Source organism: Ptychodera flava, chromosome 12 (genome assembly GCF_041260155.1).
Source record: "Ptychodera flava strain L36383 chromosome 12, AS_Pfla_20210202, whole genome shotgun sequence".
NCBI lineage: Eukaryota > Metazoa > Hemichordata > Enteropneusta > Ptychoderidae > Ptychodera > Ptychodera flava.
Genome location: NC_091939.1, coordinates 20,331,768 through 20,620,125, shown reverse-complemented (window position 1 = coordinate 20,620,125; position 288,358 = coordinate 20,331,768). Strand labels below are relative to the sequence as shown.

Genomic DNA, 288,358 nt, shown 5'->3' with positions numbered 1-288,358 from the left:
AATACATTTTTCCTTTTTGGAAATAACGGCGACTCCATACGACATCACATCGTCTGTTTAATCGTCTTATTTCTAATATGTTTCTGCAATGGTCATGAACTCAACACCCATTGTCATCTACATCATCATCGAGACGTATATAGGGGTCAGCCTGCCGTTCATGCAGACAAATGATGAACTCTCGCGGTACAAGCCTGGAGATTACGCTACTAATGGGGTCATTGTCCGACAGTTAATAAACCTTAATGTAACGAACGAATCAGTGCATGAATGGCAGAGATAATGCATGAGAGAGAGAGAGAGAGAGAGAGAGAGAGAGAGAGAGAGAGAGAGAGAGAGAGAGAGAGAGAGAGAGAGAGAGAGAGAGAGAGAGGAAATAGTTTCTGAGCTCTCTCCTGACACAACAATTAAGTTCGTAGGAATTGATCAAAAGAGGGGTTGTGTGTTAAGTCGCGATGATCGCCCAGTGTCAAGAAACCTATGGGCGTCTTCAATGTGTAGGAATGAATGATTTTAAATCGTCTCCTTCGAGAGACAGAGTGAAACCCAAATGTGTGACAATGGGATGACATCCTTCATGCATACTAAATAATACATTCCCTTTCGTCAACTTTGGCAAGACGAATACCAAATTATGAAGAACGTGACACTTTGCCCACGAGGACAGTTAGTGCCCATTCTCCGTGCCAGCCAAGTCTTTTCAAGGCTTTAGGCGATTCAACATACGTGCGAATTATCTCCATGGGAAAAACTCTGTAAATTTGGTGCAAAATTCTACTTCCCTGCAGCTGTGTCTTTCCTATAGTTTTTCTTCTCGATTACGACACACACTTTTTGTGATACACTTCTGAAAAATACTCGGTATCTTAACTTTAAATCTTTGCCGTTTGATAAACGAGAATATGTTCATGTTGCAGCAGACCAAATTGCATGATGCTGTCCGTAGCAACTGTTGGAAATACACCGCAAAGGAAAGATACTTTATCAAAGGTGCAAGATAAGAAAAGAAGAAGGAGGACAATTCGTGATACAGATAATTTTGATTTTACATTAATAACGTGCACAATGCGCTTGTATTTCTTCTATGAGGCGATATTGAAGTGTGTTTGTTTTGCAGGACAAGCTCGACGCTTTTAAGGTAGTATGCGCCTCGAAAGTGAAAGACTTAAACTTTTGCTCTAACTTTCCTTAATGAATCGTTAAACCCATCACTTTCAAAATCACACACGTGACACATGCGGACGAAGAAAAAGATATCCTTACAAAACCAGGTCTCACATAAGAAAAAGACAACAAAAAATTGGCAGTATAAATCTTTGTTGGCAGTACATATCATAGTTAAACGTATTAAAATAAAATGAACCATAGCAAGAAGAAACCTACGCTGAGCCAAAGACACCCCTAGCCCCGCCCCTATACCCCTGGGGACGAACATTCGTACGATCCCTATGAAATAACTCAAGATTTACCGATATTGAAAAGTCAAAATGGCCGCCAACCCTGTGTTAGTTCTATGGAGAAAAATAAAATTTTGGAATTTCGAAAAACTAAGCTGGTTAAAAGTTTTCTTTCTCCAAGAGCTTCAAAATGAGCCCATGCAAGTGGTAGATCAGAAAAGAATTGTGAAAGTTTGAGAGTCCGAATATCTGTCCCCGAGGCGCGTTCTACCTTAAAGGCCGACTCGCTGGTATGTATTATATATACATGCAGCGGCATCTTCAAACGAAGGAAGCAGGAAGCGATATGGGACAAAATCTGAAGGACAAAATTTACTTTTGTAGTCTTGCTGATTTTAAAAAGAAATCGTTCACTAGACTAGATGTGTAGTTCTGGAGAAGTTAGAGAAAGTGCATCGTCGACAAAACTATAATAAGTGCTATTACGTCGGGACGCGAAAAAGTATACCCGCTTATGATTCTGACCAACAGCCCCAGCCTGCGAAGATCTGGTAGTCCTTACCCTTGATGATTCAGATGAACCGTTGGTCTCGATATCACCTTTCGGCGCGCAGGGACACAACACCTATAGCGACGCGTTATACGATAGGCCTAAATACATTTAGGTGCGTGTGCCCTTTTTACGCCGAACAAAGTTCACCGTAAGGGCGAAACTGACAAACATGTGCAGGTACTGCAGGGCCTTTAAGTTGGTCCTGTGACCTACATTCTGGTACAAATCAATTTTGACTGCGTACCGAAGGGACCGATTGCGAGATATATTGAGCCACCAAGACAACTGTTTTCTATGGCCTTACCCGGTTTCTAGTGCTGAGGGAATAATTGCCATCTTTTGTTCGATACGAACATTGAAGGCGATGAAATTCTACATATTAACCATATTTCAATATGGTCAAGGCTGGGATTGCTATTTTTAAAACTTTGTTCAGAGGTCTCTGCTATTCTGGCTTCTCTAACATCTGTTGTGGCAGTCTGTACGAAAAGGTAATAAATTTTCTAACTTACTCGACAAAACCCCTAGTGGAGATAAAGGGTGTTCAAGTGCTAATCAGTCGGTTGGACGAACGCCGAACTGCATTCCGCCACAGGCGTCTGTCGATATGTGTACGCTTGCAAGACTATATCATCATGTAGGGCCTACTTCCACCTGAGCAATCATGCATTAGAGACTTCGAAACCACAGACGCCCGTAGTTCTTGTGGTCGACTTGTCTACACTCTGGCTGGTTCCACACTTCCAGTGTCCACGACGCCCGCATAATTTACGCCACTTCCGAATAAAAGTTTGCATTCATTTTACGACACGTGTGCTTTACATGACGTTTTCATTGATGGTGAAACATTCTGAGAAAAGATATGTTAGCTTTAACACATTGCTTTGCGTCGAGATGGTACCTTGCCAAGTTTCGATCCCCGTCACGTAGGCGCCCGACCTCCTCTGTTTAAAACCCAGCAACCAAGAATAATGTTTCCCATGCAGTGAAATACGGCAAAATTGTGAAAATTTTGCTCGTTCCTTAGACTGAAGACTGCAAAACGGACAAACAAGCAAAAAGACCTACGACGATTTTACCGATTACTTTCAAGTATCGGTAAAATCTCGAAGTCTTGTTTCGAGCACACCTGTTATCCGAAACTTCATGTTAGCCTTACAACTTGAAGAGGATGGTTTCGCAAAAAAATGACAGTCTTGGATCATTGTACGAAAGACGAATTGACATGTATGATATTAGAACAAAACATACATGCAAACATATTGAAAATGAGGAAAACATAAAATCATGTCTTATCTGAAGTAAGGAGAAATTTGGTCATATTTGAATGGATGCAGATACGACGGTATAGGGATCGCACAGACGGCGGTGTATAACTATAAGACATTTGTGCACACAAGGAAATTGACCTAAAATTTTGACATCATCAAAATGAGAGTGCCAGTGTGTGCAGAAAGTGATTACGTATGGTGTCAGGAGTCTGCTTACTAAAGTCTAGCACTTTTTGTCGACGGACAACGTATGAGACAGGACAACGACCCCGGCGTACGCTATACGCTCTCGCTGACATCGGACACGTTGGAGCTGAAGAGCTCTTCCTGTGACGACTTCTTGAAGACATATTTTACACAAAGATGTAAAATGTTGTTCCTTACCGTCTTCTGCCTCATAAAGTCTACTTTTCTAGCCTACTACACAATATTGATGGACAAGCCGTTGCAAGAAAATTGCCTAGCCAATGTTTAATAGTCTCTTTTGCGTCAGAGTAATTTCACCAACGACAAATGGCTTATTGATGTGACGTTTGTGTTTCATAACAGTCCTTCAGCCATGGATTAGTGGGCCTCAGCAAACTGCACAAAGGAGGACCAATTGCGATGCGGCTGTTATGTCTGATTGGTTTAGATTGTAATTATTTACAGCAATCTGAAACTAAGGCTATTTTGTACCTGTTTGGGAAATGATTGAATAAAATGACAATGATATTTTGCCAACCCAGGAGCTACAACCTCCCAAGACGCTATACAGTGCCAGCAAAATCACTAAATAGCTTCTATGTCCTTATTTCGTTTCAATTTTCGCTTTTTGGATTACAATGTACTTCAAAACGTCATTTTAACGGCCCTCTCTTGAAATCAGTATTTTGACTGAGGGAGCTATAATCAGTATCAACTTGGAAGTATTTTGACCAATGTGAAATGCAAAGCTAGCGACGAAAATTTTGTATTTTGACAGCCGCGTCAAGAGCAATGCAAGCCAAAGTAATGGACACCGGAATTTGTGCATTGGGACATACCAAGGTTTTACCAATTACAAATATTACGGAAGCGACAAGTATTTCATATTGTTATATCACACCAAGCAGCTTGCTATACACACAAGCGTCACCATTAAACCCATAGATTGCTCATAAATTGTGTCATGTGAAAATGGTGTTAACCTTTTTTGTAACTGTAAATATGTTAATGTGGTATGCACCTCGAAAGTGAAAGACTTAGAAGACTTAGACTTTTGCTAAAAAAATTCCTCAAGGAAACTTCCAACTATACTCTTACCAAATCAAGAATAAAAATCGGGGGTCAATGCAAAGTTTGGTACCAGAGAAACACATTACCTGACATTTACCGATATTGAAATTCAAAATGGGCACATTCCCTGTGTCAACTCGATTTTTTTAAAACTAAGACCGTGAAATTTTTCCTTACTCTAAGAGCCTTAAAATGAGCCCAAACAAGTGTTAGTCCAGAGTTGTAAAAATGTGAGAGTCTGCATATCTATCCCCGAAGCAATTGGTTGACCACAACTGGCTGCAATAATCATATAGTCTGATGGGTCCGGCTGGTTGTGGAGGGACCCGTAGGTTATGGTCCCCAACTACAACCAACTGGGTGCGCACGGAAACAGCTCGGCGGCAACATTTTTACTCTGTGATAACTCCATGCCACATTACCCTATTTCCAGCCATGTATCCATAAATGGCAGAGAAATGGCGTTTAGTTGATGCACTACAGGGGAAATACCCGTATCTCTTGATAGTATTTTCATTACTTTTCTTCCACAAAACAAGTATAGTTTCTTATTCTCCTCCTCAAAGTTGTAAGCACCTCGAAATTGAAAGACGTGAACCTTTGCGGCTCAAACTCTGCGTATAAACTTTGAACTCCTCCATTTCAAAATCAAGAATGGGGCGGCTATCATGCAAAATTTGAAGTAGAGAAACAAATTACCCAATATTTCCCGACACTAATAAATCAAAATAATCCCTGATTTGAAAACTTAGGATGACAGATGAGTGACAACTCTACTTACTCCACGAGCTTAAAAAATTACCCCAGTCAAGTGGTACACCAAAAAAGTATTGTAAAGGACTAAGAGTCCAAATATCTGTCCCCGAGGTAAATTCTGCCTTAAAGCTTATTGGAATACACATTAATAACGAACCCCACATACATAATGCATCATGTACAATATGTTATTGTTGACAAATGATTCTACTTCACCTTCCAACAATAACGTTAGACATTATATATTGAGGCCGCATCTAAAAGTCGAACACTGGGCATTTCGACATGATTTCGGAACTAGAACAAGAAATCACGTTTTACAATCAGTCATATCCGTAAGATCGTATTGTATTTCCTCACGGACACCACGCCTGGGATATCCTTGATAGTCCTCAAATCAGCGTTCGACCCACCGAACAAAGTGAAACAGTGACAGTTTCACTGTTAAGGTAGTATGCTCCTCGAAAGTGAAAGACCTAATCTTTCGCTCAAATTATCCTTAAGGAATCTTTCAACCATTTACTTTCAAAATCAAGAATAAAAATCGGAGTCACCGTGCAAATTTTGATACTAGAGAAACAAATTTCTCAAGATTTATCGATATTTGAAATTCAAAATGGCCGTCATCCCTGTGTTTACTCTATGAAGAAAAATAAAATCGTATATTTTTAAAAAACTAAGACGGTGAAGGTTTTTCTTACACAAAGCGCTTCAAAATGAATCCCCACAAGTGGTAAGCTTAGATCAGAAAAGTATTGAAAAACTTTGAGAGTTCAAATATCTGCCCCGAGGTATTTGCAGTCATGAAGCTGTCACTGTTTCACTTTGTTCGATGGGTGAAACGCTAATGTGAAGAATAGAGTCGACTACTTGCATTTCACACAAATAGCTACCGAGATGTTTATCAATGTCGGACCTCAGAACCTGTAATTTTTCCCGCGAGATTGAGCGTGCCTATCATCGGAATCAGAAATATTCTCACGAGTGCGACACATTCTAAACGGGTAGTTAGAAGTTTGCACGTGCAAACGTAAGCATGGTAACGCCAGATGGACCTACTCGATGGCTCAAGAATATCGATGTTCTTCGATTTTAGACAGACGCCAAAAGAATCTACAAATTATAAAGGTCGATAACGCTAACTTTTTATGCAGATGATTTGTGCTCGCGGTTTCAGCAGCGTGACCTTACAGTTGCAATAGCTGTACAAAATTTATTATAACATTTTCATGATATTTATTCTGTAAAGTGAGTACATTTTCTTCTTGTTCCAAAAGTACGTTAAAATACAAAGTATTAAGCTAGCTGACAAAATGCATTGAAAGACAATATACAATGTTATGATCGGCAAATTAATTATGTCCTGATTGAACGCAGCTGTCGACAGGGAAATTGGAAATTTCAAACACTCACTGAGGCTGTGTAGACTGTCGGCAGTCCCGTGTGCCTTTTCTTTTCTACTATTGGTGTAGTCTCTCGCTTGCACATACAGGATGGGGAATCCGCAGGCATAACCCCGAGTGCCGAAGACTCTTGCCTGGCGGAACTCGCGGTCATGCCTGCGGCATTCCCTTCCGAGTCGGCGCTATGCTTGCAAGCGCCCTCCTCCCCCGTATGTGAGAGAGAGAGAGGGACTATATCAATAAGGGCCTGGAGAGAATTAACAAGAGGGAGGGCTGGTGCGATTTGGGTAGGGTGACTATTTTTCGTGCAGCTGTTTAAGGGAGGGCCACTAAATTTTGTACAATTATTTCGGGTTTACTATTTTTTGTGCGAGGAAATTTTCATAAAATATGACAAATCTTTCAAATGTTATGATCAAACATAACCAGAAGTCGATAAAATTGCACGTTTATGGTATTGGAACCACGGGATAACTGTTGAAACTCTCTTGTGTAAGAAAAAAAATAATAAATTAATCATAAAAGAGCCACCAAATACGATCAAATCACAACAGTTAATTTAAGCAACCAAAAATAAATTGAAATCACAAAAGTGCTACTAAATGACACCATTTGTTACTTGATTTTCAAAATCTGCAGCATCAGGAGGGGACACCCCTCCTGACCCGCCCCAGGTACTTATTGTATCACATCATATACATGTACATCAATTTCACCAAAGCATTGTGTTAACTGTTAAATGATTGCAATATCTTACACTTTATGGTTACATGAAAACCTGCCAAATGAAGAAAGTTATTTATCAAATATTCAAAACCCTTCGGCATCAAATGAAACAATATTTTATCAAATTTTAATAAAACTTAATTATCAGGAGGTGATCCTGACCCTTCCAGCCGTTATATCAACTTAACTATGAACATGATGAAAAAATAATTAGCAGAACTAGCTGTTTGTATAGCATGTGTAGGTAATACAGCAAAATGTTGAGGTACATTAATCAGGAAATAGGCAACTTATCTACTAATTTGTAAATTATGATAATTGTTGCTTTGTGATTGTAAGTATAAGTGACGGAGACTCAGGGGAGGGTCACTATTTTTCATGCACGAAGTTTGGGGAGAGTCACTATTTTTCGTGCGAGAACTTAGGGGAAGGCCAGTACGGACCAAGAGTTTGAAAAACTATAACACCAGCCCTCCCCTGTTAATTCTGTCCAGGCCCTAGTAGAAAAGAAAATGCTCAAGGGACTGTCGACAGTCTGAGACTGTGTTGAAAAGTCTGTAGGCATTGCTACTTGCTTTTTCCTTTTGTCTTTTTTTACAGTAGAATAAGAAACTGTAATTTTACTGACCGATAAATAATGTTAGAAAATTTACCCGCATAAAATGTTTCAGCCAATGCGGCTTTAAAAACCAGATATAAACGTCAGTTCGTTTTTCGTAATTTTTATGAGATCCATCTATCACCATTTGGCAAGCGTTCGTTTGCAAACGCAGACAAAAATGAACTTTTCGGAAATATAAATTCTGAGGGTTGAATTGAAAAATTACTCTTCAGTTAAAGCCGAATTGATGGTTGCCATATTTAGATCGGCAAAGGTAATTAAAGCACTATAAAAATAGCGTAAAGGCCGACAATTAATTACACACAACAGATGATGATCATATTAACAGTCCGTAAATGGATATAGATCAACAAGGTCAAGGTTTCAGGGGCAGTACAAAAAACAGGCGTGCCTAAGCTGTTTCATGGTGGGCGTAGCAGTAGTTTAAAAAACGTTTATGGCAACGAAATGAGTAAATATTAAGCTTACATGTTGAAACATTAAAGAAATATGGCCATCGACATTAATCCACCACTTTTTGTCCTTTCTCCACATGGGGGTGGTAAAGCTGCGTCCTTCAGGGATTTAGCCAGTTAAGTGTGAGTTATGCAAGCCGAAGGGTAGTAAAACACGTTTTACGCGGCTACAAATCATAACTACATTTTTCAAAAGCTAATTTACCGATGACATCTGTGTCGTGCAATTGCATTGCATCTGCTTGAGTTACTGTAAAGTAACTAAATTAATATATATTCGAGACATTTTACCGGGGATTTAAAGTCACTGACTTTGCAGGTAAAACAATAGAATGTTTTACTGTCTAGCACTGTCACGGCAATTTAATTAAGTTGATTTCACCTATCAGTCAAACTAGCGAAAATAAACCCCAGCGGAAAATTAATGCTCATACAGTAGTTTCATCAAAATGTCAGTTTGTACAACCAAAGCATCCAGGCTAGAATCAGACGTGTTGCTGTAGGAACAGAATATGATTACAGCACTGCATAAGTGTGCCAAGATGTGGAACAATTCCCATCCAAAGTTCGCATTCACTTGTGAACATTCTCTCAACAATACAGTATACCTTGTCCTGAAATTCTTTAGAGTTTAAAGTTTTAACATGGAGAAAAAACAAATAACAGTTTTGTTCAAAATACGTTAGATACTCTCATGTAAAAGACTTGCGGTAGGCCTATATAGGCCTAATCGAAACCGGCCGGTCGGTTGCCCCTCTATCAGGATACAAAAACTGCGACAATCAAAATAAACCGGACGAGAACGTTTGTAACTGTGTATATTGTTAGAATCTAATAACTGTGTAATGTTTGAATTTTTTTATCCTGTAATAATAGAAGCAGACAACAGGCACTGGCCATGGGTAATTATAATGTTCACAAAACTGACTGGTTTATACATGTTGGGACATTCTTTGTATGTTTTAAAACAGGAAAACACGAATTATATACCCAAATCCCAAATTTGTCGGCAATCCCATGCATTTCAATATGTACGTTATCAGTTTCAGGGGTGTCCCCGATGATCTAGACTTGCAGCTGGCAAGTAAAATTATAACAGCCGGCGCCTATGTTGCCGACACCAAAACTTGAAGCTTTGATGATTTTTGATTGCTACATACTGTTCTGGTATTTTTAATAATCGTACTATTTTCCTATTCCCGTTTCGTTGAAGTCATTGTAATGTTAGTAAAAGCTCTAGCAGAAAATACTAAAAATCGTGACTTAATGTGAAAAGTCAGGGGATGAAGCCTAGAGTAAGTGTGAAGTTACACGCGCGTACTTTTTAAACATGGCGGATCTCAGTGTAAAAACAAAATGGCCGCCACTCGCCTCCGCGCCATGGAGACCCAAATCGGAAGGCTTTCGAAGTAAAGTTCGGTTGAATATATATCGCATCATGTTATTTGACTGTATTCAGTTCTTCATATGCGATTCACTCGAATGCCCTTATCGTTATTTGCTATGTTCAGGAAGATGTTGAGGTGTTGGTATGTTGTGTAAGCTTATGTTTAGTAGGGCCAAATATAGGCTGACTGCAGTAGCGATGTCGCATAGTTTTACAAATGAAGCCCGATCGATACATAAACATTTCCATGTTGACGTGCTAAGCAAGCGGAGTAAACGAACCGTTCCCTAAATTTAGGATTTTCCTGCTGTTTCTAAAATTGCTATCATAGACATTTGATAAATTCGTGCAGTGTCTCTCTCAGCAAAAATGATGGCACTCATATGACACACGAACAGGTGCTATTGGGCACGATACCTTACCAGTAAGCCTATATTGATTGCATAATTCAGCGACCTGATTGGTTAGGACGTGAAATTATCGGTGCTATATTCGCCATAAAGCACAGCTGGAACATGCGCGAGCTCACAATTTAAAAAACTATTATTAACAATTTGTGCCTGCATTTCAACGTACTGTTATGATGTTATAACAATAACCAATAACACCAGCAACTCTTATAGGCCTACAACTGAATTTTGACCAGTTCACGGCATATATATGTACTTGCCGTCGCTCAAGCATATAAGTCATTACCATGGTCAAAAGGTCCAGGTATACCCGTCGCTATTGCTTGATCAATATATATTATGCTAGTCTATTGATGGCGAAAATACATGACCTGATATCCAGACGTGAAAATAACTGTGCTATAATCGCGACAGAGCACAGCTGGAGCACGCTTTCAGAGCTATTAGGGAGGGAAAAAATCTATTTGTTAACGTTTCACGCTGGTATTTCCATATACTGTAATGTTGTAACAGCAATAAACCACCTCTGTAAAGGGTATACCACTTGGATTTGACTAGTTCACTCCATATGCGATCGCGATCGCTCGTATATGTTAAATATCTCTCGTCATATACTTGTCGCTGGCGGTGGTTTGTGGTTAATAAAATGTATTAGGAACCTAAAGCCCTAAATATTGGCATTCTTATTGTTCTGCAAAAAACAAAAGCATTTTCTTATTCATTTCCTTAAAATAGGCTGGATATGCGAAGTAATATCCTTGCCAACACGACGAATTGCGTGTGATTTGCTATGCAATTGTCGATCAATGAATTCTAGTCAAATTCATTGGCAGGTAATAACTGGTGAACATCACATATAGGCCTATATGCTCAAAGGCAGAGTTGACAAGTTAAGCACTATGCATTTAGTCACAATTTTAAAGTAGGACAGAATAATGTACTTTATACACTGAACAAAAAAATCTATCAAAGTTACAACGACATGTAATTTGGATTTAACAGAGAATATTTGGCATTTCCCAGGTCATACTAAAAAACGCAATCATTTCAAATAATATTTCTTAATAATTCAGGGTACGTATGGCCTGCAATTGTTCGTTAATTCCATTTTGTACAGAGGAAGGGAAGAGGGCAAAAGAAGACTTTAGCGGTCTTTTCAATCAGCTGGTATGAATTAAGACTGTACTTGGTCAGCAGGTTTTAATTAGGGTTGACTAGGGCTTATCAGAAATTCATGCCGTGTTTTTTTTTATTTGAGATGACTGAAATAACTTGTAGTGGCACACGTTTTTCTTTGAGTAGGTGATATACATCATAAAAGGCTTAGATTCCCTTCATTTGTTGACCACAGTCATCTAACAAAATTCTTCAAGAACATTTTAACCGAAGGTCTATATTTTTTTCGAGTAATTAACAATAAAGCCTTAAAAGAGAGTGAATCATATAAGTATAATACCTGAAAACATTGCCAAGTTATATAGTATAGACTGAAGTTTTTCCACGATTTTTATGGGTCCGTATGATTTGCAGATATATAAGCTTTGGGTATTTCTTACGAGGGTGTTTTACTGGGGGCCGACGTTAGTACATTCTGTATAAATGAAGTAAACTTAGCAAGTAATTGAATGTGTTCGTTACCTCTCCCAAGTTGAAACAAAATATTTTCCCGATCGGTTCTTAAAAATGCGTTGGTTGTTGCAAAACCCATCACATAATTATAAAACTACAGCTTCTGCTGCACTACGTGTATGTTCCTTCACCTTCATGCACTTTATTACTTTTACATTTGTACTTCCAGACACCACGTTAAATTAATTGATCATCTGCGATAGTCCACGTACTTTCAAATTAGGGAGGATCTTTTAATACCATTCTCTGTTTGTTTTCGTGACTTGTAACAAACTCATATTTTCGTTCCGCCCGCCGAAGCATGACCGAGCTGAATTGTTGTGCGTACCGCATAAGCTCAAGACAATTATCAATAAAACACAGTAATGAGTTACCATCCGAAATTTCAATCCACCTGTCGGCCGTGAAAGTGTGTTTTACGCAGGTCCAGGCTATGTTCAGCGACTTTTAAGAAGACATTCAGAGAGAAAAAAAACAGAGAACGCATGCAGCTATGTCTTTATCGCGTTTGAACTAAAAGATTAACAGGATAATTAAAGACGTTTCTTGTGTCACGTAGGTCTACTGACATGAATTGTTCGGTGAACAAAGAAACAGACAGACAGACACACAAACAAACAAACAAAAAAAGAACCCTATGCGACGAGACACGCTTTATAATTAGATGTTAAGAGCAATTCGTCAATCAAATTAGATGGCGTTTCGATAGACTGATATCATTTCTGAAAAGAATGTTTACCAAGGTTTAAAATTTTCATTCCACCTATGTAACATTATCTAGCCTTATGAATTGATATTAACACGTCTATTGTGGTCATTCATATATCGCAACAGTCAATGATCTGCGTTTTGAACAACATCACGGAATTTGAATTCAATGAATGACATATCAGCGTACATAAACATTCCTTATCAACTATTTTGTTAGCCATCAATAGGTTTAACCTGGAATTCGAATGGACCACGGTACAAACAAACCCAGTCGCACAATTGCAAACGTGCTCAGAAATACGTGTATTTCCACACGTGCTTGTACACATTGATTTGTTCATACCGACATCATAAGATCTTTTTGGCGTACTGGGACACATCGGGTAGACTAACCACCATTATATGCTTAACTCACACACACACACACACACACACACACACACACACACACACACACACACACACACACACACACACACACACATACACACATATATATATATATATATATATATATATATATATATATATATATATATATATATATATATATACATACATACATATATCACTCAAAGTATACAAATGTCCTCGTGGGAAATTATAGTGCAAAAGAAGGGCATTAAATAATAACACACTTCAAGTACAAAAGAATAATATTTGTTACTAAGTTTCATGCATCCTGCAATCCTAAGGTTCTGTCTATCTGAGGATTGCAGAATGTATGAAACTAAAGCAACACATATTATCGCTTTGTGCTTAAAGTAATGTGTCATATATATGTATATACATATATATATATATATATATATATATATATATATATATATATATATATATATATATGTATGTATGTATATACATACATATAAATGTGTGTCTGTCTGTGTGTCTGTCTGTGTCTGTGTGTTTGTGTTTGTGTGCTTGTGTATATGCCTGTGCTTGTAGGTGTGTCTGCTTGTGTGTGTATAGTCCTGATCGGCTACCACGCTGTTGCCTGTATAAGACCCTGAGATTGCTTCTCTGGAAGTTGAGTCACGCCTATGAAATTTTGCTTATGTGCAGCGTCTCGGAAGCCGTTATCAATTGGATGGCTTAATTTTTCCGTTATGAAGCTTCCGAGCACGCTGCACATCAGCCCAAGAAATTTGGAGAGCAGCCAATCTCTAACGACTGATGACGTAATCGTAATGGTACATGCTGACAAACAACAATTTTTTTCTTTCTTTAAACTTCCACGCGTTGTTGATTTTTATTGTCGAAGAAAGTCTTTGATAAGACGCGCATGATTACCGTTGACATATCTTTCAGGATAGTTTAAATGTGTCGTAGTTACAATTGGCTATATGTGAGCAGCGCGAATTCTCGCTTTTGTTAAATGATAATAAATTCCAAAACAGATAGCCCGGAGAATAAAATGTTTTCAACAGACATGAATGGAAATGTAATTGAGAGTAAAATTAAAAAGAATATGTATTTTGTTTCCTGAAGGGGAGGTTGGCAATTGCCTTGGCGAACGATTTGCAGCAAAAAAAAAATCGATATTCCGTTCTTGTGAAAAGGAATTAAAAATAAGTGACTACAATGGAAAGGCGACGGGGCGTAACATGTATCGTTTAGGTATTCACGGTCTCGGGAGGGTGAATGCAATCCTCGGGCGATAGGTACAGCCCTGCAAAAACTTGTGTTCAACTGTATAAAAAAGGTACGATCATATTTCCACGTTTGTAGAGAGCCACAAATCTCGTGTATTTACCTGATCTGTGCTGTAACAGTGACGTTGGCCCTGTCGTTACGCGTAGTCGATTCAAAAACATGATTTCCGAGGGTTGCGTGCGATCCACCGCTCAACCTGGTGACGCTCGTGTACCAGTCTGGTCTCTCTCTGTTCGTGAATGCCGCTGTCTCTGCCGTGACAGCGTTCCACTTTCATTGTTTATATACCCCAGCTGAACAATAGACTGACGTTCAAACCGGTCAACCCAATTGGTCGCCACTCAACCGCTGCGCATTTAATCACACAAAGGCCTCGCGGACGAGAGATAGCTCAAATATTGCATTGTGTATTGTGCAACTACCATAGCTATATGAACTGATGACAGACAACTTCGATCTCAACTGTTGGCCATTATCAAGCGCGGACAAATAAACCGACCCAACAAAATGTTAGGAAAGTCTAGAGTGAGCTTGTTTGCTGATAATACCCTCAGGCAAAGTACCCATATCACTCGATTTTGTTACTAATCTGATTGTCATCGATTGGCTCAAAGCCAAACGTATATAAGAAGCTTGCTTTCATATATCTTTATAGGCATTCTGCAATGAACTGTCTTTAAGAGTACGGGCCATTTTGTTCACAACTGCAAGCAATGGCATGATGCCTGCGCTCACAAATAAAACAAAGTATAGGGAAAAGAGGTCATAAATTTCCTCGTCGATTGACACCTTATAATAAATATTGCTCTCGAGTAGCGATGCTCTCTGTCTGTGATAGTCCCTGTAGTACACATGCATCAACAATTAACTCCAGAAGCTATTACAGGTGCAGCTGGGAGTAGAGCGAAAAAGGTGAATTGCGTGATCAAATGATACACGTATCGGACAGCAAAGAATAGCAAGCCACTAACACATTTGCCACATTGAGCCCATAATTCCAGAGCCAGACCGACACCGTCGCAGCACGCTGTACCTTAAATCCACTTTAGAGTAAACGGTGACGATATATGCGAAACGTTTGATCTCACAAGTGGTCATGGATATACGGTATTCACAAACACCGCTGAAGGTAAAGAAAGAATCGAAGGGATGGGGAGGCGGCTTGGAGAATTCAACCATCTAAAAATATCTTACAAATATATCGTGGTCTAAGAGGGACCAAGGGTTCCAAACGTGCACCAAACTGTCAAATAAGTTCTCTGTGACGGAATTCACAAACGTACCTTGATGAAATGATATTTCGGGATATCCCATACAAACATGTAAAATATTACAACTATTATACTTAAGATAAAAGCACTGATTCAGGTAACAGCACAGGGAAAGACATAAGGCCGTAGTAAAACATTCCAACTTCCTCTCCACAGCAGATGTTTGTGAATGTAGCAAAATGCGATGGCAAGTACTATATTTTGTTTAAGGGTAGAATGTGCCAGATGGATTATTTCTATCGACAAATGGGAATGGACGACAGGATAAATTTACCTTATTTAATTTTTCAAGTTAAAGTCCTTGAACATGCGACTTTGGAGGTAAGGGGGGGGGGGGCTATCCTTTTGAACATTTTAAAGATACAGTAGCTGCAACGTTTGACGATTCTTTTACTTTTTTGTTGTAAATATCAACTACAGTCTCTTGTTCTACCCTCCAGAGAATGTTGAGACACACAGTATTGTATACAGTCAGTCAACTCAGACTGTACACGTGTAAACTGCATTGTTATTGTTGACAAGTGAATTCTGGTCCGGACTAGAATTCAAATGTAAACATTAACAGTGCATTTCACGTGTAACCAGAGGCTGTGTTGACAAGCTAAATAGTAGGCATTTGAACATGCTTTTGGGATTAGAAAAAGAACTTGTACTTGACATACAGGTAAGGTCGCACGAAGTCGATCACGTGCAATTTTCAGGCCGATAAGACAGTTTGAAAAAGTGTTCGTACGGAGAAAAAGAGAAATATATTAATGCAGCAGTCAATCGCATATAGCGTTTGATTACGTGTTGCCCAGACACACAAAAACACATGTCACAGTAAATCCTGTTTATAAATTTGATTCCACAGCACTCTCGCAACATTTCATTTTTGTAAGAATAATCCCTGCGCCTGCTCGTCCTAATCCCCAGAGCGGGGACACGTCAGCATCAATATATGGCATGCCTGGTTTCACCGTCAGAGTAAGTCGGTTGCGGTAGAAAACCCCATAACTTTCTGTCATGGACGACGACAAAGATGTGACCGAAGAAATGGAAAACACTGAACGGGGAGAACATTGAACTAAATTATAAATAAAAACCCGGTATCTAAAAATCATGTGCACCTGGTATCAGGATATAGTTTCCCACTCTCGACTGAATTTGTAGAATTTCTTGATAGCAACTACTGTGAAACAATATGATACTGTCTCAGACACCACAAAGTATCTTCTGGAAAATGTATACTCGAAGGGTATTCTAAAATAATTGTGTTTTCTTTGTTCAAATCGACATTACGTATGGGAAATTTATAGTGACAGTGTATTATGACTTTTCTATCAACTTTTTATATCAAAACGTGACTAATATCGATTCAAACGATCAGATGGATTTTTTCATGAGTTTATCACGCCTGCAGTAAAATTTATGGAGGATAACTTGGTTGGATACCCCAGTCACATCTCCACAGGTTGCACCGTTTACGCTAACTGCATGTTGCGTGGCGGCATGTTACCGCCCCGTACAAACACCATGTGATCAAGACTAACCCGGTTTATTTTGTCATGAGACACACAGACAAAAGATGGATTTATCTTTGTTTATGTTAAATGTTTTTGTTAAGTGATTCCTATTTCTTTTCAACATATGGTGTCCATGTTGTTGTTTAGAGCATTTATCGCTGCGTTAGTGCGACGAGGGTATGAGTCCCGGTGCTTGCCACACTGGAACTTGCAAAGAAAGTCACGTGATACGCTGAATGCGGTATCCCTGCAAGTGCAACTTACTCGTCCGATTACTGTATACCGGTATATACCCGTTATTGTGAGTATGTATTTATGTATGGATATATATATATATATATATATATATATATATATATATATATCACAACGAAATACTTCAAAAATGGCATCTCTCATCTATCTATCAAGCCATTGATAGAAAATTAACATAGTTAATAATCATAGATAGATTGATAGAGAGATAGACCCACACACACAGATACAGACACACAGAAACAGACAGACACAGACAGTCAGACAGACAGACAGACAGACAGACAGACAGACAGACATACTTTGGCTACGCTGCTCAGAATGCATGTTATGGTATTGAATAATAAAATGGTCCATGCTCTCTGTTACGACGTCACAGCAGTTTGGCACCCTCTTTATCAACCTGTTGATTTGGCCGAGTCTAGCATATAGCATCATCTCGGAGCCTCCCACTAAGGCGGCAAACCGAAAATGACAGAGCATGCCATCGTGTGGTGCCATCGGTAGGATGTTTCGCTGTCACCCGGTATGTGACACGGTCAGACCCTGACTCACAAGATCATGCCGTTTCTGATGCCATTTAGCTGGTCATGTCTCAAATCACACAATCAAGATGGTCGAGCAACTTATCATTTAATTTCTCCGCTTGAAAGTAGGGAAGCTATGAAATACTGGTAAAGAGGCTTTCATTGAACTCGCGCGGAATTTCTTGAACAAAGGTGTTGGAAGAATGTCTTGACTATGTATAACGCGAGCACGTGACCACGGGAACTGTGACATGTCATTGAAAGTGAGTGTCTCCAGGCTCCCTTCCTTTCTATTCGTCGTGGTTTAAAAAGACTACGGTGGCCTATAGCCACAGGCGCCGTTGTAGAAGTCAACTGATCGAAGGAATTTGGGTTACCGCTCTAGAAAGTCAACGCAACGGAAACGATCCGTCTTCCCCATTTTCATTTTTTTCAGACGAATCCTTCACCAAACTTTATTGATCGTTCTCCATTTTTTTTAATATGAAAGAGTCGTGGGGTTTAATTTTTTTAATCTTCCGTACAATTAGCGGATATCGGCGTTTAATCTTTGTAGACCTCGCAGTGCCAGCGATGTCAAAGCATCCGGACCAGGTGACGCCACCTAGAAATGCACGATGTGACTCCAAGGTCCTTCCGAGTGAAGATGTTTCCATGGATACATGAAGTGCTACCAAGAAGGAGTGCTTCCGTTATTTATTTATCTTACAGGCGGCCGCGCGTCTTTTTTTTCTCATTTTCTGAGGAGACCCAAAAGAGAGTCACAGATATCGGTCAACCGCGATTTCCCTTCAAATTACACTGCAGATGTGAATGAATGCGCGGGAGAATCTAGGTGTTTATTGAGCGGTGAAATTTTAAAGCGCGAGAGTATATCCTATCAGGACAAAATTTTGTACGGAATCGTTGCAATAGAACATAAATGTTTCGGGTTAAAGAAGGATGAGACTGAATGGTCCTCGCGACAGAACAATTTAAATGCCATCCTTTAATTTAACTCGACGCTGCGGGCACAAATTAATTATTGATAAAACTATGCCTCGCATTTCAACAATAAATGGAACAGCTTTTCAAGAAACGAGATATCACAAATGTAATAAAATTCAGTTTAACTTTTACGCAATTTTCCCCCGCGAAAGCTTAGATTTGATGAAATTTCTCTACGATATTATCAACTCGGAAAAGCGGTTTAAAATCAAATCTGCATGGGGCAACATGTGCGGGGCGATTTGAGTAGTCAACACGCAAAACCTGCCAGTGCGAGATGAGGTAATTGCGTCATCACACTCGTGTGAGAGGGCATCAACTCAACTCTTTTCATCTCTCCAGATTTCAATAATGCCGGATCGGCGACTGACAGCAAGCTGTGTCATCCGATTTTCGGCATGACTGCCCCGGGGTTGGCTGACAGCGCAGCTCGTTGTTTTCTCTATCCTATATCACACCATTGTCTGCATCTATCCGCCGCATCCGCTTTCCCTGCTCAAAATCCAGCTTAAAAATTTGTGTTTTGAATGGCAGCAGAACAAGACTTATAGCCAGGTTATGGACAACGAATGATGGTGGTCGTTGTGGTGTTTTGAGGATGGTTTCTGTCGGTGTACAAGTGGTATCTTGTAAGCAGGTGTCTTTATTGTTGATCAAACGGGAGCCCCTTGAAACTTTGCTTCTTCCTCCAAGGTTACTGTGAACTTTCAAAAATTTCCTTAGATTTTCGTTTGTCTCATTTGAACTTGATCTCATGGAATTGGACCTCTTATAAAAAAACAACAATTTTGATCTTTTTAAAATTTTAACGTTTAATTCCAACTTGCAAGACAGGAAACAAAAAAAAACTCGCATGCCATCAGAAAAAATGATCAAACTGTTTGTCCGATTTCGTTCGTTATTGCCTGTGTGTTAAAATTTGATGAACGTTCCCTAGCAATAGCGTCGCGGCAAGGTCATAAAGTTTTGATGACTATATTTGTTTTAATTGCATTCTTTATTTTTTCAAGCTTATTATTTCAACTGAGCATTATCGATGATCGTGTCTGTATTTTGGTGAAAATCGTATCGGTGCTTAGATAAATACATTTTGTGGAGAAATGTTGTATCTTTCTAAAACTTGCTCATTAGAGTGTAACGCGATTTGATTAAAAAACACGTCCGCGATAAAAGGTCACCGTCTTGAAATATTCGTCAGCCATGTGTATAGCTGCTACATATGCATTGACATCCAAAGTCCCATATGATCCACATATTCCGCGTTATCCTGCTTTTGTTTTTAAGTTTTCAGTGGATTGTTGTGTGAGACAAACTAAATTGTTTTAGTTTGTCAGTTTATTAACTCATACTAAACGATGATATCTTACTTTTGACATTGGACTGAAATTGTTGGTCGAGGCGCCATACGAGTGGTGTTCGTGAAAACTGGTTGTGTGAAATACTTCGTGGCGATACGCCGGTTGATCAGATTTTGTTAAACTATATTTTAAACTATAATGTCTTCCTTATTTTTACATAATGACAGTCTTTGCACTTAAAAAGTTGAACTTTTCATAACAGAGACTGTTCCAACATATCTTTTGTGATCTAAACGTGCATTTGTATGCAATTTTGACACATTTGCTGCGCGTTTAACCTACTACTACTAAAAATATGACAATTACCGAGCTGGATTTATAAAGTATATGAGTTTGGTAAAAATAACAGTGGAATTTGTCTTGATTTGGTCATCTTTATTTTTCAATATTTCAAAACCACGAACGCACCTCATTATCAGTGTGTTGGGGGTGAAAACAGTACCAAGCAACGATCAAATCGTAAGCCTTGCACTTTCTGGTTTTTGATCAGCGAATTTGGCTTTTTTAGGTTTTAACAGGTCTCTCCACTCAGCTTTCACGGAGTGATATCACTCAGAAAAGAGACCCCATCAGACCTTCCGAAGTGCAAGAGCATTGGACAGAGTTCGGAAGTTTTCCAATCGTCTGTCAATCTTACCATTGACAATCGAAGAAACGACCGTTACGTAGATTTTATCGAAAATTATAGAATTATCGCAAAACATATTATGTCAGAGTATCTACATGTTCTATCTTCATTTGTTTGAAATAATTCATATGGCCTATTTTATGACCCATTTTTTGACCTTAAATTATATCCCATTGTTTTATTGTGTACATATCACTCAAAATTGAATATTGAATGCACAGTTTTGGTCGAATATATGTGTACAGTAGCGATAGCTATAACAGCCTTCAATCGGATTTGTAGATTCACACCAAGTAAAATACAGTAAGGTAACGTTAGGGTCATTGACATGGCCAATTATTTACTTCGTTTGGCAGTTTAGCGGTATTGGAGGCAAGCGGCAAATTTGCTTGTCGACGCTGCCGAGGGAAATGACTCCGACTTTTTATCAAAATATAATCTCTTTGACGTCAAAGAAAGATTCGCAATCGCATTTGCCTTGAAAGGTAGAATACGCAAATGTTAACAACACTTTACTGCATGGGGCTCAATTTAAAGCTCTTGTAGTATTAGATTTCATCCTTTCATTTGGTGAAAATCGAAAATTGAATTTTTCCCCATAGAAACATCACAGGGATGGCGGCCATTTTGAATTTCAAATATCGGTAAGGTCAAGGTGGTTGGTTTCCATAGTACCAACTTTTGCGCGATGACCCCCGCGATTTTTATTCTTGATTTTGAAGGAGAAAAGTTGAATTTTCCCTTTAGGCAAATTTTGGCAAAAGTCGAAGCTTCACTGTCGAGGCGCATGCCACCTTAATAAAATGAGTCATCAAGCTTGCCCTCAGTGTTTATAGAGAAGGGTGAGATGGTAACGTTGTTTGCTCTGTAACTTACAATACTGTGACAAATCAATTACGCTGTCACTCACAGTGATCTCTGTAACTTACAATACTGTGACAAATCAATTACGCTGTCACTCACAGTGATCTCTGTAACTTACAATACTGTGACAAATCAATTACGCTGTCACTCACAGTGATCTCTGTAACTTACAATACTGTGACAAATCAATTACGCTGTCACTCACAGTGATCTCTGTAACTTACAATACTGTGACAAATCAATTACGCTGTCACTCACAGTGATCTCTGTAACTTACAATACTGTGACAAATCAATTACGCTGTCACTCACAGTGATCTCTGTAACTTACAATACTGTGACAAATCAATTACGCTGTTACTCACAGTGATAAACTAATATCTCTACGCTATCACTTGTTCATTGGAATACTTACTTACGAGGTTTTCAGACTCAATCATTTTCTGGTATACGGCTTGAAGGAGTGGGTTTATCTTTAAAAGTGCGGTGCAAATGAATTGGAATTTTTTTCTGTCATGTTTTAGGTGAAAATCGAACTTGAATTTTCCTCCATCAACACTTGCTATGGCAATCGCTTTTAATTACAAATGTCGATAACATTTTGGGTAAGTTGGGTATTCATAAAATTTCCTCGGTAACAACTTACTGTTACACTGGCTTAAGAAACAGAGTTGTTTGAAAGATCAAACAAATATTTAGAACTTTGAAGTGTATGTTATTTAATGGTGTATTTGTTTTCTTATTCTAGTAGCATTCACCCACGCAATGTCATGCGAGGACATCATCATCATCATCTTTCAAGCGAAATTTAAAACAACATAGTTTTATTATAGTTCCTTCTGAAATCCACGTACTCTATTATAAACGCACCGGTGGAGTTGCTAATGTGAAAGAATACGGTGTCGATGGTGGTGGAGATTAAGATGATGTTGATGTTGATGTTGATGATGATGATGATGATGATGATGATGATAATGATGATGATGACGATGAGACAGCGAAGAGTGTTTGCATAGCATAGTTACAAAGATGTGACAATGACATTTGATGTTAACCCCTTCGGTTCCATACATTTTGATACTGAACTTGCGCAACTGTGGATTACGTGCTGTTGACGACGAACGCAAATCGTGGAACCTAGTAGCTCGTGTGCAGTTCAGCAACTCTAGCCCATTTGCTGTAACGCACGACCTTTCGCAGACTTTAAAGACTGGTGAAAGACAATAGAAAGAAGGCTACTGTCTATGGACAGGAAATGCGAAAATGTGACCTGCCCCGCCAGGAAAACAGGTCATTCGCCGAGTCTGTGTCAGACTGAGTGAATGCTTTGACGATGAGCGACAGTTTCCAAGGTTGTGAGGAAGCATAGACCATGAAAAAAGACAGACCGCCTTTTTAGGGTCTGTGGAAGAAGAAGAATGTCTTCTGTGACTACAGTGCACAGTGAGATGTAATAGAGTGAAGATAACATAAATTAATATATACATGTTTCATTTTACATGATGAAAGTTAACATCCGCAAAACAGTAAACCGGTATGGATTTCAATACCTTCGAATATCTTCAAAAAGAATTACTAATCAGAATTACATTTGTAGAAATCACTCTTTCAGTCTTCGATTCTAAAATTCTTTCGAAGATATAACTATCAAGATCTTCACCAAAAGCTGGATCCTTGGTAGTGACATTTCACACACGATAATACTTGGGAGAAGAATTTGATTCTGGCCGGGTAAGATTGATGACGGCAAATAACCAATATCTATATAGAACCTATGTATTAAATCTGAAATGTGTGGAATACATGGCTATGTATTCAACCAAAATAAAAAGACTTGGCCCTTTGTTGAAGTATCATCATCTTTTGAACCAATCTGAATGATGACAAGTCAAAGAATCTACAAAGCGTTGCGATCATAGGATTTTGAAAAGAATGAAAAAGGTTGAAGAACGAGGACAGATGAGGACAGATGATAGGTTCCCTGTTGTTTCTTGAGTCGAAGGCAGATAATGCTAATTCAAATAAGTAAATTATCACTTCATAGTTAAAATATTCCATATGTCTGACCCCTGCTATCAACCGGGTTTCGTTGAATCTCTGGAGTTAGAAGACGTGAAGAGGACCTACTTCCTGCCCAGAAATGTTCACCCTTTAGCCGATGTTACTTTTCACCTCGCCATGGGACTCAAAGGCCGACTGAATAAATCTTCGCGTACCAGTGAACCACGACTGCCCGTTCGAACAGAGCTTTCTTTTCATTATGCACGGTCCATGATGTAAGTGTCCTTTGGCTATCCTTGTCCATTTCATATCATTTCCGCACCGATAGGTTTATGTACTCGGTAATAACATATGTCATTTTGCTGACCTGAAAAGTGCGTTAACACTGCGGCATACACTGCAGATCTTAGGGTCATAGCATCAGTGTACTACACTTCGCAAACTGGTAGACTGAACGACGACGGGTTGTTTATATGATTACCGAACAGGGTTTCGACCTTCAAGTGACATTGGAGAATCATCCTTCAACCAATCCACGCTGCACAGGCGACAATGTAGACTGACCCTAGTCGCTTGGCTTTTGTGGGGCGCACACAGCAGTTGCTTGGGAAAATCAAAAAACGAAGGGAAAACCTATATATATATATATATATATATATATATATATATATATACGCTCTTTCTGAAACTTATATGTACGGTAATATCGGTGCTCACATCGTGTTTACTGCTTAAAGATGACATTTGATCATTTAATGTTATTTGATATCTATCGAGATAAAATATTAATCTTTTGCACATAGAAAATGTTCAACTCTCTTCATAATACAGGCGTCTTTGACGACATTTCCGTGAAACTGGCCTGACGGTGGGAAATCATTTTCGATGTTCTCCAGCCTTTGTCACTACGCAGGTCATAGGTTTTCCCTTCGTTGAAAACCGCTTTCCACACCACGACCTGGTTACCGGACGGCTGCCGGGAAAACTTTTATACCGCTCTTTGTCATGTCGTCGCCGCGGACATTATTATAGTCGTTCGCCTTATTGACTGTCAATGATAGGGACCCTTTATCTACTGTCTATTCATGGACAAGCTCCTCTTAGGAACATATTATAGAGCGGGACAGTTTGTCAACGACTCAATTTTCCATGATTTTTAACAGGCTGACACTAATTGCATTAAATTTGACAAAAAAGGCCATGGGGATAGTCAAAAATTACATGAACACGAAGCAGTAGCGCTCATTTCAAGACTGATAAATCGAGCGGTGGCAAAAGGTTCGATTGTGATACCACAGGGAAAAGTACGAAATTCAGGTCCCCCTTTTTTATATAAGTGATACTAGTATTTGCAATAAAGGCATGTATTAAGTCATTAGCATATTGCGAGATGTTGACCGGCTGGTTTAAAGGGATATAGTCGTCGGAACTGCGCTCAAAGGTCGTATGGGAGCCATACGACCACTGTAGACACTATATCCAAGGTACGATGGTGATTGATGAAAGTTAAAACATGTCTGTCATAATATACATCGTATAATTTAAATGTTGCAGCTATGATGACAGAGTGCATCTAGATATCGTGCACGAAATACATCGTTTGTAAACAAGAAACTCGCACAGGCGCAGTTCTGACGACGGTTTCCCTTTAATCCCCTGATAAGGTCAGCACGGTAGCTCAGTTAGCAGTGTTTGCGGACAAACAGCAGTGTATGTTCAAGTGATCAGGAGTTGCAGTGAAAGTATTGAGACTGCTGATAGAAAATACGTATTTCTCTGAAATACAGAAAACTGAATTTCGTACGTTTTCCTGTGGTGACAACCACGCGAGGTTGGCAGACACTAATAACAGGCTGTGAAGGCGTCGCTCGAAACGTGTAACAATGCAATTATGTTCACTGCTAGTCAGAGTGAACATACTACATGCATTTCTGATAACATAACATGTGAAGAGAGGTTAGGTGAGTCGGCAACTTTTGCGGAGGGGCGGAGGCTTTACGACAAAAGATAAGAGCCAAATATGGCAAACAATCTCTCACATTGCAGACAGTTTGTCTTGCAGTCTGTTGGTGAAAAACAAACGTCTGGGTAAGGGGTCGCAACGTTAGTCGCGTTGTGCTTATGGCGTGCTCAGTCATATGATGTTGGCGAAATGCCAAAATTGCGCAACCTGTGATTCAATACCGGTCAACTAGTTCCGATAAAGTGATCGTAATTTATCACAACCAGGTCGCCACATGGCACACAGTGTCCGCTGTGCATGCATAATACCTTCACGGCATGTATCCCAAGTTCCAACACTCGGTTCTATGCCGCCCGATCATTTTTTGCACGATTTCGCTGTCGAAGGTCCCTCAGAAGCGTGCTTTTTTTCCCTTTATTAATCACATTTTATTTTTAACCTTCGTACCCTTGTTCGATGCATCTTGAAAGACGAAAAGGCGCAAAGTGTTGTGGACATAAGTTTACGTGATACGTTGTGAACGTGATGTCAAATATGAAATATACCCACTTGAAATGCGTTATCATCTGTTGCGTGGACCGGTGATACGTCGCGGAGCAATAAAACGATTTTACACATCGTCGCTTTAGCATTTAATACTGCACGGATGCAGTGTAACCTTTAAGAAGAGCGTGGCATTTAAGAGGCAATTAGCCTAATTCTAATAGTCATTAAATGATTATTTGCACTGTCACGACGGATGCGTCCTCATACATGCGGCACGAACGTACCCTTATCTGGTTTTGCCAAACTAATAGCTACAATAAATTGCGCTTCGCTAGTCAAGGAATATAATAATATACGCCAAGCATACTCATGAATTTTACGGAAAATGCCCTTGAAAAGAGCTAAGTGCATGAAGGCAAACAATTAAGGCTTAAATTGCCCTGTCTCAATTATCTGTGTAGACGCAACAAATTGATTAGCCTATGATGACACTACTTTTCAAACCATTTTTCGCGTGTTCAGACAATAAAGTGAAATTTGAAACGCGTGATGACATGATCCAATCGATGCCTGGACATGATAAACGTTCACTGGGAGCGCCACAGACAAAGGGGAATAATTACAAGTGTGAAAAACAAATTCATAATATGACGTGTTTGAAGTTGCACTAGATTGTCGCTTCCTCCGTTGAGTTCAAGTATTATTAGCTGCAACTTTGGATGTTTTTTGCCATAATTTTTTGTCCCGTCGTTAAACTCTAGTTTTTGTCCTTTTTTGTCCAGAAGAACCACGGATTAAGGACTGCCCCTTTAAAGTCGGGACAAGAACTTCTTGTCAGCAATGAAATTATATGTTATACATACTAAGCACTGTTTTAGCCAAATGATGGTGATGGCATTGTAATGGTGATATTACGTTTTGTTGCAGCGTGCTTTTTCCCCCTAGAATGAAAATAATGAAAGATGCTGGAAAAACGCACAGAACATCTTCAAATGCAATTTTTTTCCGAAAATTATATAGACGTGAGAACGCATTTTCAACAACGTTTTGACTTTTCTTTGAAAATTAAAGTTGTTTTACGAACTTTAGAGGTTAGTGTTTTAATCCTTGCCTGGCAATATCACGCTTTGCTTGGCAATGAACATGAACGCAATTTAATGAGCAGGAATCTGCGATACTAGTAACACGTTATGGGGAGACTTTGTATTTCCTCGGTCGAAACCGGTGAGCTATAAATAAACAACCTTTTGTCCACGTAGCCTAATTCATATAGGGTGTGTCGAGGTAAGTTTCTTTTTCAGTGTGAAACAAGCACTGCAGGAAGCGAAAGCTGAACAGTTCCGATGATCTCATCGTCTTTTTCCAGTGACGTGTGTCCAGGAAACGCCGCATTTTACAAAAATATGAGGTGTGCACGGGATCATGTGTAGTGTGTACTGTAAGCTCTTGAATTGATACTGTACGTTTCAGGTTTGACATCATTGTGACAACGACAAAACCAGCCCATGCGCACGGATAGTCGGAGTCTGTATTTATAGTATTAACTACCTTGTACCGAGTACTGCTAGCGCCTGATATGTCATATCGGTACTTTGACTAGCTTGGCGTGCGATTAAAGGATCTCATGTCACCAGAATTCAACACTACAAATTAGATCAGTCTCCTCGCGGCTCAGCCTGCAATTGGAACACAGTGGCACACCCTTAGGTTTATAAACAAGCTTACTGTCCGCGACCTCGAATGGGTGTAGACGACAATGGATGAGATTTCGACATTGTTGCGAGAAAATGTCAGAGTTGAGACTGTCACTTGTCAGCCACACGTGATGTGGGATCTGAGTCATGCGACATTTTGTTCCAGCAGTGGAAAACAGTAAGGTGACCTAGGTTTCCTGTTTAAGGGAATAGAACACTTTTCATCCCCTCGTTTATTTCTCCTGATTTTCCCTGTCTGAGTCGCAGCCGCGACAAGAGCCCGTTTTTGTCGCACTCTGCGATAAATGGTTTGCAAAAATGTGCCACGACTCGACACAAATAGTTCGCTATTTCCAAATTCATATTCATATTTAGTTTAGAAGCGATAAATAGAATGGTATAGTCCACTGATATTGCGGCACGGTTTATAAGTTTGGTTACCATCGCTCCATAAGTAGATCCACGGCGGTCTTAAAGGAAAACAATATAAAGGTCAAAATTGCATCATTTGTTTTAATGTCATCATTATGGTTTATTAATACTCAAATTGTGACCCAAAATGGTCAAATAAAATGAGTTTACAACACAGTCAATAAAAATTTACAGTACATCACTAAAAAAAAACTACAAGAAAAAGACCTCCCAAGGAAGCAAGACATCAACTGGTAATTTCAAAAACGAAAAAACAAAAACCCCCTAAAAGAATTTGAAAAATTAAAAAACAACAACGACGACAAGACATCAAAATAGACACAACAGAAATTGACAAAACCAACATTCACAACAGCTCAACACAGGACAGAGAATCATGAACTCTGGAGTAGTTTAATGCAGTAGACTACTGGGCTTGATTCTTTACGTTTTGTGCGGATTTTAAAGTTAACCAAGCTTTTATTCCTTGTCGAATATCCGTGACCTGATTTAGGGGGAATATGATAATTTAGTTTATGGTCTGGTTTTATGATTTCCTCAGCAAACTTTTTACAAATTTTCTGACGTCTAGTTTCGAGTGTGTCTAGCTGTAATAGAGAAAGTGATTCACTGTAAGACAAAAATGGATAAATAATTCGTAGTGCTCTCTTCTGGATTATTTCAATCGTTGATCTATTCTTTTCAGTGAGACCACCTTGCCAAACAGTACAGGCATATTCTAAGGTTGATCTAACCAATGAGATATAAATTTGTTTAAGCTCATGAGCTGTAGCCCCAAATCTGCACAAAACACGGAGAATGTGCAACCTTTGTGAGGATTTTTTGACCATATCATCAACATGGTTATCCCATTTTAGTTTGTTATTTATGATTAACCCGAGAGATTTAAAATTCTCTTTGATTTCTAAGACACTGTTGCCTAGTAACAATGGCGGAAAAGGAGGAGGTACCTTACCAAAAAATAGCCTCATTCAATGTCATTCAATGTCAATGCCTCAATGTCATCATTAAAGCAATTTCTCCTGATTAAGCCAGTCATTAATTTATTAAAAAATATCGCTGTTACAAGTTTCTGATGAGTGATTCGTTCATGGCTAATTAAAGTGACGAGGAAGAGAGTGTGGGCATAGGCAAAGTAAGGAATTTAATTAGTGGCTCGATCAATTAATTGCACACTCGAAGAGTGTATGCTATTAGAACAGCACTTTCCATTTTTCGTTATGACTGATCGCCGTTACAAGTACATATAGATATCAGCTATAGCGACAGTGGCAGTAACCTGATGCCTTTCAGTATTTAGTAACGCAGAGCAACATGAGTTTTAATTTTTTCCCCGTCCAATTGAATGTGGAAATTTGCAGGAATTTTCTCCACATTGCAGTACATTATTGTATAGTACGGTGTTATACAGTACGACAGAGCACAACACGAAATAGCATGCATGCATGCATGCATGCATACCATCTTACTCGAAGATGAGTCCATGAGCCTGGTACCGAAAACCTCCCCAGGGATTTTGCAGACACATTTCGGAAAGACTATTCAGCTACCGGAATCAGGTTGTATGCAACTATATCAATGCTGGGTGTGTCTGTGAGGAGCTATTGTCATGGCTACCATGTCGTTATTTGAGGGGTGTTCATTCAATGAAAAAAATGGAATTTCTCGGCCTTCAAAAAAGGGTAAAAATCAAAATACCTAGAGTTACTGATTAGGGTACAGATTATACCATGACTGACAGAGTCAAAGTCAAAGTCACGTGCAAAACGAGGAGTGAATGTGAAATTTTTGTGATTTCGTACATAGACATCACCTCCAGTTTTATGAAATGTGAATCGCCTTGGCATTCTGTTAATTGGTCCACATATAGTGCCTTGTATTACCTTGGATGAACTTAAATTTCTTAAGGGTCTACTCTTGAGATACTATTTAATATCAAAATTATGTTACCATAACAATTGGTATGGAATTTTGTGCAAATCCCAAAAATATGAAAGTACCATTGGCCCAAGTTTAGCGTAAGACACAATTCAAGTATTATTGGGTATACTTTCAAGTTCAGGCCATAAAATGATTTTTTAGGATTGAAGGTCAAGGTCGCCGTGAAACCTGAGGCAAAAATTAATAAAACATGAGATTTTGCATTTTATGGTCCACCTTTATTTGTGTGTTTTCTCACAACACATATGGCCAAGGATGTACTTTGGTTACCAGACAGTGCAAGGTAGTACGTGACACTTTCCTCACTTAGTTTGGGCAGGTTCGGTAACATTCTAAATTCTGTTACCATACCACTGATATATGAATCATCTTTCAAAAAAATAAAAAAATAAAAAAACTGTAACATCTTTGCATCTTGGTAAGCTGTGAATACGATTTAAGAACCTAGTAGTGACTTAGTATAGAATTACGCATTGGTTACCAAGCATGCTTAAAGCGGCGCATCAAAACAGCTCGTTTCTTGGCAAAAAGCGACCGACGAAGCCACTTAAATCGAGCTCAAATAAGGCTGCATAGCGTTTTTTCTTGGCCAAAATAAACTGCAAAGGAGCTTTGTATCAGCAGTGAAGTATGTTCAAACATATCGCTCTCATGAGAATTCAAATGATATGCCAGAGACAACACTCAAAGGGTAAAAGGATCAACCCAACTAAATTACTTTAATTTGATTGTGTTTTTTCACTTGGGTGTTAATGTGATCCATTGGTGTTTGTCTTTCAGCCAATAAAAATATTGACTTGTAAGGGGAAATATTTATTCAATTACTACGAGTAGCTTGGTCCGATGACTTTGTGTCATGCTTGCACTGCTGTCATGTCCTACCATGACCTTCACCATGACCTTTGTTTCCGTGTTCGAAAGTCCAATTTACCTCCTTCACGATCAACGAGGACTTTGTTGAATAAACTTTTGTCCTGTTTGACTGACGCGAGAGGGTCTTTATTGTTGCAAAAGTTTAGGATCTTTGCAAATGACATGGGCGGGGTAAACGTGATATGAGGAACATTTCTGTTGACCTATCGTTTCGTTGCTTTGCTTTTGTACCAGTGTTCTCAAGGTGCTGAAGGTGTGCCATACCCTTCAAAGATGTAGTCGTATTCCAAGTTGACATATTTATTGAAAACCGGAGACGCAATTTTATTTAGGGAGCCGTCATTATTCACGGCCTGGGGGTCGGAGGAATATCATCGGAAACTCTGAAATAACCCCCCTTGCCAACCCTGACGAATTTGAGTAAACCCCTTTCTAACAAAGAAATTTTGACACACCCCCCCAACTTAGAAAAGTTAAATATCAGGATATGTATTTGTAAAGTTATTTACAAAAATACAGCAATAGTAAAGACCTTTCATATCCTGGTATACCCTGCTAGATTATCATTGGTTATCTCATGACGGTAGAAAAAGATGAAACCAACAAAATCAAATTCAAAGTCACAACAAAATGTAGATATAAAAGCTCACGATATAACCAGTGTCCAACCATATAGTATTGTTTAATTTTGATTGGTATCATGACAAGGTTTTCACTAATATATCTGACAAGGCTGAATTTGAAAGTACAGCGGGAGAACACGTGGGAGGCTGAAGGGGAAAGTGTCAGAGGAGGTTGTACACCCTCTTGCATGTGACACTGAGAGACACTGATGTGTACAATGGCGCAGTCTAACGAAATATGAGAGGTTTTTCAATTTGTAATTTTACTAAGTAAAACTGTGAGAACACGTATCCCAAGCGGGAGAGTACAAGAGGGGTTTTCCCCTTTTCGCATCGAAAACTTTAAGAAATTGATGTGTGAAATGGTGCAATCTGCGAGGGGTTTCAATTCATTTTGAACCAAAAATTGATTACCCCCTTCTTTCTCTCTACGTTTTGACTACCCCCTTTGTTGATTTTTCAATTTTTTGAGGACCCCCCTCACATTCCTCCGACCCCCACGCGGTAAATAATGGCGGCTCCCTTACTACCCGTCAGTTTGGTAATCAAAACGTGACAGACTATTCATGCTCGCGATTCAAGCAAAGGCCATACAGTCATCGTAAGTAAAAAGTGACGCTTTATAGGAAACTGCAACATGATCAAACGTGAAGATATTTGGAAATTGTTCTGACATGCGCAATTCGACTAACAGAAAAGCATCCGGGTCATCATGGAGGGCGCCAAGCACAAAGAGGGCCTTAATGCGACAGCGAATCATCTTGAAATGGTCAATGCGAACGGACTGTAGTGAAATCTTCATGTGCACGATACGATAAAATGCGCCAAAACTTTGCAAGAGCTCATGAATGGACGACTGATGTGCAAGCGTGCACTTTCAGTGGCAAGAAAATTAAAGAGACAGCATTCTGCACGTATTAACGAGCACTTGCAATCGATTGGCCTTATATATATATATATATATATATATATATATACCGTTAAATCCCAAGATCGGGTCGAATCGCCAAGTGTTAAATCTGTCGGCGATCATCATCATGCTTGTATATCTCGACCACTGAATTCACGGAATTCTATTCCGGGCTGGAATGCACTTGTACAATTCACAGGCGTGCTGTTTTCTGGGTAGTTTCTATAAGTGTAGTTTATTCTACGTTTCGACGTTCTCTTCCGTAGCCTAATCACCAAGGTAAGAAACAGAATTATCCGGCCTGCCAAGAAAACTGCACGTTCTAGTCGAAATGTAAACACAAATCCTTCATTGAGTTACCTAGTTAGATGCGGAAGGATCTCGGCTGTCCAAAAAACACACTCATGTCACGATAAAATGAAAACTTTCGAAGAAATCTGCCGCGTTTTGACAACATCGGCGTTTCTCACTGATTCTCAGTTAACAGGGACAAATTGGTGTGAACGGTGTCGTATGGCTATAAAAATGAACAGTGCATAGGAAAGTCTTATCGGATGTTAAAACTTTAAACAAAATAGCTATTTTACACTAGAAACATCTACATGTACCATTTAAATGCATTATTTAAATAATTTTACCCTTTTTGAATTTGTTTTTCTCATCAAATTCACAGTAAAAACGACTGTCGCATTCAGTATACTCTTTACGTTCACTCTGTTCTCCGACAAATTGCAGGGGTAACGAAATATTTCGTTCCTCCTTTCTTGTAGTAATATGTCACGCATTTAGTAAAGTAAATTTTATGCTGAAGTATTACTGCCTTCATCGTTTCCTTCATGATTTTTGTTGTCGTATAATCAAGGTAATTTACGTTATCATTTATTAAACAATTTTTGTCCATTGTTGATGTACGCAATTAATTCGGATATATTTCCTTATTCTGTTATAAAAAGAAGTGGTACGCGGATATGACGTTGTTCTAGCTCTGTTTCAGTAGTAAGGAAACAATTTTTCCTTGCAACATGAAGTTGCTCATTTGCCATATTCGCCCATTGTACCCGTATAGATAATCATGTAATAAACGTTACCGTACATTTTCTGATTCCTCAAGTAGATAAGTTTTAGCAACTCACATAATTCATTTTTGAACAAGATTATCTTTCATATGAAAAAGATATTTGTTTTCGGTAGGCTGAATTTTGCAGAAATTGTGTGGAAAGGTTTTAAAATGTAATGAACGTTACGTAAACTACGTTACTGGTAAAAAACGTTACCAGCGTATTACCCTAAAGGAGGCCACCGCACACTGACTTGGTGTTAACCCCAATACTATTCACAACGAGGCTGACACGCTGTCCGGTAGCTGACAACACAAGACGACTCAAATTGCCATTCAGACAGACCAAAATGTGAGGAAATGATTCTAAAAGACAGACCTGTGAATATTTTACTCATGTACGGTGTAGCCTCATCTTGACGCGTCCAGGATACAGTAACGATACGTGTCATTATATGATTTGTTATCTTGCTGTCTTGCTGTTCGGGTACATTACAACTTGAGAATCAACTTCATTTGGCAACACTGTATATAAATCTGGATCATATGACTGACCATGTTTGCTGGTGGTATTGTAACGTAAATTACTTAAGTTTTAAAAAGCAAACTGAATAGGGCTAAATCTGATTTTCAGTAAAACGTTTGGTATTTTGACACAAAATCCAAATTAACGAAGCAAACTTATAATCAGCAAAGGCAAAAAATATATATAATCATATACTATTGAAAATATTAACAAATTTCAAAGTACCGGTATAGCGGTAACGTAGGTTACATTTGGAAAGAAGCACCACTTGTTATAAAATCACATTTGATATTTTAAAGCTTGTAAAAGTACAAAATAGTAAACAACAAAGTTGTGACTTCCTCAAAACGCCACATTCAAACATACTGTAATTTTCTTATAGATAATAGATAGTTGCAATAACTGTAACGTAGATTACAATTAAATATGACAACAATATGTTCTTGTTTTTTTCAACATCTTCATGGGCAATATGCAGTCTACTATTTGCAGAATGGGGAAAGCTACAGTAGAAATTCATACAGCCTAAAGAGAATGAAAAGTGACTTAAAGAGGGGAGTTTTTTAGGAAGGATAGGGAGCGTGTCAAGAAGTACGTATACTACAACCAGTAAAATGGTTAAGTCAGAGGGCAGCACAGAAAGACAAAAGAAATTCCAAAGTCAATGCAGTTGTTGTCGGAGAAGACAGAAAGTAAAAAAGCACTCAGTAATTTGTCAGTCACAGAATACGACACGGGGAAAATGTCCAGGTCAAGGCTCTCATTGAAAGATGTATTGTGCTCATTGAGCAAATGTAAAAATATAAAAGTGGAAGAGTTCTCTATGTAAGCTCATTAGTAGATGAACTAGCACGAGAAGAAGTTTTGCGATGGAAAGAATGAGACAGTTTGTTAAAATACCATCTAAGTTTCCTTAAGTCCAACTGATCAATATTTTAAACAAGGGTGACTTCTTAATGTAATGAAGCTGCTACAATACTGACATTGTTAAGAGAATGATATTTCTGAATTCTCGGACAATTTACTTACCGCATGTCGCGTTTCGAAATGCGTTTGGTAGCATTTCCCTTTCTTGTTAGTATGATGATTATAGTCCTTTACTCTATATCTATATAAAAATTACGATTAAACTTTGTATTTCTACATTTTTCCCCAAGCTAAGTCGGTGATTTTTCAACTTTACATTTCTATGAGGCAGTCGGAATTAATATGTAATTTACGTTATTATCATTCAAAATCGACTTTATCTTAAATATCAATGTGGCAGATAGCTGAAAACTGCTGCACAGGACTACAAAGATGTTAGTTCATCCAATTTTTATGATGTCAATTAAAAACCAAAGTGTTTTACAGAAATGTTGGAATTTGGATGGATGAAACATTCCATTTGATGGATAAAACATTCCATAATCCCTCTAAGAGAGATTAGATAACATACAGTTTTGAATCAAAGTGACTTAGTTGTTAACAGAAAGATTGTTATTGATAAAGTCAATTTGTTCCTTTGATATTAATTATGACAAACCAAATGTTTAAAAGATGACAAGAGCCATGTAACTTATTATAGTTTCTGTAATTTATGTTACCACAGACCATATTGACGTAATCTACGTTACAACTTTTCAGGACCATACAATGTTTTATTAACAACGAGGTGCAAACGTTAATCTCAGTGTTCCCATTTTGCACTCAACACACAGTAAATAAAGAACTAATTTAGCGAAACTATAGTCACTTTTATATATCATAAAAGATGATATCAGAGTTCATGAAAATTTTGTTAAGATTGATGGTATCACGAACTTGGCAGTATTTTTTGTCTATCAACATTGTGTTGTAAGCGTTAATTACCTATTTCATGAAGGCTATGGGTAACTTGCTCTTAAATGAAAACATTACTTTCCGAAATATCTGTGGCTACTTTAATGGGTATAACTATTTCAAAAACATTCCTTGGTAACGTAAATTACTCGTTAAATTTGCATACTTATAATTAAATAGCACGAAAAATAAAAACTTAGTTGATTTATGTGTTGAAAATTTGCACATTAGCGCAAAGTCATGTCCCTAATACTCAGGATATAAAACTATACTGATTAGCCGACATCAAATACAAAACCACTTTAGCCTTCAATTTGTCCACTTTAACTGAGAATCAGTGTTCTGATGGCCACCGTTGTAATAACGCAACTCAGTAACATAATGGACGGTGTCTGCACATAGAAAGTGGTGCATCTCAGTCTGATGCCGTTGATGGCGTTGCTCATGGACCAATCAGCGATGCGGACGGCGTACAATTATGATAATGAGTTGCGTTATTACAACGTTGGACGCCAGGAATGCATAGTTTGTCAAAACACGGCAGATTTATCCTGAAGTTGTCATTTTATCGTGACATGAGAGTGTTTTTTTGGACAGCCGAGATCCTTCCGCATCTAACTAGGTAACTCAATGAAGGATTTGTGTTTATTTTTCGACTAGAAGGTGCAGTTTTCTTGGCAGGCCGGATTATTCTGTTTCTTACCTTTGTGATTAGGCTACGGAAGAGAACGTCGAAACGTAGAATAAACTACACTTATAGAAACTACCCGAAAACAGCACGCCTGTGTACAATTCAACATTGCTTGTTGCACAGAGTTCGTTGTGTTGTGTTCTTTGCATTCTAGCATTCTTCAGGGAGGCGAATGAAGAAATGTGTCTAATTACATGGAACAAAAACTAATGAAAATTTGATCAAAAGTTACAGCTATCGCTCTCAAAATCTCGATCTTGCCGCCACACACGTCCAAACCTGATAACGTATTGCCTATCGTCTTACAAACTCGTACTCATATTCTCCAGTGTCGTAACGGTTGTAACAGCATTTGATCAGTTTATCTTGCAATTTGATTAGTTAAATATATCTTGCAGTTTCAGGACGTTCACCCAGCCTATACATTGGAATTCCATACCTCACAGTTCGCGGTTCAGCCAACATCCGAATTTTCGAATCATCAGCGCCAGCGAAATTTTCACAGATCCGCCTCTACACAATTCCTACGGGCAGTACAGCCGGGAAATACTGGCAGGCAACTGTGTTCACTCGACTCGATATTTAAATATAGCCAACATTGCCCATGTTTTTTTCTCGTTGAGATTAAGAACCCGCATATTCATGACCGATGCGTGTGTTAAACATGGGATCTAAGGCACCATCTTTTTTTAGTTATTGTTACCTTTGAACTTGGATCACTTCTTACTACAACCAACCGTGACGCCCAAAAATTACGCATGAACGACCACACCCTCTTCGTTTCTGTCGCCTGTTCAAACGAACGATGTTATATTTCTGTCCGTTCGACCAGCAGCTCAAAACTATTCGTTTTTGCGCTTTGGTACCATCACTTTTCCTGACCTTTGGAACGACGGCTCCAAATATAACTGGTAATGTTCTGCGCCTGTGAAAACTACATGTAAAAGGTGCCGCAGTGACAGAAAATTAAAACCGTTGCTGACTTGTCCCTAGTGATACTGGTTTGAAGTGAGGTGCCTGCCAACGAATGAAGTCAAAGAATTCCTCCATTGGAATATAGCAATGACAGGGTCGCGATCACCAGTATAGTGTTCCCACGGTGACCAGTATAGTGCTCCCGCGGTGGTTGTCAAACGTTTGCTACCAATTACCCGCAACTGAGCTTGCTGTGGAGCATGGACAAATTACAGTATTAAACTGTCTGTGTGTGGACCAACGTAATTGTACTAGTTGCGGGAGATACAATCATATGAGAGAGAGAGAGAGAGAGAGAGAGAGAGAGAGAGAGAGAGAGAGAGAGAGAGAGAGAGGGGGGAGGAGGTAGGTGAGGGAGAGAGGGTGGGCTAGCGTGGGAGAGAATACATTGTTAACCTTTGACGCAGCATTAAATTTCTCAGTTACAGCATTTCTTTATTCAGAAGTGTGATGATGAAATCCCGAGTGCCTTATAAAAGGTAATTAAGTGGATAATGCTCATTTGACCAAACGCGCTATTCGTGTGAAAAGTAGTGATGAATAATACCAAGTAATTGCTGATTTTCTATGTTAATGTATATTCAATCACTTTTACAATTGATACGTGATAAAAAGAGTGTGCCATGTGTTCCAGGGAGACGCATTTCTCTGCAAGCTGTGTCATGTATAGCATCTATCGCAAAAAGGTCGGTACCAACGTACGTGTCCAAACACAACATCTTACCCATGATCCTCCCGGCCAACCGGTGTGACGAAGTGGCGAATCACGCTCCGCCGATTTTAGGAAAACGACAATGCCATATTCAAAAGCAGAATTACTACTAGTTCATGATAGTATAACTTAAAATTTTCCTCAAACCATTCTAAGATTAGTCTAGATATTCGAAATTCCTGTCCAACCACATCAAAACATTAGGAAATTCTCCTTGGCTAAAAACTTATCACTAACGTAGGACAAAATTCAGCGATATACTCTTTGGTAAATTGTGAAACCAAATCCCTAAAATTATTAAGTCGGGAAAAATCGACGTTACAATAAATAAATCACGAATCGAAATATCATTCCTTATCTATCTAGCTTGTGATAGATTCCAATTGTTAACAGAAATAAACTATGCACTATTTTTGTCTAGATATTACATCTATAACAAATATAATGTCCAATTGCATCGCATGCTAATCAAAGATAAGAAACTGTATTATTTCTTGGGGGCTGGACACTTTAATTGTTTTCTAGTAACATTTTAAAATGTATTTCTGAGCCCTTCTTGTATTTCTTTCTTTCCTTCAGGTTTTTTGGGTACCTGGGGTGAAAGAAAATTACATCACCCTGTTGTTTGTTGATTCGTGGTATCAATTCAGATTTCTTGTGATGTGAACTCAATAACTTGTGACACAGCACACACAGGTTTGTATCCAACCCGAAGACACACTTTTATCATGCAAGAAAATGGCTGCTACAAATTCATGAGGAAACAGTCATTTCTGGTACTGTATGAGTCTGTACTGATCAATGCAAAACGACGTCTGCAGAAATAATCATGCATCTGTTGGGTAGTATATTTGTAAAAGAAACACATGCACATGTATGTATGTATGTATGTATGTATGTATGTATGTATGTATGTATGTATGTATGTATGTATGTATGTATGTATGTATGTATGTATGTATGTATGTATGTATGCGTGTATTCGTGTATTCGTGTTTGCGTGTATGTGTGCATTTATGTGTGTAGGTATGTTTGTATATGTGTGTATGTATGTAAACAGTATTTCTTTAAATATGACACTGTTAAAATAATATACTGAAAATCACCACGCTCTCCTTTTTCGTCCAAATCTTGGAAGGATACTTTTTATTTAGAGACTGGGCTTTAACCCAGTAAATTTGTACCATTTATGTAAGTGACATTTACAATTGTTATCTGAGGTGCATCTATCATCAGACAACAGTTTGGTTAATATGACGTAGGGATAAATCATATCATGTGACAATATTGAGCGACCGTAATTTTGTCCACCAATAGGAATTTCTACGAATTTCATACCATAGATACGGTAAATTCGTCAGGTTTTTAGATAATGAGATGGACAATTTCTCGGAATAAAAGTTACTTTTCCAAATCGAGGCAACCTTCTTAACTATAGATGATTGCCGAACCTTGCCAAAGGTGTGCGTCTAAGAAGTAATTTGTTTTCCAAATCGAGGCAACCCTTTTAAAGTAGGGGCTCACTAAAAACAATGGGGGCAGCAAATTACACTGGGCACTGGAAATGCAAATAAAAAGTTACAGAAGTGCATTAAATTGCAAAGTGGACGATCAACGATCAGAGAGTGAGTCACGAAGGTACATCTTAGCGAAAAATTTTAGGCTATTTTCGAGTGGTATGTCATTTTGGTTTCAGACTGTTACTTCGAGTATGGAGTCGCGCAATTTTTCAAGAAATACAATAAAATTGCCCCTTAATAAACGGAAACCAATGTTACATTAAAAATGTCCGATGAAAGATATTGTAATTCCTAAGTTAAAGCGCCGTCATTGTGTGATCTAATATTAAATAAGAGACGACGGTAAAGTTAAAGTGGTTATACTGCGTGTAATTAGCCATAGAATTCTCATAGTTCTGCTTTGTAATTACTTTCAGCCGCTGATGGCTATTTAAATAAACGGGCGTGCGATGGGAAATATTGATGTGGCTCTGGGTTGGGAGGAAGTCGGGGAGTTCAATGATATTACAGAATTTTTGACATATTCATTTCCGAATAATGAACCTAAAGCTCTGTTCGTGCAGTATCGTTAACATTTTCTCGTTTTCTTCTGAAGGTCGTTTGCGAATCGTGGTCATAAAATGTTACTGCAGCCAAATCTGATTAATTAAACATAAATAAACATCCCTTTAGACCCACTCATGTTAATTTGATGGAATTAATAACGCTTGCTTTCCCCCTTATAGTGATGACGGTAATGAAACGATAATGGGTATTTTTACATCGAACAAAAACCGATAAGATCGACTTTGATAACTCATACATATGAGTCACGGATATTCAAATAAAATGTTATCAGCAGACGTGTTTCGTCTGAATGGATTAGCTTGTTTCCGTCGGCAACCCGACAGAATTTTGCGCGCCATCGAACATCCCAAAAGAAAAAGGGCAAAAAACTGCGCACTGATGCAGTCGACGTAAAAAGAATGCCGTAACAGAGGTTATTCACTTCTTTGAAATTAACTTTGCGAATATTATGTAATAAGTCAAGAGTACGTACTCTTGTTACCTTTCGCGCACGGCAGTGACCAGTAAATCAAGAACTTACAAACAAAATCATACAATGATGATATAGATTTTGCAGAGTGAGTGGGTCTGATCACGCATGGTACTCACAGGGGATAACAACATGAGTTTGCATTTAAATTATATGCAAATGACTATTACATATCTGAGGTCTGTTTACGAATACGGGCAAAGAAAGTACAACGCCTGTCGCCTGACCATATGTCACACCACCCTCATAAGAAATAAACGGTGGTATATATTTGAACAATTTGAGCCAATACTCGTTTCTCTATCCCTACGACCACTTGCTAGCTGTCCCCAACGGAAGATTGAACGTTAATCATGTCATGAAAAAATTCACAAACAGCTATATAGGGTATGTGATAAAATATATTTATAGTGCCTTAATTACAGGATTGCTAAAAATGCCCACACATTCATTTCTATTTTGGTTTAGATATCATTTACTGAAGGAAATGCTGTAATCGGTCGGTAAAAGATACAGTCACGATTACTGGTTAAGTTTTCTGGGAATATGAATTAGTTATTGCATATTTGCTAATCTTTTGAAATGCTTTACCGTTGGGTTTCTTTGGGGTGTTGTCATGGTTGCTAGGCATATTTCGTCTTTGGTTGGTATTGTATTTCCTATTTAGTGTTATTACAAACTGAATCGGGTTGAGTTTTATTACATATTGGTTAGTATTACATATTGGGTTAATAGTTATTACACATTGGGTTGGTATTACATATTGGGTTGGTATTACATATTGGGTTAATTGTAATTACACATTGAGTTGGTATTACATATTGGGTTAAGTTTTATTACATGTGGGATGGTGTTACATATTCGGTTGCGTATCATTATATATTGAGTTGATATCATATATTGGGTCAGTATTACACATTTCCTCAATAAATTTACATGTATCAGAAACAAACGGCGCAGTAAGTTTTGGTAAATTTGTTATACTTAACACAATCTTTTCATCAAAATGTGTCTGTTACTTACTAATATACATTTCTACGAGTTCAAGGTGTATGATAGAACATTTTAATAGTGTCTTTCCGTCGAAGTTACGATTGCAGGCTAAATGTTCTTTTAATTTCCATACAGTACACTAAACGATCAACAGCAGTATTCTTCAGGTGTGAGAATGATGTTATTTGCAAAGAGCTGGGTTGTAGAGTTTGCGATAGTTATATTTTTGCATATTTCGTGTATTTTGTTAACCAAACAATCGAGACAATCATGTTTCCTTTTACAAAAATATAACGGATTGTTTGGTGGTTGCTAAGGACATGGCTATGCGTATTACATTTTTGTGTGCATTTAATGACCAAGATCATTTGAAACTTATTTGATTGCGAGGACGGGCTTATGGTTGCTGTACATTCTCAGTGTTTTATCAAATTTGCTGACTTTAATAATAATAATCACCATCTTCAGTCTCGTCAAACCTTTTTAACGGTTATGGTTGCTGAAGTATTTGCGACTTATATGTCTTAGCATTATATCACAAATTTCGAGTTATTACATATAGGCGTAGGCCTAAGTGTTATTACATATTTGGTTAGTATTACATATTGGGTTTAAGTATTATTACATATTTGGTTAGTATTACATATTGGGTTTAAGTATTATTACATATTTGGTTAGTATTACATATTTGGTTAAGTGCTATTACATATTTTGTCAGTATGACATATTGGATAAAGTTTTGCATACTGGATTAATTATTATTAGGCCTATATATTGGGTTAGTTTTTAATCTTGGGTTGGCATTACATATTGGGGTGATAAAACTATCCGTCGCGCACTGACGACAAGGAATTATTTTTTTTTACAAGGGAGTAATTCCACGAAACGACACTGTGTTCACTATCTTTGAGAGGCATGATTGCCATGCGTCAGTCTTGCCAGGATGCAGTAAATGGGTATAGTTTTTACGACACCGACAGGAGCAATGAGCTGAGTGTTTTCGCGACACTCTGTAAACTTCTTTATTCGTCATAGTCGACCACTAGACTAGCATGTAATATCAGCTGTTATTCTACATTGTAAAACTAACAAAAATGACATTTTTAATCGCACGTCAAATAACTGGAGGATGTTTATGTTGACGCAATGTAAGCAATTGGCGAACGTTTGGGTTGCAAAAAATACATGAGATCATCAAAATAGACCAAGAAAGATATCCTGTAAGGAAAAAGATGCAATTATGTCTTACAGAAGCACAGACAGTGCCGTGCATGTGTAGTACCTGATCGACGTGCTATTCGTATTTTGGTAGCAAACGATTAAACTATAAGAAAACGACACGTATCAGAGTAGCGCTTGACCGCTCCTGAACCCTGGAGGGAATATGGTTGAAGACGACAGCATATACGCAACGAGGTACGTCGTTTATATGGAAAAGGCCTTCACTTTGATGCTGCTGTGCCACTCGACTGGTGGCAAAAACTGTACAGACATATGAAGTCCTGTGAACCAAACCGGTACTCTGCAAATGCACATGGGCCTGTACCATACACTGTTCAATGATAACGTCCTAGTAAAACTCGGTACGTTAATATTCCATATGCGTCACTTGTAGGATCTAAGGGTCCATCCATAATGTCAAATGAAACAGAACTGAGGACAGAATTAATGAAACTGTTTACTATACTCACATCTCACGATGAACGTTGGCCTTTAGGTATTTGTAACCCTCGGATTGTATTTTCTGGCGGAACACTATTCTGTCGTGTCTGTACACAATGTGGGCGAGTATTTGACGACCGACTGTCTATCAGACGGCTGTTCAAAGAACAAACTAATTATAGTCTTTTATAATTTATGCACCCGATGCAAAGAATAACAAGTTTTGTTTTTACGAGTGGCATCGTTGTACTAATTCATGCGCTGGCCTTGCTGAATATAAGATATCAAAGAGTTGTACATCGGAAAAAATGCTTTTGTTGAATTTTGTTGCATTGCCATATTTTACATACAGATTGAATAAGGTGTATAATCGTCTGTTTGTACTGTTGCCGCAGAGGGTGTGATTAAAAGGGAACTCAAATGCCCCGTCTTCTTCCACTTCACTGTCTATGCCCCTTCTCATGCAATCTTTACGATTGGAAGTCCATGAAATTATCGATCAATTGAAATGTACTTTTATTTCACAGTTCAGTTTCGCTGTCTCGAGGTAGAGCCATTGACAGGGTATGTACCTGATATACTGAAACCAAGCAAACAATCTAGGCAGCAGATAATTTGACAGTCCTCGCTGACGTAGCATGGAGAATTGACATCACGCATATGGAAATTTTCAAGTAAAATTTCCTCTCGGACACGTACGTCAGCACGAGAGTTTATGACTCGTGCTGGACGCGGTCGACTTAACGGGAGTGGTCGTCGGAACTACTCTCAAAGGTCGTATGGGGCCCATACGATGACCAATGTAAACACTGTATCCCAGGTACGTTGGCGATTGAGGAAAGTTAAATATAATGAACATCGTAAAATTCAAATGCTGCAGCTATATTGACGCGATGCATCTAGATATCGTGCATGAAATACATTTGTTTGCAATTCCAAACAAGAAAGTCGCACAGGCGCAGTTTCGACGACCCCTTCCTTTAACAAGTGATTTCTCCTCGAGATGGTTTTTTGCTCACGTGTTCACACAAGTGAGCATATGTCGCAGCGATGTCTGTCTGTCTGTCTGTCTGTCTGTCTGTCTGTTGGTCCGATATCTCAAAAACGGCTGATCAGATCAGAATCAAATCTGGTATATAGATTCAGTTAGCAAATGGCAAGAACTGATTAGCCTTTGAAGGGCGTTGCTTGCATACTTTTTGCTCATTTTCATAATGAATGATTTTAGAAAAGAACGGATATACATTGAGACCGACTGCACACAATCTGATGAGATTTGCTACAAATCTTGATCACATAAAGGTAATATTTAATGCATATTAAATATAATTCTTAATGCATATTTAATGAACTTTCCTAATTAGGGATATTTATCTGAATTGACTTGACCAAAGTTGACAAAACTTGCTATATGTACATTGATGATACTATGATATAACATTATTGACAGTTAATGAGCATTTTTCCTTCAGTCAATTCCTAATTTGCATATTTAATGAACTTTCCTAATTAAGGATATATATCTTGATTGACTCGACCAAGGGTGATGAAACTTGCTATGTACATGGAAGACACTATAATTACGTCATTAAAAGTCATTTAGCATTTTTTCAGCCAATTCCTAATTTGCATATGTAATGAACTTTCCTAATTAGGGATATATACCGGGATTTCTTTGATCAAAGTTGATGAAACATGCTATGTACATTGGTGATACCAGGTAAAATAATATTGAAAGTCATTTTGCATTTCCATGTCAGGTAATTCATAATTTGCGTATATGATGATGACGTGGTGAACATTGTTCATGATGTTGGTCATGAACACTTTCAATGAAGTTGTAAACATGTTGCAAAAGTTTAAATGTACACAAAACTGCAATATATAATGAAACACGTGAGCATTTTCAATTCATTTCTGGTTAAAGTGGCAGCTATGAAGAACTCATAGCTAGTTATAGCTAGCATGATTACATCAGGAGCTGTTTTGGCGTTCACGATGGGATGAATTCTTATATCTTACGTATAAGTGTAGTTTTGAAAACGCCTAACAAGGACAATTTACAAGCCCTAGCTGTGACGATACCAGTACATACTGCCGAGACCATGATCAGGGCATGTGCACAGAGACAAGGGAGAAGCTGTGTATTGCGATAAACATGTCTCTTTAATAGTGATACAGTCTTTGTAAACACGAAATGGACATGTGTCTACTTGTATCCTTGTCAATATGACATGAATGACAGATTTTAATTTTCACTATCTGATCTGCTGGTAATAGACCAGTAAGCAGCTTTGCTTCGCAATGACACCTTTCTGATAAAAAACACAGTTTTGTGTCTATGAAAGTGACAATACGGCAGTTACTGAAATCTCATCGGCTAACACTACATGCTGAAAACAGAAAGACAAATTTCCAAAGGCATATTTTAAACTATGGGCTGCTGACGATTTGGTGTGGGCGATAAGTATCCGCGTTGATGATGGGTAGAAAAAACAGAGAAGGGTTTTAGAGAGAGTAACAGTAAGTGGGGCTACCCACAATCCTCCTTGATTTGCGCACTCAGACATCGCTTTCTAAAAGCCAATTTAATTTCATTAATTTCGGTATGTGTAACTAAGAATTTAATTTCAAGTTTATTTGTTAAAAATATGTTCCAAAATTATTGATTATGCTCAAAATTAAAGAGCGAATTGAATAAGAAGCCGATGTTTGCAAGTGCTAAAATTGTTCACTTTTAAGGTAAAGTTATCAGTAACCGAGATGGTCTCATCATACAACGTGTCAGACATGCAAATTTCGTAAATGATTTTGTTAATAACTTTTAAAAAAAATCAATACCCTTTCTTTTGCCAATGCAGATGCAACTTATTCCCTTGGTTTCCTTGAAAATATTGTGTATGGCTGTCAAAAATATCTTTTGACAAAATTACAAAATTGCTAGCTCCTTCGTAGAGGGGATTTGATCTTCTCAATATGCAAAATCTTAGATTATATGAACAAAATGATCATCAAGTCGATTGTCTCAGATTTTAAAATATGGACCGAGCAGTACAGAAGAAATGTGCTTCAGTTCAATGAGTGATCTGAGTGTGTACAGCTAAATCGAGAATTGTGGGTGACACTGGGGTAGGTAATACATATGGACTGTTTTCGATGAAATACTATACATCGATAGCGAGGGTAAAGTTACAAGCACACATGACAGAGGTAAGGTTTGTATTATAAAGCATGCTTAATACGTGACGTCTTTAACATAACTTCTGGATCAATGTATTGCAATACCCTGTGGTCAAGTTGGAAAGTCGAACCCGTCACAAATCCTGTCAATGACGTCAGTGTAATGCGTCTCTTACACTACGCTCCATACTAGGCGTGTTATGACAGAAGACCAAAAAGTATTCGAGTTTTTACGATTATGTATCACTGTGTGAACAAGGCCATTACCGTGGTAACAGGGTACACTGACGTGCGTTCACACGAAGTCACTGAAATTTGCACCGTCGATTGACAACAAATGCGTTTGTGCTTTCTTTTATCTGTTCAGGTTTTTACAGATTGATCCCCGGCCAGAAAATTTTCGCGGCATAGAAAATGATATTGCAGACACGTTTTGCGAGACTGATACAACAGCTTTTAATCACGTAAGTTTCGACCAAAGGAACTGCGGCGTTTTCACTGTGAAAGGAAAATGCCGATTTTTGGAGGTTATTTAATTTCACTGTCACGTGATCTTTGTTCAAACCCTGATCATAAAATGCAAGTGACTGCCTTTGCCGACACACATTTGAAAGCCACGTAACTCATGCTTTTGGAGAAAGTATTGTTGTAACCATGTCAGCCAAAAACTTGAAGTGATTATGCAAACGTCGTTATAATTAAAACAAATCTGAATGACGTAATTGCTAGAAAGGTATAAATAAAATTGTCTCCTAATAGCCGTGATTCATAGGATATTTGCAAAGTTTTCTAATCGTTTCGAACAGAAACTCACGAAAGGATATGGGATCGATAATTACGACATATTTCGGATAAAAAAACATCTGTTGCAGACCAATGTAATGCATTGTTCAGAAAGCAATATTCCCATCACGTTTTAAAGTGTGTCCAAATTATCTCCAACGCTACTGAAATGGCACCCAATTAGTTAAATGTACTGGTAACATACAACTGAGCCAATTTCTCAATTAATAGCTTTTTCAAAATATCTCCTACGTGTTACAAATTTACTTTGCGTTTTCATATTAGTGAAACTACTCGTCAATTTTGCATTTCTACAAATGTAGGTCAGTTGGGTTTATTCTTAGCAATCTGACATCACATCCACTTAGCTTTGAAAACAAATTTGAGACACTACCACTTAAACGATATACCAGATCAATTTACAGAATCATAATACATGTCACGAGACGACATGTGTGTCTGACGACATGAGTCAAATGTTTGCCCAATGCCCACAAAATCAACAACATAAAATGCTCCTGAACAGTATTTTTTCAATGGAACGTGTCTCTCATTTCTGTTCTGTCGCATTACGATGTCAGTGATGTGATTAATAGGTCTCCAGGGGGTTACACGTTGAGACAGGACTTCACGCAGGAGGGATGATTATACGTGATTTGGCGGGTTTATACGTGAATTGGCGGGATTGTACGTGATATGGTAGCGAAAAACTATTACACAAAGAATCATGAAAAACAATTTGTTGATTTATCGCTTGAGGGTTATGCTTTGACGTATTTGAAAGGGTACCCGCTACCTGATATTTAGTTCATTTGGCAAAATACCGAATATACTTGCAAAATTGCCAGTATTTACATATAGATAGATTTGAAATATTTCCCTTCAATGCTCCATACCAACATGCAATCTATCTTACCTGCTCTTCAATCCCTTTCTAACATTTCATGTAAAATTTTAAAAAAACGTAGGAATGTTCTCCTCTAATATGACGTCATTAAGGATACATACAATTCTAAAAATGGTGAAAAATTTAACCCCTACATGAGGTCGAATACATGTATCACTAAATGATCAGTATGATGTGTGGAGTAGCTTACCAGCTACAGGACCAACATCTCTGCATTCTTTTTATGACAGCCTTTATTTTAGGAGAAGGGAGATGATTTTTTCATTGTACAAATTGAAATATTAATCGATGGTCGTCAGAGCTACTCTGTCAACAGGAAGATGCCACACATGAATACGTATATGACGTAATTTCCGGTGCATGCCCGAACCGAACATTATCGAAGTACATGTATGTTCTTGTAGTGCATAATAAGCAGACATATTGAAACTGACCTGTCAATTTCCAATATGGCGGATTTATACCTCAATTGGCGGGAAACCACTAAAGCCAGACAAATTGTAGCCACTGTACTTGTAATGGATGGCGCTGAGACCTCGAAAGAGGAGCTCGCGGTTTTACTAATGGAGAGACAAATGGTTTCTGTCTGTCACAAACAAACAAACATAACAGACAGAGAGTTGAACTGGTGAAGGATAACAGTCACTTCCTCTTCAGGGAGCGGGACATTCACTCCACGATGGATTGAACCTATGAAGCAACCTTCTTTCTTGTACTTACTTGTTACGTCACTCCTCCCTCAATGTCATCAGATTGGACCAGTGATCACGAAGATTTCTTTTTTTCTGGAAAGTAACGATAAAAAATTCAAAATTTTTAGGCTGATGGAGAACAATGGCATCAATCGATAAGCTTTTCGACATCTAACCTTCTTATACAATACTATGATGTATGTGCCGATATTCTCGTTTCTTCGGCAACTTACTGTTGTAATAATTTCAGAGAAGAATCTCACATGAGACCAACATTTTGACTCTTACTAAAAGTCCCCGATTTTATGTCTCGCGAAACAGTTTGCGCACGTGTCTCTTGGAAATGATTACTAAGTAAGCTTAACGAGCTATGGTGATAAGTTTGTATTAAGGTAGACAGAAATTCGGGCTTTCAAATTTTATCAATTCTTTTCTAACCTACCACTTGTGGGGACTCATTGTAAAGCTCTTGATGAAAGAAAAGTTTTGAGCGTCTTAGTTTTTCGAATATCGAAAATTTTATTTTTCCCCATCATAGACTAACGCAGGGGTGGCGGCCATTTTGAATTTCAAATGTCGGGAAATCGTAGGTAATATGTCTCTCTAGTAGTGACAGAGTTTGCACGGTGACCCTGATTTTTATTCTTGCTTTTTTCGCGAAAAGTACGGGCAAAAATGAATGGGAATGATTACTAAGTAACGAGCTTTGAGAATGGTCGGAAGTTTCGTTGAGGAAAGTTTGAGCAAAGGTCGGAATTCACTGAAAAGTTGTACCCGGTAAATCTCGTCAGTGCAAGCAGAGTTGAGGTTGTGCACAGATGACAAGTATTTTAGCATGTTTCAAGAAGTCACAGAACACAAACTACTGTTCATATCAAACAACTTTCGCGAAAAAAGCGCAAAAAGGAGCGACTTTATCCCCATCATAGACTAACGCAGGGGTGGCGGCCATTTTGAATTTCAAATGTCGGGAAATCGTAGGTAATATGTCTCTCTAGTAGTGACAGAGTTTGCACGGTGACCCCTGATTTTTATTCTTGCTTTTTTCGCGAAAAGTACGGGCAAAAATGAATGGGAATGATTACTAAGTAACGAGCTTTGAGAATGGTCGGAAGTTTCGTTGAGGAAAGTTTGAGCAAAGGTCGGAATTCACTGAAAAGTTGTACCCGGTAAATCTCGTCAGTGCAAGCAGAGTTGAGGTTGTGCACAGATGACATGTATTTTAGCATGTTTCAAGAAGTCACAGAACACAAACTACTGTTCATATCAAACAACTTTCGCGAAAAAAGCGCAAAAAGGAGCGACTTTGTCCCTTTGATACACGTTATCACCCTTTGCAGTGTATATGGTGTTTGTCGGTAACCACTAAAACTATACTTAGAATTTTGAAGAGATCTTCTCCGATTACCATCGACAATCCGTTACCTCAGCTCCACCATTTATCTGAACATTTTAAATGCTGACAAAAAAATAAACATGTATTGAGATTCGTATTTCTTGGTACATGATATAAAAGCACTCCACTGTGGCGGACACCAAACCACACGCACTGTGAACGCATTCTATGAATCAAAGATTCTTTTCTTTTCCTAAGGAAACGATAGACTTTTGTGCATGACAAAAGGAACCTATAAAGCAGTCTCTTTTTAGGGATACTAGCTGTTTCGGAGAATCACAAGATAGGGGGCGTGGGTTGAAATTTCGAGAATTCGTCTGGTCATAATTGATGGCAACGTCTTCTTGTGTTGTCTGTGACTTGGATCATGCGTCTGGTTGAATGTGAATTCGATCAGATCGATCAAATGTGGGACATAATGTGCTCAGTATTTTAGAAAACACCTGACGTTACTTCTGGATTGTCTTTACCGTAGGTCCATACATTTTTTCCTACGATTTTGACTTTGTGTGTGTACCGGTACTTGTTTGTTGTCTATCTGTGCTGTGCTGTTTGTGTTTGTTACATCGAGTTTGTCGCTATGGAACTTATGACTATGATGTAGATTATAGCTTGGTACTATTTGTCTGATTCAAGGTCAGTGTAGAGATAGCCTGCACACAATACACTTGACAACATTCGAACATTAAGACAGTTTACATAGTTCAAATCCGGACGTTCAGGACAAAATAAGTGGCATAGAGTCATGAACTCATATATTTTCGGAGTAGGTATGGTTTTAAATATCAAACTTTATTACAAGTGCTCTGTAGAACAAACTTTTTAAGAAAATCTGTCAGTATGTGATGCGTGTAGATCTTTGAACTCCCGCCATCAATACTTTGTGATAATTTTTAACCTGGGTTAGCTACCCACAAAGTCTTCCTCTGCATGGTGTTTCGCCCTCAAAATGCCGTGTCCTCACTAGAATGGGCAGATCGATCGAAAAAGACCAGATTTGAAGGTTTTCACCAAACTACAACAGTAAGATTGTGGAGGTCTAAAAAAGCTTACGACATAATACAAACAAAGATATCTAAAACCACAGAGTTCCGATGAAATCATTATTAAGGCTTAAACGCACATAAGATAATGGGATCAAATGTAATAATTTTGTAGATATTGCCAAGCAAACAGCAAATTTCGACATACAACATGTCCTAAATCGCCTCAATTTTTTATAATTAAACGGTTTTCACAACATGAAGATTCTTGGCACGAAATAAAATTTTGAAAGGCCAATTTTATTAAGTTCAGATGATGCGTCGATGATAGGTTCTGATCAATTAGAAAAATACGCGAATGAAGAAACAAAAGGAGTAAGTGAGATTTATTACATGCCTCGTCGATAAACCGCATAATAGTGATCTAATACCAGTAACACGATTGGAACTAATTTGGGATAATTTAATGGTGAAGTTATGTCGATTTAATCTACAAATGTTATCTCATCTGCTTTCCTTTTTATAGTACACACTTGTTTTTATGAGTAATTTGTAATATCGCCACATTCAGCCATAGGGCACGTTACATTTTTGAGAAATGTGTAAAATATGAGATCCAATTATCCTAAATTAGTTCCAATCGTGTTCAGTATATCCAATGGTCACCCATCCTCGGGCACATGGTCCCATGTTTAGGCTATAATATGTATTATACGAACTTAATTTATTCCCATAATAATACGAACTGAATTTATTTGATTTCGTCTTTCTCGTCTTTTTGCATGAGAGATAGTTAAGTACTTTACTCTCGCACCTTGTTAAAAAAGTAGCTCCATCGGCTCGAAAAACAGTGTGTAAGGGCCGTAAAAGGCTGACTAGACTGACAAAGTGCCCGGCTATCCCTAGTCCATTCTATGCATTGACTAGGCACAGTCCTGTGGACTGCGCGTCCAGATCGAGGCATGCAATAAGCAGCTTTATTACATGATATACATGACGTGACGTGTGATTCGAACCTCGTCCGGTATTTTAAAGTGTAGAGAAACGCGATAGTAAGGTAAGAAAGGTTAGTATTCAGGTGAATGTTGTCGGGATTTTTGGTCATGGTAAATCCCATATAACCAGGCTATAAGTGATGGCAAGATTGTCTATTGGATGCGAATCGGTCGAAAAATCGTGTGTACCAGCATCTTGCACAGGGATTCGGTTGCTTACATATGGGATGTTCCATGGCTGTGGGGTGTTCAAGACGAAAACCCGTCTGAAAATCACCCATCACCACAGCAATGGATTAACAGCTACTATTGAGGATAATTTGGGCACAATAGTCGAGTTGGTGGAGTTGCAACGTCCTCTGTTCAACAGAGTGATCATGAGAGGACAAAATGAGAATTCTGATATGATGTTTTACGCAGAAAACAATCCGTCTTTGTCATAATAACAATGGGAGAAAATGAAAAATGTTGTTCAATTAGCAGCCACACTCTGGCTTTGCAATTAATTAATTGGTCATGTCGGCTAATAAACTGGTCAATTAGTCTGATTACGTTGCCTTTTCCCTTTCATTAGCTATGAATAAATCATTGACCCGGAAATCGAAGTCAGGCATGTCCCATTAGAGAATTGATGTTTATTTTACAAATTAATGAAATGCTGATTGGTCTGATCAAGGTAAAATGACTTTCGGGATGATCTCGAAGGTGATTCAAGATAGTAATTGCACATGTAATATGCTTCAGCATCGTTGCACAATTATTTTATGGCTGTACAGACTTTCAAAGTCCTTAGTGGTCTAACTATTCAAACCTTTTCCATTATGTATCCGATATGAATGATTTGAATACTCGTGGTTCCAGTAACCGTAATTTATATGCTCCTTCATTCAAGACAAGTACTGGATTTATTTATCATATTATTTATCATATTTATTTATTATTGTCATTTATTTATCGTGCAACTATCATTTGGAATGATATTCCTTTTTCTATTAGAAACACTGAGAGTTTGCCACAGTTTTAAACTAGGTTATCTCCACGACAAATATATGAATGAAGGCTCTTCTCTGGATTAATTAGTTTTTCCTTTGTCATATGCTTTATTTCAAAATATGTCTCTGGATTGTATCAGTGAGTGTACTACTCACTGTCTTGCAAGTGATTATATTTATTCTCTTGCATTATAATAATGTCCTGTGTGAGTGCTCTGATGTAAATTACAGTATTTTTTGTAACTCAGACTAGCCTCTTTAATAAAGTATAATAATTATAATAATCGGTTATTGGCATGTCTATTTTAAGGTAGAATGTGCCTCGGGGACAGATATTGGGGCTGTCAGTTTGCTACCGCTTGTGAGGGCTAATTCTAAAGCTGTTGGGGTAAGAAAAAATATCACCCTCTTAGTTTTTTGAAAATCGAAAATTTTATCCCCCCCCCTAGACTTAACATAGGGATGGCGGCCATTTTGAATTTCAATATCGGTAAATGCTGGGGAATTTGTTTCTCTAGTACCAAACTTTGCATGCTGACCCCTGATTTTTGTTCTTGTTCGGTAATAAAACGGTTGAACGTTTGATTTAGGAAAGTTTGAGCAAAAAATTGTCTCTCACGGACATCTTATTCGAAAGAATAGACCCAAAAGTTTATGCCAATCAACGGGATGTGACGTTCACGATTCAGTACACTGGACACAATTCTTTACCGGAAAGTACTTCAGCATCTAGGGCAGCAAAATATATTTAAAAAGTTACTGCCAGGACAGAGGACAACTCAGATACAAGAATCAGTACGTTCAGCTAAAAGAATTCTAATCAGCATACAAGGAGAGCAGCATCTGTTGCTCTTGACGGTAGCATCAATCGAAACAGGGCTAAAGATATGATATTATCTATTTACAGCAATTGATCGGAGATGTTTTCCATACAACTAGTGAAGTCATTGTCGTGTCGAGAGACTACTGAACTTGTGTTAAGGCATGGGGAGCAGCACGAAAGTCACATGTCTTTTTTATATCTATGGCATTTCCAACAAAGGACTGTATATAAAGTCTCCTCTCCCGTTACTAAATACTTTAATTGCGACCCCTGATCATCTGACAACACAATGCTATTAGTCGATAAACAGTGCCTAATCGCCTACTGTGTTGACCTGATCAGGGAATTAAATTAGTCGGTCAGCATCTAGCGATATACTTATGACCTGAAAGACTCCATATGGGTATATCATGATATATTGACAGACTGATTTAATCCCCTGAAAAGGTCAACACAGTAACTCTTTGGGTTGTGTTTATGGACTAACAGCAGATTGTGATCAAGTGATCAGAAGTCGAAATTGAAGTGATAGGGGAAACGGAGAGGAGGCCGTTTATAGAAAATAAGATTTTAATACAGTTTTTTTATTGGAAATATTACATATTCTTTAAAAGGATATGTGAATTTCGTGTTTCTGCGTATGGTTGGGGCTGCTAATGTACGGATACCAGTGCTTTTAGGGATAGCTGTTCACCTGTCGTCAGTCGCCATCGCATGTCGGTCTGCTGTCTATTAAACATACGGACAGAAACGAGAAGCTGCAGAAACTGATAATTACAAAAAAGTCATAGGGTAACTGAAATCACCTAGTAGGCATATTTGTATGGGGTATTACAACCCTTTTCAGAATTAGAGCGCGAAGCCACTGCAGTGAACTGCAATAAAACTGCTTACACTAATTAGTTTTCAGCTGTAGCCGTGGCCACTTTGGTGTTGAACAAGGCTACTTGATAAGACCAAAAAGTCTGCTTGTACAAAGGCAAAACTAGCTCTGTCTGAGGCTCGAGTTGTAAATGAGAGTTTACGATTGGCACCCTGTGTTCAAGATTAAGATACAATGTAACATTACCATGCACTGGTCCATGTACAAATCTTTTTTATTTCAACTTCCCCAGACAAACTGTCTGCATGGGACATACAATGTTGTCGACTTTGCCAGCTGGCTACAGCTGAAACTAATTAGTGTGAGCAGTTTTATTGCAGTTCACTGCAGTGGCTTCGCGCTCTAATTCTGAAAAGGGTTGTATTTGTATGATATTCAATGCAGATCTGGGAAAGTGCCCTCGAGTGCGTGGGCCCTTTCGCCGCACGGCCGAGGTCCACAAAATCCGTATCAGGGCCGTAAAGGTTTTATCGTATACTTTATGTATAGGATAAAGCCCAAGTACGAGGGCTCTTCTGGTATATAAAGTCCAACCCAACGATAAAATGTCGAGGCCGCAGGCCGAGACATTTTATCGTAGGGTTGGACTTTATATACCAGAAGAGCCCGAGTACTAGGGTTTTATCCGACTTAAAAACTATCGCCCCTAACTGATATATTTTCGTTTTCAATGTGTTTACGTCAACCGTCCCCTTTGTCAATGTAACATGTTTAGGATATGAATTAAAACTTTTATTTGTGAAATAGCCTTCCAATGTAATGGAACATCCTATAAATGCCCTAGGGCACATTATATAAATGCCCTTGGGCACAGCAGATTTTGTGTTGCAGCTGGTTTCCGCTGTGTTACCAAATTTGAATATTAAAACGTACCAGATGTCTACAGAATATGACATGTTCACTTTTGATTGGACAGTACTTTACTATGGCGCTGTCATTCGTTTCCGGAATCTGGTGACCCAGGCTTTATGAGTAAATAAAACACCCTGAATTGAGCACTCTGATTGGTCAATCAACAGTAGATAGTTTTTATGGAATGATAAATGATATGTAGTTAAAATAATATTCAGCAATACATTTGATATCAAAACTTTATCGTCATTTGTGTCAATTTTCCCGAGATGCGATGGCCGCATCCCACCGAGGATCAGTATACGCATGTATGTTGCCATTTGTTTACCCACGTTTTCTCTGGGGCTTATGGTTTGCGTAATTATCATCGCATGATCGCACTCGAGCTTATTATAGTTCACTTTCTCATCTTTCCAAAAAAGCAGATATTATCATCAGCATCATCAGCAAAGCGCTCAGTTTGCACTAGATTTCAATAAGAATGTCAACTGATGTCGCCAGTTTTACCGTCACCCCTACGATCAGAAACGAGGGGACTTCTTTTCCCAACCTCGCGTAGGTTTGTGCGGATAGCAACTCGCGTAGTAACCAGAATGAAAGTAGTTCGGCACGCAATTGCCCATATTTGGACAATAAGTGCCAGGGGTGTGATACGGCATTTCACAAATCGCGAGGGCGCCCCACATAGTGTTACACAGGAACGTGGCTTGAAGTAAATGATTCGGTCTACTTCATTCTAAGCAACACGGATGTAATAGTACACTCAGACACTTGCATGAGTCAGTGGGACTTTGGCAGAAAACAAACTTTTTTTAAAGGCAGCATCAGGGTACTTTTACACGTAGTACATCATGATCAAATCCCTTCAAAGTACACTTTTGTTGCTACTAGTATTTACACTGTTCTGTGTATTACAAAACAATTTGTCGTTTGGGTTCATGATATACAATGCTTTTAACCTCTAAAAATCAACTTGCCCGTAAATAAAATGCATTTAGCATTGAAATAGAACGCATTTACACTTTCCGCTTTCCACGCATACCCTTGCTTTCGTAAAGTGTTAAATATAGCGGATGTCATGATGCATTGTCAAACAGCCATTTTAATTCATTTAACTGATGTTCAGTTTAGAAATAAAAAAAAAACCAAATAGAAGTAAACTGTTTGCTTGTCTATTGACAGTGTGTTTAATTATCGAACTTGCTGCAGGGTCTAAGGTCTAACACAAGTACGCCCGATACAAATTTTATTTAACGTAGGTTCAATTATGGATCTTTCGATCGAATGCGACGCCAAATATAAGATTTCAAGAACCGAATGAGTGGTGATAACCAAGCAGTTGGGAAGACATGTTATACGAAAAGTCGGCATATAAAATACGTTCACACGTCGTTTACATACATTATACAACTATCACACTTGTCAGCTGATGAATACCGGACTCGCCGGTCGTTCGCTGTCACGTCTGCAGTAGAGAGCTATTCCACTTCCTAATTTTCGGAGAGCGCACGCATCTACCTCTATGGACCATTTTCAAAATGTCATCGAGAAGGGAATGCAGTGCAGGTTGCCACGAATCAAAAAAAAATGATTCAGCTGGATTAAAAGGTATACAGTCACCTGTAATCTAAATATGCCCATATATGGTCTAAGGGGCATTCCATGGCATTCAAAATGCCCATGTGAGGGCGCTCTTTTTTAAAAGCGGCCACCCGCTTAAAATGTGTGATTGGTTAGATTTTCTCTCTTTCCATGGTAAGCTTAACTGTGGCAAAATTGGAACAGGTGACAGTATACCTTTAAACGGGTGGCTGGGAGCACACTGTTAAAGTTGTAACGAACGACGTTCAAACGTTAAAACAAATTTTTAGGTGATTCATACATTATATCACCTTTTTATCAGAAACGAATGGTTATAATTATACAACAATAATTTAGTTCAAATCCAGTTGATATTAATTTGTACATCGGCATCCAAGCTTTATTCTTCATGTGTGCAGCATGATAATTACACTGACAAAGTAACTTATATTGAAACACTGTCAAACATATTAGCTGTGAAAATCACTATGATCTTTTCCCAACACCTCACCATGGGACATTTACATGTATACCCATACAATCGCACTGCCTATGCTTTGTAAGTCCTATTTTGCCTTAAAGCAACGTTAACTCTCTCGAAGACTTGGTCCAAGTCTGTGACTTAAACCTTATTTAGTGGCCGCAACGGAGAGACATGGTATAGATATAGTACAGTAGAGATATCGTGAGTTTTACATGCTCGCTGATGGGGTACTCTCCACGCATGCGCAAATCACCTACTCAGAGTGTTCACCTCACACAAGCGTGAAGACAGCGTAGGATTGTACTGCGGAATCTACGTAAAATAATTTCAAATACAGGGTAACATCAATACGTCTAAACCTCGCTGAAATGACTGTATTTTGCACAATCGAAGATTTAAACCAAGCCTGTCTACATAAAACAATCCGAATTATAGTCATATACGGCTACAACACTCCAGGTTCTATACCTTGCCCGTCGCAACCTCCATTCTTGATTCGAGCCAAGTGTTCTCAATGCGATACATCAATGCAAGCGCAGTCCGGAAAGAATAGCCTGTATTTTGCTGCTATCCGACTGTCAGTCACATGAACAGGTAGCAAGATAACGTGCACTGTGCACACAGGAGTTACAAATAAAAAACAAGGAAAAAATGCCAAGATAAATTTGTCGCAGATTGAAATTGGGTACTTTTTGTCAACCATTCATTAAAAAAAACATGATTCCATTGAAGTGATATAGGTAAAAGTTAGGATATAGCATAACACTAAAAAGGGGGAATAGCTTAAGTCCGAAATTATAGCCATACCTGTTCAATATCTGACAGACCGTCTTTGTCGTCGCTGGATCTACGTACCGCTGGTGGTGTAGAATCCTTCAAAACAGCAAAATAACTCACATTATTGCCGTCAAACTGCTTCTACTTTTTTGCCATGCACTTAGTCAACGGGCAGGGTGTGGTGCGCAATGACGTCTTTGCCGCTGGTTGGTTACTTCTTGGTCCATGGGCTACTGGCAGATGGTTGCTTTATCAGAGCTACCCATGACCCTTCTTTCGTCCTCGTTTTTAATCAAGCTGTATAACTGAGTAGAGTTAAAGCCTGCAATTGGTGCATATATGCATTACTGTATCGAGCATAGCATATCCAAGCAGATGTCGCTTTTTCCTTATTAAAATGAGTAAAATGAAAATAAATATTATTGAGCTATATTCGTTCCGTTTGTGATGAAATAAAGGTCTTTTTCATAAAGCATAATGGTAACCTAGGATCACTGCAGTACAATGTATTTTTCACGGCGTGCCAATGTAAGCTTATGTCTGACAGTTAGTAATATGATGTACATACTCTCAGTCCGCGGCTTTAACATTTGCGCAAACATGCCCGAATTTGAGTCTGAAATCATTGTGCTGTATGTGGGACAACAACGGAAAACAAAGGGGCAACATTTTTAATTTTTCATTTACTGCGAGGACTTGAATCGATGTGCAGGCAAGAATGGTTTTATCGCCGTTAAAGATTGGCAGAACACGACAGAAGCCAATATCACGAATTCAATTTTCTTTTGATTTCAAGGCAAGCCACAGGCGATGAAGACTTTATTCTTGGTGAATTCTATGGCCGAGGCAAAAAAGACATGACGATTATGAACTGCGTTGTTGAGCGTTGAGAAAATTTCGAGATACACACTGTACACAAGTGTTTTTACCACCGGGTGAACAGACATTTCAGTAGACACACCGTGTGACATTTCCGATTGGTTTGAAGAGATAAAAAAGCAAACGTGCCGATTGAGCTATCTTGTTTTTTAAGAAAGATAGATTAAAGTCGGTGAACGAATCCCTCGAATAGTCTAATGAACCATAAGCCTTTGAGAACGCCAAATGTCGGTAACAGTTGTCGAGGTACGATGAAACGACGAGGCCACGCCCATGTAGTGTTTTCTGTGGTAGGAGTTGATAAACAAACGACATATCAAACGTATATGTATGTCCACTGTACCTTGTAAATAGGAGAAGGTAGATAACACATTGCAAAATCCTTGACAGATGTCCCGATGTATAATCACTATGCACACGTAAGTATGTGTACCCGGCACTACATTTGAAATAAATATTTGTCCGTCTGATGACCTGAAACAAACACTAGACTGACTAACATGCGTGAGACGCTGACGGTCTTAGAGGGCAAGCATATTGCTACCAAAAATGATTTTTTAAGAAAACATTTGTAGTCGTCAGGAAATATACAATTTCTTACGTAATACGAGAGTTGAAACCCGCAAAACTAGCACGCTGATATTAGACCATGCAGCTTAACCTCAATTACTTTTTTCGAATAAGACGTCTTTCTGACACGAAGTTGTCGTATCCCGACTGTGGAGGTAATTTTGCTCCCCTTCGTTTTAGCAGGATCTTGAAAAGATAAGTACTGAGTAGACTGAAGGATATACAGGGAACTCGGAAACCCATCGAAAAATGTAAAACAACAGCTGTAATATATGACATCTATAAAGATGTGTACCTAATGTAGATGGAAAAATTATATCCAAGAGAAAAATATTAAATATAGACAGACAAAGACACGTTTACTAGACAGGTGGGAAAAGATGGGAGTAACTAAAACCAGCCAGACAGATTCAGAGCGTGGACACAGATATGGAGAGATTTATGAACTGGCATTGTTTTTAGAGTGACGCCCTTGTCTATATGTTGAAACTAGTCGACTTAAAAATCTAAGCGAAAGCCTCAGTGAAGCCTGCAGGGCGTGCTAAAATGTTGAAAACGTAGTCATTAGGTTCTAACCAACTACAGTAAATATGCATGCGTGCAAAATGTATTGAATTGCCAAAGCTTACTTTGTAAGTGTGAAAGCATTTGGTTTTGGGTGAGTCTAGGTCACAGTTGTAGATCAGTCCCAGAGAATTCAAGATACTTAAACCGTCGAGGTATTCACAGAGCAAATAAGTGGCATGTATCAATGCACGACGTTCTCTCGTCTGACATATGGTTCTAGATGCAGTTACGTTATAAAATGGTAAGTGGCCATCTGGCATCATTGTTTTGCGATATCGTTAACGTATATAACTGCTTTTATATTAGTGCCACCGCGCAGTACCGCCTTTTGTGCATGGTTTGAACGAAGTTTATTGTCAGTTCGGATGAGAGCGACCGATGATGAGGTTTAGGACACAGGGATAAGCGCATGCACAGACCAAACCTTCTCCCTTACGACCTTCTTTTGTTTTTAATCCCCGCAGGGATTTCTGGGATTTTTACCCGAGAGTTTTGCTCAACAGATGTGATCTGAACCAAAACGTATGGGACCCATACGACCGATCTAAACATAGTATCCAATGTACGATGGTGATTGATGAAAGTTAAAACATGTCTGTCGGAATCTACATCGTATAATTTAAATGTTGCAGCTATGATGATGAGGTGCATCTAGATATCGTATACGAAATACATTGTTTGTATTAAGAAACTCGCACAGGCGCAGTTCCGACGACCGTTTCCCTTTAACATGTGGTATGTAAATTTGTCTTTTGCCGATTCTTGAGTATTGTAACAGTTTAAGTAGAGTTCATCCAAGAAGTTCATTCACGACAAACACGGACATCGTTGGATTTAACCCCCCCCCCCCAATTGGTTCAGAAGAATGTGTGCACCGAAGGGCGAATTGCTCATTTTCACAAAATATATTGATTCGAGGTAACATATCATCATATACTGATTGCAAAGACACGAAAAAGGCACCGTGCTTCTATGTGTTTTTTATAGGTCGACACATCACGTGGTCGGGGAATGTGGCTTAAATAGTATTTCTGAATCAACAGTTATGTTATTGACATTGGGTATTTTTGATCTTAATGTAAAAAAAACATCCAGCATTCTCTGACAATTCGATGAAAATTTATTCAGTTTTATCTTATGCTTTTTAGGGTTGAAGTAATGGCGCCCTCAGTGGTAATTGGAGGCCTTACTTTGTGTCACACATCTCATGGCTATTGGAGTTTTTTCACTATCATGCGTTTAATTTATGGAGTTTTAAGATACTGACGCGAGCTCCTTCTTCAGTAAAGTTACCGATCGGCATAGTTCTTGACCACAAATAATCGTCTGATGCTAAAAGCTGAAATCGTGCTATCGATTGAGACGCTATCTCTATCATCGGACGGGTTCCGATTCTAGAGTATTGCGTTGATAAAATGAGAGGTGTGTTAATATTCGTGGACGTTATCAGATTTTTTGACAAGATAGGTAATCGCATCTAGAAAAGCGGCGCCATTTGTCAGAATTAGCGCCGCGTCAGCGCTTTGTGTCGCACTTCACTCGATCGTGATGCTAAAGCCATGCCCGGATTCACGCATGCAAGCCATTTTGACTCTTTGCCCCAAAATCTCCACTCACTGCAATTCAAAGTTCCGCACGCAATGGAGAATTGGCATGGCAGCTGTGACCGATTTTAAACATTTCCTACATAACAGAATTGCAAATCAGAGTTTTATGAGTGCTTGATCGTTGTATAAATTTTAATAATCATGGATAATTTATGAGTTTGGTCTTATAGAAGAGATTAACGTAGTACATTGAACAGAAAGTAACGAAGTGTTCGCTTATGATGTATTTTGCACATTGCGCACTGAGCTCTACCTGTCCGAGTGTTGCTAAAATAGCTGCGGAGTATTTTAAGCTTTTCCTCGTTTGAAAATTACTTCATACTCTGTTAAATAATATTGTCGCAAAAATCTTCAATCCAGAATTTTCAGCTTATATCTGTGATTTTGAAGAACAGACGGCAAAACGACCGATTGGGCGAAACAGAAAAACGTTACTGAAATAGAGATGTTCAAAAAACATGGTCGCGATTACAACTTCTGAATATAACTATACAACTCAACATTCAACATTGAAACTCCACATTTTCAACTATCGAACTCCACATTTTCAACTTTCGAAGTCCGGCATTCGTATTCTCCCTTGGCATCCCTAACTTGCTTCATTGTAGTCACCCACGTTTTTCCTTCTGGGCTATACTACGTCAGAACACGTCATAGATACGTCACATGACGTTTCGGAGTTTTACAGTTATTCCTATGTGATGTTCTAGAGGGTCCAAATAACAACTCGCTTGTTAATTTCCACACTGTTACAGCCAAAACACAACTCAGACACTGAACACACCAAAGCACATACAAGACGAGATGGCTGATGTGTGAAGCAACTTTCCCTTCATTACACCGTGACCACTATGTTCAACATCATGTATTTCACGTTGAGCGGCTCACAGGCGCTTGGCACATTGCTGGGATAATAATCGTATTTAATATGTAGAATGTCTATATACGACTTGATTATTCAGTAAAAGAATCACCGTACATGAGATATAAGTGTAGGCCTATAGGCCTACATATTGACTGCCATTATACCGAGTGGCTATGGCTGCCTGGCTCAGGCCAGGCGAACGCACTGCATAATCATCAATGTGTAGAATGTCTACATGACTTGATTATTTAATAAAGAATAACGGTACGTGATATTACTGTACATGTCGGGAGTGGCTGTAGCTGCGGGGCTTTGGCCCGGCTTGGGCCCGTTGTCCACTGCTGCACAGACATAGAGTTTATAATTATGTCTGTGCAGCAATGGACAACGGGCCCAAGCCGGGCCATGGCCAAAGCCCTGCAGCTACAGCCGCTCGGTTAAGCTAGCCGACATGTACAGTAATATCACGTACCGTTATTCTTTATTAAATAATCAAGTCATGTAGACATTCTACGCATTGATGATTATGCAGTGCGTTCGCCTGGCCCGAGCCAGGCAGCCATAGCCACTCGGTATAATGCCAGTCAACATGTAGGCCTATAGGCCTACACTAATATCTCACGTATGGTGATTCTTTTACTAAATAATCAACTCTACATATTAAATACGATTATTATCCCAGCAATGTACCAAGCGCCTGTGGTTGAAAATGTGGAGTTTGAATGTTGAATGTTGAGTTGTATAGTTGAAAATTGGGAATTCGAATATTGGCCTTGATTACGCGCCATAGTAGGTCGGGTTATCGGAACAGCACAATTTTTTGTTCGGCCTTAGCTTAGAATGACAACAACCGAGAAATTCTACAGGCTTTTCTGAAAAAAAAACCGTTGAGGGCTCTGAATCCTTGTCGGTCGAATCAAGTCATTAAATCGCAGTATTTAGTGCCTTCAGTCTGTCCTGGCGCTTTCACTCCTGAACACATATACATTTCATAAACTTTGTATTTGAAATGTCTATTTTGAATTTGTACAAGAATTCCCCTCATAATTTAAGGGATTATTTCTATAGGTGACTGAACATAGCAAAGACACAAGGTTTAAACTTCGGTCATTCCAAAAATACGCACGTATTCTTGACGGTCGGTTTCCTGTAAGATTTTCAAGTGAAACACTGTGGAACAGTTTAACAGTAGAAATGAAATGTCTAACATCACAGCATCTGTTCGGGAAAGCTTTTAAAGAGTAGCAACTCGATTACATTTTTAAAAAATTGAATAAAATTGACATTCTTGTATTGTTAGTGCGTTTAGTTGTTTCCTCCACTATGCCTATGCCGCGCCCTCATTGTTGTTAATCTGTAGGGTACTCTAAGATGAAGCCGAACTCGATTAGCGAAAAGCTATATCTTTTAATCCAAAATTGCCAATCGTGTGCTCTGTTTTATATACAAGACTCTATCATAGATACTTTCATATCATGTACATTTATTTTCTTTCCTTATTTGCTGTCCATTATGTAATCATCACTTACTTTGAATTGGTAAACGAATAACACAACCAGATCAGCACTAACCACGCTTGCAAAAGATGTGTTCTTAACAGTTAGCGGGGATGTGTGTGGATGTGTGGTGTTGTTTTGACTACGTCCCACCTCTTTCCAGACAACATTTCAACTTCCCCGGAGTTGATTTCTGTTGATTTTTCCGTTATTGACTGATATTGCCATCTGGACGGTAATTACGCCTGACAGTGTTGGCAACTCCTCAATTTAGAGGATGTTTCTAGTTCTCATACTGCTAACAGTTCAACCAAACCACTGTAATAATTCCCTGAGATGTCAGTAGACGTGTGCAATTTTATTCATCCGCTATTACCAAACCACGCTACGAACAACACTGGGAGCTATCTGTACATCTCAAGTATACGTATATATATATATATATATATATATATATATATATATATATATATAAATATATATATATATAAAAAAGGTAAGAGTGCCGGCGGCCTAGCTTGCAGGTTCATCTGACTCAGGTGGAAAGTCGCCGGTGATTTAAACGAATGCTATGCCACAGGTTGATAATATCTGACACAACTTTGACTTAATGTGCACTCGTATGTATGTATGTCTTGTTTTATATGTGTATATATATATATATATATGTGTTATATATATATATATATATATATATATATATATATATATATATATATATGTATATATATATATATAAGTAGTGTATAGCGTCGTTATTACGCCCAAGGTAATAGAACAATGATCGACTAGAGTAAGATTAAACGATATGATGTTCGAATACTGTTTGTCTTCATAAAAAAACATATTTCAAATCTTTCACCACCAGATGTTGTATAAATACTTTTAATGACATAATCACTAAATGATAATCGTTAGATGGTATTTACATGTACAGCAGACGTCGAGTTGAACCTAAAACGGAGCTTTTATCGGATTCTGCATGAGAACCGGCGCACCTGTGAGATAAAGGTTTTTATGGAAGCGATATCTTATCATCAACGGTCGTGAAAGCGTATCATTTCAGTCATTAAACAACAGTATCTGTAGATTCCTTTGGGATATAAAATGGTGAATCTAGCTCATAGTCATCATCAGTTGTACTGTCTTCTATCATGGCGACTTTAAACTATGTTCATACCAAAAGAGCCGCCGAGAAAATATTCTATTTTCATTTAAAAATACGAAGAAAACAGAATGACATGATTTTGAAATATAAGTGCCGATAAAATACTTCCTTATTTTGCTCGACATCTCCATATCACATGTAATTACATGTACGTGAATAATCTTATAAAGGGCAACCGACTGTTAACGATGTAATTCGCTGTCTTATTGTGTATCTTTCTATATTTCTACATCTCTGTCTGTCTGTCTGTCTGTCTGTCTATCTGTATGTATGTATGTATGTATGTATGTATGTATGTATGTATGTATGTATGTATGTATGTATGTATGTATGTATGTATGTATGTATGTATGTATGTATGTATGTATGTATGTATGTATGTATGTATGTATGTATGTATGTATGTATGTATGTATGTATCTATGTATCTATGTATCTATGTATCTATGTGTCCGTTCTTATACAAACATACAAAATAACAGTCATATTGAAAAAAGGAATCAGGTAAGGGAATATTCTGTCGTTAAAATGTTTACAATAAAACGTGGAAACCGAAGTAGTACAACTAAACTGCCCTACATATTCATTGATACGTTTGCTCGAGATCGGAAAACACATTTCGTGCCTTTTCATATGGCTGCCAACCCCTGCGATATAATGGAGTAACCTAACCCGCGATAAGCTATCGTCTCCATCGACACCTCACGTTCTTATCTTATCTTTGACACGTTTATCTGCTCTACAGAACGTACATAACTTGTCAATCGCAGGATATCCTTTATCAGTGGTATGTCGCAATAGACGCGTAAAATTCACAACCTGATAGAGCTCCGTAGTCCTTCAAGCCAATTATGGTACCATAAAGAAATATGAATGCACAGTTGCAAAATTGAACCGCTCATAATGACGTCTTTGTTAAAGGGTTCACGTAGAATATCTGTAGATCTCTGCAAGATTGGAAATTTGTGTCCGGTGCTTGCTATTCGAAAGGGTTGGAATGTCAGAAAAATTTCAAAGCCTGCTCGACTTGACTGGTGCTGATGTATTGCGGTAGTCCAAGAGTGTCCCTGGATTTTTTCCTTCTTGGAAGGAAGAATCTTTGCGGCATGCTGACGTTTACCAGCGACGACGGCACCCGTCGCTAGAGCTGGTGGGTGTAGTATGGGTGACAATGTCTTTGCGAGGGCAACCTGCCTTTGTGAGTGAGGACAACGTATCGTTGCTATGTGTCTACAGCCATACAGGCGAAACGTTGCCTTGTTGAGCTGAAACTGTAAAAAATCGTGTTTTATGCTACAGATGGGGCCTGGGTACTCCGATATCTGAGATAAAATGATAGGGTTGTGGATGGTGGTACGGGATAGGGACTTCGTTTTGGAATTCAACATTTCTGCACGATGTTTTTATCAATGTACAATATTTCTACAAAAGCAATAAGACAGGGCCTTGCCAACTTTTGGCCGTGTTCACTCAACTCGAACGCAAAATACCACAGACAGTACTGGGAAGAAGGAGTCTCTTAACCTACACCTGATACATCATTTTTCTACTCTCAGAGACAAGTGCGCGCTCTATCGCGTGAGAAACAACTGCGTGCCATTGTATCCCGGTAAAAATTAAAGGGAAACCTAAGTCCAGCAACATTGACAGTTTATCCCTTCCAAAATCACCCTTGAGTAAAATGCAGCTCAAATTTGCAACATAATTGCACGCGCTGACGACTACGGCGCGACGAAAAGAGACTTTGAAGTAGACGACATTTATGGAAATGAGCTCGGAATTCCATGGCGCGAAAGGGCTCATGGGAGAAGCGTGCGTGACGTCATCGGCGATACAGACGATTGTAGCTTGCAGCTGGATGAGTACTGTGAACAGTTCAGCGCGTTCGTTAGACGACTATGGAGAGTTTGGACAGCGATATTTCTGACATCGAGTATTACTTTTCCCTGACTGAAATCAAACCATACTAATTTGAACCAAGATATGTAATAATTAGAAAGCATCTCAAAACATCGTTCATATCTTGTTTGCTTGCGTTTTGTGTATGATTCAGCGGAGGGAGTCACTGTGCTTGTACAGACCCCGAACTTGGATTGGAGAGACTGAGTGACCCTGCGATCCTTCAACGCTACGTTTCTAAAACAGAGTTTTCTGTATCAGTCGCTTAAAATTAATTTTTGGTTCGTGAATGATACGGAATGATTGACTGATTGTATGTGTTGCCGTGTAAGTCGAGCTTGGCCAGTAGATCTTTAACGTTGCGAAATCTCCGATATGTATCGGAAAATATTTATGCATACGCGATTTGACAAATCTATTATAGTGCCGTCTATTTTTCGAACCTGGTGTCGAACTTAGAAGTCGGGCTTACTCAGATCTACAAAGTGATAAAATCGCCAATATAATGAATATTTGCCCGCTATTTAAAAAAATAGGATCGTCTTAAAGCTTGTTGTAAGGAATGTGTTTCATACAAGACCAGCCCAAAGTCCCGATGATTTCCGATATGTCCTCTGTTCAAGTCCCGATCGCCAAGTAAAAATGTGTACATGTAAAGAATGTAATTTGTGCAATGGCCTCCCGAATCCCGATGATATCCGATCGGCCCTCTCGACGAAGTCCGTGTGGACATTTAATGCTTTACATGTAAAAAATGTATTTCCTGCATTAATAAATCTAATAATGTAAAACATACAGTATTCTTGACTACCGGCCATGGATGCTATTTTTGAACTAAGAGTCGGACAGAGGTATTCGGGTAGTCAGATCTGTTAGGTGGTGAAATCTCTGATATACATCGGATATTTACCCACGATTTGACAAAGTATAATCGTCTAGTATCAGAGTTGAAGTCCTAAGTCGCCGATATTTATCGGATAAATATCCGTGATTTCGTAGACCCGGCGTGCCAACACCACACAGTGCAAGTAAATCTAGGATCGTCTGGTATCGATATTAGCCTAGGAGTTCCGGCGCAATTGATATTTATCGGGTAAATATAATATCGGCGATTTCTCAGACCCGGCGTGCCGAGACACAGTAGGCAAGAAGTCATTCCAGTATCTTGTAATATCAATATTACCAGGTATAGTCCCGAAATTGCCTATATTTATTGGTTATATATCGGAGATTTGGCAGACCCGGGATGTCAAGATAAGAGACGCTTTGTGTAGTTTCGTTTTCGGATTTTAGAGTCCCGAAATCGCCAATATTAATATTTATCTGGTTAAAACCGGCTATAGTTGGCTGACTTAGCATGTCAAGATACGAACCGCATTGTGTGGTATCGTCTTGTATCGGTATCAGAGTCCAAAATCCCTTATAAAACAATCATCCTGAAAGAATTAGAACATAACGTGTATCTTTTACAGATTTTTAAACTCGCCCGTTTCACTTCTTGCACTTTCTTCGAAAAAGCTGTTCTGTGGGAAGACGGTAAAAGCTGACTCCGTTTGTTCTTCCTTGAGTGATTTTTGCACTTAACTGAACAACAGTTAATAATTTTTTATGCTACCGATGAGAATTAAAGAGTCGTAACGTGCAGAACTGCACTCCTGCAGTCATAGACTCCAATGCTTGGTAGGCTGTCACACACGTTCGTGTATCGCCGATGACGTCACGCACGCTCCTCCCATGAGCCCTTTCGCGCCCATGGGATTCCGAGCTCATTTCCATAAATGTCGTCTAATTCAAAGTCTCTTTTCGTCGCTCCGTAGTCGTCGGCGCGTGCAATTATGTTGCAAATTTGAGCGGCATTTTATTCAAGGGTGATTTTGGAAGGGATAAACGGTCAATGTCGCTGGACTTAGGTTTCCCTTTAAGGCTGCATTCACAAATACTGTTGGGGAGGGCTGGCGGAATTCAATTCTGGGAGTACTTAGATGGGGATTTGAAAGGTTTGCACTTGGTATTGGGGTGGGATCTGAAAACGTTTTGGTTCCCTATTTCTTAAAAATTTTCAGATCTCACAGTTAGGTTGATAATTTAATTAAAAAAATACCGCAATGAATAGGTGTCGCTCATATTTGATCAGAATTGGTACATACCAGTATGGGTACCAAAGATCAACAATAAATGTTGTTTCTATCTGTTCAGTGCAGGAAAATTCTACGTTGATGTCATGACAATGATTTCTGCACAGTACAACCAGAAAAACAACAAGAAATATTTAAACCAGAAAAACAAGAATGACAAAAGTAAATAAGGTCTGAAACTTTAGGTACTGGAGGTCAACTTTAGCAACATGCATAGCAGAAACAGCTAGTCTCCCTGAGTTTGAGCAGGTCTGTTAATATGTAACAGTTCATAAACAATGACAGGAAATGACTCAAGGTCAGTGGAGTAGCCTGTTTTAGTCACTGGCATGCCACCACTCCTGCACATTTGCAGGATTTCCCTTTTTCTTACTTCATTTGCGCATTTTTGACACTGACATGTTCATTTGAACAACGTCACATCTCAATCCCTGCATCTACCTGTACACCAAATACTGAGATGGTAGCTTTGGCGGTATGGGAGCTTTTGCCTGTGACGGACATACATCCGCACATACATACCCACATACATACATACATACATACATACAGACATACATACATACATACATACATACATACGCACATACATACCCACATACATACATACATACATACATACAGACATACAGACGACACCGACTCACCATATAAGCTCTCTTTGATATTTATATACATACCAAATATGAGCTAAAAACGAAAAGAATAACATGGTTATGTCATCCATTGGCCTTAATAATATTAAAACAAAATCTGAAATGACTTGAAAAATCTAAAATAGAATAATATCCTTTGAATTTACGTAAGAAAAGCAGCAAGTAGACCTTGTAACGGTGGACAGAACCTGCAACTGTGAAGTTGTTCAATATTCCTATTCAATGCCAACTATACACTTTCTTCTCCTCCGTACAGGATGTCGAAACACACAATATTCAACTTTTCTATAAAGTATATATATATATATATATATATATATATATATATATATATATATATTATATATATATATATAATATGGAGTATAATAATGGGGCCATTTAACATTTTGATCATATAGAGGGGTTGGATTTGGAGTGTTTTGAGGGTATGATTAAGGGGATCAAAAATGAATTAAAATTTCAATCACGATTCCTCCAGCGCCCCCTCCAAGTATTTCTGAATACAGCCTAATGCAGATTTCGTGTTTATGGAAGAAATATCGTCTGAGTGCCAAATATGTCTACAACACTTCGGAACGTGTTAACATTTTGAATCGGATTTCGGTTGAAGTGTGCACGTGTCACCTAGGGATAGACCATTACACCAGGGGTGGTCACATAAGGGGGCGTCACAAATGGAACAGAAATCTGCAGAGCGAAGATTGCAAAATAAATGGTGCCACTGCTGCTTCATAGAAATAATATTCATACGAAGGTCGACCAATCAAAAACGTGCAAACGTTTTGAGGGGTATGCATGCGATACAAAATCCAAATTAAACAAGGTTTAATATGCGTGTCGGCATCGTAACCTCCCTTCTCCAAGGATCGAATCGTCTGTCCCTTATCGACTACTATTCTACTACTACTCAGATAGGAAAAATATTGCCAGGTCGACTGTTAATAGTCTTAACTCGATTACCGTTAGGTTCTCTTAAAGATTAATCAACGTCCTGCATCATCTATCTTGACAAATGTAATCCAAACTACCTTCTACGTTCGATCTTGTAGATCCCATGCACAGTGGACAGGTAATATTATAGTCTGCGCCTGGGGCACGCGAAAGAAGATCACGAGACGCGATATGTAAATTTTATGCATAGACCAAGATTTCCAAATAAACAAGCGTTTTGTTGAAAAAATTGAGGTAACGGTAAGTTGCAGTGGTTGAAAAAACCCCTGAGTAGTTTCAAATCGGTATGTACCCCTGTCGTGAGGGACGCTACTATGTCCACTGTGTGTCCATTTCATGTCAGCGTTATTGACAAAGTTCTCGGCACAACGACAAAGAGGTTTTATATTTTAGAACTACAAAAAGTTTCCATACATCCGGTAACAGGTGAGATATTGGTTATTTATAGACGCGACGACGGCTGACGTCTCAACATTCGCGCCATTCCGCGTTTTCAACGAGATTATAATGTCTTGTCCTTTTCAAATTCATCAAGTTTTCATCAGTTCGACATTGATAAGGATTTTATAGAGTGTGAAGGAATAAACCGACGTGTTAATACTGCTCTAATCTGTCGCCGATAGTTTGCGCTGTTTGGCCGACAACAAGCGGATTTATCAGCAAAGCATGAATCCAACGCAAATAGCATTCATATTTCATGGCTGTTCAAAATTTTATAACATAACCCAATATTTCCAAACGCTTCTTGACAATACCATTCACCATTTTTGAAAACACGGAAAGACTGCATAAATGAAATGTGATTTATTTTTCATTTCCCAAGGGATAAAGTCGCTGTCTCTGGACAGAAATTTTGAAAAAATTTGAATTATTTTAGGGATAAATTATATAGTTTCGTATCTTTAGACATGCCAAAGTCGATAAATCATGACTGCGGATCCCCCTCACAAGCCCTACACACAGGAGGGAGAGGGATGACGTATTCTTTTGGGTTCCTTTGAGCGCCAACGTCAATTTTTGTCACCTTTGTAAAATGAAACTCAATTTCTTTCACATTTTCTCAGAGATTTTGATGAAAAACTGAAGTCAATAGGATATGATGTCAATTCAGTCCAAATCTATTACAAAAATTACAGAAAAATATACAAAAATTTACAAAATGTTGCACTAAAATTTTGGAGGGAAAAAATATGGCACTTAAAGGGTTAATAACATCGAGAATCACCGTAAGTTCATGGTTAATTTTACAAGGAAGACGATATTTCATACTTTTTCTTGACACAAACACAGGACTTTGCAATGTTGATTATCTTGAAATTTGCTGATAGAATGCCTTTCACAAACTGTTCACATACGGCAGTGGTTCAACGAAAGTCAGGTAGGCGTGTATAGATGACGTCACAATGTAGAAATGGCAGCTTTGGAAAACGCAGCATTTGATTGGCTCTCCAAACGGGGGTTACAAAATTTATAAAGGGTGGAGTACAGTACAGCCGACATATACACACACACACGGTCCATGATAGAGGGACCGTGACACATATCATGAGCAGTGATCGCAGCAACGCCACAAAAAGATCATCTACGAAATTTGGCGAAATATGTCGATAACTGTAGATATATTCCAGATGGGTCAAACCAAAACAACATGGACAAGATTCCGAGCAAAAGAACGAGGTACGATAGTACTAGTAGGGTTAACAACCAACGATTTACAGTTTTCTGTACGCCAATGACGGAATATAGTTTGGTTCCAATATTCAACATAACAAATGAACCATCAAATTTACAATGGGAATATATATATGGGGTACGTGTCAACGACGTTTCCGGTTTTGAATATTTACCTGTGAAACCGATCAGTCGTCACTGTTACAGTTGGGTGTCATCAAATGAACTGGAAACTCCAACGTTGCCAATAAAAACAGAAAAGCTGCCAAGGACACCTTACTAGCATAAATTACAAAGCTGCCCGCTTAGAAATCCCTCGAGTCTTCTACACAGCGACGTGGACGAGCCCGATTCCCACCACTTGACGTGTTATATCGATGAAATTAAGCCTTTGGACAATAAGAGCGAGCGAGCACATCCGGCAGTTCATCGCACAGAGGAGCGATGTCGAACTGGATGCTTTCACGTCTCCCCTGCTCTCTCCATTCAAGCACGCCCAGAACTGGAAAGTTGTGTGATTCGCAAAAAACCAACAAAGAAAAGGCGCGATTGTGACGTTGCTTCTGAAGCGGGAAACCCATCCTTCGCCCCCGAGACAAATAGCGGACTGCCCCTCACAAGAAACGAGACTCGCAAAGCACGATAGTTCTCTCTTTTTTATACCCACTGTTGCCGGCGGCCACGACGTGATCCGTGGAGATTTTGTGCAAAGTTGGTATATGCCGCTCAACGTGCCCGTGCACTACTCTCACACAAACACAAAACATCTTAGCTCCAGGGTACAGTAGCTGCTATTAAGTAAACACGTCCTCTTCTTGATATCTGTGTTCCCTCGATAAAATCACCATGGAAACAAGATTAAAATGACTCCGGCTTTTTAATGCAGCCGGGCCTATTCATTTTAAATTGTTCACAATTACGCTCTGTGCATAACACTCATGTATAAGGCAAGTTCAGGCGGTTATGAAGCGGGTTGATTATGTGCTATTTACGATATAAGACTTCTTTAAAATTACACCAATGCACTGGCAGACTGTTTTGTCATATTAAAAGTGAAATACACAAAAAAAACAGAAGCTATTCCAGGGAAAAACAGATTCACATTGAAAGGGGTTAGAGCTGAAGCCAAGGCCTGGGATGGACAACCTAGAAATTAAACGCAGTAAAAACCATCTAACATGCAAAACCTTCTTCTAGAGGACAAAAAATTCAAGTTGGATTGTGCAAAATACATGGGAGGTGCGAAATTTTGTCCGTTGTGCTCAGTATTATTTTCAGGGAAACAGACTCGGATCGATGCCTTGGTTTGAAATTGGCCTGGTTTTCCAGCAATCAGACTTGGCTACGTTCGAAAGATTCCTTGAGAATGCACTATCTTTTTTTTTTCTTGTGGGCAGAAAATACTTGTCCGAGCTTCTAATTTTGGATCCAACACAGAACTGCGAACAGTTTACAACAAAATATTGAAAGCAGGCAAAAAACATGCACCAAAACTGAACATTACTGAAACCTCTAAACTTTTTTCAGACAATGTTGTTGAACTACCAGAATATACAACTTTAGATAACTATTAAAGGCTACATTTTTTAATCCGCTCCGTCTTAACTCATACGTATAAAATCATATGTATGTATGTATGTATGTATGTATGTATGTATGTATGTATGTATGTATGTATGTATGTATGTATGTGTTACAGACTAAAATTTCTTTGGCTTACTGATATTGTTTTTGTAATTTCGGAATCTGTACAAAGGTCAGTGAACGAGAGGGCTGAAGTTTTCAAGTCTGTGTAAAGATTAATGATCGTTATGAATTTTCACACGTCTTGGTTCAAACTCCGTTGTTAGGGACATTTAATTTATTTACGTCATTGACACCTAATTATCAAGGAAAAAGATAGACACTTTTATTAGTGACATCTAGTGTCAAGGCAGTAAAGTGAATTCTTATAGTCAATATTTAAATTCCAGGCAGGACCCTGGGACGATTACATAAGGGAAATGTTGTATAACGATGATGTCACCTATGCAGATCACGTAAGATTTTATATGATCAATATCCTATCAGAGAAAGTTTAGTAATGTATTTCTTGAAGGGAAGAATATATTAATTATTGTAGCCAATCAGGAAATATTAGTTGATTAGTGATTGGAGGATTAACTAATTTGATCTAATTAGGATGTTAGGATTTCTTTTTAAAAAGGGATGATCACCCACTATTTTCAGTCGGAGATAGCTGGGCATCAGATGTGTAAACTTTACACTTCAGTAATAAACCACCATCATTGATATCCAACAACTCTGTGAGTCTCTACTCTGTCAAAGATCTCGAAGTACCTCTCAGCAGTGAGTACGCTCCCCAGACCGGCGAGATACGACTATAACATATGTATGTATGTATGTATGTATGTATGTATGTATGTATGTATGTATGTATGTATGTATGTATGTATGTATGTATGTATGTATGTATGTATGTATGTATGTATGTAACATGTATCTATCTATCTATCTATCTATCTATCTATCTATCTATCTATCTATCTATCTATACGGTATGTATGTATGTATCTTTCTGAAGTTAAAACGACACCGTCGGTTGATGTTGGTCATTACAAAACAAACTTGAGTGTCGCTGAGTTTATTCCTAAATCTCTCGGCCGTATTGTATCTCGTCGACTACATTTGTCTTCATCGTGAAACAACCCTAACCATCGCATTAACGCCACCTCCTCGACTCTGTGTCATATAATTATGTTTCTGAGTCGCTGACAACCCCGGGGGGGAGGGGTAACTCCATGGCTAATAGTACGGGGGGTCCGCACGAACATGGAAACCCAAACTGTCGTGATACCAGTTTTGAGCAAAAAAACCTACCCTTTCCGATACCTAGTTGTGGAAACGCAGCTATCTCTTGGCGGGGTGGCGTGGGTTGCTATGTGAGTGGCGGGGTTGACTTTTGACCCGCATAGCAACCCACGCTACCCCGCCAACAGATAGCTGCGTTTCCACAGCTATCTGATACCATACAATACCATACGTATACAGATACGACTCACTCGCCTTGCGTACCAGGGGTACCAACAGTCAAACCGACAGATCGGAAATATTGATGGTAGATCTGGGATGTAGATACATGGGTTTCCAGTGTTGACAGCATGATTTTTTAACAATGTCAGTTTGTGTTTAAAACCGGACCCTTTCTCATACCAACACCTCGTGAAAAGTATACCCTTTCTGATACCAAACAGTGCAAAAAAACGACCCCTTTCGCGCGGACCCTCCCCGTATAGCCATCTATGGGAGTTACCCCCCCCCCGGGCTGACAACGAACACACTTCCTCTGGAGAACGTGATATTTGACTGTTTCAGATAAGCGGTTATGGAAATGCCGCTTCTCCAGTTCTCGGATATGGTAGCCTCTGCAAGCTTATTCCCCGTTTGTCAAGGACTGTTTCTGATACGTTCGACGTCATCTTGTATTCTTTAGCGACTGGCGGTATGTGAATATTACAAAAAATTCCAGGAACAGAATGATTTCCCAGAAGTTTTTTATCTGACAGTGTCTATACATTTCGTGACTTATGAAACGAGGTTCTTGCGATATTTCACATCAATAGTTGACATGAATAGTCGAGATTTCACAAATCGTATCCATTTTTTTTTGTGTGTGGCTGTTAGTCATACTTTCTATGATGTTTAGCCCGGAGAAGAACTATAAAGTTCAAACAAAGCAAGAAATTTATTGGTGAAATTCAACTTCACCTCTAACTCTGACTTATCTAGTTATTTTACGCATCAATTTAAAGTGTACTTACGCGCTTTCGAACCCTGCTACATAAAATAGGAATAGAAGAATTCCAGTGAAATTTACTTCTGGGGATGATTTCCGCAAAATTACATGTATACCTGTGTCTATTTAGAATCGATGCATGCTGAAGTGGTTCGAGTACATGCTAACCATCCCTTTGTGCGAATACCGAGGGATTGATTGCTAAGCAACGATTACAATGAGGGGAAAAAAGTGAAAATGTCAATTAAAAATGTCAATTAAAACAAAGGGAAAAAATCGTATGGTTCAGGTGATTCGACCTACCCTAACTTTCATCCGCCTACTCCAAACGATTTGAGACAGTGCGTAAACGCGGAAGTGAGAAAACACCAAAAGTTATTGTGAAATCAGAAGAGAAATATAATTCCGTGATGTGTACGTCGCTGTTCACTGCTGAACCCTACAATTTTACAATATGGCCGCAAGCGAGTCCGCATAACTTTCACTCGACTTCATTCAGCAAATACGATCATTTCCATGGAGACGGAAAATCTTTGCTGGCTGCTGTTAATCACAAATTTTAGGGGAAAGTCACGTCATCAAGGGTTTTTTCTTGTTGCACGACCTACTACTCATCTTGTGTTTAATGTGCTCGCGATAATGCTAGGCCGTGATTTGAAGTGCGACAGTCTGACCAATAACAGTACTGAATGACGAGTATGTTGGCGAGGCTCTGAAGAATTTCAACATGACATATGGGCCTACTCGCTTTTTTATAGTTGTAAGTGATTGTGAGAAGATTAGGCATCGTTCAAGTTCGTAGACGTGAAAAAACTACAGAGAACAACTCACACACACATTCCCCAGTTTCGGAATGATATGTATCTTGCAATAGTAGGCTGACATTTTGGCTGAGAAACCACAAATACCATTCATCGTATTAAATTGAGATATTTGAAGTTCTTTCAGTACAAAACTTTAACAATATGAATAGGTGTTGGTTTCTGTGTTTCAGCACAATACTATCTAAACATTTTAGAAAAGCAAATCAGAAAATCAATGAATTTTCAACGTTCCTGTAACAGTGCGGGGTACATGCTAATGACTACACAGTACCTGTCGAAAATAAAGTATTCAAAGAATAAGCATCAACTTCAATGTTGTATTATTTTAACACCTAATGGTTTCTTTCGTCTGAACAGTAATTATACAGACATATGATCTTCTTTACCCTTGCGCCCTCACATGACGAATATTCTCGCTATCGATAGTTTTCCGTCCTTTCTCACATACGAGTAAAACTACCATCGGTGCAATGTTCTGCCTCGAAATACGGTCCAACAACTTAATACGTCCGGTCGATCAAGCTACGCTCGTCGGTCTTTGAATTCCAAATTTGAGCGTAAAGGACACAAATGGACTGCATTCTTACAAATCTTCTAAAAGAGGGAGGTTGGGGTTTATATTCGGACGAACACGGTGCACGGCAAATGCCATGTGCTTACACTTTTTCACATGTACGTGATCAAGCTAGCATCTGAATGATAATCTTGCCTAGTTAAACCTGGACAACTGTTATTGATAAACGATTCGATTCGCTGTAAACTAATAGTGACGAGTCAGTTCAGTTTTGATGGCATTCAAATACAAGCACATACGCTATTGTACAATTGTACTTTAATAGAACCACACTATTCGATCTCACAATGTCTAATTGTATGAAGGAACAATTAATTGTTGCATAATTTTGAACAACTGCAAGGAGCCCCAAATGTTAAGAAATAAAAAAAAAATCGTTTGGTAAACAGAAAAAATCCCAACCGACTTACCATACTTTTAAAAGCATGTAATCGGAACAATACTTTTTTCTATTTGGCCCAATTGTGATTCATTAGCGATACACAATAACGCAAGACGGTAGGTAATGGGAATAAATTATTGAGGCCTTATAGAAAAACAGATGACTTTCACTAACTTCTGTTGCCTTGAAATTTCGTCGATAAAAGCTGAAACCCTAGAGAGCATTCAGTTATTATGGCCAGGGGGGTTGTGGTGGGAGGGGGAGCTGCAAGTTCTTCTCATGCCTCTGTCTAATATATATATATATATATATATATATATATATATATATATATATATATATATATATATATATATATATATATATATATATATATATATCTTGAATCCAATTTTTAAACGGCATCACTGGACGGTACTGCTGCATAGATACTCTCTACTGACAAAAAAAATCAGACGAAAAGAGATTGTTTCCAATATTCTCTTTAGGCTGCTAGTCATCTTATTGGCTTGGTTGCCAATCCTCATTATTCACCTTTGCAGCATCAAATACATCTCTGAAATGAAAGTGCCTATTTGGTTCTGGTATTTTGTCTATTATAGGTCCAGTTCAGGGGCGGCAGTCGCAAAACTCACATTTATCTCCTTTTTAAAGGCAGGGTATTTCATATACACTCCGTCAACATGGAAATGATCACCTATGAAGTGGAATATTTTCCGGATATAAGCTTAGACTGGGACAGAAGCTATTGGTTGTACACTGGATAGCCTGGCACTCTGTCAGAAACACGTGACTTTAGAGAATGAAAGCATGCAGAGAATCACCTTCATATCTACGTGTACATGGTAAAACTGTGACCCGGATTTTGCCGGCTGATACCCCAGCAATAATTACTGAGCGCTCCCATAATTCCTTGTTTACAGGGTCCCGTTATTGTCCTGGAGTAAGGAGTTCGATGGCCATGAACCATCGGTTTGAATGTAAAATGTGTATTTGTAGTTTTCTTCAAATTTGAAAAAATCCATTAAAACGGTGCATACAATAACACTGCCGGGGGACAGAAATAAGAAAGTACATTGAAACAACTTTACGCCGAAACCTTACTTTTCTTGTAAGGAGCTTTGAGATTTCACGATACCGTTATTGAGCCCTACAGTCGGGTAAAATTGTTGTTTTTTATATCTTCGCTAAAGATGTCATGATGTTTTTATCGCAATGTTTCCTCTCAATCTGTGTACAACAGTTTAAACGAAAGGAAATAGATGGTCAATTGATGTTCTTAAAGGACAGATTAAATTTTACGATGCACCAATTTGGAAAAAATCTCTTGAGAGATAGCAAGACACAAAATAGCCTGACTCTGACAGTACAACTCGCAGTTTTAAAGGAAACACTCAAACTACATCAATAGCGTCACGTACTGACTTAGGAGTAATTCCAGGCAACTATCATTTAAATATCAGTCATTGGACATATATTATTAGAAAAGCACTGTCAAATATGTAGAACACCTATAAAGCAAGAAACGAGTGACGCAAAGCCTTTGCATTCTTAGGCCGTCGTGTACTGAACACTTTAAAATGTCACACTAATTACCCAATGTTGTCCCCTATATTTAACTTATTATTATACATTAATTCAGTGCTCATACAGGTGTCTAAAGCATATATTGATACTTGGTTTAAGTCAAAATAAATGAACATAGATCTTCATAGACCATTATTGAAATGACGAGACAAGCCTATTTTTATGAGTTTAACATTTTTGTAATTTAATGATTGTAATAAAATGCACATCAGCCCGTTAACCATTTTGCTATGTATAAGTAATCCGCTTATACGCAAACTGTGTGAATCTTATTGCAATAATCGTCGTAAAGTAAAAATCAAAATTCCTCTTGGAAATATTTCTCAAGTAATCAAATCGCCGATATTTCAAGTTATCCCAAATAACACAGCCAGTACTGTACTACTCCCAAGGTGAAGGTTAATGTTGAATGAAAGCAACTCACACCTTGACAAACTATGGATAAGCCATATCTATAGTGCAGAAAAGCGAATTATTAATTCTGTGTCGAAATTCAACCACTATACATGTCCGACAAAGCTTTTAAAATACTGAAAGAAGTGGAGGCATATTTTAATTAGGGGAAGAGCTGCCTGCTGAGTTATCGGTGTTCAGACAATAAAACAGACTTGTTTAGGTATACGCCGTGGTATAAGCTTATAGCAAACTGCTCAGTTTGGTGTGTCAAATATACCTGCGTCAGCTGTAATTACATGTTTAGTAACCACTGTATATAAGGGATATGTTTACGCATACCGGGGAAGAAGGGACAAATACTGGCCATTATTATACACCTACTGCCGTAACCTATTGGAGTTTGACCGTCCAATAACTTTCCGTATTTTGTATAGTACACGGAGTCCCGAATACGGGAGACGCGCGACGCGCCTGTTTGGGGTTTGTAGCAATTTTATTTCAACAATCGCGCGCGTACCACTCATATCGCGCGTGCCGCATCCCTCAAAATTTAGGGAGCGTTCAGTTATTACGGCCAGGGGTGGGCCGGCAAATTCTTCCTGCGCATCAGTCAAAATAAGTAAACCCCCCGCTACCCATTGTACCAAAAAATTATTGACCCCCCTTTCAAGATGACAAAAATTTCATGACCCCCCCCCCCCCCATTGCTTGAGTAAATTAGCTGCACACACAAACACCTCAGGGGTATGGAGCGATAGAATCCCCCCAAAAAAGGGCTTAGATTTTTTCAAATGACCTTCCTTACAAACTCAAAAGGTGTTAATGCTCAGATTTCCCATTCTGACTTGCTATAATTTTGAAATTACCCCTCAAGGGGTTGGACAGAAATTACTGGTGGATCGCAATATTTTTGCGCAAGCGTGTGTGTACATATTTTGATATTTGGATTTAATTAAAAATCAGCTGTTGATAATGTTGATTCACTATACATGGTATACATATATTTTCTCATACATGTATGAGGAACCTATGTAATACTTTCTCAATGCAAAACTATATCTATGCATTTATAGATATTTGATACTTTTCATAAATGTACTTAAGGTGAAGGGCGACGAATTCGGACGCGCACACGCTTTAGAACGTTTCTGCGCAGATTTAACTCAAGCCTGCCACAAATGGGTTATTTTGTAGCGCATGTATTTAACATCACCTGTCATTGTTGAAATTGCGCTTTTACCTAATTTTTTGACCTAGTGTCTTAGAAATACATGTGACCTATTACCTTGTCATATTTTGACCCCCTAAGAAGCTGGTTTTTATTCAATATGAGCGAAAAATTAACATTTCTCTCCCATTTATATGGCGCAAATTACCCATTCACCTGGAGATATTGTAAAAAGTAGCGTGGTGACACCCTTTTATTAAAAGTGTAAACTAAATGGTATTATGTCAGGAGTTTATTCGCCAAGTTTGGTCAAAATGACACCATTCAAAGCGTCAGGAAGAAAGTTCGAAAATTATGTAGTTACAAAATTTCGATATCGTCATTTTGTAATCGATACTTATGTTAAAATTTCTTCACAAACATCATGAAAACTATACATTCGATAGATATGGATCTTAAGTCTTGGTATTTATTAAAATTAACTCATTTGCTAAGCGTTTTATAATTGCTTTCTTTAGTTTAAGTAAATTATATCATTTTTATTTATTTCTAAAGACGCCATTTTAACGTCCGTTTCCATGGAAACAAGCACGGTGACCCCCATTTTTTATTTCATTTTTGCACTTGCACAACTTCCAAGAATATTTGTGCAAAGTTTCAAGAAAATGACACCACAACTTAATTTTGACGTAATTCGTAGTACTTCACCTTAAGGTAGAACGCACCTCGGGGACAGATAATCGGACTCTCAAATTTCTACAATTCTTTTCTGATCTACCACTTGTGGGGGCTCATTTTAAAGCTCTTGAAGAAAGAAAAACTTTTACCGTCTTAGTTTTTCGAAAATCCAAAATTTAATTTCCCCATAGAGTTAACACAGGGATGGCGGCCATTTTGAATTTCAAAAATTGCAAAATGTTGGTCAATTTGTTTCGCTAGTTCCGAACTTTGCACGGTGACCCCCGATTTTTATTGTTGATTTGGTAAGAGAATGGTTGAAAGTTTCGTTTGAGAAAGTTTGAGCAAAAGTTTAAGTCTTTCACTTTCGAGGTGCATACTACCTTAAATGAAATAGGGATGTTACAACTGGCATGTGGACAAAAAATTTGACCTTAGAAATTCACCAAAAATGTTCATCCACTATACATGGGAGTCAATGATAAAATTGTGAATAATTTTTTCCAATGAAAAATTTGGTATACTTGTGCATATACAGACGTTCAATAATTAACATAATTGTACTTGATTAGAATATGATGGTTAAAGGTGCATATTAATGTGTACAAGAAATCTGATTATGGAATTTCACTGAAAATGTTCATCCACTATACATGGGAGTCTATGAGGAAAGTATGAATAATTTTTTCCAATACAAAAATAGGTAAACCCATGTATTTATGTACTCTCGATTATTGATATCAATGTACTTGATTAGATAAGGGTGGTAACAAATGGATGTGTTCGCCAGAAATTGGATTTTGGAATTATACCAAAATGTAGATTCACTGTACAATGGGAGTCCATGAGGAAAATATGAATATTTTTTTTTCCAATACAAAAGAATCAAAATCTGTGTATTTATAGACATTTGATAATTCATTTTGAAGTACTCAGTTAGCCTAGGATGGTTAAAGGTTGATATGTGTGCAAGAAATTAGATTTTGGAATTTCACCGAAATGCTGATTCACTATACACTGGAGTCTATGAGAAAACTAAGAATAATTTTTTTACAATGCTAAACTAAATTAATTTGTGCTTTTATAGGGGTTTGATAATTGATACAAATGTACTTGATTCAAATAGGGTATTTAAAAGTTCAGATGTGGACAACAATTATGATATTGGAATTTCACCTAAAAGTATCATTTAACTTTTCATGGTACTAGTAGTCTCAGTACAGGTAACTGTTAAATAATTTCCCTGACAAAACTTGCTATATCTCTAATATGTAAGTAATAGGAATTGTTCATTGCCCTCAGTGCAGTGAGCTTGATTTACAATAAGACAAGCCTCAGAGTTGCCAAGTCAAGATGTTCATGTGACAGATAATTATACGTTTGTTCAGATTTACAGGTGAATAACTTCAGAGAATGAAATCATGCAACAAATCATTTTTATCTCCCAGAATATTTCTGAACACTGAAACTGCTTTTTGACGGGACAGATACTTATGAAAATTAAGTGACCCCCCCCTCTGAGCTGTTTGAAAAATACATGGCCCCTTTGCAGTTTTCAAATTTGAGGTGACCCCCCCCCTGGATTTGCCGGCCCACCCCCGGCCCTAATAACTGAACGCTCCCTTACCATAGAATTAGTTTATACGGACGATTAATGGAGGGAGGTGTATAATAATAGGGTTATACACAAAATACGGCCCTGTATTGACGAGGGCTCAGTGAGTGACACATTGGACTCGCCGGCGAGTCCAATACGTCACTCACTGAGCCCTCGTCCATACAGGGCCGTATTTTGTGAATAACCCTATAATATGTAACATCCATGTATAAGAAATAAACGGTGTTATCTTTGAAGACTTTGAGCAAATACTCTGCTTCTGAATCTCGACGTCCTCTCGCGAGTTATTTACCGTAGGCAGACGATGAGCTTTAATACATGATAAGATTTATTTTGGATTGTCTAAATCATGGTATAGATAGGATTTACGTCGAAGTCATTCAAGCGGGTCACGAGCTACTCGGCGAGCACGCAAGTGGATATTGCGTCAGCTGCGACGAGCGCTCGTGGATTATATAATGACTGCGATTCGTGATTTCGCAAAATTGATTCGACATGGTTCGTGAAATGAGAATGAAAGAAACCAGTACATGTGGCCTTCAGCTAAGTATATTATCAAAAGTTTCAGCTATATCCTCTCTTTAACCAAGTCTTTCCGAATTTGCCGTTTCTGCACAATTTGAATACCCTTCAGACTAGAGCTCTGATAGGTGAACGAAGCAGGGAGTTCTGAAAATGCAAAACATCCAATAATCAAAGGAGAATAAGCCTAATCCACTCCAGGGACTGTGGCGATACATTGTCGTTGCAAGCCCCGGGTGAGAGAACGAGATGTCACGTTTGGCCCGAAACAGTGTAATTATGAGTCCAACAAAGCCTCGTACAGACTGGATCGCGTAATTTCTGATGAACCATTGGTAGAGTTTGGTGAGGTTTTGACACAGCGATTTTGTCGAGAATTCTGCCCCTACCACTCGGTCACATGATCCAGCCGACGTGCTTTACATGTAAAGTGTGGTTTGTTTGTGTAGTCTTCATGCGAGCCGAGCCCGCCGACATGAATTTCCAAGAAATGCCTCAAGTTAACAAGGAATATTTGATAATAACATGTAAGTCTTTCTAAGGGATATTTCAGTCAATAACACGTATTAGGGGAGAAATCCGGAAAAATTATTGAGACGATTATGTTTTACAAAAATGTCCTTGTGATGGTGAATAATGACATATAAATAAAGACACACAAACATATATATATATATATATTCGGCACGAAGTTGTACGGCTCCGCGAAAAACACTGTATTCGATGACGTCAAACAGAGAAAAATTCCATGGGATTATATATCTATTACATGAACAGTCTTCTTATTTTTCTTTGATGTGGATGGATCAAAATTACTGTAACAAATTGCATGACTTTTATCGCGATTTTGTGTTTTATTTACGCGGATTACTTTCATTTAATGAGTAAAGCGGCCCGTCACCCAGGAGATGTGCAAATATTTACAGGTATACTTTCATTTATAAATCCGATTAAGCTGAAATTTTGAAACATCGAATGGTATCTCCACCAATCAGACATTAAATCATGCAATTTGTTACAATAATTTTGATCCATCCACATCAAAGAAAAATAAGAGGACTGTTCATATGATAAATATATAATCCCATGGAATTTTTCTCTGTTTGACGTCATCGTATACAGTGTTTTTCGCGGAGCCGTACAACTTCGAGCGGAATATATATATATATATATATATATATATATATATATATATATATATATATATATATATATATATATATATATATATAATTTTTTTTTTTTTTTTTTTAATTTTTCTCTGTTTCTCTGTTATCGCGATGCCGCACAACTTCTCGCCTTCGGCTCAAAGTTGTAAGGCTCCGCGGAAAAAAAAATATATATAATTATATATATATTATATATATATATATATATATATATATATATATATATATATATATATATATATATATATATATATATATATAGTGTGTGTGTGTGTGTGTGTGTGTGTGTGTGTGTGTGTGTGTGTGTGTGTGTGTTTGTGTGTGTGTGTGTGTCCGTCCTTCCTTGAGTCATATGCTGCGTACATGCCGGCATGCACACTGTCACGTGTCATACTCGTACCCAGACTCTGACATCAATTTTGTATGGGATGTGGTGCAATATTGCCGTCAGGCGACCATATTTTGATACAATTTTTCAAACCAACAATCGCAGATCAGACATCATGAACTGATTCCATGAAACTTTAGCATAAATGCATTGATATGTATTGATACGATACCATACATATGGTTACATTTCTTTTTCGATGATGTGAAATATGGCTTCCTGGTGGATAGTCCAGGGCTGATGTCATGATCTCTCTCTCTCTCTCTCTCTCTCTCTCTCTCTCTCTCTCTCTCTCTCTCTGTATGATTAAACTAACGTTCGCTGAACTGATGAATAACCCAGAGTGAAGATTTGGCAAGCGTTTGGTTGGTGAAGCTTGCAGAACAAGTGTAAGTTTGCATATCACCGGGACGGAAGGGTAAGAGTTCGGTTGGTAAGACTCGCGTAAATTTGCATATCACTGAGAGTGAAGATATGGTAAGAGTTTGGTTAGTGAGACAAGCATAATTAGTGTAAATTTTGCATATCACTCGGAGTGAAGATATGATAAGACTTTGGTTTGTGAGGCTTGCATAATTAGCGTGAATTTGCATATCACTGTCAGTGAAGGTAATGTGAGAGTGTGATTATTGAGGTATGCATAATTAGTGTACATTTGCATATCATCGAGAGTAAATATATGTTAAGAGTTTGGTTGGTGAGGTTTGAATAATTAATATAAATTTGCATATTACTGGGTTTTTTAACGAAATGTGAATATCTTAACATTCCTTAATTTTATTGAAACTAGTAAAATAGTTACTACACAACTCAGGGCACCCCTGCAATATATTTCGCAGTTCACAGTTTACTAATTAAAATTTTCATCGTTGACTAACTAAAACCCTAGTATTTGATAAACTGATAGTATTGGTTTAATAAATATGCAAATAGCCTAATGCAGATTACCAGAACATTTGCATCAGTTAAATTTCCTCTGCCATTTTGCTTATCTTAGCTTATCTTAGCTCAAAATAGGACTTTGAGTCAATGAGAGTGTCATGCACATGGGAGCATGCTAGCTCAGTTCCAGCCTGGTTTGCGGCTGAAGCCACAACGCTGCAGTTTCTCAACAAACTTGGCATTTCAATTTTACACAGAATTCATATGCTGCCATTCAATTTATATTCACTTGTTTCATTTCGTCTTATCGTTGACAAAATGGAAAATTTGGTTCTCCCACCCCCCCCCCCCCCCCCCCCCGTAGAATTAACCTACAATTGGCTGCCATCTTGAATTTCAAATATCATTAAATTTAAGGCAGTTTGTTTCCATAATACCAAAATTTCCACGTGACCCCCTATTTTTGTTCTTGAGTTTGAAAGATTATTGTTATAAGTTTCTCCGACGAAAGTTTGGAAAATAGTTTAAGGTTTTGAATTCCGAGGCACGTACTCGATTTTTGCACCGCTCAGTGACTTTTTATACTGTTCACAAATTATGAAATCTCAATTGCGATAGTTTCAAAACACCGGAAATCTGGAAATTGCGAAAAACGACTTAACGTTTAATAAACCGCGCATGGGAGGATAAATAGTGAGCTTCTGACGACCAAAAGTGGCAATAAAACTAGAAAAATCCGTTAAAAATCGAAGGACAAATATTGATACAGATTGAATATCATTTAGTGTCAACCTGCATTCCGATTCATTCATAATTCTTTAACAAACCATTTATCTTGCGTTCTGAACACGTACATCGTTTCAAGTTACACAGTAATGTTGCATTAGTGCCTTGTGAGAGTAAAATGTATCACCTTTTTATCTAGTAATAAGTATTTTTTCTAATATCTATATGCAAAAGTGAACTACTCGCTACCAGCTGGCGCTCTTTGCTTTCGAATAGAAGTGGGCGCACATGTGACATGATATGTCAACACCTAGCATGGATGGTTTACCCCAATACTGCCCAGTGTATTTGACAGCGACATGAAATGGTCATAGTGACTCAACCTCTCACAGCGGATCAGGGCCAGAGCGTGTTATCTAATAACTCACTCGTTTGTCGAGTAGCCAAACATAAGGCAAACATAAAACTGTATCAGGCCAAAGGTCTTGCTGACTTAATGATTATCACTAACTGAAAAAATGCACAGGTGTGACATTGCCGTGGGAGAAGGGCCATGCTTCCCTGGCTTCCATGCTTTCTCCCCAGAGACACAACTCGAGCTGCTGTGCTATCTGACCACCTATCCCTGGACCGAAGCACATGAAAACTCACTCACTCACCGAGCCTGTAAATCCAGAAAATCGCGAGGATCGCATCTATTGCGTGCTGTAATACATCGGTTGTATGCACTCGGATTATGATCATGAGAGAGTCGATGGTCTCCGGCCTAGCGACATCTGACGAGCAGTTCCGGTACCAATGCTGAATGGGATATGTGGTGAACACGTTGCGGTCCACCTCTTTTTATATACTGCCATTAAACATATGGTTTATCATCTCATATTTGCATCAAATTATTTAGGTCTTGATAACATTGTTTGGACACTCAGAGTAGGGTAGACTATTCCACCTAGTGAATGTTAACAGGGAACAATTTTCGACAGTTGAGATGGACATAGTGACAAAATAACAAAAATTATAATGTTCACTAATGCCATGCTTTGAATTGTTGGGCAATAGCTATAATCGTTGATATCTTCGATAATATGTTTACTGCTTTTTTGTTTTAAAAAGCAAGAACTATTTCTCGGTAATATTTTTGTAATTTTTGTTCAAGAAAACGAGGGTAAATTCTTCTTCGACTCCCTAAATTGTATTAAAATTCAAAGTATTAGGCTGGCGTTGACAGCTCATTTTGTACAAAAAGTGCCATGTTATATTAAAGAAGGAATTGTACTTTAGATTAGGGTTCACCTGTCTACAATAAATGCCACTGAACATAATTAAACACATACAGGTTGTCTCTTGACCATTTGAACCATGGGTATTTCGATGTGTCGAGTGAAACACATACATCATTAAAAGGACGATTAGGCCTACAGGGTTAGTAGCTGTAACTTTTGATAATTTTCTTCATACATTTTTTTTCAGTATCATCTACAGTTTCTTGTTCTTCTCCCCAAAGCATGTTGAGATACACGGTATTCAGCTTGTCAACTCAGTCTTAACACGACATTCTGCAGACTGCGTCACTGGTGACAAGTGAATGTCACTCCGGACTAATATTGAAACGTAGACAACCTATGTTGTCAAGCTGAAGAGTGACTGTTACGACATGCCTTCGGGAGTAGAACAAGACCCAAGGCTTGCAGTCGACATACATATCAAAAAACAGTAAGAATATCAGTCACAGCTACTGTGCCTTTAATTCAATATTTGAACATCGTGTAATAATTCGAATTTTCGCTAGGTGATCTTCATTCTTATCGTTTAACGTTTTAAGTGGCGATAAACGGCAAACGAGGATATTTAGATGGCACACGATTGTGCACACACTTTTACGGTTCTCCGGCGGCGTTGCTGTTCCATCGTTATATCACTGCCTGGATAAATTAATATATCGATTTGTTCAGGTGTGTTTTGGAGCCAAAAGCTACCTGAGGCTGTGCGTGTTGAACTTTCAGAAGAATTTTAAAATTAGTGAGAGTCCACAGATGCTATGCAGACGACAGTTTTCTCTATGCCACAATAATTTATGAGTCATCGTTCTAAATGGCCCTGGTCTACTGGTTGGGAATATAACCCCCGGCTTCAGCGGATCGGATCGCTGGATTTAGACTAGGTACATTATAGTGAAGATAAAAGGGATTTTTGAATCGTCACTTCGTACATTACAGTAAAATTTGGGTCTATAGAGCAATGGCAATCGCCTAGGACAAGCTATCTATGTCTGCGATGTACCGTGTACTAAGCCCAGGGCAGCTAAATATTATCTCAACAAACATCTGATAAATTAAATTGATAATTTGATAAAGCAGATATTTTTTTCACTTACAAAAAACAAGCTGGGTTTTAGAACCTTGTGGTCGTAAATAATGAACAAGCATGAGAAAGAAGACAGCAGTAAGTCCCTGAAGGGCGAGCTTCAGAACTTTGCTGTAACTATGTGGAACCGATGTAAAACGGTTAGAGTCATTTAAGGGAGCCTTCAGTTATTATGGCCGGGGTTTAACAGGCAAATTCTTCCTGCGCATCAGTCAAAATAAGTGAAACCCCCCTACCCATTGCACCAAAAAATTGATGAACCCCCTTTTAAGATGACAACAATTTCATGACCCTCCCCCACATTGCTTGAGTAAAGAAAGCTGCACACACAAACACCTCTGGAGGGGGAGGGGGCGATAGAATAAAAAAAGGATTCTGAGATTTTTTCAAATGACGCCCCCTTACAAACTCACAAGGTGTTAATGTTCAAATTTCCGAATCTGACTTGCTATAATTTTGAAATAATCCCTTAAAGGGATTGGACAGAAATTACAGGTGGATTGCAATATTTTTGCGCAAGCGTGAGTGTACAAAATTTTGATATTTGAATTAAATCGATAATCAGCTGTTGATAATGTTGATTCACTATACAAGGAAGTTTAAGATAAAATTGTGAATAATTTTTTCCAATGAAAAACTTGCTATACTTGTGCACATACAGACATTGAATAATTAACATAATTGTACTTGATTGGAATATGATGGTTAAATGTGTACAAGAAATCTGATTTTGGAATTCCACTGAAAAATGTTCATCCACTATACATGGGAGTCTACGAGGAAACTATGAATATTTTTTACAATACAAAAATAGGTAAATCTGTGTATTTATGTACTCTTGATTATTAATATTAATGTACTTGATTAGACAAATGGATATGTGTGCAAGAAATTGCATTTTAGAATTTCACCGAAGTGTTGATTCACTATACATGGTAGTCTATAGGGAAAGTCATTCAAACTGTGAATAATTTTTTTCCGATACAAAATTATCTAAATCTGTGTATTTATAGATATTTGATAATTCGTTTTATAGTGCTTAGTTAGACTAGGATGCTTAAAGGTTGATATGTGTGCAAGAAATTGGATTTTGGACTTTCACCGAAATGTTGATTCACTATACATTGGAGTCTATGAGAAAACTATGAATTGTGCTTTTATATGTGTTTGACAATTGATACAGATGTACTTGATTCTAATAGAGTTTTGGAAAGTTCAGATGTTGACAACACTATTGATATTGGAATTTTACCTAAAAGAATAATTTCACTTTTCATGGTACTAGGAGTCTACAGGTAACTGTTAAATAATTTCCCTGACAACACTTGCTATACCTCTAATAAGTAAGTAATTGTTCATTGCCCTCAGTGAGCTCAATTTAGAGTAAGACAAGCCTCAGAATTGCCAAGGCAAGATGTTCATGTGACAGATAATTATACTTTTGTTCAGATTTAAAGTTAAATGACTTCAGAGAATAAAATCATGCAGCGAATCATTTTTATCTCCCAGACTATTTCTGAACACTGAAACTGCTTTTTGACGGGACAGATACTTATGAAAATTAAGTGACCCCTCTGAGCTGTTTGAAAAATACATGACCCCTCCCCCCTTTGCAGTTGTCAAATTTAAGGTGACCCCCTGGATTTTGCCGGCCCACTCCCAGCCGTAATAACCGAACGCTCCCTTATCGGCAGCAATTTCGTGTAAAAGTATTATCAAGAGCCCCATCTGTTGCCAACTGATCACTGCAACATTTGTCACGCTATAAAGAATATCATTAAACAGTATTTGCCCATAGTTTGTATCTACGCAGGCACTGAAGCGCTTAAAGGCTGACATAACGGGGGCTTTATCAAGGCCAGGAGGCAGCGAGACGAGTTTATGCTGTTGGACTGCGTAGGACACAGTCTAGCCAACACCTAGTTCGGACGCAACATGGCTTGCTTTGGAATTCAGCGCGGGAGCCCACATACTGTGACTGCTTTTTGTTCGCTTAAATTCGTTGCCAGTAATGTTGTTATCGTTAAATAAAATCCTTGACCCCGAAAATTACGTAAACGAAAGAGACAGACACGTGATGACTAGGCTATAAAGACAAAGAACAGTGCAATTAAGAGATAACGAGCGAAGATTTAAAAAAAAAAACACTTTTAAGAGGCCCAGTGAATAAAACAGCTGCTGTAAGAAAAATCGCCGGCTAAGGGAGCCGTCATTATTTACAGCCGGGGTTGTCGGAGGAATCGGGGGGTGGAGGGGGGTGGGGTCACTCAAAAAATTGAAATCTACAAGAAGTTCACAGATTTTCCATTCCTGGTAATAAAAATATCAGTGTTCAATATCATTTCAAACACTTTTACTGAGTGCAAAATAAATTGAAACACCTCTCACATCATACGTCAATTTCTCAAAACTTTAGATGCGAGATGCGGGACACCCCCCTCTCGTGCTATCCACCTTTGGGTGTTCTAACAGTTTTACTTAGTAAAATAACAAAGTAAAAACACCTCTCTGATTGCATCAGACTTCACCATTGCACACATAAATTTCTAAGAATGTCCACGAAAGATAGGGGACACCCTCTGACGCTTTCCCCCTCAGCCTCTTGTACCTCAGTCCCCTCCGTACTTTCAAATTCTGCCAAATCAGATATCCAAGTGAAACTATCACAAGATACCAATCCAAATTACACAATACTATATGGTTGGATAATCGTTCTAGCGTGAGCTTTATACCTGTATTTTGTTGTGACTTTGAATTTCTTTTGTTGGTTTCACCTTTTCAACCGTCATGAAATAACGTATGATAGTCTAGCAGGGTACACCAGGATTTGAAAGGTCTTTACTACAATTGCTGTATTTTGTAAATTTTACAAATACACGTATTGATATTTAACTTTTCAAAGTGGGGGTCAAACACAATATTTCTGTGTTGGAGTAGGGGGTACTCAAATTCATCATGGTTGACGGGGGTGGGGAATTCTCGAAATTTCGGAGTTTCCGATGAAATTCCTCCGACCCCCCCAAGATGTAAATAATGACGGCTCCCTAATAGGTAAGTACTTACATATTAAAAGCTATGCATTTATATGCAGTTCAGTTTGGAATCCCTTTATTATTATCTAAGGTTTATCGCTGTGTTGTTGACACAAGCGAGATACATTCATTCTAATCCTTGTAAAATTTAAATTGAGTAATATTTTTTTACTGTCAGCCGACACCAGATCTTTGATTTCTTCATATTGTCTCGAGTGATTTCCTTCCATGTCGCTTTAATTCGGGGGGGGAAGGGGGCTTTGTTTGTTTGTTTGCCTGTCTTGGTTTCCCCTCTTTCTTTTGCTTCAGAAGTTAAATTAACATTCCAAGTGACCATACATATTTACGTAATTTTTCTCCCCCAGGAAAGTTATTCACGGATAAGACTTTGAAAATTGCGTCAGTTTGCTACTTAGTGTGATACACTGTTGTAAACTGCAATCTATAACAAGCATAGTTGGATGAGAGCAATATACAATGTAAATAATGATAATAATAATAATATAATTTCTATCACTATTGTTTTTTCTCATAAATCGTATTAAAGAAAATCGACGCCTGTACAATTAATTGAAACATGAAAATATTCCAACTTCGTATTGATGATATGGTAAGAGTGTGAATCAGTCTCAACAGCGTTGACATTCCAGAAACAGTTCATTCTGTTTGCCCAACGCTGATATTTCTCCTCGAACAAACACTCCCATGAGTGATTTTTATGATGATCCAATGACAAAGGGCTGTAAAAGTGCCAGGTTCAAATTCCACTTAACGACAACAGATGTTGTCACTAATCTCTGATATTAAACATCATCGTAACTGACAGATGAAGTAAATGTAACACGATATCATGACATGCAAATTTGACAAATACGTACACATATACATACATACATACATACATACATACATACATATATATATATATATATATATATATATATATATATATATATATAATATATATATATATATATATAAAAGTGTGTGTGTGTGTGTGTGTGTTACGCGTATGTATTACATATATATTAGTGTAAATGTACGTATCCATGTATTTACGTATAAGTACACCCTTGTTGTACATGGATAAACATAATTCAAATCTCGAACGTTTAGTTTTTAAAAGTACAAAGTACAAATGTGGCCTTTTACAACAGCTTGACGTTATTATGTCAGATAGAATCTCCATAACCCATGATTCATTGAATATGGTATTTCAAACAAAAGGATATCTGGCAGTAACAGTGGCACGGAAGGTACGAAGAGTGAAGGGTTGGTACTGAGGATATTTCAGAGTTTGTCCCTTGAGTTTGACCAGTGCACATTACGTAATCTAATTTCGATGAAAACACATTTCCGCGAATCTTTTACATCCTCTGAAAGACAGCATGTCTTATAATCTGAAAAAAATATCATTTAGGCCGCGCTCAAAAAATGGTGAGGGGGGATGGAGGAATTCAGGGGGGATTCGAAAATTTTTGGGGTAGTCGAGGGGGGACTTGAATGTTTTGCTCTGCCTATAGGGGGGACCTGAAAATATTGTGACTCCCAACATTTTGATATCGTCCGATGGTTCTAATGTTAGTAACAATCAAACAAAATCTAGAACCGTTTTGTCACATTTTATGTCTTTAATCTCGAAAAATCTAAAACTGTATGAATGCCATTAAATTTTCGTAAAACAAGTTGGCCTTGTAATGGGGCAGGAGCTGCAACTGTTGATAATTTGTGCAATATTTCTATGCAATGTATCAAACACAGATTCTTGGTGACAGAAAAAATACTTGGTGATATTATACTATTAAATGTCTTTGCATGGCATAACACTACTGGAAGAACAACATCTGTACCATGTTTCATCAAATTTGCTGCAGTATTTCTGGACTTATCACTCTAATTACAAAAATTCATCAAATATGCAAATTAGCAATTAAATGATGAAATACTGACATATCTCATTGTGTGCTATAAGAGATCTGTGCAACAAACATCTTTACAAAGTGTAATGAAATTTTGTGCAGTTGCTCTACAAATAGAGCTCTTTTTCAAAGAGTCATTGTCAATGACATAGTCCCCGCTCTTTTAATAAAACGGCTATTTTGGATCGGATCACAAAACAAATCGACGTGCATATGTGTGACATAAGGAGTAATCATTGTACCAAGTTTGAATGAAATCGCTCCAGGCATCTCTGAGATATCTGCGTGAACGGATGGACGGATGTACGCACTCACCGACATGACCAAACCTATAAGTCCCCCTGACGGTGGGGACTAATAATCGAGCGAGTCGGGACGTCGACGCTCCTTCAGATTGGCCACTCCGACCTAGTCAAACCTTGCGGACGATGGATTCCAAGAAGCTGCCTTTGGAGAAAAAAGTCCAGCCAAGGATGGCAGAACAAATGAAACATAGGGCCAAAGTCCCTGAAGCTACTATAGACATGGATACATGACTGTATGAAATTATCTCACTAAGGTCATCCTACGGACTTATAAACCAAATATTAACGCTGTCTGACCAGCGGTTTTGAAAAAACAAGCGACTCAACAGTTGACAGAGCTCTGCTGCGTTATGTAGAGAATAACCTTTTGTGACACATGTATTGATGAAGAAGGTGGATATCTTTGATAGCTCATTTCAGGATGGCCTCACCAAAAATGGGAAAAAAAATTCCATAAAAATACAGATTTGCATATTTCATCACAGTTTTAACAAATCTAAGTTGGGTTATCCCTAGGGACCTGTATACCAAATAACAAAGCTGTCTGACCAGTGGTTATGAAGAAGGAGGTTTTTTACCGAAAACGCATTTTTTGGTGCTAATTTGCATATTTTCAACAATATCAAAAAATTAATAAAAATTGTTTCTCAAAATCATATATTTTATCCACACAACAAATATCAAATCAGTAAGTACTGCAGTTGTCAAGATATTTGAGTGGATGGACGCCTAACAAACGGACATACGTACGTACGTACGTACATACGTACGTACGTACGTACATACATACATACATACATACGTACGTACATACATACATACATACATACGTACATACATACATACGTACGTACGTACGTACGTACATACATACATACATACATACATCCATCCATCCATCCATCCATCCATCCATCCATCCATCCATCCATCCATCCATCCATCCATCCATACATACATACATACATACATACATACATACATACATACATACATACATACATACATACATACATACATACATACATACATACATACATACATACATACATACATACATACATACATACATACATACATACATACATACATACATACATACATACATACATACATACATACATACATACATACATACATACATACATACATACATACATACATACATACAGACTGACGGTGCACGCCGGACGGATACCCATCCCAATAGCTTCTATAGACTATATTAGTCTATAGTAGCTAATAAACGAGAGTTAATTACATTCTAATTAAAGTAAATAAGACTTGCTTAAATCAAGATTTACGTCATAAAAAACAGCATATATGTATCTGTCAGGTTATAAAGAATCTTAAGCTGGTTATCTTTATCAGTATTTCCATCCTATTAACAAAGCACATTTTAACTTTCAAATTAACATTGTAAGGAAGTTCTGTTGAATAAGTTGAGACTGTACGTACTCAGAGAAAGCACTCTGAAGAGACAAATGTTTGAAACTTAAGAAGTTCAAGGTCATCAAAAGCATTATAAGGAATCATGTAACACTTTCATTGCACTGTTTACACAGATTGCATAATCGCTATAAATAGCACATGAGGAATCTTACAGCCCAGCTTTACCATAAAAACCCTATCACTTTGACCACTCTTTTAATTGACCACTCTATTTTTTTCCTCAAAAAGTAATTTTATTTTATCCTTACCAAGTCAACCATAAATGGAAATTAGAACTTTCTCTATCTCTATTTATTTGACCACCCTATCATGACAAACTATTATGAGCAATTTCCTATCGATAACATACAGGGCACAACAAATGACGGATCAGAATATGTCAAAGTTGGAAATCAGGAAAGTTGCCTTTACATGTTTTAATCCTCCAAGATGGTAGGCATTTCACTAGGAACTGTCAAAAAAAGTGGAACTTTCTGATAATTCTACACTTAAATTATTTTGGCTTTGATGATTTCCCAATTAATTCAATTATTTAAAATCATATTAATTATTTTTTTCTGGGTGAATTAATAGAGTTTATACAGTACAAGAATTACATACAATGTAAGTCAAATTTTGACCAAAAATGACCAAAAAAATTCCTTAAAAATACACCTTTGCATATTTCATCACAATTTTAACAAATCTAAGTTGGGTTACCCCTAGGGACCTGTATACCAAACAACAAAGCTGTCTGACCAGAGGTGAACGCCTTTTTAGGCATTAATTTGCCTATTTTCAACAATATCAAAAAATTAAAAAATATAGTTTCTCAAAATCCTATTTTTCATCTACACAACAAATATCAAATCAGTAAGTTATGCGGTTCTCAAGATATTTGAGTGGACGGACGCCTCACAAACGGACATACATACATACATACATACATGCATACAGACTGACGCCGGACGCCGGACGGATACCCATCCCAATAGCTTCTATAGACTATAGTAGCTAAAACAGGATGGCAGAACAAATGAAAACAGATTGCCAGCAGAAATGATGTAAAACATTACTTTCAGTATTTTTTTTTTCGCTTTCGGGCGCGTTATTGTTATAACATCTCTCATTATGGCGCTCCATTTCTATTATATCTTTCATTTTCGGCGCACCTTCCAATCACGACTTTTTCATAACATCTGATTGTATTACATTTCTGAATTGAATTTGGGCTCGTGTGTCACATAAACTTTCGAAAAATTAGAAATCCTAAGCACTTCTGGCATATACGTCACATGTACACATGCAGAAGCTGCATTTTGATTTAATGGCACTAGCGAAGACGGGAAAAGTTCCCTTATTTAAGCTGCAGCCTCAAATGGAGTTTTTTTCCTATTGGAATATTCACTTGTCTCTGTTGTCAAGGTAATAGTGGTTAATTGTGTATGTAATTTTGAGTCTTCATGAAAACTGCGTGTTGTATGTCCACCAATTGACTCCACTTTAACGTGTGACATCTTTCTTTATCAGTAGCGGGACACCCCTCCCCCGAGTAATTTGATTAATTGTGTCATTATTTCAGTTTACACGATTCAACCCCCTGTATGCATCGTGCTGTCTTTCAAATCCTTAGTGGGTTTGTGCAGCATGCTTTTAGCCTACTACTTACAACAACCTTTATCACTAAATAGTGTTGTGTGGATTTGTTTACAGATTGAGTCCATAATTACATGTACTTCATTACAGTCAGTCCTCCATCAGAATCTTGATGCAGTACAAGTTGAATATACTCCTCCCTTTCCAACTTTCCAGCATTCTGAAGCAGATGCTGTTTGCAGATAATTACATGTCAACATTATGCTGCTTTACATTTCTTTCCGAATTCACTTTTATCGTGCCATGTGAAGACAAACATCTCAACAAAAAGAAGAGAGAACGTTGGTATTTTATAAGTGCACGCACTGATGCGCGCGAAAATATAGATTCCTCTGAGAGGGTTAGTGAAAAAAAGTTTCCAGAGTTCGCACACTTGACAAAAACAATTCCGAATTAAACTGGGAGAAAAAAAATAATGCTCCAAAATCAATCTTCCCGGACCCCCCCCCCCCGAATATTGAATGGTTCCCCCTTAAAGAGAGAACTTGGTACATTCGTACCCGAAGCTTGCGGAAATACTGTCGCTGGAGCACCAAGTGCACGTTTCAGAGGGCACGATGAATAATCTAGTGGGAATCCAAACTGAATAATATGACACAACGTACAAGAGGATACCGTCTTTGCAGAAAGCAGGTGATGCCATTTCGTTTATATTTTTACCGAGGAATGGCAAACTGACGGACGTATTGTAGAATACTTTGAAAATAATTTGAGTAAAGCTTATTCTTTCCATGGCTATATAAAAGAAAGTAATGGCTTTAAAAAGAAAAAAAAAAAGAACAAAGTGGCTGCCGTGTGCGGCAGTATTTGAATGCATTGCAAAATAACTTTTATGGGTCAGTTAGGTCAGGTAGTGAGATCCTCTACATTTGCTGTCCAGTTGGTTTAACTTTTTGAGTTTTCGACGAAACTATTGTGACATGAGACTTTCATGTCGAAGACGTCATTACGGATAAAAGCACACGATGATTGTACTTAGATACGATCAACCATACATTGGTAATCTTTGTTCTAAATACCATTGATTTTATGTTTGTTCACTCAAAATAAGGGGAATGCATTTTTTAAACGATTGCAACGACGATGTTCTGCCACCCTGCGGGGACTTAAGGGACTGGTCAGTTTCTTCAGTCGGGGGGGGGCCCGATGGATTCATGGGGGGGGGGGGTCACCCTGTTTTGACTTTGGTGATAGGGGGGGTCACCATGTTTTGAAATACCCAATAGGGGGGGTCAGTGTGTTTTTGAATTTTGACACAGGCTCATCATTGCCTAAAATGCTAGTGTCAGCTACAAATTTCATCATTCAGTTGTATTTTTCGGCGTGCCCTTCGGGCGCGTAACTTTAATAATCAGTCATATTTTTCACCACGCCAAACTTTAACATATCAAGCATACATACATCAGAGATATCTGTATGTTCAATATTTTCAGCGTGCTTTTCAAGCTCATTACTTTAATATATCAGACATTTTTCAGCATGCCCTTCAGGTGCATGACTTTAATATACAAGGCATATATATCAGAGATATCAGGATGTTTCATATTTTTCGGCGCGCCCTTCGGGCGCCATACTTTAATAAATCAGAGATATCTTTATGTTTGCAAAGTGAAAGTGTACATATTATGAAATCTGCATTTCATATGAAAAGGATGACAAATTCATGATACTTTTCTGTTCTCTCTATGAGAATTCAGTATGAGAAAGCAACATGCACAAATATTTCACAATATATATTTGATACAGTGACTTATTTTAGAGATAGAAAAATGACAAGATATCTTTCCTTCTCATTGATGCAATTATTTTCCTTTGTGTCACAGGTTTTCTGTAGAAAGATGCTAATGAACAAAATAACAGTTAAAAAGGGCAGTTTTTGTCATGATTAGCTGTGCTTTTATGGTTTCAATGTTAAAAGAAAAGGTCCTCTCAGACACTGTACACATCAGATTTGGCTAAAAAAGCTCTCTATGGCTCCTCAGGAGATTTAATTGGATGGTTGGCAAGTCTTAACACCCATCAAAGTTTTTGATTCACTGCTTTTTCCTCTTTGATATTAATGATTGACATCCATTTCTGTACAACAGTTCAGGACATCTGGTTTAAGCATAGAAAGTGTGAAATACATTCACAGCTCATTCAAAATACAGCTCATTCAAAATGTACTGTATTCAAACTTTAAGATTGACACTTTGAAATTCCTATCTTACAACTGACATGTTAACAATTTCATTAAAACATAGAATGACTATTTAAAATATAAATATATATGTAAAAAAATGTAAAATATAATATATATATATATATATATATATATATATATATATATATATATATATATATATATATATATATATATATATAATGTATGTCCACCTTTTGTTTTACCTATGTCGCGCGCCGGGGGGGGGGGGGTCACCCTGTTTTCGAAATTTGGAATAGGGGGGGTCACCCTGTTTTCAAAATTTTGAATAGGGGGGTCAGCCACTTTTTGACGTCGGCAAAAAATAATCCACCGCCCCCCCCCCCAGGCCGAAGAAACTGACCAGTCCCTAACAAGCTCTTTTCGTTTAAAAGTCATTCAGAAATGTGGACTTAAAAGAAAACCACAGTTTAAAGAGGTGCTAATATTTAAGATCCTATACACCAAACTTAGTCAGTTTCCAACCACAAAAATTCGCAAACTTCTCGTAAATTTTTGTTATCGTTATCGAATGCAACCCGTTGAAATCTTGACACTTGCCACATAGGTTTTAGAATTTTAAAAAGTAATCTATAAAGTTTGAAATGAAAGACCTCATCCTTTGCTCACAATTTTATATAAAGAAATTGACATACATTCGTTTAAACTTCATTTTACATTATAGTAATAGTGACTTCAGACTTGAATATTATAAGACGTCGTTGAGGGCGCACTGGTGATACGAACGAAATCACAGGCCAACACATTCAGGCACGTACTCAGAACTACTAGCAAGTCAGTTACATGGATTATTTAAAACGAGAGAGGGAACTGGTCAAGACAAACGTATTGACGAAAGAGATTATAAAAGAATAGGACTTCTCACTTCAGTTTGTCAAATCAGTATCGATTCCGGTTTTCCTGAGAGCACTCATCTGTCCTTTACTTTCATTTTTGTTGTAAACTATTCCTCGCTACGTTTCCTTGCAAACTCCGCTGTCTTCAAAACACTTTATTTGTAACTGTTCTCTGTTTCGTGGACAATTTGCCCCGTTTAAACCTTCCGTCAGGGAAAGTCCCAATCCAAAGTCGAAAGTTTGCGATAAACATCTTGAACTAGCATTGATACAGATGTAATATCGCAAACAAAATATAAAAATACCTACGCTACCGACGGCTATCTTTAATGAATCTTTCTATACAGTCATACTCATTTAATAATTTTTCTGTAGCACTTGATTGATTTTAAAATAGATGACGGGGTATTAGAAGAAGTATATGTTATCAGATAAGAGGGGATAAATAAGTATTTCAATCTAATAATTACACCTATGAACTGAAGGACTTGTATGAATCTCTTCAATTGTGTGGTATGTTAAAGGGACATTAGCTGTAACTTTTGACTAATTTTTTCACTACTCTGTTTCAATATATCAACAACAGAATTTTTCTATAATCCGACCATCATGACCAATGCCCGGTGTCTTGCTTGCCAACACGTCCTGTATATGTGAAATGACCATTGTTATTGTTGATAAATGTATTCTAGTCCGGACCTGAATACAAAATTCAAACAATAACAAAGCAGATTATACTCATATAGGGTATATTTATGAGCTAAATATTAGGAATTTCTCCATATTTCAGGGATTCAAACCAGAAACTGCAGATGATACACAGAACGAACAAAATTTTAAAACTGACCAAAGTTACAGCTAATGTATCTTTAATTATCTTTAACTGATTCGTTATTTGATGATGTGTCGTCGACTAAGACATGTTGATAATTGTGGAATAGCAGGTATAATGAATGAGACATTTGCCGATCTTATATCACTTTCGTACGTGTGATTACATCGGCGGCATTTGAAAAGCTGAGGGCTGTATTACCCATATTTGTAACAATCAACCCTATTTGTAACAAAACCTAATTTTCAAAACAAAACTTTGCCTATTTGTTGAAATCTTAATGAAATATGCATATTTGTATGTTTGGGGCAATTTTCTTTTTTTCCTTGTCGAAACACATTTATTCTGAAACTGCTTTTGTTACAAATTGGGTTGATTGTTACAAATAGGGGTGACGTGTTTATCCCTATTTGTAACAATCAACCCTATTTGTAACAAAACCTAATTTTCAAAAAAAAACGTTGCCGTATTTGTTGAAATCTTAATGAAATATGCATATTTGTATGTTTGGAGGCAATTTTCTTTCTTTTCCTTGTCGAAATTCATTTTTTCTGAAACTGCTTGTCAGATTAAATTTTGTTGTGCAGTTCCTAGGGATAAGAGGTCTACTCGTAAGATATAATCAAGTCATGCAGATACATGCCAAAAGTTTGTTTCGGGGCAATTTTCACCAATTTCGGTCAAAAATGTCAAAAAATCTTGTTTTCTGACAGAAATCATACTAACCCTATATAGGGTTAACTTTTGTTACAAATAGGCCAAGTTTTTTGCACTTTTCAAATTTAAGGTGACCCCCCCGGATTTTGCCGGCCCACCCCGGCCATAATAACTGAACGCTCCCTTCACAGGCGGGTATACAATCAATTTGGGTACAATGCAATGCGCGACTTAGAGCACGCGCAGAGCGAATTATACCCACATTGAGTATATAGGCCTACCCGCCTGCGAATGGGGTAGTTGCCGTTCTACTGTGTCAATAGTTGTGTTTATGGCGTTCAAAGTTGTTTAAATTTCCTCCGTAGTTTCAGTACGAAAAGATGGAGAAAACAGCATCAAATTTTAAGTCGAACGATCGCCGTCGAACTCAACAGATTTGCAGAAAGTCATGAAGCGTCGAGACACAGACGACAAAAAGTGACAGCGCTGATTTAGGGACGATTCAGAATTTACTTCCAGGGGGAGGGTGGAGGATTTTCTATTTTCTCGGTGATTTTTTTCCATGGCCCCCCCCTAGTAAATTATAGAAAAAATCTATGCCCCCCCCTCATCTTTCCTGTTTTTTTTCCATGGCCCCCCCCCCCCCCTAATATATACATGCATGCTTATACGGTACATTATAGACATATCTAGTCTAACAAGTTGCAGGAACTGTAGGGCTAGTGGACATTAATCGATGATATAACAAATCATTTCAGGGTTATGTGACTATGAAAAGAATGATTTGCAGGGACTGCAAGTGGCACACTTTTGGAAAGGGTAGCAATAAACATATCTGGTTGTAAATTTCTAAACAAAAGTTAATTACTAATATGAATACTTTTTTCGTTATGTCTCACTGATACATATGATGCACACAAAGACAAGCAAAGATGTCACTTAGAAATGGTGAACAGAAAATCAGGGAGCAGATAATTGGCAAAGTGATATATATCTTGAAGTTTAATGGTACATCATTTGCAGATATCCAGATATTTCTGGAAAGTGAGATGTACATGTACATGCACACGTTCAGCATACATTTTCATTTGATGATGCTGAATATTTGCAGACTCACGGTGAAAGTTTTAAACATTAGGAATTAAAATTGGTGAAAGCCAACTTGTTTTTAATTTTCTCTTTTTTTTTCTAATTTGGTTATCATAAAACCAAGTAGCTGCCACTGAAAGCAAAAATGCTGAGAAATATTTTAGAACATTTCTTGGACAAAACACCTTATCCAAAACATGAATTCACATTTTATTCTGCTCATTCCATTCACAATCCAATGTTCATATTAAAATGCAGACAACCCTGTGCAAGTCAAAATTCACATTTTGTCAGCAGTATTTTTCAAAATTGACAGAGCATGCATATTTCAAATTTTTTTAACAAACTTTAATTTTAAAATAGTCATGATGCGCATGTTTTTAGATGACACGAAACAATAAATGTTAATTTGTTTTTTTGCCTTTTCTGCCAGCCGCCACTGTGAAATCTTTGATTATACATATCAGAATGAATGGGATACATAAGTATTAGCATCAATACATAATGTGTAAGCCTATCCACATTTCTCCTAGCCTCATACACACTGAGATCACTTCTTGGACTACAGCAAATTTCTTGTGTACACAATATTTCAACAATCCGACACCATAGCATTGGCGCAGTGCCACATGATCTTCTGGATGCACATACAGGATTATTGGAAAATCAACCCTTTTGTAAATTTTTCACCATATATTTTTGACAGTAATACATAATATTTTTATTTTCAACATTAAAAAACTATTCGCTGAAAAGCACCTTGGAGATGAGACGGCCATAAATTTATTTTCAAAAAGTTTATAGTAGATGTAAGCACTGTAAAAAGTTATGTAGAACATTTAAAAAATTTGAAAGGGTAAAATTGATGAGAATGAAACATAGAAAAAAGGAGCAGAAAAGAAGAGTAGCAGTAGCAGTAGTTTACTCAAAGGATGAAGTGGGTGTATATTTGGGGTAAAAAACCTCAATTTTTGTATTAATGATAAAAATTTATTTAAGTCAAAATCTAGACAGTATTTTCTGAAATGTAATATTTCACTTGAAAGGAGAGTATTCATGTAGAAAAAACAACTATTTTATTTGGCATTATCCATCCTCATTTTAAAATTGTAGGGGTTTAAAGACTGACACTCTAATAATTGATTAAAATCATGATCAGCAAAATTAAAATGCCTCTTATTCAAAATGCCTCTTATTAATTAAAAATGTAAGAGCTTTATTGCCAAACAAAACCAATTGATAGTTGTTGTGTTATATAGCAATTTGTGAACACACCACCGCTAAATTGAGGAAAGACAGGAGGGTTTATTGCAAAAAGGAGAACGTAAACGCCAACAAAGTATAGAATAAAGCACAAGATGAAACGGCAAAATTAAGCAGTGAAGGGCATAGAACTAGTGCCCTCGCAGATCTCAAACTAAGTACTATCAAAACTTACAATACAAAACAGTCAAAATAGAAGTAGCAAACTAACCTATAATAAAATATAAGCAAAATATATGGGAGAGGGCCCCTTCAGTCAAGCAACCGAGCAATGGTCATTGGTGACCTTGGGGTCAAGGTCTGAATGACCTTGATGATGAATCCATCCTGAGAGGCCGCAATGTGGGAAAGGAGTGGAATTCCCGAGAAATGGGGGTCAGGATGGAATCCAGAGCCCGGACACTTGAAAGAAAGGGAAGAAGAGAGGAGGAGACAGGGGATGGTGGTGGGATAGGCTGAGCTGGATGGCATGAACCCAGCGGCTGAATGAATGAATGAATGAATGGGAGCGATGAGACAAAGGCTTCATATGTAGTGTCGTGTGCAAACGTGGCTGATTGGCTGGGAAGGAGGATTTATAACAGTCATGGGTAGAAGAGCCGATAAAAGGGGACGACAGTGAAGATGTACGGAAGGCAGATAGCTAGGTGTAATCACAAAACACATCTGTGATAAAACACAGATTCCACTTTGTGAACACACCACCGCTAAATTGAGGAAAGACAGGAGGGTTTATTGCAAAAAGGAGAACGTAAACGCCAACAAAGTATAGAATAAAGCACAAGATGAAACGGCAAAATTAAGCAGTGAAGGGCATAGAACTAGTGCCCTCGCAGATCTCAAACTAAGTACTATCAAAACTTACAATACAAAACAGTCAAAATAGAAGTAGCAAACTAACCTATAATAAAATATAAGCAAAATATATGGGAGAGGGCCCCTTCAGTCAAGCAACCGAGCAATGGTCATTGGTGACCTTGGGGTCAAGGTCTGAATGACCTTGATGATGAATCCATCCTGAGAGGCCGCAATGTGGGAAAGGAGTGGAATTCCCGAGAAATGGGGGTCAGGATGGAATCCAAAGCCCAAACGAAGGAAGTGACTGAAGTGACCCCCAAAAGGAGGGAAGAAATTGAGAATGATGTTAGTAGAGGGGTTCTCGCACCCAGGGGAACACCAAGGTGGTGATACGGCCTGGGGGGAGGGAGTCCTGGGGGACAGGTTAACTGTACGGGCCCAGGTGGAAACATGATGAAACGGAGACGAGGTTCTCGCACCCAAGGGATCACCGCGGTGGTGATACAGCTTGGGGGGAGGGGGTCCCGGGGGACAGGTAAACTGTGTGAGCCCGGGTGGAAACATGGAATGAAGACGAGGTTCTCGCGCCCAAGGGATCACCGTGGTGATGATACGGCTTGGGGGAGGGGGTCCTGGGGGACAGGTAAACTGTGCGAGCCCAGGTGGAAACATGGAATGAAGACGAGGTTCTCGCGCCCAAGGGATCACCGTGGTGATGATACGGCTTGGGGGAGGGGGTCCTGGGGGACAGGGTAGACTGTACGAGCCCAGGTGGAAACGTGAATGGAACAAGACAAGGTTTTCGCACCCAAGGGATCACCGCGGTGGTGATACGGCTTGGGGGGGAGGGGGTCCCGGGGGACAGGTAAACTGTGCGAGGCCGGGTGGAAACATGGAACGAAGACAAGGTTCTCGCGCCCAAGGGATCACCGTGGTGATGATACGGCTTGGGGGGAGGGGGTCCTGGGGGACAGGTAAGCTGTGCGAGCCCAGGTGGAAACGTACATGTAGGAACGTTAGGTGACAGAACACAGACGTGAAACACGACGAGACATTAACGTGTGAGTCATAATGCAATGGAATGAGGCTGACTTGCAATGACGAATTAGTCCAGTCAATCTACGAGATTTTGGCACCTAACCCACCACAAATTGCAACAGAATTTTTTTCTTCAGAATGCATTTTAATGAGGTACCCAGAACAACATATTAAAAGTTTACTCGAATCCACCTTGGGGAAATATGTCTAATTTGCATAAATCAAATATGGCTGCCAACCATCCGACAAAATAACATGATTGGCCATATATCACATGTTAAACAAGCTATTTCAGTGATTTCAAAGTCTGACACTAGTTATTTGGCTCAGGGAATCATTTGGAGGTATAGTGTTTCATACGGGCACTTCGTTAATTTGCATAATTCCAATATGGCGGCCAACATTCCTACAAAAGACATTTTCCGTTACATACCACGTATTAAACAAGCTATTTCAGTAATTTTAAAGTTAAAAGTATATTTCTTAGGCATGGACAAACAATTTTCGAGATGCAATGATTTGCATAGGTAATTTGTTAATTTGCATAAATCCAATATGGTGGCCAACATACATACAAAAGACATTTTTGTCATATACCACGTATTAACCCTTTGGGCGCCAAAGTCTATTTTTGTCAACTTTATAAAATGTACCACAGTCAATTTTTCTGCTTTTTGCCAAAATTTTGATAAAAAATGTAGCTGATGAAAAATGATATCCATTTGGTCAAAAATTATGAAAAAAAAACGTACCGAAAAGTTCACAGAAATTGGTAAAATATTGCATTAGAATCTTGGTGTAAAAAATTACAGCAGTCAAAGGGTTAAACAAGCCATTTCTGTGATTTCAAAGTTAAAAGTATATTTCTTTGGCATGGACAAACAATTTTCGAGATGCAATAATTTGCATACCTATGTATTTTCGTTAATTTGCATAAATCCAATAGGGTTGCCAACATACATACAAAAGACATTTTCTGTCATATACCACGTATTAACCCTTTGGGCGCCAAAGTCTATTTTTGTCAACTTTATAAAATGTACCACAGTCAATTTTTCTGCTCTTTGCCAAAATTTTGATAAAAATGTAGCTGATGAAAATAGATATCCATTTGGTCCAAAATTATGAAAAAAAAACGTACCGAAAAGTTCACAGAAATTGGTAAAACATTGTATTAAAGTTTTGTGTAAAAATTACAGCAGTCAAAGGGTTAAATAAGCTATTTCTGTGATTTCAAAGTTAAAACTACATTTCTTTGCCATGGACAAATGATTTTTGAGGTGCAATGATTTGCCTTGGCACTCCGTTAATTTGCATAAATCCAATAGGGCGGCCAATATACTACAAAAGACATTTTCTGTCATATGTCATGTATTGAACAAACTGTTTCAGCCAATTTGAAGTTTAAATATATTTATTGAGCATGAAGAAACACCTTTTGCGGTTCAGTGTTTTTAAAAAACACTTTGATAAGTTTCAAAAATTAAATATGGCTGCCAAATTAATGACCAAATAGCTTCTTATATGAATAAGGTTCTGTAGTTTTTAGCAACCGGAATATCAAGAAAAACTGCACCCAATGCAGCGTATTTTGCTCAAAATAATTTTTTTGCAAATATTCATCCAATTTGATTAATTTGTTAACCCAAGATTAAAAATTGGAGAGGTTCAACTTTTAGCTTGGCAAGCAGTCGTAAGTTGCATGATATAGAAGGCTTCATGTATGCAAATCACCAGATTTCCTGCTTCCCTTTTATCCGAATTTCAAGATTTCCAAAGAATAAAACTCTAGTTTGGCAGGGTCAAATTTTCTGAAATGTTCACATTGTTTTTCAAATGCTATAAAACAAAACAACTATTTTGTTTTGCAATAAAATTCTGATGCAAACAATGTCAGGCTCTTAAAAACTTGATCAACACATAAACTCACAAAAATTGAAAATTGCATGCTTAGGAAAGGCTTAAAATTAATTCAAACAACTCATCAGCCCAACAGAATCCAACTGTTACACGATACAAACATGTACATCTGGAAAAATGACACTTGGAAATATGACTAAAGATGCACTTGTTTGTATTGTGTAATGGTTGGATTCTGTGTTTGGATTAATTGTAAGCCTTTGCTAAAGCATGCAGTTTTCAGATTTTTTTGAGTTTGTGTGTCCATGAGGTTTTTATGAATCTGACATTGTTTGCAATAGTGCTGAGTTTCAATTTGTGTGTGTATTATGGCATTTTTTCTGTTTTTTAGCTTTGATGTGTTTATTGTATTTTTGCTGTTATGTGTGATGACTTCTTGCCTATCATCTAGGGGATCTTATATAGATGCACCAATCCATAAGTCTAAATTAAAAACTAAAGATTTTGAACACGTCTTTTTTTTAACAGTAAACATTACAGATTACATGTTTTGACACTGTACAGTGTTAAACACCCATACAAATTACGAAAATGCCGTACACAGATGAATCCAATGTTATATTCAGAAAGAGAATATATTATTCAGAAGACCAGCAATCATTAACAGTCGTCATATATAGAAAAATTAAAATTTTAAAAATGAATGTCCAAGGACTTAACAGTTTCTTCTTGATAGTTTCCTGGTGCTAAACACTATAACACTATATTATTTATATTAGAAGCTATTAAGCCATGGGGCATAAATATGGCAGCCATATTTAATTTATGCAAATTATCAAAGGTTCTTTGTAAAAATTGAAACACTAAAAGTGTTTCTTCATACCCAACAAAAATATTAAAAGTTTAAAATCACTGAAATAGCTTGTTTAATTTGTGGTATATGACCGACAATGGTCTTTTGTAGGTATGTTGGCCACCATATTGGATTTATGCAAATGAACAAATTACCTATGCAAATAATGCATCTCGAAAATCATTTGTCCATGCCAAAGAATATACTTTTAACTTTAAAATCACTGAAAAAGCTTGTTTAATACGTGGTTTATGACCGAAAATGTCTTTTGTAGGAATGTTGGCCGCATATTGGAATTATGCAAATTAATGGAGTGCCCATATGAAACACTATACCTCCAAAATGATTCCTTTAGGCAAATAACTAGTGTCAGACTTTGAAATCACTAAAATAGCTTGTTTAACATGTGATATATGGCCAATTATGTTATTTTGTCGGATGGTTGGCAGCCATATTTGATTTATGCAAATTGGACATATTTCCCCAAGGTGGATTCGAGTAAACTTTTAATATGTTGTTCTGGGTACCTCTCTAAAATGCATTCTGAAGAAAAAAATTCTGTTGCAATTTGTGGTGGGTCTAACCCTATTTTGACTGGACTAAATAGGCAGCCGTTAAAAAGTGTTTGAGTGTGCACCCGGTGAGTCCAGATGGCAAAACGCAGACATGAAACTGAGGGGGCCTGGGGGACAGGTAAACTGTACGAGCCCAGGTGGGAACATGATGAAACGGAGACGAGGTTCTCGCACCCAAGGGATCACCGCGGTGGTGATACGGCTTGGGGGGAGGGGGTCCCGGGGGACAGGTAAACTGTGCGAGCCCGGGTGGAAACATGGAATGAAGACAAGGTTCTCGCGCCCAAGGGATCACCGTGGTGATGATACGGCTTGGGGGGAGGGGGTCCTGGGGGACAGGGTAGACTGTACGAGCCCAGGTGGAAACATGGATGGAACAAGACAAGGTTCTCGCACCCGAGGGATCACCGTGGTGGTGATACGGCTTGGGGGGAGGGGGTCCCGGGGGACAGGTAAACTGTGCGAGCCCAGGTGGAAACATGGAACGAAGACGAGGTTCTCGCGCCCAAGGGATCACCGTGGTGATGATACGGCTTGGGGGGAGGGGGTCCCGGGGGACAGGTAAACTGTGCGCGAGCCCGGGTGGAAACATGGAACGAAGACAATTAAGGTTCTCGCGCCCAAGGGATCACCGTGGTGATGATACAGCTTGGGGGGAGGGGGTCCCGGGGGACAGGTAAACTGTGTGAGCCCGGGTGGAAACATGGAATGAAGACGAGGTTCTCGCGCCCAAGGGATCACCGTGGTGATGATACGGCTTGGGGGAGGGGGTCCTGGGGGACAGGTAAACTGTGCGAGCCCAGGTGGAAACAACGTACATGTAGGAACGCTAGGTGACAGAACACAGACGTGAAACACGACGAGACATGTAACGTGTGAGTCATAATGCAATGGAATGAGACTGACTTGCAATGACGTATAGGCAGCTGTTAAAAAGTGTTTGAGTGTGCACCCAGTGAGTCCAGATGGCAAAACGCAGACATGAAACACAACAAGACGTAAATGTGTGAGTCTGTTGATGTGGTGAAATAAGGCCGACTTGAAGTGACGACATAGACCGCAGTAGATAAGTGCTTGAGTGTTCACACAGTAAGGAGGCTAGCCGTTGAAAAGCGTGACGCAAATTTTGATGTTCTGATGTACATGTAAGTCATTAGCAGTTGCTAGACCATCTACCTAAAAGGTGGTCTGGGATTTCCATGTAGAGCAGCAGTGAACGGATCAGGCAAAGTGGAACGTCACTGTTAACTAGGGAAAATGTCTGAGTATGCAAAGCAAGCCTCTTCAATGGCCTGTTGCTGGTCGAACGAAGTGTGCAGTCTATGACAGCGTTAAATGTCAATTCTTTCGAAGCACCAATGAAAGGCATGATATAAAGGAGAATGAGGGCAACTCCACACATCGCTGTTAACTGGAAAAATGTCCGAGCATGCGAAGCAAATCCTCTTCAATGGAATGTTGCTGGTCGAACGAAGTATGAAGTCCATGACAGAGTTAAATGTCAGTTCTTTCGAAACAGCAAAGAAAGGCATGATATGAGGAAACTGATGTGGGATAAAGTGGCGGTTATGAGACATTACTAAAAACTGTAATACTGCTAAATGGCAAAGGATGAAGTCTGTAGTCCTTTGCTTTGAAAATGAAAGTGTTCTGAAAGAAAGCATGTTCCTCCAGTCACACTGATGTGAACTGTACAATCCACAAAGTCAACGTGCTGATGTAATGCCATGATGCGGTTCGTGGTAAGGTATCCGTGGGTCTGCTGACCGAAATGTTTTATGGACAGAGAGTTTGCTAATACGTAGACGTTGGGCTAAACAGACTCCAATTGATACAGTTCAGGCACTGGCTTATTGCAGGGGCCCTGGTACAAAAAGCCCGATGGGTTACAGATGCTAGCAGATGTTTTTGTTTTCGTATGTTTTCGCAGGGATGCTTGTGAGACTGCCGACAAGTGCAGCTGCAGGGTTCGGCTTCCTGGGAGTGGCACAGTAGTTTGAAACAGTGCATCTAAAATGGAAGGAAAAAGAAATGTGAAAGACATCGCTAAGCTGTATGAAGAGCAAAATTAAATTGCGTGGGGCCGCATGTAAGGCCAGACTGCGCAATACATGCAAAGCTGGGAAAACGCTTGTGAAGGATGACCAAAATCAACATGCTAAAAAAGGGGGGCACGATAATGCATGCAAAACGAAGAGGGCCAGGTAACATGAGCTGCAAACGGGTAAATAAACGAGTGACAAGTAGGCGAATGCTAGCAAAACTGAACTCCTAAAAAGTAGTAATTTCAACGCAAAAGGTTAAAAGTCATGGCCTCATCGTAGCATGAAAACAAAAAAGAAGGCAAGATTCATTGCCAAGTCGACCCTAGCAGACAGAACATGCCAACGTGATGGCAACCATCAGTCTGAAAGGCGATATAGGACGACCGGTCGTTCTCGATCTCCAGCTGTAGTTTGTTGGTAGAAGAGCCGATAAAAGGGGACGACAGTGAAGATGTACGGAAGGCAGATAGCTAGGTGTAATCACAAAACACATCTGTGATAAAACACAGATTCCAATTAAAAAAAACATAATGTGAAATTTCAGAAAATTTGACCCAGCCGGAGTGGAGTTAAATTCTTTGGAAATTTTGAAATTGGGAGGCAAAAGAAGCCAAGAAATCGGGTGATTTGCTTACATTTGCATAAATTAACACTTCTTTATCATGCAACTTTCAACTGCTTTACAAGCTACAAGGTAAACCCAACCTTAAAAAGACATTTGCTGTAATTTTTAGCATTTGTTCAATGTTCATGTCTGTGTATCAGCATTTGTTTGTTATTCTATCACTACATAGAACACCCAATGCTGTATTTAGCAACATACCAGTGTGAACATAAATGACCATTGTTATTGTTGATAAATGAATTCTAGTCTGGACTTGATCTGAGATCTCTTTTCAACAAAAACAACCCTGACTGTTCACTGTATGGTTTGTATTGACATGCTAAATACTGGACATTTCATAACGCTTCAGGGAGGAGAACAAGATACTGCTATAGATGCATAAAACAAACCACTGTGAATATTACCGAATTTGGCAGCTAAAGGAGTTTAACTATGTTGAGTTTATCTGTCACCCAGGTAGCGTCTATGGTTCTCTTTTGTAGAGATCAGAAATTCAAGGCAAACATTGAATTGATGTTTTTTTTCCTTGGCCCCCCTAAAAGATTGTGGTATTTTTGTCTGGCCCCCCCTAAATTTTCTTGGGAAAAATGGGTGGCCCCCCCCTGAAAATCCTCCCCCCGGAAGTAAATTCTGAATCGTCCCTTAGCGGCATACGCGTACCCGTGCTTACATGTGATATTTGTTGGTTTAGTCGTTCGTTTCCAGTGATTTTACTTTATTTTTTCTTAGAAACATGTGAAACTCGTGGCGTTTTTATTCTGTAAGAGCATTTTTTCTCAGCATCTCATGAAACTGCACATCACGAATAAAACTAGTCTTACACTTCTTATCCGCACTTTCCTTCATCACAAGTCCATCTTCCCGTTCTTTTATTTTATTCGTTCGTTCGCGATCAACACAACGATCGTGGAATTGTTCTTGTTGCAGGTGGAATTTCTGGAGATCGTCGTCGAATCGTGTCCCTAGGCTTTTCACCTTCCTCCAAAAAGTCTCGTTGAAATGCTCAAACAGGAGTACGTCACCGTGGTTCCACTTGCGGATCTTGTCAACAACTGGGTGTCTTACGGTATAGCGCCGGTTTTTGCTCCGTATACCTTTGCTTATGTGCAAAATATCGTCGAATTCCCAGCACAGTATATTTTTCATCAATACAAGAGATTCTTCAAAATAATCCGAAATCAACACTAAATCCAGTTCAGAGTCTAATTTTGCTATCGTCTCGTTGATAATCGTTTTATTGTTATCAAAACGGTGGTCGAAGCCTAGACTAAACAGCATCCCATTTCTTATTTCGTTCTTCATAAACCCTTCCAGTTTTCGGGAGTATTCGTCCGGGTTGTTCATGAATTGTTCAAGCGGGTTCCTTGCTCGAGAGAAGTGAAACTGGCTGGCGTAGTCATAGTACCCAAACACTGACTCAAACCTTTTAACTGGATCGCGTAGTATGGTGATGTAGGTCCCGTTGGGGACAACAATTTCAAGTTCTGGCCTGTTGTACCTCAGGTGGCTTGCTATTATGTCGAAAGAGCGACCTCTACCAGGTCTCGGATTCTGCTTGAGAAGCATTTCCCGAGAGAACAACTCTGTGGTACTGAAAATATGACCTCCTTTTGGCAGGGCGAAGCGCAGTCCATGAGTCAAACCGTAACGCTGAATGATGGAACTCGTCGTTGAACTTGCTGTCTTGTGAGTTTTGATAAAGACTATTTGTGAGGTTGGATGACAGTCAATCTTTAGGAGTGTTGTCGAAACCAGGGTTGGTACGTCTGTGGAAAGTCTGATTTGTAGATTCGTTATCCTGAAATTGAATTCACACAATATACAGAGGTTAAAGTTCAATCTCCTCTAGCTGTAACATTTGACTTATTTTCAATGGTGTTTATTCACTAACTTACGTTTCCTGTCGAAATGCCCGTTGTTCAACCGGTCAACTCATTCTGTGTGTAGCCTATTTGATATAAATGTAATAATTGATAGCGGAATTTCTGTCCTAACTTTGATACATTTGTAAATAGTGACATATATTTTACATAATGGAATGTTGCCTAGACGACTTTTTAGCTCCCATAGCCATATGTATATATGGCAATGGAAGCTATTCTTATAGGCTAGGGAAATGTCTGTATGTATGTATGTCTGTATGTCTGTCCGTCAACATCAAAAACTCCAAAACCGCTGCACATTTCATCTTGATATTTGGTGTGTACATGGATGATGGGCTGTAGATGAGATTTTGTTCAAATGAAGTTGTCATTGCCAAAAATATGCAAATTAAGTGAAAAAATGTAAAAACAGTCAAAATTGAAAATCTCAATAACCACTGAGCAGATTACATGAAAAATTAGCATGTAAGTACTTTGGGCTGACCTGAAATAATTGTGCTTTTTTTGATTTTTTGATATTGTTGAAAATATACAAATTAGTGCCAAAAAAGGCGTTTTTGGTAAAACATCTTCTTCTTCATGAACCGCTGGTCAGACAGCTTTGATATTTGGTATACAGGTCCCTAGGGATAACACAAATCGGATTTGTTCAAATTGTGATGAAATATGCAAATCTGTATTTTTAAGGAATTTTTTTGTTATTTTTGGTCAAAAATTTATTTCATCAAAATCGCTCGTCTGACAGCTTTGATATTTGGTATATAGGTCCCTAGGGATAACACAATTTGGATTTGTCCAAATTGGATTGCAAATTGTGATGAAGTATGCAAATCTGTATTTTTAAGGAATTTTTTTGTCATTTTTGGTCAAAAATTTATTTCATCAAAACCGCTCGTCTGACAGCTTTGATATTTGGTATACAGGTCCCTAGGGATAACACAAATCGGATTTGTTCAAATTGTGATGAAATATGCAAATCTGTATTTTTAAGGAATTTTTTTGTTATTTTTGGTCAAAAATTTATTTCATCAAAATCGCTCGTCTGACAGCTTTGATATTTGGTATATAGGTCCCTAGGGATAACACAATTTGGATTTGTCCAAATTGTGATGAAGTATGCAAATCTGTATTTTTAAGGAATTTTTTTGTCATTTTTGGTCAAAATTTATTTCATCAAAACCGCTCGTCTGACAGCTTTGATATTTGGTATACAGGTCCCTAGGGATAACACAATTTGGATTTGTCCAAATTGTGATGAAATATGCAAATCTGTATTTTTAAGGAATTTTTTTGTCATTTTTGGTCAAAAATTTATTTCATCAAAACCGCTCGTCTGACAGCTTTGATATTTGGTATACAGGTTCCTACAGATAAACTAAATATGATATATAGAATATATGATGAAATCTGCAATTTTGTATTTTTGGTGCAATTTTTGACATTTTTGGTCAAAAAATGTGTTTCTCAAAAACTACTTGTCTGATGCCTTTGATATTTGGTATACAGGTTCCTGGGGTTTCTCCTAGTGTGATATTGTGAAATTTGATGAAATCTTCAATTTTTGTATTTTGGGTCAATTTTTGCCATTTTTGGTCAAAATATTTGTTTCTCAAAAGTTACTCATGTGATAGCTTTGATATTTGGTATACATTTTTATACATAATTATGATGAAATCATCAATTTTGTATTTTTGCAGCTAATGTTGCCATTTTAGGTCAGGCCATCCTGAAATGAGCTATCAAAGATCTCAACCATCTTCATCAATACATATGTCACAAAAAGTTGCTCTCTACATAACACAGCAGAGCTCTGTCGACTATTGGGTCGCTTGTTTTTTTCAAAACCGCTGGTCAGACAGCTTTAATATTTGGTTAACAGGTCCCTAGGATGACCTTAGTGAGATGATTTCATACAGTCAGGAAATACTTAATTTTGTATCCATGTCTATAGTAGCTTCAGGGACATTGGCCCTATGTTTAAGATAATGTTGTGATTCAGTAAGCATTTGAAATGGTAAACTGTATTTGGTGTTGAAATGCGGTAAAAAATAATGAGAAAACATAGCTGAGGTGATTTCAGCAGGTTTGGTTTCCAACAAATATATTCAAAGTTTTTTTCAATGTTAAAGAGTGATGGAGGGGGGGGGGGGGTCCTGAGGTCCTGGCAGATTTTGAAAAAAATCCAAACAAATGTCAATAAAAAAATCAGCCATAGAAGGATTGTCAAAAAGAAAAGGTGGGATAGTGGGAAAAAAGAATGTACAGTGTATCGGATAAAAAAAGATGTTCCTCATCAATCTTCCAGACAACACCCTTTTATCAAATGGTACACCCCTGATGTATTTTTGTGTGCCATTAAACATGCAGTGTATTTTAGTTTAAGATGTCAATCAAGTTAGGTAAGGATTTGAAAGGAATAGTCAAGTTCACCACAGTTTAACTTTATCTCTTGTGTCATCATCCTTGTGTAATTGGTTAAGTTTGTAAGTTGCTCCAGATGTGGATATACCAGCTGTTCTGGAAGAAAACAATGTTTACTTTTCCCTATAGGGTTTCTGAGTTAATGATTGCATGTTGAAATCTCTCCAAGTATCTGGTGCATGGGCAAAATGTAAATATTGGTTGCATGTTATGTATTTCAGTCTATGTCAAATATTGTAAATGAAAAATCAAGAACAGTTTGCTGTGTGCTTGTAAAAGATAACATGTATGTCAATTAAATATATAAAATAATTAAATATTAAATATTAAATTAAATTATGTCAATTAAATATTAAAACTGCCTTGCAGTTTGATTGTCTTAAAAATTATCACAGAAGTAGAAAACGAAAAGAAACTAATCAAATTGCTGTAACATATTCACCCTCAGTGTCTGTAGGCCTATACTTAACTATTTTATCATTACATTCAGCTTTTTGTTAGATCTTTATCACTCTCCATGGGCCAAGGCACACTTGGGGTCAATGTCATCACTCTGTGCCAGTCTGTGAATGTCAGTCTGTCTGTATTTAGGCCCATGTTTCATACAATTGGTGGTTTGTTTTGATAACTATATTTGGTATATAGGGATAACCTAGCAATACAATTTTTTTGACAAAATGTGACATGACTTCGGTGACCTTTGACCTCAAATATACATATTTGTCCATAACTCAGTAACCACAAGTGCTACACCCTTCATATCTGGTATGATGGGACACCTTATGATGCCAGATATTGTACGTCATTAATTATGCACATATCTCATTCTGAGCAAGCCAATAGAGCTGGATGTCTGATTTTTGGTATATAGGGATAACTATAGGAGAGAAATTTTTTGACCAAATGTCATGTGACCTTGATGACCTTTTACCTAAAATATATGTTTATGTCAATAAATAAGTAACTACAAGTGCTATGTCCTTTGTATTTAGTAGGATGGGAGACCTTATGACAACACATGCTTTACCTCATTAATTTTGCACACATCTAATTCTGGGCAAGCAAATAGAGCTAGAGGTCTGATTTTTTGGCATATAGGGATTAATTAGCAATATAATTTTTTTTTCAAAATGTCATGTAACCTCAATGACCTTTGACCTTGATTATACATATATGCATATCTCAGTAACCACAAGTTCTATACCCTCCAATTTTGATAGGATATTAGACCTTAAGATGTCACATCTTGTACCTCATTTATTATGAGCATATGTATTTCTTGGCTGGCCAATACTGCTAGAGGTCTGATCTTTTTTCCCGATTTAGAACCATAACTTAAGACATGCCTCATATGTTTCAAATTGGGAACAACGACATAGACCTATGTGCCCATAGATCTCAACATATACACTCAAATGATACTTCTTAATGACCACATTTTCCTGCCCCATCAAGACTAATACTCCTATTACAAGTAGGGACTGTCATTGTCAATGACTTGTTTAGTTAATGGTTGTATCACAGTACTCGATATTTCTAATTCTGTATTTTTTCCATTTTATATTCTGAATAAATACATTAAACATATTTCACTGTCTCCAGTACATTACATTTAAGTATTTTCACTTCATGCACTTTATCCCTTTCACACATGTTCAAATATCTGACCAGAGAACAAACACTAAATAGTCCAGGATGGGAGCTACAGTGTCATTGACGCTATTTTTTTATTTATTATATTCCTGTGCCCATATCGCTTAATCTCCTGGTGAAGTTTATCGTAAACATAAAATATCAGCCGTTATAATTTACGGTAAACGGTACACGCACGATAAACGTCATCAGTTTCGGAGTACTCCCGAACTATGTTTGCAACTAGAAGGGAAACAAAGATAGTGGAATTTGAAGGGCTCTCAGGAACGAAGAAAGACAACCAAATGCCTCCAGAGCCGATATAATTTATTGGCCAAACGAAAGGCTACACACAACCCAAAACACAAACGTCCAGAGGGACGAACAGAATCGGGTCTGTCTTTGAAACCCATAGCAGACGGCCTTTTTCAAGGCCAGCAAATTCTCCGAACAAGAACTACCGTAACACAAATGCAAAATACAAATTTACACAATACTGTGTCACCAAACACAGAAAAAGGAAAAACAACAAAATTGCCAGAAAAAGACGGTACAAGAGGAGACACCATATTATCTCAAACACAATGAAACTCCGTACAAATGCCGAATATAGCATAAACATAAATAACAACACGAATCTTAGATTCATCAAAATCTATCATTACACAATTTAACAACAGCAAAAATCAATGCACTGGGTAAGGGTTGAAATTCATCCCAACACCAAATCGTCCTCACAGAGTTCATCTCATACAAGACGCAAACATTAGGAGAAGGAAAATCCAATACATTATGCGACACAAATTGACCAAAAAAAAGACAAATTCAAACACAAGTCTCGATGGACTCCATATACAACTAAGAACACAAATCGACAGATTTGAATTCTTACATAAAACATCAGGCCGCCTGAAATCTACGCTTTAAAAGCCTGATCAAAGGCGAAACACTAAGATACATCAGAACTTGCAACACAAAAATGACTTTGTTTCAAAGGTCAATACACTTTATGCAAGATTAATCGAACATGGCTAAAACAACAGGAAATCTCCAGTCACATCGCAAGCACAGTTCGCCGCACGAGTTACGCAACTATAACACAAGCGAACAAACGAAGAAACAAAGATAACACTAGTCTTCACAACGAAAATTATAGCAACAATATATATAAGAACACAAGCTATAAAAAACAGCAATGTGCGAAAACTGGGAACACATAGACAAGGACGAAACACTACAGCCTGAATGAAATATTTCCACAACAACCGATCATTGCATACAAAAGAAATCCAAACATTAGCGATATACTGATACAGGCCAAAGTCCACGGCATTTTGTATTAGGAACAAGTCAATGAACGAACGAACGAACACATGACGATCCAAACATAAATATTCTAGCTTCATTGCTAGAAGAACAGGAGATCAACAATATCGATGTGACATAAAACGAAAAAGATATACATAAATCTAAGGCGACTGAGGAAGAGACCGCTCTGGTTTCGAAACGTGGGGATAAAAAAAGAGTCAAGGTTGTCAAAGACACATCTGACTACGCCAACGTCTCGCCATGGCTTATTTTAAAATTAAGTATTCGTTTGTTAATTTTCACACTAACAGCCAAAACATTTCAGACACTAAACACACCAAAGCACATACTAGACGAGATGAGTGATGTGTGAAGCCACTTTCCCTTTAGGCTGCGTTCACAAATAACGATTAGGGGGGGGGGGGGGCTGGAGGAATCTCGATTGAAATCTTATTTTTTTTCAGATCCCCCCCCTAAGTACCCTAAAAAATTTTCAAATGCCCCCCCTCTATATGGTCAAAATTTTTCAAGTCCCCCCCCCCAACTATCACAGGCCCGCATATTTGTAAAGGATGTGAGCGCAGAAAAAATAAACATGTATTGCGCCGTTCTGCTCACAGGTGTTCAACACTACCTGTATTAGCACTTTGTATAGTCATATTCCCAAGGCAAGTTCTTTAAATGCATCAGTGAATTTTTTAGATTTATTGGTCTTAAAGCCAACTTGAGTTAATCCCACTCTGGCCAGGTCAATTGCTCCTGTTGAAGAGCACACAAAATGCAATCATGAGAGAGTAGGAAAATTGTGAATTCTGGCTAATTGCGGTATTGCACAGTGACCTACCAAAAATTGTTTCAAAACTACAAGACCTATATGAATTAGATGCTACTCAAAATTGACAATACCGGAAGGTTAAAATATTCCATCAAATAAATGTCTTAATCTCTGAAATTTTGGGTGTGATAATTGCAAATTTGGTTAAAAAATACATAATTCCATTTGGTCACATATTTTTTCTTTTAGTCTTTACTATTCAAAGTTTTACTTCTGTATCATTTTATAATAAGAGTTTGAAAATTTGAAAATCAAGCATGGTGACCCTATCTTTTTTCTTTAATATTTGATTATTCTCATATGCCAGAATTCAAACATTTCTATGTTTTCTTCCATGTGTTGCTCTCTGGCCTTATCTTGTGTACAAGTGAGTTTCACTGTCATGAGTGTCATTTGACCAAAACTCTTCTTCAACTACTATGTACATCAGAGTCAGAGCTGTCTCTGTCACTGTTCAGGTATGCAGTGACAGTGACACTGCAGTAGCAGGGTAGTATCTGATAGTGACAATACCCGTAGGCAGTAGCTGTATTAACTTTGATAATTTTGGCAATATTTTTGTTCAGTTTTACAACTGCGTTCTTGTTCTACTCCCTACAGCATGTTGAATTGTCTAGTATTCAGCTTGCTATCACAGCCTATGTACCAGTATCACTGACAACTGACTGTCAGTCTGGACTCCAATTAAATTATCACCAAATACATATTTATATTTATATATACAGGCTTTGTCAACACACTAAATATTGTGTGTTTGAGCATGCTGTAGGGAGATAGCAAGAAACTGCAGTTGTTATATTGCATAGAATTATTGCAGAAATCATTAACAGTTGCAGCTTCTGCCCTGTTACGAGGCTCAAGTTTGTTTTTTACGACAAATCACGTTTAGATTTTTTCGAGATAAAAGTCATGAAATGTGACAAAATGGTTCTAGATTTTGTTTAATTATTACTAACATTACAACATTTTGATGACATAAAAAATGGTATTCATTTTTCATTGAATTACCTACAAAAACTTGGAATTGGAAAATGTAAAACTCAAAAGGGACCCAAAAATTTTCAAGTCCCCCCCCTACAGGTAGAGCAAAATTTTCAAGTCCCCCCCCCTCCACTACCCCCAAAATTTTCGAATCCCCCCCTGAATTCCTCCAGCCCCCCTAACCGTTTTTTTGTGAACGCAGCCTTATTACAATGCTCCACTTTATAGAGAACATTATAAAATAACATGTACATGTATTTAATACTGTAAAACTTTCGATTTTCCACATTGTATACACCACAATACCACATGATGAATTGAAAGAAATAAAATTGAAAAACATCATCAATCAAGCATTTTTCTGACTCTTTGCCATTTTATGACACCCGGGATATGACACCAAAATACTGAAGGGTTATGGGTCCATACTTCGCTGTTTTTTTTTCCACACTTGACATATTAGGCGGTAATACTGGCAGAATAAAACTTTAAGCTATGTAACCAACACCCTATCTACATTTGATAATTTTACGTTTATAAACACTGAATCTATAGCTCTCCCAGAGAGCTCTCCTATATGCTCTGGCAGTAAGGTGCAACAAAGGCAAGCCTATCACTGCAAGAAAACACAGGGACAGTTTGAAGCGAGATGCAGCATTTGAATTCACAGCATTGTTAGATACCAGCATGTGTGTTAGATGACCGGGGAGCTGAAAAACAGTGGATACATGGGGGGGGGGGAGGGGGCTTCCCCTCCTGATACATAAACGTTTGAAAATTTGACATTAAAATAGCGCGATTTGGTGATACTTAGAACAACTGTCAAATGTGAATATTTTGTTGTGTATCATATTTTTTGCAGACGCTCCCCTTTCTGTTGATCATTTTTGAGAGACGTCCCCCTTCCGTTCTTCCAACCCTTGGCCGTAAATAGTGACGGCGCCTTAAAAATTGCGACTTCTACAGCAGCAAGAGTACGAATGAAAATCACAGGGAATGGAGTAATCTTGTTGTTGTTGTTGTTGTTGTTGTTGTTGTTGATGATGATGATGACGATAATAAAAAATATATAGGACGGGAGTGACGTTGGGCGACCTACGTCGTTTTTTGGTCACTATTACAGTTTTCTTTTACAATTATCTACAACATCGACAAACAACAGCAAGGAATGACACATTGTTTTTTAATATTTTTTATTATCGTCATCATCATCATCACCATCAACAACAACAACAACAACAACAACAAGATTACTCCATTCCCTGTGATGAAAATTGGCAACAACCTTCTCGAAGCCTTTAGTTATCAGAACAGCTGTGATTTGTCGGTGGAGATGTGAAGACAGCAAATTCTATTCCCTATTAATCTTTGAAAATAACACTGTTGGTGGTTGTTGGAAAATGTGTTCATTGTGTCGACAGCACGGTGGTCTATGGTCTGACATTATGCCGATACCATAGTTTTCACATGAGGTGCTTTGTCTCCGTTTGCCCTTGAAACTCCGTGTAAGTGTTATGCATAACTATATGTATTTGTAATATATGTGTTCCGCCCAAAAACGTTGTAGGCTAGTGAACTGTGCCTGCCATCGGTTCTGAAGAGCTGGAGCGCAGATGTTTTGTAAAGAACGAGTTAGAGTCGCAACGTGTCGCCAAAAAAACAGTTATCAGGGAAAAAGCGATATACTGTGATACTTACGTGGTCGAGTTCCTCTTGACGTCTTCGATGGAGCGCCATGTTCGTGCATGAAAATAAATTATTACTAAGATCAATAAAAACGGTACCACAACTTTGAGAAACTTCCTGTTTGGAACTCGCACTGGCATATGGCAAACTAACTCTTTCATATTAGACGATTTCAACTTGAATCACATGTTACTCATTGACAACAGATTTTCAACCTTAATGATTAACTAGAGACGTGGACACGATCTACTCACAGGCGCTGGTATCAATACAATGATAAAAGATTAAGCCAAAAACCTGGTACGAGAGCTCGCTCGTCGTCAATTAAATATATATCTGACTAGGCAACGTTCACAAATAATGGTGAGGGGGCTGGAGAAATTGCGATTGAAATCTGATTTTTTTCAGATACCTCCTCAATACCCTCAAAGCAATATCAAACTCCCCATCTATGTGATCAAAATTGTTCAAGCCCCCCCCCCCTCCCCCCACTATCGTACAGTCGCATATTTATTAGGGGTGTGCGCACAGAAAAAATAAATATGTATTGCGCAGTTCTGCTTGCAGATGTTCGACACACTACCTTTTTGAAGCACATATAATATTCTGTAGTGGTTATAGAAATGTTGTCAGCAGTGTGTAGAGCGTAAGTCGACTTGAGTTAAAATAAATAAATAAATCTGGCCGGATCAATGGTACCCGCTGAGAGCACACAAAATAACTATCATGAGAGAGTATGCAAATTGTGAATTCCTGGCTATACTTTGCCAACACTTTGCAAAAGACTGAGCACGGTGACCTACCCCCCCCCCCTCCCTCCCAAATATAGAAAATATAAGACATATATGACCTAGATGCTACTTATGAAAGTTTCAAAATATTGACAATACTGGAAGATTGAAATATTGCATCATATTAACGTTTTAATCTCTGAAATCTTGGGTGTAATAATGGCAAATTTGGTAAAAAAAATATTTCCACTAAGTCACATTTTTTTCATTTAAATTAGAATCTTTACTTTTCAAAGTTTAACTTTTGTGTTATTGTACAATGAGAGTTTGGACATTCCATTCACTGCATGAACTTGAAATAAGTGGTTTTACATATTGATTTTAAGTGTTTTTCGTGAAAAACTGTTACTTTTCATTGCGTGTGTAGAAAATCAAGCATGGTGATCCCATTTGTATTCTTTACCATTTGATTATTCTAATATACTAGAATTCAGAAATTCATATCGCAAAGGTAAAACAACAGCTAGAATTTTTCTGATCATACACCCTTAAGCAAACAATACTGCAAACATAAAATTTGATACTGTTCAGTGTTTTTGGTTTTTAGCTAGAATTTTTTGTCATACATATTGTCACGTAGCGTGGTTGTGATGTAGCTATTATCGGATACGTACACTGGTAGGGAACTGTGGGCAGTAGACGTATAAGAGACGGCAACGGTACACAGGAATACTCTAAGTCGTAGTACTTTATTCAGCTGAGTAACACTAGTTACACAATAAACTTCTATGACCTACACTAGTCGTCAGGGTCGCGGTTGAACGTCGTCTCCGGGCGTCGTCGATAAAGTGCCTAGACACGGTCCATCCACGGAGGGACCGTGTCCCAAAAGTTCTCCTAAAATGGTGTCTGATGTTCTCCCCCTAACACACTGAGATGCATAGTTTATATTGAGTGTCAGAAACTGCAAAGTCATGGGTCTATAATTAACTCAAAACAATTGGGTCTCAGGATCTGCAAAGTCATGCGTCTATAATTATCTAAGAACAATCGGCAAAGTCAAATCGCTCTTGGTTAAGTACAATGTCAAACAGGGGTAAAGGTCGTCCAGGCATAGATGATAACTTCAGGAGTTGAAACAATAAAAGGTCACGAAAACGAACACGGGAGATAACGTGCAGGGTTACTGTCGGTCATTACAGTCAAATTCAAAGGTTAAATTCTAAGCATATGTATGGCTACGTCACAATATGATAAGATTGGTATTTGCCCACTTCCTGTGTTTGTCTGTATACACCTTCCTGTTTGTCCGTCCACCGTGATAACTTGGAAAGCACTGGACGTATTACTTTGATATTTTGTGTGAAGGTATATTGAGGGATTTGGGACAACCTTTTCTTTTAATTTAAATGAAAATATCAAAAATATGCAAATAAGGTAAACAAATTTTGGTAAACAATCTTATTTTCCATAACCACTGGTCTGACAGCTTATGATATTTGGTATACAGGTCCACAGGAATGACCTAAATAAGGTCTGTTCAAACTGTGATTAAGTATGCAAGTTTGTATTTCTAAAGCAATTTTGTCGTTTTTGGTCAAAAAAACTTTAATTCCTTCTTCTTTGAAAGCTTTAAGATTTAAAGGTCTAAGACTAGAAATGGACCTCTTTAGTCTAACAATTCTCTGGTGGTTTATAAGCTCAGAACCCCCGTACATTATACATTTTCTGAAAGCCTAGATATGGGGAAAGATTTTGGTAATCACAGTGTCACCATTGTTTACATAACTATCATGTGACAGGTAATTTGCATAACCTCTCAAATCTCGGTTTTCCCTATGTTTTGTCTCAATACTTCAAAATATCTGACTCAAACTTGCTGGAATGCAAGCTGTCACAACGCTCTTCAAAAGCGTGTGTCAGATTTTTTTATATCTTGCTTAGTTTTTATTGAGCATAATTTTAAAGAAATCAACTAGAGTTAAATTCACCGCTCTGGAAGTTTTCCTGGCGTAAAAATTGTTTAAGAAGGTTTAAAAAAATTCTGAGACATGCTTTGGAAGATCCTTAGGACAGCTTGCACTCACACAAATTTCAGCAATATATCTCAAAGCATTGAAACAATACATAGGGAAACCCGATTTTTGAAAGGTTATGCAAATTACCTGTCACATGATAGTTATGTAAACAATAGTGACATGGTAACCAAAATGTTCCCCTATGTCTAGGCTTTCCAAAAATATATAATTTACGGGGGTTCTAAGTTTATTAACCACTAGGGAATTGTTAGCTTAGAAAGGCAAATTTCCTGTCTTGGAAAGTTAATACACACGTTCATAAGGAATCCCCCATTTAGATTTGTTGAAATCATGATGTAATATGCAAATTTGTAATTTTAAGGCATTTTTAGTTATTTTTTGACACATCGGCCCAACTTTAGAAAGTATATCATGGACTTATCAAAATATCTTGTCTGGAAGGATTTCCACTCAAGCGGAACACCAGATGGCTAGATACGCCCAAGTGTTTGAGTGTGTTTAGTGCAATATTTAGCTATACGGCACCTAACACTTTTCAGAAATTTGAAAAATATGAAGATCCAATTATCCCAAGTTAGTTCCAATCGTGTTCATCCCTTTTATTCCTATCCTATATTGCTTTCTACGTTATATTTTCAGTGAGTTCGTGTCAAGTATAAAAAGTAGTCTGGTACCTTTTCCGGACGTTTGAAAGGGTAATAGTATTTGTCCTCAACCCCCGCCCCCACCCTTTTGGGCTATCGTCAGGTTCCATGTTCATATGAAGCACACCCTTCAATATCGAGCGCCAATAATACCACAGATTTAGCTAGTTTTGTATTGGAAAAAGGGTCACTATTTTTTGCGCATTGTCATTTTGAAAAACACCGACCCTTGTATTTTTTTGTCCAGTCCCTTATGGGACAGTGTTTGATTATTTCAGAAGTCAGAAGTCATACCACATGATACTTTCAAATGTCAACTCAACCCCAGGGCCTTAGGGTGCAAAGTGTTAAGCAATAAAACCAGATGAAAAATTGGGGTCACATTTTACAATCGATGAATTGGGGCGGGGTCAATTTTTTTAAAATTCAATTTGGAGGGGTCGCATTTGCCTTTAATTTGTAGCTTAGTTTTCTACCGACCCGCCCCCTTTCCGTAAAAAACGAATGCTCCCCAGGCCTCAACTGTGCATCTTCAGACGGAAATAAAATTTCTCTGGCGCAACAACAAGGGTTGAGCCCTATATGAAACGTAAAAGAAACCAACCGAATAAAACAGTATCTATTCCCTTCTGTGATACTGATATCCCATTTCCGGTGAGGTTACTTTCGTTTTGAGATCACGATGTAAGTTGTCCGGTGGCAAAACAACAAAAACAAAAACACGAAACGTGTGTATGTCAACTGTATGTCTATCATTTTACGCCTATACACAATCAATTTAGAACCTGCAATGAGGGGATGCCCACTGAACCGTTATCTTATAGAGTGGAGCACCAGACAGGGATTTTATACGAATTACGGAATCGTCGTCATACTCGTGACGATTGAAGAAATGTGGCTACAAGGATATACTCCTAGATGTCGCCACGAGGATCTGCTCAGGTATTTCTACGATTTGCACGTCAAAATGTCAGTGCACCTAACTGAACACCTGAAGACGAACTTAGCAACGTGTCAAAAACAAAATGGAGACGGGTAATTGTGACGTCCAAAACCATAGACCCTCCAAAAGGGGAGGGTCTATGCCAAAACATATAATGAGTAGTTAACTATTAATTTTAACCATGGCGGTAGAAAAAAAGTGTCTATTCCACTTCCATGTTGTAACCCTTGCCTGTCCAGGCAAAAAGATATATAATGAGTAGTTAACTATTAATTTTAACCATGGCGGTAGAAAAAAGTGTCTATTCCATTTCCATGTTGTAACCCTTGCCTGTCCAGGCAAAAAGATGTTCTTTCAGAGCCATTGATGGAAAAATAAGATTTATTCTGCGTCATATCCTTCTGGATTGTCTTAGCTACATGAATCCCTTTGGTAAAAAGTAAATATTGAAATTTCACTGGCTCTGTGTCGGGCAACAACATCCGGGAAGTGCAGTGATCGTAGAGTATTGAGTGAATCGACCAATCATTGTCCCATGTGGAGAGAGAGAGAGAGAGAGAGAGAGAGAGAGAGAGAGAGAGAGAGGAGAGAGAGAGAGAGAGAGAGAGAGAGAGAGAGAGAGAGAGAGAGAGAGAGAGAGAGAGAGAGAGAGAGGTGCGTGTACCAATCACTGTGAGTTATCAATCGAGTCCAGATCTCCCCGGCAGTACCCTACGGCGAACTGAATCGTACACGAATGATCTTACTTCATAGATTTTACATTTAATATGTCGATTTGAAAATGATATCTTAACATTTTGTAAATTGTGAAACTATTTGACGTTTGAAATGTTAACGATTGATTTACTTCAGTTGACCTCATACTGCTAAATAAACTAAATGATTAATGTAATATATTTACTCATAACATCTGACGTATCACACATTCACTACTTTGTAAGACCTCATGGCCCACACAATTAGAAATTATAAGTGGACTGAACATAAAACAGTGTTTTCCAACAGGTTTGATACAATACATGTAGTTGGAAGATTCTTTTTCATTGGAAAAAAAAAGTCTTGTAGTATTCAATGACCTCGAGGGGTTCACCTCATATTTCTTACACGCAACAAGAGGTGAGCATGTAAAAAATGACAGAACAGTGTCAGAGGCATGAGTTGTGTCAGTCTGGTGCCGCGCACCATTTCTACCGCTGGCTGCGCTGCTCACGTGCACGAGAGTGTAGCGCCAGCAGCCCCCGGGCAGCAGCCTTAGAAAAGAGCGGGGAACCAGACAACAGTTGTGTAAACGTTCATATACTGGCAACCACGATAATGAAACAACAAGAAAATCAGAAGAAACAAGTTGTACGGTATCTTTTTATTTCATATACCTCAAAAATACAGTACAAACAACAAATATTTGTTAATGTTCAGTTTCATTTATCAGGAACAAATTTAAAGAACAAAACAAAACAAGTTTCCGATTCCCCTGTGGTAGGAAATCATCAAGGTGGTAACTTTTAAGCATAATCTCATCTTTATTAAGATGATATGCCTTCTTTATTTACACTCTGACAAAAGATTCTCTCAAACAAGCACTCAATATTAATGTTATCCCTTGCAGAAGTTTCCAGGAATTCTTCTCGCGATTCTCCACAGGACATCATTTCAGCCTCGTCCGGGGCGATTTCTCTTTTCTCTCGGAGGTCCAGCTTGTTGCCGACCACCACGACGGAGTAGTTTCGCCGTGGACGTTGCTCGTGGATTTCTTTTTGAATGGCGAGGACTTCTTCGAAGGACTGGAAGTCATCCACAGAGTAGACGAGGGCGAAGACGTCACCTTTTGCCATGGCAACGCGTCTCATGGCCGGAAAGACGTACGAGCCGGTGGTGTCAATGATGTCCAGCTGGAGAAGTACCTGAAATACAAGAATAGGAAAACTTACTGTTTTTATCTTCACTTGTAATATTAAATTAGCATCTACAATTATTAGCATGACCCATGACAATTAACATATATTTTTCATATAGCTCTTTACGTTCCCTACTGTTGTTTATTTATTTATTTATTTCCTTTAGGGTAGTTTGCGCCCCGAAGTCGAAAGACTTAAAAAACTTTCGCTCACACTTTCCTTAAGGAATCTTCAAAACCAAGAACAAAAATCAGAAGTCGCCATGCAAAATTTGGTACTAGAGAAACAAATGACCTAGGATTTACCGACACTTGAAATCCAAAATGGCCGCCATCCCTGTGTTATCTCTATCGGGAAAAATTAGATTTTTGATTTTTTACAAAAAAAAAAAAACATGCCCGTAAACTTTAAAAAGTTAGTTACTCCATGAACTTCAAAATGTGCTCACACAAGAGGCAGACCACTTGTAACAGTTTTAGAATCTGAATATCTGTCCCCGAGGTCATTCTATCTGAAATTACAGTGTACTCCACAACTAAAAGTTACTCCAACGTAATGAGTAAGTGTATATTTTGAAATTTAGGCAGCCGTCATTATTATACGAAATTCCACTTTTGGAAAAAAGAACAATCGGTGAAAGTTCTGAGCGAGACGGTGCATCACGTCAAGAAATGCCAATGTTTTCAAATATATCTCGATAGGGTGGAACTTTTAGAAACCTGCACGAATCTTTGCCTGAATTCCAAACAGTACAACAAATGTGATTTTATTTTATTTTGTCAACGATTAGCAGACTTGAACGCTAACTAAGACCCGGAAGCTTTAACTAATTTCTCTTATCTCAGTCCATGTTTCACCAAAAGAATTGAGAACATCACAATCATTTAAAACCAAACGATTGAATAATAAAATTAAGTCTAAGCTCATGAAATTGTCAGCAATCCAATATTGAGTGGGAGTTTAACGTATTTAATTCAAATAATAACGCTTAAGAGCACCATGCTTAAGAAACGAATCAAATATTACATACAATTTTGACTGCCGGTCTGATGAACCAAGAAAAAACTAGGATCGAGAGCGTCACAGCCAATTAATCGAGGATAATGAACAAAATTTACAAAGGGGAAAACCTTTTTTCTACAAACAATTTTCTCAGAATAGTATAATGAAGGTTTCTGATGTAGTTGACAAAAACGGAGTCATTCCTTGGTCAAACGTTGCTAAGCATTATCTTTCCTTAATTCACAAATTAAAATCCCAGATTATGTATAAATAAACGAAATATGGACCCGATGAATAAAATTTATTTTAACATTTCAGAGCAACCCACGGCATTGATTTCATTAGAAAGTCATAAAATCACAAAGGAATTGATTAAAAGAGGTTTTACTGCATCTGTAAGTGAAAAGAAAATAGAAATTCTCGACACAGATAATTTACAGTGGGAAATATGTAATTTGATCATCAAAATTTCTATTGAGTGTGAAATGAGAGAGTTTCAATGTCGTTGTCGCATAATATTCTCTACACAAATCAAAAACTCCACACTATGAACTCCCAAAAATTTTCATATGAGATGCGTACATTTTGTTAAAATTTTCCAGAACTCCTGAGCATCTGTTTTAGAAGTGACAGATTCAGTGAATGGGGTAAGTCATTTAATGTAATCGCGACTCGAAGTAAAATACGCGTGATGGAGGGGAGGTAATATTTGTTGTAACTTTACTATACTTGCCTCAAATCTAATGGCATAACTATCAAAACAGAGTTATTGAAAGTAAATTCGAGCAATACACTGGGGCAAGCTGTTACGTATAGATCCTGTAGTGAATGCTATGACCCACAGCCAGTAGCTGTTGCCCGGAAAAGCCAATCGACTGGGACCAGTCTATAAGTTTACCTAAAAGCTTCAATTACAATCAGGTCATACTTTTCTTGTAGCACACATAATCCAAAAGTTGTCAAAGAGCAACATTCTTGTTTGTTGTTCCTCATTTCAACTTTTATTTCTCGCAATATTCTTTATCGGTAACACTTGTACATCCAGACAGGCTCGTCCAAACAACCCCAAACATGCCGAATCTGTAGCCTGTGGTTTTATGACCGAAATAATTTTTAAGACTATAAATTTAGAGAGACCAATGTAATCCGGAAAAAAACAAAGAATTTACCGTTCCTATCTTGAAAGTTCTGCTGTGAAAATCTTCAACTGTTCTTTCATGGTACTCCCGATAGTCGCCGTATAGATACCGAGCGATGATGGCAGACTTGCCGACTCCTGGTCCTCCCATGAAAACGACTCTGGAACATTGATAGCTGGTCCTCTCTCGTTCAAATATCTTCATCTTGGACTTCACCTCTACCACGGGCTCTGACTTATCCGTGTAAATACCGTGTGCCAAGTGGGGAGCGTGCATGACGGTTTTGCGAGAAAAGGGGAACTTCATGTGCACAACTTTGAGAGAGAGCGTCACGACTGATGGTGAGAATAGAAGGAGCGCTTCAAGACTTCTGTATCACTGTTAGGATTCATGTTTATCTCGTTCATGTGTTTCTCAACGTCCCAGTCTCATAACATTTAGCGCTAGTGACATAAAGTCCTACTATCATGAAGTACAAAACATCATGATGACTTCACGTCGGAGAATGAAATACAGCCAAATGAAGATTTTTGTGAACTGCTAGCATATTTTACGTTTCATTGGTGACGCTAAATCATATGATCTTTTTGCCAGGGTTACCCGGTTATTCGTTGACAGATTCACCATTATGGTAACCCTTTCCCCATCAGCAGGAAGAAATATTTCTTTATAAAATAAAAACCGACCAACAAACAACCAACAAACACACAACAAACAAACAAACAAACAAACACAGTCTGGAAATGTAGATATTGATAAATGCTCAGAGGCAAATCCTCCGTACAGTGTTAACCAGTTTGTTAAAGTCGCACTCCTTGGTAACATTTTTAAAAGCACACTTTTTTTAATGCCAACGGTCGATATTTGACGTGGCGACTGCGCGCGAATCGCGAGATATCGATAAAAACATGTCCTCAAAAAAGTGAAAGTTTGAATTCTGGTGGCCCACCTAAATTCAGCTTCCGAACATCGAACGTTCGGCACTGGGGCCATTGTCAACTAAACTAGGGAGTACGATTCTACGCTGATGCCGCTGTACGCCACAGTACCACTCGCGTCGGTGATCCGTCATGCCCCGTGGGAGAAAGCCGAGTCTTAGTGACTCGGCAAAAAAACGAAAAAGAAAGTTCGCTGTTCCACCAGAATTCGCATTCGACTAGCATAGCCGCTGGGAAAACTATCGGGAGCGCCCCGGCATTCTTACCCATTGATGATCGATGCATAGATGGTCTGTGACTAAATTCTGGTCGCGCACAGATTAACCCTTATACAGGAAGATGGTCTGTGACTAAATTCTGGTCGCGCACAGATTAACCCTTATACAGGAAAACTGTCTAAATATTTAGAGTACATTTGACCTGAAAAACCCCAAATTTCATCACGGAAACACCCTGGATAATCGCGGTCGGTACACCTAAGTATAACACATCTTTGACCTGCTAAGAGCGCACTGCATGGATAACCGACTCGAGTCGACAATGCAATACAATACAGTGGCAATGGACATTGACAGGATTTCAACATTTTTAAACTGAATATGGCAAAAACTACCTTTACGCAGTAGGAGATGATATCATTGATATAAATCTGAACTGTACATTTTCTTGCATATTCAAATTGGAAAAATTTTTATGTAACGGAACTTAGTTTCGGCCGACAGGCTGTCTCAGCACTGGCAGACGACAAAATGTAGTCATCAGAGGCGGCTAATATTTTACAAGTAAAAAACTGATATCTAAGAGGTATTGGTTAAAAATGTAATACAACTGATTGAGAATAATGAAAACGACAAAAAGTAAGGAGAAGTTGTAAAAAAAAAAATTTACCTGGGGTAAAGGCATAATGCTGTATATAAAGTCTTCGCAGTGGGAGGTAAATTAATTGCGTCTTTCGAACTTATTATGGACTCCCTAGAATATCGTCAATCAGCCCAACAACAACCTTCGGGAGATTTCGGGCCATAATCAGAAACGATCGTAAAACTTCGGGATGTGAAAAATATGCTCGGGAAATGACATGTTTTTATCGATATCTCGCGATCCGCGCGCAGTCGCCACGTCAAATATTGATCGTTTTCATTAAAAAATGTGTTTTAAAAATGTTACTTAGTGGGAATGACACTTCATAGGTCTCCATAATTCTAAGCCAAAGCCGCCTTCTGTATACTGCAGAAGCTTTCAGTCAACTTTAAACATATTTATGAGAAGATTTATAAAAGTTTTATCTATGTATTCATTATCTTGCGCATTCAATTGTCAAATGTATTAGTTATACTTTAGACTATACTGAATATACTGGTTTTACATAGTTGACCAATATTTCGAGTACGAGCCCATAAAAGTTGAAGGAAATAAAAGAAGATACAAAACATACATAACAAAGAAAACCACTGGACGAAACGTTGCAATATATAGATCACACATCAAAAATTTAAAAACACTCTTGCGCCAAAAGATACTGGTCGAATTATATCCTGCATATCAAGCTGCTTCGATCAGTTTATTTTTACTGTCCACCAATCTAAAATAGAACTGCAATCCGTTGTCTCCTTTCAAATGTCATAGTGCAGTGTCCGGCAAAGGTTTCGGAAATGTTGTCTAATGCCAGACAAGATTCTGCAGGCGTCATTGTATGAAATTCTTACATGATATCTGAATATAATTTTAATGAACAAGAACGATTATGAAAACTTTGAACCAACGAGTAGCACTTGTATGGAACACGATTGGAACACGATTGGAACTAATTTGGGATAATAGGATTTTTATATTTTTCCAATTTCTCAAAAGTTTTAGGTGCCCTCTAAAACTGAATGTTGCGATATTGCAATTACTCATAAAAAAAAGTGTGTAACTTAAAAAGAAAAGCAGACGAGCTTACATTCGTAGATTAAATCGACGTTACTTCACCATCAAATTAGTCCAAGCGTGTTAAACAATTTCATAAACAAAAGTATGAAAATATTCAGTTACATTAGAAACATATCATACACGGATACTGTATATATTATCACAAGTTTGATGGTTTAAACTAGCCACTTTCCATTGCTGCTTTTACAATTTATAAAATAAAAATAATTGGTGCAAATCATATGTACAAGCTTCTCAACAAGGAGATAATTTCTCAGATGAAGAAAAAATATTCAGTTATAACCATACACCCTCCAGAAATCGAGGGTCTACAGTTATACACAATTTAATTAGATTTTTGTGGGTTTTTTGGCAAATATAGAATATGTAATGTGTCTTGTATTTATGAATATTGTACAACTTACTTAATATCATAGTTCTAATAAAGAGACACATTTTGAAAAAAAAATTGCGCTTTTTTTGATAAACTTGGACAGTCTTGCATGTGTGAAAATTTGAGAGAAAAAAAGAAATTTGTAAACCGGACCAAATTTGGGGAGGTCGGACCCATTGGACAAATTTTTTCTCTGGCCTCATTGTCTTTAGGTGTCTGTTTTGGTATTGTTTTTTGATATAATGATATAAAGTCTTGATGAAAGAAAGAAAAAAATCGACCAGTCTAGAAAAATTGCCTACAAAAACAGTACAACTGAAAAGTATAGGAGTCGCTGGCATACTCTGGTAATGTACTTTGAATCATAGATTGTCTTCTTTTTTGTAAGCACTATCCCTGTTCTTTGTCTTTTGTCAGTTTTGTTTTCGTTGTCTTTTTGCTGTACGTTTTCTCTGTTTTGTAAATGAAAAAATTTTCAAAAGAAAAAAAAAATAATTGGGTGGGGGTGGATGGCTTTAGTAAAGATACATGAGGAAAATCACTTTCTTTGTGTACATGGTAAGGAATTTTCCTCACGAGGAAAAATTATTTAATATGTTTAATATTTTGCTCATTAGCACAAAAAGATAAAAACTCATGAAAAATTTAACTCATGAAAACATGTGAGAGTAAAAGGGCTGAGCGAACAGCCTCGAATGAGATTTTGCTCATCTAATTTCTCTTGTGTGTGGCAGGCTAATAGGAATAAAGGATACACAAATGATAGGGATATACTTACATTCATTGAGTAGGAAAAAGAGTAATGAGCATCTCTTTGGCCAGTTCATTCTATCTACGAGATGCTTCAACAAGTTTTACACACACACCACAGAATAAGCTTAATGGTACATAACAGAGGCAGCTCACAATGATATAAATATTAATAAACAAATACTTTATTGAAAAGTGATGTAAAACACTGCATAGAATAGAATTATATATCTTTTTCATATATGTTAACATCTCTAAAAACATTAGGAAACCCTCTACAAAGTACATCTGCCTTTCTCATATTTACAGGAGTTTGTGATGGCAAATGCATTTTTACACACTGCATTGTTAAAATCATACATACAAATATGAAAGAGACTTCATTGGATGGATGGATGGAATGTGTCACTTTAAAATCTTGACAGGCTAAAATATAAAAGCATAAATATTGAACAGCATTACTGGTAAGAAAATAAAACTGACAAACGACTTACAGAGTCAAAATTAGTTTGAAGCAATGCTAGGAAAATGGTAAGTACAAATAGCCTACGGCAATCTTGGTTTTTCTGATAAAGTTATTGAAAATGCCATTCTAACTGTAGCAGTAGAGGCTAGGAATGGCTTTTTACCATGGGACGGTTGTAGCATAGACGTATTCTATCTCACTGACATTATGTACAAGATTCACAATGATATATATACACAGGATGAAAGGAAAGGCTTCATTTACATAGATAATGTTATAGAGATCATGCTCAGAACATTTCTGGTTCATGCTTTATTACTACGACACACTGGACGGAGTATGATATCGTGTGAAATATTCCTCAACTGGGTTCAAAGTCTGGAATATTGAAACTGAAATAGAACATGGGTGTCTGCAAATGTCTTCACACTCTAGAGAGATATTCACACAAAATTGTTCATTTCATCAAATCCATTACATTTGAGAATTTCAACTGAAAGAGAGTGCTTATGTGCATACACATCTTTTCAGAACAAATAACCAAAAGGCAAAGATTTAAAAAAATGGCAGACAGCTTTTATAATCCTATTAAATAATAAAACAATTTATTTCTGATATGGTCACTTGTTTCAAATTATTATTTGTTTCTTTCAAGGAATTTGTACAAGACAACATGCACACTGTATTAGTCAACTGGTGTGGTTTGCCGAGTGCAATGTTCATTTAGTCTGTATTCAGAATGAGATCCACTCCCTGTAACACCCAGTGTGAGATGTGTTCGTGGGTGGACAGGTCAGCTTCAAACACCAAGCCAAGACCCATGGCGTTTCTTCTCTGTGATGTGGTATACACTGGAGTACGGAAGGTGTTCTGTAAGATGTAAAAAAGAAGTTTTTAAGTTGGTTCAGAAAATTTTAAGTTTACAACAAAACATTCTATATGGGTAAAGATCAAACGCCTCACATAAATTTCCTCTGTATACAAAGAGGCAGACAGACAGACAGACACACACACTTGCACATTGATGAGGTGTCTTTGAACAACCTACCTGTAGCTTCAGTCTGTGTGCTTCAATGGGGATGACTTTGAGAATGGGAAGCTCCGTGATCAGCTGCTTTGGTTTCTGTCGGATCAAACAGCCATCCTCCCTGTCCCAAGCAGCACCTTCCAGATACAGACCACTGACAAAACAACCTGAGGTACCAGACAGGCAAAAAGTCACACTGTTATTTTGCTCCATTATTGAACATCTCATTATTCATTATTGAACATTCTATGTGTGTCACGCATCCTTAGATAAAACACTGTACCAGTGTTTCATATGGTAAATGTTCCCTCATGAAGGTTTCGCAATACAGCCAAAATAAGAAATTAAACTGTTGCATACAACAGGGCTGTAGCATTCCGGTCCATCCAGTTATCCTTCATCAGTAGGAGATCAATTGGCGTCACCTCACATATTTCAATACTCAATTTTTCATTGCAATCCATAATTTAGCTGTGAAAAGTACACTATTGCACTGCTCTTTTGTGATTGCCAACTCAAAAAGGCATGTTTACCTTGGTGGGCCCTTTCGTTCACTTCATCTGGGTTCAAGTAGGATGTAACAGTTGTGTAGAGAGTGGACCGATCCAGGGGCCAGCCGTTCTTACGACAAGTGGCCTGCACCAGAGCAGTGAGGTAAGACTCTGGGATGTGAAGACCTGACAACCACATCACTGCAGGCTCACTCTCATTCACCTGAAATCAGAGGAGAAAATAAACAATCAACAGTTGTGTACAACATACAGGATCCATACACTCAAAATCACTTATGATTCAAAGACTTTCCAGGACTTCTTCAGCAATTTTCAAGGATATTTTTATGTCCAAAATGCCATTTACCACGCATATTATGCATCAATTTCATGATATCATTTTATGTACATGTATCACTTTAATTTTCATTTTTATGATATAATGACTAACAATTTCTAATCATGAGATTTGAAAATCCCAGGTTTCTTATCAATGTTCCAGGACTTTTCAAGACTCAATTTCATTTTTAACAGCTTTTCATGGACTTCCTAAGAAGCTTTAAAATTCAACAGCTTTCAAAGACTTTCCAAGAGCGTATGAACCCTACACATAGCAACAAATATTACGACAGCCTGATTTACCACAATTAAGGTAACTGTTACTGTTTTCTCATTGTGATTTTACGCTCAACTTTCAGAGTAATTTGGAAGACCACATCAATACTGGGCCAAAACCTCAATGTGATTACATTAATTTGCTGATATTAGGTAGTCTTTCATAATAGTTATCAATAGCATTAAAAAGATATCTGAAAATTTTTATATTAAGATAGAATGCACTATGGGGACAGATATTCAGACTCTCAAACTGTTATACTTGTGGGGGATCATTTTAAGGCTCCTGGTGTAAGAACAATTTCTACCAGCTTGCTTTTTTGAAAATCCAAAATTTTATTGCTCCTATACAGTAAACAGAGAGATGGCAGCCGTTTTCGAATTTCAAATATTGGTAAATGTCAGGTAACTATTTAACTGCAACTAAAATTTGCACGGTGAGTTCCGGTTTTTATTCTTGATTTTGAAAGAGAATAGTTGAAAGTTGCATGAGGAAAGTTGAGCCAAAGTTTAAATCTTTCTTTTTTGAGGCAAGAACTACCTTAAGAGAGCTTATAACTGCACTTAGACTGACTCTTTCAAGCGTAGACATTGGAGAGACCTTTATGCTATATTGTTTTTACTCTTTTATGACTGACCATTTGCTTTTGTATGGTTTTTTTTTGTGAGTTATAGATGCTTTTGTATTTTTATGGGCCAAAAGCCTGATTCAAACACACAAACAAACAAACAAACAAATTAATTAATTAAATAAATAAATAAATATAAATAGAATGGCCCTTGGTATCCTAGCATAATGTGTATTTGTAATACAGCTCAGTAAGGCCCCAGAATTCTTCAGTTGATACCTTGTCTGTTTGGACTTCTTCCAACAAGTAAAACAGTCAAACTACAGCAAATTTCCTGAGATATGTAATTTTCACAAGTGTGTGGGAGGGATATTGGGGGCTTCTGTCATGGATACTGATAGCTACATGAGCACCACCGACAGCAAAACAGAAACCTATCAAATCATTTTTAATGACCACTGATACTATTTTTGCTTGTGTTTAACACTGACCTCTGCAGGACTTCATTCATATTTCATGGCAAACACTGTTCGTGTCCATTCAAGTTGTTGGCTTCATTGCTCTATTCAACATTTAGATTCTTTTGACCATGAAAACTCCATCAAGGTAATACACGAAAATTTCCAAAGATTTCAGCTGGGCCATTATACAACAAATCACTTTATCATTGTACGCTTACTATTAAAAAGTGTGTATAATTTTTTTCCTGACCAGCCTTTGTTGAAGTGAGCCAACATGAGGAAATTTCGAAGAGTTGAGGAGCATAACTGATCAAAGATCCACAGGTAAAAATTCAACAGACAGTATCACAGTGAACAATGCAAAAGAAAAGGGATTTGTCTCCATATGTAGTGTTAGAAAAGGCACATTCGCATCATGGCAATGACCTTGGAATAATTCCAGAGTGATGTGTGATTGAATTTAACCTACATGTATGGCATGTGTATTTGCAGACATGTATTGTAACAGAGTAGAAATAATATGGGTTTCTTTCTCTGTGTCGATAATGAGTATTTTTTCATTTTTCTGGGTGTTTTACTTGCACTTTGAAGATCATTTTTAAAATTAGAACTTACCCAAGTGGAGTATTGCTGGTGGCGTTTCAAAAAGTGTACCATCCAGTTACCCAGGGATTTCAGCGTATCGGGAGCGAGACGCCTCCAGATGGATGGAATCTGACCGTTGAACAAGCTACGGGAAACGTCATCAAGTTCACTACTCATACCAACTTCACCTTTCAGAGCCTACCGGTGAACAGTTACAAAAGGAAAAAGTTAGAAGAATATATGACGATATCAAGAATTGGTGTTCAACACTGACATACTTGATTACAATATAAAGTGGCATGTAATAATTTGACTATTTTGGCCACTTATTATTTAACTATTAATAATTCATGTTTCTAAATATTGATTTTTGAATTATTTTCACACATTTTGAATTCTCCTTTCCACTAGAACATACACATGTTTCTGGACATCTTTTCTGAAGTCAAGCACACTGCATGAATGGAGTACCAATGAATATGCACATAACTGGAGTTACAATGTACAATGAAGGAAAAAAGTATTCTTTATTTTTTTATTCTTTCAATTTACATGTTGGAAACTTTAAATATGTTATTTCATGAAAAATAACAAAAACCAGCATCATAAGATGTTTCGATATTTTTCCTATTGAACTGACGGAGAACGTACGGTATCTGCAGTGTATTGATGATTCTCCTTTACTACGGCCATGAGTATCGAAACAGAACTGCACGATTATACAAAGTGACGGTATTTGCAGCTTGGTATAAAAGAAAAACATAGACTCACTCTCTGAAGTTCATTCAGTGATCTGCTCATTCTGGCCAGCAGTTTGTTGAATCTCTCCAGCTCTTGAAGCAAGACAACCGTGGTGGGTGAGATCTCCAGGCCGAAGCGCTTGCGGATTTTGTCCAGGTCAAACTGCTCAGGCAACTTGCTCTGAATGTCTGTTGCAATGTTTGCAATGAAGTCTTCCCTACTTATGCCACTACTTGACTCTCCTGAAAAAAATCAACAAAAGCAAACACAGTACATGTAAGTGTGAGGAACAAATAATGGTAGGTTTAGCTGTTCACTTCATGAACAAGCTCTCCTGAACATTGTGTATGGTTGATATGGCACATGTACCTGTGGAATTAGGTAGTTACAAATATTTCTATCTGGCAGCCTATTAAATGTAACCCTGTTAAAGACAGTTTGTGCATTGCAAAAAGATCACTTTTTGATAAAGTTTGCATTAAATGTGACCCTGTTAAGGATAGATGGTACACTGCCAAACTGTAAGTTTCTAACAAAGATCGTTTGGTGAGACTAGGGGGAAGTTGAACAAACCAATTCCTATTTCAAATCTTTGGCAATGGCTGTTATGTGTTTGTGCTTTCCTATACCTTACTTCAAGGATTGTACTGAGTAAATGACTGTCGTTGGAACATTACTTGTCACATGGTCAACACACTGGACATTCAGAGTGGTTATGAAATATATGGTGATTCATTTCAAGGTTAGTATGACCTGTTCTCAGGTATGTTGGGTAAGTGCGTACTGACCATTGAGGTGATGGGTTTCAACCCAAAACAATAACCAGAGAGTACACTGCATCAAATAATGGATAGAATCTTGATGAACACTTGAAGTCCACACTCTTTTGAATCAAATGTGAAAATCAACCTACGTTTATTTTTATGTGACATTGATAAACTTTTGACAGTTTTCCCAGAATAAACCCGATGTAGGCTATATAGGTCAGAAATTGTCAGAGTTGAGGTATCACTGCTTCCGTTTAAAAATAAGAAATACTGACCTGTCTGTGGTTGAAGTTCTATCAGTTGTGACCACATATCTCTGGCAGCTTGTGTGTAGTAACCAATCTCAGCATTGGGGTGCAGACCGAACACTTCTGGGGTGTTAGCCAATGGCAATGTCTCAATGTATTCTAATGTGACAAAAAACAGACCAATGAAAACACGGAATTAAACCATGATGGCATGCATGCGTGCACATAGTTCACATTTACCAAACTGATTATTTGGAAATTTTTCCAGTGACAATTAATGATAGTCTGAACACAAATTTTTATATTTTCTATAAAATATCTACAGGTGATTACCCTTTGGGACTTTTCAATCAAAACATATATCAAGGTTAAATGCAAATTACAGTATAAACAACAAAACTGCTGACTTCACAACCATTTTCACTGTTGTTTTTGTACTTTCTTTGTAGATGTGTTCCATAATTACTTTTAAATTCTTAACTGAAATTCAAAAAAATATAGCATCACCTCAGGAGGAAAATTGTCAAACAATTGGCATCATGTGACTTGGAGTTTGTGAAATTCGCAGAGCCATCCATTTCAATTTCAAATCTGATCTAATAACTTATGAAATATTCATGAAAAATAAATCCCTATCTCAGAGTAAATATTTTTACTGTGCTTCTGAAAATGTTCTCATGGTGAAGTGACTCACATATCATTCGCATAAAGCAGGCAAAATTAATTACTAACTTGCTCTGTTTTTTGCTTAGAATTGGCACGTTCTGCTTCAGTTTACAAACCTAGTTAAAACAACGGTATGTATGATGATATTGATGTGAGTCGCACTTACCAACATAAACATCTCTTGGTCCGAGTTCTGGAATGCAGTAATCTACCTGCTCATTGACGTAGAAGTGGAACGGTTGGAAGGTATCAAAGATGAAATCACCCATGTACTCATCCATGTATGTGTTCAAAACACGACGGTCAAAGCTGTCGATGGCACGACCTCCATACATCACCTAGTAGCAAACAAAAAGTCATGCAAAAAAATATTAACCTTTCTTTTTCTTTGTTTATTCAGCATGACTTATGCCAATGCCTAGTGACTCTGATGCTTGAAGCTGATTGGCTGTTTTGAAATGATAAATAAATGTTGATGATATATAGCCAACCAATAAATTAAAAGCTTCAAGAATGCTGACATAACAAGAATAACCTCTCAGAATTGTTTTTGATTCACTCTTATTATTTCCATTTCATTCAATTTCCATACAGGGATAGAGTCAGTCAAAGTGTATCTCTCTGTCTATTCAATATTGAATATATACAACCAGTGATGTTTACATAAGTTGTTGATATTGCTTTAGATTCCAAAGTTTTTTAATATTACTGCTGATCTGCTCACTGATTAAACAACTATCCTGGACACTGATGCCTGTGATAAAAATAGCAAATATGATAGGCAAGCAGGTACCTAAAGAACAAATTATCAATTTTCACTTACTTCACCGATGAGGTACTTCAAACTGTTCCACGGTATTTTGGTTTCGTTGTTCTCAAAGGCTTTTGTCAGGTAAGTGTTCAGGATACTCATACACACATGGAAATCTGACTCGTTGAAGTCATAGGCGATGTTCCAGCCAATCTTCCCGTACTTTCGTCTCTCTTGCACCACGGCATGGAAGAAGGCCAAGGTGAAGACAAGCGGTTTGAATGCCGGGTGAGGGCAGTCTTCCAGCGCGGGAGCCGAGATCTTGAAGTAGGTGCTGCGTATGTTCAGTTTCAGGCCATTTGGAGGTTCTGTTACAACCTGGGAAGGATGAGAACAGTTACAAGTATTGTTACCTTGTTGTGTTTTCTCAATGCTATGATATGGTATCTCACACTTTAACAGTCCTCCTTATCCTGTTTAACCCTGGTTCCCTGTAAACATGCAGGTCCACAATCACAATTCACAGCAATGGGCCTGGGTCAAATCATTGTGGAGAAAGGCGGTAAGAACTCCACACAAACCATGAAGAGGTTCCATACATGCTTGTAGAACTTCAAGTAATGGGAGCTTTAACAATTTTAATGATTTTTGGTATCATTTATGAAGTTTGATCAAGGAAAATGACTGCCAGAGGGAAGAAGGTATTAAAATTTTATTGTAGTTTTGCCAAAGAACTTTGAAGCTGATGAGCGATCAGTATGCTTACATATTTATGAGATCACCAGTAATGTGACAAGACATTTCTAGTATACACAAGAGAACGACCGGGTAATGTGTCTGTTGTTTCAGTTTTGCCTAGACTTTTGTACCAAAAACTGACAATTTAAAAACATGAACCCTATTGCCCATAATTTTCAAATATATACAGGAAGGGGCCACTATGTTTATTAAAAGTACGTCAGGATTAATCCAAGAGTGTAGAGGTCATAGGGGTGACTTACTTTCAGTGAACGCTGGAGAATACCAATGGGGAAGTCCGGTGTTGGATCGGTGGTCAGCCACAGGCGGAAGTCAGGGTGAGGTTTGACAAGTTTCTCCAGGGCCTTTTCTAGTTCTCGGAGCCATTTGACCAGCAAATGACAGTTCTGTAACATCAACCACTGTCCACGGGCAATGGCAGTTTCCAGTAGTTGTAGAGCAATCTAGGAAATAGAGTAAAACCAAAGGTTGTCATATCTGCACACACTGATTAAAATAAGATCATTTGCCTTTAAAATGAGATCTGATTTAATGATTTATCTGACAAAAGATGACAAAAAAGTCTCTCAGGCCTTATCTTAATTTTTTTTCTCTGCAAAATTGACAAACTTGTTACTTGCTTTATCAAAAATATTGCTACAGCCCAATGTATTGGTGACTACTCTGACTGTGTTCGTACTGTTGTTCTGATCAATTGCAACAAATTTGTCGTTCTGGTTAAATTTGGTAGCGGTACCTTTCAAGAAAGCAATTATTGGAATAAAATGATGAAAATTCTTGCATGCTTGAAATGAATGGAAAACTATACTAGGGAGAGTTTTCACTGGGCCATCAGTATCAAGAAACAATCTGTGACACTCACCTTTTCTTGGCCTTGACCCATAGAGAGGAATTTAAGCCTGTTTCCACCAAACCCAGATCTCTCTGCTAGCTTCATCAGATCACTGGCAGGATCTGATCCGGGGCTCAAAATGAATACAATGGGTGCAAAGGGGTTGCTCTGTTCAAATATGGACTCAAAGCTGATCACGGGCGGAGTTACATACTTCTCACCCATGCGGCTACACACAAAGTCAGTCACTGCTCTGTAGACACGATCAACACGGAAGCAACGCAGGAGGCAGAGACGTTGAAATTCGGACAGGTTTTCTCTGTACTTGCCTGGATATGGGGATGACTCTGGTGCATCTAAGTCATACCACTGTATCGAAGATAAAACAATGCCACAAAATGTTAACCTTTTTGAAGTACAAGTACAACATTTTACCAATTTTTTTGAATTTTTCTGTAATTTTTTTGATAATTTTGAACCAATGAACATCACTTTTCATTGGTAGGCTACAGTTTTTTGATCAACATTTTGGAAAAAATCTGAAAAAATTGCCTGGGTTATACTTTATAAGGACAACAAAAATCGACTTAGGCACTCAAAGAGATAATATTTAAGCACACATTCTGATTACACGTTTTTTGATTCTAAGCTAAGTCTAGAGTCCTTTGAGCTCACCTGTCTCCAGTCTTGGTGGTCACGTTCAATGTCGCTGGGTAAACTGCTGAATGCCTCGGGAGAGGCCTCGCTGAGTCTCATGATGTCTTCCCAGGTCTGGTCCGGAATCCACTTGGCCGGTTTATTTCTCTTGCTCTTGTCCAGGGAGATGTTACCCTTGATGAAGAAGTCAAGCTCATCCTGGGGCATGTTGCCCTCGGCTTGCTCCAGCTTGGCGGTCATTTGGAAGGAGAACAGCAGCTTGTGCTTCTCAAACAGACCTGTACGATAATTGGTACACATTTTTGAATATTTGCAAGATGTGAAGCTCGTTATTCTAAAACTAAGATTTTTTCACAAAAATGTCTTATTTTCAGTACTAAGCCCTCCCTCTTTCCTTCTTGTAAATCCTCCTACCCTATTGGATACAATGGGATCATACCACGGCCCAATAGTGAAAGGGTTAAAATGTGTGTTTCTCACTTTTCATCACAATTTGATGATTATGACTGATATATTATGATAACAAATGGAGGATTAATGAATATATGGTGACAAGTAAGGTGTGCATCAAACACTAGTACATGTACAGAACAGCATTCTACAATCAGCTGGCATTTATGAATTGACAACTCTGTCCCTATACATCCACTAAATCATTTTGCTAAATAGTTTCAAATTTGTATAATTTGACTGGCTTGCAAAAAAGCAGGGATGGAGTAGTTTATTTCTTTCAGGTACATTCCTCAATGACAGGATCTGCTCATGATTTTTCTGCTATTAAGGAATTCTAGAATTTGGGAATTTGGGAATTTTACTTCAGCCTACCTGTGCATGCATAGTTGTACACATTATGGGTCAGCGTATCCATGATATTCTTGAGCCGTTTGACCAGGATGGAGTCTGGCAAACTCTTTCGGAGAGAGTACTGGAAGACATCCAGGAATGAAGCCAGGGAATACTGGTACATGGAATTGATGAGTGCCATTTCAGCCAGCACAAAGAACAAGATGGCGCCACGTTTGGCTGCTGGTCGGTAGCCATCACGGAGTTTGTCAATATCGATGGCTGTCTTAGCTGCTAGCTTCAATTTGTCTGATACCTAAAAGAAGGCAAAGGATGGTCAGTATATGACAAAATGACATAAAAGGATACAATAAAATAAGAATAGCAAAGAAAAAAAACAAATATAACTTGGAGAACTTAGATATGCTTCTGTATCACTAATGTAGAATAATACATAGAAGATTTATGATGAGCTGTCCAGGCAAACACATTCAGTTAACCCTTTGAGCGCTGTAATTTTTTCCCGCCAAAAATTTAGTGTAACATTTTACCAATATTTATGAAATTTTTTGTAATTTTTTTGATAATTTTGAACCAAATTTACGTCACATTTCATAGGCTACAGTTTTTTCTCAAAATTTTGGCAAAAATCTAGGAAAAATTGGCTGGGGTTCATTTTATTAAGGGGACAAAAGTAGACTCTGGCGCTCAAAGGGTTAATAACACTGCCCCACCTTTTAATACTAATACTGTACTCATTTCCTTTGCCCATGTTTCATAGATACTCACCTCTGTGGCTTTGGATTTTGTGTCTTCCAAGGTCTGTACCAACTCTGTGTTATCTAACATGTTACCAGTGGATGTGGCCAGTTCTCTCAGTAGAGAGTCCTCCAAGTCTTTCAGCAGTTTCTTGTTCTCACTTGTCTCCTGGATCAACCTTTCTCTCTGCTCCTCAAGTTCTTTTCTCTCAAAGCCTACAATCACACTCAGTAACTGATCTTCTAGACCCTGTAGATTAAATTGGTAATGTTCAAGTTTTTATCATTCATCAAAAATTTTCACTTTTTTTCTCTGTAATAAGTGAGAGTTCCAGAATTGGTATGCAAAAATAACCTATTTGTGAGAGTTCCAGTATTAATATGAAAAAATAAACATTTTTCTAGAAATTTTGATGAGAATTTTTGAAATCAATCTTAATTCCACTGATTTTCTGAATGAAGCTATAAAAATTACACGCTGAAAGTTACAGCCACATGCAGCTGTAATTAGAACGAGTGTACTGAGATAAAATTTTGTCTGAATTTCTGTCTACATTAAAAAATCTTGCATGCATTTTTATATTTAGTAACAAACCTCCAAACATGCGATCAGTGATATTCTGAATACATGACAGGCATTCCGAACATGTGACTTATACTGTGACACGGGGAATGGATATTTTTCCTCAGTGCAAAAGCAATCATCTGAGAACTCTTCACAAAACTTTCATTGGCAGCTTACCTTCAGTGTTACAGTGTAATTAATGACCATGGCTTTGCCAAAAACAGCTGGGGTATACTTGGGATTGGCAAGCTTGGTGTTCAGGTACAGTCTGAAGTTGGGATCATAGTCAACTTCCTTGTCACCGAGTACAATGAACTGTCTGCCTTGCACACCTGTAAAGTCATAATATGATAACGTTTTCCAATTGAGGCTACATCCCATTGTACAAATTATAACATTTTATTTAAATTTTTGCAATTTTTTTCATGTTTGCTTTAATGACTAGTCACAAAATATGCAGATAAAGATAGAAATTAATAATCGTAAATTGAAATGGCCGATATCGCAGTACAGCATGCAGGTACATGTTCATGTCAAAAGTTTTACCCCTGAAAGCTGCAAGTACTGACATCAGGGAATGTCCAATGGTAGAACATTGTTGAAGTCTGCTTTGCATGCTGTAAGTATATATGCAATGCAAGATATTTTCTGGACTTAAAGAGGCACTCCCACTTGGTAACATTTTTAAAACAAATTTTTTTAATGCCAGCGGTCGATATTTGACGTGGCGACTGCACGCAGATCGCGAGATATCGATAAAAACATGTAATTCCCGAGCGTATTTTTCACATCCCTAAGTTTTACGATTGTTTCTGATTATGACCCGAAATCCCCAGGTTTGTTGTTGTGCTTATTGACGATATTCTAGGGAGTTCATAATAAGTTCGAACGACACAATTTTACCTCCCACAGCGAAGACTTTTTATATACAGCATTATGCCTTCACTTCAGGTAAGTTTTTTTTTTATACTTCTCCTTAGTTTTTGTTGTTTTCATTATTGTCAGTCAGTTCTGTTATATTTTTAACCAATACCACATAGATATCAGTTGTTACGTGTAAAATATTAGCAGCCTCTAATGACTACATTTTGTCGTCTGCCACACAGGTACGCGTGGTTCGATACATAGCTATGTATCAACAGCACATATCTGCACATATCTGTGCTAGTCACCTATGCGAATTCTGGTGGAATCAGCAGACTTTGTTTTCCATTTTTCTGAGTCAATAAGACTGGGCTTGCCCCCACGGGGCATGACCGATCACCGACGCAATCCTGGTACTGTGGCGTACAGCAGCGTTAGCGTAGACTGGTATTCCGTAGCTTAGTTGACAATGGCCCCAGTGCCGAACGTTCGATGTTCGGAAGCTGAATTTAGGTGGGCCACCGGAATTCAAATTTTTACTATTTTGGGGACATGTTTTTATCGATATCTCGTGATCCTCGCGCAGTCGCCGAGTCAAATATCGACCGTTGGCATTAAAAAAATGTGTTTTAAAAATGTTACCAAGTGGGAGTGCCTCTTTAATGTCAATTTGTTTATATGGTATGTTTCTGACAGCATAGCACAATGATCTAAAATAAAAGTCTTCAAAACATTATGTAATCTTTTGCCACTTGACTTGAAATATTTTTTTCAATACAAGCTTCTATGGATTATAATCAACCATACCTTTGATATTCTTCTCCAGCACATTGTCAATGACAGGATCTATGTACTCATCAACATCTTGGAAGAGGAATGGAAATCCGTACTTGATGGCCATTTCCAGCTGCTTCAGGAAGTCAGGGTCATTAAATGTACAAACCTGTAAGAAAGAAGCACAGGTAAAAAATAATATCAGTGTTAGAGCACTGCCTGTTATCAAATCGATTCTTAGTGTGAAAAATATAAGTATTTTATGTTTTTTGGAGAAATTTGGGTTATGGTCATACATGCTGATATGTTAAGTCATATTATTTAAATTACTGTTTTTTCCAAGTAAATTACAAAACTTCATACAAAAATGAGCCGTTTACCATTACTTCTTTACACGAATGACCAGACATAACTCTTATTTTATTTTTACTCATTGCACTTTCCTCACATTTTCCCAGTTTTTTCTCTTTCCTTAATCTCGCAGTCCACCATTTGCTATGCAAAAAAATCATGCAATATTATCAACTTTAATTTTCTGATGTGTGAATGTTCTATCTTTTCCCCAATCACTACCACACTGCATCATTTCTTTGTAGCCATATTATTAACCATCTGCTGTCTTGGCGAGTAATTACACCTTGCTCAGTAAAGTCCTGGTCTTACTTTGAGGTTATTGGCCTCTTCTTTCTTCTTGATCCAGTTCAAAGCCTGCTGTTGGGGGTCAATACACATGGGGAAACGGCTGGCTCTGGTTGTCAGGATACCATTCTGAATGGACAGCTCGTCTGGAGGTAAACCCTCCGATCCCCATCTGAAATATCCAGACCACACATAGTGTTTAGTTTTTAAAGCCACAGGACATATGAAATACCACTGTGTGTAAATAAACTGGTAAAAAAAGTTTGCTACAAGTGTGAAGAAATTTTAATGGGATGTAGAAATGGGGGAGTTTGTTCTACTGATGTTCTCCTGATATGTGAGTGGTATCTTTACAAATAATATTTTGCTACTCTTCATAGTGGAAGTCAAATGTACCATCTGTTTATGTGTGGCCTTACAAGAGGATGTGTATGTTGACAAAAAAAGACATGTATACAATCTTCAGCTACTTTTAATTTTGAGATGATACAGTAAAACAAGCAATCTAAAGATATAACTTAAAAACAACTGCAAGGGGAGGCAGGAATTAGAAGATTATTATTATAATACTCTAATCTGTATTCCTGCTAATTTTTTTCCTTCTATGAAAACATGATGATGAACCAATCACAGTTGAGATAAATAGGAAAAGGCTGTTCTTATGGATGAGTTCATTTGTTATATTGAAAGTCTATGGGTACATCATGGCTCTTTCTCATCAAAAAAATTACGGTGGAAACTAAAAGATGAGGGTTCTACAACTCCCAACGTGTACAGTACCTGCTGATTTCAACATCATCTGTCAGAAGACTCTCAAGTCTGAAGGGATCACTTAGTGGTATGCCTCGCTCAGCTACTCCATTCAACCACTCCTCGTAGACCAGGTCTTTACGGAAGTCCCAAGTGAATGCACCTACGTAGCTAAGGAATCCAGCACACAACAGACAGTCTCCAAGGAGACGTATGCGACGTTGACGCAAATCTTCCAGGTCCTTTGTCCATCTGCAGATAAAAATGGATTAAGTATTTTACATTGGCCTCCATGAAACCTTAAACTTTTAAAATTCCTTTCACCTCTCACATAGGAAAAATATTCATATACATATACTGATGACTAGGGCTTGTAAACATTAACCTTACGCTAATTAAAGATTGTCTTCATACACGGTATCAAATTGTGTAGTTCAGTTTCTCTGTTATACCCTTTGTTTCATGATGTTGAGCTATTACAGCCAAGAAAAAGAAATTAATATGTACAATTTTGAAATAATCTAGGAACATGCACAAAAAGTCCTTAAAATACTCTAGGATTAAACACTACAGGCTCTGTTTCACCATAACATAGGTGTCTATTTGTTTCCAGGGTTAATATTTCATCAAGTTATAAACTGTTCTCAAAAACTGCCGAAAAAGAAAACATTAGTCATTACTTTCATTTTTTATTAAATTTAATGAGAAATTTTCACTGGAAATCAAATTCCATGATTCAACAGTAAATCCTAGTGAGCAATGAATGCCCGGATAGAATAATCTTTGTTTTATGTGTCAAAGCAATCCATGTTGTACTGACCTGACATTTTCTGAACCCAAACCAGAGATGAGTTTGTCAGCAGCGATGAGTCGTCGTTCCATAATCTCTGTCTCTTCCTGCAGTTGCTGCCTTTCTTTGGTCGCCTGTTCGTACTTCTCGCCCAGAATACCCAATTCCCGTTCCAACTTGTCCACCTCCTTGGTGATCTTGTCCAATTCTCGCTTGGCCTGGTGGTATGATCTCTCCAGACGGGCCACCTTCTCTCTCTTGGGCTTCACTTCCCTGGCTACATCGCAGTATCCCATGACGGCATCAACGAATTTCAGCAGACCAGAGCCAGCTTTACTGATGTCTTTCATTTCAGCTGGGGTGGTGTTCAGTTCCTTCAGAAATCCTCTGACTGTTCTTACCTGTAAATGGGCAAAGATGGGATTCTCACATTTGGTTGCATAATGCAAAGATTCTACTTACTGTCTTCCATATCAAGATTTATAAGATTTATAAGTATTGCTTTTCAGCTCAGTATGTGTATGTGTCTGTATGTGCCTTCGAGTGTCTGTATGTATACGCGCACATAATGTATAGATAAATAGACAGATAGATATGTTGCTACTGAATACTGAGATCAATTGTTGTCCATCATATATGTATGTGTGTGTGTGTGTGTGTGTCTACATGTTTTGAGTTATCGGGGATCCCCACCTGCCAAGGTTTTGGTAGTAAATCGATTGCAATCTTTTAGAATGCCACAAAACCTGCAGAACATCAATGTCTATGGCTTGCCATCATTGCATGTCACTTAATATTCACTTTCACAATTTCTTCACATTTTGTTTTGGATGGTACAACAACTTTAACATGTTGAGATGATACAATCGGCATTACTACTTAATTAGTTGACTTACTTGAGCACCAGAAATGTTATCTACATCCATTTCCTGCAGGGATTTCAAGAAGTTTGGTTCGGCCATCATTGCCTTTGCTGACTTCCAGGAGACTTCTTTGATGCCTCGTAGGACGACGATACACTCACAGACAGTCTGTACAGGCTTTGGAGGTTTAGCAAAGGACCTGATGATCAAAGCAGGCAAATAGATAATGTTTTGGTAAGGTTGGAACACAGGTAAATGTTGCAGCGTTTCCCAGTCATTTCACGGGAGTTCCCTCTGGTATATCAGTGCAATCAGATGAGGGGACAGCAGAAATGTTACCAGGTTTTCCAAATGACGTTCTCTAACCTTAGATAAAATACTGATACAATATCATCATCAGTTCTTCATTCTCAAAACATACAGGATTGGTTTCCCATTTAGCGGTTAATTAATTTGAGTATAAATTTATCTTTGAACTTTTGATGATGGAACTTTGTTCTTTTCTCTTTCTGTTAACTTTAAAAAATTTTAACATCCATGTTGCGTAAATTCTCCATGTGTACACACATTGACTGCACGCAATGGTATATTAATGCTGCTTGTTTTTAGTAGCTGTGGAATATGCCTATTTCTAGACACAAGTGGCACTTTGAAGTCTTTGAAACATTTTGAACAAGTGACCGAATTTGGAAGTTCTGTGCATTACAGAAGTCAATACAAGAATGCTTTGGAGTGATGCTTATCACAAAGTTGGGCATTCTTTCAGGGTGTTGACCTCAACATGAAGCATTCTGAAGATACCAAATGGCAAGGTTAAAACACTCACCTAATTTCTGTGACGTCCGATTTATCCAGATCTTGAAGTGCAATCCTGGCTGCTTCCAACGCCGGCAATGCCTCTTGCAAAGCTTCCTCAGCTTCAGCCTGGAAAATATTGTGGAGTCATGAACAATGCAATCAGTTGCAGGTCTGTATATTCCTGGTTTGTCACACATACACACATGTACACACACACACAGACACAGACACATACACAAACACACAGCAGCAGACCTCAGAGAGTTCACAGTCCCTAGAATGACATCAGGTTTGTTTAACTTCCATGCTGTACAATGGGCATGTTACCAAAGAATGTTGTCAATATTTGCATATCTTGAGAATTCAACGCTGCAGACAAGATGATGAGGCAACTTCAACCCTGTTCACCCCTGATTCCTTGTAAACAGGTCCACATTCACCATTGATTACAACTGGTTTGCAAGGTAAAGCATGGTGGTGAAAAGGTTAAAGTTCAACAAAGTTCAGTAACAACAAATATCTCTTTTCTCACTTCACGTAAAAAAGACAACTGTGACAAACTTCACCAAGGTAAACTTACCTTCTCAACTGCAATGACTTTACTTTGTTCTTCAATTTCAATACCTTTGGCAACAGCTATTTGTTTTTTGTCTGTGGCCTGTGCCGTACCAGATGAGATCTCCTCCAATAGTTTTTCACAGGCTTCCGTCTTCTCAGTCACGGCAACTTTCTGTACAGCTAGCTTCTCATTGAGTTCATTCAACTGGATACTGGCTTCCTCAAGTTTGGTCATACCACTCTCAAGACGGGTACACGTTTGAAACAATACCAAACACGTCAATTGTTTTAACACTTTTCTGTACAAGATGGGTACAAAAACAGCAGCAACAGATTTTTTAAAAACATGCATCAACTTGACAAATTGTGAAGTTTCTAATTTTGCCTCTCATTTTCATTATTATTATCACCATAACCATCATCATCATCATCATCACCATCACTCATCATCATCATCATCATCATCATTAACATTACCATCGCCATCACTACCATCATCATCATCCTAATCATCATCACCATCATCATCACCATCACTCATTATCATCATCATCATCATCATCATCATAAAGTTTATCATCGTTTAGTAGTTTGCAATTTCATGATTGCTGGTTTTTATTATGATCGTAATTGTGATAAGATATCTCATCATCATATCTCATCATCTTCACTGAAAAAAATCATCTTTTTAAACACTCCAATGAATGAGACACTGGTGCTGTATGATCCCATGATATAACCTTTGAACCCTGACCCCTTAGTAAACTTTGACACCATGCAAGGATTTCACTTGAGAGGGATGGAAAGGGTTACAAACAGTCTAGCACTACCAAGATTTCAGTTTCCATCTACAATGGACCTATTACCACAAAAGCTCTTTTAATTTTGTCATATATACTGAGTGCTGACCTGAGCAAGGATGTACTCTGTTTTCTCATCCAGTAGCTTCAGATAGGTACTGGTAAAGTCCAGATAATTCTTTGGGGTCACATAGTTGTTACGACGTAACTTCTGCTGGAATTTTATACTGTAGGTACCAACGGATTGGTGTACAAAGACGACATGTTGTACAACTGCTGGTTTGTGTTCATCAGGAATGCTCTTTATCTGTATCGAGAATAGAAACACAGATTACAACATGTGCATGCATGCATACATACAAACAAATATTGCAACCAGATATGAACTGAAAATGCTCACGTGTTTCATACAGTTATGTGTAAATTTGAACCTTTGCCACATGTTTGCAACTTCATTGAAAGTATTATGATCAACATAATGAACAATAATCACCGCCGAATAATTCTCAAAGGTCATGAAGTATACAAATATGTAATTAGCTGAAATAAAAATATTAAAGTTCTTTGACTGCTGTCATTGTATCACCATTTTATATAGCAAGTGTAATTACCGTTGGCCAAGTCCTTCAAGCCATATATGCCGAGCTGTGAAAGCTCATTAGATATGCAAATTGTAATTAGCTGACATGAAAATGTGAAATGACTTTCGATATTGTTTTAACCAGGTATAATCATCAATGTTGTCATGTTTTGCCAACTTTGATCAAGTAAATCCCAGTATATATCCCTAAAAGCAAAGTTCATTAAATATGTAAATTAGGAATTGACTTAAGTAAAAATGCTTAATGATTGTCAATAATGTTGTATCATGGTATCTGCAATATATGTAGCAAGTTTTGTCAACTTTGGTCAAGTCAATTCAGATATATATCTCTAATTAGGAAAGTTCATTAAACATGCAAATTAGGAATTGGCTGAAGAGAAAATGCTTAATGACTTTCAATAATATTGTATTACAGTGTCTGAAATGTACATAGCAAGTAACATCAATTTTGATCAAGTCAATTCAGATGAATATCCCTAAGTAAGAAAATTCATTTAATATGCAAATAGGAATTGGCTGAAGTAAAAATGTCTTTTGACTTTCAATAATGTTATATCACAGTATCTTTGATGTATATAGCAAGTTTCAATGACTAAAATCAAGTTAAATTGTATTGCTAAGTTATCCCTATATACCAAAAATCAGACCTCTAGCTCTATTGGCTGGCTCAGAATTAGATATGTGCATAATTAATGAGGTACAGGATGTGATGTCATAAAGTCTCCCATCATACCAAATATGAAGGGTGTAGCACTTGTGGTTACTTAGTTATGGCCATATATGTATATTTGAGGTCAAAGGTCATCGGGGTCACATGACATTTTGTCAAAAAAATGGTATTGCTAAGTTATCCCTATATACCAAAAATCAGACCTCTAGCTCTATTGGCTGGCTCAGAATTAGATATGCACATAATTAATGAGGTACAGGATGTGATGTCATAAGGTCTCCCATCATACTAAATATGAAGGGTGTAGCACTTGTGGTTACTGAGTTATGGCCATATATGTATATTTGAGGTCAAAGGTCATCGAGATCACATGACATTTTGTCAAAAAATTTGTATTGCTAAGTTATCCCTATATACCAAAAATCAGACCTCCAGCTCTATTGGCTAGCTCAGAATTAGAAATGCACATAATAAATGAGTTGCAGGAAGATGCCAAGGTCAAAGGTCAAGTGGAATCCCCAAAATTGTGGAGAGCAATTTGGTCCCCTACTGGCCATTGTCCAATAGACGCTGGCTGTCTTGGACTTTAACATAGGCCAGAATAAGCCATTGCCATAGCTTAGCTGCATAGGTATAGGGTAGGTCAAAGGTCATAGAAAAATCAGAAAAATAATACTTTAAAAATCTTCTTCTCAAAATTGGCAATACCTGTGACTTTGATATTTGGCATGAAGGAGCAAGGCTATATTAGGTCTAACCAGGATTAGGTTGGTAGCGGGACAAGTTGACTGGGGTCGAGTTGGTTAGGGGTCGAGATGTCCAGAAACCATGGTCATCATGCTTCCCATAGACTACCATGTATCACAAAAATTAAAACTGTGATAACTTCATTAATATGCAAGCCACGCCCACCAAAACCTTTTCAGTTCTAGCCATTTGAATTCTGAAGATGTCTACAAATTTGACTGAAATAAGTTCAGCGTTTTTGAGATAATGGGGATACAGACACACAGACAGACACACACACACACAGACATGGCTAAACCATATGCTCACGTGTGTGAACACTGAGCAAAAAATGATTGAAAAAAATAATGCACACCTGACCATGCTCTTCTATTGAGAAAACTTTTCTTGATGTCTTGGCAAGATAATATCAGATTACTTTTAAATACTTATATTCTAACAAACATCCATGAACAGCATTGAAAGGTGTTCGATGCACAAGCTCAACTTACTGAAGATTTCCTCAGCCAATGATCTGGAGTGTGTTATGTTTTGTTGTATTTTGTTGTTTTACCGCATTTCTCACTGTAAACAATCTTGTAGATCCTGTAGATTGCTGACAGAGAATAGTCAGATCTTGATGTATGCTATCAAAATTCAGATTTGACTGATGTCTGCCACAGCTGTTACGAAAAAACTACATTTTTTTAAATAATCGTCACAGTGCTGTTGCATCCACTGATTGCCAAGTATTTACCAGAGCAGAATCAATTACACTTACGTCTTCTCCAGCCAGGAAAGAACTAGCTACGGCCTCCAAGGCCTGACGTGGCCAGGGCATGAACCAATCAATGCTACAGTTGTTCACCAGACCTGGGAAGTTACGGCAGCGGGTACGAAGCACATCACCAACAGGCGACATGGCCAACACCACGTGAAGATTGTCTGCACACCTACTGATGAAGTACTGCCAGATACTCTCCCTAGCTGGGCCTATTCCAAGTTTGGCAGCTTCATCACGAACCTGTGGATAGACAGAAAAGAACAGATCTCACAATTGTGCCATGATTTCTAAAATGAAAATACTTCTTGAGGTAACTAACCAATTTAATTCTTCTGTCACTGTGATTTGGTGCAACCCTCTTTCTGACTATAGGTGCTACCTCAAGCCTATTTAAGGGGGATAGTTGACCCTATGCAGATAGAGGGAAGTAGGAAGGGGAGGGTGAAAGGCTGTTAAAACAATAAGATTTAAACAGTGTGCCCACAAACTTTTAGGATATCAGAAATCTTTAAGTTGAGTAAAGAATTTATTGAAATTTTCTTGAGTCAGGCCAATTGCTTGTCGATTTAAAGTGTAAATTTTTTTCATTCATGAGCAAAAGGGAACATTCTTGCGCAAGAGGTCTCTTTATGATGTAGTGGGCACACTGAACTGGTACGTCGACTAACAAGGGACCAGGTCATAACCACATGTGCATAATACATGTATATAATTGTGCTAATTTTTTTTACTATCCATTCAACATTAACATTCAGTGACTACAGGTCAAAATGGTTAAATTCATGTGGGAAACTGATTTCTTGACCTGTAGAAGTATTCTAAGTGCGCAAGAAAAAGTATTTGTAAATTGGGTATTGAAATACAGTCGATTTCTCATTGTTGGTATTTCAATAGTGATTGCCAGCATAGGATGTCCCATGGTCTTACCTGTCCAACGATGGCTTCCTTTTCATCATCAGGGAACAAAGCAGGTACCATACCAGACGTCAACATGTTATTAATCAACTCCAGAAAACCTACCAGGCACAAGACAAAGATTATCATGATTGAGTTTTTTGTCAAAAATCTACAGAGGCAGTAAAGGTGTCATAATAATCAACAATGATAATATGAAAACATTTCAATGCAGTGTCTTTTAATGCACCTTTTCATTTCCTGTCTTTCATACTTGAGAATTCTGATGTTTAATATGACATGTCAGGTAGTATGGACTTTTCACATTTGTTGGCATTTTGAAACTTCGCCTTGGAATAGAAAGTATAAGGGCATGTGTCAAAGGTTAAAGGTTACCTTCTTGTGCAACATGTGCATCGGTGAATAAGAACACCATCTTCTTTCTCTCCAGACCAAGTTTGTTGTAGAGGATCTTCAAATCCTCACGGAAACTGCTCTCATCATAGCCCCTACTCAAAGTGATTTCAAAGACACCACATCCAGCGGCGAAGGCTGCCAGCTTGGTTAAACTCTGTTTTCCACTACCACCTGGTAAAGGAGTGAAGATAAAATGAATGTGATGAATGGGGTTGACAAAGATGTAGACGTAGTAATCTATTGCCTGGGCTGAGTTTGAAAATATTTCACAGCAGCTTTCCCTATGTATTGTACAGGTCTATAAACAGTGCCACTGTGGACCATACCATGGAGTGAAAAAGTAGGCAAAACAAATCTGAGATTTTTCTTTGCTATTCTCGATAAAAGATTGGTATCCTGAGATTCAATTTCAAATTTGTGATGAACTGTATGGCTGAAATCATGGTGATCCACAGGGCTTGACCTTCATGTCTAAGTATTTTTTATATTGCTGTGGTTCATGCCAATATCTGGCAAAAACCTTGAGACCAAATACAGAACATAAAAATAATCTTTATTTACCCACACCTGCCAAGAAGATGTTTTCAAATTGTGAAAAGGTGCTATCATTAAATTGTGAAACAACTTCACTATATTTCCTCAGAAGGACTGGATGGCATATAAAGTTTTTTTGTGTGGACTTTACTCACCAACTCCAACAAGCAATGCATGGCCTTGATCCATACGGATTACTCTATGAATTCTTGTCAGATGATCCAAGGCATCATCAAAGAGTACCAGATTCATTGGTGTGTGGTTGTCATTGTATTCTTCTAAGATCTACACAGTAAAAATAATGATTCAGAAGTTCACTGATTGCATCATCATTTGATATTGATTTTGATGGCATAATTTGTTTGGTTTCTGTCATGGGTGTGGCTGCATCCCCTTTCCTGTTGGACAGTATCATTTCTCCATCGGCCAAGTTAGTAAAAAGTGGTATTGAGCCAAAACTGCTTTTTTCGTCCGCTTGGCTTGGTCTGTTATAGAAGCTTTAATCCGTAAAATTCATGTTTACAGTATCTCTGTTTTCAGGGGCATCAAATGTTCAATTTTTGTTAAATTGCACCACATAGGGCATGTTGTGCTTCACTAGTTTTCACCAAATTGAAGTGTAGGTGAAATATCAACTTGGCAGTTATTAAGGGATACAATGTACCGGTAGAACCAGACCTAATCTTTTTTATGGTAGTAATTCTGCTGATTTAAGGGGTCTTTCATAATAACAAACTGTTGATAGACCCTCTAGGGTGATGGTAAAAGAGCTGATATTTTCTTTCAGAAGGATTTCACAAACCACACTTACCTCTTGAAAGAGTGCCTTTGCTGCATCATAGTCTTGGATGTCCTCATACAACCTGACTTCTCCTTCATCCAAGGCACATCTATAGTCACCAAAGAGTATGGGGTCTTTCATTGCTACTGCAACATGGTCCTTGAAATGGTCCTCCAAAATGGACTTAATAAAGCCCTGTGGTCAATGCAGAAACACATGGCAAGAAACGTTAGGGTGATACTGATCAATTTTAGTATACATTTTGTTCTAAAACTGTTTACTGAAACATTTCTGTGATACAAGTGGTACCACTTGTAGTGAAGAAATGAAAAGTTAACAAGAAAATGTGATGTTTGTCTTTCAAAAAGAAAAATTTGATGTTTGACTTGCCAACAACCACTTCTGCATCAATGCTAAAATTCTAGGGACTAATAGGAAAAACGTATGAAATTAAAAATAAGTACATATATGCTGCAAAGGGAAAATGAAACTATGTTTCTGGAACTGAAAATCAAATATTTACACTTCTAAACATATAATACAGCTGATCACAAATTACAAAAGAATAATTAAACTCATTAAAATGATATTTTTCATGAAATCAGTTCAGCTTTAAAGGGCATCAGTCATCACACATACACATGTGCAACTTTCTTGTTTACAAATTATGTAAGCAATTCAAAATACTCGCAGCAACAAAATTCAAATGTTACAGTATATAACACAGAATGTGAACTTGTATCAGAGTTCTCTATCATGTGTAAGCCATGTGACATTTTGGGAACTGACAATGACTGTGGTCCTTTAAAGATATACTGTCACCTGTTTCAATTTTGCCACAGTCACCATGGAAAGAGAAAATCTAATCAATCACAGATTTTAAGCAGGTGGCCGCTTTTTAAAAACAGTGCCCTCACATGGGCATTTTGAATACCAAGGAATGCCCCTTTGACCATATATGGGCATATTTAGATTACAGGTTTACCTTTAACCCTTTCACCCCCAGTTCCCTGTGTACAGGTCCAACTTTACCATACAATGGATTTGGGACAAACCATGGTGGTGAAAGGGTTAAGACATCACATGCAGATGCTAAACAAAAATTACATGATTACTGATCTCTCTACAACAAAGGACACACTTCACTGCATACCTAGGCATCGGTGGAAAAAATGAATTAAATTTAAAAAGAAGATTTACTGTGAGGGAACAAGCATCATGCATGCACTTGGTCTGGAAAAAACCCATCTTTGTCCATAATAAATGAACTTGGTATAATAAAGTGCCTGTGAAAAAAAATCTTGGTATCAATGTATTGGAACAAGATGATTAGCTAGAATTAAAAAAATAAGATGCAAAAAACAGGCAGGATTGTCATTTTGGTTTTCTGTTTTATTTTGCCAAGCACCAGCAACTGTTTCACCCAACTCACCTGAACCTTGTCATGGTCCTACCATAGATTCATATCATGAAATGATAATATTGCATAACATGAATATCTTATATGTCCTATGGCCTGAATATCAGACTAAGGGAGTGGGCTATGTTTGCATATCAGACTATGAGAGTGGGGTAGGTGTGCATGTGTAATTCAAAAAACACCTGTACGTACTTCTTCTATATGACTTCAATGTAAAAACTGATGACCAAACTGTACAAACAATGGGTTCCATTTGCAAATTATTGTCACTATCACGACAGTGTTATATCTTACTTCACTATGGGGGTCAGTATGCGTGCAATGTACAAATTTTACTATTTCTCACACAAATGTATACAAAACAAAAACAGTAAACTATAAATCTGCTGACATGGTTGAAGGATGAAATCTAAAGGGTGTAACTAAATGCATAGGGATAAATGTTGTGATCATTTCAGAGCAATAACATTTAAGTCACTATTATCTGTTCAAAAAACTCATACTTTTGCAAATTATGCACAATTTGGGTAAACAAATTGGCCATATACCATTAGCAATGCACATCACTGTATTAGATCTCTCTGAAAATAGAACTGGTGCACCACATACTACTTCAGTTCTAAGCTACTTAAAATGGGAAAAAGTATATAAAAATATTGTGAAACTGAAAAATATCACAAAACAAACTAAAACACCCACAACAGTAAAACTTGATCCTCACCGAAATGCTGTTTCTACCCTGAAATAAAATTTTGATAGTGGATGAAAATATTGAATAGAGAATGAAAACTTGGATTTTCAAGGTATTGGAACTCATGGCTGTTGTAGTGCATTGATGGTCATGTCAAGGTTGGCTTAAAACACTCATCTTATATCTTATATTTTTAGACACGTTATCATTTTCTCTCAGTGATTACAAATTACTAATCATACCAATTCATGCCACAAAGATGAAATGGAAAAAATTTAAAGAAACAGATTTTACAGTCAGCAAATATGACTTTCTGTTGTAGAACTTGACTCTTTCACCACCCAAATTCCTCTGCAGAGATCCAACTTTGCAACATAGAATAGAAGAGAGTTGGGTCAAACCATTGTGGTGAAGGGTTTAACCTGTTATGTTCATTGGTGTGATTAAAACATAAACAGTAGAGGGGAGGGGGGAACTGTCTATGATTAAAAGAAACTCACCCCAGACACAGAACTATCTTCCTAAAATAGATTGAAAAAAGGTAAGTACTGATATAACTTGATAAAGTATATGTAAGAACACACCACCACATCTGTAGAAACAAAAGTGAGCTACCTCATAAAACGTGATGATTTGTGTTCAGCTATGCTGTTATTAAATAAATTTATTAAATTAAAAGGGAGAAACCAGCACACAGCAAGCTGAACATGCATGGGGGAAAAAAACAGGTATGAATCATAAATAAAATCATTTAACTGAATCATGACCTGCAAAACTTGTGTTCAAAACATTACACCAAACTCAACACTTAAACACTGGTCAAGCTTTCCTATTATAAACATTTGGTCTAACTTAATTGTTTTTTTATTGTATTGCTGGATGTGTTTACATCATAGTGGGGGGGGGGGTAGAAGATTTTAACTGAGGAGACACTGTGGACTCAATGTGCTGGGTTAATAATTAATAAGATAAATCTGTATATTTTGAATAATGTTGACAATGTATGAAATTGAAGTATTTCCAAACATCAGAAATGTAAAGCTGATGTTTACATGAGGTTGGTCTGTTGTTGCAGAAATTGTTTGTCCTAATTGGTGATAATTAGTTTAAGATATCAAAAGTTTGTGTCAGTCTCTTTTCTTTCAGTTATTTTTTTAGTGAATGCAAGGAGATGTGATTCTTGATTTAGTTGAATTTGGTGCAAGTACCGTAGGCTACTACTGTGATGCCTTGGACCTGTTACTTATCAACTCTCCGTGGGCAAATAATTGAAGGTACTGTTTCTTCTATCATTGTTTAAGATATTGGGTCTACATTCGCTATTGATTACGATGATAGTCAAGGCGTTTAACTTCTCTTTGTGTCATTCTGTTTTAGCAGGTGATCTATTGATGGGATGCTGGTAATAGCTAGAAAAGAAAAGTTGATATCTTTATTGCTTCACATACAGTCTATTGACCTATAAAGTAAGTAGCACACAAATTTTATGATACGCAAAGCCATCATCAGACTGCATACTTACCCCTACAAGCTCCTTGTCTTCAGCATTGATTAGCCTATCGTAGAAGACGCGCAGGCATTCGTTTCTCCACACTCGCACAAATGAGACAACACTGTCAAAACGGTCTGGGGTAGTTAACAACAATCCTTGACAGACGCGAGACAGATCTCGCAAGTTGAAGATGTAGTGGAATTTGGATGGGGTTGGAGGCAACTCTGCAATGATCCTATTGTAGAGGTCTAAGGTACATTGAATAATGGTCTCGGCTATACCTTGGATGGCGTCGGAAAATGCCTGGCAGTGGCCCTTCAAGATTGACTCATAGATGTGTTTCAGTGAGGTCTCCGAGGGGAAGGTGATGTTGAAGACGGTGAAAAGAGAGATGAATCGAGGGTCAACTTCATTTCTGCCACCTCCTGGTTTACCCATGGAGGCAAGGTATCCAATGTCCTTGATGTTTTTGAAGGTCAGATCTTTGCCTCTGTCATACATGCCACCCTTCTCTAGCAGCAGTTTCAGCAAAGCTATGGGCTGCTGTGTACCATACTGGTCAACCTGGGAGGATAAGATGAAAACCATGGTGAATGCAAAAGGTTTACAGAGATAAAATCTCAATGTACATGGTATTAAAAATATCTAACATGGTGTAAAAATGATTTTTGTTGGTATCAATAACTTTAACCCTTTGTGTGCTATCATTTTTCCCAACTAAATTTTAGAGCAACATTTTGCCAATTTTTATGAATTTTTGTGGAATTTTTGTATATTTTGGACAAAAATTGGTATCACATTTCAATGACTACAGTTTTAATCAAAATTTTGGCAAAAAATCTGAAAAAAAATTAACGAGGGGTATATTTTACAAAGGCAACAAAAAGGGTTAATATTAACTGATTTCACTGAGACTACAGCATAAAACAGCAAAGTCAACTATGACTCACAACAGTGGGAAATTTCAGTGAATCAATTTTGCGACATCACCATGTTTAAAATCAAAGGTGAAAATTCCATAGGTTGCAATGTCTGTCGATGTAAATATTCATGTATTCGGCATGATTAGGCAAATGCGCACTGACCCTGAAAAGTTTGTTCTTTTAAGTTTTCATTAAAAGTTTTGTCTTTGACATTCTCTCACCTGTGGCATGTTCATATCATCAATAAAGACGATCAACCGTTTGCCTGGGGGCGGACCAAACGTATCCTTGGTTCTCTTTTCAACATTGGCCTCCAAGTTACGCTGCACATCCATGGATGAAGTACGGGACGAAAAGTTGATGTTCATGATCAGCTGTGGAGAAAGGACAATAAAATTGGGATTGTGTTAGATGTATTTTATATACTGGAGAAAAATTTCTTAGAAATGAAAAATGATCGTCTTATTTGTGTTAAGATTAAACTTTCTTAAAACTTGCCTCACTTCCGTAGTAAAGACAAGTCTATGACTTGTAACAGGATAATAGTAATTTTTATTTCACTTCAGGCCACCGGCCCTATGTGTTATGATATAAATTCAAAAAATACATTTGGTCAAAGGTACACACAAATTAGAGATTCGCCTCATTTCGTGCTTCAAAAGCATAAAATATAAATCTACTCATATTACGGATAACATCCGCCTTATCTGTGCTTAGCAATTGTACAAATTTGTCTATACTTGGTATTACTTGGTAGTAAGCAGGAATATATTTTCCCTAAGTTCCTTATTCAAGGGGCACACAAGTAAAAAGTGGAATTCATCCTCAATTGTTTCGTTGTCGCATGAACAAACTCTTTCTTCTCTTGCACTTCTACAACGTCTACCTTTCTCGATATTTAAATTGTGCGCTGAAATTCGGAATGAAGTAAATACAGTTTTGAAAATTGATTTCATTCGAATACACAAATACTTTTCTATGGAAAGTGACGTTTTAAATAATGAATATGTTGCAAGTCGACTGTAACTGTTTACAAGGCCATGCCAATTTGCATTTCAATGTCTGTGCAGCGTTGTTTGAACAAAAATAGAAACGCCTGTTCGTTGCCGACTCCTTGGTTGAACCAACACTCAGCAAAGCCATAAGAAAAAAGTATATTTTTGAAAGCTGTTGCCCAACATGATTTACCTTGCTCTGCCATTTCATATTGCAAACAATATGCATGGTAAAGATACCTATTCGATTTCATTTTTAAAAGCTTCAACCAATATTTTAACATTTTGGGCAATCTCTTTGTTCTAAGTGTAGTTCTTCCAAGTTCACCCCTGGCCGCAACATCTACGACACAATTTTTCTGTCTTAAAAGTCTCTTACAAAATTTGACATGAACCCTTTCTACGTTTTGCCCTTCTACATGTCCCCAGATCTCACATGCATAATTCAAAATCGGGAGTATTTTAGTGTCGAATATTTTCAAACAAATGTCAATAGCTTCGTCTCTCAAATAATCAATCTTTGTACAGAGCATGAACAGAGATTTAGACGCTTGATCAGCCAGAACCTCCTGTGCTTTCGTCCACAAACCACTGCATGAAAAGACTAAACCGAGATATTTAAAGTATGATACAACAGTTACACGTCTCCCTTTGTAAAACCACTTCTCATATTTTCGTAAAGGCCCTCCGTTTCTGAATACAATAATATTTGTTTTGTCGAGATTAACCTTTGTTTTATATTTATTACAATACCCTTCAAGTTGATTTAAAAGTCTCTGTAGTTTGATAGCAGTCTCTGCAATTAATACCAAATCGTCAGCGAATAAAATATAAAACACTTCTACCAGACCTAGAGAACATCCATCTATCCAAGAATCACTTTTAAATTCTTCGTAAATGTCATTAATAAAAAGGAAAACAAAAAACGGGGAAAGTATACAACCTTGTCTTACACCATAGGGGCAATTGAAAAACTCTGTTAAGCCGTCTCCCGCGAGTACACAAGTTTTGACATTGGCATATATAGCATATAAGGCTCTAAACATTTTCCCTTTCAGACCCGCTTTTCCCAACTTAAAGAACAAAGCCATTCTATCCACCCGGTCAAATGCCTTTTCAAAGTCTATAAATGCGCAGTAGAATCTACCCCCTTTGTGACAAAGATATTTTTGTATAAGTGATTGTAGGATAAAGATATTGTCAATGGTACTGTATCCTTTTCTGAATCCGGCTTGTTCCTCTCTAAGAGGGGCAGCATTTTCTTCCCAGTACTGCAACCTGTTATACAGAACACGAGTGTAAATTTTACTGATAATTGGTAGTAATGTAACGCCCCTATAATTTCTAGCTTGGTGTTTGTTCCCCTTTTTAAAAATTGGAAATATTATGCCCTCACTCCATGAATCTGGAAAACTCCCACTATTAAAAATCTTGTTAAAAAGTTTACAAAGCAGAGGTGTAATTAGTTGCTTACAATGCTTGAAGAAATCCGTTGGAATGCCATCAATACCTGGGCATTTATTGGACTTTAAGCACTTGATACTTTCAAGAATTTCTACTTCCGTTATTGGCTGATCAATTGCTTCAGAGGTTATGTCATCGGGGTCGTTGATTGGACAAGTCGCCGACACCCCTTCCACAGTATCCTGAACAATTTTTCCATTTCTTTCCACAAGTCATGAAATGTCCCTCTACAGTGGCTAATTTCTGGATTGAAAAGCTCAGAAAAGTAGTCAAACAGGCACTATTTGAAATTGTTTTCGGGGGAGAGCTACGACAATTTTTGAAAAACGACCAAAACTTGGATGTCTCATTGAACTCAATAGGTTCCTAATTTCTTCAACCTTTTTTATTTTCAGATTTTCTCTCTGTTTTTTATCAACTTTTTGTACTCCCCTTTTTTAGTCTTATATGACTGAAGATCAGAAGGATTATGGGTGGCCCTATAGATATTCAACTTCCTATAGACATCACGTCTAGTACGTCGGCATTCCTCGTCAAACCAACTGTCCGATGACTTATCTCTTCTGCGGTGATACAATGGTTTGGAGTAGGCGTAAAATAAATCATTAAATTTTCGAGCAGAAATATCTACGTCGTCATCTGAATAAACACTGTCACAGAATGCTGATACAAGAGACTCCATTTCTGGTTGATAAAACTCTTGAAAAAATTATCAGCCTCCAATTTGTACTTTGTGAATTGCAATCCCTTTTCAATTTTATCACTTTTATCATCAAGGTTTGCCAAATCAGTGCTCTTAGTTTTTACGATATTTACATCAACTATCATTTCCAAAGGGAAATGATCCGAGTCAATGCGATTGCCAATTCTAAAATCAAGAATGTTATCAAACATTGATGTGGAAACAATGGCGTAATCCACGACACTTTGACCAGCTCCTGACATGCATGTAAAATCTCCAACTGGGTCGCCATCCGCTCTCCCATTGACAATGCATAAGGAAGTTGATTTGCATAAATCCACCAGATGCTTACCATACACATTGCATTCGTTATCACAATTCTTTCTACATGTTTTATGCTTTCACTTGCATAATTATCTACATCAATAGGCAGATAATCGATATTGTCAAGTGTAATGCGCTCATCTAAGCCACCTGTTCTTGCATTAAAGTCCCCCAACAACAGAAATTGACAATCATCCAACTGGCTCCGGAAGGAAATCATATCATTTTCGATATGAGTAAAAACATCGTCGTTGGAATATTGCGATGAGCCTTGTGGGGTGATATAGACAATACCAAGTATAATTGGCTTATTTGGTTCATCTAATTTAAGCCATAAAATGTCACTTGAACATAGCTCATTTTTGAGTTGTTTAACATAATTCAACAAGTGTCGTTTCACAAAGCAAATAACGCCACCACTTGGGCGTCCTCTTTGGAAATTTAACTGTCGAATCGATTCAAAGCAAATATAATCATCTAGAGAAAAGGCACCTATTTTTGTTGCCCAAGTTTCGACCAAGCAAATTATATCATATTTTCTGATAAAAGAAATAAACTCATTGTCGTACCATTTATATTTTAAACCCCTAACGTTCCATACAAGAAATGATAATGGGGAACGGTGTACATCCTTTTTTGAAGAAGGTGTATTGTAGCCTTTTGCAGTCCTTGGGATTTTAGGGCTTCGGCCAATGTCCTATGGGCTATATCTTTGTCTTTCTTCTTGTTCTCGGGAGTGCTGTCTCGCAGAAATCTCCACAACTTTTTCTTCTATATCGTCGTATGTGTAAACTTGGCGACCGCTCCTTTCTGATGTTACTACCAACTTGTCATAATACACTCTTGCTTTTGCAGTCTTGTCCTTACTTAACAAATCACGTCTCAGTGAAAATAGTTTTCTCCTTATAGCTCTTGTACGCGGTGCAAAATCTTCATCGATGGAAATTGTTGACCCTTTCAATTTGAACGCACTGCTCAATACTTGTTGCTTGTCTTTGAAGTATGTGAACATGGCAACAATTGGACGGAAGCCACGTACAAGTGGAGCATTGGTAATACGATGCACTCGTTCAAATGACATGCCTTTATCGATATCCAGCTTGTCTCGAATTACTTCTTTAATTTTGTTTTCTGAAGCTTCCCAGTCTTCGCTTGCAGTTTCTTGTTCCACGCCATAGAACACTAAATTACATCGTCGTGTTCTGTTGCTGAGTTCATCGTTTTCTTTGCGTTGTTTTTTCAGATCTTTTCTTGTCTGTGTTAATTCCTCTTTTAGACTTTTCAGTTCGTGTTTGTCTGTAGCTTGCTCCAACTTATCTAGTCTGTCTGAGTGTTCATTACTTTGCTCTTCTATGCTATTCAATGTATCTTCAATGTTGTCCATGCGCTTCTCCAATCTGTCAAATTTGCTTTGATTTCTTTCGAATCTTTTGCCAATTCATCAAGTTTATGCATAATACATTCCACATCCTCTTTGGTTACTGGGCTATCTGCAGAGGGTTTTGCTCGGGGTCCTGGGTTCACTTCAATATTGCCGATAATCAGTAATACCAAGAAGCAAATCCGAATCGCAAGGCTCACCTTCGTGTCATTCCATTGAAGATTTGCATACACGTTGTCGTTGAGCTTGTCTTTGTTCGCCCGAGCAGGGTCGCCGCCACCAAAAATACCAATTTTCGCCCTATACTGGGCCAAAGTGACCCCCATTTTCTCTCCACAAGTTCCAGACTATTGTTTACAACTACTGGCAATCTATGGCAGGAAAACCATAGCCTTTTTCGAGTGAAAATAACGGGCTGGTTTTCCGACGCCTGCAGACAACCTGTTGCACGGTTTGGCAACCTTTGACCTCTTCCGTAACAGGATAATTTACAGTATTGTTAAGGATTTCATACTGATCAGTGTCACATATTTGACAGTTCACCATAAGGATTCCAATGTGAATAAGAATATTGGTGACTTGAATATAGTTCAATTACACGTGTGTACATGCACAGCTTGGAGTGAAAGCACGTCTGTCTGTCACATAAAAAGAAAGAATTCAAGATCTTTCTTCCATATGTGTTTGAACTCCTTCATAAAACTTACATGTGATTCCTGATCCATTTGTCTGAGGAAATCCTGAATTGTAGCTGTCTTGGAAGTTCCAGTCTCGCCAACAAACAGCACAGGTCTCTTGATCTTGATTTGCTGCTGCAACAACCAGGTGTTTCTAGTGGTGTCCACGGTGGGCACCAGGATCTCATTGTACTTGCGTTCCGGATCATGGACGTATTTCGGTACCAGTGACTCCCAGGGCTTCCATTTCACTTCTTCTTGATCAAAGAAGTACTCATAGAGAGTTGGGTGGTTGGCAGGTAACTCTCCTGCGCCGGCCAGGGTCTTGTCATCGTCCTGCACGGATGCCATTGATGCCAGGTATTTAACATAGCCATCAAACTTGACACGGCCATCTTCTAATAGGCAAGCACCCAGTGACCAGTAGAGGGCTTGAAGGAAAACACACTCTAGGATATCTGGCTCTGTGATTTCCGATGTGATCAGAGAGTCCAACATGTAACTTAGTTGGGTAACCTGTAAATGTAGGAAAAGAATGAAATCAGGACAATTCAGTAATTGGTACATCACTGTATTGTGTCTCAGGGAGACGAAATTAAAGTGCTTGAAAGCTTTTCATTTTTTGAGAAACAATTTGTGTTAACTTTCTTGTTCTATGAAAGTCTGAAATATATTGTTCTTTCATGCAGGATACTTGCCATTCAGAATTGAAAGAGAGGAAAATTTTCTGGGATTTGGTTCTTTGCAACAAGGCTTTGCATGGTGACCCTCACTTCTTTCCTGTACAGATTTCACATCAAAGTCATACAATGTACTTTCTTTGAGAAACCAACTGGTATATCTGAGAAATTTCTCAAATCAAAGTTTAGTGACCATGATTCACTTTTCACAAAATCATACAATTTACCCTGCAGGGGTCATGGTCAAATCTAATAAATGGGTGGGTAGGATACACTTCATGGATTAATGACTTCAAGCTTTCCTTCAATCAAACATAGTAAACTTTTTCTGAAATGGTATAAATGTTTTCAATCATGGGTGCAATTTTATTGCTGTGATTTTTAAACATGCAATTGGCAAAGTTTTTGCATAGTTTTCTGGAGATTGAAAGTGTGATTTCAATTGGTAAGGTTACAGTGCATGTACACGGATAATCCCATGAAAGCCTTGATATTTTCACTGAAAAATCACTTACCAGATTGAGATACACTTACCAGATTGAGATTAGTGAGTGGAATAATGGTCTTCATCTTCTGTCCCTGTTTGCCGTCAACGATGCCCTCTATGATCATATCCATGCATGATGGCACGTACTTTTCAAAGAAACGTTTCAGATCTTGCTGCTCATTCTTGTTCTGTCTCAGATTCAACCACTTGTCCCAGTATGGCTGGTAGCCCAAATTCTTTGGGTCAACGTACACCATACCACAACGAGACACAGTAGCAGGTGAGGCATACTGTAGATCTCCAACCTGAGGCAAAGCATATCATGCAAAATCAGTATTCAGGGCACAATGATAAATTCCACTTTTAATCGCTAAACAGAGGATATTTTCTGTTTACTTACATATTTGAATGGGTAATTTGCATAACAATACAAGAAAATTGTCAACATTAGTACACTGTAGCAGTGTAAACCTTTGAGTCTAACTACAGAATACTGTGAACAATGCTGCATCCAAAACCCTAAAGTTTGCTATCCATTACCTGTGTGGCTAACAATCGCTGACACTTGATTTAACACATCTTGAAGGTCTGCCTCATCCCTAAACTTACCTCAAAGAGTAAAGCACAGTGTTTCTGCAGACGGATACGTTCACCGTTGGCCAGGGTGAGCAACTTGTTGTCGTCCATGACCGAGTTCATGTTTTCAACCCACAGTGCGTCTACATCACCATCAAACAGGATGTACTTCTTCTCGTTCTTATCCGTGGGCTTGTTGATGTCACGGAAGATGTTGGAGAGGAGACCGTCGGTCCAGTCTCTTGTCATGGGATCCAGGATACCATACAGCTCTATCACTGACATGGCCTTGGCGTTCAGGATGAACAGCTTGGTGTTCACACCAAGTCTGTGATGAAAATACAAAGGTAAAAGCATTGTTAGGAGCAGAAATTCATGAGCTGGATATTGCATGAAAAACCAAATAAAAATAGACCAGGCTATTTTTTTGACTATGTGTACATCAAAGTTTGAGATGGTAATATCATTGTGCTACAGCTTACACAGGTATACTTGGCACTCGAGTCTCCAAATCATGTAATTACCCATTAACTTAACTAAGCAGTTTGCTGTATGCCCTGGCGTTTATATAAACAAGAGTCTGTTTTATTGTTTGAAGACTGATGAGTAATCTACCAAACTAAGTGGGCAGCTCCTCCACTGAGTGAACTGATATGCCTATACTGGAACAAATTTTTGACTAGTGTGCCAAACTATACCCACTTCAGCTGTAAACCTATCTGAACATGTGTATATTGAATGTAAAAATAAGATAGCCTATTTTCTTGTTGTCTTTTGGACTTTGAAAGGTTTGCTGACTCACCTTGTTTGTGACTGACAGAGTGTGTTGATAACTACTGATTTACCCCCTCCTGTTGGACCTACTACCATGGTGGTGTGTCTTGTCAGCATGGTTTCATACAGCTGGACAACTTTGTCAACCTGTACAGAAAAGTGTAGGTTTTCAGCATGAACAACACCAGGATATTGCTGCACAAGTAAAGTCTTAGAAAACTACCTTGATCAAAAAATTGTTGTATCTACGTGATTTTTATACATCTGTAATTTTTGTCATACATAACTAATGTTACTCTACCTTGATTTCTTTCATGTTGATTGGTGTAAGTACAAGAAATGACATTAAAACTTCATGTGGTGAGTATTTAGTGTCTAGGAAATGTTTCAGTTTTGAAATCGTATGTGTTGTGCACTTTCTTATTTGGTGCTACATTGCTGTACATTCATGGAAAAACCCTCATTTACAAACATAATAACATGCTCCACCACAGACACAAACACAAGTACGTGCTGAAGGAAATCTGTTATCCAGTTAGGCAATTATATACCTGTTGTTCCAACATGATGTAGTTGTTGTCAACCAGAACCTGTTCCACTGCATCATTGAAGTTAGGATAGCGGACACGGGGCACATCCAGTCCTGGGAACAAGTCTGAAATCAACCCCAGGAAGAGTGGCACGTCCTCGAAGACAAACTTGGGTTGGTTCATATCACGGAGGGCTCTCATCAACACAACATCCTGAAATGTACAGATGATGACAATCATGTAAATCAAGGCGATGAAAATATACATTTGAAATATACACATGAAAGTATGGGACATGTTGCTGTTTGATTCACAGTTCAGAACTGATCGAAAGATTGAGCAGAATGCATACATGTATGATTCATAATTGGCATTTGACAAAATCAGGTAAGGTGTAGCTTTTTTATTTTTAAGGTGTCAAAATTAGCAAGGTGACTTTGTGTGCAGGAGAAATGAAAAGTCAGACACTTCACCGATGTGTAGTACATGCACTCTGTTCTGATATTCATGGGCCCAAACATGTTTTGTGAATACAGAAATATCGCTTTCATGAATTTGACAGCCTGCCATCATGAGATGAAAACACTGGCCCATACCTCTGGCAGCTCAGCAGCACCTCTCTTGAGTTCACCAGCCATGACCAGCACAGATTTCAAGGCACGTAGACCAAAGTCATAGTGGTGCTGTTTGGACAACTGTTCTTTGGCCAGTTTGTACAGTACTGTCATCTTCTTGGCCAGAATCTGCAAGAAAAGAGAGAAAAAGTGATTCAATATTCACAATGACATGATAAAGGCATTTAACCACATTATGATGATAGAATAGGTATGAATCCTTTTCTTTCCTATCTCAATCATGCATCACATTTTTCACATCTTAGAGTTTTGAGATTTGATGCATGAGGGCGCTCTTCATTATCCTGACTCTGAGCGGGGATCATGGAGAGTGCCTTGAGTCAATAATCTTTCAGTCTTCTCAAACCACTATTCATTTCACACTCATCTGCACGGGCAGCATCCTGAAAGCACTTTCTTCCGATGCTCACCTTTGCCATAAGGAAGCCTTCTGAGAACAACATGATCTCACAGATCTGTTGCAAGTCGGGGACGATTACCACCACCGGTCTGAAGAGGGCTTTTACGCTCTCTGGCAGTTCTGTACGGCCAGCATAACCTGGGTTCATGGTGATGAATATACCCATGCGATCATCCATTGCAATCTCACTACCTTCAAACTGAAATAAAACAAAAAGAAGAAATAAATTTTTTCTCCTTCTGAATGCTTTTGTTTCTGAAAACATAGAAAGTGGGACTAGAAGTGTTCTCCTACTGCTATGGTTTTACATTCTTTTGAACCGCACATAGACATACTGTATGGGGCACGATGAAAAACAATCTGTGCTATACATGTACTAGAAGATACAATACCACTGAATATATGTTACAGCACCTGTTGTTCCAATCCGAAAGTTGTCTGACAAAGAATTACAAACAATGGACTGATACATCTTGCAAAACTGCTGCACACTGAATCGAAGAGTTCTTGAGTTAGAGGGCACACTGGCCACCCTCTTGTGATAATGGACTCACCTGGAATTTCTTGAGGTGGTGGATGAGAGCATTTCTGATGGTCTGGATTTGTGATGAGATGACAGACAATACAGAGACATCAATACGGTTGAACTCATCAAAGCAACCCCATGCACCGCACTGGCACAGACCAGAGAAGATCTTACCGATTGCCTGAAACAGACCAAAACACAACGATTGCTGAGTCAATATTGAATGGTGGTCAAAAAGACCAGAAGAGGAGCTTTATCTGGAAAATCATCAGAAACTAAAAAAAATATGTTTAATATCAATTTAAATGTTCAATTTTAGACAAAAATCACCTCAAATGACAGAGAGCTAAGTCTTATATTCATCATTCTTTAGAGTGTCAAATTGTATGATCAGAGCTCTTTGCAAAATTTACAGAAACAGGGGCATGTAGTATTGATAGACATGTTTCGTTGCCCTGTTTCCTTTAAATTGAACTTCAATACAATAAATTAGATTTTAAATACACCAAAGCAGTCACAGGGATTACCAAGTCACAACTATTTTGTGCCAGAGGACAATTTCAACATGAAACAAACTCTGTAGTTAGCAATTTTTGTCAGATTTGAGAACACTGCTTGATGAGCTTAGAACTACTGTGACATTTCTGCTCTCCTCAAATGTGACTTTCTTGATAAACCAAGGCAAAGTCCTGTATGATGACTGATATTGAACACTGAACCCTTAATAAAAACACTAATAGCCAAAACCTTAAAATATCACTGATTTGGGCTTGCCACTTACCTTATAGTCCATACCCTCACCACAGTTTGTGACCACACAGAGCAAGCCCAGGGCCTTGCTTAAATCCTTGGTTGTTTCTGTCTTGCCAGTACCAGCAGGCCCTGCTGGAGCACCTCCCAGTTGCATGGACAATGCCTAATTACACAATAACTATCCATTAGTCTATTAAAACTACATGTATGCTATGCTTATGGCATTATAAAATGTTTTCCTGATTTCAATTGCAGGTAGCATCTGTAACATACAACCATGGTATCAATGATAGTAACATGTATGGTATTGTTCGACACTGGCTCTTTATGTAAATCATAACTTTTCAGTTGGAAATTCACAAATGAACAATTGAAAATAATTATTGGCATTCTTAGCCTTATGAACATAAATAATCTTTTGTTATTTTTTGGATATTCACAGCTGTTTTTTTAATGGAAACTTTGATACAAAATTTGTAAACAACCAGTAAAAGTCTGAAAATGCACAAAAAATATTTACAAAGTCACTTATAGTGGAGTTTGTTTGTGTTTCAAACTGACTGTCATTTGAATGAACATCATGCAATATGTGTTTTCCATCTTTCTTACCTGTGTTAATGTGAGGTAGATTCTGTCAGTGAGCGGTGTGATGACAAGTCTTCCATTTAAACCCATGTACTCATAACCATATCCAAATGAACCAGTACACTGTTTGACCATCAGTTCATCAGATTCTTTATCCCAGTAGAATCTCAACTGGCTTTCCCATTCAAATTCACGGGAATCCATGATACTGGTAAGGGAGAGAAATTTTCCATATTAGTGTGTCTGCCACTTCATATAGTCATTTTTTCTTTTACAGGTGTAAGAAACACAGTTATTTGACCAAAATTGGTTAATTCAAGGATGAAAGCTGTGAGAAAACAGACTTACCTATCCCTGACAAATCCATCGATGATGTCTCTTGCATGTACATCAATGATGAGTACAGTGTTGAATTTCATACGGTCATTCTTGGACAGTGGAGATCGCACCTTAGAGATGTTGAGGAAGTATGGAGAGTTTTTTGCATGAGTAGAAGAATATTGTATGGTTGAACAATTATGGAAAATACAAGTCCCAATAACCATTATTGGGACATATATTTTCTCTATGTATGTTTTCCAGTTTTGTATTCATATGTTGCTTCATCATTATCCAGCAGTACTATAACGGCATGTTAAAAAATAAATTAAATGGTAACAATACTTGATTCAAATCTGTGATGAATCAGATCAGGTAAGAATATTTTTCCCCTTTCTGCTTACCTGCACTACAAGGTCATCGATTTGTTTGTGCATCTTCTTGGCGTAATTTTTCATGGCTCCTTTGTCTCCTTTCCTGAACTTGTTGAAGACGTCCTCAACTTCCCAAGTCCACCAGACCTGGTTGCCAGCCAGCACAACCATACCCTGATACAGGTACATCCACTCCACTCTGCCATGAGAGAGTCAAAAAAAAGGCAATGTGAGAAAAATTACATTCACAAGATCAGACATGTAAGTTGATGTTACTTATGTAGGACTTTTATTTTCAATTACCAGACATGATGATTTTACAAGGTGGGCTTAAAGCAAAGTGTAGGAAATAATAGGTAAAATATCAGTAAAAACATCCATTACACACCTTGTTCTGCCATCACCGCCGTATGTAAACAAAGCCTCCTTTGTGATGAGTCTGTTGGTTCTCCTCATTTCATTCAAGACGTTTGTCATCCAGTCCTCTACCCTGCCCTCAGCTGGTATTTTCTTTCTGAAGTCCATCACCTCCCCTTCAGCCGATATCATGGCTGCTGCGTTCAGTTCACTAGAACTGGCACTCTCTTCAAATCTCAGCGAAGCAATGTTGTCGTACATCTACAAAATGACGGTGATAAAGATGAAGAAATGAATGTAAACAGAACAATTTGTTACTCTTTCTGAGAAGACAGTATGTCTTAATAAAAAATAATGACAAAATTTTTCCATAATATGGATACTACAATAAAAAATGTCTGTTTAGCTAGCGTTCTATTTTACCCAATTTTAGCTACTTTGGTCCCTTTGCTAATTTTAAATGCCCCTTAATTAAACTTATCCCTGTATTTACTACTACTAGGATGCATTTTCAGCTAAATTAAAAACCTGTTGATTGCAAAGAAAATCTGAAAATGCTACAAAAGCTTGCAGCTAATTTGAAAGTGTTTTAAAACAAGTTTTTATTTTGGTCAGTCTTTCCTTGTTTTGCAGGACTTGTGTAGAAAGAAGTCTTCAAGAGTGGCGGTCTAAAATATTCCATTAAAAGTTACATATAATTCTATACTACAATGCAACCATGAAAGTAAATCATCATATTTCTGGCTTACAATTAAAGCCACATAATAGCCTGAAATTTGATATATTGAACATTTTATCAAACTCATGAACATCTATACTTCTATTGGAATTTGTATCTCAGATCTAAAATTCTGACCTACCTTGATCATGTGTTCTTGTACACAAGTTGGATCACTGCTACCAAGAATGGAGAGCAGTTCATCATCAGAAATGAAGAAGAACCTTGGGAAGGCATTACGTTTGGAGTCTAGATAGTCATTCAGACTCTTCTGGCATTTCTCTAGCCCAACGCTGATATTCTCCAAATCTTGCAGTCGGTTGGGCTCATGGCAGGCGTCTTTGATTTTAGGATTCTTGTGGGTGTCTTGCATAATCTACGACAATGACAAAAAAGAGAATGGTTGATGTAAAACAAAAAAATTAAAAATAATCAACATTAGCAAGTTAATCTTTAGAAGCCTCTTCATACCAAATTTAACCATATAATATATGCTAAATGAAAAAAAATTATGAGAATTTGAAAGATTCATGAAAGATAAAGAAGGTGGGAAACTAGTTGGCTACAGGGAAATGAGTTGTGAACTAAAGTTGAGTTAGTTTTGTAATACCTTTTTGAACATCTTGTCTATTGCATCAAATTTCTTGGCCTCTTCTGGCAGCTGGGAACGGATATCTCCACCGATGAAGATACTCTCCAAGTACATCCATTTGCGTTGTACAACCATCCAGATCTGAGGAACGACAATGATGATCATGATTGGTGAATGACTTTGGAAAAGCAGTAAATGGGTCTATTGGAATGAATTCCAACCTTATATAGGATTTGACATTACTGGTAGTTAATGTAATGCAATATTAATGTTTCAATACATCGTTTTATCAAGTAAGTGTGCCTATCTCTAAAATTGTGGCTCCTCCTATTAAAGATCACCTAGTTACATCATGAAACACAGCAGTACCTAAAGTATCACAAAACTTACTGTACATACTGTTATTTTGATCACTTTTCTATATAATAAATTCTTGTTAGCATAGTCAAAATCTAGCTCTTACTGTCCAGAAACCAAGTATTTGTATTGATTCTCCATGATTCTAAACACTGATTCTTGTCACGAAGACGCCGCCTGTGATTTTTCAACATTTGATCCTAATCCTAGTTCTTTATCTCCTTATTCGATCCAATTAAAGGTATACAGTCACCTTTAATCTAAATATGCTAATATATAGTCAAAGGGGCGTTCCTAGGTATTCAAAATGTCCATGTGAGGGCGCTGTTTTTAAAAAGCAGCCATCCACTTAAAATCTGTGATTGGTGAGATTTTCTCTTTCCATGGTAACTGTGGCAAAATTGGAACAGGTGACAGTATACCTTTAATACTAAATCAGTAAATCAGCTTCTCTCTGGTATGAATATTGCATTATACTCATGCAGGGACAGGACAAAACATCAAATACCAAGAGCAAAAGTAACTCTGTTTTAATGCTCACCTCTAGCACTTCAGCAATGAGTGAGAGACTCTTTTCCCAGGACTGCACATTACCAAGGAACGGTCCAATAAACCTAGATGCAGACATTGACTGTAAATTCATGGCATTGTCATCCAATATTTGAAGGACTTCATCCACAGAGCCCAGGATAAAGCCCCTCTCTTGAGTTCCTTTCATGTATCTCTGCACCTGGAATTTCATGGCGTCCCACGTATCCTGCACTTCCTTGATACCCTGTGAAGATAGGTACCACACAGTGAAGGTCAGGTGTGGGATATGTAAAGATGATCTTCTCTAAGCAAAGTGCACACAATGGAGAAGAAACACATATCTACTTGCAATGGATAAATGCATTGTTTGTCACTACTTATTTAAAATAGGAAGTAAAATAAGTAATCTTCTATAAATTCAATGTTTGCTTCAACAACTTGGCAGAAAATAAATTAACTAGACCACAGTTTGAATGTCAATGGCACTTCAACATTTTACAAATCAGTATGTATAAAATCTTCGGAAATAGTGAATGGTCTACAGTGATACATTTCAGTAATGTCTTCAACATTCTAATTATTATAAGTTGTGAATCATACAATGCACACCGTACAATTTGTATCGGTGGCCATTTTGTTGTTCACCCTTACAGCTTCGTACGTGTAGATGTGTACCTGGCATATACAATGCACAGTGAAAGAGGGATAAAAAGTTGCTGTATTAAACACAAAGCCAAACTTACAATGTCTCTTGCTCATGAAAGCCAACTCACACTCAAAACCTTACCTTTTCAATGCTCAACTCTTTGGCTGCACTATTCACAATACCAGCAATGGTCTCTGCATAGTTGTGAAGCTCCATAGCAAAGAGTTTCTCCAACGTAAGCGTCTCTGGATTCATATCAAAGTCTTTGCCTGTCTTTGCCATCAGTTCTTTCCAATGGCTGTCAGTGGAGAGAATAGGATGCAATTGTATTTTGGAAGCAAGAAATTCTCTGATGCAAAGAAATTTCTAGAAATTCTCATAGAATGCACTGACTGACTGATTTATGTGTATTAGATAAGGGGCAACATCAAAAGTTCAATGAAGGATAAAAAACTTAATTCTTTTAGTTTGGGGGTGGGGGGTTTTGACCTAAAAAAGTTTCTATCCTACAAATCGATTTAAGGTAAAAATTGCCAGGGGAATGAATATTTTGAAAAAAATAGAGCAGAAATGCACACTTTCGTGTTGAATCCAGCGGAGGGAGTTGTTTTAACACGGTGCAGAGCTGCACCTGGCCTAGTTAGTGTAAACAATGCAGGCTGTTGGCTTCTGTTGCACCATAGACGGTAGTTTCTCTACTGTTTCTGGTTGCACTCGGAATTTATTTTTAATTATATCTTGCTACATTTCTGGTGCATGTGTAGTCCGCCTGAATGGAGCAGTGTGAACTGAGTTGTTACAACCATCAGGACAGATGAGATAGTTTTTATGCCTCTGGAAGGAGAAACCTGGACTTTATTGTTGTTGTTCTTGTTCATTCATTGATAAACTTCAAGTTTGTTGTTAGTATGTTGTATTTACATTGGATGAAACACAAAGTGTGTTCCCAATCTTAAGCCCCACTAGCTGTATCTTTTAGCATTATTTTTATGATTTTACTTTCAAACTAAAATAAGTTTGTGACAATGTAGTCATTTAGGTCTGTGTACACACTGCCGGGGCTATATATGCAATTTTGAACAAGATAAAGATTACACTGCGATAAATGTTCGCCCAAACATTAAATCACAGCCCCATGCAGAAAAGCTAAAACCCTTGATACTATGCATATCTGCATTTAATCTTCATATAAACTGCACAGCGTAGTCCAAACTGTAATCCACAAGGGTGAATGTTTTCAACTATGACATTGTATGTTCTGATTCCTTTTTAATTTACCAAATTTTGAAAATGCCAGGAAATCAAAATGACCGTTAATAAAATTTTAATTTACATGTCAAATGTTTCTGAAAGGAATGGTTTCCTAATGCCAGTAAAAGCTCATATCTCTTCAGAGGGTAGATTTCAGAGAGGAAAGAATAGGTAGATAATTTGACGTCAAAAATTTCAAGAGTTACAGCTAGTGGGGCCTTAACGATGCATTACTTTATTTCACCCCTAAATTGACTGATCCTTAGCTTCGCTTTACATCTATTAGATAGAGCCTGGCAACAGGTTCAATATAAGTCAATTAAGTTTCTAGGGGGGTGGGGGGGGGGGGGTTTGGGGGGAAACTAAGGAATTAAGTTTTTTATCCTACATTGAACTTTTGACGTCGCCCCTATGTAACATAATACTTCAGGTTCTCTAATTTCAGACATTTTTGCTTTTATACGAATGCTGAATATTTTTCCTGACACAATTTTGTCACAGAGACGACTCCATGTTTTTCCTATCATTACTTGAAAACAATGATTGTTCTTATCTATGATTTCAAAGGAATATTATTTCACATTTGATGATCAAGAATGGGTACAACCTTGTTGAACTCAGGAAAGTAGTAATTGTTGAAGTAATGTATATGTGTATGATGCATACCGTTCTCTGAGAGCCTCATTCTTCAAGTCCAAGAGTAAGGGCAGTGATTCTTTGAATTCTTTGAGTTTACTTTCCAGGAAATGAGCTGATGGTGTGCTCTTCATTTCCCTGGGTAGTTTCTTTAGCTGTTTGATGAACCCATCGATGCCGTCCTGTAGCTGGGTCACGTTTAGATTGGCCCACAGTGTCTGCGCCCACTCTTCTCTGGCAGCCTAAAGTAAAAATATGACAAGAAAGGGTCATCACAGATTTTTAATCATGAATGACAGCAGAGCAGTATCATCTACATCAGTTGACCCTGTTCACCCCATTTGCTGGTACAAGGGTCCACATTCACCAATGAAAACAATGGGGCTGGACCAAATCTTTGTGGTGTGAGGGTTATGAGAGTTTTACATAGTCAGGTATTATCTTTTCTTGTAAACAAGCTCTTTCTCTCTTTTGGTCAAAAAACCGTGTATGAGTTCTTCTGTACTGAAGACAAAATGCACTCAAAGAGACTTTTTGATAGAGACTTTTTGACATTTTAACTGACTGATAAAATGTATCCTAAAAACAAACGTATACCCTTGCAAACAAAATACATTTTATGACAGAATTTCATGGCATTTTTTAAGACCCTAATAGACTTTGTAACAAACACAATTTAATTGTATATTTTGAAAAATGTGGACTTCTCATTACACATAGTGGTTATTTTCATGCATTTTAATAACATTATCGATGGGTTTACTTTTTCAAATTTCCCCATTATACAAGCCCTAGTATAGATTTTTTATAGTCTTCTCAAACGAATCTTACATGAAACAGCAAGGGCACTGTACTATACATGCTGAGACTCAGCACTTCTAAGAACACTCATCACAACCAATGAACTCACCTTCTGTGCTTTGTAAATGGAATAGATCTGCTCAAGTCCTTTCATTTCTTTCTGCACAGCCAGTAGATCAGGATACATTGTAATGGGCAGGTCAAACAGTTTCTCAGCATTGGCAAGTTCCTGCCTGTCACGTTCATAGTCCGCTAACTCCTTCTGGTAACTGGCCAGCAGCTCCAGACCTGTGTATCAAAAATTAGAAAGCTATTGTCAATGATATTGCTCTCATACTGGTCAATATTAATTGGAAGTATTTTATATTCGTTCAGAATTATGGAAATGAAACCACAACACTGGCAAATATACATCCAGTGTTCTCCCCAGGCCATTTTAGCGTAGCGGTCCCGCTACGCTTTCGCCTCTCCCGCTACGCTTTGATTCTCCCGCTACGCTTTAAAATATTCCCGCCATCCTTTAGTTCACACGTTGGCGTGTGGGCTAGCGCTCTGCGTAGCTACCAGCTGTTGCATGCATTGTCTACACATAGCGCTCACTGCAACTTTCAACCTGGTGAGAGGTGTGAAGTATGGTATGCGTCCGATAACTTGTCCGTAAGTGTTGAGAGGAACGTTAAAACAATAGAAGAATCGGCTGGGTTGTTCACAAGTTTTCATTCTACGACTATTACGACCAACAAAGACCTTTAGTCGGTATACATCGAGGACAAGTATTCACAGAGTTAGGCGGTGTAGCACTAGCGGGGCCTTTGATCACATTCCATGCTTTGATCAACGAAATGGACCGCAAAAGAAACAAAAGAAGCAGTTGACTAGTGAGGTTGATTATGATTTTACAACGATAATTTTTTTTTTTGTCCGAGTACGATCACGATCGCAATCGAGTTCACATTGCATAAATTCCAATATGGCGGCGGCCATGTTGGCGGACGTGTTTATAACGCGTTGACATTGATCCTGGCGTCGCGTGTGGTTCCACTCTGACACGTTCTCTGAAAGATTTACACCTGATTTTCGAGTGATTCTAGTCGTACTTAGTTCATGTCTTGTGATCATCTTGGTGGTATTTTTAAAATCAATAATTGAACGACGATGTTCAGTGGCAGTGGTAGTTAGGGGGGGGGGGGGGGGGGCTGGTTGAAATTGATCCCCGTGATGAAACATTATTCGCGGTGTTTGTCGTTCAAAAATGATATAAAAACTCAATTACATTTGAATTGTGTAAAGCTTAAACTTATGAATTTTCCTCTTTGTTGGCAATTTTTGACAATTTTATTAGCAATATATGTATTAATGAAACTCCAATCAGACGAACCATTCTTACTTTCAATCTGAACTTGCTGTTACTGTTTGAATCTTCTACTGTGATGATTTATTTAAGTGTAATAAAGAGTTTCCATGATGTTCAAATTGCATACTTGTGTGTTACCATTGCATTTTGTTGTGAGTGTACATGAATGCGTGGGTGCATGTGCAAGCTTATATCCACTGTGCAAATATAATTAAAGATATGCAAATGATTATGCAAATTAGCCGCTACGCTTTTGCTTGATCCTGGGGAGAACACTGTACATCTATGTGTCATATACCACAGACTATGCTTTGGCCTAAACCTGTGTTAGCAATGGTGATTGCGGACTTGCTTACAGGGAACTAAGGGTGGACAGGATAAAGTATGATACTCTTGCACCATTGGTAAGAAACTGACCAACTTGGCCTCTGCACATGAAGACAGGGCCAATCTGTATCCATACCGCGCTGTATTGGTAGTTGTGTTCTCTGTGTCAGCTGACTATTAAAGTGAGACACCAACTTACACTAGCCCTTAAAATGGTTATACACATGAAAAAGCCATACAAATCATTTTTGAATAATTAATTTATATGTTATTGCTTCTCTAGTCACACAAATTCAATCACCTGATTACCTTATAAAATATTACACAGGTATCCAAGAACAAGAAAACGGTATAAATGGTTATTGCTTTCGTGGAAAGCAGTGGCCTTACCTTTGTCAAGATCAGCACCCACTGCTCCAGGCCCTTCCATTTTGAATTTCTCTTGGAAGGTGGACAGCTCTGAGCCAAAGTCTTTGATTTGATCTTGTGTGATCTGCAAATACAGTAATACAAAATACAGAATGAGTTACTCCTAGTTGGTAGGTACTCTTTGTTTTCTGAAATGCAATAACTGTTAAAATCATACCTGTAATACTATAATTATGATTATTATTTATTTGTTTATTTATTTTTATTATATTTCTTGTAATGCCCTGGGTAAACTTTTTCCTTATATTAAAGATATGACAAAACAACTGATTATGTAACAAGCTTTATGTTATTCTATATGTTGCAAATTTCTCTTCCAACATGACCTAAAACAAAATATGAGGTTGGTAAAATACAGTGATCAAGTATCAGAGACCACAATCTTATTTTTGCTTAGGCAAGCAGATTTAAATTTCTACCTGACCACAAATGGAGTAAATACTGGAGTATTTAATGATGAGCACTATAAGCCAATCATATTGGGATTCAAATTGAAAATGTTTAGGGCCACCAAATGCTAAAATCAACTTACCAATGTTACCACACAAAGCAAATCTCTATTCTGAAATCTTCAGCTTGCAAAAAAGGGAAAACAAGAGTTACAAAAGAAATCTCTCCTACCTCAGTGAATTTTTTCTTGACAACTATGAGGCTGGCATCAACATGTTTTGATTCAAGGAACAAGTCTTCCCAGATTTGTCTGATGTTCTGACATAGTGTGTTCTCTTCCTCGGTCACTTCAATGGTGTACATGGCCAGTGTTCTGTATCTCTCCTGAATGTCCACAAATCTCATCTCAACATTGAGTGACATGTCCTTGATGTCCGCTATCACCCTCAGTACAAACTTCAGGTCTTCAAGAGTGTCTGGCGTCTTCTTCAGATCCTGAGTGAGTTGCTGAAAATGACCAAAAAAGGGAATACCTGATTGTAAAATACTGTGTGGATGTATTTTATCATTAATTTTGCGGTTACGTGTATAGCCATCAGTGTCTTGGGATTTTGATATGATCTGCAATAGCAAATCATATGTGACATTGGGGATCATCCAGAGGAACATCTGGGTAGAATGAACACCATGCAGTGTCTCCTAGGAATGATAACTTTTAAGATGGTAAAGTACTGATTAATTTACACATGTATTGCTTTTCAAAGTATAAAACCATAATTCATTTACAAATGATTTTCATGAAGACAAACCACACTGAAATACAATGAACTACATAAAGAGTTAAACCCCCATTTCGAATAGTCTATGGTTCAAACAAAAGCATGTGCAAAAACGTTCTTAGAAATATGAGTATTCCATAAGTTTTTGTACATGTGGGTTTGTTTGTACTGCTATCACATGAACTCTTTGGTATACTGAGTCTATAGAACACCGTCAGTCCATTTTTTCAAGAGCAGAAACATTGAGTTGTATATATACATCTACTGATAAATACGTTCAGAGTAAATTCAATATAGGAGCACACCCTATCCAGCGTCTTCCTTCTTTCATTCCTATCTGTATTTATTTAATTTTTTATGGGCCCTAATGTACTAGCCCGGGAATATTTCTTGGGTCTCATACTAATTCCATTTATTTCTGTTGGATAGTATTAATTAAAAGTTTCTTGAACTGTACGACATAAGAGAGGACACGGCATTGGCTTTGAGTTGGTGAGGTTGCCGGACTTTACTATTTTAAAATTTATTTTTTCAGGATAAAACTTAAAAAGTGTGTTTGAACATGCAGTCAACAAAGCAAAACACAGATAAAACGTGTGCCTTGTGTAATATTCCTGGATAAAAAGATGTTCATCATAACAATGAATCAAATATACTCTTGTCATGGTTAAAAGCACAGCACGACGCATGCTTGTTAAGGGAAAATACACAGTCAATATGCAGGAGGATGATGTAGACTGAATGCTGATGGATGACAGAGGTCAGGGGTCATATGAACTCATCACCTGGACAGCTGCCTGAGTTTGGTCAATAGGAGGCAGTCTTTCTTTGATGTTGACCTCCAACTCCTTTGGTTTGAATGTCACAATGCATTGTGAGAAGAATGAAGCATGAAGGATTGCAAGAGATACATATTTATGAAACTGAAGATAGTGCCATGATTCAAGTGTTTTGTATCATAGATTGAAATTCATCTGAGTGCAGCAATTAAATTTTCACATTGCTTAGCTGACATTGCAACAAATTAACATTTTTACAAGCAAATGAGCAATGTGGTGATTGCACTGTACATTTCATTTCCAAGAAAAATGTCTTTCTTCTGTCGAACATTGTCATAAACCTGTAGTACATTCAGAAACCCTATATAATTCTTTCATTAATATAATGCAAGAAAACTTCATAACAGTACAACACATAATTTACAAAGTCCTACCTCGAGTTCACCTCTCAAGCCAAACAATTCTTCCTTGGCAGACTCATTGAGAAGTTGGCCGAGGGATTCAACCCACTTCTTGGCATGATCTTGAACTGTCTTGGCCAAGGGTGACAGCTCCAATCTGATGCACTCTTGGTCCTTGATCATAGGTTGGTTGCCAACCTACAGGATTGAAAAGAGTAAAAATGTCATTTTTCAGCAGTAACTGATGATAGTCTGTTTCTTGTTGTGGCTAAATACTGAAAAACACTAATATTATACATCTATGAATTTAAAACTTTTGAGAAAAATTCAGTAGTTTTCTCTTTAACATTATAAAGTTCAACAAAAAGGGTAAGAGGCTTGAAAGACAGCTATAGATCAACTTCAGTCTTCACTGTAACAGACTATTTCATGTATTCTCTATAAACTGAATCAAACATATGTAAATTTTCATATCCATTTGCTATCCATAACTTTTGTTATTCCGTTATTCAGTTGTACCGGGTAGTCAATTCCAAAACATATTTTTGCAGTAATATGCATTCAGAAAGTATGATTCTACCACTCTCACTAGGTATGCAAAGCTCTAGAAAGTTTTGCTTCCAAAATTCTGAATACATGATGAATTGCATGCAGGGGTAACAATCATGAAAATAAAGTACAAACCTCAACTGCAAGATTGCTGTAGAACTGCAATTTCTCATCGTAGGAGACACAAGAGGGCTTCTTCTGTGCAAACTTATCCAGCATGATGGTCTTGTCCAGTTTCCACAGTGGCCTGTACCTCTTCCACTTGTTGAGGTACTTGGTGAGAGTTGACAGCGTCTTCTGTATGTTGCTGGACAGCCCTACCACCATGTCAACGATGGCTGGGTTGGATGAGATGTCCTTGAAGAAACTCAGTATGATTGGTTCATCTTCTCCTTCTACATTCTGCGGAGGTGTTTCAATGCATGTACCGTGCATCCACCTCACGAAGTTCTTGGTTCTGGCATGGAAAGATGAGAAAATCATTTTGTATTATTCAATCATTCAGTTTTAACTTTTACATCAAATTCATGAAATGAGTAACATTCAATACAAGAACACTAAACAAGAAACTAAATAAAGAAATTAATGATCTGTAAGTTCTGGACTCTATGATGCACACAATAATAAATCTGCAGCGTGAAATTTGTAAACAATTTGTTTGACAGTTGTGTGCAAATTGTATGAGAATTAATCATCTAGCACCTGACAATGTATGGGGGTTGTTGACAGGTTGTACGAGGTGTATTTTGAGGTTGTGCAGTGACTGTGTAAAGGTTGTCATGTAATGATGGTGTATGTAGAGGTTGTATACGAATGGGTCAAACCCAGAATTCGGATGGACAGTGGTACAACCAAAACCATGTGCATAAACACGCATAGAAATCTGTGCATACATTGGCTTGTTTGAGCTGCCATCATGTGATCTCTTGGGTGTACTGAGTCTGTACAACACCATGCATCTTTTTATTCCACATCCCTTCTGTTCCAGAGTAAAACCATTACATGAGGATTGTATCAAGACAGTGTTAGTTAAGTAAAACTAGGAGGGCCAGGCAGCTGTACAGAGATTATATGAGGAGCAATAGAGAGGTAAATAGGAATTTTACTAGCATTTACATGAATCTGCTTAAAAAGGGATTGTGTACACATACATGTATGTATGGAGACTGCACAGGTTTATTGGATCTGGACATCAAGCAACACAAATACCTACCCTTCCACACAGTCCCTGACACACTGCATCAGAAGTTTATAGATCTCATTGGCAGCTGGTGAAAGGATGATCTCAGGAGCTGACAGCATGGCTTCTATTTGGAACAATGGCTTCTCTGATGTTATGGCGTCACTGAAGGCTGCCAGGTTCCGACTGATGAGCTATTGGGATATAAAAGCAACATATCCTATTTCAACATTCAGACTACAGAGGGATTGCCCTGTCAGGCATTTTCACAGATCAGATGTTATGGCAGATTTGATTGCAAAATGCACCACATACAGAAAGCTGTTTGCATTCCCCAAAACGACTTAAATCATGTGAGAGTTCAATCAGGAGCTATGAGACACAGCTGAGCTCTCTGTTACATATATGCCAGTGTTAAAATATTACTGTATCCCTAAAACAATCTATAGAGAGTACTGTATCCAATAAAAGAACATGTAACATAAGAGGTAAATTTGACATCATCCTGTCATCTTGATATAATCACATAAATCTATAATGTTACCTTTGTGAGTGAGTCGTAAACTCTCCTTTCCCAATAGGAATAGTATGACGCCAGTCTGGGTGACCTTCCAGTGTTTGTATGCACCACAAGTCCCTCCATCTTTGTCAGCAGTGGGCCAATAGCCCTGTACTTTCTAGCGAGTGTCTCAAAGGTGTGTGCTCTTTCCTTCTCTATGTGCTCAAAATATTCCTGCAAATTTGAAAATGTTGGAATTGATGTATGTCACGTACAGCATAGAAATTTTGAGAAGCTTGTTGTTCATGGTGGAAGTCATTAACCCCTTGACTACCAAGGCCAATGTATTCCTATATACCAGGCCCCTTATGTAAATATTGATAAAATCTGGGTGTGTGGTCATTGCATGAACACTGCTTAGAGTAAAAATTAAGTAAGTACCAATAAACCATATATTTTCTGAATCAGCATGAAAATTTCCACTTTTCATACATAAAGTTTGTATTTCCAGGTCACGTGACTGATCACATGACACATCATTTGACCAGAGTTGGCAAAGAATATGAATATTTAAAGCATCAGGACGTGTTTTGAATCCATAAAATGATGCAAATTTGAATACAGTTGCAATTTTCATGGCATTGTCTTTACATATATGTAATAATAACTACCCTTTACTTTATTTATAGATGTACCTATTTAAGATTTTTCTTACAAAAGGCAGAGTAAATAAACCATAAACATCAGCATCTGACATGATTCTGTATTTGAAAATCAACACATTTTATATTTGTAAACACCTGCTTTATGTCTTCCTTGCAGAAACATGCATCTAAATGGTTATGATTTATCAAAAATATTTCACAATATTTAAAAATACATTTTTGGGAACAACATATCACATGACCAAACACATGACCAGTCATGTGACCAGTCATATTGATAATATGGCTGCTATAAAATTTCACTGGCTTATAGTAAAACATTGTATTTCCTCTAGTTTCATTCACGAATATTGCTGTTAATAGAACATATTTACATATAAATCATTTGTTTTCAATAAATAAACATTTCATTTCATTAAAAAAAAACCATAAACATCTTCGCGATCGTCCGTACTTCTGAAAACTGTAAACAATCAGTGATCAGCTTGACCTTTCAGGGTCGAGATCATGGGTTACGACATTTGCTTCCGGATTTTGGCCATATTCGGACGTACGGGGGGGCAATCACATTCAGGCCAGATCGGAATACATCAATCTCAGTTGCGCTGCGTGCTGGCGCCGAAATTTACGGGATTTTTTAGCGACAAAAACGAAGCAAATACGCCAATTTAACTGTGCCGGATATTTCCGGCACTCAAGGTATATGGTAATTCAACATGGCGCCGGAAATATCCGGCGCCATAGGTAGTCAAGGGGTTAAATTTGAAACACATACATATATTACCGTAATAGTGGCTTGCATACTGTAATCTGGTGATTTTCATGTGTGTATTTATAATAAATAACACATTACATTTGGCTATTTTAGGGTTTACATTCATAGCACTCAGGAACTTTGGTACATGTACAAAACTAGAATCAATGGAATCCGAGTCAATTATGGTATAAATATTAATCCACTTCATAAAAGACATGTTTTTAGTAGCATCCTTTTTAATAACTAACTCTGTCAAGTTGCTACATTAAACTGGCACCAATCTTAACTTTTCCCTACACTTACTATGGTTGTGATGTCTTTTTAGCGAAATTAAAACCTGCTAACTGCAATGAAAATCCGAATATAGTGACAAAAGCATGCAGGCTATTCAAAGTGTTTTACAATATTACCTTAGCACTTGGTAAAGTATCAGCAAATCTGATTGGTGGTCCTCTGAAGAGATCTGCATATTCCATGATCTTCAGTCTCTGGTCAATGTCTTGCGCATTTTTCTGTATCTGGTTCACCAGTGACTCAAACTTACCTAGAGCCTGGCAAAAATAATGCATAAAGCTAGTACACAAATGACGGTTAAAGTTATTCTGACACGATGATACTACCTGTACCTCAATCTGTGTAATTCACCAACTCAAAGTTAAGGGACATTATCTTTGTCAGGGGTTGCAAGGGTTGTATATGTCATATGCCAGAAGTACTCACTGATGAATTTTCCATTGCAGTTAGAACTGCATTGTATATAAATCTGTTGAAACTGTGTGTGTGTATGTGTGTGTGTGTGTGTGTGTGTTTCTGTGCTGTATGATTTTTTTTCTGCATGTAATTAAATACATATGGAGATACGGATATCTTTGGTCATGTGTCTGTGTGTGTGTGTGTGTATCTGTGCTGTGTGTATGTTTTTTTCTGCATGTAATTGAATACATATGGAGATATGGACATCTTTGGGCAGGTACAGTTGTGTTGGTATATCACACGGGAAGAAATGAAACAGTTACCAATCAGATCATACAATTAAGCTGCAGTACATCAGGTAGTTGTCAAATGCTCTCCAAGCTTACACATTCACAATGCATTGATTATACTTACTTTGACTAGCTTACTGAATTTCAGTATGCCATACTTACCTCTCAAAGTCCCTAGATCTACAAAAGCCTCAAGGAACTGCACTGTGTCATAAAATAGTAGGGAATGCTTCTCTCTTACTTTTGAGATCAGTAAAGCTCATAAATTGAATGTTTATTTAAGTGGGAAAAAATGTCAGTGAAAGACTATCACGTTTTTGCCCATCTAGGATGTGGTAGTGTGACGACAGCAAGCTGATGTATGTCTTCATGAAAAATCCAGGCAAACTACATTGCAGTTTGTTGACATATATATTTCACGCCAATTGATAATTTCTGAGGTGCAGTGTTAAAAAAGAATTTTATTACGAAGTCTGAACGATGTCTGGATCTTTTGTTTCGGTGACGGGTGAAAAAATGATGCAATTGTTGCCATGGTGATAAAAGGAAATTGACACAACACATGGCATTCACTTTATGAGCTTTACCAGGGTAGTTACAATCCCTACAACCTTGAACCAATCCTCTGTAACTCTATGGTGGTTTCTCGTCTTATGACTTGCAAAACTGTGACAATGGTGAATAGCTTGGGTGCTACAGCTGATGCATAACAGTGAGTTGTAAATTTCTTTCTACTGTCTTTTTTATAGTCCTGTACGTGCTAACTCAGCATTATTTTAGTTATAGATTCTCAGCAGGTATTGATTTTATGGCTGCAATGTCCCTATTCACATCTGTAATGGCTGATAAAACACCTCTATGTAGGCATGTTATTGATTGGTCTACAGTTATTTGCAATAAAGTGGGTGTCCTTCACTGTCAAAATATCTCGTTAGTACACTATCGACTTCAATATTTTTTAGGCAGGTGAAAAATTCCACCACACCAGAATTTTGCTAATGATGTTAGTGAAAGCTGCACAGTGAAGTGTTGTGGAAGAAGACGAGACTCTGGCTAGAGTTACAAGGACTGGTTCGTTTTCCTACTCCATACAAACCTGTTCACATCTGCTGATGTAATCGCTAATACCCAATGAGTTCCAATTGAGGCGCTTGTAGCCAGGTTTCATGGTGCGCCGCAGATCTCTGGTGTGCTCTTCCAATAGCATGGTCTGTGAATGTGAATAGGGTGACCATTTCAAATTCTGAACTCAAAAGTCAAATCAGTGATATCATTGTCAGGATGAGTGGCTGTCATGAAATGACATAAGAAAACTGTAAGAATTGACATCACCAATTTTTAGGGCTGATACAGGTATTGTATAAATAAATTAAAATTGTTTATAATCTGTAATCTGTTAGATATGGTCTAAGGTGAGATATATTTCTAATGATAATGATCACAACTGTATGTTAGCCTTAATCTTCATCAATGGTAAAATTTAAGTCTCTTGAAGGCGAACTGACATTTCCCTTTCAGTACATGATGCTTCCACAAAATTAATGATAGACTCTGACCATAAACAGCATTGAGAATGGCAAAAAAAGGGACATCTTCAAATATTCACATGGCAAGACTCCAGAACACAGGGCCTACACTACACAATTTTACAAATCAATAGAATCCTAGGGGATCCAATTAATACTGAGCTATGAGATGAACCCCGTAGGAATACCCAAGTGTTTGCTTCGGGAAGATGTTTTTCTGGTCTCAGGTGTACAGGTCACATTATATAGGAGAATGAGCTCCTGATCTCAGATAATATTTCCATACCTCTGCCGGGTTGAGAGATGCAATGGCATTGTGATATCTGTTCAGCATGTGTTTGAGACCATCATTGTACTTGATGTATTTATCCTCCTGTTGAAGAAATACAGTAAAAGTCACATTTACCCAGTATAAAATTGTAAAGTTTCACTTGGGAATAAAATGACTTTACCTGTTTAATTTATTTGATGACGTTTTGGGAGAGAATATCTCTATACACACATTAAATTCTTTCATTCCTTTTCATGTTATTAGGTTCACCTTAAGTAAGGAAGACGATGGTGTTGTATCAGTGTTTCTTGACATACTCATTTGAAATACAAATATGCAAATCAAACGTTAAATGTTTATTTGCTCAATTTTCTGATGCAAGGAAGCTTTGGACCTCTTGTTAACACTGGTAATTAATTGTAATAACAAATTTTAGAGTGGATATTCATGCAAAAGAGGGAAGGATTTTTCTGGAAACTTTCGACCAGTTCACATTTATGTCATCACTGACTCATCAGGAAGTTTAGAGTTGTCGGCGATTTTGCGGACTCACCTGTAATGCAACATTCCTTGCAAGCTCAGGAATGGAAAAACCCAGCTGTTCCATGTGTTTGGTCTCAGTGACTATTTCCGATAACTCTGGCGCAAAGTCCACTACATACTTGACAGCTAATTGGGAACCAAAGAACACCATCTTGTAATTAAAACACTGGCTTGATCGACATACTAGTACATGCTTACATGGCAGAGTGATGTTAGAGTATTATGTCGGGGCAGGGGGAATATCTTTATTCGATCAATGGTTAAATAAATGGAACATTAGTAACAATATAACATATTGCTTACTTGGATGACAGGCATTGATGGTTGCTGAATTTTCTAATTTATCATGACAAGCAAAAGAACTTACTTGACCTTAGTACAAACAAATCTGGAAAGACTTGTCACCAACAGTTTGCAATCCTGTGTTTGTCAGTTAACCTTGTAACTGGGTCAAGCAAATTCCATGTATAGCGTAAATGATCAATTTCTCTTTGCTCATTAGTATTGACATGCAAAGTTTTTGCACTCTTTCTCCACGGTTATTTTGACCAAAGATCTGGTATTTTGTGATGTTAGCAGCAAAAGCTGCAGCTCATACATGTAAACAGTAGTATTTACGCTGGTTTTCCTAAAATGTTACGTCAGCTACATCATGTATTTGTTAGTGTGTGTTTCTGCTTATCCTCATTGGTAAAACACATACAAAGACATAGGCCGATACTAGTAAATCAAAGAGCAGACAACAGACATAAATACAGCAAGAAAGAGACATTTAGTAGAGCAAAAGTTACAGATTGCCACACAAAGCAGACTTTACATTTAAAAAAATAGTACACGCAGAGAAACACTTTGCCGTTAGCAATCATTACAATCAATACCATACTGTTCTGTGCTGGATTGTCACACACTTACACCAACAGTTCACAACTTCTGATGATCAATTTCAAACCTGGGATTTTCACAAAATGTTGTTAAAATATTCGGATTTCAGTCTCGCGCAGTTTTTATTTGCTTGCTTTTGAAAATGAGGAGACTGATACACTTGTTTGTCCACAATTGGAGTATTCTTTATACTAGCAAGCATATGTGCTTTAGTTGTATTGGGAGTTGGGAAATTTGCAAACCATTATGGAAGGGTTATAATTCTAAAAATAATTTTAAAGGCAAGTACTTCATATTCAGTGAAACACTCAAACAGCCAATGAGTGTTGTTTAACTTTAGATATTAGGCACTATATATACATTATATATATCATTAGATAGATATAGTATGTACGGTATTCAATCCTAATCCTTGAATATGAAATGTTTTTGGCTTTGCAATAGTAGCAGAAGTGAAGTTCAAACCCAGTAGTGACCAAATAAGTACCCTGATTGCATCTCTGTGATGCTCATAGTTGCTGGAACTAAAATACCTATTGCAGAAGATGCTGGGCAGTTGCAGTAGACAAATACTTTGGAATTCTTTGGCTTGCTTTCGGCTGAAATTCCAAGATAACAGGCTACATTTTAATTAAGTTTTAATGTTAATGCCCGGTTCATTTGTACAAATCATCAAGCCCTTTTGCCACGTGTAATAGTTTGTTAAATAAAAATATACTGTAGAATCATTTGCATGTTGGAGACTCATGTATAGTACCTAAACCTACACAAACACTCTGTATAAACTTATTCTCCATAATCTGGACCTCTGAACTGAGGGGTGGGGTCAAGGGGGAGAGCCTTTTTTCTGTTGGTTTGCATATACACCGATGATTAAATACTTTTAAGGGTTTTTTACCAGGAAGATCTATACTGGTGGTTCATCATTTGACATTTTCATTTCTACATCACACACAACACCAATTACCTTGACTTTGTTGTTGTTGTGATTGTTGCTGTTGTTGTTGCTGTTGCTGTTGAGATGGTTGTTCAGTTTCTAGTGACAAACGCATGCAACACACAAGAGTTGACAGAGAATGAAATGCACAAATTACACAGAATAAAAAAAGAATGAATAACACATTATTGCCATACAAAAAAGAAACGTGAAGATAGAAGATGGAAAACAACATAACCAGGCTGACAAATGTAGATAGGTAACAATGAAAGAATGATTAAAATAACCCCAGAAAACATATTTATCAACTTTAATATTACTTCAGTACTGTCACCTTATCATAAAACAGAACACCAAATCACCAAGAATTTTTACACATTTTCCTTACACTTAGAAATTAAAGGAAAAACAATTATACATTTACAGAGTCCTTATCACAGTGTACAACCAGGTTATGACAGAGAAAAACTGCAACATCAAACTGCAACATGAATAGTTCAGAGAAGAGAGAAACATCAGATTGCCTTGAGACAGGTTCAAAGCTACACAATAGGTAGAGGTGAGCCAAAATATTTCACAAGGGGGTTTTTAGTATGGCAATGTAGCATACCTGCTTGCGATGTTGTTCCTGGTACAGCCTCCTCTCCTTCTTCAGTGTTAGTTACCTCCACCTGGACCTGAGTGATGGAGCCCTGGACTGGCTTTGCCAGTAGGTTTCTTTTCAGTAAGCCTGGTAGTGTGGCCTCCACATACTCCCTCCACTCTTCGTACTTCTTGTCTTCATACTCTTTCATTTGCTTGGCCACATCAAGGTACTTCTTACGAGCCTACATATTATATTTACAGAAATTTTCAGAAATTATGCTGACTTTTTTGAGTTTTCAAAATGATGAAAGAAAAACTTTTGCATATCACCTTTACATTTCTGCATTATCAAACTTGTGAATGATCATCTTCATCAAAATTGGACATTTGAAAGTTACTTTAAGCAGATTAACATTTAAAAACGACATGTTGAAATTACTTGAAAAAAACCTCAAACACCACATGCTTCATATTTATTTATCACCCATGATTACGTTTTTGAATTACTGACTTACAAACTGAGTATTTACGTGATAAATATAAGGTCATGTTCATGTACAGCATGAAAGTGACTGTTTTCTTCACAAATTCAAGATTGAGTGCACATGTACATCTCTTGTAATCTCACCTGTTTTCCCATTTCACTGGTGACCATTTCGTCGACTGCTTGGAATCTGATGATGGTGTGTTTGATTCTGAAGAATAGTGATCTCTCCCAGGCTATGGATCCAGCGACAGGTGGCTGATTCTTTGAAAGTGGTGGATTTTCAAGACCTTGCTTGAAGAGTGAATTCACTGTGTCCACCTGAATGGAAAAACAGTTACCAGTAAATGTGAGTTACAATTAGGCTTCACACTAGTGTACAAACTGGACTGAACAAAATTAACAGTAATACCGAGTTGACTACAAAGCATTTAACGTTGGTGTATTTTCACTGCATATTCACTGCATAAATAATACTATTGTTATCACTGATTGTGTACTGGTAAGTCATTTCAAAGTTTGAAATAGCTAAAAAATTTTATATTTTTTCAGGGACACATTATTCTAGTAAAGTCTTTCACAATTGAAGATTAAAATTCAATCACAAAATTGTTGGAAAATGTGTGATTAAGTTGTATGATGTTGAAAAAACAATGGATTCTCTTATGGCTATACCATTCTAGAAGAGCTATCATCTCAAAAAACAAAAACTCCCTAGAAACTCTTTGCATAGCCTCAAACCGCCGAAACTTAGGTCCCATAAATGCAATATTTTATCAGCCACATTGTACATCAGGCATATAAAACTTTCAAGTGAAATATCTGATGAGAACTTTACAATTCCTACCTCTTTACCATACTGCAGGAGAATATCATTAAACTTCCTCATCATCTGAGAATTGATGGCTTCACGTGATCTAATGTGCTTGAACTTAAGCAGCATATCAAAGGCACCTTCGGCAGATCTTAGAGTCTTGAATGACTCATCAATGAAGTGTTTGGCTTCTCCTTCAATGGCGGTGACTTCCTTGTGGAACCAATCCATCACATTCTTCCACTGGTGAATGTGTTTCAAGGCAAACTGGTCAAAGGTCACCTGAAATTTGTAACAATAGAACGCATTAATGACCATGATCATCTTCAGATAGTTCACACCTCAAAAGTGAAAGACTTCCAACTTTTGCTAAAACTTTCCTCGATAAAACATTCAACCATTCTCTTACCAAATCAAAAATAAAAATCAGGCATCATTCTGCAAAGTTTGGTACTGGAGAAACAAATTAGCAGACATTTACTGATATTTGAAATTCGAAATTGCTGCCATCCCTGTGTTAACTCTATGAGGGAATATAAAATTTTCGATTTCGCAAAACTAAGAGAATAAAAAAATTTTCTTACACAAAGAGCTTTAAAATGAGCTCCTCGGTGGTAGATCAGAAAAGTATTGTAAAAATGTAAGTGTCCAAATGACTCTCCTGAGGTGCATTCTACCTTGAGACAGTGTTTACCAAAGTAGAGCAACTTGTCCTGGTGGACAGTCACTGGATTCATGTAAGTAGGAGTTTAGATATATCTATTTTCATATATGTGTAATAGGTGAAATATTATATAAAGCTACTGTATAAAGGTAAGACTTACTTGCTCTAGGGGCACAACCAGATCATCAACTCGCTTCAACACTTCCTCTATTTTCTTTGGATCGCCAGTGACTGATTTCAACTCAGGTCCAAAGATGTTGTAAAACTCTTCCAAAACCTGACAGAGAACACGTAACAGTCACACAAAATAACCTTCACACACTGTTCAAACTAAAAGTTCACATCAATCAAGCAAATCAGTTTAAAAAAAGAGCTTCATAAGTAATTTTCAATTATGCCCTGAAAGAACCCAGTCACAAGTCCTGCATCATTGATGGAGAGAATAGACAGATTCACGGTACAATTCTAGAAGCCCATTTCTTCCCGCCTATTAAAATCAAAATTACCTGTGCTACATCATGAATATCCTGACAGATGGTTGCCATGTAATCCGTTCTCTCAAACAACTTCTTTCTATCAAACTCCCATCTGGAGTCTCTTCCAGATGCTTCAATTTTGGCTCGGACTTCAAAATAGGACTCTCTCCACAGTTCAAGGGTCTTCTTTGCCTCTGATGTTTTGGCTTTGATCTGTGGAGGGCTTTCCCTGGGAAGAAATCAGTATAAGCAAACAACCTTACAGTTTTGCTTAGCACAAGTTCCAGTGCATATTTTTAAGAGAACACTAGCAGTATGCACGTTTATACAGTGGATATCAGTCTGGGTTATACACTGCATTTCTAGAGAGTTCACAGTGTTGTTTTAGCAGGTAAAAAATCCTTAACTTACTTGAATATTGTTCTGATGTTGATAACCCTTGCCACTCTCTCTGCTAACTCCCAGGCTATTCTTTCCATAAGTGGCACCATCCTCTCATCCCTGTTGTAGTGCCTGGAAATGATCCAGACCATCCTCAGTGCATTCATCATGGACGGAATAGTATCCAACACAATGCCGAATCCGGCACCATGGGTAAGGTTCTTGAAATGCCTTTCTAACGTAGACAAGAACCTCACATTGTCTTTGGCTTCAGTGTAATATTTGTTCAGCTCAGAACGATTGAGCTCAAAGCTCTGCAGGATGGCCTGGTCTTGTCCTTCCTTCTTGGCTACGATGTCCAGCATCTTTCCAACGGTAGGTAGCTTCAGTTGCTCACTCAGGGCACTGAGGGTGGCATTGCGCTCTCTCCAGAAATCAATTTCAGCTAAGGGTCCATTTCCCTGTGGTGTTTTCTTCAACTGAGTTTCAACAGCACTGGCTATCTGCTGGGTCCATTCCAAGCAGGCGTTTTCAATCTGAGTCACAAGCTCTTCATCCTTGGCCAGTTCATTGATATCTCCATCAACATTCAATTCCGGAATATCAAGCCGGACTTCACCTTCAATCTGCTGGATGGTACGGGATATGTGGGATGAAAACTTCTGCATGTTGATGAGGAACTCATCTCTGAGCAGCGCTTTGTTTGCCGACTCTGCGATGTTGAACTCTGGGGAACCTTCAGACTCATCTTCATCGCGAAGAGCTGCATGGTCCTCATCTCTGGGAGTGGCTGGTACTTGCTGGGGAGATCCATCTCCATTTTTGTGGCTGTTGAAGGACAGCAAGGGCATGTACACCTGCAAAGATAGTTATAAACATTTATTATGTGTTATCAATATAAACTTTTAAAGGTTTTTTAACCAAAACTTTGGACTGTAATCGTTGTATGAAACAGCAAGTCTGAATCTGTAACAGTATACAAGGAGAGTTGGGAGAAGGGGTTAAATAATCACTCCAACCATCTAATTCCACTTTTCAATTCTTGTTAGAAAGGCTGTGCCTCAGCTCTATCAGTCCAGAGGAATAGAGTTACCCTCAGATCTATCAGTATAGAGGAATAGAGTTGAGAATTTACAACAGCTCAATTGTTTCCAATTGTATGCCATTTCTATTCACGGTATTTGTCATTTAATCTGGAAAAATAGCCTAACAGTTTTCTGAATTATTCACTGAAAAAAGTTTCAATTCACAGCTGAGTACCAGTGGCTGTTTGTAAAATGTAATTGTCAACTTTTTAACGAGTAATTTCACAATGATGATGAAATCAATTACCTGAGTGATGATTTGTTCTAACATGACCAGGGAATGGCCGTTCAGAATGCCAAATTCAAAGTACTTTGGTAGCATATCATTGGCTTCTTCAAGAGTGTTGGGCAGTTCCACCATGCCAGGTGTGTTACGGATGAAGTAAACACAATCTTGTTCTGAAACCTCCTCTGGGAGATGGCCATGGCACATGTGAAGAATGGTGTTCATCACCTTCTGCTTGACAATTTTCTGCAAAAAAATAAAAAAGGATTGTGAGAGTCTTACAGCTACTCTGGCCTTGAAAGATACAATTACATTTACCATGCTATGGTTCTGATCATGGAATAATCAATATGTCAAATCATTAATGGCAGTGCTGACATCTATATGTATTCACAACAGATGGTCAAGTCATCATACTTTTATGATATAACTTACAGTTATTGGTGCCTTTTCTTCAGAAGTAGCCTGTGAGCCCTCTCCATCATCACCTTCTCCACCTTCACCCTGTCCTTCTGTTTTACTCTCTTCCTCTTTCTTTTCTTCTTCTTCTGGAGTGGTTTCCTCCTCCTTCTTTTCTTCATCAACAGTTGCAGCTGACTTCCTACTCTTCTTTCTCTTTCCTTTCTCTGAAATTAGTCACAGTCACATGCAGTTGGGTCTAATGTAACACTACAGCAATTAGGGTATGGAGTTTTTGTAATGAACAAAATTCAGGACTGCTTGTTGATTTTCACATTATGTATTTCCAGGCATGTTATGTGACAAGGAAGAATTTTGAGGTGCAACTTGAAATACATGAATGCTGTATAAAATTCATAACACAATGAAGTGAAGTACTTCAAGTGTAAAAATTAAGTCTCAGAACTCTGATCTGAATGGAAAGTTACAGGTTACACTTAATACCGTATGTTGAGCTCAGCATTGAGATTTATCAAGATTAAACTTGCAAACGTGGGCAGCAATATAGACAACGTAAAACTGTAGGATCATTTTGTTCCCTGTTATATGTGCATACAAATGACAGTAAACACATGCGATGGAATTTTACTTGAATGTATAACATACTTGGCTTGTCACCATCTTCAATGGGTGTTTCTGATGGTTCTGGTGTAGGCTCTACGCCATTGGCACCAACTGATTCTTCAGGCTGTTGGTTTTCTCCACCTTCAATGGCTGGTTGCTCACCATCATTTTTCTCTCCTTCCTCATCACCAAGTTCTTCCTCTAGTTCTGAAGGTTCTGCAAAGCAGTTACATATATTTAGTTGTAACCATTGCCACGCCAGACAGTACTAACAGCTACTTGCATTACATACACACGTAAGTAAGATCGTGGAAGTATTACTTTTTGCAGCCACTGCCTCCCTTGTGAAACATCATGAACTGTCAGGACTGCACAGCTGGTTTACTAATTTAGTACAGTATCAAATGCATGAAATGTGTTGCTGAAAGAGGGAGCTGTTTTGTAGGAACCTTCAAGTTAATAACCTTGCTGCTGTTTCACAGAATCACTTCAGGCTGCTATGGAAGTTATTCACCAACTATTAAGGCATTACAGTTTGGTGTCACAGTCAAGTTATTTTAGTTGCATGGACCTAATGTCTAGTAACATGTCTCTAAATGTGGGTTGCAGCTCCAGCTAGTTTCAACTGACAGTTGACAAACCAACCCGGGTGCATGTCACTATTACATGTAAATGCCGACATCATTTATCAACCTACCTATTTCAACTTCAATTTCGATTTCGTCCTCTTTAAGACTCTTGTAAAATAGTATGGTTGACTCGCCATCTGCGCACGTTTCGTTCAAATACTTTGCAAGTTCTCGTTCGTGCTCGCCATCGTCTGCATTGAGCAGCTCTTCGAAGACAGACGGGTCTGTTATGTTCAGGCCCACTGAAACCTTCTGGCTTATCCACTCTATCCGTACGTCATCCATGTCCTTACTTTGTGCTAGTTATTGAAAATCATAATTTAAGTAACTGCTGAAAATGTAAGTAATTACAGGTGCGCAATCGAGTCAAACTCTGCAAGACGAATCGATCGAAGTATGTACCTCAGGTGTGAGACACTTTGCTACTAACCCTTTTCCTAGTACGCTTTAGGAAGTAAAAATGTAGATCCCTAATTTTACTCTTCGATCTTAATTACTAAAAACAGAAAAATATCATAATAATTAGATACAATAAAATTATTAACTAGACTTCCTTACAAATAGTCTGAAACCAAAAATTGATATTTTCGAAAGGGTTTTGTTGTTACGCGGAATAATATACAAGGACAATCTTGTGCTAAGGCATGAGTTTAGTGTACGATACCAAGGGGGTTGCTAAGGAGTGATTTTCTAAAAACGATCAAATGCTTTTGCAAAGAAGGCAGTATTTTTAGTAGAAATGTTGGTTGCTTAGACATTTTTTGCAACAAAAGAGAAATTATTGAGAAATATGAGTAGTCTTTACCGCTTTTACCCATAATCCCTCCAGCAATAATATTTATATCATGTGGTAGTCACATGACATATAGTTACCACACATTGCGCTGCGCTGTGCACTCGGTGGTCTTCACAACGCTATCAGGATAGGTGGGGGTTGAATGTAGAAAAAATGCAGGATCGGTTCTATCATTCTGTTAATCATAGTATAGTTATATCGACTCAGTTTTTTTGCCATTTAGTCATATTTTACGACCTTTAACTTAAAACAACTCGGTGAAAATGTCCAAGATAAAAAATAATTTTGCGCCAAAGTATTCCAATATCACCCTTCTAAAAATGGTTAGGTCTAGTGATAAACGGAATCCCCAGTGCAGTGCATACATCGAAGCTTCGACGAGGAAAACGTTGATGCAAGGAGCCAGTCGGGGAAATGGCGACGGGAGTTAGTCATGCGACTTTTCCAGCTGTCGTTGTATGGGAATGGCTGAACGACCACGGCCGCTGGAGACCCTACGACCCGTCTGCAGTCCAGAAGATAGAGAAAGCTTATTCAGATGGCGTGAACAGTTTTCAAATGAGTAATGCAGATCTAAAATTGGCATCTTATGTCGCCGACTTTTCCCTCATGCAGCAGCTCTGCAGTACAACCGGTGAGTAGATTCGCCAGTTCACGAAAGTATAACAATGCAACGATAATTGCTCTTATATAGCTGCGCATTCCCTTGGTCAAATTGTTCCAAGAGTAAAGCCGTGTTTTGCCATCAACCAAACGAAATATTACAATTCTGTGAACGAACATGTATTTCCTTTTTGTTCTCGATCTCTAGGGCTTGTAATTTTCTGGTCGAATGGTTTTCGACAAAGAAGAAAAACTGGCGTATTATTTGCTACATATTCCCTAATTCCGGAAGGTCATGCCGGTAATATTTAGTTCACGTTGAGAGATGTTGCGTACGAAGGATTGGGGGTCGCAGAACGAGAATCATCACAGTCCCTTTTGATCGATACTAAGTTTTTTCAGCATTCTACTTAATTATAAAAATCAGTGGATTTTTCGAAATAGAAACTGATGAACGGATACTTTTAGTTTCTTTGTGCTCGTGTCGGTGTGTCGCGCGCAAACTACCCTGCCGCAATTGGCCACATTGTGCAAAATATGTCGTACAAATTGAATGTTCTACATCAATATTTGTTTTATTTTTCAAAATATACAGCACCCATAGGATGAAAAGATGATGATGATGGTGATGATGATAATGATAATAATAAAAATAATAATATAGCATATTATTATTATTGTTATTATTATTATTATTATTATTCAGTACCGTAGCTTGAGGTTTTGCTTGAGCTTACTTGGGGTTGGATGATAAAGTCTGGTTTTACTCTCCAGCCCCACATTCCAGACAAAACCTTGAGCTACACACTGGTGCCATTACCCTACAGTTGTCATGTGGTCAATGCTCTTGCTCCCTTGTTTAGGAGATGCTGTGAGTTATACTGCAGGAAACATTTATGGTTACAAATTTGATCCTTTGTGTTTAGCCAGTTTTCTGTCAGTTTTGTGTTTTGCTCATGAAAACACACAGCAGAATTTCCCTTATCTCCAATGAAAATAACTTCTTTGCGTCCAGATTTGCTCGTCAGTGCCATGTGTTTCTGTAATGGTAAGAGTTGATAATAAAAAGTACGCACATGCCCGCATACTTTAATTCAAATGTGTGAAAGAGTTAAGTGCTGAATAAATAAAAAAATGAAAAGACCACAAATATACCCTCCAAATTACATGTACAAATGATACACACATAGACTTTCAGTGTATCGGTCAACACGTGTCGTGGCTGTGATATTGAACTCCTTTGAAATATTCTCAGCATCTGACATTGTTTCACTGTAATTGTTCCTGCTTCAGTGGGTTCCCTTCTCCCATTACAAGTGACATTGATTTACGGTGTTTCTCTAGGGGTCTGAGTGTGCAGCGACTACCTTTTCAGTTCCCAAACAAAGAGAAATGACTCTCAACTATTACCAATTTGGGTGCCGATCAATTTAACAAAGGCCTGTAGTATAATCTAATCAATTAGTACTTTTAATAGGGTTGATCCAGTGATGAGTATTGAGGATGGAATTGTGAAAACTGAAATGACAAAAATGATAAGAATTGTTTCTTTGTAAAAAATTATGTTACAAATGCTTTGTCAATTTTAGGAGGGAACAAAAAGGAATTATTTGATCGCAGAAAGCGTGAAAAATCAACCTGCAATTTGCCACGTATTATTTTACACCAGCTACTTGAATTTTCTTCCTCCATTTTTCAAATCCTCACTAATATCAGTCATTGTGCATTTTTTCAATACTTCAAATTGTACCAAAGTTCATTTGAACAAAGACTTGTATGTAATATGTGCATGACATCTTGGCCAAAACCCCGGGCCAAAACAACAAGGTCCATCGTCAATATATACCCATTGCTGAAAGCAGTTGCCTTCACAAACCACAAGTGCATACATGTATTTTCATCAAGATCGAATCCAAATATAAATTCTGGTTATGCTTTGGTCTTAGATTACATAAATTATTAGGTAAGAAAGTGGAACGCATGTCATTTCCAATATTATTCCCCACAATAGGATTGGACTTTCTTATTACATATATAATCTTTTACTGAGCACAGCATCTATGGAAATTTACTCAAGGACATCGGTGAAAGTTGTGTAGAAAGAGTATTAAGTCTCACTTAGCTTTACATTGAACACACAAACTTAAATTTCATTTTTACCAAATAGCTTATCCTATGATTAAAACCCATGAGTGACTATAACATGATTCTTCAACAATTGATGGATAATACAAGAGAAGTTTGTTTGGCAATGTCATAGTGCAATAACCCCTGTATGACCTTTGAACACAAACATTACATCAATGTCATTTTCGGCATCAGATTCTGGTAAGACCCAATGTAAATGGCCAGAAGAATAATACAAAGCACACACAATTCTTAATGTGAAACAAAGCTCAGGCACATTTTGCAAATGCAAATTCCTTGAAAGATAGAATAGTGTAGATTGGTCTATTTTAAACGTGCCTCTCATTGACACAATAGGTTTTGCTTTTACAAAAGATTGATATCATAACCATGAACTTGTAGCATGTTCAACAACCCCCTGTTTCCTCTGATACATGAAACCTTGACAGTCTTTGATTAATTCCATTGCATTTGCACAGTGTATTATGATTTAGATTATCATTGTTTGAAGGCAGCTAGCTGGTTATATCAATAATAACTTCATGTTTAAGTGTGTGTCACTGCTAGAGGATAAATTCCCTATGATTTCAGAGAAGGATGCTTACTTTGGTACAAATGGGTAATCAAAACTCTGTGTATTCACTTATGTTTGAATCTTGTACAATGATTTGAATGAAATCTTCACTCATTGTCCCAGGGTATACATGTACATTTTGATATTTATTATTTCCTTTGCAGTGCCAGTTTCAAACTGAATGGAAATTTTACAGGAGATGTGTAATTTGAAGACTTTACCTATTAAAAAACAGCTCAATCCAGCAATTTTCATAATTATGTTACAATAAATGATTTTACTGATGTACAGTTTGGTATAATGACGTCCAAAATTCAAAAATGCATAGAGACCAAAGTTGATATGTCATTGCAAACAAAGTGTAAAATAGACTATTCAATTTGCTCATTTGTGTCAACCGGCATATATACATGTATCATTTCTGCAAGTGTGTTGTGATTAATACTGAGTGTCATCAATGAATATAAGTACTACAACTGAAAAAATATGATATTTTACAGTTTGATGTTCCAGTATTGATGGATCACAAAGGGTTGACCGATTAACATAATGGAAACGCTGATTTTGCATCAAAAAAGATGCCATGATCGGATAATTTTGATGACAGTTTTATGAGCAGACGTACATGATGGTCGCCCAGTCTTAGCAGTTATCTTGTCAGGAATAACGGAATGCTGCATATAAATGATCCAGAGGGAAAATAAAATGATAAAATGTTTAAAGGGCCATTATTTGTAACTTTTGACCATTTTTTACCTCGGAAAATTTCATGTTGGAGGCTCATATTTGTTGCAAAATGTTGTTTTACGAAGAAACAAACATGATTAGTGATGTTATAGCCACATAAAACTGCTAATTTTTGTTCAAACGTGTTGCCCTTCCGAGCTCGTTTGTTGACGTCTGGCATGCTCAGCGTGCTGGGGAGAACGCAGATAATGTTGACGCCGCGATCACGCCAGATGTACAAGTTCACGTTTATTGCGGGATCAAAACAACATTGCGTCATGGATTGCAAGACATCTGGCTACGCAACGTGCTCTGACAATGGACTACGACGTAAGTACCGGGCATAAGTATGAATATTTATTTTGAAATCGCTGTAAATGGCTCGCGTAGGTGCAGAAGAATGCCTATGTTGCAATCCGCGTGTCAACAGAGTTTGTATTTCTGTCCGGACAAAAATTGAAAATTTCGTTGTAAAATCACATGTTATTTAGTTGTAGGGCACGTAACGTTTCCGAATAATATGCGATTCTCTGTTATTTGACAGGCTATTCAACATGAGCCAGTGATCATTTCAATCAAAACTAACGGAAAAATCTCAAGAAGATACAGCTAATGGAACTTTAAAGTTTATCATATGAATTGAAATGCAAATTGTAACTGCCACTTTCAAGGAGATCATGCTCAACACTGTCATGAAAGATTGCAATAATAAATCATGACACTTGTAAATAATAGATAAGGCTTACATTCAAAATTTTTTTGGACAGTAATTGCCAGTCATCTATTCTGAAACAATCCAGTGTCCCACGGTGCAATACAAAGGCAATAAAGCAAAACACAAGCACAGGAAAATATTACTTCAGATACAGTACATGGAAAAAACTACATACATCAAATTTGAATTTTACTGACTGAAAATATGGATGGCTGCGTTATCTACAATGAATTTCTGTAATATCTGTGCTTGAAAAATAGAAAAGCCCCAGTGATGCATTGTTCCTAGTGTTTTAATTGATTTTCCAGCCCACTGAAGCCTTTGTGTATTAGAGCAACACCAATGCCAGATGAAAACACATTGTTCAATGATTTATATGTGGTGTTGAAAACAATTGAACGATATCTGGAAATAGGAGCAAGCCATTGCATGCTTTTGTTTTGAAAGCGATGGGCAAAAACTCCATGATTCTCCATTTGAGAGAGTAAAACCTTGTTTTCAGTTTTGATAAATTTTGATGAGTTGCGGAATGGTTTTATTTGTCATTATTTATGGCATACAGCGTATTCATATAGGCTCAGTTTCTTTGCAGGTTACAGCATGCACACAAAATAAAATTGCCACAGAAAGAAATATCTGGCAGAAAATGTTGAGTACATTTTGATAATAGTCTAGTGCACCGCAGGGAATACATCCAAGGCTATGCACAAAAGTAAGGTGTTGGGTGTTGCAGACATAAATCATAAACGTAACCTACGATTTGCCGCTGCGCTTTTCTTTGTCTCCCATACCAGATCAGTATATTTTTAAATGTTGTCATTTTCTGTATTATTGAATCAGCATCATTTTTTTATGTCTTCTGACGCAAAGCCTACACGGTCCAAATAAATAAATGATAGGGTCAAATAAAATAAATGATATACATGTACATGTAAACAACTGCTTTATATCGCTGTCTCAAAACAAAAATCGATGAGCATTTCTTAAACACAGCAATGACGTGGTTATTGGTTTTTAGCCATCAAGGAAAGAGCAATTCAACCGATCGACTTCCCAATGAAATCTTTTTGAATAAAAAAGGCAGAGCAGCGGCAATACAATGTGTACAATGCCAAGCAAAGTATACTAAAATGGCCACTGCAGTCAAGTAAGTGACAATTACTGTGCATGTCAACTGATGAAAGGTTGTGAGATTTGGCTGTTAAGGGATATTAAGAGGAACAGCATCAGAACGGAAGAGCTAAATGTAAGTGTTCGAGATAAATGTTTGTGAAACCTTTGTATAAACGCAACTTCTGGAAAACAGCTGGAGAAAAGAATGAGTCCCCATGTGAGTGGCCGGTGATGAGTGCAATGAAACAGTCATATGTTCTCAGTTAATTTTTAATGGGAATAACAAAATATTCCAGGGCATCTAAAAGTCATGTGAAAACTGGAACATATCATAGAGGTTATTCTTCATGTATTGTTTAATTCACCTTATCCTTTCCATGACCCCATGAAACATAATATTGTGTTGGCAACAATATGCCATCACAAAACATTGTGTGGAAATGAGAGAAAATAATATAATTTAAGAATTTTTCAGATAATGTAGTATACATGTAATAATTATAATATGATATAATGTGTATATTATAATATAATATTCCAGTTATATATTCTAATAATATAAAATACAATACAATGCAATACAATAGTATACGTTATATATAATGTATTATTATACATCTGCATCTGTAACCTACATGTATGGAGTTTCATCCTACAGTAAGTTTTCAGTGTTAGAGGACTCAAAGTTCAATAATATTGATGCAGAGTACAATAGCTTTGATCTTTGACCTCAATATAGCTTTGCATCATCACAGGGAAACAAGACGACATTTCAGAATTTTTTCTCACAAAATTTACATCTAATGATGCCACTCACACAGTGAATAATGTCCAGTGTCCAAAACCTTTGTGAAATTATGCTGCTGAACTTAAATTTCTCGCACGTGCAATGCGTTGCGCGGGTTGAATTTCCGGGGACATGCACTGAACACATTCCCAGTCTGCTCGCGGTTGTGTGACATAGTCTATGACAAGGCATTTACAAATGCTGTAATTTTGACTTTCCTAGTAAAATTGGATGAAAAAAGTGTATAATAATAAGGTTATTCACAAAAGACATTGTTTGCTTTGGTATTGTCTGAGAATACAATACCTCCGCTGTACAATGATGTTCTAGGACATAAATCCCAGTATTTTGTGAATAACCTTATAATACATGTATAATATAACATATGTAATGTAGTTTAATATAAATATGTTAACCTTCTGATCAAACTCTTGATCAGAAATGAAATTTCCTCACATTGTAGCATATCGGTCATTACACACGAGTGAATTCATTAATCTGTTGATAGCGTAAGTCACATGCATGGCATATCAGATTAGAGGTAACAGTGAACGGTATCGTCATGCTGAAAAAAAAAGGCATGAGATTATTCTAACCATGCATGCAGATGAACAGAGCTGATGTCAATTTCTGTAATCATGGTAACGGTGCATCTCTTGTCAGAATGTAAATACTGGTATTAGCAAGAATTCTTATCACATAAAACATCATACAGTATTGCAGTTATCATCAGATGTCAATGTACAAGAAACACTTCATAATGTAAATACTCCTGTCTGTTCTTTTCATTTAAAAGTCAGGATTGTTAATCGTGCAGATCCGCTTGCATTTCTTCATCTTATGATGCAGAGCTGATCATTCCTGTCATGACGCACGGGAGGACTTTTAATCCTGATCAAATTAAATTTCTTGACAGCTACATGTGGTTGTGTCAGAATGCATACGGTATATTGCATTTTCAAGCATGCATAGACCATCAACAGCCTCCTGTGCTGTTGTAGCGGTTTTATTTCACTTCATACAGTAAGTGAGTGGATATTTTGGGTGAGTGCTATAGCTCACAGCCTGCACTGTGATGTTTAATCACAACCGGAGGCAAACAATACCACCATCAAATATCCTCTGAACTAAATTGTGCAATAAAAAAAGGCTATATCAATGCCAGGTTTTGTCAATGAAACCTAACAGTGCTATAAAACATGTTCCTCTATCACCATCGTCAAAGAATGAAAGATGATAAGAGGGTAAAATTTCTGTCCTCTATCCTGCTTAGATAAGAGCCTGACAAAGAAGATTAGGGTCGCCTTGAAAGAAAATTTTAGTCAGGAAAGCATGTTACTAATACATAGCTGATACAGTGGCAGGGCCTGGATGCACAGTGCACTACATGCATGTCCAGTTACCTGGGAAACCCGACATGCATAGTGCACTGTGCATGTTGAAAACAACACTGAAGTCTGAGCTTACCTGAATGTGTGTAACCATATTGTGTTTTATTGTTTTAACTGGCAACTTTTACATTATGTTTTGATGGAAAATAAAAGAAATTTTCAGTAAATACTGACAATATAAAATATATAGGGCAAATACAGAAGGATATGTATGAAGCCACCTGTGACTCGGCAAATTGAACTGTGGTGCACAGTTAATAATACACACATGATCCAACCACGGCCATATGGTCCAAGAATGTGAAAGGAGAAATTTGCATGAGATGATGGAATTGATGATTTGGAATGATTTGGAAGTACCGTATTAAGTAACCATATACAGTAGTTGGGGGGAGAGACTACTGCACAGTAAGTGAGGCTACCACAATTCCCCTTGATTTGTTCACTCAGACATTTTCTGCTAAAGGCTTTTTCAATTTTATCAGTTTCTTAACAATTTTTAACTTACAATTTAAGCTCAGGTTTATTTGTCAAGACTGTGTTCCAAAATTATTGATTATGTTTACAATTCAAAAGTAAATTGAATGAGAAGTTGATGTTTGGAGGTGCTAAAAATTGAACACTTGTCAAGATAAAGTTATCAGCGACTAAGATGGTCTCAATCATACCACCTGTCAGACATGCAAATTCCCTTTGTTACGAACATTAAAAAAAATCAATACCCTTTCTTTTGCCAACACAGATGCAACTTATTCCCTTAGTTTCCTTGAAAATATTGTGTATGGCTGTCAAAAATCTATGTCGACAAAATTATAAAATTGCTATCTCCTCCGTGGAAAAGGGGTTGATCTTCTCATTATTCACAGTGAGAAATCAGAAAATTATGATGATCAGAAATATGTTGCCAGAATTTCGAAATATGGACCGAAATATTCTGTGTACAGAAGAAATTTGCTTTAGTTCATTGAGTGATCTGTGTGTGTACAGATCATGAAGCATTGTGGGTAGCGTCACTTACTGTCTACTGTCTATGCTGTAACCCAGTCAGTATGTACTCATCAGGAAGCAGGCATCAGAGTTCGCGTTTACGCAAAAATCGTGCGTATTTACGCATTGAAATTGACTCTCTACGCATTTTTTTCATTGTTATGCGTTTTCTATACGCAAAGGATAACACCGAAAGCACTCCCCACGACTGAGCTTAGGCGACAACCAGACGAAATTTGTTGCAACACATTTCTGTCAATCACTCATTTTGTGTGGAAAGTTTCGGATTCTCTGGGCGTTGTCTGAAAAATCGGCATCGTAGTCCACACGTTATCACGTTAGGCACGTTATCATGTCAGCTGTGCCTATGAATTACGTTGCTAATTTTCAGGCGAGCGATAGTTTCTGAAAGTGAGTGATTGACAGAAATGTTGCGAAAAATTATATAAATGCCAACCGTGCGCGATCATCGCGTCTCGCTGTTTCCAAATTTTGATCAAGCACACATGCAGCATGGCATCGAAGCAGACAAATTTGTTTTAATTTCTTTCAACTTTGCTCTACGAGTCCGTGAAAAAATGATTCATTGGTAGAGCTCGTCGGAATCCCGATAAATTTTGAACACTGCAGAAGTGTCTGGATGGTAACTGGTCGTTCAGGCACCAAGTCGTTCGGCCCAAGTCGTTTCGGCCTCTCAATTTCCGGCCCAAGTCACTTCGGCACCGCAACCCAAGACGTTTCGGCATCTGTGTTTCGATTTTTTTTTCAAACTATTTAGTAATTGACTGATCCGTCATATTCGTAAGCGTGACCTTTGCGTTCTGACCAGTACTTTATGTGCATTTTGTGTGATTTTGCCGTGCTGTTTCGTCACCGCTTTCAAACTTTTGCCATGTCGGCGGCTATTGATATCGATAAACTTGTGTCACAGATTTGAAAATGATATGAAGTTTTTTCTCTTCCCATGTTCTCACAAAGATTAAGCATGTACGGGAATGTTAGTTGACACTATACTTTTTAGTACTTTGATTTGTAACATCACGCTCCAGCACTAGTTCCCACAGGTAGCGGTGTCGAAATGTCTTGGGTTTCGGTGCTGAAACGATTCGGACTTGGGGCCTAAGATTGGAAGGCCGAAACGTCTTGGGCCGAAGTGACTAGCGACTTGGTGCCGAAACGTCCAGAAACCGTCTGGATAAGCTGCCATAACTCTAACTTTTGGGTTGTGACGGTTGCATGTATACCCTTCGCTGTTAGTTTCAACATTGTTCAAGTTGTTTGTTAAACTGTTTTCATTAAAATAATGTTACATCGTACAATCCGAATATGTAGTGTAGGTTTATTCAACGGCACATCGTATTTTGCTGTCAGTTTATTTCATCAATCGAGTGCGAAAGTGAAATTACGCACTCAAATCCAGCCATTACGCAATTTTAGCAGACTAATGCGTATGCTGTACGCGAGGAGAAAAAAGTCACCGCGAACACTGGGCATATTGTGTTGCAAAACCTAATATGCACAGTGAGCATGTCTGATGAAAGTTTATTTCAAGTCATGAGCTGTAAATTCTCAATTCTGATCGTAGTTTTACCTGAACCAATAGGGTACGTGACAGACACTTTTCTTTCAGAGAACAGCTAGTTGAAGTCTTGCAGTGCTTGAAGGGTGAATTCTATATACGTAGAAAGGCAATACTGACATACATGTTCTTATAGCGTACAGAAATTCAATAGCATAAGACACTACAATTCTGATTTCCCAAATAGCAACCCTATACACTTCTGTTCTGGCAAGTCTGTATCACTTGGGGCAAACAGGTCAAACTATTTCAAGCACTTCATCGCTAACAGTGGAAATACAGTATACCCTATACTCAGGCTCTGGGCTATAGTATTGTTATCATGTCAGTCATGAAGCCCGATCTCATTTGAAATGCAGCTATTGAAGTGCCATCCATCACGGTGTGAATGTTCATTACAACACAAGGGAATCTTAAATCAGGAATTTCTATACCCTTGCAACATATTCCAAGTGATCCATCAACTGTTATTTGTCTGTGTGACAATGAAAATGTCATATTTGCATGTAATTTTCCCAATGTAAACCTATTTTATGTACACACAATTTTCCAATACGTGGTCAAGCAACCGTGCCTTTACTATGATTGAGCTATTAACACAGGATCCTAACTTATCAGATCAAGAAATTTTGACCTGAATAATATTTACAGTGTACCTCAAACCAAATGATTGTTGCAAATATTTGTGCATACTTCTTTGAACTTAGGTGAATATTTAGTTTTATTGCATACATAACATGTAAGTTTTATGATAGATTTTAAGTTATGTATGTGTTAATTTAATTAATTTCATTTTATTTATTTATGAATTTTTGAAACCGTTTATTTGTTTTCTCATCTTATAACGTCTTGTGAAAAGGACAGAAGATTTTTGAAGGAAGCCGGTTTGTTGAATTTTAGCTCCGCTGTCAGCGACGCGGAGCTTATCAAATAGGTTGATTTTCCGTCGTCGTCCGTCGTCGTCCGTCGTCCGTCGTCCGTCGTCGTCGTCGTCGTCCGTCAACAATTGCCTTCTCCTCAGAAACCGCAAGTCCAATTGCTTTGAAATTTTATATGCAGTTCACTTGGGGTGACCACACTTAAGTTTGTTCAAATCGTGGTGAAATTTGCATATTTGTATTTTTGGGGCAATTTTTGGTGTTTTTGGTAAAAAAATCTTCTTCTCTGAAACCGCTTGTCCGATTGCTTTGAAATTTGATATGCAGTTTACTTAGGGTGACTTCAGTCAGATTTGTTCAAATCATGGTGAAATTTGCATATTTGTATTTTTAAGGCAATTTTTGTCATTTTTGGTAAAAAATCTTTAAAAATCTTCTTCTTCAAACTACCAGTCAGATAGCTTTGATATTTGTTACATATGTCCCTAGGGATGATCTATTTGAGATTGGTTCAAATTGTAAAGAAATATGCAAATTTGCATTTTTAAGGCAATTTTTGCCATTTTTGGTCAAAAAATGTATTTCTCAAAAAGTACTGGTCTAATAGTTTTGAAATTTGGTATACATGTTTCTATAGATGAACTGAGTAATATATATTGAATTTCTGATGAAATCTGAAATTTTGTATTTTTGGGGCAATTTTGCCATTTTTGGTCAAAAAATGTGTATTTCCAAAACTATTCATCTGATAGCTTTGAAATTTGGTATACAGGTTCCTACAGATAAACTACATGATATGATATTTATTGAAATTATGATGAAATCTGCGATTTTGTATTTTTGGGCAATTTTTGCCATTTTTGGTCAAAAAATGTGTATTTCTAAAACTACTCATCTGATATCTTTTCAATTGGTATACAGGTTTCTACAGATCACCTTAATGATATGTGTTGAAATTATGATGAAATCTGCAATTTTAAATTTTGGGGCAATTTTCCCATTTTTGGTCAAAAAATGTATTTCTCAAAAAGTACTGGTCTAACACCTTTGAAATTTGGTATACAGGTTTCTATAGATGAACTAAGTTTGATCTCTTGAAATTACTATGAAATCTGCAATTTTTATTTTTGGGGCAATTGTTGCCATTTTTGGTCAGAAAATTTATTCTCAAAAAACTACTCATCAGATAGCTTTGGTTGACATGTTCTTAGGGATGATCCGATGTGATGTATTCAAAGTATGATGAAATCTTCAATTGTGTATTTTTGCAGCTTATTTTAGCCACTTTTTTCTGGCCACTGCATTGAGCTATCAAAGATTTCCACCTTCTTCATCAACATGTGTAAAAATAGTTATTCTCTACATAAACACAGCGGAGCTATATCGGCCCTAGGTCGCTTGTTTTATCATCTTGACACATATAATTTGTTTGTCTCATCTATTTGAGCTCCCACTTATCACTTGTCTGATAATGTGCTTATATGGAATCTATTTTCAACAAGTATAGCGGTATGCAATATAACAGAGATGGACACAGTGAATAATTTTTTTAAAAAAAGCGTATAAAGGCAACACCATCTGCGACAAATTTAATGGCATTTTGAAAAATTTCATGCCATTGATTCACATTAGCTGAAGTGAAAAATTTACAGGTAAACTGCCATTTAATCATTGGAAGGTTACAGATACAAATGCTACCCTGCTGGCAAGAATTATTAGAGATGTACTTACATATATCAGCATAATCACTGCCAGGACCATTTCATCGAAATAAAATAACCTTGGAGAAGATCACACAGATCAGTTGATGTCAGTGTTAGTGGTTCATTAACCCTTTGAGCGCCAAAGTCAATTTTTGTTGCCTTTATATTGTACCAGTATATCCCAGTCAAATATTTTCAGATTTTTGCCAGAATTTTGATAAAAAAGTGTAGCCAATGAAATGTGATGTCTATTGGGTCTAAAATTATCTAAAAATTACAGAAAATTTCGTAAAAATTAGTAAAATGTTGTACTAAAATTTTAGTAGGATCAAAGGGATCAAATTGGGGGATGGGGTGGAAATTGCCATTGATGCAAATCCCAGGCAAAAACCTTTGAAACTTAAAAGTGAAACAGTTGAAGGTCACTTGACAAATCAACAAACCTACGCATTTTGGCAATTACTGCTATAAGTAGACGTCACTGGATTTCAAACTGAAAGAAGATTAAAATATTGTAATTACAGAGATATTTTTTATGAAAGCAATTCCTATGAGGTATACAAATCACAATGTACAGTGTTTCTGAGTTTGAAATCCAGCATTGAAATCATTTTGAATAATGTAATTGCCGTGTGTGCTCAGGTAATCATGATAATTGTGCCAACTTTTATCTCTTTGGAGTTGTTTTTGAGACTAAGGCAATTTTTTTGAAAGATTTTATGTGTATGCTTCATAATTTCAGGAATATGATACTTAACGTTTGTTAGGTCTCGTAATCAGTTCAGCAAGTCTAGATCAACGTGACTTTATGCAGTTGAATGGCATCATGGTTGAAGGACTTGCCAAAACTTGCGGGCAATTCTGAATCTATTGTTAATCTTTTCATTAGAGAGAAACAAAGACTCATTTCTCTGTCAAGTGCACACATAAGACAAGGAGTTTCATGGAAGTACAGTATCTGCTATGATTTTCAAAAAAAAATTGAAAAGACTGAAGATGAGTGGGTCAGCCTAAAGCATTGTACAACTCAGCATTTAGCTTAAAGGTAAACTGTCACCTGTTCCAATCTTGCTACAGTTACCATGGAAAAAGAAAATGTAACCAATCACAGATTTTAAGTGGGTGGCCGCTTTTTAAAAACAGCGCCCGCACAAGGGCAGTTTGAATACCAAGGAACGCCCCTTTAACCATACCGGTATATAGAGGCATATTTAGATTCCAGGTGACTGTTTACCTCTGTTTTAATTATTTACTATGTAAGGCACCCTGGCATATAGGTAGATCCCCATCTGGTGATGAATTGTTTCAAATATTCTTTTCATGTGAAATACTTCGTTATAATGAGACTTGATATTACTTTATTAGATTTAGAAAATTTCAGACTAGCCATGATAAATTATAATTTTCCAGCCATATGTTAAAAAGAATTCTCAACTCTCAATAAAATGCAATTTGTACAGCATTACTTTGTATACGAGACAATATTATTCATGAGAAATAATTAATAAAAAAACGTTTTTCCAATACCTCAATATCTCCTGTTACAATTTTGATAACATACTGGATTTTATCGACGCTAATGATTGTGAATGGGTTGCTGGTGGCTCGTGCAAAACATAACTAGCGAAGACAATAAAGTCTTGGTATTATTAGATTTCCTCAATTACCTGTGCACAACATTTCATAAATTGTGTTAAAACCACTTAATTTTGTCTTGCTGAAGGGCTGAGTTTTTTTATGAGGATGGTAAACTGGAAATGTTTGCTGACATTCCCCTCAGTACCGGTATACCAATGAAAGCACACATGTCAGAGAAGGATATTAAAAGATTGTTGCTGAAGTTCTTTATACATGTACCCATTTCCCAGTTGCTTAAAATTCCCTTTCGATTTGCCCAACCCTAATCAGCAAAGATATGGAAGGCTCTCTGGTAATACCGAATTACACATGTTTACTCAGTCTGATTAATTTTTTGTTGACCAGGTGACTTCTAGAATGTTTGAGATAGAGTACACGACTACTGATATCAATCCTCTGAAACATTAACATGATGATCGAGTTCCCCCACAAGCACTTGTGATATTTAGAACATACATAGTTGTAAAGAAATATTTGGGCTTCAAATTTTAGCATTCTAATGCAGTGTAGCATTTGAAATGGTAAGTTCTGAGGTACTTGATTGAACTCACTTGATTTCACTCACTTGAGTTCCCCTGACAACAATTTACCTACAGTACATGTAGCTAGGAATATTAAAATGAGTTTTGCATTTTATTGAAATCTGACTTGGATAAACAATGGTCCCTCCACATAGAGAGACTACATGTAGTGTCTAACTCTCTCATTGGCCCTCTCTGTGCCATGACTTGGCCCAGACCCATTGTTAGCAGTTGTAATCGTGGACCTGTTTACTGAGAATTAGGGGTGAACAGGTTAAAGATACATGTAGGCATCTGTGAAACTGGTGAATTGTATGGTGGCTCATTGACTAGGATTAATTTACACACACTGTAACCTGGGCGAAGAGTTGGCTGGCTGATAGAAAAGTGGTTATACTTAGGTTTCTTGACAGTGATGAACATGAGATGATATGACATGAAAGAGACGGCATATAGATAATGATACACAGGTCACTTGCAAGGAAGTTGTCAATGCAAGGCATATATAAAATACACAATCGATATATGTGTGTATGAAGTAGAACATGTCATGCCATAGAAAGAAGAGGAACAGGATGTCCTGTGTTAAAACAAAGACAGTGTAGAAGCCATCTGATGAAGACGTGTGCAAAACAGTGAAGTTTAGCAGGAGCTTATTGGCAAAAAATTCTGTGGTCTATGGAAAACTATAGGTTATTCAAATTGTTAAATGGCCATATTCCACAGTGGCCTGTAAAGTCACTATGAAATAATGTGTGTGTCATCAATGAGGACTTATACATTTATTTGAAATGATTTATAAAATGTTATTCTAATACCACACCCTGTATATGTTAGCTGAGTATCATTAGAATTCTGTGTTGATTTATAATACATATGGAGAGGACTTACCCTTCCTACCCTTGGATATGAAAGAATGTGAAATAATCAAACAATTAATTTGAAGAATAAATCATCTGAAATAATGTTTAATTTTAATGGTGTAATGGCTCTTAAGAATCGTAATTTCTATTTTATCTAGATGGTTTATCATTTCATTACAATTATATGTAATTTTCCCATGCAACAAATTCAGTTAAAGGTATGTGTACACACACACCAGGTTCCTACAAATCATTGCGGAAAATAAAGTTTGCACTCTCAGAAGTCAGTCGAAACCTTAACAGCTGTAACATTTGATAATGTCTTAATAATTTACGTTTTCATATCCTTTTCCCCAAATTATGTTGAAAGGCTCAGCACTGAGACTGAAAAAAAACTAAGCCCACATTGAATAATTTTACAAATCAACATAGTCCTAGAGGGTCAAATGATTTAATAAGCTATGGGAGGCCCCCTAAGAAAGCTCCCATTTTTTGGTAATGGATATTGGGCTTAGGGTTCTTCAGATATGCTACAGTATCTGAATCTGAATCTGAATAAATACGTTGAAGGACCAGAATTCTGGTATATCATCAACGGGAAAAAGAGGGCACAAAGAGGCCAGCTAGTAACACTGGAGGGCTGCCTTAAAGGCATCCACCGTACTAGCATTTACAATATCTTCATCTAGATTGTTCCAATCAACAATAGTTCTCGGGAATAAAGAATATTTATAAAGATCTGTATTACTGTGAGGTAACTTGAAACAACGAGTATTCATTGACGCATATCTTTCAACTATGTTATGACAAGTAAAGTCCTTGAATTGTTTTGGTTTGATTGATCTCTTTGGTCTTTCAGGAACAAAGTAAGTGTCAGAACGTATAGCTGGTGTTAAACCCACTGCAATTTTGAATAGTACATGTAGCCTCAACACCATGATGCATGGTGTTCCACACACTCTGTTCAGTTGTTGATGAGAAATTAATTCTACTCTGGTACGTGCCAACAATAAAATTTGACATTACATACAATCATACAGGCAGTGTTAAACTCTATTAGCATTTTGACCTTTATACTGTATTTTGGGATTAAAACAAAAACCTAAATTTCACTGCCTGAAGGCAGAGGGGAAAAAACTGGAAAATACCTGGAAAGGTAGAACTAACGGAGCTTTAACAATTTAGCAATGAGCAAACCAAGCAAACCAAGCTTCGCATTGATGAGATTCATTCACCCAGAGCAAAATTAGTTTTCCGAAGAGAACGATTCATTAGGATACTGCATTAAACAGCAAGATATACCGGTATTTACAGTTGAGAAAAGAAAAAGAAACCCCGTTGGGCACTTTTCAATATAACTCCCTGTGGATTTCTCTTTTAGTTCAGGTGAAGTCGACCAGCTCCTGTTGGTTTCCAATTCAGTCGGCTTATTCATTAAAAATGATTCCTATTTTTTTTTCAGTTTACAGCAGGGCAGTGTGTTTTGTCTTTGCTTTGTATATTTGACTGCTGGCAAATTTAGAATTTACATTTTAGTCAAGGTCACCCCCATGGTGCTATAGGTTAGTTACAGGCACTTTCACAGATAATTTTAAGCAATAACATATACAAGGAAAATCAGTAACTTTACAGCATGTTACAAGACCTTCAGTTCCACCAATTTCAAATTCAAAGTCACACTAGCTGTAATTTAAGCAATTCTTGAATTGTAATTTAAGCAGTGCCTAAACTGGCTGAGCTTTTGTGAATTTTAATGATTTTGGAAAAAAAATGTCTAAGTTGTAAAACCATCCCAAATTTTGACCTCTCAAAAGTATGTACTTCACTGGCATTAACTCTTGATGATGAAATTTGAGGGATAAAGTTTTCAAGAGTCAGTCTGGTTTATCGTTTGAGCAGATTGGAAGCCTTCATGGATTTTACATACGTTGTTTCTTCACTGTCTTTGATGCAGAGTAAATTCTATTAAAATCTAATGCAAACAGGTCTTCAGGTTCCTTAAGGTACAATCCAGATGAATGTGCAGTGATTCATCCACAACATCACCTGTTCATGTTGCTATGCAACTCCATCACCTGGGCAGATATGTCTGACTCACTTTCTACTGGACTCTCTAAGAAGGCAGGTCAGCGTTCCGGCAGATGCAACTATATCACAGGGGGCCATCTTACAATGGCTTTCATCCATGATTATGTGTGCAATTTATTATGTACAAACCTTGTTCTTTGCCTCATCATTTTATAGATAACATTTTACTTCATTGATAACTATACGTATTTTTTATTATGTCAAATTGAGTCAACTGTGAACATTTTGCCATCTGATCGAGCTGAAGTATCATGCTGTTGACTCAAAAAAGTTATCCAAGAACATTTAATGTATTACTGTACATGTATGCTGGGGCTGACACCAAGAGATTTCCAGAAATTCCTTATTGGACTCAAACAGTTCAGGAGTAAGAGGGCACACTGGTGGTAAATCCACATAGTTTGTGATTATTTCAGTATGACATCCTCTTGGTAATATGCAAATTGGTCATTAATATGCAAGTCTACACACTTAAATGTTCATGTGGTGTACTGCATTGTATACTTTGCGTGGCATTTCTAACTTCTATACTGTACATCCACTTTTGACCACAGAGCCATCAACAACTGAGCTGAAAGGAATCAGTAATGCTTTTCACAAGTAACCGGGTCTCTGTGTCAGACTCATTAAAAGTACCTTGAAAAGAGGCATCAGATGTCGTCATCAGACACTTGAATCATACTCTGACTGCTTTTAACTCAACTTCCACACAATTTCCTCTTGTGAACCAATTGTGCCGTTCAATAAAAAAGTATGAAAGTGTACAACACCCACTTCAATTAATCTACAAAAACTGAAAAAAGTGGCTGATCAAAGCTTTGAATTTCCACCAATTTGTAACCAGGCAAAAAACCTGACTTGCGTTCAGAGCTTTCATTCATTTGAAGTAAATCTTGAGAGTGGGAAAAAAGAAAGAGGCATTGAAAAATTGGCCATCCTTTTAGATTGGAGTTGTTCTTAAATTCTTATTTCATTTAGGTTTTGTTTTATGCATACTCTGTAGTAAAATGTACATGTACATTGTACTGGTATAAAGTTAACTTTAGCATCAAGGCTGACATGTCAAGTGTTAATTCAGAAAGGGTTTATATGGTGAGGCATAAGTTTCCACGATTGAAGGTCTGTGTCTTAAACAGGGAAAAGTGATCCCCTTCAGCATATACACGTATGCAGAAAGTGGACTCTGGGATTAGTGAAAATTAACATTTCCAAAGTTTAATAAAACCAGCAGTATCATACAAACTGAATCCAGTTTAGATCTTCAGATGTACATCATGCAGGGTCAACTAAATTCATTTGTATTTCATTGTGCCAAGATTTAATCAAAATAATGCATTTGTCGTGCCAGTTTATGTTCAGCATACGTCATGAGCTTCTGCAGGATTTGGCATAGTGCACAGTTTATGGCATATGCAGCTTCACTGGGGCTATTATTATTGCAGCGAATTTTACTCAATGTGAATATATAGCTGCCTGCATAGGGCATTACTGCCATTACACTGAACTATCATATATGTTTCTGGGAGTTTTAAATTAGCTTTCTTGCTAGTTAAAGCAATTGAGAAAGAGAAAATACTTCAAGTTGATTGACCGTCATTGAACAGAAATTCAAAACCCTGGACTGAGCAGTGGAAACAATGGCAGTGCAGTAGCTGGGAAAGTGGTACCTGATTGGTAGATTGTCATTATTTACAGTGACTTAAGGAGTCTGTAATTAGGGCTATCCTTTCTACTTGATTGGCTGTTTGGAAATAATTAAATAAGAGCAATAAGTTTCAGCGTGCAATTGGCCAAAAGTTTCCAAGACACAGCACATTAGCCTAGAAACAATGGGATATGTAGCACAAGTACATTGACATTTCTCGAATCAGTGAGATTAAAGCAGACGACAAAATGATGACTGGTGTAAGAAAGGGCATACCAAATGTTTCAATATGGCGGCGCTTAAATACAACTTCAAAATGTCTGCTCTAAACTGCCCAATAAGCAAATGGCTTTGGCAAACTTTATTCAGAGTTCCTTTGTCTCCTTGTCAGCATAAGCTGGTATATCCATGTACCGGTATGTACCACTGTTTTCAAACATACTTTTGCTGATTCTGTATGGCAAAATGGAAACCCTATCACCGTTATAGTTGTCAGGGCTGTACAATCAGCAAAACATGGTGTGCATTCTGCTATCGTGGATTCTGCTCTGCTCATGATGTGGTCAAGCAGTCAAATTGACGAGCTCTAGCCATCTCCCGATGAAAGCTTTGACCTTTTCCATGCAGAATTACGGTATTAGCTTGTTACTAGCATATTCACAGCGGTGCCAATTAAATCTGTGCATTCAATTCGTAGCCTTGCACGCTGTTGTCTTCATCAGTTTCCTCTGATGGCATTGTCTGGTTTAGCTTATAGTGCTGATACTGCAGCCTTTGATGTGTCTGTAGCCACTGGTGAAGAAGACAATTAGCAAATGTCAGAGGGGCAAGCTGGAGGCAGCAGGTAAATTGTATGGATGACCACCACAATTTCACTTCGGATCTTGTTAGCAAATGGCGTCAATCACTATCAATCTCAATAGCAATCAAACACCATTCTTGAGAGTTGATAGTTCATTGTGTATATAATACTCTATCTGTATACCATTGTTGTACTTGTATATCTTTATCTTGTTTTTATATCGTCCATCATGGAGCATTTTACAACACAGTTGCTCCATTGAAGACAGCTAAGAAATACATGTACCGTATTTTGTTGCACAGAGGCACAAGGTATTATCAGTCATAGCAAGAGTGTAAAAAATCAATAAATTTATGATTATGAATACTGTTGATAAAAATTAAATATTTCTAAATAAATAAATTTATTAATTTGAAAATTCTTGCTTTTAATTTGGAATGATTTTTAAACCTCATAATATTAAGCTTAGAAAGCTTGGCCTTGTCATGCTATGGTGACTCATCTCATTTGAGCAGTGGAAATAATTTTTGCCATGACACTCATGAAGATATGTCATATACAAGGTAGGATAATACAATGTACACATAATCACATTTTTTCAAGCAGATGTTTAAGGTAACACGTGCCTCAAAACAGAAGGTTGTTTATCTTTTGCTCAAACTTTCCTAGAGAAAACTATTCTTTTTCATAATTAAGGATAAAAATCAGGGGTCACAGTGCAAAGTGAAGGATCAAGGGAATCAAAAGGTACCAAGATTTGAAATCAAAATGGCAGCTGTACCCTTTGTTGCTTTTACAGGGAAGAATAAGTTTTTGATTTCGACAAAAATGAAATGATTGAATGATGGAAATTACGTTTACAGATACATACTCCGCAGACTTTTATATGAATTCAAACAAGCCGAGGAATTGAAAATGATTGTTAAAATTTGAGTGTGTGAAAATCTATCCCTGAGGAGCATTCTACTTTAAAACAAAACTTGGTCATGGATGACAACTTCAAATTTCTGTGGTTGATCACAAATTACTCAATATCACAAGTACATGTACCGATATACGCCTTTACAATCCGATATACGCCTTTACAATTTCATGATTGCTGACAAAATACACTACTACAGCGCAGTCCTCTGCAATTTTCATGTTTCTTACCTGTGTCAGTAAGATTTAGTGTATCTGAAATCACGGGTTTGTAAGCCATTGTAAAATACATCTTTTATGGTACCACAGGTATTATAAGCTATAGAAGTATTTTTAGCAAATATGACGCACCGTACATTCGCTACCATTCAATCGTTTTAGAGTTTGTGATATATCTATTTGATGTAGTGCTGCAGGCATTCTCATATACATGATTACTTGCAACAGTATCCAGCTGTTTGTGTGATGTCATTCTTTTGTGGAGAAGAGCAACGGGAATGAGGAAGAGTGGATTTTCCGATGGATGTGGAATTTCAATTTTTGAAAAATTCTGGCTGGCAATGCCTGGTACACGTAATGCAGTTCTAACACTGTTGGATTAACATGCATCAGATAGCGTCCTGCCTCTGACAAGTCAGAAGGGAAATTAAACATCAGTCATGTAATTTTTTAAGGAGATTGGAAAATCTGACATTGTGAACCGGTGATGTCACAACCTTTGCACCCCCCAAGAGCACTCTAGGCAGGTGATCAGATCAGACAGCGCTATAAGCCATGAATTTCATTCTGATGTGAATCTCTTGGCTTGGTGTACATCACGTTGTTGCCACGGTGGTCACTTCACCTCTGACAGTGTGTTTCCCCAAAATCAGATTTCAGGCTTTGGAATTTGGAATGATATAGCATAAATGAATATTGATAAAAATCAAAACTCCCATACCATGCATGTAATACAAATTACAAGTAACATGTAAATGTGTCCTGATAGAACAATGTGTTGTACTGTCACACCAATGTGTAAAAATGTAGAAATGAATAGGTGTATGCAGAAATTCAAATGTATTATTGCTATTTTGGAAGTAAAATTTACCTCGGAATGTTTGTGTAATATTTTCAAATTTTCTTCCTTAAACCAAATAATCGCCTGTTTGTTAATCTCATGCTCCAAAATATCAAAAATTCTGAATTTAATGATGTACATTGTTCCTCTATTTCATGTCTTTATCAAAAGCATTGTTTCATATGATTAATACATGAAATACTATTGTCCATAACCTCTCAATACTTTTGGCATGTTTAAACTTACATCTAAAATGATCTGGCGTCGTACTCTGCTTTCTGCCAAATAATAAAACCCTTCCTTTAACTCAGAAAACATTCCAGCCTAGAAACATCACAGTGCACTCACATCCTCAGAAATCAATCACTAAGATTTGTACCTCCAGTAGTTGGCCATTAATGGGAAGGGAATTACTTCAATCTTATACCGGTAGACTATGCCCAATTATGGCACACGGCTCACAGTCTACTGGGTACTGATCATACAGATACCATGTGAATCATATGGAGATGCAAATTACGTAATTTTTCTGGGCTGGAGTCCATCCTCAGTCAAAGGAGCAGTTTTATGGCTTTGACAGAAAATTAGAGCATGACGTTGGATGGATAAGTTGCAGGGTATCGTGTCAAAACTATGGAGAGGTTGTAGACTAGAATTTACGAGTGCTAATGTTATTCAAAATCTTACACAGATCAGCACATAACAATACATATGAAATTTTTGATAAAAAAATAAGCAAGAATCAGTAAGGTATTGGTACAGGATGAATGTAGGATTTGCTAATTCATGGCACGTGGGGACAGAAGTGTACGACTACAGTCAAAACTGAATTCATGTATGTTCATGCACATTTGCTTCCATGTGATGTTGCAGTCTCCAGCAGCATCAAGGAATAAAGTATCGTAATGTATGGCTTCTGAACAGCAGGTTGCCCCACGGCTATGCTGTAACTACAAGCACCAATAGCAGTGATAAATATCTCCTGATATCATGAACAAAGTGAACTTTGACAAATGCCAGGAGACTATACTCTTGTGCTTCTGAATCATTCACCTTTGATTTGAAATATTCAGTATTTTTCAGGATAGAAATCTAAGCATCTTTTTTAAATTTAATTTGAATTTTCCTTTACGTATACTTGCATGTACCGTAGTACTGTATTCCAGCATTTTACAGTACTTGCCAAGCTGATAGCTATACAGGATCTCTCATTGTTTGTGGTTGATTATCTGTTGTTCATCATTTTGGACTGTAACTTGTAAGATACCAATGTTTTACTGTTTCCTGTTACTGTTCCTCACTACCTTTGGTGTGAGAAACGTGTTCAGTACCCTTTGTTCAGATTTGTTCAAATGATTGTGAAATCTGTTATCAATTGTGCGATTTTGTACTTTTCATTGAAAATCGTTCTTAGCCGTAATTTACTCATCCAAAGGCATTATATAATGATTGCTGTATTTTTCCATAGGAGTGATCTCATCGTATTTGTTCAAATCATTATGACATTATCAATTTTGTAACCATGGAGATAATTTTTTTCACTATTCTGTATTTCTTTTATGTGAATTAGGTATACTGGTACAGCTCTTAAATTTTCCAATAAAGGGATACGTTCGATTACCTGTACATGTTTTCATACAGTTTGTCCTTTAAGGTATTCAGATTGTAATGAAAGTGCTATTCGCTATAAAAATGCCATTTCTATCATCAATTTTTGAGAAAAAATGCATTTATATCCAGCCAGCTTGTGTTCGCAGACATAACAATTTTAATGCAAGGTAGGATACTCTTGATTCAGATTATTATCATAGCCTAACATCACAGCAGCGCTAGCTCTAATTTTGTGTTATATGAAGTTTAAAATAAATGAAATGAGAATATTCATGATTGAGTTCATACAAATATTGATCTTTTAATAAATTTAGGAAAAATATATTTAGTATTTTTGGTAGCAATAACAAACTTCATGTTTCACTTTCTTATACATTTACAGAGTAAGACGGTTCAATATGTCATGCAACGTATTGGCATTACGCCAACCCCAATGCATCTCTCCAGTAATTTGATTTGTTTTAGAGGGCAACTTTTCTATCTCCAGAATTGTCTTTGCAGGGTATATATATGTACAATGTACATGCACAGGAATGTACTACGCCCTATGCTGGTGTGTTGAAACAAACTTCAGTGTATCAAAAAATGTAAAACAGATTACTGAAGAGTATCTCTTTCCGGCATATGTAAAATCACGGTACAGCATGTATTGAAACTCAAGTTTTATTGAATAGAACGCACCTAGGGGACCGATGTTTGGACTCTCAAACTTTTTCAATTCTTTTCTTATCTACCACTTGTTAGGGGTTCATTTTAAAGCTCTTGGTGTAAGAAAACTTTTCATCGGCTTAGTTTTTCGAAAATTGAAAATTTAGCGGCCATTTTGAATTTCAAATATCAGTAAATCTTGAGTAATTTGTTTCTCTAGTTCCAAAATTGCACGGTGACCCCCGATTTTTATTATTGATTTTTGACAGAATGATTGAAATATTCTTTGAAGAAAGTTTGAGCAAAACTTTAAGTCTTTCACTTTCAAGGCGCATAGTATCTTAAGTGAAGATGGAGGGATTTTTCAATGATTTCATCAAATATAAAATAGAGCAAACACAAAGTTTTGAGCTTCCATTTCTGAGATGTGATTACAGGAAATTGGAAAACCACACAATACCCTATCGCAAAGGCAGGCAGTGAATCAAATTCAAATCAGACATCATCGTTTGTGCCACTTAGTTTGAACCGTGATTAAAGCTACTTAGTATCCGGGATTGATGTCTGATGGCATTTCTCCGTGCAGTCAATTCCCATTTATCGTCCAGGATTCCTTGCTCATAATTTGTTCCCTAGGAGCTTTGGTAGAGTGGGGCATGTGTAGAATTCCTGATGCCATGGCGTGCTTCAATCCCTGCTCAGTTGTCATCGATGCTTTGTGATGCCAGGGATTACACCGATCATGCCACATTGCTTCCGTATGAGCTTTTAATATTTCCCATTCTCCTGTGCCAAATGGCTATTATGGCAAGGGGAACAAAAAAGGAAGGGTCTAACTTGTGTTGTGTTTGTACATTATAAGAATATGCCAATGGATCATTTCCTGTACTGTATATGCACTATAACTAATTTTCTCTCATAAGGATGAACTCAAGTCAGCACCATTTTGTCACATGTTACCATGGATATTTGAGAATTGCATTTCCAGGTTTCGTTTCAAATGTACCGTAAAAAATTGAAAATTACTTGGTTTTCTCTGCAAAATAATGGCTGCTAGTGTAACGTTCAGTGAAATCAAAATGACATCAGTATACAGCTTTGTGAACGAAAATACAAGATTTATGTGAACTTCTTTTGTTAAGTATCAGAGAGTGGGACGTGTTGGTGTGTACAATCCTAGGGAATGAGATTTTGGTCCTCAATTCATTGAGTCATTTAAATTTTATATACCGGGTATATCAGGTAGTTTTTCACTACTATAATAGGCAAATTTCAAAAATGAATGATAGAATAAAACAGGATCAAGAAAGTAAAACTGTATGTACTTTCAATGAGCGTATTACAATCAGGAAAAGCATATTCCAATCTGTACGTAAATGCCGTTTAATATTTTATGTATAAGATGAAATGCACCATTATGAAGAAACCGTAAACCAATTAGCAGCATAAATCAGAGTCAGTATGTCTGTGTAATTTGTCATCATCTCTTTCTGATAGAACATCTTCAGTAACTATGTTACCATGGTAACAGTTGTAGTCCAGGATGTTGGAATTCATCAATTATGCAGGTAGGATAAAAGAAGTGTAGCTGATGAAGTCGTAATGTGCAAAGCCTGCAAATCTTCGCTAAGTCACCACGTGAGTGGAAATGTTCAGTTGTTCAGATAACCCAACATGAAATTAAAGTCAGCATGTATCGAAGTATGTGGGCATAGTTTGTCTCACATGCCACATCTTGAACATATGTGTTCCGCTATGAGCAGCAAAGTCGCGAGCTGCAAGCAAGGGCAGGTTAGGAGATCTGGCTGGCATCAATGGGCTGCAATGTATGTACCTGCATACTGTCCGATGGGATGCGTTGATGTTTGGCCAGATCAAAGAGTACCATTATTAATTTTCAGGAACAGTATGTAGGCAGGGCCAACAAAAACAGCCGTGTGTACTCGACTGAATGAGCTGTGCCATTCAACGTGGAAAGTTTTGTAGGAAGACAAGTCTTTAGTTGATCTCAGAATGAACTTAGCACTGGGAAAATGACAATTGCACTGATCGCAAATGACATCACTCTTCTCTCTCATCAATATGCATAAATAAATATTTGTCTGCATTTTTCACATAAACGACAAAAATAAAACCTGCTAGTGTTACAATTGCTACTTAGAGTCACACTAATTGGTATGAATTTATGGTTCAGACTACAAGCTGCAACAACAGCGGTGCATACAGCAACAAAATTTGTCCCAATTTTAGGCAGCGTTGTCCGAAGTCGCACTCGTGCAGCTATATTTTGTAACAAACCTAAAATCGTGATCAACGCTATTGTACTCTGATTAACGAAATGAAGAAATTTTTAGTACCGATTAATACTCTTTGAAACTTTATGATAGCATACCCAGTTTTATGAATAAACCCTTTTGAGGTTATGTAATGCATCTTAAAGATGTAAGTTTAGGGTTACACTATCCTTGACTTTCCAATGTTTTGCCAAAGTTTGTTTTACCATGTGATTTTGAAACCCAAGTACCATCCTCTGATATGATGATATTGATATTCAATTTTGAGGGACCATGGATATTGAAAGGTCTGCATGGCAAATGAAACTCTTGATGTTATCCTTAAAAGTTAAACTCCTTCCCTCGGCCATGAATAGAAGTTAAGAAGGTGAAAATCGGACAATGAAATCATGTGAACTTCTCTTAAACATGATGGAAAATTGCTAGCTGAGACAGGTGGTTGGAAGTTTAAACATTTCAAAGCAAAATCTGAATGGTTTTTGAGACTCGCATACATGTACCAGTATATATACGGTTTCCATGGCGCAACTGTGGTAGATAGTTAATGCAAATTTGCACATGGTAACCAAAATAGAGCTAATCCCTCTTCCCAAATTGCAATGACCCTCATTTGTCATCGGAGTGTTTTGATTATTCCCAGCCCCCGGGGGAACCCTAGTAACATGTACTGGTACCATCTACCACCCTTAACAAAACACAATGCTGCCTTCTGCCAGTTTCCATTATTATCCATCCTGTACCTGCAAGTTGCATCATGGCACACTGTGCCTGTATCTTTCTTTTCAAATGAAAAGTTGTCGCTGGACAGGATGTTATCATTGGTTCCTTCCAACAGGCTACAGTACCGGTACATGTATATACAGTTGCTGACTGCATCGGACAAAAAAGCCTGACAACACAAATGAATTTCACAGTGTGTAATCTCAGTTAGAGACCCGATTCTGGAAATATGACATCCATATTTAATTTCCATTCTTCACACAAGAAATGAAATTCTGTAATTTCAGTCGATGCAAAAGAGAAGTAGACATCTGTTTTCAAACCATTTCTCTCTTTGAACAAAATATTTTATCTTTGAAGGTAAACAAGTGAACTTTTTCAAACAAAAATTTAATTTGTCTGAAGGATCACGAGAATTGTATGGCTTTTTAGAAATTCGGCATGCGTCATCAAGCCAAATGATTGGATCCTGCCCAGAAGGTGAAATAACAATTCTGACAAAAGCTTCATCACATGAGAGTAAAAAGAGAAATAAGATTGCAAACTAGCGATAATAAAACAGGAAAAAACATGACTGACCCAAACTATAGAAGATTCTGACATCACAAGGTTGCTAATCACGCATTCAGTGCAGTTTCTTGACGTCATGTTTGTAATGTACTTGATTTGACCCCCCTCAGTCGTTCAGAATTCACTTCATGCACACGTGAAAGCCACATGAAAATGAAGTGATACTTTCTTCCTGCCATTTTTCTCAGAATTTTGAATTACCCTTGCTCTGCTTTTTATCAGCGCTACTAAAATTCTACCATTAGATGATTACAGAGAGAAAACATAGAGGACATGACTGGCTTTCTCAAACAGCAGCCACTCTCACTGACGTAACGCATAATGCCACTAAATTCCAACTCAAAATAAATTTTTTAAACAATTGTGTTAGGCACTCCACCTTTGCAGCCATTCAGGCACTTTTCGTGAATTTAAAAAAGATATCAAAATAAATATCAGAATATGCTGATGTTTTCTGTCAGCGCTATTCGTCTGTTATGTTAATCTGATGAAATGCTGTGGAGTCACTGCCACACAGTTGTTTTAGAGGATCAAGTGAAAAAATGCTGAGAACATTGTGACTGATGGAAACTTACAGTGATCAATATTGATGTTTGCATACAGCTTTCCTTTGTTGCCTTTGTCGCTTTAAAGTCTTTATCCCCCAAGTCTATATACATATATATGGGGTTCACATCTAGGCCCAGGGCCGGCCAGAACTAATCCGGCAGAATGTGAGAAGATAAGCTAATCTTTTGTCCGCGTTCACATTACGTTCAACGCTGTCCTAGCCTAGATCATTTGGTAGCGTCTAGCCGACCTTTGACCTTATACAGGTCAAAATACATTCATCAGATACATTCCAGTTCCTACATAGAAAATCATGTCATCCAAAATCAACCTTCAAGGGCCTAATCAAAGGCGAAACATTAAGGTACATGAGGACATGTAACAATGAAGAAGACTTCAACAACAAAGTCAAAACATTTAATGAAAAGCTATTACTGCGAGAATATCCACAACAAGAAATATCAAACATCAATGCGGAAACAAATTACGCTACACGAAGAACACATTTAAATCACAAACAAACGAACAACAACAACACAAATAAATTGATATTTGCTACCAAATATAGTCCACACATCAAAACAAAAGACATCAAACAAGCACTCCTGAAGAACTGGGAAGAAATAGAAAAAGACCAAACACTAAAAAATTTATTCACGATGAAACCGATCATCGTTTACAAAAGAAATCCAAACATTCGCGACACACTCATAAATACACAAGTACACAATCTTAGAGAAACGACCAAACAAAATGAAACACAACAAACTGACCCGAACATAAGTATTCTAGCCTCCTTGCTAGACGAACAAAACAATTCTAGCCTCCTGACAATAATTAAACCACGAACAGTGAAACATAAATCTAAGGAGAGCAATCCCCAAAGAAAGGCGACTGAGGAAGAAACCACACACTAGTTTCGAAACGTAGCGTCAAAGGATCACCCTGTCATTCGACAGCCAGATTACGGCTACGTCTCGCAATGGCTTATAGGCCTATCTACACCAATAGCCAAACACACAAAATCAAACACAAACACAGAGAGTGAAAAAATAGTGTAGGATATGTGTGCAGCCGCTTTCCCTTTATTACAAACGCTGTGAGATGATATTGTAGGCGATTCGATCCCTTGACGTGCCGTCCATCAGATTTTTCACCATATCTTCGTTCCAAATGCCTAAAAGACACTTGATTTCTTCCGTAGCCAGGTTGACTCCTCGACTCGCCATGTCTAAAATGATACTGAATCGTCGAATAGGTCAAAGACTACACTGCATGTCAACTACAGAGGGCGTCAACTGGGACCTGAGTCGGACAAAACGCGTTCACATACGCTGTTTACTGCTCGGCCAGAGACCTGGGTCGGCCACAAACCACCCCTCTCGACTAGGACAGAAATTGTCCGGACAGTGGCCGGCCAGAACCGTTCACACCTGTTTTTTTGGTCGGCCACGAACCTGGCTAGGACAAGGGCCTAGTCTTTTTTGGCTAATGTGAACGGCCCTATACAGCACCAGTTTAGGTGTTTTTCTTTCTCTTATACCTTGATGTTTATTCTGACGTTTTCTGTTTGATGACGTATACATGTAGGTTGTCTGCAACCTTTCACCCCTGTGGCATTAATTTCAGACTGCAGTTTCATGGTGATATAATGATACTGCACAATTACTTTGTGATGTTCAGATAAAAGAATATGAAAGACCAGAGAAAAAGGTAATTTACAGTAAATCTGTACTTGGTATTTGTTAGATTTGCAGGAAGACATTACATTTTCGTGTGATCTTTGATGTACTGACCAACTTTCTTGATATATTGTGTCCCAACTATCGTAGGATGTGTTTTGATGTTGCCAAAACCACAGCTGCCATTGGTTATTATGTATTCATAAATGACTCCACAACCAGTTGTTCACTCTTCTGCCCCATGGTCTATGATTAGCACAGCACTGCCAGCAAAGAGTAGGGCAGGGCACTTACCCTGAACATCGACAGGTTGTCAATGGGATGAAGGCCATGATTAATGAAACCAAATAATTGAGCAGGTTGATTACATTATGAATTTAGACAATCAAGAGCAATTTGATTACGCAGGTTTACAAACATTGTGTGCTTATGTAAACCAATGGTTAAATATGTGTCTCTGATCAATTGTATGGTTCCCATCGCATATGCTGGATATTCCTTATTTTGTGATCTGACGGCGTGTTTAAATTCATTCATTCATTCAATAACTGATATCAATGAATAGACTCTTTTGCACTGTTTGAATGATGGAATGTTGGTTATCCTGCCTCTTCCAAAATCTTGAAGATATAAACTATATGAGTATTCATGGAGACGACAATAGTAAATCGGTATTTGACAGGTAATACAGACGAGCAGATTCAATCAGTTTTTTGAAATTTTTTGAATGTCGGTTTATCATACACGCTACTGGAATATGGCACAAATAAATCGTAATAGTATTTATGGGGACAATTTTGCTCATGAAATTCATGTGCTTGAAAGCAGAACGCCAGCTGATCATATTTCATGGGAAATAAAATTTCAGAATGCCCTCAAGAGGGTCATTACGTGAGCAAGGCGAGCACGTCAAGTAATACTTGAGAGTTAAAATGCTTTCAGAGTGCCGCAACTCAACCATATGGCATGAGAATTCAAGTGTAAGCACATTGCAATGAATATAACAATGAAAGTCCTGCACTCAATACAAAGAAAAGCAATATGACCTTATTTGGTCATTCATTTACTGATCATGATTGTTTTCCAAACGAGTGAAATTTTTAAACAGTAAAATTACTTAGCTTTATCCCTTAATTACACAAACTGCCGCAGTATCAAGTATGAGGGGTTGTGTTTTTCACCTTGGAAATGTATCTTCGGAGGTTTTACAAAGTTACAAAAACTTGCCCACCATGTCATTTCATGTCATGATGCATATTATATGCATGAGCCAAGGAGGTGATTGTGAAGTGATCAATCAATACTGGGACTGTGTTCAGAAGGAAGGTTTCATTCACGTAGTGTCATACAGCTTTGAACCATGAGTTCCAAAAGAATCAGTACTGGTATACATACAAAATGTAAGGAAATTTTTCAGTGGAAAAAGTGCCTTTTTTCAGCCAAAAAGTGTTTCATTTACAATTTTAGAATACACAGACTTTAAATAAACTCAGTCCTGTGAAATGAAACGGCATGGACAGCGGCGTACGATTGGCTCAGATGGTGATTTGAAGGATTACGGAATAGTTGTATCTTGATTCTGCCCTCCAGCCAAATGAATTACGTCAACTTAAAGAAGCTTTGCAAAATGACATTCACCCCTCCAGCAGAGATGCTTTGCAAATGTCAGTTAATTTGATCGCACAGTACAAGTATACCAAACATTATTCTCTTCCTTAGATTGTTTGTGTCGTAATCACATATTTTGCCTTGGTTACTTTCTGTACCAACCATGAATAAATAATACTGTAGCAGCTTAAATGTCAGACAATTTAAAAATTTTAAAAAAATGTACCAATTAAGCATGAATAAATAATACTGTAGAAGCCTAAATGTCAGACAATTTAAAAATAAAAAAAAATGTCTCGTCATACTACCACAATTCAATAAAAATGATGATTTATCTGTATAGTGCCTATACATATTTCTACCAAAGAAATGGTGATCAAAGATCATCAGGGTGTATAAATGCAATAATACTGAATGAAGGAAAGTCTAGGCAAGTGAGAAAAACATCAAAATTTACCATAAATTCAAAAAATACCATACTGTATTAAAGCAAGGTTACTTCTAAAAACTTGTTTGAAGTTTGGATTTAACCCTTTTCCTGCCAGACAGTATTAAGACTATTACTTCCCCATCAGCCAAGTCAGTAAAAAGCGGTATTGAGCCCAAACATGACGTATTTTCACACGCTTGGCTTGGTATGTTACAGCATCTTTAGTCTAAAAAAATCAAGTTTACAGTATTTATGTTTTCAACAGCCTTCAAATGTACAGTATTATGTTAAAATACACCATATGGAATATGTTGCGTTTTATTAATGTTAACCATCTTGACCTGATGGCGAAATATGGACTTGGCAGGAAAAGGGTTAAATTTGTCAGGGTTTGAATGTGAAATGAACTTCATGTGGAAGATTATTCTGGAGGAAAGGGACAGGAAGATTGAAAACATAGTCTCCATATTTCTGAACACAGAAACCTGTTCTTACAGATTTTTGGTGTGACATAGAACCTTTACTTGGAACATTAAAGCCCCAATAGCTGTGAATGTGTAATATTAAACCGATCTCAAAATAACCCCAATTTTACAATAGTTTTTCTTTGAATAAGACCCATTAAAGACTGAAAAGATGTATAACACTGTCATAAGTGTCAAAAGTGACATGTAAATTCAAGCGTTTTAACATCATTTTAGATTTCCCACCATTTTCAAAAACTAATCATGTGACATAGAAAAATAAAGATTACAACAAAAAATTGGCCATTGTGTGTTGTGCATTCAAGTAAATGGCATCATGCTTGTTACCTTTATGATAACGATGTGTATGTGCAGGAAACTGGGTTTTTTTAACTTTTCTGCCATATGAGTGCAGCAGCCATCTATTATTTAACCTGTTAAAACATGTAGGCATGGTCCAAATAAGTGAGCTGTGATACTTCTATACATGTCCTTCAGTTAGGACATTTACACGAACCAACTTTGGTTTGAAAATAAAATCATGAAAATAATGCATAAAATTTGCAGCTATTGGGGCTTTAATAATAGAGCGATACAAGAAAGTCAACCCATAGATCCTCGAGGGTCTATGGTCAACCTAATGTGCAGTGTTGTCTGACACTACATGTATTCTCATGCAAAAGATCCCTATGCAGTACAGAAAACAAGTTCCAGTATTGCATGAAGTTACTTTCATATTCAGGATTAGTACATTACCAGTGTAAGCCTTGAAGCCACCGCTGGGATAAGCATGCATCTCATGTATTTTAGTCAGGAGAAAATGAGGCGTTTCTCTCAAGATAAATGTTGTGTTGATCAAAGAGAAGCAAAAATTCACTAGCTCTGATGAATTATCCACAGTCTGGAACCCTCAGGGGAGCTTGCATGTTTTAATGAATTTCCCCCGACAAATTGATGGAAACAACCGGCAAAGTTCACTTCAGGTTACTCGACACGGCTCACAAAGTTCAACGGAAAGGAAGCTTGACTGGCTGCATGAAACATCAGTGTTCTTGACAAGTTTATGACATTCTGGTAATCAACGTGTGAAATTTGTTTTACGCACAACATGGGAAATTTGTTTTACGTACCAAAACAAATTGTTTGACTTAATAATTAACGAAATAAAAGTTATCTTAATTGTAAATGACAGGTAATTGCCTATAGTCACACGCGTTTAAAATTGGAATGCAAACACTGCCGTTAGTATTATAAATACAATGCTTGTGCAGTTTTCAAAATGAAGTCAATTTAAATTTTTTCATCCAATTTCACATATCAGGAAAAACCATAGAATAATTGGTACAGTAATAACTATTTTGCATCACATAAAGGAATATATTTGTTTTTGGTCAATTTTAGAGGGCTATACAGTGTTTTAGACAATTCCTTGGTGAAGTCAGTGCATGGAGAATTACCAGCAAGAAAGAAAATTGCCGTACTTTAGAAGGACAATCTGAATATTTCTGTTAGTTTGCGAAGGAAACGTTATCACTAACCCATTAAACCCCCAGTAATCCAGGATAATTGCATTACACCCTTTCAACATCTTCAACATTCTTCCAAGAACATACAGAATTTGCATGTGGCTGCAATCCAGTATCATGGTACCCTTGAGTGTGTGTCTAAGACTAGGAAGTTGACTGTGTAGTCAATAATCACAGTTCAGTCTCAAGCAATGGTCATGTCCAAAGCACAATAACAAGTTTGGTCTAAAATTTCTACAAAAAAAATTAAGAGACAACAGTATTTTATTGAAGGTAATCAAAATATCTTAATAAATGTGACGTTCTTGGACATATGAACAAAACGAGTTACCTTTAAAGTCATTTTATAAGACGCATCTGTATTATAAGTCGCACCCTCCTTTGATTGACTTGTGTAGGATGAAATCCTTAAAAAATCGAAAATGGAGAATGTATGCATTATATGCGCACCCCTTTTTCAGCAGATCTGTCACACTACCGGCCACCATTTAGGTTGGCTCTGTTCATCAAAAGTTGAAACTTTATTTGTACCTTGTGTTTTAAAACGTACTTCACACGTTTCTCAACCTACCGGTTGACGAAGGAGTAAACTTCTTTAAAAAACACAAAAGTACATATTATAAGTCGCACCCCTTCTCTGGAGAAATAATTCGAGTTCAAAATTTGCAACATCATAATAAAAGACACGTCTTATAAAATGACTTTAACGGTAACTCCCATCTTGCAAATGTGACTGGTCAAGCTTAGGTTAGTACAAAATCTCATTGCGCACGGTACCTCTCTATTAAATCTATTTCTTTATAATTTTCATGTTTGATTTACATGTTTACTATTGGATAGCAAACATTCCAGTTATACCAAAACAGTCTTCATTGCTCTATAAATGACACAGGCCATAATGGCAAGCTTATGTTGATATACCAGCATATTTGCTTGTCTGTTTCCAATTTCTATGCACTGTAAACTTAAATTTCAATCAAGACCCTTTTTAGCTACTATAGACTATAGTCTATAGAAGCTATTGGGATGGGTATCCGTCCGGCGTCCGTCGTCAGTCTGTATGTATGTATGTATGTATGTATGTATGTCCGTTTGTGAGGCGTCCGTCCACTCAAATATCTTGAGAACCGCAGTACTTACTGATTTGATATTTGTTGTGTAAATGAAAAATAGGATTTTGAGAAACGTTTTTTTTTTAATTTTTTGATATTGTTGAAAATAGGCAAATTAATGCCAAAAAAGGCGTTTTTGGTAAAAAATCTTCTTCTTCATAACTGCTGGTCAGACAGCTTTGTTATTTGGTATACAGGTCCCTAGGGATAACCCAACTTAGATTTGTTCAAATTGTGATGATATATGCAAAGGTGTATTTTTAAGGAATTTTTTTGTCATTTTTGGTCAAAATTTGACTTACAGTATGTAATTCTTGTACTGTATAAACCCTATCAATTCACCCAGAAAAAAATAGTTGATATGATTTTAAATAATTGAATTAATTGGGAAATCATCAAAGCCAAAATAATTTTAGTGTAGAATTATCAGAAAGTTCAACTTTTTTTGACAGTTCATAGTGAAATGCCTACCATCTTGGAGGATTAAAACATGTAAAGGCAACTTTCCTGAATCCCAACTTTGACATATTCTGAAATGTCATTTATTGTGCCCTGTATGTTATCCAAAAGAAATTGCTCATAATAGTTTGTCATGATAGGGTGGTCAAATAAATAGAGATAGAGAAAGTTCTTATTTCAATTTATGGTTGACTTGGTAAGGATAAAATAAAATTACTCTTTGAGGAAAAAAATAGAGTGGTCAATTAAAAGAGTGGTCAAAGTGATAGGGTTTTTATGGTAAAGCTGGACTGTAAGATTCCTCATGTGCTATTTATAGCAATTATGCAATCTGTGTAAACAGTGCAAGAAAGTGTTACATGATTCCTTATAATGCTTTTGATGACCTTGAACTTCTTAAGTTTCAAACATTTGTCTCTTCAGTGTGCTTTCTCTGAGTACGTACAGTCTCAACTTTTATTCAACAGAACTTACAATGTTAATTTGAAAGTTAAAATGTGCTTTGTTAATAGGATGGAAATACTGATAAAGGTAATCAGCTTAAGATTCTTTATAACCTGACAGATACATATATGCTGTTTTTTATGACGTAAATCTTGATTTAAGCAAGTCTTGTGTACTTTAGAATGTAATTAGAATGTAATTAACTCTGGTTTATTAGCTACTAAAGACTAATATAGTCTATAAAAGCTATTGCGATGGGTATCCGTCCGGCGTGCACCATCAGTCTGTATGTATGTATGTATGTATGTATGTATGTATGTATGTATGTATGTCCCTTTGTTAGGCGTCCATCCACTCAAATATCTTGACAACCGCAGTACTTACTGATTTGATATTTGTTGTGTGGATAAAATATATGATTTTGAGAAACTATTTTTATTAATTTTTTGATATTGTTGAAAGTATGCAAATTACCACCAAAAAAGGCGTTTTTGGTAAAAAATCTTCTTCTTCATAACCGCTGGTCAGACAGCTTTGTTATTTGGTATACAGGTCCCTAGGGATAACCCAACTTAGATTTGTTCAAATTGTGATGAAATATGCAAATCTGTATTTTTACGGAATTTTTTTTTCCATTTTTGGTGAGGCCATCCTGAAATGAGCTATCAAAGATATCCACCTTCTTCATCAATACATGTGTCACAAAAGGTTATTCTCTACATAACGCAGCAGAGCTCTGTCAACTGTTGAGTCGCTTGTTTTTTCAAAACTGCTGGTCAGACAGCTTTAATATTTGGTTTACAAGTCCCTAGGATGACCTTAGTGAGATAATTTCATACAGTCATGTATCCATGTCTATAGTAGCTTCAGGGACTTTGGCCCTATGTTTAATTTCCCACTTTTCAGCATTTTTCAGAATTAAAAAGAAAATCAAGAAATTTTACAGTGCGTTTCACCTAGGTACCGCAACTCAGCGTACGAGACGGACATATTTCATGTACAAAACAAACGTTTAGCTTGGGTATCACAATGTATTTCAAAGCCACCAGATCATTTATCAGTAAACTTGCATGGGCCAGCCTCTCTGTCTGGACTGAGAGATGAAAGTTCAAAACATTTAATCTACAATGTAACTGTTTTTACAGTTTCAGCTAAGAGTTGAAGAACTGAAGGTTTTCTCAACAGAAAGTAAATAAAAAAGCTAAAGTAGATAAAGTGTATCTGTCAGTCTAGACAGGGCCACTGCCCCATGCTGGTTTACTGTAATTAATCAATGAGTTGGTGGCTTTGAAATGTGTCGTGATACCAAAGCTAAACGTTTGATTTGTACATGAAATGTGTCAGTCTCATACGCTGAGTTGGCGTACTTAGGTGAAACGCACTGTAACTGGTTTAAAGGTATCCAACATGCTGACCATTGTATAAAGTGGATGATGTTGATCTTTGTCTATTGTACGGTAGATTCCCTTGGTCAGCAGCAATCAACATGGAAACCAACCTTTGACGTTTTGGTTAAACATCAGGTTCTGAGAGTTACCACATTTTTGTTAATTTTTACAACCTGCACTTGAAATGTGCAAAGTGCGGCATTCTACATGTAGCATTCTATTATGAACGGTGTGTTAATGAGTTTACTTCTCATCAATATTACACATACATCATAAAGGACATCGGATTGTTCTCTATTCATGACGTCAAACAATGACCATCAGCATTATGATGAACCATAATTCAAAGGGGGTAAAACCACGTTGATGTGTTTCTTCACAAATTGCAAGGTTATTTGCATCTGATAGTTTTTCATAATATCCAATTGATTGTCTGTCAAGTCTAAGTGAGATTAAAGAGTTAGCATGATGAAATTCATTTATTGTGGTTTATTCATTACATTGTGGCTGTTGTCTGGCTGTGAAGTGAAGCGTTGTGTTTTTCAACATCACCAAGCACCTCAATGAATATTGTCTTCACAGAGGGAATAACAATCTATTGCACAGTACATCTTGCCATATTTGTTACATGCACGAGCTTAAACGGCCATTACCTGTAACTTTTGATGTTTTTCACTATTTTTTGTTTTGTAAGACAATTGCAGCTTCTTGTTCTACTCCCCACAATGTATTGAAACATCAAGTATTTACCTTGTCAATACAGCATCTATATACCTTTTCCTGCCAAGTTCATATTTCACCATCAGGTCAAGTTTGTTCAAACTACTGAAGCACAATATGTCCCATTTGGTGCATTTTAACAAATAATTGAACATTTAAAGGCTAATAGATAGTGTAAACATGACTTTTATGGACTAAAGCTGTTGAAACATACCAAGCCAAATGGGTGGAAATACTTTTGGGTTTGGCTCAATACCACTTTTCACTGAATTGGCTGATGGGGAAGTAATACTGTCTGGCAGGGAAAGGGTTAAGTGTAAAATAATTGTTATTGTTTACATTTGAGTCTGAACCAAAATTCACTTATCAACAATAACAATGCAGCCTACACATAAACAGGATGAGTTGACAAGCTAAATACTGTGTATCTCAACATGCTTTGGGAAGTAGAACAAGAAACGACAGTTGACATTAAAAACAAAAATAGTGGAAAAAATCATCAAAAGTTACCACTGGCCTTTAAAAGGGGCATATTTCTTTACATAGTGCACTTAATGCTCTGTGTACCTCCATTATCACCTTTTGCAAAACTTTCTTTTTCATTGAATTTTAAATCAGTACTGCGGTGGAAACAATTTGCTCTCTGTTTGAATCTCATCAGGAATAAGCCAATCACTTGTATCTTTAACCCTTTTCCTGCCAAGTCCATATTTCACCACCAGGTCAAGATGGTTAAAATTAATGAAACACAACGTACCGGTATTCCATATGATGTATTTTAACATAATACTGTACATTTGAAGGCTGTTGAAAACATAATACTGTAAAGTTGATTTTTTTTTTGACAAAAGATGCTATAACATACCAAGCCAAGTGGGTGAAAATACGTCATGTTTTGGCTCTATACCGCTTTTTACTGACTTGGCTGATGGGGAAGTGATACAGTTATTACTGTCTGGCAGGAAAAGGGTTAATAGCCGAACAATAATTTTCATACTTGTAGGGGAAGGGATATGATGCAAAACAGGTGCACACCAGGTCCCAGAACTAAGGACAGCTACTGACCTTCCATCAAAAGCTGACATGACTTTTACCATATATGGACATATGAAAACTTTTACCATATATCAGTATATGGACATATGAAAACTTTTACCATATATGGACATATGCAAACTTTTACTATATATGGACAAATGCAAACTTTAACTGTATATGGGCATATGGAAACTTGCAGTGATAGTACACATAAACTGTGAGCTAGAGTTAACTGATATGAAGTTACTTTATTTGCAAATTACTGGTAGTGATATGCCCCACGGAGACACTTAAACTCATGTCATATTTTACCTCTACATGGATGATTTCTTGTACATCTACCTATTGCTCAGGCAATGTGCATTACTTATTCGTTGAAGTTGTCCCCAAAGAAACAAGAATGCTTTACACACACTTCAGGGCGCACGTTAGTCCAGAAATGTATATGTATGCACAACTACATGAAACTCTAAGAACTCACATTTATTCAGCAAAAACCATCTTGCAGGATTGTAGAACACTGACGCACTCTTGTTTAAGGTTGAGATACATCTCTAAGAACTCACATTTATTCAGCAAAAACCATCTTGCAGGATTGTAGAACACTGACGCACTCTTGTTTAAGGTTGAGATACATAAAAGGCAGAGATCAAGGTGATTTCCAAGAGTAGTTTGGCTGTGCCAAGGATTGCTCTGTGTTCAAAGCAGAGATCAATGTAATTGGCCTGATCCAATTGATTCTCATTGTACTGTACTTCAGGTCTGATGAGCCTTTTCCCCAAATGAATTTAATCAGACTGGTTGTCATTACGGACATTTGATGCTGCGGTCTCCATTTGATTGCTATCCTATTACTGGCCTGTAATAATACACCCCAAATTAACTGATCTTTGCTTAAAGAGGCCGTAAGCCTGTAAAACCCTGCCCTCCAGTGTTGGCATCCTCCAGAGTAGCAAAATCAAGGTGCACGGCAGAGCAGGGCATCAAAAATACATGATAGTACGCCACACTGATTGAATTCTATTGCAAGATCTTGGCCATGCTAGCATCGATTGGCAAACCCAGGCAACTGATGAACAGCTTTGCCCAGACATCTCTAGTCAAAGCTCTGCTGGGCACCAGGTGTTCAACATATTCTAATGTATGCAATGTTGCTCTACAGTCAACATACAATGCAGTCATCGAGTAAAACGTTTTATCATTTATCATATGGAAGAAAAGATACAGATCTAGAGATAGATCTTATCAGATTTTCCTGTTGATGCTGTGGCCTGGTTTACACAATCCACCCTCTAGGGTTTGTATTAGAGTGCAGAAACCCCTGTATATGTCTCATAATTGCACTCAAAATTTTATGAATGTAGATCACAGTATTCTTCCTGACAGGATGTAATGCATAAAGTCAGTACACCAGTCTGTAGTCATGTTATATGCATGGCATTGGTACGTGTTAAAAAAATACTGAAAATCTCTATGCTTGTGCTGACTTTTTTCCAGAAACACCGACACATATTATTTTCAAAATTTACCAGATGAAATTATGATAAAATTATGATGCAACATTTTCAGTGATATCATTTGATAAAACGTGACAGGATTTAGTTGACTTGGGACCCCCTTCAAAGCAGCTGCAGTACATGTTCACTTTCTCTCCAGGCAGGGCATTTTTCATCTTGGAAAATGCACAGAGAATTATCTTACAGTTTTTCAATAATGCATGTCCCCGACAACAAGTGTTCCATCATACAGGGTGAACATCAGCCCTCTGGTGAAACTCACCAAGAATGTAACTAGCCCCCAAAGATAGTTATCCTGGTCTATCCTTCTGTCATTCCATCTGTTTTCATTCACTTTTCAATAACGTGGCCTGTCAATGTTTATACTATCTTGTGTTGAGCATCCTAAATGCGGGCATCCCAATTATTTGAAGATGGTTTTCCTTTTTGATTTGTCGACGAAATTGATAAATAATGATATATACTGTACATAATGCTCCAAAATGGAAAAAAGGAAGATGCATTAACAAGAACGTGTTTTGACAAAAAGGAAGTTAATCCATTTTTGTCAAAGCATTTTTGAAGCTTGAGCACAAAACACTATGCATGCTTATAATGCAGTATTGTCTCTTTTTTTATGAATATCAATTCTAATTCTGCATTCGTATATTTTCAGGCTCTGCCAGACCAATTCGAAGACACAAATACCCAGCCAACTCTGCCCCAGCCAAAGGCATAGTGTGGCAGTGGCTTGGAGACATGCAAGGGAGCTGGAGCACGTATGACATAGAAATTTGCTGTCTGCTAGAGACTGCCCACGAAAACAAACAGAAACAGATCGATCTCAATCTTACAGCTTGCAGACTTCCGTACATTGTTGATATTGGGGCCATGATTCAAATTCGGAATGAGTCCGGGTTCACACGACATGTACGCAGGTTACAACTTCCATCTGGCTATCCGCTTTGTGATGATGCCGGTTCTGATTCCAGAGGCAATAACAGTGGAAGAGGAGGGGGAGCATCCTCCTCTTACAAACTGAAGCATTCGATATCAGCACCCTGTGGAATCAGTGATTCACACCCTGGTGTTGTACACAGTAAGATCAGACGTTCCAATTCTACGAAACTATCCCAGTCAGACAGTAACAACTCAAGGTCTGCTGTCGACACAACTGGTTCTACCAATTCCATGGACAGTACTACGGACGACACAACACCATCGACGTCCGATGTCGTGTCTCCAAGCAGCGACAGTGGCATAGTGACGTCCGCTTCTGGCTCGTTGATCGGCATGGCAACTGCATCCTTGCCTTCATCGTCAGGCTCGGCGAGCAGTTCATCGTCAGCATCCACATCAGCGTTAACAGCGTTGCCAGTGCCTATGTCCTGTGGGAGGATGGTGAGGTAGGCACCAACATACCATGTGTCTCTTGTTCATTATTCGCGTCAAGCGCTTTCTTACCAACAGTCATTTGATTAATTGTTCATTAATACCCCAGATGCTTTGTTTAGGTCCCGCAGGGCGAAAAGAAAATTACCGCAATCAGTAACTGAAGGTGTCATTTTGCTCTACATGGTTATTTAGCTTATTCAACATAGCACAAATCATCATAATTCAGTAATATTACAAATTATTGCCAACTGCCTGATTTGAAAAATTTGTTTGCAATTTCATTCGCATTTCAAGATAGTTGGCCACAACCACCTCATTGGTGATTTAATAGGGCCATATAAGGTTGTATTGACATCTAAAAATCCAGAGAACAATTTAAATACTGCTTGTGTGTAACGAATATTTTCAGTAAATTTTGCTTGCTACTAGTACAGAGAAGGTGTCCAATAACCTACAGTCAGTCAGTCCTTCATGTGTTTTTTCATATCAATCTTTGTTGACATGATGGTCAAAACCACCTGCAGATAGTACCGGAATCAATTTTATCCCAAACACCACTTACACTGCATGGCACCTGTTACACTTTATATGAATCTTACTGAATGCAGAAAACAAAACCTGAAGAGCCATGGATGTCTTCGTCATTATCCCATCACGCTTACCTTATGCCCTACTCAACTGAAGAGAAACTTAACAAAGCGTTTGTCTTAGAATCGTTTATACAGATGATAAAAATTATCCAAAATTTACTGTAAGAACCCAACTCTGATTGCTTCTATCACTTCATTGAAACTTAGGTAACCCTGGTGATATCATAGAAGTCATACCAAAAATTTCTTCTCTCAAGGAATATTCAACTTAATGTCTTCCATGACATTTCCTGCATCATAATAGCCATTTTCAAATGTCATCCACTGCATTTACACATTAATAATTTTAGACTAATAATCCTGCTATATCTTCAAATTGAAGGTTTTCTTGTTTCGAATGCACAACTGTAAAATCATTAACAGCAGCTATGTTATTATATTACACTTTTAAAATACACAACTGTCATTTATAAATTTTTCAGTCAAAATCTGTCGGTATTTTTTTGAATGTACATGCACCTGTCGCTTATCATTGTATGCAGAAAATGTGCTACTTGCATTCAAGAAGAATGGAAAGTTGTAGAAGGGCGCCACCACAGTTCTGATTTGAGAGAGGAATATACCTGACAATATTAAAATGTATTGACTGCTGTATTGTTGAAGATGTCATTTTGCAAATTGAAGCATTAACACAGAGAACTTCCTGAAGAGAAAATTAATTGAGCAGCAAAATTTTCAAACTTTCTCAATAGTCTGGCATTGTTTATGTCAAATTTTCATTTCATTGATCAGCTATATACCTTTATACATGAGAGCATGCAACATTATATTTCACCGTATACATTTGACATATTAAAACAGACATACACTCTGGTACAAACAGGTCATTGTTAATGTTACTATGTATTTCTTACACCTGCAACAAGATATCATTCCATCTTATGTACACTTTATTAACATATGCAACTCATGCAGACCTTTTTTACACATTCATTCACTCAATGTCATCAGTTCAAGATCATCACAAATCAACTGTTCAAGGACAGATTAGTTACTTGTGATACATCTTTGACATGTCACTGACCACATTCATGTTTTGCTGGTGTCTCCATTTCTCTGCATTTAAAGGGACAAAAACATCAATGATTTAATAAGCATGAATATGATGTTTATTAAAAGTTCTAGTGATCTGAATTTTCACCCACTGTTCCATTGGCCAAATGCTCTTCAATGACGTAATTTCTTGTTAATGTCATTGGAGCATGGAAATCTTGTGCTGGCTGCAAAGCATGAATTGACGCCTAACAGCTGACTGTGCCTAACACTTCATTTAACAAAGTAACGCATTAAAGAATACTTCTTGCACAAAACAGTAAAACATATACTTACCGGCATGTGATGCTGTACTTTTGGGCAGATAACATTTTGTATGACAAAATTTCACTTAAAGTGAATGGGAAAACGGAAAGTTTTGTCCCTTTAAATGACACTATCCTGGTAATTGTCTCACACGGTACATTTTCACTTTCAACAACTCCAAAACAGGTCAGCTTCCACTCCATGTACCATCTCAACAAGTCGAGCTCATGCCACCAATCTCAGCCCTGTCATGACAGGTCAGTGTCCGCACATAAACCATTCTCAAATGCCAGCTTTCTTTGTCATGATTCTGTGCCCTGGGGTTCAATACAGAAATTGATCCGGTAATCATACTTGATGGTACAATCCTTTGAACACAAATTATCCCCAAGTGTACAAAACTATCACAGTTGAAACTCGACAACTGCAATTTCAAACCCTCCCAAAATACTTGGAGGTACAATTTATCTAAGCAAGCCAGAAATTTATGGGTGTACCTACAGTTTTCCACTGTCAAGTTCTCAAAAATATTTCATATTCTCAGAAATTTTTACTTCTGAAATTAAATTGTCATTTGTGTCTACATTTCTATTGAAAGCCAGGGGCCTGACTCTGAGTCACCGTACAGAAGTTTTTTAGTCCCCGCGGACGAAGTCTGGCGGGGACTTATAGATTGGGTCCCGTCCGTGTGCGTCCGTCCGTCCGTCCGTCCGTCCGTCCGTCATCAACAGTTTCTCAGACACTGCTGAACCAATTTTGTTCAAACTTGGCACAAAGGCATAGCACTATGACCTACAGATGCACATCGATTTATTTTGCAATACGATCCAATATGGCCGCCAGACGGCCATTTTATTACGATTTTTTCATGTACAGAGCCATAACTCAGGCATGTTTCAACCGAGTTTATTCAAAGTTGGTACAAGGACAATGACCAATGTCATATATATGCATGTCGATTTTTTTTTGTGATACGATCCAATATGGCCGCCAGGCGGCCATTTTGTTTTGATTTTTTCATGTACAGAGCCATAACTCAGGCATATCTCAACCGATTTTATTCAAAGTTGGTACAAGGACATTGACCTATGTCATATATATGCATGTCGATTTGTTTTGTGATACGATCCAATATGGCTGCCAGGCGGCCATTTTGTTTCGATTTTCCATGTACAGAGCCATAAGTCAGGCATATCTCAACCGATTTTATTCAAAGTTGGTACAAGGACATTGACCTATGTCATATATATATGCATGTCAATTTGTTTTGTGATACGATCCAATATGGCTGCCAGGCGGCCATTTTGTTTCAATTTTTTCATGTACAGAGCCATAACTCAGGCATATCTCAACCGATTTTATTCAAAGTTGGTACAAGGACATTGACCTATGTCATATATATGCACATTGATTTGTTTTGTGATGCGATCCAATATGGCTGCTGTGCAGCCATTTTGTTATGATTTTTTCGTGTACAGAGCCATAATTCAGGCATATCTCAACCGATTTTATTCAAAGTTGGTACAAGGACATTGACCTATGTCATACATATGCACATTGATTTGTTTTGTGATACGATCCAATATGGCTGCCTTGTGGCCATTTTTTTTACGATTTTCCATGTCCTGAACCATAACTCAGACATGTTTCAAGCAAATTTATTAGCTCCCATAGCCATATGTATATATGGCAATGGAAGCTATTCTTATAGGCTAGGGAAATGTCTGTATGTATGTATGTCTGTATGTCTGTATGTCTGTATGTCTGTCCGTCAACATCAAAAACTCCAAAACCGCTGCACATTTCATCTTGATATTTGGTGTGTACATGGATGATGGGCTGTAGATGAGATTTTGTTCAAATGAAGTTGTCATTGCCAAAAATATGCAAATTAAGTGAAAAAATGTAAAAACAGTCAAAATTGAAAATCTCAATAACCACTGAGCAGATTACATGAAAAATTAGCATGTAAGTACTTTGGGCTGACCTGAAATAATTGTCCTTTTTTTGATTTTTTGATATTGTTGAAAATATACAAATTAGTGCCAAAAAAGGCGTTTTTGGTAAAAAATCTTCTTCTTCATGAACCGCTGGTCAGACAGCTTTGATATTTGGTACACAAATATCCCTAGGGATAACCCAAATTGGATTTGTTGAAATTGTGATGAAATATGCAAATCTGTATTTTTAAGGAATTTTTTTGTCATTTTTGGTCAAAAATTTATTTCATCAAAACCGCTCGTCTGACAGTTTTGATATTTGGTATACAGGTTCCTACAGATAAACTAAATATGATATATAGAATATATGATGAAATCTGCAATTCGGTATTTTTGGTGCAATTTTTGACATTTTTGGTCAAAAAATGTCTTTCTCAAAAACTACTTGTCTGATGCCTTTGATATTTGGTATACAGGTTCCTGGGGGTTCTCCTAGTGTGATATAGTGAAATTTGATGAAATCTTCAATTGTTGTATTTTTGGGTCAATTTTTGCCATTTTTGGTCAAAATATTTGTTTCTCAAAAGTTACTCATGTGATAGCTTTGATATTTTGTATACATTTTTATACATAATTATGATGAAATCATCAATTTTGTATTTTTGCAGCTAATGTTGCCATTTTAGGTCAGGCCATCCTGAAATGAGCTATCAAAGATCTCAACCATCTTCATCAATACATATGTCACAAAAAGTTGCTCTCTACATAACACAGCAGAGCTCTGTCGACTATTGGGTCGCTTGCTTTTTTCAAAACCGCTGGTCAGACAGCTTTAATATTTGGTTAACAGGTCCCTAGGATGCCCTTAGTGAGATGATTTCATACAGTCAGGAAATACTTAATTTTGTATCCATGTCTATAGTAGCTTCAGGGACATTGGCCCTATGTTTAAGATAATGTTGTGATTCAGTAAGCATTTGAAATGGTAAACTGTATTTGGTGTTAAAATGCGGTAAAAAATAATGAGAAAACATAGCTGAGGTGATTTCAGCAGGTTTGGTTTCCAACAAATATATTCAAAGTTTTTTTTCAATGTTAAAGAGTGATGGAGGGGGGGGGGGGGGGTCGTGGCAGATTTTGAAAAAAATCCAAACAAATGTCAATAAAAAAATCAGCCACAGAAGGTTTGTCAAAAAGAAAAGGTGGGATAGTGGGAAAAAAAGAATGTACAGTGTATCGGATAAAAAAGATGTTCCTCATCAATCTTCCAGACAACCCCCTTTTATCAAATGGTACACCCCTGATGTATTTTTGTGTGCCATTAAACATGCAGTGTATTTTAGTTTAAGATGTCAATCAAGTTAGGTAAGGATTTGAAAGGAATAGTCAAGTTCACTACAGTTTAACTTTATCTCTTGTGTCATCATCCTTGTGTAATTGGTTAAGTTTGTAAGTTGCTCCAGATGTGGATATACCAGCTGTTCTGGAAGAAAACAATGTTTACTTTTCCCTATAGGGTTTCTGAGTTAATGATTGCATGTTGAAATCTCTCCATGTATCTGGTGCATGGGCAAAATGTAAATATTGGTTGCATGTTATGTATTTCAGTCTATGTCAAATATTGTAAATGAAAAATCAAGAACAGTTTGCTGTGTGCTTGTAAAAGATAACATGTATGTCAATTAAATTATATAAAATAATTAAATATTAAATATTAAATTAAATTATGTCAATTACATATTAAAACTGCCTTGCAGTTTGATTGTCTTAAAAATTATCACAGAAGTAGAAAATGAAAAGAAACTAATCAAATTGCTGTAACATATTCACCCTCAGTGTCTGTAGGCCTATACTTAACTATTTTATCATTACATTCAGCTTTTTGTTATATCTTTATCACTCTCCATGGGCCAAGGCACACTTGGGGTCAATGTCATCACTCTGTGCCAGTCTGTGAATGTCAGTCTGTCTGTATTTAGGCCCATGTTTCATACAATTGGTGGTTTGTTTTGATAACTATATTTGGTATATAGGGATAACCTAGCAATACAATTTTTTTGACAAAATGTGACATGACTTCAGTGACCTTTGACCTCAAATATACATATTTGTCCATAACTCAGTAACCACAAGTGCTACACCCTTCATGTATAGTATGATAGGACACCTTATGATGCCACATATTGTACCTCATTAATTATGTGCATATCTAATTTTGAGCAAGCCAATAGAGCCAGAGGTCTGATTTTTGATATATAGGGATAACTATAGGAGAGAATTTTTTTGACAAATGTAATGTGACCTCGGTGACCTTTGACCTCAAATATACATATTTGTCCATAACTCAGTAACCACAAGTGCTACACCCTTCATATCTGGTATGATTGGACACCTTATGATGCCACATATTGTAGCTCATTAATTATGCACATATCTCATTCTGAGCAAGCCAATAGAGCTGGATGTCTGATTTTTGGTATATAGGGATAACTATAGGAGAGAAATTTTTTGACCAAATGTCATGTGACCTTGATGACCTTTACCTAAAATATATGTTTATGTCAATAAATAAGTAACTACAAGTGCTATGTCCTTTGTATTTAGTAGGATGGGAGACCTTATGACAACACATGCTTTACCTCATTAATTTTGCACACATCTAATTCTGGGCAAGTGAATAGAGCTAGAGGTCTGATTTTTTGGCATATAGGGATTAATTAGCAATATAATTTTTTTTTCAAAATGTCATGTAACCTCAATGACCTTTGACCTTGATTATACATATATATGCATATCTCAGTAACCACAAGTTCTATACCCTCCAATTTTGATAGGATATTAGACCTTAAGATGTCACATCTTGTACCTCATTTATTATGCGCATATGTATTTCTTGGCTGGCCAATACTGCTAGAGGTCTGATCTTTTTTCCCGATTTAGAACCATAACTTAAACATGCCTCATGTGTTTCAAATTGGGAACAACGACATAGACCTATTTGCCCATAGATCTCAACATATACACTCCAGTGATACTTCTTAATGACCACATTTCCCTGCCCCATCAAGATTAATACTCCTATTACAAGTGGGGACTGTCATTGTCAATGACTTGTTTAGTTAATGGTTGTATCACAGTATACGATATTTCTAATTCTGTATTTTTTCCATTTTATATCAGTGATCGAAATAATCGGTGGCAATGGTGGCATTTGCCACCAAAAACTGTCAATCTGCCACCAAAATTTTTTTCTGGTGGTATTTTTCTGCCACTAAATTTTGGGTCATCATGTCATTGATCCTACGGCTTGAATGAAGGAACACTAGTCTGAAGGAACACGCGTTGTCTGACGGCGGAAAAACTCATTAGCCAAAAAAACCCCAAACTAATTGCGACATTTTGGCATGAATGAAAACAGCGTTAATCCAAACTTGTGATTGGCTAATCTTCATATCGATGACAGCAGCTTTTGTACACTGGACATGTTGTTGCCCTCTGTGATAGCCGCATATGTAGTCATACGGCACAAGATAAAAGCATGTTGTGACATTTTGAAAACAAAGCCAAACTGCAGCCTGCATGAATTAAATAACAATAAATGCTTGCAATTCATTAGCCAGTAACAGGGCTCAAAAATTCCTATCGCCCGACGCCCGTGGCTAGTGAATATTTTGCGTTCGGGCAAGTAAAATCAATATGCTTCCCGTCCGACGGGCAAGTGCACCAGCGGTTGAATTAACTAAGCTCTGGACAATTCAAGCTTGAAAACGACACTATTTCATTAGGTCTGTACACGCCTACAATCATTGTAAGTCCTTCAACTCTGAAAAGTTTTTTCTGAAAACCCTTGAAAATCCGCCCGACATCGCAAAATAATCGTTCTTGCTGTTGTAAAACACAAAAAGTCGTAAAAATACAGTTTTGCGACATGTTCTCTCCGACGACACGGAGTGAACTCATTGTTTTGTATGTGTGCCGTAAAGTGGTTTGCTCTTGACAGTGGTTGCCATTCTCTTTGTGCAAGTGCAGCATGAGTCATATGACAGTCGATCGGCTTCACGCGATAGTGTAATTGCACCCTGTGCTTGGTAAATGGATGTAAACTTATTCGAAGCCATGGATCTCGGCAATGCTTACTGTTCAACGTAAATCAACACCCAGATGAAAAAGTACAAGTTTACATCGTAGTCGAAACGGGCTCAGTCGACCAAGGAGGCCACATATTGCAGCTACGTAGTGCGTGAGATGCAGACAGTTTCAAATTACGTGACCTTGGTTGTTAGGGATCGGCTCTCACTTACAGAAAACAAATCTGCACTGAAGAGTAATGAAAACGAAACTTGAATCTGCTCTCTTGACGAATACATTTATCAAAATAAAACTTTGAAAGACGGCTGTGCTCAGTGAGTAAACATGTAAACAGGTAAAAGGGTTGCAGATGTACATGTGCGTATGCATTGGCAGATAAACACTAGCAGAGCAGTTGTTTGTGATCTCAGCTTGATAATAAAGAGTAGCAGCCAGCTATGCACATTGTAAATCACACAATCTTATTACTCTTATGCAAGGATTTTAATTTGGATTAGGTTGTGGAAAAATTCCAAATAAAAGAAAAATTCCAAATTAAAGATGTTTTCTAAATGGCCAAATCTACAGAAAAAAACTAAAGTATTCTCACATTTTTTCTGCGACATTTCAGATTTGGTAATAGTCCTTCATTTTAACAAGAATGTAGTTCATGTTTGAATCTGTTTTTACCCTCTTTGAATTCACTTCATATGGCCAAACTCTTGCTTTCTGTTACAAATTACTGGTACAGTTATTAGATAGGGCAAGTAATTTTTCCTGTCGGGCAAGTAAAAATGAAATTCACGTGTCCCACGATTGGTAAGTTTGAAAATTTTTTTTCGAGGCCTGCAGTATGGGTTGATTTTTTGTGACGTGTACTCACCATATTTTCAAGAATTTATAAATTAGAGTGAGTATGTGGCAATGACAAAATGTTGTATTATACCGATCACAAACTGCCACCAGATTTTTCATAATTGCCACCTGATTTTATATCCGGTGGCAAACTTTTGCCACAAGAAATAAAAAAGTATTTCTATCCCTGTTATATTCTGAATAAATACATTAAACATATTTCACTGTCTCCAGTACATTACATTTCAGTATTTTCACTTCATGCACTTTATCCCTTTCACACATGTTCAAATATCTGACCAGAGAACAAACACTAAATAGTCCAGGATGGGAGCTACAGTGTCATTGACGCTATTTTTTAAAGTTGGTACAAGGACATTGACTTATACCGTAGTATACATATGTACTTCAATATAAATATGTACTTTGTTTGTTTCTCGATATGGTCCGATATGGCCACATGGTGGCAATTTTGTTAGGGTTTTTTTCATGTCGAGAGCCATGACTCTGGCAAGTCTCAACTGATTTTATTCAAAGTTTGTAACTGAACATTGACTTATGTCATACATATACTTGTTGATTTTTTAAACAGTAAGATCAAATATCGCTGCGTGGCGGTGATCTTGTTACGATTTTCTCGTATACTGAGCCATAACTCAGACATATTTCCACCAGTATCATTCAAAGTTGGTACAAGGACATTGACATATTTCATACATGCTCGTCAATTTGTTTCATGTCATGTAGCAGTATCATGTCAATTATTGAACTTTCATAATTAGGCTGATATGTCAAGAAATACTGCATCAAATTTCATGAAACTTAGTACACATGTTAAGCTCACATTGCTTTAACAGTGAAAAAGACATTTATCAGTGTCATTTTAATTAATTTGTAATTGCATATGTAATGATCTTTCCTAATTAGAGTGATATATCCACAAATACAACGTCAAATTTGATGAAACTTGATACAGATGTTGATCTCATAGTGTTGTAAATCCTGTATTAAACTTTATGAAATATGGTACCGGTGAAAATCTATTAGTGTTAGGATAGTATGAAAAAATGTTTTGCAACATCCTGTCAACTAATTCCCAGTTGACTCATTTAATGACCTTTAGGATAGTGGCCTACATTTGTTTTATGTTTTCATCACCATGGAACTCATTCTTGGCGATTGAGTGCCATCTGTATCAAAGTATTTTTATCACAGGACCTGTAATCAAAGTACCCATTAGCAAGCGGGGACTGTGTCATCAACGATGACTTGTTTCATTTATCAACAGTTGCTCTCCCATACTATAGCAGTTGTCGTAACTTGAGAGCAATCATATGCTTTCCTTGTAAAGTGGCAATAAATACATTTGCTTTTATCCAGTACACTTACACATTTGATAAAAAAGCGGGTTGGGCAATGTTAATCAACTAATATATCCTGGCTTTCTTGTTAAAATTTCAGATTTTGTTCAAAATTTTATATCTCATAATTTTTGGTAATACTAATGTGGCATAACATGACATCATTCTCATGCTTCACTGTGCTTCCCATTACTCACCACGGCAACCAGGTATGACATCCATGTTAATGTCACCAGCTGTTCCTATCGTACTATCACACCCTCCTGTATTAAGAATGACACCTCCGCCAACTTCCAGGAATGACTGCAAGCCAGTGCCCGGTGTCAAGCCTCCCAAGAAGAGAAGGAGACTATCCCTCATGAAAGGTAATAGTTTATCTTTGTGCTAACGGAAGATCTGCATTATAGTTGATCCATTGAAACGTTTGAATGTACGAAATTGAAATTCTACTGTGTTAATGTAGACAATCAGAATATATTTTCAGGGGTTTCGTTAAAAGCCGGCCACCGGCCATATGGCCGGCTGTAAGGCGATTATGGCCGCCTGTTATTACCTGAAAATCATGTAATTGTTGTGCCGCTTACAGGAATAAATAGCTGGTAACAAACAGCATATCGGCAAAAGTTTACAATGATCTGTATATCCTTAATGCTGAATTACTTGTTTTCAACACTTTTGCGGGGTTTTCAGTGAAAATTTTGTGTTCGTTCACTCGCATTTGCCGATCACGCAATGCCTCACTAAGCTTACAGATGTAGGTACCGCACGGAATACGTCCATACAACGTACACAGGGTGGTTGAGGTTAGGGGTCATTGAGCGTGTGCAGTAACGCAACATTGCGTCGGCCATGAGATGTGGGTGCAGTGATTCAGTTGGGTCGAAACGGAGAAACACAGACAGGTTGATGAGGAAAGGTACAGCCGATGGCAATTTCTCAGATCATATTGATACTTATGCGGCGTTTTATGAATATTTATCTGGATTTGTTTCTTCTGAATGCATCAGCACTCGCCCCTACCGCGATCCATGGCCATGGGTTGTAAAATGTAAACATCACCTTGCCATTGGTAGTCGACGTTCGTTCTCGTATTTTAATGATTTTGTTTACGTTTGACTTGCCTTAAGTCTGTTGGCATATAAATATCAAAACTGAATAAATTAAAGATGTAAACTTTAGCAGACTGGGACGTTTAGCGGTAGGCTGTAGCACAGTCTTCATACACGGCAATGCAGGAAGTTGGGCCATGGACGCTATAGCCTGCACATATCGCTAAAGTTCGAAGACGGCTCTCCTGCACCAAATGCCGCAATAATTCATTCCACAGGCTCTAGAGTCAATGCAGGCGAACCGCTAGCCGCCACTAATACTCCTATTACAAGTGGGGACTATGTCATTGTAAATGACTTGTTGAGTTAATGGTTGTATCACAGTATTCGATATATCTAATTCTGTATTTTTTCCATTTTATATTCTGAATAAATACATTAAACATATTTCACTGTCTCCAGTACATTACATTTAAGTATTTTCACTTCATGCACTTTATCCCTTTCACACATGTTCAAATATCTGACCAGAGAACAAACACTAAATAGTCCAGGATGGGAGCGACAGTGTCATTGACGCTATTTTTAACTACTATAGACTATAGTCTAAAGAAGTTATTGGGAAGGGTGTCCGTCTGGCGTCAGTCTATATGTATGTATGTATGTATGAATGTTTGTGAGGCGTCCGTCCACTCAAATATCTTGAGAACCGCAGTACTTACTGATTTGATATTTGTGTAGATGTAAAATATGATTATGAGAAACAATTTTTTTTAAATTTTTTTATTTTGTTGAAAATATCCAAATTTGTGCAAAAAAAAGGCCTTTTTGGTAAAAAAATCTTCTTCATAACCGCTGGTCAGACAGCTTTGATATTAGGTGTACATGTCCCTAAGGATAACCTAACTTAGATTTGTTCAAATTATGATGAAATATACAAATCTGTATTTTAAGGAATTTTTTTGTAATTTTTGGTCAAAAATTTATATCATCAAAACCGCTCATCTGACAGCTTTGATATTTGGTATACAGGTTTCTACAGATGAACTAAATATGATATATTGAATATATGATGAAATCTGCAATTTTGTATATTTAGCGCAATTTTTGCCATGTTTGGTCAAAAAATATGTTTCACAAAAATTACTTGTCTGATGCCTTTGATATTTGGTATACAGGTTCCTAGGGGTTGGCTTAGTGTAATATATTGAAATTTGATGAAATCTTCAATTTTTTTATTTCTGGGTCATTTTTGCCATTTTTGGCTCAATTTTTGCCATTTTTGGTCAAAATTTTTGTTTTTCAAAATTTACTCATCTGATAGCTTTGATATTTGGTATACAGGTTCCTAGGCTTTATCTTAATGTAATTATGAAATTGAAATTATGATGCAATCTTCAATTGTGACTATTGTTGTAGCTTAATTTTGCCATATTTGGTCAGACCATCCTGAAATGAGCTATCAAATATACCCACCTTTGTCATCAATACGTGTCACAAAAAGTTATTCTCTACATAACGTAGCGGAGCTCTGTCAAATTCTATGAGATTTTCAAGGCAATTCTATCTGCAGCAAGAATGGATGCATGAAAAATATAATTAATCAATAAAATCCTCTGTCTTGGTAAGGAATTAAAGCATTCTCTGTAATACTGAAAAACTTTATAATTTTTTTCTAATTTTACTTTAGTTACAGATCCTGAGGATGTTCTGAAGCACTATGTAAGCAAAGTCAAGAAACCACCCAAGGAGGTATGATGAAGATTATAGTTTTTTACACATTTCAAAGTGAACTTATATTTTATCATCCTTGTCAATGGTCTAGCCTGACTATAAGTGCCAGAATATTCAACACTTAAAGGAACACAGTTTAGCCTTGGTCTGATCAAACATCAATTTTCATCTCTAAATCCTGGCCCTTACAAAATTCGGCTCTCTTTTTCACACATGCCTTTATATGATATACAGGTCATCAAGTCAATGTTGGTTTTCCAAAAATGTGTCGTACAGTCCTGGTATAATTTCAGCTTGTTGAATATTGGTGATTTTGGATAGTGTCAAATGTTAGTGATTGCCTTGGCTTACACTGATTGGTCAATGTAAAAGACCAGTCACTATCTCGGCGATGGTTATGCAAAGTGTAGGTCATTGTCTGTCTGTTTGAGTTTGTGAAATAAGAATCAATTTTCCAATGCTGGTTCATTGCACAAGTAGGTCAATTAGTGAAGGTCAGTGGTCATACCAATGTTGAATATTCTAAAATGTAGATGAGTCATGCTGTTGGCTATAAACGGCGTCTCTGTGTTGATGTGGTGACTGATTAAATATATATCTGTAGTTACCATAGATTTTCACCTTTCCAAGTGTTTCATGATGCATATATTGTAGATGACACAGTTCATCAAGAAGCAAGTTATCACCTTTCACATTCCTATTAAGGCAGTTTTATAACCTAAGTAAGACACAGGCTTACACACTGTGAAGAGAAGCACACTTTGTCATAAGGTGCCATGGTCTTAACAGGTTCACGGCACTGTGATGTTTTCTCTAGGTGACTTAATAGGTGCCAATTGTTGTGAGTTCAAATCCAATCGAGAATTGATAAATAAATTTGACACATTTTGTATCTTGCAGGACTGTCCAATTTGCTTTGAAGAGCTGTGTTGCTCTTCTGGCTATGAGGAAAACAAAGCTACAAGCATTGTCTTCAAACTGGAAAAGTGCCGGCATATATTCCATAAGAGTTGCTTAGCAGCAATGTACAACAGTGGACCAAAGGTATGTACTGTAATTATCCATGGAAACATCTGTGAATTTAGGTGTGTCCCGGTCCATTTTCACTTATAATAAGTGATATAACCTCTTTTCCATCATATGTGTGACCATCAAAGTTGGGTTAACCCTTTCAGAGACACAATATGGTATTTCACCATGGTTTCAAGGTCAAAGTTGAACTTTCATGAAAGGTGGTTGGGGTCATCGTTAAAGCCCCATTTCCTTTTGCGTTTTTCCGTAAAGAAGGTTTGAAATCAAAGACAACATATGTAAAAATGCTAACCAAAGTGTGACCACAGAACATTTTTCAAACATACATGTAGGTGACAAAAAAGATACAGCCAATTGGACTTTAAGCTGTGTGTGTTGCAATAATGGTATGATTGCACCTGTATACCTGTATTTCTCAAACTATATGTGATCAGCTGTTTTATCGTGTTGATATTAATATTCATCTATTACAAAATGTCTTCAGGTTTCTAGCAAAATTATATATACCAGGAAGTACATATACAACATCTCATTGTCTTGGTAAATGAGAATACGTATTCAAGATCCATGAATTACTTGGTTTACAGTAAACGCTAGAACTGAAATCAGAATTATGATCAAACAAATGTTTACAGCATTCAGAGCAAAAAGGGCTCCACATTTTTGAGCCTCTGATAAAAACCAAGTATAGATAATTAAGTCTTACACTACATTTTTGGCATGCATTTTCAGGACGGCAGCTTACAGTGTCCAACTTGCAAAGCAATCTATGGTGTGAAGCATGGCAACCAACCACCAGGTAGCATGGACTACCATGTTATACCGTACTCACTGCCTGGATACAGGGATTGCGATTCTATTAGAGTTATTTACAATATTCCACCAGGTACACAGGTATGTGGATTTGTTAAAAAAAAATCAATATGGGTCCAGCAGACATTGATACAAACATTACTTACATGTGTTATGTATGCTACTAATGTAGAGAAAAACTGAATGTATGAATATTATCCTATAGTGCATGTAATAGTATGAACGGAAAAATTATTTCAACACGTTTGAAGAAAATAAAGTCAGCATATCGTTTGATATTTTATAGATCCTTGTCAGATGCTAAGAAAACCTATACGTCCAGTCTTGATCAAAACAAAAAAAGTTAAAGTCAATGACATTTTCTGTTTACCCATGATTGTTATACAGCTGTTCTATGTCAATATTTGTCCTGAACCTGTGAGAATCAACATCTATGATTCCAAAAAAATTTGATGCTGTTTTAAAAGTGAATTTATTGTTAACACAGGGTCCAGAGCATCCACATCCAGGCAAGAGATATTCAGCCAGGGGATTCCCACGCCATTGCTATTTACCAAATAATGAAAAAGGTAGAAAGGTAAGGAAAAAGCACATGAAAATTTTACACTTTTGAAGTACCAATCATTTTTCCACATACAGAGGAATCATATTTTTACCAATTTCTGGGGATCAAATCCCCCCAGACTGGCAGATATATGAAAAATTTTGAGTGCCAGCCAGGTTGAGTGCCATCAACTGCTAGGTTGAGTGCCATCAACAGCCAGGTTTAGCACCGTCAATTGCCAGGTTGAGTGCCATCAACCGCCAGGTTGAATGCCATCAACTGCTAGGTTGAGAACCATCAACTGCCAGGTTGAATGCCATCACTTGCCAGGTTGAGGGCCATCAACTGCCAGGTTGAGTGCCATCAACAGCCAGGTTGAGCACCATCAACTGCCTGGTTGAGTGCCATCACCTGCCAGGTTGAGGGCCATCAACAGCCAGGTTGAGGGCCATCAACTGCCAGGTTGAGTGCCATCAACAGCCAGGTTGAGCACCATCAACTGCCTGGTTTAGTGCCATCACCTGCCAGGTTGAGTGCCATCACCTGCCAGGCTGAGGGCCATCAACTGCCAGGTTGAGCGCCATCAACTGTCAGGTTGAGCGCCATCAACTCCCTGGTTGAGTGCCATCACCTGCCAGGTTGAGGGCCATCACCTGTCAGGTTGAGGGCCATCAACTCCCTGGTTGAGTGCCATCACCTGCCAGGTTGAGGGCCATCACCTGCCAGGTTAAGTGCCATCAACAGCCAGGTTGAGCGCCATCAACTGCCTGGTTGAGTGCCATCACCTGCCAGGTTGAGTGCCATCACCTGCCAGGTTGAGGGCCATCACCTGCCAGGTTGAGGGCCATCAACTGCCAGGTTGAGTGCCATCAACAGCCAGGTTGAGCACTATCAACTGCCTGGTTGAGTGCCATCACCTGCCAGGTTGAGTGCCATCACCTGCCAGGTTGAGGGCCATCAACTGCCAGGTTGAGCGCCATCAACTGCCTTGTTGCATGAGCGCCATCAACTGCCAGGTTGAGGGCCATCAACTGCCAGGTTGAATGCCATCAACTGTCAGGTTGAGCGCCATCACCTGCCAGATTTCCTACTTTCTAATGGCTTTTTCAACAGTGTGGAAGACTGCTCATGGAAAATCAAAGACATTGAGCAGACAAATTTGGACAAGTCTGTTTAAATATTTGGAGTGCTTTTCTCCCAATACGATAATTTCACAGATTTGATCTGTTATATGAAACTTTGGAATCACAATTTATTGCTCCACCAATTTCAGTGTTTGGATATATTGGAAACAATGTGAAATATGACAGGGATTCAAAGATAAGAGCATGTTTCTGTTGATTTCTGTAGGTGCTACGTTTACTGATTTTAGCCTGGGATCGCCGTCTCATATTTACCATAAGCACTTCAGCCACCACTGGCGAAGCCAACACGGTAACCTGGAACGAAATCCACCACAAGACGGAATTTGGTTCCAACCTGACCGGACATGGCTATCCCGATCCACAGTATCTGGACAATGTACTGATGGAACTCCAAACACAAGGGGTGACAGAGGATGACCTGTGAATATACCCACATCAGAGTCAAAATCTGTGTTCGAAGCGGTATTTCTCCATAGGTGTTTTATGCATAGTCATGTCCCTCGCTGATTGCGTTTGAAGTCCACGTCATGGTTATTAAAGAGGCATATTCCGCACGAGATCATAAACAGAAAGCAAAATGTTTCAAGTGATTTAAAATATAATAGAAACAAAGGTTTTGCAAGGTTGGGATAGTTTTACTCCGGAATTCGAATTGACAATGATACAAACAAAACCATGTGCACAAACATGCACAGAAAGACTAATATTTCTGTATGTGTTTGTACACATGGGCTGTTTGTACGGCAATCACGTGATCTCTCAGACGAACTGCATCATTCTCAAGAACACCATGTATCATTTTTTTTCCGGAGGTGAACCATACACACACAGAACAGTAGGTGTACCACATCAAGGAATATGTCCACTTTAATAAGTCTGAGATATGCACCAGCAGATTGGAAATAGAGTAAGCAGTGCTGGACACATAAGTGCCATAATCAATAGTTCTCTTTATTTTAAAAGTGTGACTGGTAGTATGATGTTACAAAGACTGCCCTCAAACATCACTGTCGATGGAAAATGTGCCAACCACATTCCCTTCACCACTGGTCTGGCAAACACCTATTGTTAATGGTGTGACCTGCTTGTACCCAACTGCATGAACAGGGCTTGATATAGATTGGTCTCAGAATTTATCATCCGTCTTTCTCATCATCAAGACGTTAGCAATTTTCTAAAGTATTCTTTAATGTGCTGAGTCAAAACTGTCAGAATCAAAATGGAGAAACCTCTGAATTCTGTCATTTCCTGTTTCACATCCTTTGTAAGGTGATTACAATGCTGCAGCAATCTTGTCACCCATGTGAGTTTATATAAACAAAACTTGAAGAAATTCAAAATTTGAAGTCTGTTGAAGGTTAAACAGCCTCAACTTTTGCAATATTTTAAACCAACTGCATGGAAAATGTGAAATTCAGCTGGTAAGAGTTCCCTGTAAATAACATGCTTAACTCTGACTAAGGTGTTAATGTTGTTGTTTATCTATTTCAAGCTCTGTCAGAAAGAAGCCAGTTGAGTTTCCAGATTTGTGATGAGGGGGACGGTGGTACAAAACACCATCATGGCTGAAGTTTGTCAGTATAGACAAGTGTGATATTATAGGGTATTCTGTTGACTTTTGTACAAATCATGTACAATTTGAGGTTTAAAACCATGCTCTGTAAAACGTCCTATTGAGTTCCAGAATTTACAGCCATTGGCTGTTTCTGTACTTTACCAAAGGTAAATGTGTACTCAACGTTATTGATGTGTGCTTCTATAGTTCAAGATGTTTTCCCCTTCATCTGTTGACAAGGTTCCGTCACTCAAAATGGAATTTCAAATCAAATCAAATCAAATTATACTTACTATGTAAACGTTGTCAGTGTTTAATTTTATAAAAAAAATCTGAAGGGTATTATATCGTTATTAGAAGTAGATTTTAAGTGTTTCTTCATAAATTCTTGATATTTTTAAATTGTCATGGAGTGGCCTCTTTCAAGCTTTATTCCGAACGCTCACAGGTTACTGAGCTCACACCTATCCTAGCCTGTGGAACTTATGGTAGAAATCTGTATCAAACTAAACTCTTTCATGTCAGTGTGGCAGATTGCAGCTTTTCCCAGTTTTCTTGTTTTAAGGTAGTATGTGCCTCAATGAAACTTTCAACCATTCTCTTACAAAATCAGGCATAAAAAAATCAGGGGTCACCATGCAAAGTTTGGTACAAGAGAAAAAAATTACGTTACATTTACCGATATTTGAAATTCAAAATGGCGGCCATCCCTTTAGGGAAAATTAAATTTTTGATTTTCAAAAAACTAACATGGTGAAATTTTTTGTTATTCCAACAGCATGAGACCCCCGACAAGTAGTAGATCAGAAAAGTATTGTAAAAGTTTGAGAATATGTCTTCGAGGCGCATTCCACCTTAAATGACCAGCCTGCATCTTCAACTACAAAGTTATCTAAAATAAAAAGTTTGAACTGTACAGTATCAATTTAAATGTAAATGACTAGCTGAAAAAGTGAGCAAAAGGAAGTGCTAAGCTTTATTGGTACACCCTGTTAGTGAAACAGGACTAAATCTCTCATCAGAAAGCATATTATAGTGACACAGTATTTGTTTTTTTCATCGAAGCCAATTGTAGTTTGGCCTCCAACCTGTTGTTATCTGTGGTGATTGTGGAGCTGTTCTGGTGAACAGGTTAAAGCTGTACTTTCATAGATAGACGCTGGTAGCAAACTATCCATGATGCAAAGAGAGTTCATTTCTTATTATAAGATATATTTCATTTCTTCAACAGATTCCAAAATTACTGCCATTATTCTAAAAAACTTACTCTTAATTATTTCATTAAAGTAATAATAAGTAATATGAAACATGTTTCTTTGTTTCGAGTTGAAACATACTTTGTGCATATTTCTGGGAATGTATGGGGATGCTACAGATTTGAAAATGAGTGCGAGACATTCTCTGAAATGTCACGTTCAAATGAACAGAAGGAAGATTTTAATCCAACGTAAAAAAAAATGTCTTTTTTGTGATACATATACTTGGAAATACTGCGATACCTGTTTGTGTCTCTGTGATTTACTGCAAAGGAAAATTTTACAGGCTGTATATGGCATCAAAGGAGAGAGCTGAACGGCATGTGCTGTGGGATGTTTCATATTAATATGCACAATGTAAAATACCGCTGTGTGGTTTGCTGAACGGTAACAAATCTGTGCAGCATAAATCAGACATTCCAGTTGCAGATAGCCCTATCACCACAATGGTTTGACCTAAAGCCATTGTTATCAATGGTGATTATGGACCTGTTTACAGGGAACTGGGGGTGAACAGGACAAGCTGATATTAGTATCAGTGTTTGTGGTGTAGAATCTGTCCCATTCCACCCTAGAGAATGACCAAGCAACAATCGTATGTACATCATAGTGGTTTGATGTGTTTTGTACAAGCTCTGTGATTTGCTCTTCAGTGCTATATAAAAGGAATGAAATGATTGGTCCATTGCTCCATTCAACCTACAGCCCATATGAAAATTGTGTGAGTTTATCAGAGTATTGTAGTTGAGCATAGACACTGAGGCTTGTAATTCAATGGAGAAATGTTGCATCAGCTACATAGTAGGACAGAGGAATTAAATACGCTTGTTTGAAATTTGTTGCTTGGTGTGTACGTGTGCCAAATACAAAGATTTTATTGTCCTGTCACTTCAAATCTACACTTCCTTGTGCATTCACTGATTATGAACATTCCAGCGCACATGGTTGTGGAACAATATCAGCCTTTGACAGAGCCAACGATGCAGTTTGGCCAGTTCTAGCAAAATGCCATATGCCTCACTCATTTGCCCCCACCAACCTAGTGGGTATTCATTATCAGACACTAAAGATACCATAAATCTTTATTAATTCAACCAAGGAAAAAAGACTTGCTCCATGGCAATTGCCACTTCATAGCTATTTCATTGAAAATATACATTCTTATCTCTTTACACAAAGTGGTATTTGTTCAACAAATATACAAAAGGAAAAACATTCCACTATATGATGAACACAAAAAAAGTATTGGTAGTTAAAAAAATAAGTAGTTTTTAAACTACAACCGTAATAACATATTTGAGTAGGCATCCCATCATAAAAAGGATAACACTACAAATTCCAGATGTTTAAAAGTTTCCAATTTTCTTTCCCAACATTTGTGGGCAATATTTTAGAGAAATAGTGGTGTGCCTTCATTCAGAAACAAGAATTTTCAATAAAATCTGTAAGTTCTGTCAGGCTGCTGGGAATTATTCATTTTTTTGGCACAAAACTGATGAAAAGTTTGCTCCTCAACGCAAACAAATACAACTCTACTCATCCAATAACATTAAAATGTTCATCTCAGAACAGCTATGAAATCGAAGTCAGTCAACTTAATTTTTATGGTACAATGTGACATAAATATCAAATGGGGCCTACTACAAGCACAATGTATAGACTGTTAGCATAGACATGCGTGCGTACTGCTATTGAAATCAATCCAAGTGTAACCTGGCAGATTACAAAAAACGCTGACCAATGTTGATTTCATTGCTGTTCTAATCGGTGCCGTTCCACCATTATGATGTTGGCCATGTTTACTAGTAGAATGTTCACAGCACTGTACAGTTTTGGCTATCGACTCTATCTACAAATACAGATGAGTGAATCTCTTTAAGCTTTCAGAGCGAGGTTGAACAAGCTGACATGACCAACTACATTCATTCCAAGCTTCACTTTTTGGAAAAACTCTAAAAACCTTTTTTTGCATCTCATCTCAGAATGTAAGTGTAAACCATCAAATGATCAAGCCTAGCAAACTCAAGCTATAGATTTGCTCAACACTATCTGCAAATAGATGGGAATAGATCTTTGTATATACAATGATGATTGTATTCATTTCATGATAGGAAGTTGGTCGAGCAGTTGTCTTGTTCTTCCTTGACTCTTCTATAGAACTTATGTGAACAATGTAACAGAAAAAACTTGTGTCATCCCTACCAGTTCAAATTATTCTTTCTGTCATTCCTGTAATTTAAAAATGTATCATCGCAAACTCTCAAAAAATAAAAATCATTTCATCAGCAGCTCTCAATTTGTACTATGGTCATTTCATGATGGGCTATTGAGATGCATTGACAGGGCCAGTGGCTGTAGCTTGTGATATCTTTTCCCAATATTTATTGTTAATGGCTACCATTTTCTTTTTCTACTCCCCAAAGCGTGCTAAGCCTCAGCTTGTCAACTCAGCCTGTACAAGTGTATACTTCATTGTCATGGTTGACATGTGAAATCTGATCTGAACTAGAATTCAAATGTAAACATTAACAGAAAATTTAACACATTATGTTGACTTGCAATAAAATAGTGGGTGTTTCAACATGCTTTGGGGAGTAGAAAAAAGCTTGCAATTGACACAGAAAAACAAAAATATTGAAATAATCAGAAGTTACAACTGCTGGCTCTTTATGCACAGAAGTTCAATGCCAACTTAACGTGCACAAAGTGTAACTCCACAGAAAATCACAGTCATGTACCTAATGCAGGGATTTACACTAGCATTTACTACAGTCAAGTCCATGTGGTTAGTGAACAGAAAATTTCAACCGTTGTATTTAAATGTGAAAAAGTAAGGGTCCATCTGAACGGTATGGCATTTAAGAGGTGAAATGTAAATTTAACAAGATCCCACAATCTCTTGACTACCGCAATTTGTTAAATTGATGTAACATCATACTGAGAACTCATGTAGGATATCATAGGAATTTTCCAGCATTACAAGTACACAGAAATTCATTATGGTGCCAGAAATTTCCAGTATTCAAGATAGTCAAGGGGTTAATTTTTCGAATAAATTTTTTCATGGCATTTGAGATCAGCAGAAAACTTTCTCATCAGATTGTTTTCGAAGTCAATTCTTGCCACCCCAGTCCTTGACCACTTTGTACTTGCTTTGTAATATCCCAACCATACAACTATTGTCAAATGAATTTAACAAATGAAGAAATTGGAATTAACAAGTTACAAACAGACTTAAAACAGCAATAACACATCAGAAAACACATAAAAATTTTGAAACCAGTAGGGATCTTTCTGTGCATAGTAACAGGTTTCACTTCAAAAGTTACCTTTACTAACAAGCAGAAAATACTTCTCTCCTTTTATGTTATACATGTACACAGTTTACTTCTTTTCAATTAACTTTTTCAGTAATTTCAAGAAAACTTAATGGCAGCATTACCGTTCCTGGATCACATTTCAATTTTCAGGAGAGGATTCAGTAAGTTCATTTGGAAATTTTGAAGGGCATTACATGTACCCATACAAGAAGTTTAGTTTTACAGTGGTTTGCGTTGACCCGTTGGCATAAGACGAACTGGACATATTGTCTAAATCGAGGTGTTGTCAACACTGTCAGGTGTAACTATCGGCTAGGCAGTATTATTAGTCAATTACAAAGAACTCACTCTTCAAAAGTTGAAACATTGTCTGGCAGGAGGTCAGACATTGTCAAAACGACACCACTAACTGGGCAACAAGTGACAGCAGACATGGTGCACAAACATGGCGTGTGGATCGGATGGTGTTGTTTTGACTATGTTTGACCTCCTGCTGAACAGTGTTTCAACTATTGCAGAGTTGATTCCTCTATGATCAACTCATATTACCTCCTCGCTTATAATTGCAGCTGACAGTGCTGGCAACACCGCGATTCAGACAATATGTCTAGTTTGTCTAATGCCAACGGGTCAACGCAAACCACTGTATACGACTCATACATCATGTGCCACAGTTTACATACACATGTATCAATCAAATTACTGGCATGGATTGGGCTCGTCTATGATAGTAATTGAAGAGTTTGCTGTGGTTTCTCAAGGTAAGAAAGCCAATGCACAATGAAATTATATGCAACTGCCTCCTCAAAAATAAAAATCAAGATCATCTTTCTCAAAAGGCAGATGTGAAGAACATGATCTAGATATATGAATTATTTGTAGAAAATGCTAACCACTTACAACATGAAGTTACAAGTGTTAGTCATTTCATATTACAGTGCAAAAAATGGAATCACCTTAGAAGCTGTAAGTCAGATTTGAAAATCGAAGATTGAGGAAATATGCCCTAAAATTTGCATTGGCAATTTCATCATGATGTGGGAATATCAAAGTCAGGTCACGCTTGGGCACTTGCAAATCAAAGACAGTATGACCGGTAGTTTCAGTACGGCAGTAGTATACAGTAGCTGATTAACAACAGAGGAACTTTAGATGATCCACTCTCTTATCTACTCTATGTTGCTGACAGTGGAGCTAAGAACATACTACGAATAAACATATGCAAATATTACTATAAGTTAATTTGTCTTGATGATATCATGTCTACAAACATACAAATCAAAGTTGTCCAAGAAGCTGTTTCAGAGATGATTATTTTTTTGCTAAAATGACAAAATTACCCCAAAAGTACAAAATAGTAAGGGTTATTGAGAAGTGATCTGACAAAGCCATCACTGAGGACATACAAAGCAAATTTGAGAGCAAGTATGTGGCTGGTAGTGTCCAAGAGGATTTTTTCCAAAACTAACAAAACTTTTGTGTAAAAATCTCAACATATTAATCTCATACTGTGAGGAAAACCAAATTAGGTTTTCCCTTGAGATCTATAAATTTAATAGCTTTTGAGCATGCAGTTTTATAGTAGTTGATATTTTGACCACAATGAGAAAAAATCCACAGAAAGTAAAATTATGCAAGCTTCTTCACAAATCAATAATTAATCAAGTTATTGATGTACACATTATCAAAGTAATTAAACTTTGGGATTTTTTAAGAAGATAAATGGATCAAAGTTAAAATCTCCATCAAGTTAAATAACTAATGCCAGATGATGGGTGACAATGGACACCATACAACAGACAATGACTGGTTGGATAAGCTCAATGCAACCAACACTGGGGCTAACAAAAAAAAATACCCTTCACTAGCTAAGTGGATGGCTACTGAGGTGGATGTTGAACTCCACACTGTCTCTGCACATTCTTCCGCATGCACTACAATGGAAAGCTCCGTCAGGTCCGTGGAAGCCCCTGTGGAGCAAGAACAGCATCAGATCGGCATATCCAATGTCACAGTGTACACATCTTTTGAAGAATCTCATTTGGCTACTCCCCTCGCTTGAACTTGCACTTCCAACATCACTTTGTCCTTCTGGAGCGTCATCAATCACTATTACAGGTGTATTGTTAGCTTTAAATGGTACATTTCCTGTTGATTTTGGTGTGTTGTCCCTTTCAGTTACACTCCTAGACTTTGTGAAAACTCTTTCTGACCTTTCGCTCTGCTTAGGACTGATAAATCTCTCATCATTGATATTTTTCCTAGTTGGTAAGCTACCGACTGAAGTATTCTCCAAAGGCAATGTCTTGCCAGGAACAAGCTGGATTTTCTTTGCTGTCACATCTTTCTCTTCGTAGTCACCACCATAACTCTTGCCCGTTTCTGATCGGTGTTTGTCACTGTCCATATAACCCTCCTCTTCAACCAAGTCAATCAATGTGACACGGCAATTTTTAGTTTGATGACTTTGCTTGCTTTGACCAGCTCCTCCCTCTTCTGATTTGATTTCGTCCACCTGTATTATGTACGGATTATCTCTTTCATGATGGCCAGTGTCATGATCACTGCCAGAAGTCTGTTCCACTTTCACTTGGATCTGTTCTTCCTCCTGTCTCTCTTGTTTCACTTCCGTCACTGCATTGCAATCAGTATCACGGTACCTTCCATAAGAGGTCTCACTGTTGACTTCATCAGCAGTTTCAGTCTCGCTGGTATCTCTAGAGGGGGCGCTGTCATGACTATTTGTTGCACCTGCTGTGCTCTGCTCCTGCAGAGAAGACTGCCTACTTGTCTCCCTTGACAAGGGAATTAGGCTGCTTTGAGGTGGGCTCATCCTTGGAGTAGTATCTCCAGCTGACTCAAAGTCCTGCCGCCCATCAGTCTTTTCACAAGCATCAGTAGTAGGTGCCACATGTGGAATATGACTGTTTAATCTCCTAACAGTTGAACGTTTTGCATGTGGCCCCAAATCAAATTCTGGATGATAATCCTCGTCATTGCTATCATCATGTTCACTCGTTGAATCAAAGAAGCTGCCAGATTTGTCTCTGCTCTCCTTGCCAGAGTCTTCTGAGTCGTGGCTGCTTGAACGTTTTCTCTTTTCAGCTCCGCTATTTGCAAGAACTGTGTCACCACCCATTGGCAGGCCACTGTTGATTTGGCTTTCTTCTCCTGAAGGTATTGGCTCTGTTGGTATCTCAGGTATGAAGACTCCTTCTTCCTGCCTACTGGAGTCCTGGTTTGATGTGGTGTCAACATTCTCCTTTTTGATGCCATCACTTGTCAAAGAATTTGATTCAGTTGGCAGTACGTCATCACTTTGGACTTCTTTCACTTGCCTGAAAGAGTCTTGGCTAGGCGCTGATTCTGTAATCTCCGTCTTGATGCTGCCACTGAACAAAGGTGTTGATTTTGCATGAAATACACTGTCACTTCTTTCCGTACCAGACTTAACACGTGTCTCTGGAAGTTGTTCAAATATCTGTACAAGACTTTCTTGTGACAGTGTTGCAACACTTTGAACAGCGTCTGCTGGACTTGATAGCATGTTGGTCCAAATATTCCCAAAATCTCTTTGTGGACTTTGGGTCCCGTCTTGTTGTATCTGACTGCTGTTCTCATCAGTAGCTGCACTTTTCTCAGCTTCCTGCGGACTGTCTGAACTTGTCTTATCACAGGCCTGATCTTTCTCCTGGTCGCTGGATTTTTTGGAAATGTTCTCATGGTGTTTCCTTGAGTCTATTATTGTTTTTATGATGTATTTATGTTCTGTAGCTTCATGACTTCCCATGACCCTGACACTGCGACATTTGAAACTGCAGTAGTCACACTGGAGCTGCGGTTTCTCAGACTCTTTTCCTTCTTTAACTTTCTCTGCAGATTTCAAATCAGGTGTTTCCTTATTTCTGACAGCATCACCGATGAGCGGCAGTGCCGGAGGGGCAGGAACCATGGACGTGCAGTTTCCATGCATAACCTCATGATACATAAAGGCATATTTTCCCTTAAATATTTTCCCACATTGCTTACAACTCCAGCGGTTTAGTTTGTCCTTTGCGTGAACTTGGCTGTGCACCTTCAATGTCAACATATCCGGATATTTCTTTCCACACTGTTTGCAGCTTATTTGCCTGTCTTTCCTGTGTCCCCTCTGCTCGTGTAAAAGCAGGCTTAGTTTATCACAAAATTCCTTATCACACCGCAGACATCGGTAAGATTCCTGTGCCTGGTGCACTCGTTCATGACTCAAAAGCCCGATTTTACTGGAGCACTTCTTCCCACAGTATATACAGGTAAATTTTTTCCTCTTCAGATGACTGAGTTCATGCACTTTGAGGTGATAAAAACTCCTGAAAGTCTTGCTGCAGTATTTACACGGAGGCGGACTCTTTTTCACGTGGACACTCATGTGTCTCACCAAATTGCCCTTGTTGGTGCACTTTTTTCCGCACTTTGGACATGCTTGTTGGATCCTTCTTCTGATGGTATTTCCTTTCTTTTCTCTTTTTTTGTCTTCTCTTTCTCTTCTTTTGTTCTGCGGATTGTGCCAGGTTTTCTCGTGCAGATCCACTCCATTCCTTTGGGCGAATGCCTTGTTACAATACCGACACTTGTAAGGCTTCTCGCCGGTGTGTGTGCGTTCATGTACGATGCGGGTTGATTTTGCCGCAAATCGCCTTCCACAGTATTTGCAGACATGAGGGTTGTTATCTCTGTGTATGAGCTCATGCCCTAACAAGCCTTTCACATTTGGAAATTTCTTTCCGCACTTTTTACACGTGAATTTCTTATCACTAGTGTGACTTCGTTCATGGTCCAACAAAAGAGCTCTTGTCTCGAAAGATTTCTTGCACTTATAACAAGAAAAGAAAGTCTCTGTCTCCGTGTGCCCCGACAAATGAATCTCAAACCTGCTTCTCACCGAGTATCTCTTTCCACAATATCTGCAGTCAAACACTGGCTTCCGCTTTGATTGATGTTGCCTTGTCATGCCACTTTTTGCAAGGTTTGTCATTCTACGTCTACCTTGAAGTGTTGTGTCTGTTATGTGGTCTTTCAAATACAGTAACCTTTGCGTGATGTTGATAGAAAGGATGCAGCAACATTGACTTTCTCGAAACTTTTGGAGATCTCTTGAAGTTCTGTTGCCAGCTCACTTTAGGATGGATACCTGTGGGACAATGAAAAATGACACAAAAGTACATTTAGAATGTTCTTTTGCTTCTATAAATTCTATGGATTTTGTTTTTCTGTATTTTTCTGAATTCTATAGAAAATGGTACCAAAACTCTATAGAACTTCTATAGAATTTCTATAGAGATATATATAGATTATCTATATAATATCTACAAGCTGTAAAATTCTATAAAACTCTAATCTTTTTGTAAGGGTTGTAGCATTACTTCACTTGCATCAGTAAAGGAAGAGTTAGTGCCTGTACTTGTAGATTCTAGCATGAATTACAGTGTGGTCATTTTGACCTTTGACCTATGGAACCCCTCACACATGGAAATGCTCGTCATCGCCCATATTTTCAAAAAATAAATAACAACAGTTAAAATTTACATTAAAATTATTTTAGTTTATTGTTTTCAACATATATGATCTCATTGGGCTTTGTTTCCATTTTAATTTACGAAGATTGATTGCATACAGTAATACTTCAATTTGACCTCTGCGGATCACACTTGCAATTCTCTAATATAAATTCTGCCTCAAATCTTAGAATTACTAATCTAATGGCTTTAACATTGGATTCTAGAAACTTGAATATCATCTTCTTAAGATTTGTAAGTCCCAATAAGCGTGCGTTAGACCTGTACCACCCAGTAAAAAACCATGTTCCATGGTGTCTTCAGTGTTGAATCTAGAGCGCGCCATCGCGGGATTGACGCGTTTCAGCAAAAAATCCCGCTCTGAAATCTACCCAGTGCGTCACTTTGGGCGCACTCACAATGAGGGGGGGGGGGGGGGGGGGGTCTGTAAATAGGTCAACGTGTGTTTTCTTTCATTGTTAAACGTAACCACTTTGCGTGATGATTTGCTATATTTTGCTAGAATGTTACCAATGATTTCATTTATAAATACTTTAGCAGCACACGTCCGTTTTGAAATGACATTTGCGTTTGTTACATTGTCAATAAAACTTGTACTGACTGACAGCCGTGACGAGAAAAAAAATTCACGTACGGGAGTAATTTCAAACTAACTCTCACACAGAAAGGTTTTTGAAAATGTAGCCAACACACCTATTCCATTCAAAAAGAAAAAACATGTTCTGATCAAGCGGAAATCAAACCAAATTCCAAAATTTTCTGAAACATTTCATGTGTCCACATGGATCGAGATACTAGACGTAGCTTGGTTCATGTTGTTTGTCAAAGTCGTTATGCCACGGTCACGCATGCATGGCTTGCCAAGAAATTCGATCTAGCGAGAACAACAGTGAATATCTATTCAGATCTTATACCAGACGGGTCATATGTCAAGTTCTTCAGTAAGAATGCATTTACTAATACTTGCACAGCTTGCATTGTCAGAGTCGGGACGTTGTGCTGTGTTTGTTTTGACTCGATGCAGCACATGGTGTCGGCCATTTTCCAAACTTGCTTAGGACAAAGCGTCATCACTCTAGACTCCCTAGGTTACCCTTTTATGTCTATGGGAACTTACTGCTGCAGAGATCGAGACTACTTAGTCATTAAAAAAAGTCCTGCTCTATCAATGAGAGCTGTGAAATGACAAATGAACTTACTTTTCTCACTGTGGGGAAATTGTCAATTGTATTTTTGCATAATACTGAAAGAATTATCTCTTGAGACTAACAGAATGTGCTGCATCTTTTCTATGAATGTGAGTGAATTTGTGATACTTTATTCAAAACAATTATATTCTTGAATAGATGTACAAAGACTTCATAGACTTATTTTAAATAAATGCTAATTTAATATGCAGATTAATATGCAAATTTGCTGCCAAAAAATTGTCCCCCAAATTTGAAAATGTCCCCCAAAATTTAAGGCAGTGGGCCCAAATGTCCCCCAATCCTAAGATCCTATATTCAACACGGTGTCTTAGCCAGTTTCTTTCAACTATGACACAATGTGATATTATTGCCTTCATGTAAGCAGGAATTTTGTGATAAGGGAAATTATTATTTCAGTCCTCTTTAATGATTTCTTTGTCCCTCTTAATCCTTGATTTACACATAACCAATAAACACACAGAACCAACACAGAACCAATAAACCAAATATCAAAGCAATTTGACCAGTAGTCCTCAAGCTTGTTATTATTTTGGACCTTTTTCATACTTAAACACATTTGCATATTTTCAAATGTCCTATGATAAAAATGAGTTCTTGCTTCTGGGCCCATGGGATGTTTTTGGAAATTGCATATCTTTTCCCAATAATTTAACCACAAATTTTTGCTCTGGAATTTTTCACTCGGTCAAAAAAACATAACAATAACAGTTTCACCATTTAGTTGATTTTTTACCAGTAAATTTACGATGTATAAATTGGGCAGGCTCAAATGGGGGGAAATAGCAAAAGTACACAACAGAATCATTCCTACTTTTACAGTACATGGAAGTGTCTATGACCTTGAGGATAGATCAGCCTTTGTCCTCAGACCATTCTTATTCAAATGCGTTGTTGAATATAGGTTTGTGATTTATTTGACAGTCATGGTGCGGAACCCTTTCAACTGTTATGGGGCAACGAATCCCAAATAAAATCTATCCTTGGACAGAGGTGACTTTTCACCCTTGACAGACTCCGGTATTTCTCAATAGGGTGTTTAAAGGCATTCAACGTCCGAATAAAATTTTGACTTGAACGCGAGGTCTAAACATATCGATATACCCAAGAGAATATCCGATTTGTTCCCACACCCCTCGTTTCAGATGAATTTGTACAGCTGTCGCGATGTCAGGGCAAAGTTTGATCCTCTAACCTGTTAAAGTTGGCATATGTTGATTCTTGTTTCGATGCTTATCAACATTTTTTAAAACCCGCTACACCCACGCGATTTTCAAACAATAAAACCACCTCCATGAATTTCGCCTCGGGAACTTCGCACTATGCTGTTTAATGTGTGGGTCGAATTTTTGGCTACTTGTTGAATGTTTCTCTTTGCAGTCCTCTGCCGCTGTACCAGTATATTCCAGTGACCCTCCCCAGCATTTGCGGAAGTAAAACCTGGGCTTGAAAGCTCTGACCCACTTGTGTGAATGTAAGTTGTAGGGTAGAAAAACAGCGCCATTTGGCATACTTTACGATTCGGTTACCTGCTCTCGTCGTCTAGGGTAGAAACCCACTTGCCTGATCGATCAATGGACTCCAAATGCTTGTTTCTGTAAATAGAAATATCAAAGTTCTACTTACCGTATTAAAGTTACAGAAAAATAATGGCGAATGATAAAGGTAACACGTGAGTTAATCAGTAACTCAAGTCCGTCCACGACGCGACGCGTCCTGACTGACCTCGTCCTCACCTGACCTCCTGAGAGAAAAAGACAAAACTTTACGCAAGCAACAGAACAAGCTTTAGGTTCAGATCCCTCTGAAATCAGATTCTCGATGTGCGACCCCGTTAGTTTTCTCGAACGAAGGGAGTAGCAGAGGGGGACTTTGAATGGCTTTCACTGGGTATGGCTGCAAAGTGCCGCCGTGACTTTTATTGCGATCTGCCGACATTGTTATCTAAGATAGCGAACAATGTGGATACAAATAGACGACAATTCGACAAACGGTTTCCGATGTCACAGTGACAATAACATCAGTAATTTTTTGTCTTCTGCATAATTGTGTGGTCACGTTTTTGGTAAGCCTTATGTCATACAGTAATCGTCATTCTCAATTCCGATTACAATTATATCGAATATTTGCTCATTTGTATACATTAGGGCTGGTCAGTTTCTTCGGCCTTTGGGGCGGTGGATTATTGGGGGGGGGGGGGGCGTGTCACCCTATTTTTTTTTACTTCGGTGATTGGGGCACCATGTTTTTGAAATGCTCAATAGGGAAAGTCAGTGTGTTTTTAAATTACAACACGGGCTCATACTTGCCTAAAATACATGATATCAGCCACTAATTTCATCATTCAATCGCATTTTTCGGTGCGCCTTTCGGGCGCGTACCTTTAATATATCACAGATATCTGGATGTTTGCAAACTGAGAGTCTGTTTTGCAAAGTGTAGCCTACTTATCCTTATGAAATCTGCACTGATTGACATCCATTCTGGGCATCTGGTTATGCATAGAAAGTGTGAACTACATTCATAGCTCATTCAAAATTCTGTATTCAAACTTTAAAAGTGAAACTTTGAAATTCCTATCTTACAGCTGATTCATGACAATTTGACAAAAAAGACTGTTTAAACTATACCAATATATATATATATATATATATATATATATATATATATATATATATATATATAGAAATATATATCACATTTTGTTTTACTTTGTCGCGGGGTTACCCTGTTTTTTGAAAGTTTGAATAGGGAGTCAGCCATTTTTGACGTCCGCAAACAAATAATCCACTGCCCCCAGCCGAAGAAACTGACCACCACCACCACCAACAACAACAACAACAACAACAATCCCCGCCGATTACTACAAACTTAAATTTTAAGTTGTCATGTTTTAAAGTCTGTAAAATGTACTGAGCATGCTGTGAATTCCAGAACATTGATAAAGTTTCTTTTGCGAAAACGAATCAAATGACGATTGAGATCGTCCCATTTGTCTGCTGTCATTTAGAACATCTTCATATCCAAAGGCGAAATTGCGAGTTTTAAAAAATGACGAAGGGAATTGGGTTTCTGTTGAATGGCACGGGTTTGGGGGTTTCCCTTAACAGCAGTTTCTACAACTTTCTCTTACTTTGAACTATGTAATTTTTGTCTTTACTGCACTCTCTCAGTGTCTTGTTTAACAATAACGTCATTGACTGATGTTCCAAATGTCAACCTGGTCAGTACTTACTAAGTCAGTTGGTTGGTTGGTTCGCTAGTTAATTATTACGCGTTGACCTTACGCCTTAGGACAATGAATATAACTTTAAACATTAATGCAATGCACAAACGCCTCAGTATTCATGTTTCTACGGATCGGAAAAGAAACTGGCGAAGATATGTTGAATACCAACGTCAAAGTCCATCCTGTGAACGTCTTGTGGTCTTACACAAATGATAAGAAGAGGTAAAGTTGAGTCATACGACAGCCTAACGTGTACCCTTACGGCAACTACGCAACCGGATTTTATTCTGCGCCTACATGATGCGCAGACAGCAAAAGCTGGACTATTCATGTATGAAACTTAATTCATATTTAACTATTTAGGGACGGCTAATCAATATTTCTATACATGTTAGCAACGTTATAAAACTTCTCGACAGCTGAAAAAAAACAACGAAAAGTAAGTATTTACAAAAAAAAACAAGTTAGCTCGAAAGCAATAAACAATGCGCAGACCTTTCTCATTTCATAAAATCCAGTTTTACCAGGTACGCATGATGCTTCAAGCAAAACATAAAGTGTGTGAAGTTATACTAAGTGAGTTGCCATCCAAGCACAGGCACTTGCCACATTTAAATTTCTGTGATAGTAATTGTATTTAATATGTAGAATGTCTATACGACATGATTATGCAATAAAAGAAATGTGGCAAGCGCCTGTGCATTCAAGTATGACGATGACGCATTCAATGGAGAATATTCACTAATAGGGATCAAGTAAAATTTAACAAGTACTAGTACTTTCCCTCCCAGTAAGTTTGTTTTTTCTTATAAGACTGTAAGGTGAGCGCAGACTCTAGGCTAGGAGCGGAAGATAACACGACTCCATTTTGTCTTTTGTTTTTTGTGATCAAAAGTTAAAATATCGCAACACTGAGTTGCTTTTGGACTAAATTTCAATACACGTATACGAACGACACATACATGCTCGTCATTTGCATGTAATCATGTCTGTCGGGTGAGTTCTGGTGTTGTTCAACTGTGGCAGAGCAACAATGCAGTGTAATAATTTGAAATTAAATTTCCTTTTCGATACAATCACGTCTAACATATTGAATTAAAACATCGAAAGAGGAACTATCCAGAACTCTTGATCAAACAAGTAAAGCAACCTTACGTAGCATAGTTCGGATATCGAAAAACAAATTTCCGGTAACCCGACCTACCCCTATTTAAACCCCTCCAATCTTAAATCGTTTATATCGTCTTTAAATATTTCACGTGACTTTGCTGATTTTTCCTGTTTCATAGTCACGTACGATAATTTTTGTCATGCCTTATTCATGACTCACTTGCATTCAACAAACTTTTACATCACCAAGTTGGCTATAAAAATTTTCTCTGCTTTGTACACTAGTTCGTTTTATAGTGGAGACACTATAGCTACAAACTGGCAGTGGTGCAAAGTAGAATGGTAAAACGTGAAGGGAGACGTTATTCAAATTAATAACCCTTGTTGTATATCTATTATTCATATATAATAATCATCTCCTTTTACTACAGCATTAACTCAACCGCCGTCCCACAGAAGTACAAACAGGTAGTCGTTACCTTCCATCGTCTTTCTGATGATGTTGTATTTATTTTGCTGTGTAAAAGGCGCATTGTGTATTATCATTTATATGCCCAGATATGTATACAACATCTCTTTTCAGGTATGGTGTTAGTGTTTCCGTCATCTGATTTTCCACGTCTGCACATTTTGTATGAGGGCAATAATCGAAAATGGTAACTTATAATATTCAAGAATATTGGCAAGATACGAAATCTCTTTGCAACCAATATGAGAAGTTTCATCTCTTGCGAGTATACATCGCGATCCAAGATCTAAGGTCATATGGGACCCATACGAGTAATTTAAACACTGTATCCAAGATGGGTAACAGACTTCTAGCTTCTCTCATCTTTGCCGCATTTCGTAGCTAATGACGGCCAAGTGAATATTCAATCCATTTTGAAAAGAAACAATTCATTATTTGACGTAATTTTGAATTATTAGTACCGTTAATGTTTTAATTTACAGACTCACTCTCTATTCTAGGAAGTGATAGATACAAGTACGTCATTGTTTTGAGTGTATCTGGCATTCCTTTCTAGAAAATCATGTTTCTATTGTTAGGCTTACATTGTTACTTTTTGCCTCTGCATCGTAGAACTTCCTGTTAATGAATGAAGGATGATGCTGCAGATCACACTTGATATCATATTATATTATGTTATTTTATATTATATTATATTATATTACAGTGCTCGCTACACCAAGAGTATAATGGGACTGCTTGTGATTTGATTTGCACGAATATCAGAAAATCGAAATCAACAAAGTACTAAGTTCCTGACTTACCTTACATTATACAGAGTACTAGTGATTGCTTCACATCCGTTCAAAATAACGTCAAAAGGCGAATTAAAAAGTCTCGAAATGAGTACGAATTTCACTTCTCACGCAGCTATTAAAGTAAAATCACAACCTTAAAGAATCACACAATACACTAATCTTGAAAATCTAACAATTTCAGAGATGCATGTTATGGGGAGGGGGTATAGGAACTGCCTGTGCGACTTTCTTGTCGACAAGCAATGTAATTTATGCTCTATCTCTAGATGCATTACGTCAACATAGCTGCAAGAGTTAAAATCTTACAATGTACATTATAACAAACATATTTTAACTTTCATCAGTTGCTCACGTACATGAGATACAGCGTTTACATCGCCCACATGGGTCCCAATTAGGAGCAGTTTCGACTACCCCCAACACACATATACTTTAAGGCGGTTACAGAAAAATATTAAAACCATGACAAAATCGTTTGAGGCTTTTTGAGGCTGGGTCCAATGCCACGTTGTATATGGTTATTTTCCTCGACCCAAAGAAGCTGCTAATGGGGGAATTAACAAATAAAGGCCTTTGGAAGTTCTGTTTCAAAACAAATGAATTCATGCAAAGTGTATTTACTTGAATTGTTCAAGAATTTACCATCGAAACCTGATAAGAATGGACAGTGAAATTGATCTAAATGTTATCACACTTTGTGCGAAATTGGTGTGGTTTTAAAGTTGACCCAAAATTTACTACAGGATCGGTAATTACAGTTACAGTAAGTAGCAGCAAACAACAAACAGATGATAGTGTTGTTTCACAGTATGCTTCCACTGTAATTGTTGACAGAGAGCAATAAAGCCTGGCGGCCGGTAGGAACTGATTAGTGTCTGTGCGTGTAGGGTAAAGATTTCCTGACTTTCTATCCCCGTATATTTCGACAACTTTCTCAAGTGCAGCTTATAGCGTATGTACACCTCTTTTCCCGTAGATAATTCTTTTTGCCAAAGAGCTTCACACGATGCAAAGGCAACAAGAGTCTAAGGACAACTCGACTCTTGACTAAGCTGTGATACAATGTAACTCATGGCGGCAGTAAGGAGTGCAATACGATTCTGTGTGTATGAAGTGCACCGCACAGGGTACTCCCTGTTGTGTGTTTATTATGGGTCCGTAAAAGCTCTTTGATTTTCACTGCAGTTACAAGAAGTCAGTGCAACTTTTCAGGCAAATTTTGGAACAACTTTACAAACCAATTACACAAGTGTGATAATAGTCAGATCAATTTTATCGTCCATTCTTATCCGGTTTTGAGTGTAAAGCATTTGGTGAGTCCCTATGCACGAAGAATACTCATACGCCTAAAATCTTGCAATATGTACTCGGCTGTGGAACAGTTCACACCTATACAGCTGTTCGGCCGGCACTGTGCATTCGTAACTTCAGCCTGTCATTTACATCAAAATGTGCCCGTTCTGTTCACTGCTGTCAGCATTGTAATTGTCATGTGCAAGACACACTTTCCCCTATAAGTTTACCATTTGAGGTAAGGCCTGCACAAGGCAAATTCTTCGGCTGATGTTCTACACTGATCTTGACTCATCATTGATTGATTCGAACACTCAAATTTAAATACTCGATGGTAGTAAGAATGCTGTGTTAGTTGAACATCGATCTTGTTAGAAGTGGCAACTTTTCAAGTAGGTTCTGAAGATACTGCCTACCAAAAGCTTACCTTCTTCCTGACCAATCACAATGGTAGTTGTACCCTGGTTTCATTTCAACTCAGCTGGTACCACTGGATAATCAGATACCTTGGGCAAGCATTTCTACAGATGACACTATCCCCATATGCCAAATATATCTCCCATAAGTTTAAAAGCTTGGAAGAAAACAACTTTTCCTGCTTTGAAGATATTTTCAGTTCTCCATATACACTGCGTTAGGAAGTACACATTAAAGAGTGTACTAAGAAATAAGTGGTTTCCACGCATTTGGTGTATTATAGAGATTTTCCAGGTAAAAGTGATGTACTTCAAAGTGAACAGGCACAGGAATAATTCTTCCTATCCAACTGACACTTATTTTCTTCCAAGAGATGATGACACAACCATTGTATGCCTACCTGTCGTTTGACATGTACAAAGTCCAAAGGGATTGGCATATAACTTTGTTATTCCCAGTGTTTGGCTTGTAAAGGTATAACTTGGACAAGATTAAAGAAGACTGAGCTCAAGTTGAGTAAATCAACATTATCCTACAGAGTTTGGTTGCTTTAGTGAACTTAAGTAAAGTTTATAAGTCCAGATAAAGGAGATAAAATGGTTTTACCAGAAGTTTTCGGGCAAAACAGTAAACGTAATAATTATAAAGCAACAATTTTCTGAAAATGAATGCCAATTGTGTCACTGGACTGAAACAAACAATATTGTTTCATATGATTATTCACTTTGTATTGAGTCAAGTACAACATTTCTGATGAAGTATTTCATTCAAAAGAGCAAGTTATTTATTTGCCTTTGGTAAAAATGTCAACAAGCACTTAATCACTTTCTTGGACATTGCATGCTTCCATACCATTCTGAAATCCATATTTAAACTCACTAATTTGTCATTTTGTTAAAATGTATTTGTGTTATCCCGATGAAGTGAAAGGAATACATGTTGTAATGCATGTGCATCATAAAGTAACTAATATCAGTTTTGCAGGAAATATAATTCATAAGAGATTGCCTAACATAAGTATACCCTGAGTTTATGAAGAATGCCATGCATATGAAACATGCAACAACAAAATGAAAAGCTATGGAAAATTTGAAAATTTGCTTAAGAAACATATTGTTTGTATAGCAAATGCTTATTTTTGAAAACGATATAAACTTTTTCTCTTTCATATCACAATTTGCAAAGAGGTAGGTAGAGTCAAAATCATTCATATGAAAGATTTTGTAAATTCTTTGTTGAAGATGAAATTCTTTGCATCATCAAGTTTTGTAAATGTATGAAAGTTTGTCTTTTCACAGCTACAGAGTCATGTCACCTGGAATGTGAGCCTTCCAACTAAGTGCATGTTCAGCTTCTATATAGATCAGCTCCTGGACCAGTAAACCCTACGTTTCTCAGTAGGGCATGTCGCATAACTATCAAACAGCTTGGACCACAAATCTCCCCTTTTTTGAGTTTTATCTACCTTGTCTCATTTACAATTGCTGGGAATGCTGTTGTTTAATTGAAAAATGTTTATTGTGACACTTTTTTACATTTGATGATGCTGGAAGAATATGTATGTGAACAAATTATGAATGGAGAACAGGCTTGATCTCTTTTTTATTGATATAATAACCAATGGGAATGAATTTAGTTCTCGTGATCTGATATCATTTCTGTCCTTGCTTTTGAAAAGTTCCTGCTTAAAGCTGTTGTGCAATGAAGTTGGCTCATTGATGCTTAAATGGGGCCTTAGTTAGTGACCACTACCTATCTGACTTACAGATTGATATATGGCGGGTGCCACATGTGGGGCAGGATGCGCTTACTATTTTCGAAACACCTGACATCACTTCTTGGTCTTCTGGCCAGAGGTCCATATATCTTTCTTTCATGAATATGACTTTGTTTGTGTACCTTCTATTTACTGTCTGTTCTGTGCTGTTTAGTGTCTATGTTTACAACTATTGTCTTGCGAATTCCGACCTACTGTCATTGGATTATGGATTGGTATGATTGCGATTATTTTGAATGTCAAAAATGACTTGCATCTGCCTCAGTCTGCTAAATTATGAAGTGGATGGCCAATAATGTGGATGTTAAAGTTCACACTATCTTGAAACATTTCACCACAAACACTACAGTGGAATGCGCCATTTGGCCCATGAAAACCTCTGTGTAACAAATACAGCAGCAAGCTTGGATAATCAATGCTGCAGTTTTCACACGTTTTATCAACATTTTTATTTGTCTTATTTGTATTGTTTGAGTTTTGCTCAACAATTGTGTCACTGTTGAATGCGTCTCCATCCTGTCTACTTGTCACTTCATCTTCAGATGTTGTAGACCTAGAGTCATTAGTGACAATAGGCTGTCTTCTTTTCTCTCTTCTGTCCGTAAAATAAGCAGACTTGTTTCCACCAACACTATATCCTAGACTTTTCGGATGATCACTATTCCCTGATGTAAAATCATCATCACTATCAAGAATGATGCATTCTACAGAACTGTCTTTCCCATTATTAGAATTCCTAGATATTCTTGTTTTGGTACGTTTGAAGCTTGCTCTTTTGGCATTAATGCCCCTTACACTGTTCTTGAGTTCTTCTTCACGTGCTACCTTTGGATGGTCCAAACATATACGTCGATCTGGACTGTTGCATCTAAATGTAAGTATGATTCCATCGTCTTCAGCAGCATCAGAATCTTCAAATTCAACATCGACCAATAAGTCAGCATTCTGTGTCATTCTCATATGAGTACTGTCGTGATCATGTGCATTCTTGTCATGCCTGGATGGTCTTTCAGAGAAGCTTCTTACACTTGTAGAGTCAGTTGTATGACCTGTTTCTTCATCTGAAGAACTAAGTTCCATATGAACATCTTCATCAGAAGATGACAGTCCTTGTGGTGTCATTGCTTCAACAATGGTATCATCATCTGAGTCAGATTCACCTTGTGGCAGGTCACTGGTTTCAATATCCTTATCCACTATCTGGTCAGTATTGGTACTTATGGTTGATTCTGTATCATGCTGGGAGGTAGTGCAGACAGTTTCAGAAACTAACTGTGTGTTTATATTATCATTCTTGCCACAGAGAGTTCCTTCTTTTATTTTACTGACCTCTGTGTCATTACATGTACTTATGCCAAGTTCATCTGGGTTGACTTGAGTTCCTACATTGTGCTGATTGGGAAATGTACCTTTCACAGCAGCAAAGGATTCAGTATGGTTCTGCGATGTACTGGTCACAATAATTTCTTGGTTTGTCTTGTTGTTTCCTCTTGGGCAAGGAAATGTTGTTCTGCTTAAAGCATCATCCTGGGTCGAGGAAAAATATCCGGCAGTGTTTGAATAAAGTTGCGCATTGGAACTGCCATTCCACCCTGAACATGAACCATCTACATCACTACCATTCTGCTCTGGGAAAATGTCTGTTACAGATGAGTCAGGTTCTTCAATAGATTGGCCATTGTTGATTGTCGTCATATGTTCTGAGCTAACCTCCATCTGAACTGTGCCTTTTATCCTGGCATTGCGTGTATCTGTTTGTGAATTAGTGTTTCCGTCTTGGCATGATGGCATGTCACCTTCTACACCTTTCTCCAGTTGGCTCAAATCACTGTCATCCCATCCATGAGAAACAGTCATTTCTGTCTGGGAAACAAGTTTTTCCATCATTTGTTCAAGTATAGGTCTCCTGGGAGTTGTTTCTCGTTTGGTATAATCACCATGGCACATATTTTTTCTCTTGGCATTACTTTCAGCATTAGTTGAAATATTAATCATACTTTTGAGCACTACTGTGTCTGGTGTCATGATCTTACTTTCATCTGAATTTTCTGTATGTTTTTCCATACATAAATCTGCCATTTGGTCACTTGAAGAATCAAAGTTTCTCTCACTCTGTTTTTCATGTAACCAACTATAATTTGTTCCTTGTGAGTTTGCACTTCCTTCTGTCTCCTCTCCTCCAACTTTCGTGTCTCTCTCATGTTTCCCCATGTGCTTGCAGAAGAAATGCTGCTGAAAATATTTTTTTCCACAGATCTTACACTTGAAGCCTGTTTCATTAGCCTCCAGGTGCTGTTTCCGGTGAGGAAGATAGCCCGATGTTGATTTAAATGTTCTTCCACAATATTCACACTGAAATGGACTCTTTTCTCCGTGATAACTAGAATAGTGTTCTTCCAAACTTCCCATTGCAGTGAACTCCTCCTCACAATACTTGCATCTGTATGTCCGTCCTTTCAGAACATGCATTCCATATGCATGGCGTTGGAGAGACGAATGGGAACAGAAACTCTTGCCACACACTTGGCAAGTATGAGGTTCCACATCATGTTCTGCTCTTTTGTGAGTGTACACATGTTTCAGTCTCGCAAATGTCTTCCCACATATATCACATGCCCATACCTTTTTCTTCAGGTGAGTTCTCACATGTTGTTTAAATGAGCCCACACAACCGTACTGTCTATCGCAAATCGTACACAAGAAATCCCCATCGAGTTTATTGTGCATCATTTCATGCACTATCTGAGATCCCTCATGGCGAAATTTCTGGCCACAATATTTGCAAGTAAACGGTTTGAATTCAGTGTGTGTGGCCATATGCATGCTAAGACTAAAAGGCGACTTATATTTCCTCCCACACTGTTGGCAAGTAACGCTTTTTTCCTTGTGTACAAACATGTGTCTCTTTAAATGATGCTTAAATTTAAACTGTTTCCCACATATGTTGCAAGAGAAAAGTGTAAACTCCTGCTTGTGTATCATTTTTATGTGTGACTTCACACCTTTCTTCGTTTTGAATGACTTACCACAGTACTGACAAGTTGGCTGTGGAGAATCTCTATGAATACGTTCATGATTTCTACGAAATCTGTCCCTTGTAAACTTCTCCCCACAAACAGTGCAACTGTATCTGACTTCTGGGTGACTTACTACCATGTGCTTTCTCAACGTTAATTTGCTGCTCAACTTCTTCCAGCATACATGACAACTGTACGGCTTCTCTTCACCAGTATTTTTAACACTCCTTGATTTTCCTTTATCATTCTGAGAAAGTTCTAAAGTCTTACGGTTTGTATTTTTATTTACTGTGTCCCGTCTGACCTTGCCTTTTCCTTTTGCTGGCTGCCCTGTCAGTTCTCTAATCTTCACCTCACTCCCCTGACTTGCAGCCATCACTGATTCCATTTACTATTGTTGAACTTCAGTCACAATGGATTTATGTCACAAGCTTGTTGGTACAACTGTCTGT

The 288,358-nt window shown here is 37.6% G+C and overlaps 6 protein-coding genes across 9 annotated transcripts in view; 1 reads left to right on the top strand and 5 right to left on the bottom strand.

Annotated features, from left to right (window-relative positions):
* Positions 1 to 110,615: 110,615 nt before the first annotated feature.
* Positions 110,616 to 124,420, bottom strand: LOC139145364 (galactosylceramide sulfotransferase-like). Its single transcript, XM_070716484.1, has 3 exons — positions 124,188 to 124,420; positions 114,251 to 115,227; positions 110,616 to 112,769 (listed from the first exon to the last, which is right to left on the bottom strand). The coding sequence occupies exons 1-3, from the start codon at positions 124,334 to 124,336 to the stop codon at positions 112,573 to 112,575; spliced, it is 1,323 nt and encodes a 440-aa protein (XP_070572585.1). The 5' UTR covers positions 124,337 to 124,420; the 3' UTR covers positions 110,616 to 112,572.
* Positions 124,421 to 129,922: 5,502 nt separating this feature from the next.
* On the bottom strand, positions 129,923 to 134,462 carry LOC139146106 (GTP-binding protein Rhes-like). The gene is made up of 3 exons (XM_070717541.1): positions 134,395 to 134,462; positions 132,599 to 132,903; positions 129,923 to 130,433 (listed from the first exon to the last, which is right to left on the bottom strand). The coding sequence occupies exons 2-3, from the start codon at positions 132,872 to 132,874 to the stop codon at positions 130,056 to 130,058; spliced, it is 654 nt and encodes a 217-aa protein (XP_070573642.1). The 5' UTR covers positions 132,875 to 132,903; positions 134,395 to 134,462; the 3' UTR covers positions 129,923 to 130,055.
* Positions 134,463 to 136,724: 2,262 nt separating this feature from the next.
* On the bottom strand, positions 136,725 to 203,169 carry LOC139145363 (dynein axonemal heavy chain 10-like). 2 transcript variants are annotated; one of them, XM_070716482.1, is made up of 69 exons: positions 202,811 to 203,169; positions 202,156 to 202,329; positions 201,526 to 201,716; positions 201,112 to 201,336; positions 199,810 to 200,636; positions 199,429 to 199,627; positions 199,083 to 199,199; positions 198,292 to 198,540; positions 197,589 to 197,765; positions 196,986 to 197,202; positions 196,406 to 196,474; positions 194,567 to 194,682; positions 194,029 to 194,115; positions 193,313 to 193,426; positions 191,644 to 191,784; positions 189,857 to 190,045; positions 189,346 to 189,506; positions 188,268 to 188,589; positions 187,617 to 187,781; positions 185,856 to 186,131; positions 185,196 to 185,298; positions 183,234 to 183,412; positions 182,354 to 182,565; positions 180,578 to 180,734; positions 179,801 to 180,034; positions 178,921 to 179,043; positions 178,453 to 178,686; positions 177,624 to 177,853; positions 177,266 to 177,434; positions 176,892 to 176,992; positions 176,568 to 176,751; positions 175,987 to 176,121; positions 175,234 to 175,386; positions 174,690 to 174,878; positions 174,241 to 174,387; positions 173,666 to 173,857; positions 173,143 to 173,261; positions 172,374 to 172,668; positions 171,812 to 172,069; positions 170,628 to 171,113; positions 165,296 to 165,448; positions 164,182 to 164,715; positions 160,579 to 160,743; positions 159,923 to 160,052; positions 159,213 to 159,404; positions 158,850 to 158,938; positions 157,920 to 158,162; positions 155,249 to 155,445; positions 154,361 to 154,595; positions 153,809 to 153,906; positions 153,016 to 153,181; positions 152,150 to 152,520; positions 151,360 to 151,581; positions 150,604 to 150,751; positions 149,974 to 150,109; positions 148,480 to 148,634; positions 147,769 to 147,987; positions 147,022 to 147,295; positions 146,215 to 146,474; positions 145,570 to 145,908; positions 144,950 to 145,150; positions 144,021 to 144,326; positions 143,364 to 143,535; positions 142,559 to 142,690; positions 141,547 to 141,758; positions 140,806 to 140,973; positions 138,588 to 138,768; positions 138,076 to 138,221; positions 136,725 to 137,897 (listed from the first exon to the last, which is right to left on the bottom strand). In XM_070716482.1, exons 1-69 carry the CDS (start codon positions 203,025 to 203,027, stop codon positions 137,751 to 137,753), a joined length of 14,124 nt encoding a protein of 4,707 aa, XP_070572583.1. In that variant the 5' UTR covers positions 203,028 to 203,169; the 3' UTR covers positions 136,725 to 137,750. The 2 variants fall into 2 exon arrangements, with proteins under 2 accessions (XP_070572583.1, XP_070572584.1); XM_070716483.1 differs by lacking the exon at positions 196,406 to 196,474.
* Positions 203,170 to 203,607: 438 nt separating this feature from the next.
* Positions 203,608 to 263,577, top strand: LOC139145362 (E3 ubiquitin-protein ligase DTX4-like). 3 transcript variants are annotated; one of them, XM_070716479.1, is made up of 9 exons: positions 203,608 to 204,172; positions 245,695 to 246,424; positions 248,549 to 248,619; positions 256,796 to 256,951; positions 259,326 to 259,387; positions 260,270 to 260,413; positions 261,134 to 261,295; positions 261,702 to 261,791; positions 263,109 to 263,577. In XM_070716479.1, the coding sequence occupies exons 1-9, from the start codon at positions 203,953 to 203,955 to the stop codon at positions 263,325 to 263,327; spliced, it is 1,854 nt and encodes a 617-aa protein (XP_070572580.1). In that variant the 5' UTR covers positions 203,608 to 203,952; the 3' UTR covers positions 263,328 to 263,577. The 3 variants fall into 3 exon arrangements, with proteins under 3 accessions (XP_070572580.1, XP_070572581.1, XP_070572582.1); XM_070716481.1 differs by lacking the exon at positions 203,608 to 204,172 and adding an exon at positions 224,185 to 224,320; XM_070716480.1 differs by lacking the exon at positions 248,549 to 248,619 and having other exon boundaries at positions 203,610 to 204,172; positions 256,884 to 256,951.
* A 6,190-nt stretch (positions 263,578 to 269,767) lies between these two features.
* LOC139145361 (uncharacterized) lies at positions 269,768 to 277,544 on the bottom strand. The gene is made up of 2 exons (XM_070716478.1): positions 277,424 to 277,544; positions 269,768 to 274,204 (listed from the first exon to the last, which is right to left on the bottom strand). Exon 2 carries the CDS (start codon positions 274,046 to 274,048, stop codon positions 270,899 to 270,901), a length of 3,150 nt encoding a protein of 1,049 aa, XP_070572579.1. The 5' UTR covers positions 274,049 to 274,204; positions 277,424 to 277,544; the 3' UTR covers positions 269,768 to 270,898.
* A 6,329-nt stretch (positions 277,545 to 283,873) lies between these two features.
* The window catches only part of LOC139145360 (uncharacterized), an 8,267-nt gene continuing 3,782 nt past the window's right edge, over positions 283,874 to 288,358 (bottom strand). Inside the window, exon 2 of the mRNA XM_070716477.1 lies at positions 283,874 to 288,358. This exon is cut by the window's right edge and continues 26 nt beyond it. Within this exon, the coding sequence (XP_070572578.1) occupies positions 285,151 to 288,294 (3,144 nt within the window). The 5' untranslated portion in view covers positions 288,295 to 288,358 and the 3' untranslated portion in view covers positions 283,874 to 285,150.

What these genes read in the sequence shown, in the direction of transcription:
- LOC139146106 (XM_070717541.1), bottom strand. Translation starts at nt 132,874, where the DNA reads ATGAAGTTCCCCTTTTCTCGCAAAACCGTCATGCACGCTCCCCACTTG. An exon ending in GAACTTTCAAGATAGGAACG is followed by an intron (nt 130,434 to 132,598) that starts GTAAATTCTTTG and finishes CTTGTATTTCAG; the next exon opens with GTACTTCTCCAGCTGGACAT.
- LOC139145363 (XM_070716482.1), bottom strand. Translation starts at nt 203,027, where the DNA reads ATGGATGACGTACGGATAGAGTGGATAAGCCAGAAGGTTTCAGTGGGC. An exon ending in AAGACAAGGAGCTTGTAGGG is followed by an intron (nt 160,744 to 164,181) that starts GTAAGTATGCAG and finishes CATTGACCACAG; the next exon opens with GGCTTTATTAAGTCCATTTT. An exon ending in TTGGGTTCAGAAAATGTCAG is followed by an intron (nt 151,582 to 152,149) that starts GTCAGTACAACA and finishes TTTTATCTGCAG; the next exon opens with ATGGACAAAGGACCTGGAAG.
- LOC139145364 (XM_070716484.1), bottom strand. Translation starts at nt 124,336, where the DNA reads ATGAAAGAGTTAGTTTGCCATATGCCAGTGCGAGTTCCAAACAGGAAG. An exon ending in GTCAAGAGGAACTCGACCAC is followed by an intron (nt 115,228 to 124,187) that starts GTAAGTATCACA and finishes ATTCAATTTCAG; the next exon opens with GATAACGAATCTACAAATCA. An exon ending in GGAAAGTGCGGATAAGAAGT is followed by an intron (nt 112,770 to 114,250) that starts GTAAGACTAGTT and finishes CTTCCATTTTAG; the next exon opens with ATGCACTGTTTCAAACTACT.
- LOC139145361 (XM_070716478.1), bottom strand. Translation starts at nt 274,048, where the DNA reads ATGACAAACCTTGCAAAAAGTGGCATGACAAGGCAACATCAATCAAAG.
- LOC139145362 (XM_070716479.1), top strand. Translation starts at nt 203,953, where the DNA reads ATGGCGACGGGAGTTAGTCATGCGACTTTTCCAGCTGTCGTTGTATGG. An exon ending in GCAGCTCTGCAGTACAACCG is followed by an intron (nt 204,173 to 245,694) that starts GTGAGTAGATTC and finishes GTATATTTTCAG; the next exon opens with GCTCTGCCAGACCAATTCGA. An exon ending in TCTCAGCCCTGTCATGACAG is followed by an intron (nt 248,620 to 256,795) that starts GTCAGTGTCCGC and finishes CACGGCAACCAG; the next exon opens with GTATGACATCCATGTTAATG.